The sequence below is a fragment of the Mobula birostris genome, chromosome 3 (assembly GCF_030028105.1).
Source record: "Mobula birostris isolate sMobBir1 chromosome 3, sMobBir1.hap1, whole genome shotgun sequence".
Classification (NCBI taxonomy): Eukaryota; Metazoa; Chordata; class Chondrichthyes; order Myliobatiformes; family Myliobatidae; genus Mobula; species Mobula birostris.
The window spans coordinates 79,603,739-79,812,406 of NC_092372.1; the positions used below are offsets into that span (position 1 = coordinate 79,603,739).

Below are 208,668 nucleotides of genomic sequence, written 5' to 3' on the forward strand. Positions count from 1 at the left end.
ATATCATATTTATCCTATAAAGCTCAATGGACCACAAACGTGCCTTTTTAATTAGTTAAATTGCAAGTGCTAAACACAGTGTATGGGTACATTCTGAACCCAACCATCTTCATTTGTCCTCACCACCTCACAAGCTTTTGATTGTACCACCTTGAAGCTTTAAGACTACGGATGGGTCATTTCTGTGCTGTGGTCCATGAATTTGGCCCGTGGTGTAAATATTAGTGCTACTGCCTGACAATAACAAGAACATGTGTGTGATTCTGACCTTGGGTGTTTCTATAACTTTCTTTGGTGCTCATGTTCCCCACGCCCTCCCCCCCCCATCCCATATCCAAAAGATGAGCTAGCGGGTTATTAGGCTTTTGGGATGGGTTAGTAGTGATACGGTCAAAGGGAAGGTAATGGAGATGTGTGAGAGAGGATAGAATAGCTGCAGGAAAATCAAGAGCAGAACTAGACCTGATGCATTTGCACTGCTGAGAGGCCAATTGGTCACAGGGAGCTGCAAATGTTAGTAACAAACTGGTCTTTTTTCATTGATGATATCATTTTGTTGGATGTTTGACCACAAGGTGTATTCATGGGTTTAAGGGACTTTCCTTTTCCTTTTCCACACAAGACTCAGAGCCAGGTATTCAATAGGAGACTCTTTATTATGTGACATGGGCAGCCATCCCTCTGGAGAGCAACTACTCCACTTACAATCAGTACACACACCCTCTTTATGGTTGATTTAACAGTGACGATTTCTTCAACATTTCCTTATTTGTTCTAAGCAAGCTAGAGGGAAAAACACCCGAGTCACATGGCCTCGTGGTGTACAGCTGTAGGCTAGAGGGCAGCACCATGTGGTCTTACGTCTACAGCAGCAGGCTAAAGGGCAACACCAGGATTTTCTACTGGTCCAGGCATTAAGCAATACAGACACACAATTCTATAACCTTGCAAAGATATTTACCGGACCCAGTTGGTCAAAATCCTCCACAATGGGAAAAGATTTGGGTCCATCAGCAATTCAAAGGACAGTTAAAGGCATTTCACACCAGCATCACTTCCAAATGCCTCTGGGAATGAAACCAGTTTTAGAACATAGAAAATTACAGCAAAGTGCGGACCTTTAGGCCCATAATGTTGCGTAAACTATTTAACCTACTCTAAGATCAATCTAACCCTTCCCTCCTATATAGCCCTCCATTATTCTATCATCCATGTGGCTACCTAAGAGTTTCTTAAAAGCCCCTACTGTATCAACCTCCACAAACACCCCAGCTGTGTATTTCATGCACCCACAATTCTCTATGTAAATAAAAACTACTTCTGACATCTCCACCTATACTTTCCTCCAATCACCTTAAAATTATTTGCCTTGTATTAGCCATCTCTGCCCTGGGAAAAGTCGCTGGCTATCCACTCTATCTTTGCCTCTTATCATCTTATACACCAAAATCAAGACACTTCTCATCCTCCTTTGCTCCAAAGAGATAATACCTTGCTCACTCGACGTATTTTCATAAAATACGTTCTCTGGTCCAAGCAAATCTCTTCAACTCCCTCTTTAAAGCTTTTACATCCTTCCTATAATGAGGTGACTGGAACTGAACACAATATTCCAAGTAATATCTGTCCAGAGTTTTGCAGAGTTGCAACATTACCGCGCAGCTCCTGAACTCAATACCATAACTTATGAAGGCCGACATACCATACCTTCGTAATCACCCTAGCAGTGTGTGCAGCAGCTTTGAGGGACCTATGGTTATGGACCCCAAGAGTTTGAACTGCAGCCAATCGGTGAACTGGAGCATGAGAAGAGGCAACTTCACAGAGGGCTGCAATTTAAGTTTTCAAAAGCAACACCTCAAGTCAGTTTTTGGAGTTTGAACTGCAGCCAATCAGTGAACAGAAGCATGAGACAGGGGACTTCACACAGGTCTGTGATTGAAGGTTAAAAAAGCAGCACTTTGCAGCAGTTTTTGGAGTTTGAATTGCAGCCAATCAGTGAACGGGATTCATAAGCAAGAGCAAATAAAAATAAGGCAAGGAAAGTGGAGTGGCTATTGTTTGATTGGCCATCGTGTGAGTGGGCCAATGGTAGACTGGGGAGGCTTTGACTTTGGCTCATTAGGCTTGGGAGAGCTAAATATCTGGTAAGTTTCTTTTTCTTCTTCTTCTTTATTCTTCATTCTTCATCTAATAGGACATAGTTAGAGCGGTGACAATGACTCCAGAGGCAGTAAAATTTTCTTTGCATAACATGTGAGAACTCTGAGAGATCTTCAGCCTCCCAGGTAACCACATCTGCACCAGGTGCACCAAGCTGCAGCATCTCAGAGAACATGTTAAGGAACTGGAGCTCTAGCTCAATGACCTTCAGCTCACACAGGAGACTGAGGAAATGATAGAAGAACCTACAGGGAGGTAGTCACCCTGGGTTGCAGGAGACAGGGAGCTGACTGACTGTCAGGAGAAAAAAGGGAAATAGGCAGCCAGTACAGAGTACTGCTGTGGCTGTTCCCCTCAATAATAAATATACCGTCTTGGAGACAACCTACCAGGGGAAGCCACAGTGACTAGGTCTCTGACGCTGAGTCTGGCACTATGGCTCAGAAGAGAAGAGAGCTGAAGACGACTGCAGTAGTGATAGGAGATTCCATAGTTAGGGGAATAGATATGAGATTCGGTGGACATGATAGAGACATCCAGATGGTATGTTGCCTCCCAGGTGCCAGGGTCAGGGGTGTCTTGGATCAGGTCCATGACATTCTAAAGTTTGAGAGTGAGCAGCTAGAAGTCTTGGTACATATTGGCACCAATGACATAGTAGGAAAGGTGAGGAGGTCCTGAATCTAGATAGAACGCTAGAAAGCAGGACCCCTAGGGTAGTCATCTCTGGATTGCTGCCCAAGCCATGCACCAGTGAAGGTAAAAAATAGGAGCAGATAGATGCATTTATGTGGCAGATAAATGCATGGCTGTGGAACTGATGCAACGGGCAGACGTTCAGATTTCTGGATCATGGGATCTCTTCTAGGGAAGTACGACCTGCACCAAAGGGACAGGTTACACATGAATCTGAGGGGGACCAATATCCTTGCAACAGGTTTTCTAGAGCTGTTCAGGAGGGTTTAAAATAATCTGGGAGGGGGTTAGGAACCAGAGTGACAGGGCTATGGATTGGGCAGTTGGTTTACAAACAGAGACAGTGTGTAATGAGACTACTAACAAATTCAAGCTGATTATAGGACAAAATTGCAGTCTACCGGACAAAATCAAAAAGGCTGATGAATACAGGACAAAGCTGTTATATTTCATTGTACACAGTATACAGAATAAGGTAGATGGACTGGTAGCACAGTTAGAGATTGGCAGGAAGGAAGTTGTGGGCATCACTGAGTCGTGCCTGAAGGATTATTTCAGCTGGGAGCTAAACATCCAAGGATACACTTTGTATCGAAAGGACAGGCAGGTAGGGAGAGGGAGGGGGGTTGCTCTGTTGGTGAAAAATGAAAGCAAATCCCGCCACTGCCTGTAAGGAGTTTGTACATTCTCCCCGTGACCGCATGGGTTTCCTCCAGGTGCTCCGGTTTCCTCCCACAATCCAAAGATGTAGGTTGGTAGGTAGGTTAACTGGTCATTGTAAATTGTCCCATGATTAGGCTAGGACAAAATTAGGGGATTGCTGGGTAGCACGGCTTGAAGGGCAGGAAAGACCTATTCAGTACTGTATCTTAATTCATTGATTAATCAATTAAATCTTTAGAAAGAAGTGACATAGGATCAAAAGCTCTAGAACCTTGTGGGTAGAGCTATAAAACTGCAGGAGTAAAAAGACCCTGATGGGAGTTATATACAGGCCTTCAAATAGTAGCAAGGATGTGGGCTACAGGTTACAATGGGAAATAGAAAAGGCATGCCCAAAGGGCGATGTTACGATAGTCATGAGGGATTTCAATAGTCAGGTAGATTGGGAAAATCAGGTTGGTGCTGGATTGTAAGAGGAGGAATTTGTAGATTGCCTACAATAGTGGTCCCCAACCTTTTTAAGCCCAAGATCCCCTAACTTGGCCTTACTGAAAGGCAAGACTGACCCACTAAATCATTTAGAGAAAAAATAGCTCAGATTGTACTTCCAACTTGAGGCCTTTTATTTGGGCTAATTGTATTTAATTACATAAAATGCTTTTGTCAAACTTTCCAATTAATTCAACCAAGAAAACACTGTGACTAGCATATCAAACAGGCCATACTGGCATCGAGCTCATCCAATAACGCCTTGAATAAGCGGTGCTGAAGCGCTTTTGCTCGAATCGAGTTTATCAGTTTGACGACCAGTGTCATTACATGAGAAAAGTCCACGACCTTCCCAGCCAAGGGCTGCTGATGAATCACACAGTGATAATCCAGGAAGTCGAGAAAATCGGGGTCATTACGGCACAGTGTTATAAAACCAACGCGCACACTGTGCATTGATGGGGCCCCATCAGTAGTAATTGCCACCAGTTTATGAATGGGGATGTCATTTTCACAAACAATTTATTTAAACTCATTGTAAATATCCCCGCCTCTCGTTCTCTCCTTTAAGTGCAAAAGAGCGAGGAATTCCTCCTTTGTTGTAAAATCCTGGAAAGCCATTCTGACAAATACAACAAGCTGAGCTGTTTGCATTACATCCAGGGATTCATCGAACTGTCGTGAAAAGTATTCACAGAGTGACAAGTCCTTTAACACTTGTCGATCCACGTCCTCTGAGCAGCATGTTTGCTGGGCCTTCAGCCCCGATTTCAGCTCCTCAACTTTCCTGGTATTGGCAAACTGTTACTGAGACACTAGTATAATTTTTAGGGATATGCAAGCTAATGACACCAATATTTTTGTTTCTCATTTCTTTTACATTTGGGGAACGTTGGAATTTAAAGGGGGAGAAGTGTTGTAATGTGAGCATTATAAAGATAAATTACTACCAATTAGGATCATAGTAATATAGCAATACTCCCGCTACGGAAAGCTGTTTGGAAAGAGGGATTGTTTCCGGGGTTGCAGGGTTTTCCTTCTGGTCTTTTCTGCCCGGTGTGCATCAGTGAAAACCTCTGTATGCGAATATCGTTTTACTGTCCTGGATAAAGTTGTTCCTTTTGGGCATGAAGTTGTCGAGAGGTATTTTTTCAAAGTAGAAGCTACTACATATTTGTATCAAAAGGTTTATCAGGCATAACGTATTTGTGTATTTATTTTTCATTTTTTTTCGGGATCTACTGGGAAAGTCTCAAAGATCGACCGGTCAATCGCAATCGACTGGTTGGTGACCACTAGCCTACAAGGTGGCTTTTTAGAACAGCTCGTGTTTGAGCCCACTAGGAGATCAGCTATTCTGGATTGGGTGTTGTTCATTAAAGAGCTTAAGGTAAAGGACTCCTTCGGTGAGAGTGATCATAATATAGTATTCACCCAGCAGTGTGAGAGGCAGAAGGCAAAGTCAGATACATCAGTATTACAGTGTGGTAACGAGAATTGCAAAGGCACAAGAAAGGAGCAAGCCAAAGTTGATTCGAAGGGGACACTAGCAGAGAAGAAGGCAGAGCAGTAATGGCTGGCATTTCTGGGAGCAATTTGGAAGGTGCAGGATAGATATATCCCAAAGAAGAAGAAGTATTCTCAAGGCAGGATGATGCAACCATGGCTGACATTGAAAGTCAAAGCCTACATAAAGGCAACATAAAAGAGAGGGCAATAATAGAGCAAAATTCAGTGGGAAAGTAGAAGGACTGGGAAACCAGCAGCAGGCAAGTGAAAAAGTAATTACAAGAGAAAATATGGAATACGAAGGTCAGCTAGCCAATAATATTAAAGAAAATATCAACAGTTTTTTCAGATATCTAAAGAGTAAAAGAGAGTCGAGTGTAGATAACAGACTGCTGGAAAATGATGCTGAAGAGAGGTAATGGTGGACAAGCTGAATAAGTATTTTCTATCAATCCTCACTGTGAAAGACACTGGCAGTATTCCAGAATTTTGAGAGCTTCAGGAGGCAGAAGTGAATGAAGTTGCCATTACTAGGGAGAAGGTTCTTGGAAAACTGGAAGGTCTGAAGGTATAGATTACCTGGAGCAGATGGTTTACACCTCAGGGTTCTGAAAGATGTGGCTGACAAGACTGCGCAAGCATTAGTAATGATCTTTCAAGAATCAATAGATTCCGAAATCGTTCCAGAGGACTGGAAGATTCCACTCTAAGGAAGTGAGAAAGGCAGTAGAGAGGAAAATATAGTCCAGTAGTCTGACTTCAGTGATTGGGAAGATATTGGAGCTGATAGTTAAGGATGTGATTTTAGGGTACTTGGAGGCACATGATAAAATAGGCCAAAATCAGCATGGTTTCTTTAAGGGAAGATCTTGCCTGACAAATCTGTTAGAAGTTTTTGAAGAACTAACAAGCAGGATAGACAAAGGAGAATCGGTAGATGTTGTTTTACTTGGATTTTCGTAGGTCTTTGACAATGTGCCGCACATGAGGGTGCTTAACAAGTTAAGAGCCCATGGCATTACAGAAAAGATACTGGCCTGGACAATGCATTGGCTGATTGTTGTGAGGCAAAGAGTGAAATAAAGGGAGCCTTTTCCAATTGGCTGCTTGGGACTAATGGTGTTGCACAAGCTTCTGTGTTGGGATTGCTTCTTTTTCCGTTATATGTCAATGATTTGGATGATGGAATAGACGGAATTGTGGTCAAGTTGCCGGATGATATGAAGATAGGTGGAGGCTCAGGTAGTTTTGAACAAGCAGGAGGGCTGCAGAACAACTTAGACAGATTAGGAGAATGGGCAAAGAAGTGGTAGATAGAATGCAGTCAGGAAGAGTATGGTCATACACTTTAGTAGAAGAAATAAAAGCATTGACTGTTTTCTAAATGGAGAGAAATTTCAAAAATCTGAGGTGCAAAGAGACTTGGGAGCGCTCATGCATGATTCCCTAAAGATTAATTTGCAAGTTGAGTCATTGGTGAGGAAGGCAAATGCAACGTTAGCATTCATTTCTAGAGGACGAGAATATAAAAGCAAGGATGTAATGCTAAGGTTTTACAAGGCATTGGTAAGGCACTTGGAGTATTATCACGCAAACAACAGGAATTCTGCAGATGCTGGAAATTCAAGCAACACACATCAAGGTTGCTGATGAACGCAGCAGGCCAGGTAGCATCTCTAGGAAGAGGTACGGTCGACGTTTCAGGCCGAGACCCTTCGTCAGGACAGAATGTCTCGGCCTGAAACGTCGACTGTTCCTCTTCCTAGAGATGCTGCCTGGCCTGCTGCATTCACCAGCAACTTTGATGTGTGTTGCTGGAGTATTATCAGCAGTTTTGGGCCCGGTGTCTAAGAAAATATGTTCTGACATTGGAGGGGGTTCAGAGGAGGATCACAAAAATAATTCCGGGATCGAAAGAGTTACCACGAGGATCGAATGATGGATCTAGGCCTATACTCACTGGAATTCAGAAGGACGAAGGGGGATCTCATTGAAACTTACTGACTGTTGAAAGGCCTCAATAGAGTGGATGTGAAGAGGATGTTTCATATGGTAGGGGAGTCTAGGACCAGAGGGCACAGTTTCAGAATAGAGGAACATCCATTTATAATGGAGTTGAGGAGGAATTTCTTTAGACAGTGAGTGGTGAGTCTGTGGAATTCATTGTCACAGGCCAAGTCATTGTGTATATTTACAGCAGGGGTTTCTTGATTATTCAGGACATGATTTGTTATGGGGAGAAGGCAGGAGATTGGGGCTGAGGGCAAGAATGAATCAGACATAATGAAAAAGCAGAGCAGACTTGATTGGTCAAATGGCCTAATTCTGCTCCTATGTCTTATGGTCTTAAGATCCCTCTGTTCCTCCTCACTGCTAAGAATCCTCTCAGTAACCCTGTATTCTGCCTTCAAATTTGATCTTCCAGAGAGAATCACTGCACGTTTTTCGGGGTTGACTTCCATATCTTGTGGATCAGAAATCCCTTAGGGAGAGACAGGGAAACAAATGGCCTCCAGCACTTCCTTCTGCTCATTGCCTGTTTTAAAAGTTCGTTTGAAGTCCTTGGTTACTTGGGGTACCTTGTGGTATGAAACGTGAGCAGATATACTTCAAAGGCTGCAAAATTGCCTCGCCATTAATGCTGGATTATTAAATATGTTCTTGTTGTAGGTGGTGGAACTGCCTCAGCTCCAGCAATTAAGGTTCAGTTCTGACCCCCTGTGCTGCCTTTGTGCCCAAAGAAATGCTAATTGTTCAATGAACTGGTTACCGTAAAGAGCCCCCATATGCTGTTGGATAGTATGATGTTTGGTCGAATGAGTGTTAAGAGACGTGCTTGAGAGAATGATGTACAGGAAAACAATTGGAGAAAGGGTACTAATTGGATTTCTCTGAGAGCCGGTATGGACTCACTGGGCCAAATGGTCTCCTTCTATGTTGCACATAAATATGAAAATGACATTAAAAAACTCATGTTGCTGATGAACAATAGTATCAAGTTATTTCCTGGAGGAAAATACGAATTGGTTTAAATGGCTTCACTCTCAAACTATAGAGCAAACTTTGAGTAAATGTGCAGGCTGAAGTGTGTGCTCGAAGGATTTTTACGTTACAACAATGGTCACCTCTGCTTGTTTAAATGTATTGTGTTCCTTCCATTCCCTAGCAAAGGCACAATCTCACTGATGTCCTACATACAGTAACTCCCAACCAGTTAAGTAAAAGATTAGTATACATTTCATAAATAGTATCCAAGTGGAGATTCCCCCGTGGTACCCTGTGCATTGATTGGTTTAGGCTGTCAGGTCTGCGAAGAGAAAATCAGAATTTGGTGTGCTAGAGGTCAAAGCTATATTAGGTGTCCTATGGAGACACCTTGCACACATAAGGGAGAAAGAAATCAAGGAAACTCAAGGTAAAGAATGATGATAGTGGATTATTACTGAAAAACACCTTCAATTGAACTCCAACCATTTTACCATTCCTGCCAGCCTGCTCTGTCTACTTACTGAACTCTCACTGATTGAGCAGAACAAATTACTATACTCAGCTTTAGTCTCAACCACGCAGCTATAAAGTAGATTGATTTTGCACCCTTCAGTAAATTTCTTGGCAAATTTTGTGCACCATCCCTCCAGTTGATTCCTGCATAAAATTAAGGGGCATAAATCAGCAGCAGGCCTGCAAGAACCTTTTAATATGGTAGCTCACAGGAGATGTGCATCTGTGCAAAATTATGGAATTCACTATAATGACAAAGGGAGGGGAAGACGTTGTGCAGAACGTAAAACGCTGAGAGGATTCTTTGGTAATTTCCACAAATAAACTAGTGGGGGAGGGAGGGGAGAGGAGAATGCTGTTTTTACCATATTTAGTGTTGTATAGCAAAAATATTGCTGTCGACCTCCAATGGATAATGATAAATGGCTTCAATGCAGCAGCAATAGTTAGCATGCAAAGTGACACAATCCCTTGGATTATTACATTGCCTGAAATATATACCATTGATTACAAAATAGAAAACCAAATAGATTCAGTTGAAATAAGTGTGTGCTGTAATACAGCATTTTACATGTGTTTTATAGTACGCTTTGTTCTCGATTGGGTTTGATGGGGCTAGAAATTGAACTGCTTCCTGGCCAGCAGGCAGGGGGCTGCTTAAGCATGCAGCTGTTCTGTGCAAGCCTGCAGGCAATGAAGGATTTATTTCAAAGTGAAGCTGCAGTCTTAACATTTCTGAAGCAAGTTGTGCTCTTTAAGAATCTTTAATCAATCAATTAAGTGATAGGTGGGCATCGGGGCGGGGGGGGGGGGTGTGGTGGGAATTGGTGATGGGAGGCCAACAGACAGAGAACATAGAAGAGCACAGCACACAACAGCCCCTTCAGCCCGTGACGTTATGCCACCCTTTTAACCTACTCCAGGATCAATCTAACACTTCACTCCCACACAGCCCTCCATTTTCCTTTCATACATCTACCTACCTGAGAGTCTCTTGAATGTTCCTAATTTATTCTATTCGTGGAGATACAGCACGGAATAGGCTTTTTCAGCCAAGCTGCCCAGTAATCCCCCAATTTAACCCTAGCTTAACCACGGGACAATTCACAATGACCAATTAACCTACCAACTGGTACACCTTTGGACTGTGGGAGAAAACCCATGCAGTCACGAGGAAAACGTAGAAACACCTTACAGAGAGCGTCAGGAATTGAACCCGGGTCACCTGTACTGTAAAGTGTGGTGCTAGCCACTACAATACCACACCACCACAATATATTGGACTCTGTCACCATACACAACAGCGTGTTCCATGCATCCACCGGTCTCTAAAAAAAACTATCAATGACAACTCTCCTATACTTTCCTCCAATCACTTTAAAATTATACCCCCTTGTATTAGCCATTTCAAACATTGGCTGATCACTCATCAAAGCCTCTTATTATCTTTGTACACCTCTATCAAGTCACCTGTCATCCCCCTTTTACTCCAAGGAGAAAATCTCTAGTTTGCTCAACCTTTCCTCATTAGACACGCCTTCTAATCCAGACAGTATCCAGATAAATCTCCTCTGCACCCTCTCTAAAGCTTCCACATCCTTCCTTTAGTGAGGTGACCAAAACTGAACATAATACTCCAAGTATACCCTAACCAGAGTTTTCTTGAGCTGCAATATTATCACACAAATCCTGAAATTAATCCCTCAATTGATGAAGCCCAACACATCATATGCCTTCTTAATCACCCTATCAACCTGTGCAGTAACTTAGGGATCTATAGATGTGAACCTCAAGACCCCTCAGTTTATCCACACTGCTAAGAATCCTGCCATTCACCATGTACTCTGTACTCAAATTTGACCATCCAAAGTGAATCACTTCACATTTTTCCTGATTGTACTCCATCTGCTACTTCTCAGCCCAGCTCTACATCCTATCAATGTCCCAGTGCAACCTATGATGACCGTCTACACTAGCCACACTACCACCAACCTTTTTGTCTTCTGCAAAATACGGAGCCGCCTCATCCAAGTCACTTATAAAAGTCACAAAGAGCAGCAGTCCTGGAATGGATCCCTATGGAACACCACTGGTCACTGACCTCCAGGCAGAATTTGCTCCATTTACTACCACCCTCGGTCTCCCATGGGCAAGTCAACTGTGAATCTACACAGTCGATTTTCCCTGGATCCCATGTCTTCCGACTTTGTGGATGAACCTACCATGGGGAATCTTATCGTATATACCACATCCACTGTTTGACCTTCATCTATGTTTTGACATTTCCACAGATAATTTAATCAGGCCTATGAGTCACAACAGGCCCTTTACAAAGGCATGTTGACCATCCCTTATCAGAGTATGCTCCTACAAATGCTTGTAAATCCTGTCTCTAAGATTCTTTCTAATAGTTTGCCAAGCAGTGATGTAAGACCCAGACTTATTACCATCCTAGAAGGAAAGAATAACATTTGCCACCCTCCAATCTCCTGGTACTACTCGCGGTCAATGAGGATGCAAAGATCATCACCAAAAGCACAGCAGTCTCTTCCCTCACTTCCCGGAGTAACTTAGGTATATCCCTTCTGGCACCAGGGACTTTTCTACTCTAATTTTCTAGCACATCCTCTTTCTTAATGTCAATTTACTCCAGCATATTAGCCTGTTCTATACTGTCCTCAACTCTGTCAAGATCCATCTTACTGGTGAGTATTGAATTCTTTAAGGACCTCCCCAACCTCCTCCAACTCTAGGCACATTTCCTCTTCTATCTCTGGTCTAGTCATCTTCCTGCTCTTCGTGAAACACTCCAGTTCTGTCGGCTGCATAAGTCTAGAAGACAATCCCTGGCTCTGCCAAACGTGGTAGACTGAGGTGCCAGCCCACCCTGAGACCTCATTTGTGTGGATACTGTGTGATTCGTTACCCTGTTACTAATAAGTACCATGAAATAACAGACAACACACCACATACTATTAAACCATTCAGCTTTATAGTTCTTAATTTGACTAAAGGGTGAGGAAAGAAAAAGCAAAAAAAAGAAAAGGGCCCATTTTAATGAAACAGTCTAACGTGCACACGTTGGAGCTCGTAGTTTCCCTTTCGCCGATCCTCCTTCGATCTCCCCAGGCTTCATTGAATCATGGCCCCATTCCAGGTCAAGTACTACAACCTCTTCTGTCCGGCATCTTCTTCCTTCATCTCCCACCAAACAAAATACCCCGCTCTCACCAGTGCCAGGCACACAACACGAAAACACACTCCTCTCATTTGGTGGCTCACATTCCAAAGCACCCGTTATCTTTCATCATAACCCAAACATTGCTTCGACAGAAAGACCGTTACGTTAGCAGTGAAACATTTTCCAGGGTGTTACACTCGCATAATTGTAGAACACCTTGGGGTTCTCCTTACTCCTCCATGCCGAGGTCTTCTCATGTCCCATTCTAGTTCACCAAATTCCCTTCCTAAGCTCCTTCTTGGCTACCTTTCAAGTCTGATGCATCCTGTCTGATCCTTGCTTCCTATTTTCTTTCTTCTTCCTCTTAACTGGATATTCCACTTCCCTAGACCACCACGGTTCCTTCACCGTGTCGTACTTTCCCAGCCTTAATGGGACAAACCTATCCAGAACCCCATTCCAGTGCTCCCTAAATAACCTCCAGATTTCCATTCTGTATTTCCCCGAGTACACCCATTCCCAATTTATGCTCCTAAGTTCCGTCCTAATAGCATCAAAATTTTCCCTCCCCAGTTAACAAGTTTCCCATACCTTCTGCTTCTATCCCTATCCAAGGCTATGGTAGTTGTAGTGCAGCTGTGGCCAATGTCTCTGAAATGCTTACCCATTAAGAGGTCGTCACCTGACCAGGTTCATTGCCTCGTACTAGATACTGTATGGCCTCTCCTCTAGTTAGGCTGTTAGTAATCCTTCCTGGATACATCTAACAAATTCTGCCTCATCTAAACCTTTTGCACTAAAGAGGGGCCAATCAGTAGTTTGGGAAGTTGAAGTCACCCTTGACAACAATGCTGTTTTTTGTGCATCTTTCCAAAATCTGCCTCCCAATCTGCTCACCGGTGCCTCTGCTGCTATAGTGGGGTCTATAGAATGCTCTCAGTAGAGTAATTGCTCCCTTCCTGTTTCTGACTTCCACTCACACTGATGCAGAAGATGATCCCTTCATGACAAAATCACTTGTGATCCTGATACTTCTCCTATTAGACACACTTCACCCCATCCACCTGACTGCATTCATGCCCTATTCACAGCCTATCTTTACTCACAATCTCTCTACACTTTGCACCAATTATTCCGTCCTCTGATCTATCATTTTGGTTCCCATCCCTTTGCCAACCTGGTTCAAATCCTCCCCAACAGCTCTAGCAAACCTGCCCACAAGGACATTGGATCCCCCTTTGTAAACCTGAAATAGCAAAAACAAACAGAAGCTGCTGGAAAATTGATAACATCTGAATTGGATTCGGTATCCCAAACTATTTCTTTCCCATTCTAATATGGACAGGTCCATTGTTCAGGTTTTGAATTTTCCACTTGTCCTTTCCAGAGTTTTGTTACATTTGTTGTACTTGAGGAATACTATGACTGCGCCATGAGATCCCACAGATTTCAGTAACAATACTCAATTGTACCTTGATTCAGTAATCATGAAGGTTTAAAGCAAAGTCATATGGTTCTAAATTTCAATGCTCAATTATTTTTGGAAAATGCTGACTTTCCAAAGTTTTGAAGTTCAGCTCAGGTTTAATTTGCTGCAGCATTAGTGGCCTACTACATATAGGTGAAGATTTGCAACAAATATTATCATCTGGACCCAATGGGACGCTTGCCTTTTTTTGGGAATAAACTTCAGTTAGCTCTATAAATCAAATTGATTTAATTATGTCTTACAAGATCCTTTGGGAAGGAGAAACAAATATACAGGGACTTCAGCAGCTTGCATCTCTCTCTCTCTCTCTCTCTCTCTCTCTCTCTCTCATTTCACAGGTGTGTGCTCGCCAGCTGGAGCAGTTCACTTGAACTCCTGTGGTACCAATGCTACACCCTCTACAGCTGCTTTGTGTTTCTCAGTTGAAGATGAGATAAAGGTGTCTCTGCACATCCTTTCCAACTCTGATGTTGGGAAGGGTGGCAAGGACCTCACTCCTTTGAGTCTGTTCGGTCCTGCAGTCCAATTCTGGCTGGCTTTCTTCTTCGTCACCCCATCCTATGCTCAAACTCCTTACGTTATTAAATCTGTCACACTCTGTCTTGAATCTACTAATGAGTGCCATCTCGTGGGGCACTGAATTATAAAGATTCACACCTTTTTGAGTAATCACTCTTCATTACCATTCTAAAGAAATATCTCCTAATTCTGAAGCTGACCACCCTTGTTCTCGACTCCCCAGTTACTGTAAGCATCGCCCACCACCACCATGTCAAACCAAATTAAAAAAAACTATATGTCTCAATAAGATCACCACAATTTTTCTAAACTACAGAAGATACAGGCCTTGTCCACACTGTATTATTATCCCTCAGAAAACTTGCACCGTTGCCCCACAATTCTGGAAACCAGTCTTCAATACACTCCCCCTGAAGCAAGTATAACCTCTGTAAGGGGAAGGAAAAACTATGCACAGTATTCCATTCATAACTGCAATAAATATGGATTAGCTTTATTTGTCATGCCTACATTGAAACACATAGTGAAACGTGTCATTTATTACATCAAAGCAAATCAGCAAGCATTGTGCTGGGGACATACCACCTGTCCAGCACCAACATAGCATGCCCTCTATTTATATATTCTAATCCCTTTGGAATTAAGTAACACACAAAGTGATTAGTGGGTCAGGCAGTATCTATGGAGGGAAATGGACAGTTATAACATTTCAGGTCACCTTTCGGTTGTGTGCTGCCTGACTTGCTGAGTTGCTCCAGCAATTTGTGCGTAGTTCCGGATTCTCGCATTTACATCTCCCTTTGGAATTAGGGCAGTTCCACTGTTGACCTTCATAGTTGCTTGCTGATCCTGAATATCAGCTTTCTCCTCTTTCATTTACATCATCAAACAAATACCCTCGAATATCAACACTCTCCAGTCTCTCACAATATATGAAAAAGTAGGTTTTTATTTTTCCAAACAAAGCAAATAACATTTCAGTCTTTTTTTCATTCATTCTATCACAACTCTGTCAGCTCCCCCAGCCTATCTGTTTCTCTTTTAGGTGCTCACTGTTCACTTTCCCTAAATGGGGAAGATTGTAACCTGATCAAATTTGGATTCACTCCATAGCGCTCTTCCGAATGACCAAAATATAGACTGTAAATATTAAAAGTCCGTGCACTAGTAGTTCACCAGCAGTCCCTGGCAACATAATTTTAAAAGATATGTTTTTATATTCCTTATTTTGCATTCATTAATCAATATTCACTCTGTGGTAATTAATTAACACTATCTTTTAAGTTCTAATTTTCTGCAATAATCTTTGATCTGAACATATCAAATGTTTAAGGATCAAAATACAGTATATCCTTTCATCTGCCCTACATTACAATCTCAGAGTGCTGTAATAGTGTTGAAAAATGTGTTTGCACTGCCTGATATTACTATGATTTTACAAGTACCTCGTTACCACTGCTCCCCCCCCCCAAAACTGGTGATATCAGCACATTTCCTCCAATTAATTATAGGTTAACTTGTCTTCAGTTTCCTGTCTTCTCCTTCTCTTCTTTCTTAAATAGCACAGTTATATTTGCTGCCTTCTAGCCCACAGGGATCGAACTAAAACCTGGAGAATTTTGGAATTTCAAAACCAATGTATCTCTGCAGCCACATCCTTTAAAACAGCAGGATGTAGGGCAATGCGTTGTAGAGATTTTCAACTCACAGATGAAAGTAAGTTTATGACTAGGAAAATGCACCACATCGTTTTGCATAATGATGTAGATCCTTATATTAATGTGTAAGGGTATACCTTAAATTGTGTTTGATTTTTTTCAATTATTGTGTATTTCTGCCATCTAGAGGCAAGATCTATTTGTCACAGCTTTATTCTACAGATGAATGTATAAATACGTTTAGAGGCTGTATCTGAGCATTTCCCACAATTGCTTTTTACTTGTCATTTATTTTAAATCTATATACATTGGTTAAAGGCCATTGTGACAATTTTGTGACAAATCCAATAATTTTGACCAGCTCTCAAAAGTCCTCAACATTCACTTGTCCAAATAATCCCAGTTCTTCTATCTGCTCCTTATAATTGAGGCTGCTCATCTTCTACTAACGATTCTAATTCATCCACATCAAGTACAATTTAAATGTTTATATGAAAATACATGGAGAAACACAAAACCTGTGTTTGCAGGTGAATAAAGTTAACAGTACAGCAAAACATATGCCATTCAGGTAAAGTTCAGAGAAAATATGACTCTATCGTCGGTGGTGGGGAAACTGCTGGAGTCAGTTATCAAGGATGTGATAACAGCACATTTGGGAAGCGGTGAAATGATCGGACAAAGTCAGCATGGATTTGTGAAAGGAAAATCATGTCTGACGAATCTCATAGAATTTTTTGAGGATGTAACTAGTAGAGTGGATAGGGGAGAACCAGTGGATGTGGTATATTTGGATTTTCAGAAAGCTTTTGACAAAGTCCCACACAGGAGATTAGTGTGCAAACTTAAAGCACACGGTATTGGGGGTAAGGTATTGATGTGGGTGGAGAGTTGGTTAGCAGACAGGAAGCAAAGAGTGGGAATAAACGGGACCTTTTCAGAATGGCAGGCGGTGACTAGTGGGGTACCGCAAGGCTCAGTGCTGGGACCCCAGTTGTTTACAATATATATTAATGACTTGGATGAGGGAATCAAATGCAGCATCTCCAAGTTTGCGGATGACACGAAGCTGGGTGGTACTGTTAGCTGTGAGGAGGATGCTAAGAGGATGCAGGGTGACTTGGATAGGTTGGGTGAGTGGGCAAATTCATGGCAGATGCAATTTAATGTGGATAAATGTGAAGTTATCCACTTTGGTGGCAAAAATAGGGAAACAGATTATTATCTGAATGGTGGCCGATTAGGAAAAGGGGAGGTGCAACGAGACCTGGGTGTCATTATTCACCAGTCATTGAAAGTGGGCATGCAGGTACAGCAGGCGGTGAAAAAGGCGAATGGTATGCTGGCATTTATAGCGAGAGGATTCGAGTACAGGAGCAGGGAGGTACTACTGCAGTTGTACAAGGCCTTGGTGAGACCACACCTGGAGTATTGTGTGCAGTTTTGGTCCCCTAATCTGAGGAAAGACATCCTTGCCATAGAGGGAGTACAAAGAAGGTTCACCAGATTGATTCCTGGGATGGCAGGACTTTCATATGAAGAAAGACTGGATGAACTGGGCTTGTACTCGTTGGAATTTAGAAGATTGAGGGGGGATCTGATTGAAACGTATAAGATCCTAAAGGGATTGGACAGGCTAGATGCAGGAAGATTGTTCCCAATGTTGGGGAAGTCCAGAACGAGGGGCCACAGTTTGAGGATAGAGGGGAAGCCTTTTAGGACCGAGATTAGGAAAAACTTCTTCACACAGAGAGTGGTGAATCTGTGGAATTCTCTGCCACAGGAAACAGTTGAGGCCAGTTCATTGGCTATATTTAACAGGGAGTTAGATATGGCCCTTGTGGCTATGGGGGTCAGGGGGTATGGAGGGAAGGCTGGGGCGGTGTTCTGAGTTGGATGATCAGCCATGATCATAATAAATGGCGGTGCAGGCTCGAAGGGCCGAATGGCCTACTCCTGCACCTATTTTTTTTCTATTACCATACATGAGAAAATCTGCAGATGCTGGAATTTCAAGCAACATACTCTATCACCATATTCAAATGCTTTTATAGCTTTTTTGCCTGGAAATTTATCTGGAGTTAGTAGTGCTAACTGTGCTATTTAGCTGATTCAGGTTATTGTACTCTACCTGAAATTCAATCCAGTGTAAGTAATTTTCGATTTGTAATATAACTAATGTTAGTATAAACTGGTTTCAATGCTTCTGACTTAAATGGTTGGAGGTTGAAGTACAATTCTAGAAATGACATAAAATTTCAGTCTTATACAGCATTGAAGGAGTGAGCACCTCAGGATATAGAGTATAATATATGCTTTGAAACAGAGGGTATGAGTGTGGTACTAAATGAGCACATTAAATTAAGTACAAGAAGGACGTTGGGGATAGTGAGATCTGCGAGGGGGTATGCTAATAATCTAGAGCATGTAGAGATCAAGGAGAAGATATTGTTTGGTCTACTGAAGAACACTGAGGCAGATAAAAGTCCAGGGCTTGATGGAACCTAACCCAGGTTATTGAGAGATGCAGGAAAGGATATTGCTAGGTCTTTGACAAAATGCTTTTGTCTTGCTTGGTCATAGGTGAGATACCAGAGGACTGGAGAGTAGCGAATATTTTCTCTTTACTTAAGAAGGGAAATAGTGATAATCCAGGAAATTTTTGGCCAGGTCACTGCAAGGCATGCATCAGTGGCAGGAAAGCTATTGTTGAGGATTGTTAGGGATAGCATTTAGTCACATTTGGAAAAGTTTGAGTTTATTAGGGAGCATGGCTGCATGCAGGGTAGGTCATTATTTACAAACCTGACAGAACAGGTGATGAAGATGATTGATGAGAGCAGGGCAGTGGATATTATAAACATGGATTTTAGTAAGACATTTGACAATGTCTTTCATGGTAGGGTGATAAGGTAAAAGTCTAGACTCCTAACAGCACTGATATCCAGAGCTTTGGATCTGAATCCTTAGCTCCCTGAAAGTTGCAATGCAAGTAGATAAACTGGTAAAGCTTATTTACTGCATTGAGTAAGGGTGAAGTCAACTTATCTATTATATTGAGCAATGGCAATGAGAGCAGAGAACAGCCAGGGGTTTGGTGCCGTTTGCCTGCATTTGACCAGTCTGTCTCTCCCTCCTACCAGAGGAAAGTGCAGGAGTCTCGCGTATCCACATTGCAAAGATGATTCATGCAGTTGTTGACTCATTTTGGGGGACTCTGAGGTTCATGTTGCATGTGTTCCTAGATTCTGGTTACTCTTTTTGCTGTTTTTGAGCAGCTTAATCAGGAAAATAGATGCAGACTATGGTATTATATGAAGTTGGTCAAAGCAAGCATAAAATGCACTTAGCCTATCTGGGAATGAAACCTTGTTACACATGAAGCTTTATTTTACTTTGTAGGAATTGTAAAGCATTTGACTGCAAGATCCTACAAAAGGACTTATTGTGAGGACTGCTTAGAGGATCATCTGTGTCTCTCTTCTACCCGAGATATTTACAAAGAGCACTGAGTACACAGGGTCCTTAGTATTATCAATGATCCCTCCCATCCATCCAACAATCTCTTTGACCCGATACCATCAGGCAAGAAGTACCGTAGCATTAGGACAAGGATTGTTAGCACGCGAAACAGCTTTATGTCTCACCACATATGAAGCGCTTGTAGCGTTACACTGTTTAGTTTTTGTGTCCTCAATACACATTATTTGTTACATTATTCGTGGTAATATTACTTTAAGTACTGTGTGTGAGTTACGTGCACTATGTTGTGCACTTCAGTCCGGAGGAACATTATTTCATTTGGCAGTATATATGTAAAGGGTTGAAACTACAATAATTTGAACTTGAACTTCAGTTTTTTGCACCATTTTCCATAAACTTCAGAGACTGCTGAGCATGAAAATCCCAGGAGATCAGCAATTTCTGAGATACTCGAACCACCCCATCTGGCACCAACAATGGTCAAATTCACTTGGATCACATTCTTTCCACATTCTGATGCTTTGTCTGAACAACAACTGAACCTCTTGACCATGTGTGCATGCTTTTCCACGTCAAGTTGCTGCCACATGATTTGCTGATTAGATATTTGCATTAACAAGGTACACAGGCTTACTTAATTAAACAGGCAATTAGTGTAAAGATGGTGTGTGTGCCAAAAGGATTATTTTGATACTCATGATACTTGTCATAGTGGCCACTTAAATAAAATCTTGTTATGCTTTTGACACAGATTCTTCCTTCTAGTTGTGGAGTTTTGAGGTTTTGAACTTAAGAACATAAGAAATAGGAGCAGGAGTAGGCCATCCAGCCCATCGAGCCTACCTCTCCATTCAATAAGATCATGGCTGATCTGTCCGTAAACTCAACTCTATCTACCTGCCTTTTCCCCATAACCCTTAATTCCCCTACTATGTAAAACTCTATCTAACTGCATCTTAAATATATTTAGTGAAGAAGCCTCAGCTGCTTTCTTGGGCAGAGAATTCCACAGATTCACCACTACCTGGGAAAAACAATTTCTCCTCATCTCTGTCCTAAATCTTCTTCCCTGAATCTTGAGGCAATGTCCCTTAGTTCTAGTCTCACCCACCAGTAGAAACAACTTTCTTACTTCTATCTTATCTATCCCTTTCAAAATTTTGTATGTTTCTGTACGATCTCCTCTCATTCTCCTGAATTCCAGAGAGTATAGTCCCAGGCAACTCAATCTCTCCTCATAGGTTAACCCCTTCATCTCTGGAATCAACCTTGCGAACCCCCCTCTCCACTTCCTCCAAAGCCAGTATATCCTTCCTCAAGAATGGAGACCAGAACTGCACCGTACTCCAGGTGCGGCCTCACCAGTACCCTGTACAGTTGCAGTATGATCTCCCTGCTCTTAAATTCAATCCCTCTAGCAATGAAGGCCAACATTCCGTTTGCCTTCTTAATAACCTGTTGCACCTGCAAGCCAACATTTTGCAATTCATGCACAAGCACTCCCAAATCCCTCTGCACAACCGCATGCTGCAATCTTTCACCATTTAAATAATAATTTGTTCTTCTATTATTCCTTCCAAAGTGGATGACCTTGCACTTACCAACATTGTATTCCATCTGCCAGACCTTGGCCCACTCACTTAACCTATCTATATCCCTCTGCAGACTCTCCACATCCTCTGTACAATTTGCTTTTCCACTCAGTTTAATGTCATTAGCAAATTTCGCTACGCTACACTCAGTCTCCTCTTCCAAATCATCAATGTAAATGGTAAACAGCTGCGGGCCCAGCAGCCCACTCACCACTGACTGCCAATCAAAGAAACACCCATTTATACTATATTTCTGCCTTCTATTGGTTAACCAATCCTCTATCCATGCCAATACACTTCCCCCGACTCCATGCATCTATATCTTATTTATAAGTCTCTTGTGTGGCTCCTTACAGAACGTCTTCTGGAAATCCAAGTATACAACATCCACCTGTTCCTCTCTATCCACTGCACTCGTTATGTCCTCAAACAGCTCCAGTAAGTTTGTCAAACAGGACCTGCCCTTTCTGAATCCATGTTGCGTCTGTCTAATGGAACCACTCCTTTCTAAGTGTTTTGCTATTTCTTCCTTAGTGACAGCTTTAAGCATTTTCCTGACTACAGATGTTAAGCCTACTGGCCTATATTTGCCTGTCTTTTGCCTACATCTTTTTTTAAGAAGTGCGTGATATTTGCTGTCTTCCAATCCGCCGGGACCTGACCTGAGTCTAAAGAATTTTGGTAAATGATTACCAACGCGTCTACGATAAGCTCCACCGATTCCCTCAGCACCCTGGGGTGCATCCTAACAGGACCAGGAGACTTATCTACCTTCAGGCCCTCTAGTTTTCTCATCACTATCTCTTTAGTGACAGTGATTTTATTGAGGTCCTCACCTCCCATTTCGTCTATAACATCATTCTTTGGCATATTAGATGTGTCCTCCACCGTGAAGACTGACACAAAATTGTTGTTCAAAACTTTTGCTATCTGTTTTTATATTTTGTGCTAATTTACTTTTAAAATCTATCTTCCCTTTCCTTACTTCTTGTTTAGCTGTTCTTCATTCTTCATTGCTTTTTAAAGTTTTCCCAATCCTCCAGTCTCCTACTACTCTTTGCGACTTCGTATACATGAGCTTTTAATTTGATACTATGTTTTATTTCCTTAGTTATCCAAGGCTGGCTCTCCCCACACTTACTGTCCTTACTTTTGACTGGAATATACTTTTGTTGAGCACTGTGAAAAATCTCTTTGAAAGTATTCCACTGTTGCTCAACTGTCCTACCAAATAGCCTGTGCTCCCAATCCACATTAGCCAATTCCTCTCTCATGCTGTTGTAGTCTCCCTTGTTCAAGCATAATACACTGAACCAAGCAGTGAATTCATGAAAAATGAACTGTTGTATCTTCACTGTACCCATGCCTGTTGTCTGTTTCCAAAGGAAGAGAAAATTCATCATGTGGCAATCTACTGCAATAAACTCAACTGAAGAGTCAAAGGTCAAGGAGCACATTTACCCATTTACAAACATCTGCAGCTGGCAAACAGATCTATGCCTTCCTCCAAGATACCAAACCACATTTATAGCACAAAATAAAACTTGGTGGGGCAGTTGATTAAGATGCAGCATGTTTGTTCCTGTATCAGTATTCCAAAATATTTCTCCACTTTCTGCCTGCAAGTTTAGCCCACAGGTAACATGGCATTCGAGGTATTGCTATCACCTTAGCTGCTTCTCATAAAGAGATACCTTCCTTATGAAAACTTGCAAAGCTTGGCTGCTGAATTGGTCTTCTTTGTGAACTCATATGAAGCTGTTAAAAGACAAAGGTTCAGCCAACGTCCATGGCTACAATATTCCTAAAAAGCAAATAGAATTCCACACTGAGTTTCATTGACTATCAGGCATGGCATGACTAAACCAAGGTAACTTTCTCTGAAACAGCTCCAGTAATCTCAAATGAAGGAAATAAGCATTCAGGAGGTCGTTAGAAAGACTCGCAAGCCTTACCTGTAGGCATGCTGACAAATATATCCATTCACCATTCAACAATTGCCTTTTATTTAAGGTGAACTTCGGGATTCTTATGTTGTACCTTTGCTATTTTCTGACAGGGGTTGGAGTGGCCTCTGGGGCAGAAGCAGTTATAAATAGTCAAGTGATTCACGTGTGTTTGTATGTCTTTGGCACTCATTTCCCATGGGATATTTTCCCTTCTGTTGTGATGAGTGAGATAGATACTCAATAACAGCGAACATGTAGATACAAATATAAGGAGGGCTCATAAAAGAGGGCCAAGTACATAATGGAAGAATTGATGTTTCTGAATTTGTCATTACATTTCTCTGATGCAGATGAGAAATCAGATACTGTGAAAAGGCTGTATGGGTAAACATCCCAATTGTATATAATCTCAGCTCTATAAAACAGAAAAACTGTAAAGGATAGCTTGATGATTATAAGGACAAAATCTGAGCATTTGAATGAAGATTTTACAAAACTTGCTTAGATTTAATACTCAGGGACAACAAACCTTTTAAAAATGAGATTGAAGCCATTTGCCATATAATCTGCCAGCATTCATACCCAAACTCCTGAATTGGAAGATGCATTTTAGGTGTAAGTAACTCCTGATACTTACACCTATTGATGGTCCTATCACATCATTATCTTCTATGTTGTATAAAATGTGGAGATTCTGCTTGTTCTTTAACACCTTATCTTAAATTCAATTAGACTTTTTAAAAAGTAAAATAGGCAATAAGAAACTAAAGTGCCTATAGATTCACAAAACATCACACATTTATTAGATAACATTTCTCAGCATTACGTTTTCTTAAATTTTTTTTGCTCAGTATAACAAAACTTCCAATTTCCAGATACACTTATATTTACATTTCTTCCCCTCACAGATATCAGGTATCAGAACACTTCCACCAAAATACAGACATCACCACAACATCCTATACAAAAGTCCTTAGTAGTATAGCAGACAGGTTTACATCTATATACCGCAGAAAAGGTTGCCATCTTTTATGAAAACTATTTGTCTTGGTGTGTACCATACATGTCAAAAAGTCTAAAGGAATGTATTCCATCATTAATTTACACCAACCAAAAAGTCCAGGGGCCTTATCGGATATCCAACAAAGTAAAATGTTCTTCCTTGCACAAAAAGTCAGGATGGAGAAGTATTGTAATGGAACTTTGGCAAAAGTTTTTAGATACTAGAAATATGGCAAATAACTAATGTAATCCTAACAATTCAAAACCACATACAATTATCCTTCTAAGCACCATAGCTAATTGCTGAACTCTACAGTAAAGGGATCAATTTAAAAGTTAGAAAGCAGAAAATGAAGTCAGCTTGTGGTTATGAAAATTGGGTCATGCTTAACAGATCTGGAATCATTTGAGGATAAATCCAAGAGATGCAGATTACTGTATGATTTGATCATTTCAAACACCAGAAAAAAATATGCATAGCATATTGCAACAAGGTTATAGTCTGCATCGTGAAAAACAGCAGAGGGAGAAATGTTTCAGGGCCCTGTTATTTTTTGGGATTTTATGCAAGACATTCCATGTAGATGCAATATCAACATCATAAATCAAGAGCATACGTACATTTAGTGCCCGTTGTCTATGTGTGAGAATGATTGCCCTTGTTACACTGCAGTAACTTATTGAGTTGTTAGTAAGATTTCATTATTTGCCTGAGATGTAGAATTTTGTTTGAATTATTTATAATTATTTAGTTAACATTATTAAATATTACAGCTGAACAAACAACTGCCTGACACAGAAGAGCATTTTTATTAACACTTGCCAAGTTTAAAAACATAATGTATAAGGTAACTGCAATGTATTGTTCCTGCTCATAACAGCAGGATTTCTTTGAAACAGGAAGAATGAAGGATTAAAAATCTAATAAAATGAGGAATGAACACTATTTGTAGTCTGGTAGCAGAGGACCACAAGATTGAGTTGTAAACTATGGCACCCAAAAACTGCTTTCGAATGGTGTCATTGTTTGGATCTTCAAGTTGAATTTGACAATTTTTGGGAAGATTAAAATAACTAAGGAGGAGATCCTTAATGTGATGCTTAGAATATATCGCAGAATAAAAAAAGCACTGAAACAGACCCTTTGGCCTACTGAGATCACATTGACCTAAGAACACCGATCCTAAGCTCTCTACTCTCCCCACACTAATTCAGCTCCTGCCACATTCTACCATCCTTGGGAAATCTGAGCACTGAGGTGAAACCCACGTTTTATCAGGTGGAAAATACACTCCACATAGACAGTAATGGAGGTCAGGATTGTACCTCTGAAGTGGCAGCTCGATTACTTGTGCCACTGAGCCCTGATGTATTGATAAATCTGTTGGTATATCCACTGTGACTGGCTGTGAAGATCAATTTCATTCACCCACTCAGCATGAATATGGTATGTATGAAGTTAGAAGTTCCACAAATTCAGAATGCGCCGAACTATATCACAGGAAATAAAGTGTGATTCTGTGACGTCATACAGGAAAATGGTTGTCAACATGCATTTAACAAGCCCCTGCAGACAGAATTTTTTTATTAGTTTTTTTTTCTCAGGGATTCAGATATAGCAGGAAATGCCAGCATTAATTATCCATCCCTTTCTGATGCTAAACTGAGGAGGCTATTACAAGTCAGCCAATTGATGGGTCAGGTGTCGCACCTAGGCCAGATTTTGCATGAATGCCAGATTCCTTTCCCTGAAAAACATAAGTGAAGCAAATGATTTTTTTCTAAGAATCTGTTGGTTTTGTAATTACTACTAGTGAGTCTCACTTTAACACCACATTAATGTAATTGCTTGAATTTAAGTTCTTCAGCTATGATAGTAGGAATAAATTCATATCTCTGGATCTTAGAACAAAGAACAGTACAGCACAGGAACAGGTCCGACAGCCCATGATGGCTGTACTGACAAGATGTTAATTAAACTAAAACCCTTCTGCCTACACTTGATCCACATTCCTTCATTCTCTGCATGTTCAGGTGCCTGTTTAAATGTCCCTGAAAGCCACTGCCCCGTTCGCTTCTACCACTGCCCCTGGCAGTGCTTTCCAAGATCTACCACATTTGTGTAACAAATAAAACCTGGCCCACACTTTTCTTTTAAACTTTTCCCCACTCTCACCTTAAACCTGTGCCCTCTAGTAGTTGGCACTTCTACCCTGGGAAAAGAACTTTAACCGTCTATCCTAGCTATACCTTTCATACTTTTACAAATTTACAAATTTCTATTTGATCTTGCCTCAGCCTCTGACACTCCAGTGAAGACAATCCAAGTTTACCCAACCTCTCCTCATAGCTAATATTGTCTAATTTTAGCAGCATCCGTATGAACCTCTTCTCTTCTTTCTCCATATCCTTCCTTTAAGATGTGACTATAACTGCACACAATACTCCACATGTGACCTAAGAAATGTTTTTACACAGCTGCAACATGACTTCTTGCATCTTATATGAATTCCCTGACTGATTAAGGCAAGCATATCATTTGGCTTCTTTTTCAAAGATTCAAAGTACATTTATTATCAAAGTATGTACACAGAACACAGCTCTGAGATTCGTCTTCCCACAGGCAGCCACAAAACAAAGAAACACCCTGGAATCCGTTCAAGAAAGCATCAGACACTCAATGCATGAAAAAGTACAAATTGTGCAAACAGCAAAAAGCCAGCGAACAACACATAGAATATCAAGCAACCCTGTGATTTCAGTCTCTGAGGGCAAGCTGCAAGCATCCTTCAGGAGGGTGAACCCTTGGAAAGCATCTGGCCCAGTACTAAAGACCTGCGCTGATCAACTGGCTGGAGTGTTCCCTGATATCTATAACTTCTCACTTCGGCAGTCTGAGGTACCCACACACTTCAAGAAGGCTTCAATTACACAGTGCCCAAGAAGAACGTGGTAACCTGCCTCAATGACTATCGTCCAGTAGCACTTATATCCACTGTGATTAAGTGCTTTGATACGTTGGCCATGAAATATTTCAACTCCTGCCTGAGAAGTGATTTGGATCCTCTCCAATTTGTCTATGTCACAACAGATATACAGCACACGCCATTTCACGGGCTCTTCGCTCAACCCTAGGACATCTGAACAGTGAAGATGTATACATCAGGATGTTCTTCATTGATTGCAGCTTGACATTCAATACTATTATAGCTTCAAAACTAATCAATAATCTCCAGGACCTAGGACTCAATGCCTCATTGTGCAAATGCATCCTCAATTTCCTCACTTTCAGACACCATCAGTTCAGTTTGGCAACAATATCTCCTCCACAATCACAAGGCTGTGTGCTTAGCCCCCGCTTCCCTCGCTCGACACTTATGACTGGCTCAGCACAGCTCCAAAGCCATATTTAAGTTTGATTATGGCACCACTGTTGTTGGCCAAATCGTAAGTGGTGACAAATCAGCATATAGGAGGGAGATTGAAAATCTGGCTGAATGGTGCCACAATAAGCTCTCACTCTGTCAGCTAAACCAAGGAGCTGAATATTGACTACAGGAGGAGGAAACCAGAGGTCATGAACCAGTCTTCATCAGAGGATCAGAAGTAGAGAGGGTCAGCAACTTTGAATTCCTCAGTATTATAATTTCAGAGGATCTGCCCTGGATACGTAGGTGACATTACAAAGAAGGCATGGAGGCACTTTCTTAGAAGTTTGCAAAGGTTTGGTATGTTTTCCAAAACTTTGATAAACTTCTATAGATGTGTTGTGGAGAGTACACCACAGTGTTGCATCGTGGCTGGTATAGAGTCACCGGTGCCCTTGAATGGAAAAATCTGCAAAAAGTAGTGGATACAGCCCAATCCATCATGGGCAAAGCCCTCCCCATCATTCAACACATCTACAAGGAGCAGTCACAGGAAAGCAACATCAATCACCGAGGACCCCCACCACTCAGTCCATATTCTCGCTGCTGCCTCCACCAGGTTCAAGAACAGTTATTACTCCTCAACCATCAGGTCTTAAACCAGACAGGATCACTTCACTCAACACTGAACTGTTCCTACGATTAATGGACTCACTTTCATGGGATATGATCTTCTCGTATCCCCTTTTGCCAATCAACTGTCCAGCTCTTGGCTCCATCCCTCCCCCTCCTGTCTAATCCTATCATTTTGGATCCCCCCTCCCCCTCCCACTTTCAAATCTCTTACTAGCTCTTCTTTTAGTTAGTCGTGACGAAGGGTCTCGGTCTGAAACGTCGACTGTACCTCTTCCTAGAGATGCTGCCTGGCCTGCTGTGTTTAGCAGCAACTTTTATAGATTGTATGTGAAGCCAGGTGTGTTGGAAAAGTAAAGGGCTGGAGAAGGCATCTGATAGGACAGTAGTGTGGGCCATGGGAGAAAGGAAAGAAGGAGTGGCTCCAGTAAAAAAAAATTACCAGAAGGAGAAATCAATGTTCATGCCATCAGGTCTGAGGCTACCTAGATGGAGTATGAGGTGTTGCTCCTCCACCCTGAGAGTGGCCTCATCATAGCAGAAGAGGCCTTGGACCGACATGCCGGAATAGGAATGGGGGGGGGAGGCGGGGTGGGTTAGGAATTAAAATGGACAACTGGGAAATTCCACTTTTAGTGGATGGAGCGGATGTGCTGCCCCTGAACTGCTCTGCAAATTTAATAAAACCAAGGTTGTTCCATTTTCTTGCAACTCAGTCACGTCCCTTGATTCACTCAAAATTCATCTAGTGAGTGATAAATGCTTGAATACTATCCACTGAGTGTCCATTTCTTTGAGGTGCAGGATCCTGAATCTTTATAACTCTGTGTTTTAACAAATCTGCCCTTATCTCAATCTCAAAGTGCTGTTCCCCTTGTCCTGGACCAAGAGCCTCCAGTCCAACAAAACAGACAACTGTTAATCCGTCTTATAATCCTGTACATCTCCTGTAGATCAATGCACACTCTTTTAACTTAGTCAGGATAAGCCATTTATTCAACCTTATCTCAACAATCCCCTCATCCCAGTAAACATTCTAGTGATTCTATGTTACAACACTTTCAAGGGAGGTGTGAATATGAAAACTGTACATATTAACCATCACTAAATAAGATTACCTGATCATTGCTACTTTTGAGATCTTGTGGTGTGCAAATTATCTGCATTACAAAAGTAGCTTTACCTTAGAAGGTAAGTTTATGGCTGTAAATACTTTCGGACAGGGGTCCCCAACCTTTTTTGCACCGCGGACCGGTTCATTATTGACAATATTCTTGCGGACCGGCCGACCAGGGGGAGGGGGGAGGGTTGCCAATGGACAAGAGTAACAGTCAAAGACGTTGTGTTTACCCCGAGAAAGACTACCATGACCATGAAGCCTTGCGCGGGTACCTGTGTGCACATGTGTGTACATGACGATTTTTTTCTACAAATTGTTTTTGGCGATTCTGTTCAGTGAAACTACACTGTACATACATTATTTCTACTTCATATAGGTTGTGTATTTATCATATCATTCCAGCTTTTACTATATGTTAGTGTTATTTTAGGTTTTATGTGTTATTTGGTATGATTTGATAGGTTATTTTTTGGGTCTGGGAGCGCTCAAAAATTTTTCCCATATAACTGAATGGCAGTTGCTTCTTCGCTTTACGCCATTTCAGCATGAAAGGTTTCATAGGAACTCTCTACCTTAACAGGGGAAATATGGGACAAGGGCGGTCCCGTATGGGACAAACCAATTTAGCTCAATATACGGGATGTCCCAACTAATATGGGACAGTTGGCAACTCTGGGGAGGGGTTGTTAAACACGACCGGAATATAGGTGATAAGTCAACTATAAGTCACTTATAAGTGGCTAATACAATTTCATTTCTAAAAGGGTTTATCTAACGAATTTAATATTAAACACACAGCACATATTTTCCTTGCATGAAAATGGTGATATCAATTAAAAGTCATTTATAAGTCAATAGCATCATAACAGTTTAAGTAACGTTTGGATATTAAACACACAACGCATATTTTCCTCGTATGAACATATAAAATCATTGCAACACACCAATATCGCTGAATCAGTGGGAGCCCTGGGCTTGTTTCCCTACAACAAGATGGTCCCATCAAGGGGCGATACTCGAAGGGGGTTCCTTATGTCCAGTCTATTCCACAATTTAGTTTTCGTTGCATTCATTGCAGAAAACCACGCTTCGCAGAGATATGTTGGAAATGGAAGCAACGTTTTCAGTGCTTTCGTGGCTGTCTCAGGATATTTAGCCTTGACTTTGATCCGGAATGCCAGCAGAAATGTTATGTCAAACATATTTTTCAGCCCGCCGTCATTTGCAAGCTCGAGGAGTTGATCTTCTTCCCGCGTTAACATGAATGACGCGTGCGTAATGACCTCGCGTGCGTTCAAATTCAACAGTGGGCGTTACAAGGAATGAGGAAAGGTGCAGCCAACTCATATCGCCAAATCATATCGTTTCCTCGCGGCCCGGTAGCACATGCTTTGCGGCACAGTGGTTGGGGACCACTGCTTTAGGAGATCCCAAAATTGTAAAATCTGTTTTAGAAACACAAGAAAGCCTCTGTAAAACCAGAACATGCATTCATTTTTCCAGACTGACCCTGGTGGTGCAGAATTTTACATAATTTAACAAAACTCAAGTGAATTAATAAATAAGTAAAACTACAGTACTCAGTTCAGTATCATAATGCTTCAATTTATTTTTTTAATACATTCAAGAAATTCCCAATAACCCAACCACCCTAATTAAATTCAGATGAATTTGTTTCCACAGTTGGTCTGCAATAATAAATCTTGAATTAAAAGATCAGTATTTTGCCAAGTCCACTGTTACCACTGCCAGGTGAGATCGAGGGAAAACCCCTAATGCTGATCTTTACAGGCTCATGGAAATCTTCCGCAAAGTCCATGTTCTTCAGAGTTCAAAGACAAGTCATGAGCAAAAGCTCTGAGGTTGCCAGGCATATTTAATCATCTGTACAGCAGCTTTGTAAAACATTTAAGAAATGTGACTTGCAAGAAAAAGGCATCACTTTCTTTCTTGTAGAAATGCTTTTGTTTTTAAATCACTAAAAATTGGAATCCTTAAAAATCCTACTAAAGCTCTAGTTGTAACAGTAAAAACATAGATTCTTCTGCAATAATGTCTCTACAAACTTTATACACTGTTTCTATAATTAGAGACATCTTCCTGATCAGGAAGGTAATAGTGCAAGATTCAGTTCTACATCTGTAATTTGGCCAAAGAGCGTAGGACTCCATGTAACATCTAAATGCAGCTTTTGTAAACAGATGTTACGGTGACTTGAGATTCACCATCATCACCCTTTCGCTCTAATCACTTTGATGATATTTTCTTGAAGATCTTTTTTAACTTGGAGGATTTTTTTACTCTGTCGGTACTGTGGAGATCTTGGGATGCTGTTTGCGCTTTAGATGCACTTTTCAAATCCTTCAGTGCCCTGTTTTCACTCTGGGTGTCAAACTCCAAGATGCGTCGATCTTGTGCTATTGATAGGTGTCCCATGCTGCACGATTTCTCAAGACCATTCTGAAGGGGCCTGGTGGCCTTCAAAGGGCTCAGAATCAGACTTCTGGTGTCTGCTGAGCCCAGCGAATCTGGTGTTACAGTTAACTGCTCATGTGCCACTGGTGAATCAGCAGTCAAAAGGTCATCTAAGGAGTTCTTCGACATGCTGAACGAATGACTACTGGCAGCCTCACAGTTTGACAAGTTAAACAGTTTCTTTCCATTCAATGATCCAAAAGAGGAGTCACAGTCTGAAGCGGTCTCCTGCATCTCCCTGTGTAACAAAAGGCAACAAATATGCAAGTTAACACTTTTTTTATTAACAGTAGGTAGGCAAAAGTTGGGCTGATTTTCCAAACGTCTGCGCTAAGTAAACAGCAACTTGTTTTTATTTAGTCTATTTAAGGAAAGGGACTGTTCCTCAGATGTACAAGCGAAGATACACTAAACTTGGACTGGTTCTTTAAAAACATAGAAAATGGTACTCATCACTCCTGGAGTGTTAATAAAGCTAAATGGTGTTTACCTATGTTTACAGACATTTCTTAATTGAAATGTCAATGTTCCCAGTTCACCCATACAATGTTGCTTAACAAAATAAACAATTGGAAGTGGTGAGGTAGTAATCAGCAGAGTAATTTCCACTCAGCTCTTTCCATTACACCTCATTTTTGGAGTAATTCTTATCAGCCAATGGTTAGGGGCTTGTGCACAACAAGACTGACAGGCAAAGCTAAGAATTGGGGCAAAATCCGAATTTTGCTCCAATTCGGGTGAACAGTTCCACCATTTTAATTGTGATAGCAAGCATGGATTGTCCACATTTTCACAGTTTAGGACAAATAATCATTATGAAGTCTGTTAGTATCAAGTCCAAATTTCTCTCATAGCTGTGAAAATATTGAACAATCCTCCGTAGAATAAATGTTATTTAATTTGGTTAAGTTCATTCAATAGCACACAATAATTTGTTTACCACTTCTTGTCAGCTGTGAAGAATATGGCATCTTCTTCTTCTTCTTCACTACGGTAAAGGTTGACGTTGCTATTCATTGCCAAGATGTCAGGACTGGAGGAAGATGAAACGCCAGACTGAACCATAATGGGCCGTCGATAGCGACCTTGGTTACTGTTTTTTACCAAGTTGTAATTGAGTTTCCCTTGACCTACTGCTGCAAAGCACATACACAAAATCAAAGAATAGGAAAGCAGGGATTTCAATACATGATCTAAAATACAATTCACAAATATTCACTAGAACTTGCAAGGCTAAAATAGATTGTATAAACTCGCATTCCCATGACTGCAGCTGATTTGCCTGGGGACGTATCAATTTCATGCAAACTGTTAAACAACTTACTCAGCATATAGATATGGAAAAATATTATAATGGTGGGGGATTCAACTGCTAGCAGACATAATCTTAGCATCAAAGGTCAGAACTATCAATTTTGATGAATAATCTTCAATACCATACCCATAATAGGTGTTGCATGATATACAAGAATTTCAATTTTATTTCAGATTTTCAGGATCCAAAGTGTTTTCATTTTGTATCTTAAAATTAGAGCCTACTGACTAAGTGAAATAGAAAGCACTTTCTTGGCATACAAGGACATAGTAATCTGGAATTCTCACTCCAAAAATGCTGCAATTACTTTGAATCCTTCAAGACTGATCAGCAAAGTTTTGTTGAGTAGGGACAACACAGTTAAGAAAGCTAAGGCAGGTTAATGGATTTTAGGATAGAGATTAATTTAAATGAGTGATATACAAGGCTGGAGGGCTAAATTAACTTAATTCCACTTATTCTCTGATCTTATGGAGGACTAGATTCAGCCCACCCCCAAGAGTCAAATGGTGAAATTTAGTAAGGCTTTAGCCGCAAATAGGTCTCAACTGTTGTACTACTTTGTCCTGCCCTAAAATACACTAACAGCTTTCCATTGAAGGCAAAGGTATGGGCAGGAACTCAACCACCAAATTTCAAAGTGCTTTAAGTTTAAATGTCTCTGACACATGAGGAAGCTATCAAAATAATCAGAAACATTAAAATTAATGAATAAAATTAAATAAGTAGTAACTGAATTTACTCTGTTTAAAGGAATTTAAAAAGACTCTGTTTAAAGGAATGTGGATTCTGACCCTATACCAGGTCTGACTGACATGGGATCATGGGTTCACAGAGGCCAATTGTCCAGTGTAATGCAGGGACTGGGCAGAGTGACACGTGCACTAGCAGGGCTTCTACAGTACAGGACAAAGTTGTTTTCAAGTGGCTGAACACCAAAAGTTCACAAGGTGGATGTCGTAAGTTACGGGTACTGGGAGAGGTTGATGGAGCCACAGCTCTAACCAGCTTTGGGTGAACAAATAACAGAGTTTGTAGTACAAATTACAAACTAATATGATGGACCGAATATCCAGGCTTTGGGCCTACGCTGGAGATTTGGATCATAGGACTCAATTTGGTTCGGAATGCTGTTGGTGTTGCTCGCTTCTATTGTACGCATGATTTGTTTTTTTCTCTCTGTGGGCACTGGGGGTTGGTCTTTTTTAAATTGGTTTCTTCCAGGTTCCTTGCTTTGCGACTGCCCGTAAGTAAACAAATCTCAAGGATGTATTATTTACACCTTCTTTGATAATAAATGCACTTTGAATCTTGAATCTACCTGAGATACTGCAGAAGAGAAAATGGTCTTTGGTTACAGGTACTAAATAGCAGTGGCAGCTGTCATTTCTGCTCACATCTCAACATTTAGATCCATTGAAATTAAGCTACTGAACAAAGACAAATTTCTCTCTGTAATGAGGATCCTTCAGTCCGATGGGTTAAAGAAATATGCCTGCCACATCCTATGGAAAGACAGCATCTCTAATCACTATGCTGACACACAGGGATGATGTAACATTGGCATAGCTGGTAGAGCCAGTGACACGGACTGAATTCTAACGTGTGGAATTTATACCTTCTCCCTCTGACTGCATTGGTTTTCACTGAGAGCTCTAGTTTACTTTTTTAATTTAGAGATTTATTTTATTTTATTTTTTGTAATGCAGAATAGATCCTCCCAGCCCTTCGAGCTGCACCACTAAGCAACTCCTAATTTAACCCTAGCTTAATCACGGGACAATTGAGAGTGTCCAGTCAACCTACCAACTGGTAGGTCCTTGGACTGTGGGGAGAAACCGGAGGACCCAGAGAAAACCCACACATCTGTGGGGAGAACGGAGAGACTCCTTACAGATGATGCCGGGACTGAACTCGGAACTCTAATACCCCAAGCTGTAATAGTGTCATGCTAACTGCTACACTTCCGGATCTTCCCACATCCCGAAGGTGTGTTAGTTGGCCAGTGTAAATTGCCCCTGCTGTGGGTAGAATATTTGAAGGCAGGGAGAATAAAAAAACTGGGATTATTGTAGAATTAGTGTGAGTGAATGGTCAATAGTTAGTATGAACTCATTGGGCAGGCATTTGTATAATTAGTAGTCAGGCCTTTTGTCCAAGCTAATAATGAAATTTGGGACACAATATTCCAGCCAGGAACTTTTGAGTTTAACCAAAAAGCTTTCATCTAGCATTGTGCTTCAAATGTCAGCGTCTTCTGCTCTGCATGTCCTGAAATGTAAAATGTCAGGTATTCAACTGCCTCAAATACCTTGGGAAGTAGATTGGAAACCTATAGCATCTGGCTAGCTCCTTCCTGTTCCTTGGCTGAATGCAAAGCTCTAATAATGGGAGGATTGCAGTCTCAGATGCTCCCCCACCCCCGCCCCCGCCGTCGGGAAATGAGATTTGGAACTTACGGTGAAATTGTGGAATAATAGGCGGTGTGTCTTCATCCAGATCATCCACCCCACCAGCTATTGGGAATGGTGGGACAGAGGTGCGTGGCATGACCACCCAGCTGTGATCAGAGTATAACACAGAGGTGAGGCTTGATATTCCAACATTATGCATGATGGGAAAGCCACAAATCTTTTCTATCTGTTGCCAGCGATGTAGTCGCTCACGCAGTGCTACTGTCACCTCAGATAAAGCTTGCCTGAAATAGTTGGAAAAGAAGCAAGAATTGTAAGTTGCCTGATTTGAACAACTTTTAATACTCTCTTGAAACTGCCTTCTTTTTCTTTCAAACTGCATGGTTTCCAATGATTTTAATCCACTGAGTACCAATGACCTTTGGAATAAAGTCTGACCCCACAACTACTGCTGAAGAAGAAAAAAATCCAGATGTCTATATTAAAGTAACTGAATTTACATTTTTCCTAACTTCCAGGTTGAATATCCCAGCTGAAGAAAACAGCTACCTGTATTAATAACCACTGTAAAAGAAAAAGGGTTCTGTAGCATTCCTCAGAGAAGAAATCCACCAAATGATAGCTGGTGTTTGTGTGACTGTAGAACCCCAGCAATGACATTAACTTGGAAGTTGCATGGCAAACTACTTCATGTACCAAACTACTACTATAATGAACAATGTGGAATAAAACAATACGACCAACCAGACACACAAGCAGACCTGTCTTTGTTAGTCCTAATTAACACTAACATCTGGAAATTTGCCCCCAGAACCACAAACCGATCAAGCCCATGATGGTTATGCTCATAGAAACAGGTGTTTCAGTCAATGTCCCACCATCTTCTATCAGTGTCGTAATGGCAGTGGCATGGACGTTACTGAATTGTTACTCTGTCAAGTGAATGGTCCATTATTGGCTCCTTTTCAAGCAAAAAGCTTTAGTTTTTAATCTAACTCCATGTTTACAGTATTTATCAATTCATGTAGCAAAGGATACAAATCTCAACAACTTTGTAAACTAACTGCACCACTAGCCAATTAACTCCCACTTAGGTACAACAATGAAATCTCCCCAAAAAGTGAAAAGTTACTCTGGCATGTCCTTTTCACAAATCTAAACTGGCCGAAATGCACCCCATCAGCCTCTAATTCTCAATCATTTATGAAGTGCTAGAAGTCCCTGCCATTTCTAGCAATGATAACTACAATTTCAGTTGTCCAGTTCAAATTCTGCCATTTCATCTTGGTCCTACCATGGATGAAGATCTGAATTCCAGAGATAGTGTGAGTGCAAATAGGGATGTTTGATTGACTTTAATATCAAAGAATCTTAGTAAAGCTGAAGTCTATGGAAACCAGGGGGAAGGAAAAAATTTCCGTAGGAACAGAACCGAGAACAAAGGATGATTATTGAGTTGCCACAGGTCAATGTTTCAGCCTCAGGACTTTATAGCAAAAGTTAACTAAGAGAGTATCTGAGATTCAATCATCTTAAGCTGCAGTATTAATGAGCCATCCACATCACATGCTCAACTGTGGGAAGGTGTTACATTCACAGTGTTCTATTCACAGTGGTAAAGCAGTTCCAGGTAACCACTGCACGACATCCTGGCATAAGCTGGTACACATGAAGCAGTAACATTTGTACAATCAGCCAATCATTGCCTCAAACAAATACCTCTGCTTGACAATCAACTACAATACCCACTAATCAATATCCCACCATCAATAGCTTCTAAGATTTTTACCACGTTTAGTACACATTCCACTACCACCAATATAATATTCCTCTGTATTATCCAGAAAAAGCAGTGCTCCATCCGCCATCTTGCAGTGATGTCCTTGGGCTAGGAATGACTGATTTCCAATATTGCCGTCCATCCTCCTTTTGTGCAACCATTTGACTGTTTTCCCATTGAACGCTACTGCCTCCAATATAACCCTTAATACCATACTCTTCCCAATGCTTCAATGGCATGAATTTTCTCCTCCTGTCTTTGGAGATATAATGATGTCTGGAATCAAGCTGACTAGATGAAACCAAAACTCTGCATGGTTAGAGTTAACCAGAGAGCAGGTGCTGTTTGATAGCATTGTTAAAGATGTTCCCATCATTGTGCCGAAGACTGAGTCAACTGACTGGGCAGTAGTCAGATGGACTGGATTGTGTACAGCCACATACCTTGGCAATGTGCCACACTGTCAATGCCAGAGCTGCTTCTATACTTATCTAAAGAAGCAGCTAGCCCTGGAGTACAAGTTTTCAGAATAACAGCTGGGATTTGTCTGTTCCGGAGTCTTTGATATATCAAATGCTCTCAGCTATTTCTGATATCTCATGAAATAAATTGAATTGGCTGTAAATTGGGTTGAAATATTAGCTCTGTTTCTCTTCTCACAGGCTGACCTGCAGAGTATTTAACACATCTTCTGATTTAATTCACTGAATTTGTTCATAACAATAGATCAAAAGTAGTGAATCAACTTTATTCTTTCTCAAATAGTTTTTCCAGGAAAGAAATACTACAATACACCACTAACACTGTTCTCTGCATGAAAGCAATTACTGAGTAAATATTTGAAAAAAAAGAATCAAATTATTAGTGAGTCACAATGGTAGGAAACTAACTTTGCAGAACACACAACAACAAAAATCATGTTGCAATATCAGAGCAGCAAAGAGATTCAAGAGAGGAGACACAAACACGAGGAATTCTGCAGATGCTGGAAATTCAAGCAACACACATCAAAGTTGCTGGTGAACGCAGCAGGAGTTAGTCCTGACGAAGGGTCTCGGCCTGAAACGTCGACTGTACCTCTTCCTAGAGATGCTGCCTGGCCTGCTGCGTTCACCAGCAACTTTGATGTGTGTTGCAATAGAGGACACAACTGGATCTGAAATGATCTAATTTTGTTAATTCACCAACACTCTATTCTCCCTATCTCATGAGGTCTACGAAGGGATGATACTGATGGTTTTCCACAACTATTAGCCTGCAAGTCACTCATGTCTGTTTTCAACGTTAACGTTATGTCAACTTGTGAAGTTCCAAATGAAGAAGCCACCTACAAATAAAACCCATAGTTTTGGAGACAGTTTCAAAAACTTCCTTCCCTAATATCTTGATTCACTTTGTCATTTTTTAAATGAACAATTTAAAATCTCTCTTAATACCTTGGCCTCCTAATTTGATTTTAAAATACTTACTTTTGTTCTGTTTTATCAACATAAATAAAAGGCCAATGCAGGTGTGCTACAGCCTTTGAGAAAAAGTGAAAGATGATTGCCAATTCTAGCTTAGGTACAAGGCCTACAGCTGATAGTTGACAGCGTGACTGTACAGTGCAGTAAAATATATTTTGTGAAGGGTCAAACCATTATTAGCAGAGCACAATGAACAGCTCAGCTCTGTCCTGCAGGAAACGAAGGCACAGTGAAAAGCTGCTTCATCTAAAGAAAAATGCAAAGCTAGGCAATGCCTAAAACACACCTTAATACAGTTTTACAGCATTTTGCAAACTACTGACAACTCCATTTTCACATGGAAGTAGATTGCTTTCCTAGAAAAATGGTCCATAATCACAATTTTCCAAACATGAAGCCACAATATCCACAGACCCATCAAGAAATGCAAGCTGTAAAAAAAAAATTGTATTTTTCTCTTTACTTCCCCACACATCTCAATTTTCTGAGTAGTGGTTTGTGAATTCCATAAAGGACAATGTGGAGATTGTCTATATTTAATATATTATTTAATAATGGCATGGGAATCAATAGAACCCAAGAGGCAGAAATTGGATGCACATACCAAAGCAGGTAGCAATCCTTCAAGACACAAGATCAAGAAGATTTTAATTCTTAAGCCTTATTTGAATGCACCAAAGATGATAAACACAAGTCATTGTTGGGAGTGACATCAATGCCAGTGGCCACCATCAGTACGTATTTTTAAGTGAGGATGAAGTAAACAATTGCCATTCAGCAGAGAGAACCAGAATAAAAGATATCTCAGGACATCAATTTCTCTTGGACAACAAGAACTTTGACTAAAAAAAATATACAAGCTTACTGTGACTCCTTTTAGCTTGCAGCATGCATGCCTTCTAAATGGAGAATCTCAAATACTGTTTTGCTTCTGACAGTAAGGTCTAAATTTCAATTTCAGCTACCTACAGCAGACTCCAAAGGAAGCAAAGATAAAATCTTGCCAACCTAAACCTTGCAGCTTCATGCCAATAAGTGAAATCAGATCAGTTTGATCTCTCACATACTTGGATCTGGTTGAGGAAGTGATGTCAAAAATCAACTGTGGCTTTGTTTCAACTCCTTCCTCTGATCGCGTATCCTACTGATGCACATTGTTCCTCTTATCCCAAGTCTTTTCCAATAAATTGTATATTTAAGTCCTCCAACTTTACTTATTTACCCTGTTCCGGACTTTACCTATATCCACATTTATGTCCATCCTTAATCTGAAATACCATTAAATTCCCCCTTCATTTTTTTGTTCAAACATTGTGCAACTTTTCTTGCTTGTATTTCTTCAGAAAAGGTAATAAACCAGTGAAAATGTACTAGGCATTTTCAATTGGTTCAACATCATCCCTAAAACATAGAAATCAGAACACATTTAATATTTACATAGATTTAACAATACAATTTGACACATTTTATGCCTTTTGCTGTTAGTCCCAATCTTATACTCAATTTATCATAAAATCTACATTCTATTAAAAAAACCTGCTGTGTATTTATATATTTTAGTATACTTTCAAAGCCACTTGCCCTTCCACATCAATCTGCATTCCCCCAGTTAAATAACTCTTTTATATATACATAAACTGTCAATTAATGCTGATTTTGATCCTTATCCTCAGGATCATTTCTAGGAGAAAGTAAAACTCATCTGTGAGCTTGATAAAGTGAACCTTCAAGATACAATGGGATCAGTTGAACTCTACCAGACCCATTACCAAAGGAAACACATCTTGGATTCTTGGTTGTTCTGCAACTAGTGTTTATGAATAATTGGACATTTTAATCTTGTTCCATACGCCCAACAATACTTACATTGAGGACATTCAGATCTTTTTAATCACCATTCTTGCATCATTGCAGAAAAATACAATATTGTGCCATACTCAACAAATCCACAAACTTCATCATTCAGGAGCCTACCAGCATGACCGATTGCATCACCGACATAAGGCTGTGCGCTTGGAACAGGTGAGCAAACAAAAAAAAAACTTACTTTGCTGCCAGGATTTTGTGATCAACCTCATCCAGGGAGGAACTGTGGGCTACGTGGAATGTTCCAAAGACAGTGCTGCGTTTCTTCTTGATCCTCTCTGCCTAAAAGCAGCAGGAAAACGTTAGTGGTTCTGATAAGGCAAGGTAGATTTAATTTACTTTTGCTGTTAGAAGCAGATGTTCTAAGAACAATAATAATGCATTAACTGCACAGGTTTTTCTTGAAAAATGTTATATCTTGTTATGAAAAATAGGCCTTTAGTCTACCTTCCTCTTTCATCAAAATAAAGGTTATTTTTACTGAGCTGGCTTTACAATGTTTTCTTGTCTCTTTTCAATTATATTTTGCATTGTCTGCTTTAAGAAAACAGTTAAGTTCAACATAGGTTTAAATATACCTCCTCCTTTACACCATTGAGTTGTAGCTCGGCACTCTGTTTCTTAATGTTGTAATACTGAACCTCCACTTCATGAGTAAGCTGCAACCACTTCTGGAGGGGTTCTGGCATTGTCAAGTCACTGCGATTTTCCAGCTCCTTCTCTGCATTCTTCAGGGCCATACGAACCTACAAATCATACATTAAAGGTAGTCACATTCATGGGTAGCACAAATGGTAATTGAGCCAGTGACCACTATAAACTTTATTGCTTTGTTCCCATTCCCTTTCAGCAGCTATTCATTAACCTTGACAACCAACACAAATGTGAAAGTCACAGTACATTAAAACTGCTTAAAGAGTCTGACATGGAAGGAGTAGAGCCATGAGATTTATTGAGGTGAAAAGTAAACACTTTCTCTTAGTTTTTGTTTGGCAGGAGATACAGTTGTGAATAGAAATCTGAGCAATGTTGACAGAAGTGACTCAGAAATTTTTTGAGGATTTAGAACTTAATAATACTTTTAAACATAGCACTTAGAGAAAGAATACTTTCTTTGATGGGAATTCATGATTCAGAGGTCATTAATTTTAAACAGCCAGATAGAATGAGGAAAGTATTAAAGGAATCTATTTTTGCAGAGCTGCACAACAGCATAGATATATTGCCATAACAGGGGTGGCAACGTTTTTGAAAGTGTGTGCCAAACTGGTGATAATCTTCTAAAAAAATTCTCACCTCTGCCATGGTAATGTTGAGCAGAGAAATTACTCAATTGATTAATGTATTAGTTAAATCAATTATGAATTTTTTTAAAGAGAAAGGATGTTTTGTTGTTAATTTATATGTATTAATATTTTACTATTAATAAAAGTGCAACAAACACATGTTGAAATAAGTGAAGCATTTTAGAAAACCAGTTCAAAAATTAATATTAATCTTTAAAGTACAATTGAAGATATCATTTATAAATAGTATTGTTATTGCACCTCGTATATAACATATGAAATGTGAATGTGAAATTATAAACTTTGCATATTCATAAAGATTAAGGACAGGAAAATAAACACACCTTACTCTCAGTGAGAATTTTGTTGCTGCACTAACAATGGCAGATATTTTATATAAAGCTTGTATTTAGTTGTTTTGAGAGCTCAGCACGAAGCACTAGTTTCAACACGGGCCAACCAAGATTGCTCAGTTAAAAATTTCAGGAATGGAATTCAGGAATTTTATATCTCACTATCTGGATTTTGATATTTTGATGCAGTCACTAACTCATCTCTTAAATCAACAGATTTTTGCCTCCAAATTGAACTGTTTTTAAAATCAATTAATAACATTTCAAAATTATTTCCAAATTCAGTTTGTTTAATGTTATTCTGCTCGCATACTTTATGAATTTTGCACTTTCTTCAAACGGCCTGAACTTAGTGAACCTTAAAGAAAATTGTTCAGTCATTGAACGACGCTCAAAGATTGCACTGGAAGGCACTGAATGTGTCTGTCTTTCAGGGAATTTCAATAGCTGTCATGCATTTTTTTAGGGCTGCGAAATACTTAAAAGTGCCATTTTTGGGATCATATTTAAATAATTCCAGTTTGATTTAAAGGATGTTATATTATCAAACATAACATCAAGTGTTTTGCCAGATCCCTGTAACTTATTGTTCAAGTCATTCAAACATGAGGAAAAATTTGCAAAAAACCATCAATCTACAAGTTCACACAATAGAATTCTTCAAAAGAAAATTTTTGTTTATCAGAAACAGACAAATTTCATTCAAACACACAACAAATCTTTTAAAAGCCAGAAAGCTAACAAACATTGCCCAAAAAAATAAATATTCATGGCGACTCTAAACCATATACATTATTTGCAGGTATAAGTCCAGACCATAAGACAGGAGCAGAATTAGGCTATTCAGCCTGTAGAGACTGCTCCGCCATTCCATCATGGCTGATCCTGGATCCCACTCAACCACATGCACCTGGCTTCTCGCTAGATCCTTTGATACCTTGACTGATCAGGAAATGATCAACCTCTGCCTTAAGTGTAACTACAGACTTGGCCTCCACTGCAGTCTATGGCAGAGCACGCCACAGGTTCACTACTTTCTTACTAAAAAAATTCTTTCTCACTTCTGTTCTAAAAGGACACCCCTCAGTTTTGAGGCTGTACCCTCTGGTTCTGGAAACCCCCACCAAAGGAAACATTCTCTCCACATCCACTCTATCCAGCCCTTTCAACATTCAGTAGGATTCAATGAGATCCCCCGGCTATCCTCTAAATTCCGGTGAGTATCACTGAATATCCAGTGTTCACTCATAAACAAAAGAAGTAAAAATATAAGCAGAACAAAGCCAAAGCCAGTTGGCCCAGCTATTAACCATCCAACTAATGATAGGTATGCCAGGTCAGCGAGGATTTTAAAATGTATCATCCAATGTCACATGCTCTTGCAACAGTCTAGTTGGTGACAAGCTGGCGTGAAAACATCTCACTGCTCTCAGCTTGTAACATTTGTTGGTTCATTTGATAGTAAAATAAACATTGTTTTTTAAATTATGGATGGTGTTTAAAGAACCGAGGGGCAGCCCTGCATGCTAACAAAAACTTCTGCGTGCGCCATCGGTTCACCATCCCTCCATAGGAAATGACTGAAGCACAGCCTGCTTTATGCTATTTTACATAAAAAATGAACAATTATTCAAAACAGTGAAAGGAACAAGTCCACAAAGTGGGATTGTTTAGATTTAGCAATGAGCAGGTGAACACAATTAGATAGATGGTAAATTTCTGCAAGTCACTTTTTGGATAGAATTCACAGGTAATTCGTAATCATGGCATAATCATTGCACCTCATGACAGGATTTCTGGATCCATAGTTCTAGCTCATTTTAGCATTGTTCCTCACTACAAGCAAAGATTCAGTGAAATCACCCAATATTCACTATAACCAGCTCCACTATCATATTCTCCTCTATTTACATGAATACATAGATATTAATGTGAACACTATTTTCTTAATAGGGAGTAAATTCAGAAATCAGAGGTGAAAAGAGATTTAGGAGTCCTTGTGCAGGATTCCCTAAAGGTTAACTTATAGGTTGAGCCGGTGGTGAGGAAGGCAAATGCAACTATAAAAGCAAGGATATAATGCTGAGGCTTTACAAAGTCCTGGTGAGGCCTCACTCAGTATTGCGAGCAGTTTTAGGCCCCTTGTCTTAGAAAGGATGTGCTGGCACAGGAGAGGGTTCAAAGGAGGTTCACAAAAATCATTCCAGATTTGAAAGGCTTGTCGTATGAAGAGCATTTGATAACTCTGAGCCTGTATTCACCAGTGTTCAGAAGAATGAGGGTGATCTTATTGAAACCTATTGAATGTTGAAAGGCCTCGATAGAGTGGATGTTTCCCACAGTAGGGGAGTCTAGGACCAGAGGGCACGGCCTCGGAATAGAATGACATTCCTTTAGAAGAGAGATAAGGAGTAATTTCCTTAGCTAGAGGGTGGTGAATCTGTGGAATTCATTGTCACAGATGGCTGTGGAGGCCAAGCCGTTGGGTGTATTTAAAGTGGAGATTGATAGGTTCTTGATTAGTAAGGGTGTCCAAGTTATTGGGGGGGGGTGCGAATGGCAGGAGAATGGTGTTAAGAGGTATAATAAATCAACCATGAGTGAATGGTGGAGCAGACTCAACGGGCTGAATTCTGCTCCCGTGTCTTATGGTCTTATAGTATTATTGGAAGGACTACATCCTTTAAAAGCTTTAGGTTACTTTTTGACAAACTGCAAGCTCCTGGGCTTATCAGAGTAACAAGTGTGTCAAAGCAAATGTTTTATTAAAGCAAAATACACTTCGATATAGGGCACTTCAAAATTGAATACACAACAATGAAAACTGACAAGACAAAGAAATAATTGATGCTGTTATCACCAGCAAAACATACCCTCAAAGCATCAATTCAAAGAAACGTAGTAGTGAGACAAAAATTCAGCTAGGTATACATTATTCATATTTTCTACTATTGATTAAACTGGTTACTCTGCTGGTTAATACAGCCCACACTATATGATTATAATATAATTATAAATTATAAAATATAATTTATAATTGTACTTTCTAATTAGCATTTTAGATTTCTGCTTCATATAAAATGCATTTCACATGGATTCTTATCTTAAGCCACTTAGCATTACCAGTCTGTAATGATGAAATTTATTCCCAGCCATTGAACAGAAAGACGAGCTAAAAGAAATGACCATCAAACAATAGAGCATAATGGAACAGATCAAGCTGGGATTTGAAATGGCTTAATGAGAGAAACAGAAAACAAAAGTTTGGGGATGAACATCCCAGAGACTGTAACATGACTACTTGTGCTGAGGTGACAGCAGTTGGGGCGAAGTAGAAGCTGGAGCCAAAGAACCTAAGACTTGTATGTCAAGTCCTAGAAGCTGATAATGCTAACGTTTGTTAGAGAGAGATAAGAAAGAGCAAGTCAACAATCTTAGCACCAACATTAAATTCCAGGCAGGTAAATGGTACACAAATTTTAGTTTAAAATCTTGTCTAGTGGAATGTGTTAATTTACTAGATTAAAATCATGTAGAATATGTGCATATTTATCCAAGTTAGTATGCTGAGGATTACTTTAGAACTCACTTTCATAAAAATACAGTTATTATACACTTTGCTTTATATAATCTTCCTACTGTCACAAACTATATGCTATGTTCACATTTTAATCCTTAGCAAGCTGTAATAAAGACAGCTGTAATAAAGTACTAAAAAAACACTATATCGTTACTTCATCAAAAATTTAAACAGAACTACAAAGTTTACAATTATTTTTACAGTGCCTATCTATTAGCTTTGACTATGTGGTTAACTGATGCATATTAAATTGCATGCAAAACAATTTAAAAATAATGCCACCATTTTTGAGTGCTCTCCTATTAATTTTCTTCTTCACTTTAGTTTTTTCAACTTTGTTCTCACCTCCTTTAATTTCAAAAGAATATGATGTTATGACACCTGGGAGCAAAATCATAAAACACATTAATTGTAGCAGAAATTTGAAACTCATCGCTGTGGTGCTTGGCCATTTGTGCAAGATTTTTTTTGCAAGCGATAGGGAAGTTGGCTGGAAAGCTAACCATTTTCCTCTTTGCAGGTTAAGTACCCGACCTGCTGAGTATTTCCAGCAGAGTTAGGTTTTATTTTAGATTCCAAGAATCTACTGGGTCTTGCTGTTGGAGGTAAAACAAGACCTGTCACTGGTGGAACAGAAGGCTGAATGGCCAACTGCTCTTAATAACACTTCCTGACGGGCAGTTTAAATTCTAAACACAATATAAGAATTTTAATTGGATTGAACAGACGGAACCTGCATGTAAAAATGAAATCTCTTATGACGTAAATCAGTGGACTTTGAGAGAAGTTCTTCAGATTGGTTGAAAGTGAGATACAGCAGACTGGGAATCTGTGCTGCCCTTCAGCAGTCCTGATGAAGGGTCTCAGACCAAAATGTTGGCTCCTTAATCTCCATCATGCTGCCTGCCCTGCTGAGTTCCTCCAGCATTTTGCGTGTGTTGCTCCTGTGCAATGCAACTATTGGTTTCAATCAACAATGTGAACAATGGAATTCTGCAGAGTCAATTCCATGTAAAAGCAAAAAATTACCATACAAAATATACATTTTGGATGTTGTCCCACGATGAATTCCAACGTTTTCCAAGCACAGAACACTGCCAAAAGACTCTGAAAATTTCATTTATTTCAGATTACTTTATTTTGAATTGTATCTTTTGTGACTGGAAATGGAATAATCCAATGGAAATAACAAATTTAAAAGGAATGCAAACAATCCCATTGAGTCACATGGAACATTTTGGAGAATCTTATTTTACTACTTGTGTATGACAACACTCCTGGTTTCTCTTTATCTGCCTGGAGACTTGATTTGTGGATCAACTTCTTCAATAGAAGTGACCCCAGGCAACAAATCATGTCCAGATTTTAACATTAAATGTTCTGTTCTGCTTGGGAGTTTTAACAGAAAACTTCTTGTAACTGAATCAATCCACAGGCAGTTGGAAAACAAGATGTTGCCAGTCATGTGGCAAAGAAAATTTCATGTTCAGGAAGTAACTTTCCCTTTCTCTGCCTGAGCAGTAATCTGGTGGAGAAGGCTGCCTGCTTGTTTGGAATACACTTATTTTATTCCACAGTTACAAAGAGGTAGAGAACAGGTATCTATTGTTGAGTTTGTAATATTTCAGTAGCATTTGAGCAATATTTCAAATATATTGTATGATTAACCATTCTTGTTTAAATAATTCCTTATAGATTATATGTAAAACTAAGTGAACTGCATATGTCATGTCGCTACCACGTAATAAGTGCATTTGCTTAAAATAAAAACGAAGTCAGACTCACATTTTGGACTCCTCGTCTTTCTTTTAATTATTTTAACATTTTGAAGTTACAAAACATAACAGTGAAAACGACGTACTTTTAAAATGAACCTAAGATAACTACCTACCTGCTGAAGTGAAATGTTCGAGCTTTTAAAAAATACAGCGTGACGGTTGAGTATGGAGCTCAGAAAAGTAGAGGGCTATGGGTAACCCAAGGTAATTTCTCAGGTAAGGACATGTTCAGCACAGCTTAGTGGGCCAAAGGGCCTGTATTGTGCTGTAGGTTTTCTATGTTTCTAAAAAAAAAACCACATCATGTCTTTTTTCTTCAGAGCAGAACATATTTTTGATCAAGTAAAAAAAGAGGGAGAAAATTAAAGAATTCGCAGGTACAAAAACAGTGAGAATCGGGCGGTAGTAATCATTGAAAAAGAACAGAAATGTCTGGCCATTTGCTTACATGAAATATAACTAGATTTTGTATACTGAATAGATTGAGCAGCATTTTAAAGAAAATAGCAATGAGAAATGAGTGCCAATTTTGCTGAGTGCGTTCCATTCAAAGGCATTCAGTTTGCAAAGGAGTTTGACTCCTCCAACCGGACCAGCTGAAGCAAGCTTTGCAGATATTGTGAAAATAATGCAGGAACATTTAAAACCAAAACCACTGTCGATTGCAAAGTGCTTTAGGTTTCATAAGCAGAGTCACAAGGAAGAGGAGTCCACTTCAGCATATATAGTTGAATTGCAGATGTTGTCTGAGCATTGTCAATTCAATAATGGGCTTAATAATGCACTTAAGAGTTTGTTGAGTTTTTGGAATCTTACAAGGAAGCATTCAAAAATAGCTCCTAATGGAAGCACAACTTACATTTTAAAGGACAGTTGAAATAGCTTATTAATGGAAACAGCAGTCAAAGACACAATTGAGTTGTAGTCAGGAATTAAAGTGAGCGTAAACAAAATTGCAATGTATAAATAAAAACTAGCCTGGCCAAATAAATGGTGTTACCATTGTGGCAGGGGCTCACATACACCAGATCAAAGCAGATTTAAAGACAAAACTTGCAGAAAAAACAACAAAGTAGAACACGAACAAAGAACAAGTCAAATTGCAGTTTCAAAAAGAGCACTAATCTGCATGCTGTTGCTGAAAAATTTGACAATGATAAGAGTAACACAGGACTGGGACTTACAATGTGAAAACTAACAGTGGACAAGCAATATGGCTTGCACCAGAAGTGAACAGCAAATTAATTAAAGTGTGATTAGACACTAGTTTGGCTGTTTCAATCATTCCACAAAATGAGTCTGAACAGCATTTTAAAGATACTGAACTGAAGCCCACAGATATATCCAACTAGGAATATATACTGGAGAAAAGATAACCTCTGTGGGAATGACATTCGTAATAATGATATACAACAACCAATAAGCCACATTGGGCTTGTATGTGGTAAAAAAACAGGAGGGTCTGCATTGTGGAGGCGCAATTGGCTGAGACAACTCCAACTTGATTGGAGATCCATCCTCCATTTGCACGTTACATCCCTGTGATAGGGTCAATTGAAAGCGAATGAAGAATGCTACTGGATAATGCACAGCAGTGTTCAAGGACAGCATTGGAAAATTCAAACATATCAAAGGTATAATAGTGTTAAATAAAAATGTCAGACCCAAGTTTTGCAAAGCTCGTCTTGTTCCTTATACCATCCCTGATAAAGTAGCCACTGAGCTAGATCGCGTGGAGGCTGAAGAATTCTTGCCAAGGTTGAGTGGAGCCCATGGGCAATGCCAGGTGTTCCAGTAGCCAAGAAGACAGGATCTGTGGTGATTTTAACGACAACATCAACCCAGTACTGAAAGTAGATCAATAACCTACTGTCACTCCACTCTTTGAGAAAGGAGGAAGGCAGCAGAAAGGAAATTATAGACCAGTTAACTTGACCTCAGTGGTTGGAGAAATGTTGGGAGTCAATTGTTAACAATGAGGTGATGGAGTACTTGGTCACACAGGCCAAGATAGGACAAAGTCAGCATTGTTTCCTCAAGGGAAAATCTTGCCTGACAAACCTGTTGGAATTCTTTGAGAAGATTACAAATAGGATAGATAAAGGGGATGCAATGGATGTTGTATATTTGGACTTTCAGAAGGCCTTTGACAAGGTGCCACACATGAGGCTGCTTACCAAGTTAAGAGCCCATGGCATTATAGGAAAGTTACTGGCATACTTAGAGCATTAACTGTTTGGTAAGAAGCAGTGGGTGGGAATAAAGAATCTTTTCTGCCTGGCTGCCAGTGACGAGTGGTTTTCTGCAGGGGTCGGAGTTGGGACCACTTGTTCTTATGCTGTGTATCAATGATTTAGATGATGGAATACATGACTGGTTGCAGATGGTACAAAGATTGGTGGAGGGGCAGGTAGCGTTGAAGAAACAGATAGGATGCAAGAGGACTTAAGACAAATTAGGAGAAGGGGCAAGAAAGTGGCAAATGAAATACAAAGTTGGAAAATGCAGGCCATGCACTTTGGTAGAAGAATTAATGTGCAGACTATTTTCTAAATGTGGAGAAAATCCAAGAGTCTGAGATGCAAAGGGACTTGGGAGTCCTTGTATAGAATAACTTAAAGGCTAACTTGTAAGAAGTGCTGGTGGTGAGGAAGGCAAATGCAATGTTAACATTCATTTCAAGAGGTCTAGAATACAAGATCAGGTATGGTATGGGATGCTGAGGCCTCACCTTGCATATTGTGAACAGTTTTGAGCTCCTCAAGTCTTAAAAAGATTAGAAGATTATGGGCTCAGAGCACAATGCAACAAGTGAGTTCTTTAAACTAGGCATCACTTACTGTGGCCACACCACCAACGCACAAGAATTACACAAGCATGCTGAGAAAATTCAAACAGTGGTGGATACTCTAGGCCAAAAGACGTGTCGCAGTTGTGGTCCTTTTTAGGAATTATCAGTTATTATAACAGTTTCATGCCAAGTTTGGCTACTGTGTTCCACCACTTGAACTCATTACTGCAGGTCAGGATGAAATGGCAATGGACAAAGCAGTGTGAGGTGATTTTCAAAAAAGTAGAGGAAATGGAGACGTTTGACACTGTACTCACACAACATGATCCACAACGTCCAGTGAAGCTTGCCTGTGATGCCTCACCTTATGCAGTCATGTCATATGTTTTGAGTGATGGAAATGAATGCCCCCATAGCCTCTGCATCACATTCCCCTACCGCTGCAGAAAAAAAGAATTAAGAGAACGACTATTCATGGAAATGCTGATGGATTGTCCTGCTTACCCTTGGAAAAGAAAATACTGGAAAAATTTACAAAAAACTACACTTCTCTTGGTGTATTCTCCCTAACACAAATTAAATGTGGCATAGATGATGCAAAGCAAAACAACAAAATACCCCACACTGTTTCAGGTCTGCATGACACCCAACATGGCTGAAATATACAGCAGAAACTCCAGTTCCCTCATTTTTATCAGCACAGGGATGAACTTGCCCTTGACAGAAGCTGCCTTATGCAGAGATTGAGAGTTGTTGTGCTATCCAAGCTGAGAGCAAAAATGGGGCAGCAGGCTGAGGGTGGCAGACACCAACAGAATCAACAAACTCATTTGTAAGGCCAGTGATGTTGTGGGGATAGAACTGGACTCTCTGACGGTGGTGTCTGAAAAGAGGATGCTGTCCAAGTTGCATGCCATCTTGGTCAATGTCTCCCATCCACTACATAATGTACTGTGTGGGCACAGGAGTACATTCAGCCAGAGACTCATTCCTCCGAGATGCAGCACAGAGCGTCATAGGAAGTCATTCCTGCCTGTGGCCATCAAACTTTACAACTCCTCCCTTGGAGGGTCAGACACCCTGAGCCAATAGGCTGGTCCTGGACTTATTTCATAATTTACATATTACTATTTAACTATTTATGGTTCTATTACCACTTATTATTTATGGAGCAACTGCAACGAAAACTAATTTCCTCCGGGATTAATAAAGTATGACTATGTTGTAGGAGCTACATGTCAGTCATCCAGGCAAGGTTAAAATGAAAGCATTCTCTGGTGGCCTGGGATTGATTGGCAGATCCAGCAGCTTGCTATGGACTGTTCGGGATGCCAACAAGTTCCGAAGATGCCAAGGGCAGTGCCTCTCTATCCCTGGGAATGGCCTGCATTGGCCTGGCGGAGGATTCATTTAGATTTTGCTGGACCATTCACGGACACAAATTTCTCTATAGTAGTTGATGCAGCTACAAAGTCGCCAGAAGTGTACCTAATGACCTCCACTACAGCCTCACACAGTGATGCCTTTTCTCAAGATCTGGTGCTCCAGAACACCTAGGCAGTGACAACGGACCACAATTTGTTGTGGAATAGTTTCAGTCATTCCTAAAACTGAACGGAATAGGACATGTCAGCTCCGTACCACCCAGCTACAAATGGCTTGCAGGAAATGTCTGCCCAGAAACTAAACAGCACAATGCGAGCAATGTCAGTAGAACACACTCCACTGACACCGAAGCAGAAATTTGCCAGTTTCCTCCTCGCATATCGCAATGCAGCACACTCCACAAATAACAACTCAGCAGCCATACTGTTTCTGGGTCGGCCCTTGCATTCACACTTGGATCTCCTCAAACCCAATCTCAGAAAAAGTATGCAGGACAAACAGCTGAGACAAATTGAAGGCTTTTCAAACTAGGAGGTTTCCATCCTGGACAGGCAGTCCTGGTGAAGGACTGCAGAAGTGATCAAAAATGGGTACTCAGAAAGATTAAGGACAAAACTGGACCACCCTCCTACACATTGGAGATTGTGTCTGCTATCACCTGGAGATGACACATTGACCAGCTGAGGAGAGCAGAGTCAATGATTAGAGAAACCTGTCAGAACTCCTTCCTGCAGTCCCTGAGTCAACTCCTACATTCACCACAGAGAAGGCTCCAGAACCTGAGATTGTTTCACAGCCACAAGTCTCGCCTGCCAAGAAGCCTGATCTCACAAAAGTAAGAAAGCCTCTACAGCGATTAACTCTTTAGTCCTGAATAGGACCATTTAAAATTTATTATGCTGTCGATGTCTATGTATTATTGGGTTGTAGCTAAGCAGGGAGGAGTGTTGTGCATTCAACATTTCAGCAATCTTTAAGTAATATCGTAAATATATTGTTTGGTTAAGCATTCCTATTTGTTTAATTACTTCATTACGGGTTATATATAAGTGAATTGCATATGCCATGTCGCTACCACGAGATGTCTGCCCAACTCGCTTAAAGTAAACACAAAGTTCAACTCATATTTTGAACTCTTGCGCCTCTCTTTTAATTAAGTTAATGTTTTGGAGTTACAAAACATACCAGTACCATACAGAAAGTTACCCTGACACACAGACAGAATAAGACATGCACTGTGGTGGTTATTCTTTGCCTGCTAAATTTTGCCAATACATGTCAGTGATAATCAAGCAAGTCAAAAAAAATTCTGCTTAGGAGCAAATGACTAAACTAATTCCCTTCTATAAAACTGAAAGTTACTCTGCAATAAAAGGTACTCTGCTCTACAATAACTTTATAATAAAATGGTAAACGAGTTATAACTTGCACAGTACATCTCAGATAATTTGCAATCCAATTATTCAGAAACAACTTGATGATGTTTTCCCCATCCCCTTTAAACTCTCTGGGGCCCTGGTTCCAGCACTACTTTTAATCTCACTAAGGCTCTTTATAAACTTAACAAGGCACTGTTTTCAACTCCTTTTAAACTTACCAGGTTGCCATTCTTCCAACTGCTTTAAATCTCACTAAGGGCCTGCTCCCACACTTTCTTTACACTTCCTACACACCCTTTAAGCTCACCAAAACCCTGTTCCCTTACTCTTTTTGAATTCACAGAGATCCCCTTCCCACACTATTTAAAATCACCATAGCCGTTTCCCATGCTCTCTTTCAGCTTTCCAAGACCCCTTCTCTTTCAGCTCTCCAAGACCCCTTCCCATTCTCCTATTCAACCCAACTGAGTCCATGCTTCTTTGAAATTTATCGGGGTCCTCTTCCCATGCTCCTTTTAATCTCACTGAAAATCCTTTCCCCAAGCTCCTTTACTTTTACCCGAACTTCATTCCCATGCCCCCTTTAAACTCATCTGGTTTTATTTCCTTTGGTCTTTTAAAACTCCATCTGGTTCACAAAAAAAGAGATTATCTAATTGTGTAACATCCAAATTAAGTGAATTACAAGTGAGTTGCAGTATTAATAGGAGTAACACCCAATAGTCTGGAAAATCCAGCACCACCAAAGTGCCAAGAGTATGGAAATATCATTTTAATTGTAATTCAAGAAATGCTTCTCTCTTAGTTCTTTTAAAAAGTTGACACAAGAAGAATTAGAAGCGAGAACAAATCATCTGGCCTTTGAGTTTTCTCTGCTGGTCATCAAGTTCACAGCTGACCTAATTAGTACCATTTTCCTGTACAAACCCTTATCCCTTGATTCACTGAAAATCCAAAAATCTACCAATTATGATTTTGAAGAAGCTTCATAACTATGCCTCCACAACACCCTCCCCCCCCACCCCCGGCAGAGAATTCCACAGATTCACTACTTATTGCAGAAAGGAATTATTTGTCACCTCAGTCCAAAGTGGCCTATAGTTTATTCAAATATTCTGATCCCAAGTTCTACATTTTGCAGCCAGGAAAATATCTCCCTAAAGCCAGCCAGTTGAGACCTGGAAGCATTTCCTAATTTTTCATGAGATTACCTCCCATTCTTTTAAATTCTAGAGAGGACAAGCCAGATCCACTCAATCTCTCATCATTTCGACAAGTCTACCATTCCTGGAATCTTGTAAGAACATAAGAAATAGGAGCAGGAGTCGGCCATCTGGCCCGTCGAGCCTGCTCCGCCATTCAATAAGATCATGGCTGATCTGACCATGGACTCATCTCCACCTACCTGCCTTTTCCCCATAGCCCATAATTCCACTAATCTCTCCAGTAATTTTATTGCACTGACCATTCTTGCCGACTGCTGCTTTTGGAATATTGGATCCCTGGAATTTATTGGTTTCACCAGCTTCACAAGGTGATTTTACACTACCTTCCTTCAGTTCCTCATTCTCACTGCACTCTTAGTCCCTTGGTATTCCTGATAGCGTTTTTGTGTCTATTTCTATGATGACAGGTACAGTTGTTTAATTCCTCCATCATTTCCTTACCCTCCCAAATGATAATCACAAGCATTCAGAAGCCTCAATCGCACTGATAGTTTTGACAGCCTGCCATCAAAGGACTTCTGCGAGTCCAGCTATTTCCCTGTACTGGGGCAGCACCTGGACTATATTGGGCCATCCCAAAATGTAGGGAGTCATGGTCCCAGTACATGACACACCAGGAACCAAGATGGATCATGAAGTGACAGAAGATCTGCCCCCAACTGGATGCATATTATCACACACCATGGAAACAGGCCATTCGGTCCAATGCCTTCACTAACCAGTGGCGCACCCTTTCATATTAATCTAATCTCCCAGCACTAGGTCCATACCCCCTCTGCCTAGCAATTCAAATGCTCATGTCGACACTTCATAAATACTGTCAATGACCCAGAGTCAACCACTTTCTCAGCCAGTCAATTCCAAGTACTTACCACTCTCTGGGTAAAGAAGGCTTTCCTCATATTGCCTCTGAACCTCTTCTACTTTACCCTACACCTTTTATCTCCTGCTGAAATGGGGAAAAGTTTCCTGCAGTCTATCTTACCTATGATCCCTCATTGTTTTATATACCTCAGTTATGTGGCTTCTTAACTTCCTCCACTCCAGGGATAACAGGCCTAGTTTCTTCAGACTCTCTTCATAACTGAAATGCTCCAACCCAGGCAACATCTTGCTGAACCTCCTCTGCAACCCTTCCAGCACGATCAAATCTTTTCTATTGCATGCTGTCGAGAACAGCACTTAGTAGTCCTATTGAGGTCTGACCAAGGCTTTATAAAAATGAAGAATAGTCTCTCTACTTCTGCATTCGACACCCCGATTAATGTGCAGTATGTTATCTATCTGTATTTCCACCTCCAGGATTCCTCCATTCCTCACACTCCCCAAGACGCCACCATAACAGGTGTATATAATTTAATAACCTGTACTTCAACTTTCCTGGAACACAATGAGCCTGTGCTGCAGAGAGTTTGCATCATAAATTAGTGCATCAGATAATAAAGTTTAATAGCTGTAACTATATAAAACACAGGAATTTAAAAGTCTGTACCTGTACAAGCTCCTCCTCCGCATATTTCAGCCTGCTGAGTTCAGTCTCTGAGCCCTCTCGCAGCTCTCTCAGGCGCTGCGCCTCTCGCTTGGCATCATTTATTTCCGTTTTCATTTTTTGTTCTAAATTTTGCTTCTCCACTTCAACAGTTCTGTTCTCTTCTTGAGCTTTTTGAAGTCTTCATCAAGGCAAGAAAAAAAAGAAAAAAAAATTAAATGAAATACAGTCATTTTCATAACCAATGTTTTCGACTGACAGAGCTGTGCTTTGTGTCTGAAGGTATGGCAATGCTAGAAAGTACCTATCTGGAAGGAGATACTGTTAGCCAGAAACCAAACACTTCTATAATATCCATTTATAGAATTACAATAGTAGCTACAACTTCTTATTGCTGTGTTAGATGTGGCACATGATAATTCAGTGTTTTCTCAGCTTAATCGTCGTATGAAGTCTGACACCTCTGGACAAACCAGAGTTGTCACATTTCAGAGTGAAACACCCATGTCCAACATACCTTCTGACCTAGCCAAACACATCAGGAAGGATGTGGGTGTGTGTTGGAGAAGGGTCATACAAAATCTCAAGGCTTAAGACTTGCACCTTAAAGGTTTAAGTTGTGATAGGTGGAAAAAAAAAATCACCATTTTCTCTGGATGTCATTTACAATTATCTTTCAAAAGCAAATTCTGAAACTTTTGGTCCTGCTCATTTCACTCTGAACTCACCTCTCTTGAAATTCCATCAGGCTTTCCTCAGCTTTGTGCAGACTGTCCAGCTCTTTCATCATCTTTGTGATGTGTTCTTTGGAGTTCCTGTTCTGGGTGTATGCAAACCAACAGCCACCAATACCAACAACCATTGAAACAGCGAGAATGAAGTCCTTCAACCAATTATGACGAGGGCCTGAAAAGCAGAAATTACCTCTGTAAAGAAAATATTCAATGACCATTATGTAAAACAACATAGAAGGTTAGTTCTCCATAATGGAACATCTTTTATTAAGGTTCAATGTTGCACCTGTCTCGCAAAAATTTTAGAAGTCACAACAAATTGTCAGTGCTAAATACAAGATATTATTCAATCTGTCGTAATGAAAAACACATACTTGCAAAGGCGACCACTGTATGTGTAACATCAACATCAATCACATTTATTTAATTGCCTTACAAAGACAAAACAGTTCAGTGTTTATTTTATTTTACAGAGCAAGACTTGGATAAATTCAGAATTTATCCATGTTCTTTATGCTCTTTATCAACTACAGCTCAGCGTTCAATACTATCGTGTGATAAGCTTCAAGGCATTTTTCACCTCAATACCTCCATGTGCAACTGGATCCTTGATTTCCTCACTTGCAGACCCCAGTCAACTCAGATTGGCAACAACGTCTGCTCCACAATCTCCATCAGCACAGGTGCACCACAAGGCTGTGTACTAGCCCCCTGCTCTACTCACTTTACACTTACAACTGTGAGACTAAGCACAGCTCCAACACCAAATCTAAGTTCGCTGACACCACTGCCGTAGGCAGAATCAAAGGTGGTGATGAATCAGCATGCAGGAGGGAGATTGAAAATCTGATTGAGTGGTGCCACAACAACCTCTCACTCAATGTCAGCAAGACTAAAGAGCTGATTATTGACATGAGGAGGAGGAAACTGGAGGTCCATAAGCCAGTCCTCATTGACGGTCAGAGGTGGAGAGGGTCGGCAACTTTAAATTCCTCAGTGTTATCACTTCAGGTGATCTGTCCTGGGTGCAGCACGTAAGTGCCACGACAAAGAAAGCACAGCAGCACTTCTACTTCCTTATAAGTTTGCGAAGATTCAGCATGACACTTAAAATGTTGACAAACTTCTATAGGTGTGCGGTGGAGAGTATATTGACTGACTGCAATCATGGAAACAACAATGCCCTTGAATGAAAAATCCTACAAAAAGTAGTGGATACAGCCCAGTCCATCACGGGTAAAGCCCTCCCCACCATTGATCACATTTACATAGAGCACTGTCGTACGAAAGCAGCATCCATCATCAAGGCCCCCACCACCCAGGCCATGCTCCCTTCTCACTGCTGCCATGAGAAAGAAGGTACAGGAGCCTCGGGACTCACACCCACCAGGTTCAGGAACAGTAATTAACCCCCACACATCAAGGACTTAAAGGGGATAACTTCACCCGCCACATCACTTACAGAACTCTTTATTTCATGTTCTCGATATTTATTGCTTATTTATTTAATTTTTTATTTGCACACTGGTTGTTTGTCCATCTGATTGTGTTTCTTGGATTTACGGTATATGCCCTCAAAACTGAAGGCGGAACTTAGGAAGGATAACGGCGCCTAACAGCGGCTCCTTCGCTTGCATCTTCAGAAACAGCTCTACTTCGATCTTTAATATCTCTATTTTTCCCTTTCAGGGTTCTTTTGAAGACCCTGACCTGGAGTTACACGCAGGCTTCGGTTCTTTGCGGGAATGGGACCCGTTCTCAGGGTTTCACGACTGGCCATTATTTGACATGCCAAGGGTTTGACCTGAGAGTCTCGATCCTGTTCGAAAGCCTAAGATCTCGGGGCTCTGGAGGCAGGCGGATCGAGGGCCGGTGTCACAGCAGGAGACTCGTGCGTCATGGGGGAGGCCATTAAATCTTTCACTGTGGGCCTGAAGACCCAAGATCTTTGCCATCTTCAGATACACAACTCGAAAAAAGCAAGGAAATGGACTTTCAACATCATAAATCAGCGGATTGTTGTTATGTCTCCTACTCGCTGTGAAAATGGGGGACACCTCCCTCTTCCTTGCCGGGGGAGAGAGAACCTGTGGTTTGTTGAGTGTCAGATGAAATGCGAAGCCTTTGGGGTTACTTCAGTCTGTGTCTTTGATATTGCTTAGCACACGCTTGGGCTCGATGACGGTACTGATGTGCTTTATTTGCTGATGGGAGGAGGGGGGATCGTTGCTTTCTGCCACTTAGACGCGGGGGGGGGAATTGGGGTTCTCACGTTTAACTGTCGTTCATTTTTTGGGTCACGCCTCTGTCTTCGTGGATGTTTGTGAAGAAAAAGCATTTCGGGATGTATATTGTATACATTACTCTGACATTAAATTGGACCTCTGAACCTTTGAAAAAAAACTTCCGGTCAAGATGGCGCCAGCCAACAATGATCCCTTTGGTGACATCTTCCAGATAGCCAATCTCTTCAATTATCTCACTTTCTCTATGTCTTCTGCTAGTTCTTTTTGTCTTGATTGTGTTTTGGAAACTTTTGGAGCCTGTGCCATGTGGTACGGAATTTTATTGAATGACCTAGCACTTTGCTGTCCCTGGAGAGGACCGAGATCACGAGCTGCCTCGTGGAGAAGACCAGAGACGGGGCCCGGGACCATGATCGGCTCCATTTGGAGGCATTAAGGCAAGTGCGGAAGAAGTCGGCCGTCACTCTCCACAGAAGCCACGGGGCTGATGGTGGTCAGTAGTGTTCCAAACCCAGTGCAGCAGTCGGTCTTCATGGAAGGACTGAGTTCGTTTGGTTATCTTCCAACTGTTCATTTTAAAATTACAAGCATTATGTGTAAGAATCTCTGAGGTGCATTGTGCCTGCCCCTCTTCCAGGAATAAAGAACTTGGATCAGGACAAACTCAAGAGAAGACTGGAAAAACTGTTTAAAAGATGGACTTTCCTGCCTTGTCTATTTTGCTTGAGCTGAGTTACAACCACCTAGGGAATGGTTTTAAGCTGGAACTTTGTTTTGGTAGCATGGCAGAGACAAGTGTTCAAGGAACTATATTTACAAAACCAGCTATGTGAATCCTTTCAAGTTACTAAATAAAATTCTCTCTGGCAATATTGATGCCCTTCCCATTTAAGAGAGATAAGAAAATTCTGTTGCCTGTTTCCATGAGGGTGGAGGTAAACTGAAGACATGGAAGATAGAAAAGGATACAAGTCTGTAAGATTTATAATTACTATTCCTGCTCAAACAAAGGCAGCGTATTCTCTGAAGGTACTGGAGTAAAACAATAGTGAAAAAAAAATTGGTCCAAAGGTCTTTTAAAACCTGTCCAGTATTTTTGCCAACAATTTCCTGGATCTTAGCTAAAGATCACTACTATTGTTTAAAGGTGCTTACTAATAAATATGACAGAATAAAATGGAAATAGCAGTATTATTTATAGTTGGATACTTAGACCCTGAGCAGGCCACTGTTGGGGATTCAGGAGTTATGGAATTATATGTTTACTACCAAGAATTAATTCAATGAAAACCAGTCATGAGTTTTCAATGTAAGTTGCCAGCAGCTGCTGCCATCAGGAAGAAAGTAAAGGAGCTTCTGGACTCACACCACCAGGTTCAGGAACAGTTATTACCCCTCAACCATCAGGTTCCTGAAGCAGTGAGGATAACTTCACTTGACCCATCACTGAACTGGCTTTCACAGGACTTTCTCACAGCACTGTAATCATTATTAATATTTCTTTTTTTCATAAATATTTGGCACAGTTTGTTGTCTTTTGCCCATTGGTTCTTTGTCCGCCCTCTTGGGTGCAGTCTTTCATTGATTCTATAATGGTTCTTGGATTTATTGAGTTTGCCTGTAAGAAAATGAATTTCAGGGTTGTATATGATGGCTTATATGATAATAAATTTAATTTGACCTTTTTAAAAGCACAGCTATGTAAACAAACAGTATCATTTACAGAGCACAGGCTAATGACCTACAGCAGGGGGCTAACTTCTCAAGAGATACAATTTGCAAAGTGACGTAACCACGGGACATTTTTGTATGGAATAGACACTGGAAGCATTCTAATTACAGTGGTCCCCAACCACCTGGCCATGGACCGGTATCGGGCTGTGAGGAAACGATATGAGTCAGCTACACCTTTCCTCATTCCCTGTCACGCACTGTTGAACTTGAACATAGGGTTGACAACTGTCCTGTATTTGCCGGGACATCCCGTATATTGGGCTAGATTGGTTTGTCCCATACAGGACCGCCCTTGTCCCGTATCTTGCCCGCTAAGTTAGAGCATTCCTATGAAACCTTTCGTGCCGAAATGGCATAAAGCGCAGAAGCAATTACCATTAATTTATATGGAAAAGGCGTCATGGTCATGGTAGTCTTTCCTGGGGTAAAGTGTCCTGGGATTTGACTGCTACTTTTGTCCCTTATTTGGGAGTGAGAAAGTTGGTAACCCTAACTGTAAAAGATATGTTGAGGTGAGTTTAACCCGAATTGAACACCCCCCTCCCCAACCGGTCGGCCGGTCCGCAAGAATATTGTCAATATTAAACCGGTCCGCGGTGTGAAAAAGGTTGGGGACTCCTGCTAATTAGATCCATAAGATCATACAAAATTGAAACAGGCAATTCAACCCAACAGGTCCAGGCCCACCAAGAGTGCCATCTGCCCATATTTGGCTAACATTCCTCTAAACCTTTCCTATCCATTCACCTTTTAAATGTTGACAGTATAGATAGATAGATACTTTATTGAGTCCAAAGGAAATTACAGCGTCTCAGCCACATTACAAGTGCATGGAAGTACAAATATTAGAAGAGAAGAAAGAAAGAATAAAAAATAAGTAACCAGAAACAGTGTAACAGGAGAATGTCATCACTTCCCCAGCCATGGAGGCGTATACCTGCCTCAGTCACTTCCTCCAGTAACTCATTCCATATACTGATCTCTCTAGGTGACAAAGTTGCCCCTTAGACGCCTATTAAATCTCTCCCCTTTGACCTTAAACCTATGCCATCTAGTTCTTGATTCCCTAACCCTGAGGAAAAATCTGTGCACATTGACTCTATCTATGCCACTTGTGATTATATACACCTCTGTAAGATCACCCCTCATTTTCCTTTGCTCCAGTGAAGAAAATCCCAATCTGTTCAATCTCTGTCCATAACGCAGGCAATCAAGTCCCAGCAATATCCTCATAATTTCCTCTGCACTCTTTCCAGCTTAATGACATACTTCCTATAGACTGGTGAGCAAAGATAAACACAATATTTCAATTGCAGCCTCAACAACATCTTGTACAGCTGCAACATAACATCCTAACTTCTATACTTATAACCCTGAATGATGAAGATCAGACTGTTATAAGCTTTCGTCACCACACTGTCTACTTATGATGTCATTTTCAGGTCACCGTGTAGTTGTATATCTCAGTCTTTCCGTTCTACAACCTTATTTGTCTTTCCAAAATGCCACACTTCAAATTTATCCAGATTAAGCTTCATTTGCTATTCCTCAGCCCATCCCAAGCTGCTTCTGTACTGATGAGGCAATTAGGAATAAAACAACATTGGGGATTCTGGGGTCAAACACAGATCAGGCTGAGTAAGGATAGTAAATTTCCCATACTCTTTGTAATGGCAATAACTTCATTGTTTTTTTAAATTGCAAATTGTATTTAATTATTCAAACAACTTCCCCCATTGTCATGGTGGAACTCGAACTTGTGCCTCTGAATCAGAGGTCCAGCTCTCTGGCTGCATCTCCAATCACTTAACTGTAATACTGTCATTTATATCAGCTCCTACCTAGACTGCACCTAGGACCATGGTGAAAGTAGTATACAGCCATCGTAGGGTCAGAAGATCTACCCAGTATTTTAAGACAGTGCTGAAATGGATGAAAACAGAGAATCCCGTTATTTACTACTTTGTGTAGTTTGGTTCTACGCCCGACACCAGCCCCTTAGGCCTCAGTCAAAGTAGTAGTAGTAGTAATTTGGCTATCAGGAAAATTGTAAATTCTACAACATACTTTTACAAATTCATACCGCTAGTCTCTCTAAAACGATGTGCTTGATTTTCAAACTGATCACTCAAAATGACCCTGTTAGTAGTCACTTCAACTGGTGCAGTTCTCACTGATTGAGAACTTGGTGGGAACTCTTCAGAAATGGTGTCCATCATCTCCCACCATCATCATAGAAATTCTAGCCCATTTTAATAAAAAGATCCAAACGTTACTAAAGAAACAGACGTGGAGTGATAGTGCCATCTAATGGGGAAGTAATTACCCTGACTAAGCTAGCTTTTGATCACTTCCAGTTTCTCTCAGGTGAAATTGCATGAAATCAATTAGACCATAGAGAAGGCCAGGCTGCCCAACCAATCTGTGCCAGCGCCGATGCTCTATTGAAGCCTCCTCTCATCTCCTTTTATTTAGCTTCTATTAACATAGCTCTCAAGTTATATACACTTACCCGGCTTCACCTTGACCTACTGTTACAACTCTTGCAATAATGTAATATAAAATTCACAAATATAGAGCCAAACTTGGTGATAGTTAAGACCCTGAATTCCAGGTGTAAACCAGATCTACTCTGGCAATTAATCTAAGGGATTAAAGAACAGGAGACTGCAGGTTCGATCTAAACATACAGATATGGAAGAGGAGTAAATGACCCCACCACTTAAGAAATCAATGGCTGCTTTGACTGTAACCCCAGTTCTTCACTCATAACTGCTCCCTGTAACTTATTACCCTTTGCATGTCATACATGTCATGCCTTCAAAACAATCAAAGATTCTGTTTCCACCACCTGTCAAGAAAAATAATTCCAAAGACTCATGACCTTCAAAAAAGAAATTTCACCTCATCTGGATTAAATGGGTAATACCCCCACCTTAGTTCTGAATTCTGCAACAGAATAAACATCCTTTCTGCATCCAACATGTCAAGAACCACTCTCCATAGGATATAAGTTTAGCTTGTCATTTAAAAACAAACTGTTCAGTTTAGGTAGCAGTCCAATGAACCACCTCTGAACTACATGCAATGTATTTACATATTTCCTTAAATAAACTGACCAATGTTATGCACACTTCTCAGGATGCAATCTTAACAATGCCCCCCATACCTGAAGCATAACCTCAAGAATTTTGTACTCCATTACTCTCAAAATAATTGATAATATTTTCCAAGTTTTCCCCATTACTAGCTTTCTGTGAACCACGTACTAGGATACCCAGATCCCTTTGCAAAAAAGTACCAAGCCAGCTGATGTTAGTCTTAGCAGCAGGAAAGATATTTTACAATCAACCACACCTCCCTCAGATATAAAGAATGAAATAAAAACTGAGGTTTCCACTCCACCTGGCAAACCCACTCTAGGGTTGCAGCTTGGCGACCAACAAAACTGTCTCTCACTAGTATTTAGCACTTGTGCCTAAAGTTGCGGCTGTAGTTAACTCATTAAAAAGCTACTGAACCTGTTTAAAGAAGTAGTCATTTTAACCTGATACTCACCAATGGGAGCTCCAAACAGCACGGCATCGAGTGCCTTCAGCTGAAGCTTTTGCCTGTGGCTCCGGTCAGTGATTTTTAAATTAGTCACCATAAGTGGAATCTCATTCACAGCTAGCCTGCAAAACAAACACCAGTTTTAGAAATACAATGTTTATGAAAAGGTACAAAGAAACAATGTGGTAAAACTTGCTCTTCCAACTTGTAGCAAAACAAGTTACTTTTTCTCTTCCTTGTACTGTGATTTTCACTGTATATAACCAATGTTTTACCAAGGTGACTGATCTTGTTGCCAAATGAGTCTGGCAAGTTATTGGACTGTGGAGCACAAAGCCGTTAGCCTTGAGGTATTAATCATCAACGGGAGTAAGTCCAAATCTCCACGTTGCATAGACACAGGGGATTAAGACCCTTGCTCAACTGAAAAGGAAACACTACCACAATCTGACGAACAAGATTGTTTGGTTCTGTGTTGCAATCCATTTTAATTCAACGAACACAATTCTTATCTCGTCGCCTGAAATTACTTAATAACACCGTGTGCTGATCCTCATATCTCTAAAATTAATGCAAGATGATTTCATGTAATTCTTATTAGCCATTAAGTACCATGTTTAGATTTATGGATGTTGCCATCACTGATGGAGATGGAAACCAGTGATCTACCTGCAGCAAAAAAACCTACCTGGGTAGGTCTGCTCCGCGAATTTTGTTTTCCTGAAAAATCTTTGCATACTGTGGTAATTCCACAAAGTGAATTAACCAGTCCATCGTTTCATCCACTGTCCAATTGTGTACTGCAATTTAAACAAGAGACATAATGGAATATCAATGATCAATTTAATAATTTTCAACAAGGAAATGTTCTGAACTTTTGCAAGTTTTAAAATACTCCATGTTATTTTACTACTTCAGTCTTACTACTATTGTACAGAAAGGATACGAGTGGAAGTAATAGCAATTGAAGAAACCTTGTTAATTACCACTAGTCACTTCGGAAAATATGTAAATAGCAGGCAATGAATGAGAAGAAATTAATTGTTGGAACAGTGAAATATCAAACACTGCAGATACTGGAAATCTGAAACAAGATTGCTGTAAATTCTCGGTGCTTCAGGCAGCATTTATGTAGTGACAAGACCAAGTAAACAGAATTTCTAATATAAGGTGGAACAGATGGTTCTATTACTGAATTTGACGTTGATTCCTGCGTCTGCCTCATTGTAAGATGAGGTGCTGCTCCTTGTGCTTACTTGGGAACAGTGCCAGAAGCCAAAAGACAGAGCTCAGAGTGGGTGGGGGATGGAGAATTAAAGTCACAGGCAACCTCAAGTTCATGGTCCCTCTTGTGCCATGGACAGAGTATCTCAGTTCTTTAATGGAAAAAAAAAAGAGAAATTGTGAGCACTGAACATGGTGCACCAAACTTGGAAGAAGTAGAAATGGATCACTGCTTCACCAGCAGGAAGTGTTTGGCTCCTGGACTGGTGGGAAGGGAAGAGATGAAAGGACAGGTATTGCATCTCATGCAGTTGCAGGGGAAAGTGCTGGGAGAAGAAGGATAGGGGTTGGTGGATTTGGGAGAGTGAACCAGCAGAGGAAATGTGTTGAAAAGGGCAAGAAGAGAACAATGTGTTTGCTAGTGGCAATGGAAATTACATTGGATAATCTGCTGATTTGCCAAGATAGTCATGTGGAAGGTAACGATAAGGGAAAACCTATACTTGATCAAGGTGGAAGGAGAGGGGTACAGGCAGAGTTCAGGGAATAAAACAGATGCACTGTCCCCTCAGCAATGGTGGAAAGAAAGTAAGGGTTAAGGGAAGAGATTGTGGAAGCACTCAAATGGAAACTGCTATTATCTTAACAAGAAAACTGGCAGAATGGATTGGAGTCTCGGGAACGTGAGATGGGAGGTGCAGACATAGCTTAGGAAATGAATGGAGGTGTCAATGCACAGGATCAGAAAAAGATGCAGAGCATCATAGACTCAGCCAGCTCCATCATAGACACTAGCCTCCCGCCATTTTCAAGGGGCGATGTCTCAAGAAGGTGGCATCCATCATGATGGACCCACACCATCCGGGACATGCCCTCTTTGCATTACTACCATCAATGAGGAGATACAGGAGCCTGAAGACACACGTTCAATGTTTTAAGAACAGCTTCTTCTCCTCCACCATCAGATATGTGAAAGGTCTATGAATCCTCAATACTTGGCTCTCCTTTTGATCCATCTATCTATCCTTATTGTAATTTACAGTCATTTGTATGTATTGCACTGTACTGTTACAACAAAACAAAACAGGTCAGTGATTATAAACCTAATTCTGATTCTGAAGAAAGATTGGAAGAAGGGGTGTCAGAAGAAGATTTGTTTAGGCTGGTGACCAGAATTTAGACAAAGGTTCCCATTTGGAGAATGGAGCATTTTGCTATAATGATATCTCTGTTTAACAAAAGTAGGTTGGTAAATCAATGGTAAGCATTCAAGGAAGAAATCACAAGGGTTAGGCTATGTCTATACAAGAAGAAAATCATGCAAAAATTGAATACAAGTATGTAAGACTGAATACAATTAAAACAGCATGGAAGGGTTAATATTTAGAGTTTATCATGTTTGAAAGTGATTAATCAGAAGGGATTGATAGTTAATTCCTAGTTATTAACATAAGAAATGGAAAGACTATGCCACACTACTATTCAATGATCACAGCAGAACTTATACCTCAGTGCCGCCTCCCCATACCACACACATCTCCTCAATCCTTTAATATCCAAAACTCTTTCATGTTCTGCCTTGAATCTACTCAGTGCCTTAACTTCCACCAACCACAAATTTAGAGAATTCCAAAGACTTATTATTTATATAATATACAGTGTCTTGAAAGAGATTCGGCCCCAAACCCTTTGTTCACATAAATGAATATTACAACCAGGGATTTTGATCAATTTAACTGTGAATACTCATTTGTTAATATTACAGAAACATAGAAAAACTACAGCACAATACAGGCCCTTTGGCCCACAATGCAGTGCCAAACACGTCCTTACTTTAGAAATTACCTAGGGTTACCCATAGCCCTCTATTTTTCTAAGCTCCATGTATCTATCCAGGAGTCTCTTAAAAGACCCTATCGTATCCGCATCCACCATCATCGCCAGCAGATCATTCCACGCATTCACCACTCTCTGCATAAAAAACTTACCCTTGACATCTCCTCTATACCTACTTCCAAGCAACTTAAAACTGTGCCCTCTCATGCTAGCCACTTCAGCCCTCAGAAAATGCCTCTGACTATCCACATGATCAATGCCTCTTATAATCTAAAAAACCTCTATCAGGTCACCTCTCATCGTCCGTCACTCCAGGGAGAAAAGGCCAAGTTCACTCAACCTATTCTCGTAAGGCATGCTCCCCAATTCAGGCAACATCCTTGTAAATCTCCTCTGCACCCTTTCTATGCTTTCCACATCCTTCCTGTAGTGAGGTGACCAGAATTGAGCACAGTACTCCAAGTGGTGTCTGACCAGGGTCCTATATAACTGTAACATTACCTCTCAGCTCTTAATCTCAATCCCACAGTTGATGAAGACCACTGTATGCTTTCTTAACCACAGAGTCAACCTACGCAGAAGGTTTGAGTGTCCTATGGACTCGAATCCCAAGATCCCTCTGATCCTCTACACTGCCAAGTGTCTTACCATTAATACTATATTCTGCCATCATATTTGACACACCAAAATGAACCACCTCACACTTATCTGGGTTGAACTCCATCTGCCACTTCTCAGCCCAGTTTTGCATCCTATCGATGTCTCGTTGTAACCTCTGACAGCCCTCCACACTATCCACCACACCCCCAACCTTTGTGTCATCAGCAAATGTACTAACCCATCCCTCCACTTCCTCATCCAGGTCATTTATAAAAATCGCAAACAGAAAGGGTCCCAGAACAGATCTCTGAGGTACACCACTGATCACTGACCTCCATGCAGAATATGACCTGTCTATAACCACTCTTTGCCTTCTGTGGGCAAGCCAATTCTGGATCCACAAAGCAATGTCCCCTTGGATCCCATGCCTCCTTACTTTCTCAATAAGTCTTGCATGGGATACCTTATCAAATGCCTTGCTGAAATCCATATACACTACATCTACTACTGCTCTACCTTCATCAACATGTTTAGTCACATCCTCAAAAAATTCAATCAGGCTCGTAAGGCACTACCTGCCTTTCACAAAGCCATGCTGATTATTCCTAATCATATTATGCCTCTCCAAACATTCATAAATCCTGCCTCTCAGGATCTTTTCCATCAACTTACCAACCACTGAAGTATGACTCACTGGTCTATAATTTCCTGGACTATCTCTACTCCCTTTCTTCAATAAGAGAATAATATCTGCAACCCTCCAATCTCCGGAAACTCCCCCATCCCCATTGATGATGCAAAGATCATTGCCAGAGGCTCAGCAATCTCCTCCCTCACCTCCCACAGTAGCCTGGGTACATCTTGTCCGGTTCCAGAGACTTATCCAACTTGATGCTTTCCAAAAGCTCCAGCACACCCTCTTTCTTAATGTCTATATGCGAAAGCTTTACAATCCACTGTAAGTCATCCTACAATTGCCAAGATCCTTTTCCGTAGTGAATACTGAAGCAAAGTATTCATTAAGCACCTCAGCTATCTCCTCCAGTTCCATACACACTTTTCCACTGTCACACTTGATTGGTCCTATTCTCTCACAATATTATCCTCTTGCTCTTCACATTACTTGTAGAAAGTCTTGGGGTTTTCTTTAATTCTGCTCACCAAGGCCTTCTCATGGCCCCTTCTGGCTCTCCTAATTTCATTCTTAAGATCCTTGTTGCTAGCCTTATAATCTTCTAGATCTCTATCATTACCTAGTTTTTTGAATCTTTCATAAGCTTGTCTTTTCTTCTTGATTAGGTTTTCAACAGCCTTTGTACACCACGGTTCTTTTCCCTGTCTCATTGTAACGTAACTATGCAGAACGCCACGCAAATATCCCCTGAACATTTGCCACATTTCTGCCATACATTTCCCTGAGAACATCTGTTCCCAATTTATGCTTCCAAGTTCCTGCCTGATAGCTTCATATTTCCTCTTACTCTAATTTCCAAACATGCTCCTTTTTTCCCCCACAGTAGAGCTCAGGAAAAGGCAAAATTATAAAGCACGGAAAACTGAAAATTAAAAAAACTGAATTATCAGTTTAAATGTATTCATCCCCCTTTGCTCAGTACTTAGTTGAATCACATCTCACAGCTAATACCTCCAGTAGTCTTCGGATAAGTCTCTATTAGCTTTGCAGAATGTGATGGAGCAAGATTTGCCCACTCCTCCTTGCAAGTTTCTCAAACTGTGCCAGGTCAGTTGGGGCAGCAGTGAACAGCAAACTTGAGGTCCCACCAGAGATGTTCAATCAGTTTAAGATCAGGATACTGCCTGGGCCACTCAAGGACATCAATGTCCTGTATTTGAAGTCACTTTGTGATCGCTCTGGTAGTGTGCTTTGGATCGTTGTCCTGCTGAAAGATGAACTTCCTCCCTAGTTTAAGCTTTCTGGCAGAGACTAATAAGTTTTTAAATCGACAATCTCACTGTATTTAGCAGTATTCATCTTCCTCTCAATCCTGACCAGACTTCCAGTCTCTGATGCTGAAAAGCAGCCCCATAGCAAGATGCTACCTCCACCAGACTTTACAGCAGGGATGGTGTTACCTGGCTGATGTGCAGTATTAGATTTACGCCACACGTACTGCTTAGTGTTGAGGGCAAAATGTTCCACTTTAGTCTCATCCAACACGAGGCCTTCTTCCACATATTTGCAGTATGTTCTAAGTGATGATTTACAAAGTCCTTACAGGCAAGGATATATTATTTTTTTAAGCCAGGGCTTCTTCCTTGCCACCTTCGATAAGTACCCCTTTTGTGCAAGGCCTTCGAGATTGTGGAGCCATGAACCTCATCTCCAGTTGCAGCCACTGATTTCTGCAGCTCACTCAGATTAACTGCTGGCCTCACACAAACTTCTCTTGTGAGTGTCATTTTCTCCAGCGACTAAGTTTAGAGGGGTGTTCTCCTTGTACCCTTCCCCAGAGTTTTGCTTCTCGTATCAGTTCCGTCTTATCTTGAATGCTCTTTTGTTTTCATTTTTGTTTGGTCTGTTGAATATCTAACATACTGTTGGACCTTACAAAGAGAGAGGGGATAGCTATTCATTGAAAACAGGTGATCCTCCAACTTCCTACATGATGAGTGAGTTAGTTGGTAATACTGAATATTGCACCTGAGGAAAGTTACAAGCCTCACTATTTTGGTTGTTAATTTTTAGCTAATTATTAACAGGTTTTGGAACTCCTCTTTTGCTTTGACATGATGCACAATGTTTTGTAGATTAATTAGCTCAAAGTATCCTACTTCAATATATTTTAAATTTCGAAATTTGGACAGTAAAATGTGAAAATAGTTGTGGGGGCTGAATACTTTTTCAAGGCAATGTCTTTGGATTATTGATGGCAAGTTAAAAATACACTTACAATTGATACAATTTAAATAATTTTTGAAAATTTGACACTTAAAAGTATTCAATTAATTAAAAGTTGGAATTCTCAACTGCAAGATTCTCTTGGAATTATAATGAACATCATTTGTATATATTGTATACACACACACACAAACATAGATATGCATATTGTTTTGACTAATGAGTGGCCACTTGGAAGGAATTGGGAAAATATGTAAAACTGCAGTGCTGATATAAAAGGTAGTGGCTAATTCCTGGACAAGCCACTATCATTTTGTTTATGTTCCACTTCTACATCCTTTTTCTCAGGCAATCCTTCACGGTAAAGGATGCTTGACTTTCATTCCAGATTGGGGAGGAGAACGTACAGGTTAATGATTTTTTTAAAACATGCAAAGGCCACCACGCAACAGCCACCACAAGGACTTTTAACAACAACACTGAGGCACAGACACCCACCCGGGTGTAAAAATGTTTATTAGTACATATGCTTTTGCAAACTTTCTTTCTCAATTGCTTCTCCTTGAGCCCTTCCCTCACAATCTGTACCTCAACTCTATGCCCATTTAAGTTCTTTTTACCCCAGTCTCCAACTGACCTAAAGACATTCAATATGACATCAGAAAAAGAATTATCGAGACTACTATTCTGTATCACAATTTACAGCTAACTTATGTGCCCTAATGCTAGTTTACAATTTAACATCATAAATAACAGTGGCAAAACTGTCAAGTGATTTTATTATTTTGTTTCCTAGTCTCAGTTTCACTGACCATTTGGAAAACTTATGTTTTTGAATGACGTAATTATATCCACAGCTTTCTTGTGATCTATTGAGCGTGAGAAAGAGCGCCAATGCTTTAAATTAAAACTTTTTATTCACTGGAAGATCACTGGTAACCATCATAAAATACATTTGGAAACTTTGAATATATCCCAGGTATATTTTTAACCAGTAAAACAGTGCATGTATGCAGTTAACTTGTTTTAACTGATGCCAACAGAGCTCTTAATCAGGATTGCAATTTGTAACTTTCTTCAACCAATCACTTGATATAAAGCTGTGTGGCAGTTGTTAGAGCTGTGTTCATACATAACACAGACATACCACCTCTCCCGGAACTTCTGGGAGTCTCCCACATATTAATAGTGGCTCCCTGATGCCTGCAAATTATATACAATATCACGGAAATCAATTTTTTGAGAGCAAGCGAAAGAAAAGGGAGAGAGCGCGAGAGCGACCACGAGAGAGAGCACGCGCGCGAGCGAAGGCGAGAGAGGGAGAGACAGCGAGCAAGAGAGAAAGCAAGCGAGAGCGCTTGAGAGCGCGCGAGCGACCACGAGAGAGAGCGCGAGCGAGTGCGCGCCATGGCAGAGATTTCCAAAAAAATATAAAACGTACGTCACCCCAGACTACACTAAAGTGTACCCCTGCCTAATAGGGGTCAAAATAGTGACAGTGTTGCTCGCTGCACTGTGTACAACAGTGACTTTTCTATTGCCCATGGTGGGTTAAGACTGTAAAAGACACGTTGAGGTAAATTTAACGGGTGTCATTCGTTCATTAGCATAGCTAATGTTATTTAAACTAGCTGGCCAGCTACTAAGGAGCTACTCTATTGCAGACATCCCACCTCTTCCGGAATTCTCCCGCAAATTGATGGTGCTACCTCCCTGAAATGAGTTTTTGCAGGGTGAGATGTCTGCATAACATAAACTCCCACCATAAAACACAAGTCTCTCACACTGAATAAACAACAATCCCCAATATGATGTTAAACCCACCCTAAGCAACACATTGTGTTGAACTTCCTCTTTTTAAGTAGCTCATCAGTCCAGCCTGGACAGCATCTTCAAACTGCACTGTAGGCTCCATTAACACTTATAAATCCTGATACAGTAAATCAGCTTTTGAAATTGTGAAAATTTAACACATTAACTTACTCCAGTTATTACTAATAATTTGAGCTATTAGCATTTGTTGAATGAAAATACTTAATGCAATGAACACCCCTTGTTACAGTAGTTTGGGTAATGGAAATTCACCCTCACGAAATTCACAAATCAGTGCCAAAAGATTTGAGATATTAAATAAAAAATTGCCCTTCTTGAGTCAACATGAGAAAATGAACACAAACAGGGAATGAAATCATGTTTAGCAAGGGTTTGTGATATGGAATGTTACTATACAGCTGATTTTCTTGGAATGCCACCTCTATAACACAGAGTGTATTGTAACTTTTAGATTTCTCATATTGAGACTTAAAAGAAATATCTCCAAAATTTTAAATATTGTTAGATTAGATTGCAGATTATTTAACTGGTAGTAAAATGGAACTACTTGGCCCATCTCCTGTTCCTCCCATTCTACAAGGAAACCCAACTTAATTGATAGAACTGGCACATAGAAGCTGAGGAACCAAACAGGTCAGGCAAATCTATGAACTCCACATCCAAATGAGTTCCCCCAGCTCTTTTGTGTGTTACTCCTGAATTCCAGTCTCTCATATATCCATATTTGAAGTAATATACCTTTCAATCTTCTCCTTAGCCTGTTGCCAGATAATGCCAGGCTTCCCCCTGCAGAAGCCACTGTACCTTAAAACAGGTTCCAAATTATATATTTGAATTTAAATTTAGATATTTTTGAGTCCCTGAATGCCGGTAATGAAATACTGTGTATTCTGGTTAATTGGGCAATCAGTTAATCAGGCAGCAGGCACCTCTTAAACTCTTAATCGAGAAAATTGATGCAATTCCCTTCATTTATTTGGGACACTGCGCTGCATAATTAGGACAGAAGTCTGTTGTCGAACAGGTTCCAACTAGCTTCAGTCGCGCGCACTTCCATGAACGTTAAGACGTTACAAAGAGTTAGAGCAAAGAGTTTTTAAATAGTGTCAGTTGCATGTATTTGTGTTCCAAGAGCATTGATTTTTGTCACTGATAGATGAAATAAGCAGTAAAATAGATTTACAACCTTCTGCAGCTTCTTTCCGTCCTGTGCAGTAGCCCCTCCATACCAGACAGTGATGCAGCCTGTCAGAATGCTCTCCATGGAGCAACTACAGAAGTTTTTGAGTGTATTTGTTGACATGCTAAATCGTTTCAAACTCCGAATTAAGTATAGTCACTGTCTTGCCTTCTTTATAACTACATCAATATGCTGGGACCAGGTTAGATCCCCAGAGATCTTGACACCCAGAAACTTGACGCTGCTCACTCTCTCCACTTCTGATCCCTCTATGAGGATTGGTATGTGTTCCTTTGTCTTACCCTTCCTGAAGTCCACAATCAGCTCTTTCGTCTTACTGACATTGAGTGCCAGGTTGGTGCTGTGCCATCACTCCACTAGTTGGCATACCTCACTCCTGTACACCTTCTCGTCACCACCTGAGAATCTACCCACAATGGTTGTATCATCAGCAAATTTATAGATGGCATTTGAGCTATGCCTAGCCACACAGTCATGTGTATATACAGAGTTGAGCAGTGGGCTAAGCACACATCCCTGAGGTGCGCCAGTGTTCACCATCAGCGAAAAGGATATGTTATCACCAATCCGCACAGGCTGTGGTCGTCTGTTTAGGAAGTTGAGGATCCGATTACAGAGGGAGGTACAGAGGCCCAGGTTCTGCAACTTCTCAGTTAGGATTGTGGGAATGATGGTATTAAATGCTGAGCTATAGTCGATGGACAGCATCCTGACTTAGGTGTTTGTGTTGTCTAGGTGGTCTAAAGCCGTGTGAAGAGCCATAGAGATTGCGTATGCCGTTGACCTATTATGACAATAGGCAAATTGCAATGGGTCCAGGTCTTGCTGAGGCAGGAGTTCAGTCTAGTCATAACCAACCTCTCAAAGCATTTCATCACTGTTAGGTGAGTGCTACCGGGCGGTAGTCGTTAAGGCAGCCCACATTATTCTTCTTTGGCACTGGTATAATTGTTGCCTTTTTAAAGCAAGTGGGAACTTCTGCCCGTAGCAGTGAGAGGTTGAAAATGTCCTCGAATACTCCTGTTTGAATACTCCCATTTGGAGGATGCAATTGTGGATAGCATTGTATGAAGGCATTCCATTATCTACACTAGGTGTCTGCACTGATTTTGTTCATCGCATACACTGGATGAATTCCACCATCAATAACTATTAGGAACCAACACTCAGTTTTATAGTGCTGTAGTACTATTGTTAGTGTTCTAATTTGTTCTACATCTGATTTAAATACGTAATTTTGTCCTTTTTTTAATACCTGTTTAACTATTTCTATGAAACTTCAGCTAATTGGGGCAGATACTTAATTGGGCCAAAATGTACTGGTCCTGATGTATCCCAATTAACTGGAATCCACTGACTCACAATGCTCCTGAATCTTGGGAGTAAAAAAATATTATCCGAGGAAGATGTCATTTCTAATTTCTGTCCTCATTGAGCACAGGGCTTAAAGTTAACACTAATATTTCTGCCTAAACTATAGAACAGAGTTCTACTACCTTATTACTTTCAATTTTAAATCAATTCTACTCAAACATTTATTTATACAACGTTGTTCTCTACTGAAACGTCTATTTGTATCTAATTTGAATATGCATCTACAATAATAAAACATCATTGTTGCCCCATAATCTGTTTTGTTCAAATGAATATAGCATCCTGTCTTTACTTACATTTCTTCAGACAAGTCAGTGGTGACCAACAGTGAACATGCTGCAACTGCTCTGAACTCTCAATATCTTAAAAGTTTAGAAACTGATACTGCACAACGCACTCCGAGATCACATTTTATATAAACTCACATTCTACTTCTGCATTCAAATTTTTCTCATGATAAACAAGAATTAAGTTGCATTTTATGGCCTTCTCCATCTGACAGTCTATATTTAAACTCTATGAAGCTGTTCTCTGACCACCCATTGCTTGCCCACAGTATCAAGCCAGCTTCCATTCCAGATATAATTACTTAGTTTTTTTTTTCAAGCCAACTTACCGACATGAAATTCCAACTGCTACTTTTAGTCCACCAATATCACTTGCAGATTTGGTCTTCTAAAGCATTTAATCTCTCTTCTATTCTGGTTTCTTCTGCAATCTTGTCACCACTCCCTCCAAATTAGTGTTCATTGATCGGGCAGAAAGGGTTTTGGACTACACACAGTGGCATACTTTAATCCAGCTCTGAAACATGAAAAGTCATTCTCAGCCCCAGTCTCTCTCTTGTAACTATTTTTTAACTCAGTATTATATCCCTTGCTTATTTCCCTAATAGTTCAGTTTATGTAACAAATGCTGTATAAAGTGCCTTGGCAAACACTTTCCAAGAAGTGCACATTTTCTTTTACAACGATGCCATCAACCTTTCTACAATCAACACCTGCTACCTTTGCAAAAAGGATTCCACAACATTTCTGCAAGAAACCATCCTTTGGAGAATGCATAGTGCCTTGCGTAGTTTGCAGAAAATATACAGTATATTCCTTTAAGGTACAAACACCCTACAGGAAAAGTAGTCAATCTATGGCTGACAGGAGAAATTTAAGATAGCAATAAATCCAACAGAAAGATTTATAGAGCTATCAGAAATAGCAGTAAATTGGAAGAGTTTTAGAACTTAACAATGGATGAGAATCAAATTGGCAAGTATAGGCAAGACAAGAAAAAGATCGCTGAGGAGACATACAGATCAGCTACAGACAGTGCCAGCAGAACTTGTAATGGGGCTAAAGGAAATGGCAACAGAAGGGAACCAAGTTGTATCTGTCTTTAGGAAAGAGACAAAAAATGCCAGCAATCCCAGGTGACCAAGAATCTAGGGACAAACAAGGATCCAGGGCAAATTAATATTTATCAAAATAAAAATACCAAAGACATTGCAGACATTGTAAAGGATGTTATAATCTGTATCAGTCTATTCAATTGGAACTGATGGAAAGATAACTGTAACCTCCATGTGCAGACAAACTCCCTCTTTCAACCTACTAAAATGCCTAGAATTGACAAAGGACAACTCCTCACACCACACCACCTATACTCTAGCAATAAACAAGTTCAAAATCAGCTGGTTGAACTCTTACATGCCAGAAGATCCACCTTTGCTAATAGGAATATCAGAATATTGAGAAGACTTTGTTGATTTTAGCAAAAGAGGCAGTTAAGGTAGTGACACTGAAACAAATTAGCAACTCATGTTTAGTCTTTACATAGCACACTTAATGTATGAATTTTAATTTGTCAATGTAACATGGTAGGTTTAAATACAGATTTTGGGGTGAATGAATCTAACCTGTCCTGTGGAAGGCAAAGTTATCTATAATCAAGGCCAATTGATTATAGACAAACGTACAAATTTTACCTTAAAATTAGAAGCACATTCTGATCTCAAGTTCCATGTGACCAGAGTGTAAGGGATTCTTAACCCAAACTATAATAAGAGTTGGTAGATGTTTAATCAGAACTTTAGAATTAGCAGCATATAAAAGATCATCAACAAGCAGAACAAGTTCTACACCTGCCCCCTACACCTCCTCACTCACTACCATTCAGGGCCCTAAACAGTCCTTCCAGGTGAGGCGACGTTTCATCTGTGAGTCTGTTGGGGACTTTTACTGAGTACGTTGCTCCCGGTGCGGCCTCCTGCATATCAGTGAGACCCAACGTAGATTGCGAGACCGCTTTGCAGAGCATCTATGCTCCAACCGCCAGAACAAGCGGGATCTCCCAGTGGCCGTCCATTTTAATTCCACTTCCCATTCCCATTCCAATATGTCCATCCATGGCCTCCTCCACTGTCATGATCAGGCCACACTTAGGTTGGAGGAACAACACCTTATATTCCCTTTGGGTAGCCTCCAATCTGATGGCATGAAAATTGTGAACATTGATTTCTCAAACTTTTGGTAATGTCCCCCATGCTCCCCCTTCACCATTTCCCATCCCCTTTTTCCTCTCTCACCTTATCTCCTTGCCCAACCATCACCTCCCTCTGGTGCTCCTCGCTCCTTTTTCTTTCTTCCATGGCCTTCCATCTCTTTCACCAATCAACTTCCCAGCTCTTTACTTCATCCCTCCCCCTCTAGGTTTCACTTATCGTCTGGTGTTTCTCTCACCCTTCCCCCCATCTTTTAAATCTACCCCTCAGCATTTTTCTCCAGTTCTACGGAAGGGTTTCCACTCGGAACATCAACTGTACTTTTTTCCATAGATGTTGCCTGGCCTGCCGAGTTCCTTCAGCATTTTGTGTGTGTTACTCAGATTTCCAGCATCTGCAGACTTCCTCGTTTGTGATCAACATCATCTTATCTCATCTAATATGTGAAGTAGCAAACTTATCATTTCACTCCTATCACCATAATCTTTCACATTCAAAGTTTATCGTCAAATGCACAGGTGGAATGAAAAATTTGCATACAGCAGCAACACAGGAACACAGCTTCACATAAGCAGTGTTCCCAAGAAAAACGTAAGCATAAATCATATACACATTTTACAAAACAAAACTCAATTTGCTGGAGGAACTCAGCAGGCCAGGCAACACTCATGGGAAAAAAGTACAGTTGACATTTCCGGCGGAAACTCTTCGGCAGGACTGGAGAAAAAATGCTGAGGAGTAGATTTAAAAGGTGGGAGGGGAAGGGTGAGAGAAACACCAGATGTCAGGTGAACAAAAAGCCTCTATTTTAGTGCAGAGTGATCAAAGTGGTCTTAGTGCCGCTAAACTGTCGTGATTAATGTTTTGCTAGTTGGTTCAAGAAACAAATAGTTGAAGAGAAGTAGTTGTTCTTGAAACAGGTAGTGCAGGACTTCAGGTTCCTGCGCCTCCTGCCTCATGGTAGCTGTAAAAACATGGCATGGCCCAGATGATGAGGATTTTTCATGATCGATGTTGAGGCCATGCCTGCTGTAGATACTACCAGTGGTGAAGAGGGACGTGCCTGTGATGTATCATGCAGAATCCACTACTCTCTGCAGCTTCTGACATTCCGTCCATTCAATTTGTCATACTAGATTATGATGCAATCAGTCAAGACACTTTTAACAGTACACCTGTAGAAGTTTATTAGCACGGTCAGTGACAAGCTGAACCTCCTTAATCTCTAAAGTAACAACACTAGTGGACTTTCCTTAAGATTGCATCTATGTGCTGGGCATAAGACAGACAGGTTAACGCCCAGGAATTTAAAGGTGCTGACTCTCCTCTCCCTAGTGTGGACTGGTGCATGTTTATCCTCCTTCCGCTCACTGAAGTCAACGATCAGCTCCTCACTTTTTTCGATTTTATTGGTTGTTGTTGCAGCATCGCTCAACCAGATGTCCAAACATGCTCAACTGGGAGTGATGGGCCATTGCCAGTTATGCTACCCAATGTTGGCCTGGAGGAAATTGTGTTGTGGAAGCCGTCCCACAGCATCATTCCACGTCCATTAAACACTGGAGGTTAACAATCAAATCCACATACAGACGCGGACATGTTCTGGACAAAGCAGGTTCACTTCTGATTTAGTCTATGGTATATCTCTCTCTTTGTACTCCACATCCTTGTCTTGTGATAAGCTTTCACCCTCCCACCCCTGCAGCAGCTTTCTTTTCTAAATGAAAGCCCGACATTTACAAACTCAGCAAAATACAACACCCGTATGAATAGCCAAAGATGCCATTCCTTTTTGTGCCAGATATCCTGACTCCATACTCTGCTCCATGTTCTTAAGGAATTGAAATTGTGGATTCCTGGCAAGTATTAACAGCCCTACAGCTAGGGCAGCTGAAGGAATGTGCATACATGTTATTTTCTAAATGAATCACCTCCATAGAAATCATATTTCAAAGAGCCCAGGTAACCATTAACATCCACTCTTCTTCATAGACTGAGATGATTATACAATCCAAGTTGAGAACTAACGGCTGACATAAAAGAAAGCATCAAGCTGAGCAGCTCATTCAAGTTGCTCAAATGGGCATCAGAGATGTAATTACAGAGATTTAATAAAATCAGATGACTAAATATTTTCAATTCTTTTAATAGCAAAATGTATCCACCCCAACTCCACAGTAGCTATCAATCAACACCAAGAGTGAACGAAAGCACAGAATATTTCTTTAGTAATATCTGTTTGGTGCAGAAAATCATTCAGTTTTGCGTAGCAAGCACGAAGTACATTTGATTTCAATCTCTGGCTTCCATCACAACATACACTTTCTGGTTAATGCCATGACTTCCAGAGATGACTTAAAGGATTGGAATATGTTTAGCACCTGGTGAATTTCATAGAAATGAAACTCCAGTATTACTAATTCACTCCTAGTCCATTTATTGCTATTGATATTGGCCACTTTTTCCCCAATGTCATTCACAAAAACAAAATTGCACCAGAGATTAACAGATTCCAAATTCAACCACTAGCAGACATTTGACTGCGCAGAATGAACCAATCTGATGCACTTAATAGCTGGTATAAAAAGGCGAAGAATTATATTCACTGCTGAACTTTTTAATGTCATTATTTCTCCACCTAAACAAAAAAGTTCAGTGGCCTCTGATTAATTTGGTCTCCAGCAAAGTTTCCTGCAATTATTTCCTTATTATTTTGCTAAAGATGCTGACTCATACTGACCAAGCAGTAAGATTTCAGAGAGATCAACCCCCTTGCATCCTACTCTTCCTTTGGAAATCCAAACAGTTACAGTAAGTAGCTTGATCACTGCTTGGGGGGATATTAAGATTATACATTCAGACACAATCCTGCGTTCAATGTTTATATATTCTACTGTCCAGTGATCCTCACAGGCAGTTATTAGGAGGAATGAGGAAAACTGGTTTAGGCCTCCCCAGAATTGCACTAGCTGAAATGGACTAACGTCAGGAGAGTTTATAGTTATTCTTCAGTACATACTGTAAGTGTAAAGGGGAACAAAATGATTGTTACTCTGGATCCCAGGCAGCATAAAAAAACAGTAACCATAAAGACTCTCCACTCAGCCTTAATCCATCTGGACAATAGCAATACATTGGGCAGGCTGCTGTTTATTGATTACAGATGAGCGTTCAACACTATCAAACCCTCAGTATTAATCAACAAGCTCCAAAACCTGGGTCTCTGTACCTCCCTCTGCAACTGGAATCTTGACTTCCTCATTAGGAGACTACAGTCAATGCAAATTAGAAATAACATCTCCTTCTCGCTGACAATCAATAGTGGTTAGGCACAGCTTAAATTTGCCAATGACGCAACTATTCTTGGCAGAATTTCAGATGGTCACAAGGAGGCGTGTATGAGTGAGATAGATTAGCTGTTTGGGAGGTGTGGCAACAATAACTTTGCACTCAACGTCGGTACGGCTAAGGAACTGATTGTCGACTTCAAGAAGGAAAAGTCAAGGGGACACACTCCCATCCTTATCTAGGGATTAACAGTGGAAAGCATGAGCAGTTTCAAGTTCTTGAGTGTCAACATCTCCGAAATTCTATCCTGGGCCCAACATACTGATGTAATTACAAAGAAGGCACAACAGCGGCTATATTTCATTAGAAGTTTGAGGAGATTTGGTATGTCATGAAAAAAGTCTAACAAATTTCTACAGACGAACTGTGGGGAACATTCTAACTGGTTCCATCACCATCTTTATGGAGGTCCACTGCTCAAGTTTGCAAAAAGCTGCAGAAAGTTGCAAACTCAGTCAGCTCCATCATGGGAACTAGCATCTCCAGGATCAAGGACATCTTCAAAAGGCGATGCCTCAAAAAGACGGCATCCGTCATTAAGGACCCCATCACCTGGGACATACCCTCTCATCATTGCTACCATCGAGGATCAGGTACAGGAGACTAAAGACACACAATCAATGTTGTAAGGACAGCTTTTCCCTCCCCAATCATATTTCTGAACCAACAATGAACCCATGCACACTAACTCAATAAAGAGCAAAAAATATATATCTTGTAATTTATAGTTTTTTAATTATGTATTGCATAGTACAGCTACCACAAAACAACAAATTTCATGACATATGCCAGTGATACTTAACCTAATTCCGATTTTGACTCTCAGAGCTCAATAAAAAAAACAAAAAAAACCACCAATATAAAATCAATTCTACAAAACACAATGTACAAGTAACTGTCATATACATAGACTGATTTTATGTCTATAAGTGAGGCTAGGTGATGGGTATGTAGTGGTGGTGGGGGGTGGGGTGGGTTAATGAGTGGAGGTGTTGATCAGCCTGGTGGCTTTGGGGAAGTAACTGAAATCAATTTAATGACTTCCTTGCTGTGTGTGGCTTTGTCCAATATTGGGCACTATTAAACCTCTGAGCGCTACCACAACAAACTTAACACATTGGGGAAAATGCATAAACAGCCAACACTAGTAAACATTATATTAATATTATCATCATCTGAATTCATTACCTAAACATTTTATTCTCTCTATTTATCATTGATATTAGAATCATAGTGTATCCAAACAGGGAAGGAATGTGCTTTTCACCCATGCCCATCTAAATCCAGTGCACATGTATGGATCAAACTGTCTTAGGTCTCCCTATCCCACAGTCAAGTTTCAAGGGGTAGCAGTGTTGAGGAACAAGTTCAGGCATGACCTTCCTGACCGATGTAGAAGACCTAATGACCTACTCCTACTCCCATTCCTTAAGTTCCCAACACAAATGTGGCGATCTGAAAGTATACACAAAACTGGATGGCACATTTCACTGTCAGAAGACTGAAATTACATATGATTAACAAACAAAAACAATTTCCAATGAAAAATGGAATCAGGAAAATACTCTGAGACAGCAGGATTCGGCCCTTGTTATCGCCCATGCCCATCTGAACCCAGTGCAGGTGTACCTTATCAGTGAAACTGTCTTAAGTCTTTCTATCAGAATCATGAGGCAATGGGAAGTGGGCCTCATTGATATTTGCTTTAAGTAATTCTTAAAAGTTACAAAATACTTAACAAGAACATAAAAAAGAATTAATGCTTAAAACATGAAAATCAAGTTGATAAAAAAAAACAAGCAGGCAGAAAAGTGCAGCTTAGTTTTGTTTTTCTTACTAGATTTCATGTTTTAAACGGTTACGTTTTTTTAACATGTCCTTAATAAGCAGACAGAGGCGATGTACTGTGGAGAGCCAGATGCACATTACTGCTCATCCTGGACTACATAATCCAGACACAAACCTGGATGTAATGCAGAGCTTAGTCTAGATAATGCTAAATACAATTCAGTCCCCATTTTTAAAGCCAGATATTCTGTACATACATGCTTATACATTCTTATTGGGGCATATTATAGTTAGTTAAGGGGCTAAATAATGGCAACTGAAGTAACACATGGGAATATGTAACAAAATATGGGCACGATGTATGGGAGATCTGAGAGACCAGGTGATGAATGAGTAACTTACCTAACTCCTCTTGCTACCAACTACCTTTGCATTAGGTGCCCCCAGAGACTTCCCAGCTAAGGTCTCCCAACAATAGCAACTCTACCACCAAATCAAAGTTCAAAGTTTATTATCAAAGTACATATAGTCACCAAATACGAACCTGAGATTTATTTTCTTGTGGGCATACTCAATAAATCCATAACAGAATCAATAAACGACTTTATCAATTTGGGTGTTCAACCAGTGTGCAAAATACAAAAAGAAAGAAATAATAATAATAAATAAGCAATAAATATCGAGAACATGAGATGAAGAGTCCTTGAAAGTGAGTCCATAGGTTGTGAGAACACTTCAATGATCACTTCAATGATGGGGCAAGTGCAGTTGAGTGAAGTTATCCCCTTTAGTTCAAGAGCTTGATGGTTGAGGGGTAATAACTGGACCCAAACCTAGTGTTGTGAATCCTGAGATTCAATCATTGTGGCCAATCAAAACCCACCTCTCCCAACCAAACCCACATATTCACATTGCATATCTTGATATGTGCATGAGAATATGCAGCCTCCTCTATCTACATCAGACCAAATTCTGCAAGGGTCCCCATGACCGGGAATACCCAACCCACCCTAGCCTTGCTCGAAACTCTTATGGATGTAACCTCAAAACTAGTCTTGAAGAGGAGTGCTGGAGAGCACATTTTCAAGCCTGTTTTGAGACTTACAAATTTTAATGTGATAAGCTGTGAGTGATACAGGCATTGTTCCACTACTTTAACACCATTCCAACACATGCTTTAGAATGCACTGGCATTTAATATGCAATGTAAAACTATCTCGAACAAAATATTTGCCTCTCTAAATACATTTGTTTCATTGTTTTGGAGACACTTCTTTTAATAAGTATCGTCAAAACAATGGCACATTTGCCATAATATTTTAATTCTTAAAATTTACCCAATCTTGCCAAAACAATGAGACTTTTTTTTAAACTTAGCAGAAATGAGATCAGAGAAAAAAAGACCATACTAAATTTGTTGTACAAAGCTCCCATTATAATATATTTTTGCCTTTAGATTTTCTGGCATAAGCTCTCTTACAATCAGTGTGAAACATAAAATCAGCTAATATAGACATCTGACAAGAGCTACTGTGCTAGTCCACACAAAGATCAATTGTACTGGTGAATGGTCATAATGTTAACAGAAATACTGTGACAATTATAACTCTTTCTCATTTCATTCACCAATCAAAATTATAGACAGCACATGTTAATCCTCAACATGAAAACCACTTGGTGTTAACATTTACCTTTCTCATATAAATCCACCAGAATGTTATCGGAATAGCTCTACCCACAAGATCAGATAGCATCGAACAGGAAGATTTGATTATAGGCAAGTTAAAAATTGCCCTAAGCACATATGAGAGGCATGTATTATATTGGTAGCCCTCAAGCTGGGCAAGGCAATCCATAAAGAAAGCTTCACTTCCTGATATTAACACAAAATGCTGCAGGAACTCCGCAGGCCAGGCAGCATCTATGGAAAAGAGTGAACAGCTGTCATCAGTGACTCCATTTCCCAGTTCTGATGAAGGGTCTAAGCCCAAAACATCAACTGCTCACTCTTTTCCACACATACTGCCTGGCCTGCTGAGTTCTTCCAGTATTTAGTGTGCATTGATTTGGACTTCCACCATCTGCAGATTTTCTCATGGTCGGGATTTCCTGATATTAAACAGGTTTAATTTTAATATTAAGTACTCAGCAAGACAATTGCCATCTAGTAACATAAAAAGATGAAGTGTCTAAAATTTTCCTATCCTTGAACATAATAAACTTGCTTTGGTCATAACTGTATTTTTTCAGTGTAGAAGATATACTTTTTCCTTCTCCGTGGATTGTCACCTTGTCGCGGTGGAGAGGCTTGTGTGGTCCTGTGATCCCGAGAGCGATGCTGTCTGGAGCTATGCTCCTGGTAGGGTCACCCATGGCAGTAAGGTCGGGGGTGAGGTCCCTGACAAAGAACAATCCAACCAAGACCTCAACAGTGGAACAGGCGCATGAAGTTACTTCAAACTCAACGTCTGAGAAGGCAGATGAAGGCTGCAACAAATCCATCAGCTCCAATCGTCGTGGTTTCCATGCCATTGAAATCAGTTGGTTGATTTGTGAAGTATCGTGTGCTTCTTGGAGTGCAACATCAAGTACACGTTAAACAAATACACACACAGGCAGCTTCGCTCTGTACGGAACGAAGACCATCATCCTTGACCTCGAGGGATAGCCACAATGACGGCAACGACTTTTTCAGTGCACTTTAGGTATTCAACCCAAGTCACATTATCACTTGGTTCTTGTGCTGCTTACAACTCTGCCAACAAATGCTATTAATCTAAAGGAATCTTTTAGGAGAGTTAATCTCAGGCCGGCTGGTGGTGCAATGATATCAGCGCCAGACTCTGGAACGGAGGTTGCCTGGTTCGAACCCAGCCGGGTCCACTCCCATGTATGCTTTCCATCCGTGCCAGGTTGAGTGTTGAGATCACAACTTGACCTCATAAAATAAAGGGAAAAATACTGTGAAATGTCTGTGTGAGGAGTGGCGCGCCACACAGTCTCTCCCTCTTGCTCTGCGCCTTGTAAAGGCAAGAAAACAACATCGTTCCGCTAACATTGCACATGCACACACACGCCAAAAAAAAGGGAGAGTTAATCTCCTTTAGTTGCTAAAGTGTCCCACCTTGTGAGTTTTTCCAGTGGTTCCACAGATCTCTCACAGTGATATGTTTGTCTTCCTTATGGAATGTATTGCCTTTGCTGGTAGGATCTTTGTCTTTCATATCTTCTTTGATGAACTGCAGGGAAAAAAAACAAGAAGAAAGAGACACTTTAAAGCAAATGATATGGGGCCAAAAAAAACAGTAAATTGCTTTGGGCACTTTGTTCACGTTCCGTTAAAGTTAAGACTAATAATTAGCTGAAGGAAGGATGATGTTGGGTTTTAAGAGAATTCCAGCTAAAATGAAAAAAATGCCCAATGGATCTGTACCACTGCTATGCAAATATAAGCATTTGTTTATAAAGATCTTAATATTCATTAGTGACTATATTTTTAGCCTTTATGCAAAGTGGTTACATTTGCAGATGGACGTGGTAGCGTGCTGGAGGGATATTTCATGTTATTTGGAGATCCAGGATGGTAACAGGCCCTTCAGGCCTAAGTCAGCCAATTACACCCATGTGACCAACTTACCTACTCAGCTATATGTCTTTGGAATGTGGGAGCAAACCAGAGCACCCAGAGGCAACCCATGTGGTCACAGGGAGAACATGACAGCTGTGGAAATGAACCCAGATCATTCGTGCTTTAATAGCATAACTCTAACTGCTACGCCACTATGCCAATACTCAGGAAGTATTGAAACTCTAAGCAACAGGCAAGATCTTACTATGAGAACTCAAGTGTTTTTGAATGAACTAAGAATTAATATCACCAGTGTGGAAAATAAATACAGAATATTGTTGAAGATTATGTAATATATAGGTCAGGCATTATAGAAGGAACAACTTTTACTTATTTTACTGAGAAATACAGCACAGACCAGGCCCTTCTGGCCCAACAAGTCACACCACCCAGCAACCAACCAATTTAACCCTTGCTTAGTCACTGAGCAATTTTACAATGATCAATTAACCTACTGACCGGCATGTCTTTAGACTGTGGGAGAGAACCGGAACACGCTGAGGAAAACCATACATTCACGGGAAGGACGTATAAACTCTTTACAAAGGAGGCCGGAACCTGTTTTCATAAGGCATGCTCCCCAATCCAGGCAACATCCTTGTAAATCTCCTCTGCACCCTTCCTATGGTTTCCACATCCTTCCTGTAGTGAGGTGACCACAACTGAGCACAGTACTCTAAGTGGGGTCTGACCAGGGTCCTATATAGCAGCAACATTACCTCTTGGCTCCTAAATTCAATCCCACGATTGATGAAGGGCAATACACCGTATGCCTTCTTAACCACAGAGTCAACCTGCACAGCAGCATTGAGTGTCCTATAGACTCCGACCCTAAGATCCCTCTTATCCTCCACACTGCCAAGAGTCTTACCATTAATACTATATTCCGCCATCATATTTGACCTACCAAAATTTACCACTTCACACTTATCTGGGTTTCTCTGTAGCAGCAATGTTTGGGTTATGACTAGAGATAACGAGGTTAGGAATGTTGTTTTTCTCTTCTTGTGAGCTGGGAGAGAGATTTTCACGGTCTTTTAGCCGTGGAGAGATGAGGAGAGAAGACGCGAATGGAGAGAGTTGGTAGACCACTGGACGGGGTGGACTTGGAGCGAGGGTCCAAAGGGCCGCAACGATCGGAGGAGGTCGATAGTGAACGAATGGCCAAACTTGTGAGCTCCAACATTGTGCAACAGACTGTTTAATAAGATTGGGTCCTTTTTTTTTCTTTTTTCGTTTCTTTACTAATCATACAGTCAAAGTAAGAACTACACAGCTTAATCTTTTAATCGCATATTGTGTACTGTTTGTTATTTTGGGGTACTAATTTGTAACAGGAGATCGTGCAGCATCCACCCAAATGAGATTTCTTAAGTTTGGCCAGGCTGGGGGCTATCACCCCCTATATTAAGCTGCCAGCCGAAGTGAGAGTTACAAGTATTTTTGGGGTTTTATTTTCTAATTATATAGAATCTTAGATTGTTAGAGAACAGGAAACTATTTAGCCCCCTGTTTCAGCTGAGCAATAATGTCAATCCAATTCACTCTTCCTTACGAACAGTTGTAAAAATTATTTTCTCTCAAAGGCCTAATTAATTTCTTTTTGAAGGCACTGGTGGACCCTATCAACAGCGAATTCCCATTCTTATCCACCCTTTCAAGTCAAACGTATCATCATCTGCCAAAATTTTACGTCTTTGTCTTGGTCCTTAAACCATCAGTCGCAGGAACCATCTTCCTCTATTTACTCGATCTAGTCCTGTCACAGTCTCATATACCTCCAACAAAGAAACTCCACAAATAACAACAGCTTCTCTCTTCTAACCACACCAGTTGTTTCTCTCTACACTCCTTCAAGCACACAAGAACATAAGGAAAAGGGGAGTAGGATCACTCAAGCCTGCCCCAACATTCAAAATGATGTGGATGATCTCTGTTGACCTACATTCCTGTGACAATCCCTTTAATCCTCAAATACTCAACTTTGCAATCATTTACCTAGTTCCACATTAAATATATCTAATAATCAGGCCTCCACCACCTTCAGAGGGAGACAACTACAGAGAATCATTACCCTCTGCAAAAAGACATATCTATGCACCCCAGTTTCAAATAGCTAGCAGCTTATTTTTCCAACTGGTGAAAGCATGTTAACATCTACACTGTTCAAGCACCCATAGGATCCTGCATGTTTGAATACGTTTACCCCCTTTCTTCGAAAACCACAAGGAAGAGACGCTCTATGTCTCTTCACACCCTAGGACCTTCATATCCTCCTTTACACGTGGTGACCAGAATTAAATGTATTAGTCCAGTTAAACTCTAAGCAGCACCTAGTATATGTTCAACAACACATTCCTTCTTTAAAACTCTATCCTTTTTTTTAAATGAATTCCAGAATCCTTAATCCATTAATATCCAATTCCTTCAAGGTGCTCCACATATTTTCAAGGATTTATGGACTTGTATGGACAAGTCTCTGTGTTCTTCAATAAGACTATGCCATTTGGTCCATCTTAACTCTCATTCTTCCTTCTGCCAGAATGCATTACTTTACAATTCGTTTTAGTATTTCGTCTGCCATTTGTTTGACAATTCAGCCTGGCAGTCTGTCAGTTCAGTCTGTCTTGCTGGTTTTAACTATCATGAAAGCTGTAGGTGAAAATGTGCCTGCAATATATATTTTAAATGAGAGGAAACTGTACAGCAAAGGCAAAACACAGGGAAAACACACACACACAAATTCATGGGATAGGCCAAATCTGGGAGCAGCTCTAAACTCACCACTGAAGAACAATGAAAAAACCCACACATGTAAAACTCAGTCAAGTAATTTAAAAATACACGCATGAGAAAATTATGAATTCATACATAATTTCTAGCAATTGAACACCACCCTCCCGTACACACACAGAATGAATGGAGCCTTTTAAACCCATAGTGATGACTGGAACGATGCACAGGCACGAAAACATTTAAGTGAATCAAATGAGATAAGTAATTCATACTGCAACTGTGGCGCTGACACAAAATAGCTTTGAAGTATTGCTAGAGTAGTGGCATAAATAAACACTAATATCTGGCATAAAGTACATCTTATTTATATAAATAAAATATATGCTGTAAATATAATTACATGCTAATTACATTTACAGGATATAAATGATATATTTTAGCAGTGGAATTAGATCGTGGTTTTGAAAACTCTAACTAAGATATGATAAAAGTATACACTGTTCAATGTGCATGCAATCCCCTCATTCTAATACAACCCAAGGTAATTACATTAAGCAACAGATGTACACTAGATCCCATTGCACTGCTTGCTGTTAGAGTCCTTTGGCTTGTGAATCTTAAACTATTAAATCCTCTGCATATTCAATTTCTGCACTTTCATAATCCTCCTGAGGGCATTTTCTTTATAGCTTCAGATAAGTTTAAGAATATTTGCATAGTTGAAATGGCTACACACTGACTTACATTACCTAATCAATGTGTGAAATAGCCTCATGAAACCACTGCAATTTACAACTCAGCATAAAGTACTGTAGGTCCCAGGTTCAATGAAAAGAAAAGCCCTGAGTCCTTATTTGGCAGGTGCAAGAGATCTGGATCACACAAAATTAGAGTATAAAGAAACACTACAATGCTTTCAAAATTATTTCATGTTCTAGGATAGCTGGTGTTCCAAATGAACATCGATTTCTTGAATTTCCAGCAATTCCGCCCCCCCCCCCAGCTTCCTCTCCTTCACCATTCCCTATTCCTGTTTCCCTCTCTCACCTCATCTCCTTACCTCCCTCTGGTGCTCCTCCCCCTTCCCTTTCTTCCATGGTCTTCTGTCCTTTCCTATCAACTTCCTCCTTCTCCAGCCCTATATCTCTTTCACCAGCCGACTTCCCAGCTCTTTACTTCACCCCTCCCCAACTCTGAGTTTCACCTGTCACCTACTATCTTGTATTTCCTCCCCTGCCCCTGCCTTCTTACTCTGACTTCTCCCCTTCCTTTCCAGTCCTGAAGCAGAGTCTCAGCCCGAAACGTCGACTGTTTAATCTTTTTCCTAGATGCTGCCTGGCCTGCTGAGCCCCTCCAGCTTTGTGTGTGTGTGTTGCTTTTTTCAGTGCCAGCTGAGACTTTAAAAGGTGCACTCTCAATTCCATTGCATAAACATTATGCAACAATTTTCGCAGAATAAACCTGATTCTGTTTCTGCCTTTCTGTAAGTGTTTCTCCTTCAGCAGTCTGAAACCTTATTAAACAATGACGCACTCGAATAACTCTATATCCCGAGGAAATTGTTAAAGACATCCAATCACAATCTGTCATGTCATCCAGGTATGTTCAAAGTGATCCAGTTATAGCACATAATTCCTGACTTGCATTATTCTTTATGCAGGTAGGATTATACAATTTCATAAGATGAAATACTTCTGGCTTTTTAAGAAAGAAATGTTGATAAGGGAAGCAAGAGAATTCTTGCACTTGTAACAACAGTACCATAAAAACTTACCTATACACCCAAAATGCAAGGCAAGATCTCAATATATTCCCTGTGAATGATAACACCTTCAAAATTCCGCACTAATATCTGATTCAGAGCCAAGATTTCTATAATGGAGCAAAATGAACTACCTGCTGTAAATATGCTTAATCCGTGGAAATGGTTTTTGTGTTTATACATTATCATGCTTGCAAGCCTTCCAATTCTGTTTATAAAACTGCTCTGATTTCACCAGGTGTTTCCAAGGTTTGGCTATTTCTAGCAGTGAGAAAAGACTAGATTTCTAAAATAATGTCAAATGTTCAGAGGGAGGGAATTTAATGAGTGTGCAAAAGCCAGATCTTCAGGGAAAAAAAAACTTATTGAATGCTGAAACAGGTATGAGGGCTTAATGGCCTACTTCTGCTTCTATTTTTTTATGTTTCTTTGACTCTATAGTTGGAATTTCTATTCTTGCTTTGCCAGATTTTTTTTAAGTTTCTAAAAAGGCGTTTTCTTATACTCTGAAATTAAATCTTAAAGGCGCCAACAGTAACTGCAATAAAGCAATGAACTCACAAAGCTCAGTCTGAGTCCTTTAACATCTCATATCATGCAGCAAGCCAGTCAAACAATCTGTGGTTTGCAAAAGGAGAGCCCTTAGGTACACTATTAAGTTTCTTGTGTAAATTTATTTGATTAATACTAATTCTGTATGTGATTAACACTAGTTCACCCAACATGAGCCTTTGTACATTTGTTCCCACTGTATTTGTAGCGGCTCTATTTATTCATCAATTGGCAGATACACATAGCTTGGTAAGATTATTGCAGATAAGGGCATTTCACTGATAACAATTGGGAAAGGAAGAAAATGAGTTCTCCCTGAAGTTCTCTTTGCACAGAAGAAAAGTTTATAGGATACTAGTTCTATGTCTTCAGTCGCAGAATAAACAGTTGTCAACAGAGAAAAAGTTCCTACAAAAGGTAGTGGGTTCGACCCAGTACGTCACAGGTAAAACCCTCCCAACATCTACATGAAACATTGCTGTAGAAAAGCAGCTTCCATCATCAAAGATCCTCACCATCCAGGCCATGCTCTTTCCTCGCTGCCGCCATCAGGTAGGATGTACAAGAGCCACAGGACTCACAGCACCAGGTTCAAGAACAGTTACTACCTCTCAATCATCAGGCTCTTCAATAAAAGAAGATAACTACATTTATTTAAGGATTCTATTATCTTGTTATTTCATGCTCATTATTTATTGCTATTTATTATCTGCATTTGCACAGTTTGTTTACAGTATACAAATCCTATTTATTACTATTCTATAGATTTGCTAAGCATGCACGCAGAAAAATAATCTCAGGGTTGTACGTGGTGACATGTATGTACTTGATTAATAAATTTCAATTTGAACTTTGAAATCCTTCTTCCTCTCGCAAATCAGAATTATTTCATATGACTAACTCCAACAAACTGAAATCTCTTCAAGCCAAGAAGCAATCAGCATATTTTGTTGAGAACTCTGCAGTGTTAATCCTCTGTTCAAGGGAGGAGGCCTGTCATTTCAGTGACCCTCCCACTTCTATATACCCTGAGGAGATTCGAGTTGGTTTATTAGCAATGACTGGGGGAGTTGCTTGCTACTTGGAATCGAGAAGTGGAACTTGGAGATCTGCAGGTACTGTTTTACATAAAATTGTCTTTGACAGGAGCAACTGGTTCCGTAGAATGCAGGAAGTCAACACTTTGTTCCTGTGCGCCACTGCACGTTCAGGTTGCTCGCACGGGTACTTTTCAGAGAATAGGCAACAATGTGATAACGACTAACCAAATTAGCTGCATCAGAAAGGTTGGTTGAGGGATAAATATTGGCCAAGAAACTCACAAGATGGCATAGGGTCTCTTAGATCCACATGAGAGAGCAGTTAGGCCAAGTTTAACATTGTAGCTCCCCCTCAGTTTTGCCTGGAATTTCAGCCTAGCTCTTCGTGCTTAAATCCCTCAACATGTATTAAGAAGACAATGTCAGAGTGTTTACAAATATGCTTCTACCACTGAAAGTCCTGATACAAATTAAGTGTGACAGAAAGCGTACACTGATCCAACAACAGATACAAGGCGGCAAATCTGGATAGTGTGTAAATGTAATTCAGTTGCTGTTTAAAAGTCATATATTCAATGTTTACTTTTATGTAATATTTTGAACAATCAAACGTCAATCATACAAATCATAAAGCATTAAGAAATTTTCTACAGTACAGGCGTGGAAATTCAAAATTAAGTTGGCACTGCAATACAAGTTACTGGAGGGTGTAATTACTTTATATCAACCATACATTACTTGCATATTTCAATACTGAAGTTAAAACAAAATATAAGAACCAGACCATTTTCGTAATTTAGTGAGAACCTTGTTGCTGAAACATTACTTTCTTCCACATGGATCTACTTGTACTCCCTCAAAGTGCAACCTGTTCCCATTCCAGTTTCGTGGATTCTGGGGTGTCTGATGGAACAGTACCCTTGTGCACGTGGGCTGGGGATGAATGGACGAGTTGTCTGTGAGCTAGCGTGCTCCTTTGCAACTCATTCAGGGTGTCCATGTGCTACCGATTTGTGGCTGAAGTTTCCAACACCATCAGCATGGTCTCCCCTCCACTACGAACACTCTTGGGCCAGAGATCCCCAGGAGTCAACGAAGCTGTGACAATATTCCAATGAGGCTCTGACCACACAATTGAATCTTTGCCTCTATCCATCTGGTAATCTCTTAAGATGATATAGCTCAGAATAGTGTGCGTTTCAGGAGTCTGTTTCATATGTTATGACCTGCCTAACATAGACTACTGAGTGTAACTGGGGGCCCAATGTCGGGATGATATCCTGGCAGAGAATGCTGCTGTTGATTCATTTATGCTCCCTCTGAAGTGGGAAGATTTTGTGGAAACAGGATTTGTATTCATCCAGCAACTTAAAAATGTCCGCAGTAGCTAGCCAAATCTCAGGAACACACAGGATGGCAAGAAGCAGTGCTACCTGGTAAGACCATAAATTTGTACCTATTGGAAATTATCACTATTAAACACCTGTTTCCTTGCACAGCCAAAGAATGTACTGATAAATTGATGGTGTTGGCGAATTTCATCATCAATATCTGCCTTTGTAGAAAGATGTCTGCCAAGATATGTGATGCAGACATTTTCCTGAGCCTCGCCATGAACCTTTAGAGCAGAAGAGCAGTGAGGTACAACAGAAGCAAGTTGATGGGAGCACATTTATCTTTGGCTGCTTGCATGCCACAGAGAAAACTTCAATATAGCTTAGAGCTCGGCCTCTGAGCAATTTGTAAACACGGGTGTCGTCTACATAATGCAGCACAACTACAGATGTTTGGGACAACTAGTTCTGGAATGTAATCATCATAGGTTGAACAGTCTTCCATTGTACCTAAAGATGGACGGAATCCACACTGTGATTTAAGGAGCAACTCTTCAACCACTGGGAAAAGGCAACTGAGAAGGACCCTGGCGATAACTTTGTTGTGGTAGAAGTAGGGGGATCCCTTCATACTTATCACAATCCTTTCTTCAGATGATCATCTGGAATATTGTCCACTTCCCAGGTGTGGGCGACAGTAGGCAAGGTACTTCAGAACCGAGTTATAGGACGTCAAAAGGAAATGACATCTACTGCCAAGAGCTAGTCTTTTTTTTGTAGATGGTAATGTGGCCTTTTCAACTCCTTGTTGGTAAGAAACAAGGCAAAGCTGGAACTGTTTGGTTTCTGTGGTTTGGAGTCAGTTGTGCTCAAATCAACGTAATAGTCACAGATGAAAAGTGTTCCATCTTGCAGGTGTTGACCGCCTCTCTGTCCCTGACGAGTTTGTATTTGGGCTATGAACAGCATTTATAGTGCTGAAGAACCAACATATGTAAAGGCCTTTTTTAATATAATAATGATTTGATTTTTACAAGTCCTTTTACAGAGTCCATTCTCTAGAAAGTACACGTGCGAGCAAGCTGGAAGTGCAGTGGTGCACAGGAACAAATCCAGAAAATATAAGAAACACTCAGCAGGTCAGGCTGGGAGACTTGGGAGTTCTCTTTTCAAAACTGCCCATCAGAGCTGGTACCAAACATTCCTACCTGCATAGAAAATGAGTTGAGTGACGTTTAATCAGATGTATATCCTCAACACCTGAATATCAATGGGTGTTTATACAAATTCCGACAGAAACAGGAAGAGGGTGTCCTAGAAGAGGGGACACCTGTCATTTTGAAGGAACGGAATCCATGTTTAATGCTGTGTTTGTAAAATACAGTAAACACTGAAATCCACACCTGAAAGCAATGATTTTGATTTGGGAAAAAAAAAGTGTATGTCTTGTGATACCCATCTTCCAGCCCAGTAATGAACCACACTTTGGATGCAGTACAAATCCACCATATAGCCTCTACATAAGAGCTGAGAAATGGGAGCACTAGGCCTCAGGCCCTTCGATTTACCAAGTTTTCCATTTACCAAGACTATAGCTGATCTTGTACCTCAGGGGCATTTTCCAGCACTATTCCTTTATTTCATCAGTATCCAGACATCTTTGTTTTGAATAGACACAACGACTAAGCCTCCACATCACTCTGGGAAAGAGAATTCCAAGATTAACCGCCCTCCAAATGAATCCAGACTACCAAGTCCATGAAGAATTTCTGATGTTTCAGTAAAATCTCTTCTTATTCTCTAAACTTGGGAGAACATGGTGCCGGTCCACTCAATCCTTTCATCATGACACAGCACTCATCAACCTGTGTCAACGGGGGCTAGTACAGGCTTTCAATCCACTGACAGATTTCTTCGTTTCATTTCTCTATGCTGGAAACCCAACACCTTATTTAAAGCTGAACAAAACATCATTGCAAATCTTAGTCAGTGAAACACATCAGTCAACAGAAACAAAACGGTCAAGATTGAAAATCCAAATAGTGCATTGTTAGTCTCTCAAATATGCAACTGAATCTTTAAGGTAAGAACAGATAATGCTGACGTTCTCCAATCAATCAGGAACTGTGGGGAGAGAAAAAAAATGAGTTGGCATTTCAGTTTGATGACCTCTCTTAGAACTGTGGATAAGCAGGTTTTCAGAAGCAAAGGGGACAGAGAGTAGAAGGGAAAACCTGTTACAGGACAGGAGAGAGGAGAGATGAAATGATAACAGGAACCACGCTGAACTGAAAAGTAACTGAAGCCAAAAGGAGGAGCAGACACAGAGGATTATCATAAATTATCAAAAGAATTTTGGATAAATACCAAAAAATAGTTATCCAAATTTATTGGACTCGCTGTCAAGTTCAGATAGCTGCGACGTGCCAAGTCAGATGAGTTATTGTGAAAACATCGCATTCCTTGAGTTTATGTTGAACTTCATTGGAACAGTTACAGATTGAAGGCAGAAAAGGTCAGAGTGGGAGTAGGATGGAGTATTGAACTGACAGGCAAACTGGAAGCTCAGCGTCATGCATGACACCTGATGTGCATCTATGGTCTCCATAGTATAATGGAGTCCTACAGCCTCTCTACATCACATGAAGCAGATGTAGTACACGACACTGACAGCAAACACGAAAGGAGACATTTGGACCCCGATGTGGAAATGGAGTATGCAAAATGGCAGAGGTTGCATTTCCTTTGGTTGCACAGGAGGGAATGGGAGAAGGGGTTGTCTATTTGGAGGTGAAAGAGTGAACCAAGCATCCTATACGGAAGCACAAGCTGATAGGGGAGGAGAGGGGAAGATGCACCTAGCTGAAGGGGTCAGATTTTGTAGAGGATGAATCTATTGAATGTGAATGCTGATGGGATGGGAAAGTAAGGACGAGGAGAATCCCATCCTGGAAAAGCTGTGAGAGTACTACTGTGGAAAATAGTACCCACATTGTCCTGGCTCTCATTAACTGTGATGGAGAGGAATCCATGGCAGAGGCAAAAGGAACATGTCCGCTAACTAGCATCCTGCAAAGCCCTAATTCACTACAGTCCCCTCTTCAACAACAAACAATCTGCTGCAGGAACTCAGCAGGTTGAACAGCATTTGTGAGAGGAAAAGGTATGGTCAATGTTTTGGGCCAAAATGTCACCATTGCCTTTCCTCCCACAGACACTGCTTGACCCACTGACTTTCCCCGGCAGACTGCTTAAAGCTCCAGATTTCAGTATCTGCTGTCTCATGCCTCCACAGAGTTCTTGGACCTTAGGTCCAAATATTCAGGTTACATCACCCCATCAGATATAATAGATCGACACACTCGTGCCCCTCCCAGGAACCTGGGCAAATCATTACCCCTCCCATTGCCATGCTGATAGCTCAAATGTCAGGGTAGCTTGTGTGAGCCCCTGCCTCTGCTGGCCTTCCCCAGCTCTGTTGAGGAAGGCTGGCATGGGCTGGGCTGACACGAGTGGTGCAGCCACTCAGCACTGAGACAGGAGGCCAGCACAGTGAGTGCAGCCTTCGCTGGGGGCAGGCTGCGCAGCTGACAGACCAGCTGAATCCTTCAGCCTCTCTCCTGCCAGCTCAGTGGAAACTATCACCTCCCCCTCACTTCATTTGGCTGCACAGCTCTCCCAGCCCCATAGATGCTGCATGGCAACAGCTCAGACGTGGTCACAGGCCTTAACGTCATTGCCATATAGAAATCTCTGGGCTGAGGAGACTTGGGCCAGTGCAAACAAAAGCAGCTTCCACCAGACCTATCAGGAGGTGATGAGAAAGGCCATAAGATTGGGTAATCCCTTGTCAGCAGATGCGTTCAGCTCCCCTCAAGCCCACCTCTTGGCTCTAAGCCAACGCACTGTGGATCCCAACCTAGCCAATGCCAGCCCTCACAGGCTGAGCAGGGCAGCCTCATCACACTGCCTTTTGGGTGATTCATTGCTGGATTTATGGCAACAAACTTCTGGTGCAGCAGCTTGCAATGTGCTATAATAACCCCTTTTAGCACTGCTTCTACTAATGCTTTCATCCTGGGAACATATCCTTCATGCTTAGTGAGACCCAGTGTATATAGGAAGTACTGGTATGGAAAACACAAAATACTCTGCAGGTAACACACATAAAAGTTGCTGGTGAACGCAGCAGGCCAGGCAGCATCTCTAGGAAGAGGTAGAGTCAACGTTTCAGGCCGAGACTCTTCATCAGGACTGAACAGGGAAGGGGCAGAGGCCCTATGAAATATATGGAAGTATGGAAGTAGCTTTGACAAAGCACGAGATGGAAATAGAGAAATTTGAGAACTGAACGGAGTCCACAGAGGAGGCAAAGTGTGAGTCAAGTTACGTGGGTGCTTCCACCACCATCAAGTATACATCAGGGCTTGTAGTGGATGCCAGCCCCTATGCTAGCCCATGAAATAGGGACTGACGCTGAGAAAGGGAAGTATCAGAGTCAGGCCAGGTGAAGGAAAGAAAGGGGAGAAAATTGGCAAAAAAAATTTGATGAAATATTAGGGGGTAATATAGGTGGGGGCGGCAGAGAACTTGTTTCCTACAGAGATGAGGGCAGCTTGGGATCACGCTGGCTCCCAAAGGACATTGTATTTGAGGAAACTTGACTTTTCCTTCTGCTGATAGTTTGCTTGTCCCTCAGTACTAAGCAAGTCATAAATGCTGAATCTTTCTTCACTGAGCAAGGTTTTAAGGGGGAAGAAAACAGTAAGGATATAACCTGCAGTATCTGAGAATCATTCAGATCTATTGATAACTTGAAGATTCTAATGCAATATGTTATAAAACACTTCTAGTTGGACGAAAGAATCGGATCAAGTGCTCCCATCTCTCGGCTGGGCTTCAGTCCCAGTCACACAGGAACAGTATGTATTCAATTATTTTATGTTCCAGAGTTCCACGTAATTAAAGGTGGTTGGAAATTTTCTATCACCAGTAAAGCTGGCATGGAGAAAAACAAAATTAATTATAGTAGTAAACCACAGCATTCCTTACACCCAAATAACTTGTCTGCACACTCACTAACATATTCGCAGATGTAAAAGGTCATTGGCACAGCTTCTCACTGTATTGTTTACCCCAACTGTTATTATTAAAATAAATAATCATTATCATTTTACCATCTCTGGGAAAATCAGGAACTATAGAGGTGTAGCCAGAGTCCAGGAATTTAAGAATGTAAGAAACAGGGCAGGGTATACAGTATTACAAGGTTCACCTTTCTCTCTCTTTCCCTAACTTAGGAATGCAAAACTGTACTCAATTCACCAGGTAAAGGCTAACCAGCAACTTACTAGTTGTAGCAAGATTTTCCTACTTTTAAAATTTAAAAAAAAAATCAACATTCTATTTGCCTTGCTAATTACCTGCAGGATAATTTCTGCATTTTATATGTGGAAATACCTGGATTCCTCTGTGTGGTCTCACACCATTTAAACAGCATTCTGTTTTGCTGTTCTTTCTTTCAAAGTGGATAATCTCATAGATCCCCACAATATGCTTCATCTGCCAAATTCACTGGACCTACTTGTATACCTGTTTTGATTCTGTGCCCTCCTCACAACCTGTTTTCGCTCCATTCCATGTAGCATTAGCCAATTTGGCAGTAAAGCCTTCATCCCGAGTCCACTTTGCAGGCTGGGAGTTCTTGACAGCCCTGCACTGGTCCCTGTGGCAGCCCCCTGGTTACAGCCTTACACTCCCAAAATGACCCATTCATCTCAGTTACCTTCTGTAACTTACCTGCTCCCCAATCTCTATTAACACACACCCCAAAACCATCAGCTCTTCTGCTGTGCAGTAACCTCAGTGAACACCTTTTTGCATATCCAAATACATACCTACTGTTTCCCCTTTACCCACCTTGACAATTCTATTGTCAAACAAAATTGTTGAATATTAAGATCCCTCTCTGGAAATAAAAATCCAAATCATACTTACTACACATAACAATGAACTTAAGTTTGGCTAATTAAATTGGCAATGTAAAAAAGTGTATATTAGAAATGGTGACTATTTGATTAAACTAATACAAAAACAAAAATAACAAAATCAGGAAACACTCAACAAGTCAGGCAAGGTCTGTGGGCAGAAAAGTAGAACCTGACTAAAATAGAACCTAATCAGATGGATTGAAAAGGCAGGTTGCTGGGACAAGAGGTGAGGGTCAGGCTGGTTCTGCTCGTTGCTCTGCAATGTTTAGTTGACTCTGTGCTGAACTGAGACTGAGGCTGTAATCTGTTCAGGCTCCACCCTAAACTGAGACTGAGGCTGACACTGTGGCCTGCTCCAGGCTTCGTGTCTGTGCGTGCATTACTAAATGACAATAAAAGAGGACTGAGTGTCCTCATAATCTAAAAAAAAATTCACTTTTGTTCCTAATGCTATTTGCTTACTTTTATTGTTTTCAGAATTTTTTTATGGGTTCTTTTGAGTTTCTTTAGTTTATGGCTGCCTGTAAGGAGACAAATCTCAGGGTTGTGTAATGTATACATACCTTCATAATAAATAAACTTTGCACAAAAAGTAACTATGAATTGGAACTCACAGAGCTGAACTGAAAACTGAAATTCAGCTTTCAAAGAGGAATTCAATAGACACCCCAAATAAGGGTTAAGTGTCGAGTTCAATCCACACTTCCAGTGTTTTCCAAAAGTGAGTCTCGACAAGTATGCCAGCTTCCTCCCACATCCCAAGTTTGTACGAATTGTTAGGCGTTTTTAATGGTCCTTTGTGCCAGAGGGTGGAAGGACAACCAGGGAGATATAATAGTCTTGTCAGGCAGAATAGGTTGCAGGAAAAAAAAAATGGAAGAATAGGATTGGTTCGATTGTTCCGAGAACCAGCATCCCCTCAATAAGCCAAATGTCCTCCATCTCTAACAGTAATTTGTAATGACAGTAATTTGCAAGGAATTGTGAAAGAGGGTAAAAATAGGTCTGAAAGGCTACACCTACTAAGGGATGGCGCAAACGTGATGAGCTGAATAGTCCCCTCCACAATATAATTCTACGATAAATACATAGCATGTCAGGCAGCGTTACCTCTCTATACCCCGCATTGCTCATTTTTATTCAAATTAACCATGACAAAAACCCTTTAAAGGCTGTAAATGCTCCATATCTTTTTAATTGCTTCAAAAAATAATTCTGAACACAATATAGTAATGCAATTATGAAGTTGCTTAGGGACGTTATGAAACATGATACCCGAGTGATGCTTACATTCGACAATTAGGACATCACTGTATCTACTGATCACAGTTGCCAGGTTTCACAAATTAACTCTGGCAAGGGTACTTGCATGATAAGCCAAAGACAAACTTAAAACTTCGTCCTGTAATTTTGATAACACCTTAGTAAACACGATGAGGAGACATTCAGGCATGAAAATATTTTTAGCCTCTGCTGAGATTAATTTACAGTGCAAAGTCATAGGTGCATATATTGTGTGCAAATCATGCCTTGAAAAGGGGTTTCTGGACATTCTTGTTAAAATAAAATAAATAATGCAACTAACTACAATCCGTCAAATCCTGAATCTACCTGTGCTTGGTGCACCTGGCATGTTGAAAGGTAACTTATACCCTAAAAAGACCTTGAATTAGACCAGAGAAATGTTGTCATTATTATACCAACATATTAAAGCCATGAAAAAAATCAAACGATTTGCATACGACTACAAAGGTGAACAGGTGGGGTTGGCTAATCCTGTCACGCACCAGCACAGGCTGCTGTAAAGTGCTGGGTTTCAAGTAAATTTGACTTACAAGAAATTGCAAACATTAGTAACATTTGCACAGATCAGTAAACTGGGAATCATACAAATACACCTGTATCTGAGTTTGGGTAGCTTTAGGTAATATAGTGTTTTCTCAAGTAGTAATACCACCTACTCCTCAGCATTCACTAAGGACAGGGGTACAGATTTCTTACGGGTAATAAGAAAACACAGATGCAACTAAGGCCAAGCTGAAACATACCAGCATTCAGAACACCCTGTCCATAATCCAGACCCAGCTCCAGCCACATATCCAGCACATGTTCCCCACAGACGCTCCAGCCACACATCCAGCACATGTTCCCGACAGACTTTGCCAGTACATTCTCATTCTTTTGGTGCCCCCACAACAAATTTAAAGTGGGGCAAGGTGCTATATGTAATAAACCTTACATTTATTACATATAATAAATCACCAGACAATGAGATCATAGTGCATATACTAGGCTTCTTTGTTACCTCTAAAAACTACTGAAGGACTGTCAAGCCTTGCCACATTGAAAACAAGCTGTATGAAAGCTTTTGCACAGCAAATGGGGTGCTAGGGGCCATGATAAAGTACTGACTGGAATAAAATAGGTTCAAATTATAAATGGAGAGATGGAGGTTAATAGGGTAATTGGGAGAATAGAGAGACGTGGTTGAGAGAGGTAGTCTAGATCCTGACATCCGCTGAAATGTTGGAATTACTATTATTTGTAATCATTAAGGCATAAATATAGCATTCTGTCATATTTATTCATTTACTTATTTTTATTTCTTACATCCAGGGGAGTAAAAATCTTTATGTTGCATCTCTGTTGCAATGTACAGGCAATAAGGAAGGGAAATGTGGGAGGATACTGCCCAAACACTAAGATGGTATATGTAGTTGTTTGTATACATATATGTACAGTTGGATATGCAACCAGATCAATGTGTATCGATCAGTCTGATGGCCTGGTGAAAGAAGCTGTCCCAGAGCCTGTTGGTCCAGGTCTTAATGCTGTGGTACCGTTTGCCAGATGGTAGCAGCTGAAACAGTTTGTGGTTAGGGTGGCCGGAGTCCCTGATGATCCTACAGACCCTTTTTATGCACCTGCTGCTGTAAATGTCCTGAATAAAGTTAAGTTCACATCCACAGGTGTGCTGAGCTGTCCGCACCACTTCCTGCAGTGCCCTGCAATTGAGGGCGGTGCAGTTCCCAAACCAGATGATGACACAGCCAGTCAGGAAGCTCTCCATGGTGCCCCTGTAGGAAGTCCTAAGGATTTGGGGACACATGCTGAATGTATTCAGCCATCTGAGGTGAAAGAGGTGCTGTTGTGCTTTTTTTCACCACACAGCCAGTAGGTACAATCCGGGTAGGGTTCACGGTGATGTGTATACCGAGGAACTTGAAACTACTCACCCTCTCATCTACAGTCCAATTGATGTCAATAGGACTAACCTGTCTCAGTTCCTCCTGTAATCCACAATCAACTCCTTTGTTTTTTTGACATTGAGGGAGAGGATTTTTTTGGCACCACTATGTCACAGCATTGACTTTTCCTCTGTGGGCTGTCTCATTATTGTTGGAAAAAGGCCTTTCAATGTCGTGTCATCTGCAAATTTGATCAGCAGATTGGAGCTGTGTATGGCAACACAGTCATGGGTGTATAGGCAGAGGAGGGGGCTCAGGACACAACCCTGGGGTATCCTGTGTTGAGGGTCAGAGGTGAGGTCCATTCTTACCACCTGCCAATGACCCGACAGGAGGTCCAGGATCCAGCAGCACAAGGCAGCATACAGGCCGAGGTCTCTGAGCTTCTCGTCGAGCCTGGGGTGCATTATGGTGTTGAATGCTGAACTGTAGTCAAAGAACAGCATTCTAACATAAGCATCCTTCTTCTCCAGATGAGTGAGGACGGCGTGTAGTGCTGTGGCTATGGCATCGTCTGTTGATCGGTTGTGTTGGTAGGCGAATTGTCAATGTCTGCAACGTGATTATACTTTTTCAGCATAAAGAGTTAATGGATAAATGCAAATCTTGTGTTGGTGCCATAGAAAATAAACAAGGTGGCAGAACATTTGTTTAAATGTGCCATTTCAGGAGCAAGAGCAGATTCCAGATGATGGTAATTCAAGTACCCTTAACCAAGTCTACAAATTAACAGAAAAGTAACCTACCATGCAATTTAAGCTCAAACACTTGCTTTAGCATAAAACTCAATTATACAACATACTTAGGTTAAGAGCACAGAACCAGTGATGCTAACGACGACACAGTTCTTTTTTGATGTAGGTGAGACCCAGAGTCAGCAGGCATAGGATTTACGTGCTGAAACTCATTTCCTTTACACCAGACCAAATTCTACTGAGGTTGTAAAATGCCACCTCCCAAAGGAATCATCTCTGGCTTAGTTCAGTCTCTGCTTTTATTTGAAAGGAATTTTAATTCTAGAAGAGGAAAACAAAGGGGTACAGGCTATGAATATCCTCGGTTAACATGTGGAATAAAAAGGGATTCTCCGAAGGCACAATGCATACAGCAGGACATAATGCCACAGCAAAGTGAGCTTGCCATGCCTAAGTTAGTGATACATCTCAGGGTACTATATCATTATTGTTTTCTTGGTCCTGGGGTCTAAACCCTAAGTATATGGACCCAATTTGTTACAGTAAAAATTTTTCTTTGGGCTAGGGTGGGGTGTGCAGCCAGGCAAATAGACAGGGAGAAGGCAGCTTTCACCCAAGTCGGCAGAAGGTGGTGAGAGATTCTGGAGGATCCAGGCCATCTGCCAACATGCGGAGCAGGTGCTGCCGTTCTCCAGGAGCGGCTGCACTCTCCACGCCGAGCAGGGTGCAGCCCAGAGCCCTGCACGCCCGCACTGAGCACCCCTGCATACCCGGTATCAACACTGCACACTGCGCCTGACATGCAATAATTAACCACCTTAACCAATTCAAAGCTGTTTGGAGCCAGAGGAGAACCTAGGCCCAAGCTGTGATCCTGGCACTGCAAGGATAGCTGAGGTTATTGTTAAGCTCTGAGGACTGTAGCACCATTAGGAACACATCTGCCAAAATGTAATGAAATGATGACCCCTTTGAGATTTCCATCCTGGGGATCCAAGAACACTGTCATGTACACCCTGATGAAGAGATAAGGTTCACAGAGGTAGAGGGGATGCACCTCATCAGCATGGAGAGAGCCGAGGACGATGTCAGCACAAGGTGGAGTAGGGCTGATGTTGAGCGGCAAGGCGAAGGAGGCACTAAGGAGCGTAGTCTCAGTCAGTGACAGAATCCTTACTGTGGAATTCGACGGAAACCCAGTGACCTCTGTCATCATCTGTTACTCCCCGCACAACTGCAGCAAGGAGAAAGAGGTGGAGGTGTTCTACAGTAAACTTCACGAAGCTGTCACTTCAATACCAGCACATAACTTCCTGGCTGTGCTCGGCGATTTTAATGCCCAGGTCGGACTAGAAGATGTTCCATACTCATACCAAGACTTTACCAACAGAAGTGGACAATAGCTAGTTGATTTCATCCAGGAACACAGTCTCATTGTCGCCAACACACAATTCAAGAAGCGAGCTGGTAAATTGTGGACATACGAAAACAGAGCCTCCATCTACAGGAAACAGCTCGATTACATCCTCGTAAGAACAAAATGGCGTAATTGTGTGATCAACACAGAAGCCTACAACACCTTCAACTCGGTCAGTTCTGACCACAGAGTAGTGTCAATGCAAATGACACTGAGCCTGCGGCAACCCAAAGCCACAGGTCCCAAGGAGAAGATAGACTGGAAGGCATTCTCCTCACAACCTATTCTTCAAGCCCAGTACACAGTGGAGGTGAAAAATCGCTTTGGCCCACTGGAAAGGGAGGAGGAAGAGACTGCCACCGACTGCTATCAATGGCTCTTAGACGCACACGCACACGCAATGAAGAGTTTGCCTACTGTGAAGTGAATCAAGAAGAGCCGGATCTCAAAACATCCTGACGTTATTGCAGCAAGAAGTGTGGTCAATGCTTGTCATGCCGAACTTAGAAGAAGCAAAACAGAAGAGCTAAGAGACAAGTTCAAGACAACAAAGAAGAATCTCTTTGCCACCTACAACCAACTGAAGGAAGAGGAACTAGCTGAGAGGATTAGAGAGGTAGAGGCTGCTAATGAAGGCATGCAGCATGGAGAAGCATGGCACCTAGTCAATGAGATCAGTAGACGGAAGAAGTCTCCATCAGGTCAAATAAGTAGTAAAACAGCAGAGGACCGTGTCCAGACGTGGTTTACCCACTTTAAGAAACTGCTGGGAAGCCCTCCAACGATCACAGAAGAAAAAGAGGACATACCCACGATATTAACGCAAGTCGACATCGATGACGGCCCATTCACCATTGAGGAGCTGAAGAAGGCCAAGTATGCACTCAGACAGGGCAGGAGTGCTGGACCAGATGAGATACCACCAGATGTCCTAAAGAACTGCGACCTGGACGACATCTTTCTGGACATACGTAATACGGCACCGATGAAAGGCGACAAACCAGAACAGAGGTCACTCCCAAACATTATCCCAGTCCCCAAGTCTGGATCCCTCACGAAGACAGATAACTACCGCGGTATCAGCTTGAACTGCATCTTAGCAAAGTTATACAATCGGATGATCTTGAACAGGATTCGCACCGCCATTGACCCTAAGCTAAGATTCAATCAGAATGGTTTTCGGCAGAAGCGCACAACAGTAATGCAAATACTTGCTCTCTGTAGAATCATCGAGGCAGTCAAAAAGAACAACCTACCAGCCGTGCTTACTTACGTCGATTTTCACAAAGCTTTTGACTCCATTCACTGAGGTAAACTGCTGAAGATCCTGAAAGCTTACGGAGTGCCAGACCATCTACTGAGAGCAATAGAGTCCAGCTATACCAAAACCATGGCGAAAGCTGTATCACCAAATGGAGAAATAGCAGTGTTCGAGCTCCTAGCTAGTGTGCTGCAAGGAGACACTCTGGCACCCTACATCTTTATAATTGTCCTTGATTACACTCTGCGACAGGCTACCAAAGACCATGACAAGCTTGGTTTTACCATAAAACCAGGGCGAACCAAAAGGGTCAGACCAGTTACACTCACAGATCTCGATTTCGCAGATGACATAGTCCTGCTCTCTGACCAGATGGAGGAAGCACAGCAGCTACTGACAAAAGTGGAAATTGAGTGCAATAAAGTTGGACTTCACCAAAACGCTAAAATGACTAAGTACATGGTGTTTAACTGCGAAGAAGGTACTCTCAAGACGGTAAAGGATGATACGATTAAGAAAGGCTTTGACTACAAGTACCTCGGGTCAAGAATGATGAGTTCGGAGAAGGACATAAAGATAGGGAAGGCGCTGGCGTGGAGGGCTATGAATGACATGAAGGAAATCTGGAAGTCGAACCTGACCAGAGGGCTTAAAAAAGGATTTTCATAGCAGTCATAGAGTCCATTCTCACACATGTATGTGAGACGTGGACACTCACCAAGACCATGCAAAAGTCTCTAGATGGTTGCTATACACGAATACTCCGGATGGCTCTTGATGTGAGTTGGCAATAGCACATGACGAACATCGAGCTCTGTAACGACCTACCAATGCTCACCACTAAAATCGAGGCAAGAAGACTGCAACCAGCGGGACACTGTCTATGCCACCCCGAGCTACCTACCAGCCTGGTCATCATATGGGAGCCCAAGCACGGGAGGATGAACCCTGGGCGCCCTTCCAAGACTATGGTCAACACGCTCCTAGAAGACAGTGGCGCGGCTAATGTAGGTGAACTGAACACACTGATGAGGGAGAGAAAGAAGTGGAGAGTCCGTCATCGTGCCCAACGCTGGCCCCCTAGGCCTGAGTCGACATAGTAGTAGTAGTAGTAGTAGTAGTAGTAGTAGTAGTAGTAGTAGTAGTAGTAGTACCCCTTTAAGCACTAACGTGCAAACGTGTCTGTTTGCTTCAAGAAGGTTAAACTAAATTGTGTTAAGTTGGAAAGAAAACAACTTATGTACATTCAGCTTATGGTATTTCCCATACTAAATTGCTGGTTTATTCTGCAGTTAATAAATAACAATCAGCCTGGGCAGATATGTGCTGATACCGAATTAAATGTTGTTCTCATATCATGAACTACTCATGATATATTTCCATCCAACACTTCAAATTCATTGAGTTACCACTTATCCATCCTGACTGAGGTGTCCCAGTGAAAGAACATATGAGACAGAAACCAGGGTCGATGATCCTACACTCGGGTCCACGCTCTTTCCAGAGCTCTTAGGACCAGAATTAGGCCATTCAGTCCATTGAGTCAGCTCAGTCATTTCATCATGGCTGATTTGTTATCAATCACGCTATTCTCCTATCTTCACCCCATATCCTTTCACGCTTTCACTAATCAAGAACCTATCAACAGCCACTTTAAATATACAATGACGTGCCCTCCACAGCCATCTGTGGCAATGAATTCCACAGATTCAGTACCCTCTAGCTAAAGAAATTCCTCCTCATCTCTGTTCTAAATGGATATCCCTCTAGTCTGAGACTGTGCCCTCTGGTCCTAGACTCATCTACTATAGGAAACATCCTCCCCACATCCACTCTACCCAGACTTTTCAATAATTGTAAACATGAGGAATTCTGCTGATGCTGGAAATCCAAGCAACACACATCAAAGTTGCTGGTGAACGCAGCAGGCCAGGCAGCATCTCTAGGAAGAGGTACAGTCGACGTTTCGGGCCGAGACCCTTCATCAGGATAATTGATAGGTTTCAATGAGATTCCACCCACCTCATTCTTCTAAACCAACGAATACAGGCCCACAGTCATCAAACATGCCCCATTCATTATCTCTTTCATTCCCAGAATCATTCTTGTGAACATCCTCTGGGCCCTCAGCATATCTTTTCTTAGATAAGGGGCCCAGAACTGCTCACAATACTCCAAGTGCAGTCTGACCAATGCCTTGAAAAGCCCCAGCATTATATCCTGCTCTTACATACAAGTTAATGTTCAATCTATGCCTTTATTCCTTCTACCAAAATGCATGACCATACATTTCCCTACACCATATTCCATCTGCCACTTCCTTGCCCATTCTCCCAATCGAAGTACTTTTTGTATCTGCCTCTCCGTCTATCTTCACATTGTCCACAGACTTATCCACAAAGTCATCAATACGATCATCCAAATCATATTCTACTTCCAGGTGTCTAAAATGTGCAATATTTTCAGTGTACATTATAGCTGAATGCCTTCCATGAATCCAATACAACTAAACCCCCATTAATTAATTAGTAATCCATATAGTATGATTTGTAAAATAATTCTATGTATTTCTAATACTTGGATTTTTTGGCTAGAGTTTTATTTATGTTGATGATCAAAGATGGGAAAATCGTTCAATTAACTTAAACTTTTCCATCTAATAACAACAATCTGAACTTTCCTGAAGTTTATCATATTAAACTTCCAAATTTTAACTAAGCCAACTGAAATGGTTTTAAATAGGAGTTGATTCAAATTTCCTCTCCTGAACTGAATTCAGGCTCAGAGGCAAAAGCATAAAGGAACTAGATGATCACAATTGTGGCTGCCTGGAATTTTAGAATGACACCTTACCTTTTCTTCTGAACAACTGTTCTATTGTATTTTAATAGCTTTAAAGCTGCACTGTAGCTCACTGAAGCATAACTTGTGAAAGTTCAATACAAATCAAGACCAATGGAAAGATTCAAGGAACAGCAAGGTCAGGTTTCGCTGTGCAACACCATGTCAGTTATGACAGCACAACACAAAACCTTTTTACTAACAAAGCAACAGGAGTCAAACCGCCCAGCACTAGGATACCCAGAAATGGCAGAGTGTTGTTCTGCTCCTGGCTAAGCTAATTTTTAACTTAACTGGGCATTTTTATTTGGAGTTATATGTTGAATTTCAGGCCAGGATTGGAAACTGACAATGTAAGGTGTGCTCCACTAGCAGCGGTGGAACAGTAGCCATTCTGAGATGGGGTTGCTGTGATAGTGGATAGTGGATAAGTATTTACATTATTCTTTTCTTTTGCAGTATTCTCTTGTTCTGCATTCTTAATATCTATAAATAAAGTAATTCTAAAACTACGTTCTCCTAAACAGTTCCCCAGCCACTACCCTCCCACAATAATCAGCAAACAATTCAAAATATTATTCTCACTAACTGTATAATAAATTAGTGCACATTCTAATTTCAATCATATGACAAAGATGTCCAACAAGGCATAGATAGAGAATTGAAATATATTACTCTATCCTTCTTTGTGAAAAAAATACAAAATATACGGTAAATAATCATAATCAGAATTGGGTTTATTATCACTGAGCAACGCACACAAAATACTAGAGGAACTCAACAGGACTGGCAGCATCTATGCAAATGAATAAACAGTCAATATTTCGGGCCAAGACTCTTCTTCAGGATTGAGAAGGAAGGGGCAAAATGCCAGAACAATAAGGTGGGGAAAGGTAAAGAGGCCAGCTGGAGGGTGATAGGCAAAGCCAAGTGGGTGGGAAAAGTCAACGGCTGGAAAAGAAAGAATCTGATAGAAGAGGAGAGTGGACCAATGCAGAAATGGAAGAAGGGGACTCAGGGGGAAATAATAGGGAGATGAGAAGTAAAAGGTCAGAGTAGGGAATGGGGGAGGAGAATTTGGTTATTGGAAAGAGAAATCAATATTCACACCATCACGTCAAATTTATTGCTTTCCAGCAGCAGTACAATGCAAAAACATAAAAATTACTGTAAATTAAAAAAATAAATCTGTAGTGTAGAAAAGAGGAACGATGAGGTACTGATCTTGGGTTCATGGGCTATGGGGTTGACTGTGACCTGTAACGAAATACACCCCAGTTTTGTGCAATCTTCTTTCAATGCAGATTCAATCAAATTCACAATCTCTGGTTTCAAACTTTCATACTATAAAACAGCTCAATTAAATGCAAATACAAGGAATTCTGCAGATGCTGGAAATTCAAGCAACACACATCAAAATTGCTGGTGAATGCAGCAGGCCAGGCAGCATCTCTAGGAAGAGGTACAGTCGACGTTTCGGGCTGAGACCCTTCGTCAGGACTAACTGAAGGAATAGCTAGTAAGAGATTTGAAAGTGGGAGGGGGAGGGGGAGATCCACAATGATAGGAGGAGACAGGAGGGGGAGGGATGGAGCCAAGAGCTGGACAGGTGATTGGCAAAAGGGATATGAGAGGATCATGGGACAGGAGGCCCAGGGAGAAGGAAAAGGGGGAGGGGGAGGGGGGGGGGGAAAACCCAGAGGATGGGCAAGGGGTATAGTCAGAGGGCCAGAGGGGGTAAAAGGAGAGAGAGAGAGAAAGAATGTGTGTATATAAGTAAATAACGGATGGGGTACGAGGGGGAGGTGGGGCATTAGCGGAAGTTAGAGAAGTCAGTGTTCATGCCATCAGGTTGGAGGCTACCCAGACGGAATATAAAGTGTTGTTCCTCCAACCTGAGTGTGGCTTCATTTTTACAGTAGAGGAGGCCGTGGATAGATGCAGTTTAGTTGCTTTTGAAATCCTGTGACTTCTTAACTAATTAGGTAGAAGTGCTGTGATGTTGAGTTAAATACAATGGTCAACATGATAGTCTGCTTGTCTTGTTAAGATTCAGAATCAGGTTTATTATCACTGGCATTTGTCGTGAGATTTGTTGTTTCGTGGCAGAACAGTGTTACAACATGTTACAATAAGCAATATAAATAAATAATTATGCAAAAAGAAAGCAAAATAGTGTGGTAGTATTCATGCTTCAAGGAATATTGAGAAATCTGATGGCGGAGTGAAAGAAGATGATTAAGACTTCCTAGAGGTGCTGCCTGGCCTGCTACGTTCACCAGCAACTTTGATGTGTGTTGTCTAAGTATGCATCTTCAGGTTCTTGATGGTAGCAATGAGAAGAGGGCATGTCATGTCACAATGGTGAGGGTCCTTCAAGATGGATGCTGCTTTCATGAAGCAATGCCTCTTGAAGATGTCCTCGACGGTGGGAAGGCTTGTGTCTGTAATAGAGCTGGCTGAGTCTACAACCCTGTCTACAGCTTTTTCCGATCCTGTGCCTTGGCACCTCGATACCAGACGGTGATGCAACCAGTCAGAATGCTCTCCGCCATTCACCTGTAGAGATTTGCTAGAGTCTTGGGTGACATACCAAATCTCTTCAAACACCTAGTGAAGTATAGCTGCTTGCATGTATTCAAAATATCCTTCTTGCTCACGTTTTCACTAAGATTGAATATTTGACAACAACTATCATTTGAATAAATAATATGACCCAAGAACATCAAGAAAAACTTTCAGAAATGCTTCATTACTTTACAACATTTGTAGGAATATTTTTCCCTTCCCTTATCTTTATTCCAGTGTTACCAGGCTTGCTTAGCTCACTAAACAAAACTACTTTGTGTCAAAATCAGAGATCACTCCTCTTAGTTGGTGCATGCAATTGCCTTAACTGCATTCCAGCCCTTCCCCTCACCACCCCAACATGAAATCATGCTTTGTCACCATGTTGAACTGTGACTTATGAAATTTTCAGTAGCAACAGCCTCAGAGATTATCGAACCTTAAGCGTGCAGTGCCCGGGGCTGCCATGAAGAGGTGAGGATATTCAGGCAAGGAAGGGGGCTAATGATTCTCAGTGTGTGGTCTCACCCCACAGCCCTTCCTGACAGAGGTTCCCAAGTGGTTGTTGGCTTGCCACCCTGCAGGAGCAATAATATGCTTCTCCAATGTCAAGTAAACCTGACTACAATAGGTATTTATCAGGCACTCAACCGAAAAAAAATGTTAAACTTTGCTACTTAGCCTGATTTTCTACTTTAACTAATGTTTCTATGATTGGATATTTATTTTTAGGGAGGCATGCGACTATTGTTTAGAGATAAGGTGAGGTATGTCAACAACTAAAAGCTTTCACACAGCAGGTTCTATGTAGAAAAGCAGCACAGGTCAGCTCAGAGGTAACAAGGAGGGATGAGACAGGTGGTGAAAACAGGCTTTTGCACAAGGTTTGATACATTTTTTCCCTGAGGAGTTCATGTTTTTAAATGATGAAATACATATCCTGAACCAAGCAACACAATATTATAACAGCAAGTTTGGTAGTAAAAACAAGAGTGTCAGCAACAGAAGGACCGTGGACCCGTGGTGACGTCAGTCAATGTCGTCCATGCTAACTTGACTGATGTCACCACAGGTCCACATCAAAATGAAAGTGTGTAGGGAGAAGCTCTAAAAGTCATGTAAAGGATACAGTGTCTGTGTAAGACCTTAATGGATTGCTTCTTAGAAATTTAATTTCAAAATATTGTGGTAGAGGCTAGTGGAGATGATAGTTTCAGTATTATACAATTGACAAGAAAAAAAATCACTTGACCAGAAGCCAAGTGCAAAAGCAGCTGTTCACATCCCTGTCAAGCCACCCTATGCAGCAGATGCAATTTCCGTATCAGCTGTCCTTCCTGTCTGCAGCCTCGCTGCACAACCTCAAACAAGCTGAGCCAAAATTGACCATTACTGACAATTCCCTGGACAACAACCAGTTTTATTTACACAATTCTGGATTGGGATATCTGTAAGGTATTCAGAACCTTATTTTTGATCCTCCATGCCTACCCCCAGATGGCATAGATCCTTGAGAACTCACTGATCTTGCTCCCAAACCTCAAAGCCAGGGTCTAAGCTTCAAGAACCATAATCCAAAAAGTCCATGTCTCCACGCAGCAATCATGCTCCATCCAGATCAAGCCTCCTGGTCGCCAAGCAGCAGATTCCTCACCTTCCACCTCCGATCCTTATCAGAGTGACACACTAAAATCTACTCGGCCCCAAATCTCTAACGAAGAATCTCCCCCCACTACACACTCCACCCCCACAAACCCATCAAAGATTAGGAGATTGCATTGTCAAGCTTCTTCACTTTAACGACCAGTATTTCCTGGTGGACAACCACTTTAATTCTACTTCCTATTCCCACACTGACATATCTGTTTGGAGATAAGGTGAGATACGTCAACAACAGATGGTTTTCATACAGCAGGTTCCTCCACTATCACATATTGCATTATCTCTCTTCACAATACAACTGCACCCATGGGAGCCATGGATGCATTGAAATTCCTTGTGCCGTGATTTCGGAGTTCCCTATATTAACAGAAGGGAGCAGTTTCTCCACTAATGATTACCTTGATGAGGATGACAAAATATTACAGAGACAATGTGCATATAGCCGCCTCCTTGAATAATGACCACAAAGGACAACTTCATAGATATAATGATGGAGGTATCAGGATTGGATCCAGTGCTCCATCAGTGAGGCCCGACACAAATTAGGGGCTCGCTTTGTTGAGCACCTTTGCTCCATCCACCATAACAGCCAGGATCGCTCGGTTGCCAGCTATTTTAATTCCAGTTCCCATTTCCACACTGACATGCCCGTCCACTGCCTCCTGGAATGCCACGTTGAAGCCAGGTGCAGGATGGAGGAGCAACACCTCGTATTCTGTCTTTGTAGTCTCCAACTTGACGGCAATTTCTCTAACTTCTGGTGACCAGTCACTTTGGTTTCATTTTATCTATTTAGAGAGACAGCAGGAATAGGCCCTTTTGGCTGTTCAAGCTACATCGCCAGCACCCCACAATTTAACCCTAGCCTAATCACAGGACAATTTTATAATGAGCAATTAACCTACAAATCAGTACATCTTTGGACTGTGGGATGAGAACAGAGCACCTGGGGGAAACCCACACATACCACGGGGAGGACATAAACTCCTTACAGAGGATGCCGGGATTGAACTCCAAACTCCAACACCCCAAGCTGTAATAGCGTCACTATGGTAGCATAACGCCTCTCCTCCCAAACTCCATTTTCCCTTATCCCCGTGGCTGTTACCCCTTCTCTCTCCCCTCCTCCACTCTGACAACCTGCCCATCACCTTCACCCTTCCTCTGGCTCCCCACTTGCTTCTCTTATTTAATGGTCTATTGTCTCCTCCTATCAGATGTTTTTATGCTTCAGCCTCTTGCCCATCACTTTCCAGTTTCTCATCATTTCCTTTTTACCTTTGTTCCTCATCCTCCTGCTGGCCATATTTCACCTGGAATCATTTATCACCCTCGTTCCTCCCCCTTCCCCTCCCCTTTTATTCTGGTCTCTGCCTCCTTCCCTTCCATTCCATTTGAAGGATCTCGGCAGAAACGCTGACTATTTGTTTTCTTCCATCGATGCTGCCTGACCTGCTGAGTTTCCCCAACAGGCTGCATGTATTGTATGAAGACGGATGTTCGGTAGGTTCAAATTTGTGAAGAGTGCTTCACTAAAAAGTGAACGCAAACACACCGCAAATCCACACAAAACTGGTTAGGTCAGAACAAATTCTGGCAACGGAAGTCTAACCATAACAACTCTACCCTCTAAACAGCACTACCAAAGTAACAGGGTGATAATTGACTTGCTCACATCAAGCATTTCACTTGCTTTCCTGTATAACTAGGTTACATTATTGTTCAACATAACCTTGTTGTGATCCAGACCCGTAACAGTCAAAGCAAAGACAGGAACTTTTCATACACAAGGAGGATTCAACAATCGGTGTGGATGATTTGATGTAACATGTCAGGTATAATGTTTTGTTTTGTAGTTTAAAATCCTTACTTTCTTTTGTCTGTGTTGTCATTCTCTAACTATTTCCCCTTACTCACTGGTCACATAACTTTGTTTACAATGCATCCCCATGGTCTCCCTGTATCTTTTCCCTATCAAAACCATCCTCTCTGTAGCTTAACAAGCTTCCTTTGTCTCCTCATTTCTTAGCAAAGAATATCCCAAATGGAACTTTAACTCTATTTCTCTTTCCACGGAGCTGGCCTGTCTGCTGAGTATTTCCAGCATTTTCTATTTTGATTTTCCAGATCCATCTGATGTCTGCTTAGATCTGCCCAATTACACTTTCCCTTTTTGGCTCATCCCTTGCTGTGGCTAATGACATTGTGAGAATGCTCTGTGTTCCAAAAAGGAAAAGCACAAGGAGGAATCTACACTCAACGTTGTCACAGGAAAGCAGCATTCATCTTCAAGGACCCCCACCACCCAGGACATGCTCTCTTCTTGCTGTTGCTAACGGGAAGGTCGTAGAGGAGCCTCAGGACTTACACCACCAGGCTCAGGAACAGTTATTGTTCCTCAACCATCAGGCTCTTGAACCAAAGGGGATAACTTCACTCGCCCCATCACTGAAATGTTTCCAGAACCAACAGACTCACTTTCAAGGACTGTTTATCTCATGTTCTCAATATTTTTGTTGCTTGTTTATTTATTTATTTATTTATTGTTTCTTTATTTTTGTATTTGCAGAGTTTGTTGTCTTTTGCATACCAGTTGAACGCCCAAGTTGGTGCATTCTTTCACTGATTCTATTATGGTTATTATTCTATTATGTGTTTATTGAGTATGCCCACAAGAAAATGAATCTTAGGGTTGTTGTATATGGTGATATATAAAGAGTCATAAAGAAGTACAGCACAGAAACATGCCCTTTGGCCTCTCTAGTACATGCCAAAGCCATTTAAACTGTCTACTTCCAATGACCTGCACTGGGACCATAGCCTTCCCTATCCCTACTGTCCACGTACCTATCCAAATTTCTCTTAAGTGTTGAAATCAAGCTTGCATGCACCACGTGCTGACAGCACCTTCCACGCTCTCACTACCTTGAGTGAAGAAGTTTCTCCTCATGTTCCCCTTAAACTTCTCACCTTTCACTCTTAAGCCATGACCTCTGGTAGCTGTCACACCCAAGCTCCATGGAAAAAACCTGCTTGCATTTACCGAATCTATACCCCTCAGAATTGTGTATACCTCTATCAAATCTCCTCTCAATCTTCCATGTTCTAAAGAACACAGTCTTAACCTATTCAATCTTCCCTTATAACTCAGGTCCTCCAGAACTGGCAACATCCTGGTAAATTTTCACTCTTTCAAACTAGTTTACATCTTTTCTGTAGGTAGGTGACCAAAACTGCACACAATACACCAAATTAGGCCTCACCAATGCCTTGTACAGCTTCAACATAACATCCCATTTTCTGTACTCAATACATTGATTTCTGAAGGCCAATATGCCAAAAGCTTTCTTTATGACCCTATCTACCTGGGACACCACTTTCATCGAATTATGTTCTCAGATCCCATTTGTTCTACCATACTCCTCAGTGCCCTACCTTTCACTGTGTAAGACCTATCCTGGTTGGCCCATCCAAAATGCAAAACCTCGCACTTGTCTGCATTAAATTCCATCAGCAATTTTTCAGCCCATTTTTCCAGCAGATGCAGATCTCTCTGCAAGCCATGATAGCCTTCCTCACTGTCCACTACACCCGCAATTTCGGTGTCATCTGCAAATTTACTGTTCTAGATTATCATCCCGATCACTGATATAGATGGCAAGCAACAAAGGACCCAATACCGATTGCTGCCGCACACCATTAGTCACAGTCCTCCCGTCAGAGAGGCAACCCTTTACTCCCACTCTCTGGCTTCTCCCTCAAAGCCAATGTCTAATCCAATTTACTACCTCATCTGAATGCCGGGAGACTGAAGCTTCCTGACCAGCCTCCCATACAGGACCTTGTTAAATGCCTTACTAAAGTTCATGTAGACAACGTCCACTGCCTTGCCTTCATCCATTTCCCTGGTAACATCCTCCAAAAACTCTGTTAGTTTGACATACCTACCATCCACAAAGCCATGTTGAATTATCTTTAATCAGTCCATGTCTATTGAAATACATATATACCCAGTCCCTCAGAATACCTTCCATTAACTTTCTCACAACTAATGTCAAACTCACAGCTTATGTTTAGAGCCTTTTTTAAACAGTGAAACAACATTGGCTATCCTCCTATCCTCTGGTACCTCTCTTATCCTCTGGTACCTCTCTTATCCTCTGGTAAGGATGTTTTAAATGTCTCTACTGGGCAATTTCTGCACTTGCCTCCCGTAGGGTCAGAGGGAACACCTTGTCAGGCCCTGGGGATTTGTCCACCCTGATTTGCCTCAGGGTAACAAACACCTCCTCCTATGTAATCTGTACAGGATCCATGAAGTTGAATATGTACTTTATAATAAATTTACTTGAACATTGACTCAGGATCAAATAATCTATAATGATATTTTAGAGCAAACTTTTATTTTGTTTGTATCTACTATAGATTGTCAAAAGTCATTAATCTGCCTCATGTTTACTGAAATAAACTTCACTGTGCCATTATATTTATGAGCACAGATGGAAGACCTGTTAGCTAAATAAATAATTTCCAATCCTACTAAGCAAAGAAACTAATGTATATCTGCAAAAGCCCCCTGGGATCTCAGAAAGGTTTTGTGCATTACTGGAGTCTTTCAAAGTTTGCTATCATAAGCAATCACCTGCACCGTGGAAGCAAATGTCCATTTGTCCATTAACACCGAGCAGTGTGACCAACTATGAATTAGTTCCTTGTTAGTTCTTCCATCTCTTGTATCATAAATGAAACAGTGTGAGTGTCAACAAAAGTATTTTTTTATTATCTAGAATCAAAATACAGTTGCAGGATTAAATGTAGTTCTGTTGAAGAAAATGGAAGTAACTTTGCTTTTGGAAGCAGGAAGTAAATCAACCATACCTTAAGATCTGTGTTAATCTCACAGGCAAACAATATTCATAGATTCAATTAGATTATTCACAATTCCAGTCCAAGCAGGCAAGCCCAAAAAATTAAATGCATTTAGAGAGGGAAAGAAAATCTCATCGAAGTGAAACTAAAGGGTTCAATTAAACATGAGTACATGAATACGATAATGATGTTGAAACATTTTTTCAGAAATCTTTCAGAAGATCTATTAAAGCACCACAATCGCTGTACTTTGACAAAGATATTTGTATTTTTTGGTCAAAGCTGGGTCAATAAAGTGACAGGACAAAACGAAATGTTCAGCCAACATGAAAGGGGTCCCTGGGTGCTTTCACACATCTACATGTGAACACCGCCACCCAACCCTTACAAAAAAGCAAGACGCTGTTACAGTTACTGTTTTGTGAGGCTTTGTTGCATCCCTCCATTTCATCATTCTCACAGATCAGTAATGTCCCACCACACTTCAAATTCAGCATCACAATCCCTGCTTACACTTTTCATCTGACAGTTAAATGATTAAGGAAAATCCCATGAATCAGATAACCTGGCCACTGCCCCTTTTGTTAAATGAAGACCCTGTGAGGTATTGCCCATTTATGTTCCAAGGCTGACAAAGCTATAGGTATTGGTGTAACCAGCTCTGAATCTGCAGGAGATGCCTTTCACACCTTTATTGTTTAAATAACAAATGATGTGACTAGAGCATTCCTTAAAATTTATATGGTTTTTGCATTCCATTGAATTTGGAAGACCATGCCTCGGTTTTCCCCAGCTATGCCCACTTGTTCTGCCTACTGAATGATTCGCCCCTAGTACATCAAGAAATGAGAATTAATGGTCAAAGATAGTCTGTCATTGCATGCCTTGTGTATGTGCCAACAACTGCACAATTTAATCACACAGGAAGCCCAAGGTGTCATGCACAGTGGAACAGCTTTACATAGAAAATGTACATCACTCAATTCTCGGGGAGGGCATGGGTTGCAGACACAGCTTCATGAAGGAGAGGGGCCCACAGGAAAGGTAAGGGAGGAGAAGGATGGGGAGAAAAAGGAACCCAAGTGAAAGAGAAAAGAAATAGCTGGTTAGAATCCAGGACCAGCATGCTTCTCTGATGAAAGATAAGGATGACAAGATTCAGCAAGCTCTGATGACAAAAAATGTTAAGTTCAGTCAAAAACAAAAAGGAAGCATATGTAAGATTTAAAACTTGAGCAATATGTAAGTTCCAAGATATTTTATGCCTACAAATATCAAAAACAAGTAGGTAAGCAAGTAAAAGGGTAAGCCTACTCAAGGACAAAGCAGGGAATTTATGCCTCATGCCAGAGGAAGTAAGTCAGGTATTAAATGAATATTTCATGTCACTATTAACCAAAGAGAAGGGTATGGATGATAGTGAGATCAAAGGAAGGCAGGCTGATATTCTAGAACATGTCTACATTGAGGGGGAGGTGATGTTGGGTCCTTTGAAGAACAAAGTGGGTAGGTCTCTCAGGCCTGATGGGATCTATCTCAAATTATTGAGAAAGACAACAGAAGAGATTGTTCTAGCCTTGAGAGAGTTCTTTGTATCGTCTTTACCACTAGTGAACCAGAGGATAGCTAAAGGGCTAATCAAGCACCTTATAGCCCAAGGAACTTCACATCAGTGGAAGAGAAATTATTGGAAAAGATACCTAGGGACAGAATTTACTCACATCTGGAAAAGCATGAGCTTATTAGGGATAGTCAGCATGACTTTCTACAAGAGAGGCCAAGCCTCACAGATTTGCTCGGATTCATTTGACAAGATGACAAAGATCACTGATGAGAGTAGGGCAGTGAATATTGTATTGTATACATGGTTCTTAGCAAAACATTCAACAAGATCTCTCATGGTAGTCTGATCCAGAAGATTATTTCACATGGGAGCTACGGTTAAATCCAAAACTAGATTGGTTTATAGACAACAGAATAGTGGGAGAGGTGTTATAAGGTCTGAGGTCTGTGACTAGCACTTTCCACAAGAATCAGTGTTGGGATCTCTGATGTTTGCAAAAGAAAATGATTTCAACAAAAACGTAAGTGGTCTGACTTCAAAACACAAAAATTGGTGAAATTGCCAACAGAGAAAAAGATAGTCTAGCAGACTATTGATTCACATCAATTTTACATCTGGATGGAGTTATGGCAGATCTCCATGTGATGTGGTACATTTTAGGAGGACAAATGAAAAAAACAATTGGCAAGACCCTCAGAAGTACTGATGTATCAAGGTATCATAGGAAGTATTCATTTCTCCCTGAAAGTAAAAACAAGCTGATAAACAGATAATGGATCTATTTATTCTTACAACATATAACTTCCTTTTTCACTTTATTTTAAATTTAACTCTTACTTGATCTATTTTATCTCAACCTTCTCTACACGACAATAAATAACACAGAACATAAACGTGTAACAGTACAGCACAGAAACAGGCACTAACCCACGTTATGCCAAACCAATTACAGTAGTAATCAAATGGCTAACTGATTTTTTCTGCCTCCACAATGTCCATATCCTTCTACTTTACTGACATTCAAGTGCCTATCTAAACATTCCTCAAAGATTTATACAAGACCGTAGTTGAATTGACTTTATTTCTTATATCCTTCACATACATGAGTAAAAATCTTTACATTACGTCTCCATCTAAATGTGCAATCATAGTAATTTATAATAAATAGAACAGTCAATGTAATATAGAGTACACTCAAAACAATGCGAGTTCATCAGTCTGATGGCCTGGTGGAAGAAGCTATCCCGGAGCCTGTTGGTCCTGGTTTTTATGCTGCAGTACCGCTTCCCAGATAGTAGCAGCTGGAATAGATTGTGGTTGGGATGACTTGGGTCCCCACTGATCCTACGGGCCCTTTTTACACATCTGTCCTTGTAAGTGTCCTGAATCATGGGAACTTCACAACTACAGATGTGCTGGGCTGTCCACACCACTCTCTGCAGAGTCCTGCGATTAAGGGAGGTACAGTTCCCATACCAGACAGTGATGCAGTCATCAGGATGCTCTCAATTGTGCCCCTGTAGAATGTTCTTAGGATTTGGGGGCCTATACCAAACTTACTCAACCTTCTGAGGTGAAAGAGGTGCTGTTGTGCCTTTTTCACCACACAGCTGGTGTGTACAAACCACGTGAGGTCCTCAGTGATGTGGATGCCGAGGAACTTGAAGCTGTTTCCCCTCTCAACCCCAGATCCATTGATGTTAATAAGGGTTAGCTTGTCTTCATTCCTCCTGTAATTCACAACCGGATCCTGTGTTTTTGTGACATTGATGGAGAGATTGTTTTCTTGACAGCACTGTATCAGAGAGATGACTTCTTCCCTGTAGGCCACCTCGTTATTGTTTGAGATAAGGCCAATTAATATAGTGGCGTCGGCAAATTTAGTTAGCAGATTGGAGCTGTGGATGGTGATACAGTCATGGTATACAGGGAGTAAAAGAGTGGACTCAGTACGCAGCCCTGGGGGGCTCCTGTATTGAGAGTCAGAGGATTGGAGGTGAGGGAGCCCACTCTTACAACCTGCTGGCAGGATCTGATAGGAAGTCCAGGATCCAGCTGCACAAGGCAGGGACAAGGCAGAGGTCTCTGAGCTTCTTGTTAAGCCTGGATGGAACTAAGATGTTGAATGCCAAACTGTAGTTCAAGAACAGCATTCTCACATAGCATCCTTCTCCTTGTGTAAGGACGGTATGTAGAGCAGTGGCTATTGTGCCGTCTATTGATTGGTTGTGTCGGTAGGTGAATTGTAGGGGGTCCATTTTGGGTTTTAGCAAGGTGCAGATGTAGTCCTTGACCAGCCTCTCACAGCATTTGCTTATTATTGAGGTGATTGCGACAGGACACCAGTCGTTCAGGCATGTTACCTTGGTCTTTTTTGATAGACACAGGGACAATGGTGGATAATTTGAAGCAGGAGGGCACTCTGCACTGGGAAAGAGAGAGATTAAAAATGTCTGTAAACACACCTGCAAGTTGTGCTGCGCACATCCTAAACACTTGCCCTGGGATGCCGTCTGGTCCTGCAGCCTTATGACTGTCCATTCGTTGGAAACATCTGCATACCTCAGCCTCAGAGATGACCAGGTTGCAAGTTGTAGCGGTGGCTTTCCTCAGAGGCTCAGAGTTAGTGACATCGAACCGAGCATAAAAGCAATTGAGCTCTGCTGGGAGAGAGGCTGCGATGTTGGCGGCACCACAACGGTTGGCTTTGAAGTCTGCGATGGTATGCAGCCCTCGCCACAAGCCATGTGTGCTATTCGTTGTGAATCTTGACTCAATCTTCTCCCAATATTGTTGTTTCACAGCCTTGATAGCTTTGCGCAGATCATATCTGCTTTTCTTGAGCTCTAGCCGATCTCTAGCGATGTAAGCTTGATGTTGCACTGTAAGTACTGCTTGCACGGAACTATTGATCCAGGGTTTCTAGTTCGGGAAGACCCTGACGGACTTCTGGGGGACAACATCGTCGATGCACTTCCGGTTGAAGCACGTGACTCCATCAGTGCACTTGGAGGCATCCTCATCATGGAAGACATTCCAGTCGATGTCATCAAATTGGTCGGACCAATAGTGGACAGTTTTAACTATGGCCGCCTCTTGTTTCAGCTTCTGCTTGTACGTCGGCAGAAGCAGGATCAAAGAGTGATCTTATTTTCCAAAAGCTGGGCAAAGGAGAGCTTTATAAGTGTTGCAGAAGGGAGTGCAGCAGTTTTCAAATGTGTTATCTCCACGAGTACTCGCCTGGATGTGTTGACAAAACTTCGGAAAGACTTCCGTCAGCGACGCTCGATGAAAGTTACTGGCGTCTTCATTGCACTGAGCACTGTGTTCATTTCTGGTCACCTCATTACAGGAAGGATGTGCATGAGAGTGCAGAGGAGATTTACAAGGTTATTGCCTGGACTGGAGAGCATGCATGCCTTACGAGAATAGGTTGAGTGAACTTGGCCTTTTCTCCTTGGAGTGACGGAGGATGAGAGGTGAACTGATAGAGGTTTATATGATGATGAAAGGCATTGATTGTCTGGATAGCCAGAGGCTTTTTCCCCCAGGGCTGAAATGGCTAACATGAGGGGGCATAGTTTTAAGGTGCTTGGAAGTAGGTACAAGGGGGATGTTCAGAGGTAAGTTTTTCCACACAGAAAGTGGTGGATGCATGGAATGCACTGCCAGCAAAGGTGATAGAGGCGGATACAATAGGGTCTTTTAAGAGCCTCTTAGATAGGTACATGGGGCTTAGAAAAACAGAGGGCTATGTGGTAGGGAAATTCTAGGCAGTTTCTAGAGTAGGTTACATGGTCGGTACAGCATTGTGGGCCGAAGGGCCTGTAGTGAGCTGCAGATTTTCTATGTTCTATGTCTGTAATGATCCTGCCTCTACCACCACCCCAGGCAGTGCATTCCAGACACCCTACAGGCTCTGTATAAAAACAAACTTGCCTCTCACATCTCTTGAATTTACCCATCTCACCTTAGATACCTGCCCTCTGTTTCAACTTTGGAAAAAAGATGTTGTCTAGCTATTCTACCTATGCTTCTCATAATCTTACAAATCTCTGTCAGATCTCCCCTCATTCTCCTGTGCTCCAGAGAAAACAACCCAAGTTTGTCCAATCTCTCAGAGCACATCCAGGCAACATCCCGGTAAACTTCTTCCACACCCTCCCCAAAGCCTCAACATCCTTCCCATAATGGGGTGCCTAGAACCGTATGTAATACTCCAGATGCAATCTAACAAGAGGTTTATAAAGCAGCAACAAAGCCTTGACTTTAAAAAGATCTGCAAGCCATAAGCCTTTTTAAACACCCTATCAAACTGTGTAGCCCCTTTCAGGGAGCTATGAACTTGGACCCCGAGATCCCTCGCTCATCAACACTGTTAAGCATCTTGCCTTTAACAGTGTAGTGCCACTTTGCATTTGACTTAACAAGATACAACACTTTACATTTGGTTAAGATAAACTCCAGCTGCCATTTCTCTGCCCATATCTACAATTGATCTATATCCCGTTGCATTATTTATCAGTCTTCTACGCTATCTACAATACCACCAATCCTCGTATTATCCGCAAAATTAGTAACCCACCCATCTACATTTTCATCCGGGTTATTTATAGACTGACTGACTGGTGGCGTAATGACATCAGCGCTGGACTGCGGAGCAGAGGTTCCAAAGTTCAAACCCAGCTGACTCCCCCCATACTTTCAATCCGTGCGAGGTTAAGAGCTAGTGATCTCTTTGAAAAACAAAACTCACCTGGCAGAAGGCAATGGCCTTCAAGTTACTGCTGTAACTTGCCTCGTACGCGAATTCCAACTACGTCAGTAAAACGGCGTGGGAGGAAGTCGTCTGCTACCCGGAAAAATTCCGGATACGACCTACATTATTATCGTTATTTATATACATCACAAACAGCAGCGGTCCCGGTACAGATCTCTGTAGACCACCACTAATCACAGACCTCTAGTGAGAATAAGTCCCTTTGACCACTATCCTCTGTCTCCTATGGGCAAGCCAGCTCTGAATCTAAAGGGCTGATTCACCATGGATAACGTGCAGCTTCATCTTCTAGATGAAGCTCCATGAGGGACCTTGTCAAATGTCTTACTAAAATCCATATGGATAACATCCACAGCTCTACCTTCATCGATCACCTGAGTCACCTCATCCAAAAACAGTTGACTACTTGTGCCAGGCAGCAACCATCTTCAACTAGAGTCATCTACTTGTGACCATCAATGGCATTACCATCTCCAACTCCCAGACCAACAAAGTCCTGGTGGGTACCACCAACTAAAAGCTCAACTAAACCAGCCACACACTGTAAATACTGTGATTACAAGAGTCATTCAGAAGCTGGGTGTCCTGTAATGATGATTTCTCCTCTTAATACCATAAAGCTTGAATGCTACAAAGCACTTACCAGCTTTTAAAAAAAATTCTATTCTTAACGTCACTAAAGTAGTAGAACATTACATCTCATTTCTCTTGACCTAACGGTAGTCATTTCTTTTAGTGATAAGTTGGTGCACTGTTTTGGTGACTGCACCTCAGTTATTCCTCAAGTATTGCGCATTCCTACTGTGGGCTGTGGTTTGGTGTAGCTACTTCTAGCTACTTCTAGCATCATCATCTCAGGTGTAGGTCACAGATGCATTTGGTCACTCCTCACCTGCTAAACATCTGTCTCTGATGTACAATCTCAAATACTGATTTTTATCAATGCTCAACTTGATTACCATCAAAATTATTAGGCATCATATCTTTATCTTTAAATCTCCCATCTGATGACCCTCCTGGGATGACACTGAGAAAATACACTTGCTGATGCATAGCCTTTCACTTCATCTGGTTTTCATTCTATTGTTTCAATGGTTGAGCTCCATTTTGCCAATGTTGATCTTTTTGGGTAATCAGCTATTTGATCTTTCTACTTGCAGTGCCTTGTGATCCAGTTGCACATACCCAATGTGCCACAATATGTTCCATCTCCCAGGTCAACACTTACTGAGTATGCTGAGACCTAAATGGGTTGGTCCCATAACCTTTCCTTCGATGTGATTTTACCAACCACATTTTTTTCTTAAATCTTGCAGAGTAATCTAGGCTATTCTTTGTCTCAGGCTTTGAATTCATGAGATGACCTGACTTCATTCACCTATAGTTATAAAACTGCCCTTCTCTACATCATATGTATCTTCCAGAAAACTACTTATGTTTATTTTTGACTAACTTTTTTTTAAAATCGCATTCATTAACACCACTGGCTTCATAGTCCATTGAGGATTAAAACTCTGCAGAGTTCTTGTCAATTTTTCACACAAGCACCATAATTACAGATGCTGCAAATCTTAAATAAAAACAGAAAGTGCCTGAAATGCTTAACAATCCTGCCAGCATCTGTGGATGGAGAAGTACGAGGTGTAATTGATAGGTACGGTAGAAAGAGTCAATTTTAGAAAGCCTAGCACATATTTTTCAACATAGTCCCCTCCTACATTTACACACTTAGTCCAGCGGTCGTGGAGCATATGGATCTTGGACCTCCAGAAAGTGTCCACAGCAGGGGTGATTGATAAGTGTGTGGCCTAAGGTAGGAGGAGATGAATCATACGGCTCTCGTTACATGCACATGCAGTTCAACTCTGAGAGATTATGCAGAAAGTTTGAAGTTAATAACTCATCTCCTTCTACCTTAGGCCACAAACTTATCAATCACCCCTGGTGAGTTATTAACTTCAAACTTGCTGCATAATCACCAAGAGTTGAACTGCATGTGCATGTAATGACAGCCGTATAGCTTATCTCCTCTTACCCCAGGCCACGAACTTATCAATCACCCCTGCTGTGGACACTTTCTGGAGGTCCAAGATCCGTATGCTCCACGACTGCTGGACTAAGTGTGTAAATGTAGGAGGGGACTACGTTGAAAAATACATGTGCTAGGTTTTCTAAAATTGACTCCTTCAACCTTAGGCCACGAATTTATCAATCACCCCCCATACAGTTAATGCTTTAAGTCAAAGACCCTTCAACAGAACTGGGAAAGAGAAAGAACATATCCTTTTAAGTTGAAGGAGGATAGATAGGAAGAAGGAAATACTTCCAAAGATCTGAGGCCAAGGTTGTCTTGGAGATAAGTTGTGGAGGTCAACTGTCAAATGGTAGGGGGCATAAGTTATAAAGAGAAAGAAAAAAAAATCAACAAAATGTATGAAGTCAGGGCAGTTACTAACTGAAACTACAAAGGAATGAAAAAGTTGCAAAGTCCAGATCTTCTGGAACCATTCAACAAGTCAGACTGTGCTCAGGGAAAGAGTCAATCTTTTTTTTGTTTTGCCATGAGGAGACCCATTGTGCACACTGAATGCAGTGAACAAAATTATACAAGTGACTCTTGTTAATCACAGCCAGCACTTGTGTGGTACCTGGCAACAGAGATTTTTATTTGCTTTACAATTGCTAACACCTGACGACCTAGTTTTCTGTTTATTCATATAAAATACAACAGAGGGACTGAGCATTGAGTTCACAATAGAATAATGGAAGCAATCAGTGTCAGGCTATCATGGCGTACAGTTTGAAGTTGACAGCAGTTTGGCTGACATACAGATTGGGTGGTGGGGGCAGGAGAGAGGTGTCCATTGCAGGCCAAGTGCATGAGTTAAAGGGGACTTACTAGCAGGTAGTTTTAAGTACAATTCTATTGTCTTGGACCTGATTAGACAAGTTTCCTTTAGGTCTCAGTAAAGTAGTCAGTACCTGCATGAATGAATTTAACAGAAGAGGTCCCCAGACTTGTAGTGAATGCAACTGTACATGTCCAGGTGACTCCATTCATGAGTGTATCACAGGCACAGACGACCCGAAAACAATTTACTGAACCTCATGAAAGGTGTAATTTTCTAGTTAGTGTTTGTGTGTACAATATGATAAAAATTATGAAACACTTCAGAATTTGAGAGCCTAGGGTTTTATTGTTGAGATATTTTACCATTTTGCATATTTTGGAAATCAGTTTTGATTCAGTAATATTATAGGAAGGAACACACATCAAAGTTGCTGGTGAACGCAGCAGGCCAGGCAGCATCTCTAGGAAGAGGTGCAGTCGACGTTTCAGGCCGAGTTAGTCCTGACGAAGGGTCTCGGCCTGAAACGTCGACTGCACCTCTTCCTAGAGATGCTGCCTGGCCTGCTGCGTTCACCAGCAACTTTGATGTGTGTTGCTTGAATTTCCAGCATCTGCAGAATTCCTGTTATAGGAAGGAATGTCACTTTCCAGATACATGCTATAAGTTTCTAATTTCTGAAGGTTATTCCAACATCTCTTGCAAATTTAGGAATCAAAGATGTCTTAAATACGTACAGAGGCTCTGCATTATCAACTGTGAATGTTCAAAATATTTTTGAAAGGGTTAATTTAATGGCTTACAAGTGACTTGCCAGAATTGTAGGCCTTTGTGACAACTCACCAGATACCCAAGTCATGACAAAAAGGACAACGAAACTGGGCTGCCTGAGCTCAACAAAACCTCCCGTAGTTCTCAGGTATCTCTCACTTCTAGGATCAAGCTCAAAGAAATCTCTTAGAGCATCACATTCCAAAGCTGATCAGAGAAACTGCTCTGAAAATAGAAGCAACAGTTGTCAAGCTGAACTGTGGAACATGTAACAAATTCAACCAAGCCAACGTACAGGCCTTGCCTTACAGAACCTGATTAGGTCCATTTCTGCTCTTTTGCTGACTTAAGTTCTTAGGTACTTCTAGTTTACTATAAGCAAGGGTGCATTACCTTGGATGTTCTGTTACGCTCTTTCTGCGCCAATTGACAGCAATTAGGAATGGCAGTGTATGGAGTCACACATATCTCAAGAACATTCACGTATTAAAATTGTATGTTTCAAATTTATCATAAATACAATAAAAGTTAGATTCTTGCAGCAGCAGTAGAGGACATTGATACATGACAAACACAAGTTAACATAACAACACACACAAAAATGCTGGACAAGGCCCGAAACGTCGACTGTTCATTCATTTTCATAGATGCTGCCCAGCCTGCTGAGTTCCTCCAGCATTTTGTGTGAATTGCTCAGGATCTCCAGCATATGCAAATTTTCTTTAGCTAGCAAGTTAATGTAGAGTTAAATTAACATAAATTATACACAACTTACACAACAAAAATAAACTAAAATAAACATAAAGATATTAATAGCACAAAGACAAGAAAATCTGCACAACTTCCGTCATCTCCAACGAGATCCCGCCACCAAGCACATCTTTCCTTTTCCCTCTTCCACCACCCCCCCACTTTCCACTGGGCTTGCTCCCTATGCAACTCCCTTGTCCACTCATCCCTCCCCACAGATCTCCCTCCTGGTATTTATCTTTGCAAGTGGAACCAGTGCCGCACATGCCTCAACACCTGCTCCCTCAACTACCATTCGGGACCCCATACCATCCTTCCAGGTGAGGTGACACTTCACCTGTGAGTCTGTTCCGGTCATCTTCTGTATCTGGTGCTCCCAGTGTGGCCTCCTGTCTAGTGGTGAGATCTGATGTAGATTGGAAGAACACTTCACCAAGCAACTACACTCCATCTGCCAGAAAAAGCAGGATCTCCCAGTGGCTGCCCACTTCAATTCTACTTCCCCTTCCAACAGTCAGTCCATGGCCTCCTCTACTGCAGTAATGAGGCCACACTCAGGCTGGAGGAGTAATACCTTGTATTCCGTCTGGGTAACCTCCAACCTGATGGTATGAACATCAATTTCTTGAACTTCTGAAAATTTCCACCCCCTCTTCACTATATCCATTCCAATTTCCCCCTCTCTCACTTCATCTCCTTACCTGCCCATCATCTCCCTCTGATGCTCCTGCCCCTTCCCTTTCTTCCATGATATTCTGTCCTCTCCTGTCAGATTCCCCCTTCTCCAGCCCTTTATCTATTTCACCTATCAGCTCCCTAGCTCTTCACCCCTCCCCTTCTCCCAGTTTCACCTATCACCGATCACCTACCAACTGGTACATCTTCCTCTCCCCCACCTTCTTACTCTAACTTCTCATCTTTTTTTTTCCATTCCTGGTGAAGGGTTATGGCCCGAAATATCGACTGTACTCTTCCATAGATGCTGTCTGGCCTGCTGAGTTCCTCCAGCATTTTTTGTGTTGCTCATATAAAGATATTAGTGCAAGTTGACAGGAAGAAATATAGTTTGAGGTAATTAAGGTTTTCAGGACAGTTTCAGAACCCGATGTCAGTGGGGAAGAAGTGGTGTTGAACCTTAAGGTATGTGTCTTCGAGTTCGGGTATCTCCTAAACAAGAGATTTTGCTGGAAATCCAACACAACACACAAAAAGTGCTACAGAGACTCAGCAGGTCAGGCAGCATCTATGGAAATGTATCAACAGTTAACATTTCTGGCTGAGACTCTTCATCAAGGCTGAAAAGGGGAAAATGTCAGAATAACGTCAGGAGAGGGGAAGGGGGACAAGTTAAAAGGTGATAGGTGAAGCCAGGTGCATGTGGGAGGGGGGATGAAATAAGGAGCTGGGAGGTGATAAGGCAAATGGTGGAGAAGGAGGAATCTGATAGGAGTGGAGCATTGGGGAAAGGAGGAGGAGATGCACCCGGGAGGTGATAGGCAGGAAGGGGGGGGGGAGGTGGGGAGGGACAAAAAGGAGGTATTGCTCCTCCACCCTGAGGCTGACCTCATCGTGGCAGAAGAGGAGGATATGGACTAATATGACAGCATGTCTTGTGTTTATAATATCACTGGCATACATTGTGGAATTTGTTGTTTTGCCACAGCAGTACAACTATAAATTAAAATAATACCATAGAAACCATAGAAACTACAGCACAGAAACAGGCCCTTTGGCCCTTCTTGGCTGTATTGAACCATTTTCTGCCTAGTCCCACTGACCTGCACACGGACCATATCCCTCCATACACCTCCCATCCATGTATCTGTCCAATTTATTCTTAAATGTTAAAAAAGAACCCGCATTTACCACCTCGTCTGGCAGCTCATTCCATACTCCCACCACTCTCTGTGTGAAGAAGCTCCCCCTAATGTTCCCTTTAAACTTTTCCCCCCTCACCCTTAACCCATGTCCTCTGGTTTTTTTTCTCCCCTTGCCTCAGTGGAAAAAGCCTGCTTGCATTCACTCTATCTATACCCATCATAATTTTATATACCTCTATCAAATCTCCCCTCATTCTTCTATGCTCCAGGGAATAAAGTCCTAACCTATTCAACCTTTCTCTGTAACTGAGTTTCTCAAGTCCCGGCAACATCCTTGTAAACCTTCTCTGCACTCTTTCAACCTTATTTATATCCTTCCTGTAATTTGGTGACCAAAACTGAACACAATACTCCAGATTCGGCCTCACCAATGCCTTATACAACCTCATCATAACATTCCAGCTCTTATACTCAAATACTTCGAATAATAAAGGCCAATGTACCAAAAGCTCTCTTTACGACCCTATCTACCTGTGACAACACTTTTAGGGAATTTTGTATCTGTATTCTCAGATCCCTCTGTTCCACTGCACTCCTCAGTGCCTTACCATTAACCCTGTATGTTCTACGTTGGTTTGTCCTTCCAACGTGCAATACCTCACACTTGTCAGTATTAATCTCCATCTGCCATTTTTCAGCCCATTTTTCCAGCTGGTCCAAGTCCCTCTGCAGGCTCTGAAAACCTTCCTCACTGTCTACTACACCTCCAATCTTTGTATCATCAGCAAACTTGCTGATCCAATTTACCACATTATCCTCCAGATCATTGATATAGATGACAAATAACAATGGACTCAGCACTGATCCCTGTGGCACACCACTAGTCACAGGCCTCCACTCAGAGAAGCAATTCTCTACCACCACTCTCTGGCTTCTTCCATCGAGCCAATGTCTAATCCAATTTACCACCTCTCCATGTATACCTAGCGACTGAATTTTCCTAACTAATCTCCCATGTGGGACCTTGTCAAAGGCCTTACTGAAGTCCATGTAGACAATATCCACTGCCTTCCCTTCATCCACTTTCCTGGTAACCTCCTCGAAAAACTCCAACAGATTGGTCAAACATGACCTACCACGCACAAAGCCATGTTGACTCTCCCTAATAAGCCCCTGTCTATACAAATGCTTGTAGATTCTGACTCTTAGTACTCCCTCCAATAACTTACCTACTACTGACCTTAAACTCACAGGCCTATAATTTCCCGGATTACTTTTCGATCCTTTTTTAAGCAACGGAACAACATGAGCCACTTTCCAATCCTCCGGCACTTCACCCGTAGACAGCGACATTTTAAATATTTCTGCCAGGGCCCCCGCAATTTCAACACTAGTCTCCTTCAAGGTCCGAGGGAACACTCTGTCAGGTCCCGGGGACTTATCCACTTTAATTTTCCTCAAGACAGCAAGCACCTCCTCCTTTTCAATCTGTACAGTTTCCATAGTCTCACTACTTGATTCCCTCAATTCCATAGATTTCATGCCAGCTTCCTTAGTAAATACAGACGCAAAAAATCTATTTAAGATCTCCCCCATTTCCTTTGGTTCCGCACAAAGCCGACCACTCTGATCTTCAAGAGGACCAATTTTATCACTTACAATTCTTTTGCTCTTAATATACTTGTAAAAGCTCTTTGGATTATCCTTCACTTTGACTGCCAAGGCAACCTCATGTCTTCTTTTAGCCCTCCTGATTTCTTTCTTAAGTATTTTCTTGCACTTCTTATACTCCTCAAGTACCTGATTTACCCCCTGTTTCCTATACATTTCATACAACTCCCTCTTCTTCTTTATCAGATTGCAATATCCCTTGAGAACCAAGGTTCCTTATTCCTATTCAATTTGCCTTTAATCCTGACAGGAACATACAAACTCTGCACTCTCAAAATTTCCCCTTTGAAGGCTTCCCACCTACCAATCACATCTTTGCCAGAGAACAATCTGTCCCAATCCACACTTTTTAGATCCTTTCTCATTTCTTCAAATTTGGCCTTCTTCCAGTTCAGAACCTCAACGCTAGGACCAGATCTATCCTTGTCCATGATCAAATTGAAACTAATGGTGTTATGATCACTGGAACCAAAGTGCTCCCCTACACAGACTTCTGTCACTTGCCCTAATTCGTTACCTAACAGGAGATCCAATATTGCATCCCCTCTAGTTGGTCCCTCTATATATTGATTTAGAAAACTTTCCTGAACACATTTTACAAACTCTAAACCATCTAGACCCCTAACAGTATGGGAGTCCCAATCAATATATGGAAAATTAAAATCCCCTACCACCACAACTTTGTTTCCTGCAGTTGCCTGCTATCTCTCTGCAGATTTGCTCTTCCAAGTCTCGTTGACTATTGGGTGGTCTGTAATACAATCCCACTAATGTGGCCATACCTTTCCTGTTTCTCAGCTCCACCCATAAGGACTCAGTAGACAAGCCCTCTAATCTGTCCTGCCTGAGCACTGCTGTAATATTTTCCCTAACAAGCAATGCTACTCCCCCCACTTTCATTCCTCTGCCTCGATCACATCTGAAACATCGGGACCCTGGAATATTAAGCTGCCAGTCCTGCCCCTCCTGTAGCCAAGTTTCACTAATTGCTACAACATCGTAATTCCACATGTCAATCCACACCCTCAACTCATCCGCCTTCCCCACAATACTCCTAGCATTGAAATATATACACCTCAGAAGAATACATATTAAAACATTAAATTAAATAAATTGTGCAAAAAGAGAGTTTAAAAAAAGTGAAGTAGCATATATGAATTCAGTGTCCATTCAAAAATCTGGGGCAGAGGAGCTGGTCCTAAAACTTGGAGTATGTGTCTTCAGGTTCCAGTACCACCTCCTTAACGGGAAGTGGGCATGTCCTGGGCGACTGGGGTCCTGAATGATGAATGCGTAGTTTCTGAGGCATCATTTTCTGAAGGTGTCCTCGATGCTGGGGAGGCTGGTGCCCATGATGGAGCAGGCTCTGTCTGCATCTTACTTGCAGCTTATTTCCGATCCTGTGGAGTGCCCCCCCCCCCCAAACCAGATGGTGAGGCAACCTGTTAGAATGCTCTCCACCGTACATCTGTAGAAATCTGTGAGCCATCGAACAACGGCCTGATGTACATGTTCTGGTTGCCCACGTGGTCGAGAGCAGAGTGGAGAGCCAGTGAGGCAGCGTCTGCTGTAGACTGATTGTGGTGATGGCCAAACTAAAACAGTCCAGGTTCTTGTTGGGGCAGGAGCCGATTCGTGTTTTTGAGGATTACTCTGGTTGTGTAATTTACTGGAAATAAACGTTGGCAATATGAGGCAGTGTATGAGAGCAACAAGTCATCACAGGAAAAACAGAACTCAAGTAGTGTTAATCAAAAGAGAGCACATATCAGAGATTTTTTTACAGTAATTATCTTCTGATTCATGGTTCTTTTCTTACGCAGTCCTTAAGATCAGAAGTGACTCAGTCGCACTCTAGATCAGTGTGTAGTGGGGGTTGGAGATAGGCTGCAGGGACCAGTATGGGAGCTGCAGACCTTACCAAGGGTGAGGTAGAATAACTATAATGAAAAAGGCAATGTAGAATCTTTCACTCGACTTCCATATGCTCTCCACGTGGAGAACTGGGGTCCTCAGTGTGAACTCAATTCAGGGCCAGAGATTCCAAGTTAGTGGGGATAATATATTTTTTCCTAGGAGGCTTTGAGAACATCTTTGAATCATCCCCTCTGTCAGCCTGTTAATGAAGAGAGCTTGAGATGGAGTGCCTGTTTTGGGAATGCAATGCTGGACTCTGGCCCTATGCAAAATCTACAGGCATTACAAGCAACTCCATACTTAAAATTTATTTTTCTAAAGTGAATAATTGCAGTTTTAAAACTTAAATCCAAACATTGTGATGTGAATATGCTCTGCAACAGAACTGCAAACCAACCTGTTTAAAGGAAAAAAAAAGTAACACTGTTCCTCTGAGGGAATACTCCCCATACAGGAGCATGCATTGAGGCTCATTCATGACACTGAAGGTCCACAAAAAAACCCGGTACAACCCTCTGTATTTCACGGCAAGGACCTGTCAATTGTCTTTGCTGTGTGAAGATCAGGATCTCAATCATAGAGCACAGAAGAGCACAGAATACGAATAGGAACTTCAGCCCACAATGTTTACCAAGCTAATTAAGTTAATGACACCTAATGCCTTCTGTCTGCATGTGGTCCATATCGCTCTATCCTCTGCATATCCATAAAGATGTTGATGTTGGTATTTATCCTACCAGTAGAGCTGACATCTTTTGTAGACTCTACACTTATGGCTGAAGGGTAGTAAGTCTTCACGAACCTGGTGGTGTGGGACTGCCAGCAGCTAGCACCTTTGTCTTCGAGGTGCTAGCTGTCGGCAGTCCCACACCACCAGGTTCGGAAAGAGTTATTACCCTTCAACCATCAGGCTCCAGAACCATTGTGGATAACTTCACTCACCTCAATTCTGAATTGATTTCACAACCTATGAACTAACTTTCAACAACTCTACGGCTCATGTTCACAGTATCACTTATTTATTTATTTGTAGTCTTCTTTTGCACATTGGTTGTTTGCTAGTCTTTGTGTGTAGTTTTTCCATTGACTTTATTGCATTTTTGTTCTACTGTAAATGCCTGCAATTAATCTCAGGAAGTCTATGGCAACATACATGTACTTTGATATGGCTCTGAATTATTGCTGCCCTGTACATCATGGCATTTGTGCAAAATTGTTTTAGAGTCTCTTAGATAGGCATATGCCATGCACCACATGCTGGCAGAAGGAATTAAACATCATTAGCTTAATTAGAGTAGCACAACATTGTGGGCCAAAAGGGCTGTTCCTATACTGTAATTTTCTATGGCTTATTACTGAGGTCTGGATCTTCAAACACCAAAGGGAAATGAAGCAGGTCATTGTTAATTGGTAGTTCCTAAATTACAAATGCAGACTACCCTTTCCCAGGTCTTTTCATGCACCTTCATTGGCATGAACAATCCTCGATTCATTCTTCTACCTAAAGAGTACCACTTCATCATTTTTTTCTCTTAACAAGTTAGTTTGCAATTCTAATACACAACACAGTCAAAAACACAAGGTTAGAATTCATGATTTTTCATGGTTTCTAGTCACATTAGAAAAACAAAATATGGAGTTCTTTGCTGTGCCTGTTGATTTTGCACAGGGCCACCACATTACCAGACAATGCAACATCCTCCATTACCACAAACAGTCATACAGTGTTTAGGTTTTCATACACAGCCCCTTATCAGAGGAATTGATGAACTGAAGTGGAACACCAAGCAGCAGAATAGCAAGTGATTGCAGTTCAGACAGAGCAGATAGTGAAACCATCAACATCCAATCAGTCTCAATAATGGCAACGGATCTACCCACCCCACCCCCAGCAGCAAAAGTCATCAAGCAATAACATTGCAAAATTCAACCAATATGATGTGTTTATCAGGTATATCTTTTGTTGCAGCAGCAGGGTGAGAAATGCTTTTGCTGTAAATATACTGACATGTACCAGAGGCCAAAGGCAAGCCTTACATAAATTATTTTACATTAATATAGGCCACACATAAAGTCAAGAAATGAATTTGGTGTCAATGAACAAAAAACAGTTTCAAATCATTGCCTAGGAGACAGCATCAAGGAGGAGAGCTGATAAACAGGAGTACAATAATCAGCCACTCTGTATGACACTCCGGAGGAATGTCATAATGTTCTATGTTGGAACTGGTGTGATCTAGAATTTTAATAAACCAGAGTGCTCAGATCTGTAATCAGATTGCAGAAGTGGCAAGCACTGAATATACATGAACATTTGTTTTTAAGGATCTTAGCTAGTTCCACCTGCAGGCATGGAGATGAAAGAAGCAAGCTAATAAAGTGAACAACTAGGTGATAAGGTTTACAAGAATTGTTTCTGGATTTTGAATGAATGCCAGAGTAGGCCCAAAAACTTAAATTCCAGTAGAAAAGTCGATGAAGTCATTGATACAACGTAATGAAATGAATATTCTCAGGTAATTGAAGACCCAAACAGGATATTAGAATATAAAGCATAGGACACAAAAAGTAAAACAAAAAAAAAGGAATTTTTAAACTGTATTTGATTCTTAAGTGACTGCATATAGCTTTAGCCTTCATATTTTGTAAAATATTGGTAGAATTGTGCATGGAACATAAAATGAAATATAATATGAAGGTCTCTTCCTTTGAGTATCTTAAAGGATAATATAGAACTTTTAAAAATTAAAACTTCTGTTTGCAATTTGCATAGAACTAAGCTTTTCTGACGTAAAGAATTAAAGTACAAGAGATCGTGTTCAAAAATTATGAGAAACAAAGCAAAACAGGAAATGCAGAAAGAATTTTAGTATCAAAATTTTATTGAGAAAGGCTCTAAGAGTAAACCAGGAAATTACTGGCCAGGGCAACACACACTGTTTCCCGCCCCCCTCCAACCCACTCTGCAAGGATCATTGCCTCTGCAACTCCCTGTCCACTTATCCCACCCCACTGATCTCCCTCCCGGTATTTATCCTTGCAAACGGAACAAGTGCACACCTGCCCTTACACCTCCTGCTTCACTATAATTCAGGGCACCAAAGAGTCCTTCTAGGTGAGGCAACAGTTCACCTGTGAGACTGTTGGGGTCATCCACTGTATCCAGTGCTCCCGGTGTGGCCTCTAGTATAACAGCGAGACTCAACATAGATTGTGAAACAGCTCCATCCACCACAAAAAGTGAGATTTTGCAGTGGCCACACATTTCAATTCTACTTCCCACTCCCATTCCAACTTGTCAGTCCATGGCCTCCTCTACTGCCAGGATGAGGGCAGACCCAGGTTGGAGGAACAATACCTCGTAGTCCTTCTGAGTAGTCGCCAACCTGACGGCATGAACATCAATTTCTCAAACTTCCGGTAATTGCCCCCCCCACCCCCCCCGTCTTCTCCTTCACCACTCCCCATTCCTGTTTGCCTCTCACACCTTATCGTCCTACCTGCCCATCGCCTCCGTTTGGTGCTCCTCCCCCTTCCCTTTCTTCCATGGTCTTCTGGCCTCGCCCATCAGATCCCCCCCTCCCTTCTCCAGTCCTTTATCTCTTTCACCAATCAACTTCCCAGCTTCTACTTCACCCCCCCCGTTTCACCAATCGTCTGCCACCTTGTACTTATTCCTTCCCTCCCCCCCACCCCAACTTTTAAATTCTGATTTCTCTCCTTCCTTTCCAGTCCTGATGAAGGGCTGGGAGTAGAAGTACAGCCAGACAATCAGTCATTTCAGGATATAGTCGTTGAATGGCAGGGTAAGCGTTCTTGATGGTGGTATAACAGCGGTCAGGCGTGTTGGCTCCCCTGGTTCAAGAGATGGTACGTCGGTGGTAGTTGCTCAGCAACTCCTTCAAGCTGGCCTGGTTGAAAACCTTCACAATGATAGGGAAGGCTTCAGGGTGTGTTGTTTCTCGCCTGTCGATTATGGAGTTTAGATTCTTCAGTGCCAGCCTGACATGGAATACCTACCACCACCGGAGTGATGGTGGTAAATTCCCTCGGCAGATAAAAAGGACGACATTTGACCACTCGATATTCCAGATCAAGTGGCAGGACTGAGACAGAACTGCTACATCTGTGCACCACGACGAGTTAATTATGCAGCGTACTCCACCTCCTCCATCTTTAAAAGACTGGCTTTACGGTGAATGGTTAAGCCGTCGAGCTGCAGCACTGCATCCTAGATGGAGAGCTACGTGGGACGTTAACAGTAGATTGATCTTGAGGGTAAAGGGTCAGCACAACATCGTGGGCCAAATGACCTGTACTGTGCTGTGTTGTTCCATGTTCTATAGCACTTAAAACTATGGAGTGACTATGGCTTCCGTATTTACTATTCTAATTATCTGCAAATATGTAAATTAGTGGAAGCAGTTCCTAGTGAGGCCTTCCAGACTGCCCCCATCAGTTCTTCTAATCCTATTCCATTTTGGTGATGTTGAACTCAGCAACAGCAGGGGGGAGAAAGAGGAAGAAATGCTTGCGTGACGGCAGTCTATTTTGTTACACAAAATGGAATCATCACAGAATAAAAATCAAGATAAGCTTAACCATGCAATATCGGCAAAAAAGGAGGAAGAGAAAAAAAAATGGAGGACCTAGAACTACAGTCTATAAAAAAATGTCAGCACTCATAGTTAACTATCAGATCTAGCACCTGAACAAATGCTATGAACAAAGATTAAAAATAAGAGAAGCTGATGTAAGATTCTGTATATTTCTTTCCAGTGTTTTTTCAAATTTGCAAGTGACAATTTCTGTGCGTTCCCCTCTTTAGGGCAATCGAAACAGATGGGAGAATTAAACACAGAAAAAGTCCTTTTCCAATTTGATAACATGGTACTGTTTTGAAAAGGAACAGAGTAATTCTTTATAGCCTAGCCAATTTTTTGTTTGCTTCTTAGCTATATGAGAATATATCTGGTGGTTATCACGTTGCTATATGCTGGAGGCTGCTGTGTGCAAATCGGCTATATTGGTTTTGACGTTACAACATTCATTACTGAACAAAGCACTGCTCAACATTCTGTAAACATGAAAACAACTATATAAATGCAAGTCTTCTTACAACCTCAGAAGAGACTAATGACATTGCTTATTTATAAGAAACAGAAGCCAGAAGTTGACCAAAAAGGGGTGAAGTGTGGAAAAAAAAAGGGAGATGGAAGAATTTAAGGTGATCCCATGAATAGATGCAGAGGATTAGTATTACACGGTCTGAGAGACCTGCAGCAATTCCCAAAGTTATCTGTTGTTCAAAGGAAACTAACCTCAAGTGTAGATCTAATTACAAATAAAACATCATAAACTTGCACTACATTTAATCAGATCAACAGCCTGCAGGAAAAATTCTATTAACATAAATTCTCTACAATCAAAGTCTGCTATGCTCTGAACTGGATTCTAGTTAAGAGTTATTACGCTTAACATATTTTATTGACATTTACTTCATTACTTTTACTCATCAGACTTACATGTGTCTAAGTCATCTCCATGGTAACCAGGTACTCAATGTCTAAAGCACACAACCAATGTGCACACAGTCCTCAATACATCTTTAAATGGTGTTTACTGCCGTTGAAACTGGCGTCATTGTACTTGAAGTGTTTAAGACCCATGTAATTACACAAGCTGAATTATGGCATTTCCCATGGAATTTGTGTGCAGTATCACACCATCACCATAAAATAAAGAAAAGTCATTCAGCAGAAGGCCAGCCAATTAAAAACTTCATTAGAGCTTGTCCTATAGATGTTTAAGTTTAAGATTTTTAAAAAACTATTGAAACTTTTAAATATTATGAAAAGTCTTGAATGTTTCAAGGTATAGGCCTAGCTATAATTTATTAATCAACTCATTATTTTAAATTGCAGTGAAATACATACACAGTTGATTTACAGTTTGAAATTTTGAAAATATGTTTTGAAGAGACATCCATTCTGTATATTTAACAATTGCCAGAAAAACAGGCAAGCGTCATCTCAGGAAGGTAAAGGTCATGAAGAGGCAAGTGTTTCTTGTTCATATCCTAACTAGAAGCAATAGGGAATTGTCAGAAGTACATGCAATCTGCACCAAAGCATATTAAAAGTTAAATTCATTGTGGGTTCCAAACATAGAGTCAGGGGTACACTGAACCTACAGGAATACACCCATGTTTGTTCTAATCAGATGAGAACCAAATTACAACCAGCTGTAATCCTGTTTGTGATTAAAACACTTATAATCACTCTTCCATGCTTATTTATATATCAGAAAACAGCAGCTAAATGCGTGGTTAAATCCCAGCAAGAATTGACAAGAAGGAAGCTTCCTCTCCACAGAGAAGCTGCCTGATCTACTGAGTTCCTCCAGCATTGTACATGTGTTACTCCGGATTTCCAGCATCTACAGAATTTATTTTGTTTAAAAAAATTAAATTTCTGTCATTGGCATGAAAGGAATACAAAGTTGCCTGCCCCTTCCTTACCAATTTAGTGTTCTGTCAACAGCAATGAACCTAGAGCTAAAAGCAAAAGCCTCGGTCTCGAGTTTCCTTCTGGCCTCTTGGGGGCATTATTACAATATTGTCACCTCCCTACAATTAGGGTTCAACTGCGATATTTAGTCTCTAAGTGGATAATAAACTTCAAGTTCTGAGGTGTCTTGTTTTATCATACCTTAATCTATTCCAATAAAGCATTTCCAAATTCTGACTTCAGAACTTGGAAGAAACTCACAAGGACTGAGGTCAAATTGATATTGATAAACTCAAATATACCCCCATTCACAGCTGCAGTAGTTATTCGCTTTAGGTCAGGTCACCCGTCTGAGTGCTACTGGTACCACGTAACCCAGTACTACCTGTTGCATGGTCAGGTGGTTGACGACTAATCCGTTTCCCCCACCAGGCTTGCCCGGTGAGCAGGGTGGCTAGGCACCTGGCAAGACAAAAAAACAAGACCTGTCAAAGGGCAGATGAACCCTCTCGTAGGGTCAACGGCCATCTAATGCTGTGAAGCGCGGAAAGGGCATCCCTTTCATCGAAGCTTGGTCTGGACATTCACTGTAACAGACCTTCCCCCAGCCGTCTTGGACCTCACCATGCCGCTGGTTCCGGGCAGGGATGTTGAGAGGGTGGGTCTGGACCTGTGCAACCCCCCCACTCACCCAAAATCCATTCACGCACACGCTGTTCTTTTCTGAGGAGTGGGGTATCCTCAACACACCCAAGTCCTGTAGTGACGGACAAGTGGCGAAGCGGTAGGCTTGACCAGCTGGGAGCCGTTGTCACAGGTCTGCATGCAGGTGGCGGGGGGGAGAGTGGTTGCACAAAGATTACAGAGCAGAGATTCGGTGAGGCAGCACCCTCTGCGTCTGAGCAGCCCTGTTTAGGGAGTCACTGCTCACCCTATCACTAGGGAAGGGCCTAGAAAAGGTGGCTCAAACAAAGCCTACTCACACCAACCTGGCCAGTCTACCAGTCCAAGTCTAGTGGTAAGAATAACAAGCAGAATCTGATCGTCGCCTCATGGAACATACGAACTCTGTTGGACAATGCTAACTCAGATTGCCCAGAGAGACGTACTCCACTTGTTGCTCGTGTGCTCAAGGACTACAGAGTGGACACTGCGACTCTCCAGGAGTCCCGACTCGCTGGAGAAGGTGCACTTTGTTAAGAGAAAGGAGGGTACACATTCTTCTGGTCTGGCAGGCCCAAAGGAGAACGAGAAGAATCTGGTGTGTGCTTGGCTATCAAGAACTGCCTCGCAGCAAAGCTACCAACCCTGCCAGTTGCTGTAAATGACCAAATCCAGACCTTACGTACACCTCTGCAAGGAAAACGCCACCTCAACATAGTCAACGTTTACGCCCCAACTCTGACTAATCCCAGTGAAGTCAAGGAGGCATTCTACAGTGACCTGAAAACCACCATCAGTAGACCATTACCGTTACTGTTGCCAACCCCTTGGTGTCCAATCACACCAGGCCACACAGTGGACTCCTTGCCAACCCGAGCATTAAAGTCTCCCAGCAACAGCAGCTTATTGGAAGTCGCCACGCTACTGCTCCTCTCAATGTGCACAGAATTCAAACTGTGCATTACTAACACACTGTTCAGATTGCCAGACAAGCTCAAATGCACATGGATGCATCCACGATCTAAAAGCTGGCATCTCATTGACTATATCATCACCCGACAAACAGACGTCTCTGACGTTCGTATCACCAGAGTTAAGCATGGAGCTGAATGCTCAACTGATCACCAAATGGTGTGGTCAGATCTATGCCTATCCATCAAACCTCCACGCAGACTGAATGCTGCCAAACCACCTAAAAAGTTGAACACCACCAAATTGAAACATCGCGAGTGTGCAGATGCCCTGAAATCCTCTATGGAAACTGCTCTAGGCAGACTGGCTGAGAGTCCACCAGACGATATTACTGAGCACTGGAATGTCTTCAAAGAAACGGTCTACAGCGCTGCCCAGGACACCTTGGGGAAAGTCAAGCACGAGCATCAGGACTGATTTGATGAGAGCAACCAATCTGTGCAAGACCTTTTGAGAGCTAAGGCAGCTGCACACCAGGCTCTTCTTCGACACCCAAACTCAAGTTCCAAAAAACATGCCTTTTTGAGTGCAAAATCAACTTTGCAGAGGTAGCTCAGAGCTATGAAAGACCAGTGGTGGGCAAACAAGGCCAAGGAGTTACAAGCCTTCACTGACTGTAATGACTTAAGAAGCATCTATGAAGCAATCAAGGTTGTGTATGGCCCATCAAAATAAGGCACCTCACAACTCCTGAGCAAGGACAGTACATCCATCTTCACTGAGAAGTCAGAGCACATGAAAAGATGGCAAGAACACTTCCACGAGCTGCTGAACAGACCAGGAACCATCACCGATGAAGCACTGGGCAGAGTACACCCTCCACCCATACTGTTGAGCTAGATGCTCCCCCTACTCTTCACGAGGTCATCAAAACCATCAAACAGCTAAAACCCAACAGAGCACCAGGGCCTGATGGTATTGCAGCCGAGATCTACCAGTATGGTGGTCAAACACTGATATCATGCCTGCTCCAGCTGTTCACAAAGTTGTGGGGAGCTGCAGAACTACCACAAGACTTCAAAGACGCATCAATCATGACCATCTATAAGCACAAGAGAGACAAGAGAGACTGCAACAATTACCGTGGCATCTCTCTTCTGTCAGTTGTAGGAAAATGCCTCGCAAAGATCATCCTTAGACACTTGGTGTCCAACATCAGTGACAACATCCTTCCAGAAAGCCAGTGTGGTTTTCGAGCAAGCTGTAATACAGTGGACACGATCTTTTCACTGAGGCAGCTCCAAGAGAAATGTGTTGAACAGCAGAGAAGTCTCTATGTTATATTTGTTGATCTAACCAAAGCGTTTGACACTGTTGGTAGAGATGGCCTGTGGAAGCTCCTACCAAAATTCGGTTGCCCCCCACGCCTAACCAACATCATCCGTCAGTTCCATGATGGCACGGAAGGCCGCATCAACATGTGTGGCGAGTTGTCAGACCCATTCTCCATCAGCAACGGCATAAAACAGGGATGTGTTCTGGCTCCTACTCTGTTTGGACTATTCTTCGCTGCTATTCTTCAGGATGCCACATCAGACCTGAAGTCAGGGGTCTTTCTACAAACAAGGGCTGATGGCGGGCTCCTCAACCTCACAAGACTGAGAGCAAAAACAAAAGTCAGGGACATTGTGGTGCATGAGCTACAGTTTGCTGATGACTGTGCACTGGTTGCCCACTCTCTCGAAGACTTACAGGACTTACCAGCCGCTTTGCCAGTGCAGCCAAAAGCTTCCGACTAACAATCAGCCGGAAAAAGATGGAAGTTTTGTACCAACTGGCTCCTGGCTCAAGCTACGAAGAACCAACTGTCCTCATTGATGACACTCGTCTAAATGCTGTCAACAGGTTTTGCTACCTGGGCAGCATAATAATATCCTCAGCTTCTCTGGATGTAGAGATTGAGTCAAGAACCAGAAAAGCCTGCCTTGCCTTTGGTCAGCTGAAAGATCGAGCTTGGTCACAGAACATCAGGTTGGCCACCAAGTGCAAGGTATACAGGGCTGTTGTCATATCAACCTTGTTATATGGATGTGAGACATGGTGCCCATATCAGAGACACTTACGCCAGCTTGACCAACTGCAGCAGCGTTACCTACGTTCTCTGATGAAGATCACCTGGCGAGACAAGGTCTCCAATACCGAGGTCCTCTCGCGAGCTGGAATGCCAGCAGTTTCAACCTTGGTGATGTCAGCCCAACTGCGCTGGGCAGGATATGTTGTCAGAATGCCTGATGGAAGACTGCCCAAGGACATCTTGTATGGCCAACTGTCCAGTGATACCCGAAAACAAGGAGGCCAGTGCCTACGGTACAAGGATGTCCTGCACAGGAGCCTCAAGAAAGCTGACATTGCCCCATCAACATGGGACGATCTGGTTCAAGATCGCTCACAGTGGAGGGACACCATCAGAAAAGGTGTGGACGCTGCTGAGAACAAGCTCAACGAGGCAACAGAGGAAAGGCACAGGAAGCGCCACAACAGATCTCCTGCCCCTGCTGCCCCTCCAGGCCTCACCTGCCAAGTATGTGGCAAGCAGTGCCCGTCAAGAATCAGCCTGTACAGCCACTCCAGGACGCACATATTAAACCCCACTAACTGACGGAAAGGAACCATCATCATCCTATGGGATAGATAGCCAGAGGAGTTATTTGCTTCTGACCAATAAATTTAAAAAATAAGACCAGACAAAATAGACATAGAAGCAGAATTAAGCAATTTGGCCCATGAAATCTGCTCAGCAACGTGTTTACAGAGAGAGCACCAATATCAAACACAATCCTGTATTTAAGGGATACCAATGATGGATACGTTTGGTAGAGAGTGGCAGTGGGACACCTTGATTCATTTTCTCCTCCCTTGAGATTAACCAAGCCTCTGTCTGAAAGTAGCTAACTGAAGATAGGATGAAGAAACTTTCTAACGTGTATGTTACAGCATTAGGCATTTTAAGTATTTAAGCTCCATCAAGTTAGTCAAAATTACCAGCCAGATAACAACATCAATGATTTTTTTAATCAACCCAAGCTAATGCTTGCATATTTACATCATCAAAAGTAGGGTATGAAATCTATATTACAGGAGTTTAACAATAAGGAGTTTAAGCTGTTACATGCTCAAAAATTTGTCTTACCTCATGACTTTCCTCTACATCAACATCTCCATCAGCATCATCATCCATTTGTTTGTGTATCATTCTAATAGCCTCAAAAGAATGTCGATCATCTTCATCCACGCATTCTGCATTCAATGTCGCGCAGTTATCTTTAAGTAAAGTGCTAGAGATTAGAATGTGATCCTGGAATTATTTCCACACTTTTTGAGCTGAAGCAAAAATGTTGATTTATTTTCCACATAAATTTGATGAGATCAAATTTTATTGCACATCTCAAATTTGTGGCCTGCGATTTGTGTGTGATCAATTTAGCATTCTGCTGCACATAAGGAGTACAAAGTGTAGATTTTAAGCAAAGCAATTTAGAAAGCAGAAAACAAGATCTTGCAAATGTCACCACTTCCCATTTTAAGATAGCTCATTTTATCATTTTTTTTCCATGATCAATTCTAAATCCAAATTTATTATAGGATTTGTCAATGTAAACACTTCACACGGCAGCATTTCTGGAGTAGGATGATGTAACTCAATTAAAAGGTATGTAAACAAATGTCAGTTAACGCTTCAAAGGAAAATATAGTCATCTACACACCTGTTCCAAAGGAAATTAAAAATTACAGCTACCTGAATATGGCAAGTTGAAAATCTACTCCAAGTCTTTAAGGCTTAATGCAATGTTTATATGAACAATTTCAATAAAATGATTGTTAGGAAAATTCATGAACTAACCACAAGTCACATGAAGTCAGCAATTTTTCTTCCTATTCTTTTGTGAATCATCACTTCCTCGGAGAAACCAAGCAACCAACGTCTCCACCTCTGTTACACAGTCACAACACAATCCCATTGCTTGCTCACCTCACATCAGTGCACCTGCAAACCACCTCACCTCTCCAATCATTAGTCCAGCACCCCAAATGCAAGGTCAATGGGAGTTTATTTAGTGAAGGATTTAATCTATATATATATATATATATATATATATATATACACACACACACACACTGTAGAAGCCAGTGCAGAGTACCCCTGCAGCCAACCCCCCTCAAGAACAGCTTTTATCACTTTGGATACTGTTCCGCAGGGTTGACCTAACAGAAGAACATCACAGTGGTCAAATGTCTGGCACCGAGTCTACCTCTGTGACTCAGAAAGGAAAGGGGTAGAACAGGCATGCTGTAGTGATGGGGATTCGTTAGTTAGGGGAACGAACAGGAGGTTCTGTGGGTGAGAATGAGATTCCTGGATGGTATGTTGCCTTCCGGTGCCAGGGACCAGAACAATTCAGGTTGAGTCCTCAGCATTCTTTAAGTGGGAGGGTGAATAGCCAGAGGCCACGGTCTATGTAGGGAACAATGACATAGGTAGAACAAGTGACAATGTTCTGCATAAGGAAATCAGGGAATTAGTGCCAAGTTAAAGGGCAGGACCTCCAGAGTTGTGATCTCAGGATTGCTAACTGTGCCACGTGTTATTGAGTCCAGAACAAGGAATATTATACAGTTCAATATGTGGCTAAGGAGTTGGTGTAGGAGGGAGAGCACAAGATTTTTGGATTATTGGGGAAGGTGGGACCTGTACAGAAGGGACGGTTTGCACCTGAACTGGAGGGGGACTAATATCCTAGAGGGAAGGTTTGTTAATGCTACATAGTGGGGTTTAAACTAGAGTTGCAGGGGGATGGGAACCAGACTGCCAAAACAGTTAGTGGAGAGGTTGTGGAGACAGATGTTGGTAAGAACTCAGATAAGGTAGGGAATAAAAAGGCTGATGATGATGTGACTGGTGCCCTGAACTGTGCTTATGTCAATGCAAGAAGTATCATAGAAGGCGCTGAAGATGAGGTAGCTGGGTTACAAATAGAGGCAATGTGTGGTGAAGGGAGACTATTAATAGGGCAAAATTGCAGTCAACAGGATGAGTTGCAACATAAAAGGCGGACAAACCCGAAAATGGTGAATACAGGACTGAAGGTGTTATATTTGAATTCGCACAGTATACAGAATAAAGTAGTTGAACTTGTAGCACAGTTACAGATTGGCATGTGTGATGTTGAAGGCATCACTGAATCATGGCTGAAAAAAGACTATAGCCAGGGGCTTAATATCCAAGGATACACATTACACCAAAAGGACAAACAGAAAGGCAGAGGGGGCGGCAATGCTCTGTTGGTAAAAATGAAATCAAATCATTAGAAGGAAGTGACAGAGGGTCGGTAGGTGTTGATCATTGTGGATAGAGCTAAAGAAATGTAAGGGTAAAAAGACCACAATGGGAATTGCATACAGACCTCCAAACAGTAGTAAGGATGTGGTTTACAATTACAAAGGGAGACAGAAAATTCATGCAAAAAGGGCAATAATCAAGGGGGATTACAATAGGCAGATAGATTGGGAAAATCAGGTTGGTACTGGATTCCAAGAGGGGGAATTTCTAGAATGCCTATGAGATGGCTTTTTACAGCAGCTCGTGGTTGAGCCCACTAGGGGATCAGCTTTACTGGATTGGGTGTCGTGCAATGCACCAGAATTGATTAGAGAGCTTAAGGTAAAAGAACCCTTGGGGGTAAGTGACCATAATATGATCGAATTCACCCTGAAAACTCAGAAGGACAAACTCAAGTCAGACGTATGAGTATTATAGTGGAGTAAAATAGAATTACAGGAGCATGAGAGAAGAGTCGGCCAGAAAAGAATTGATTGTAAAGAACAATGGCAGGGATGATGACAAAGCAGCGTGGCTGGAATTTCTGGAAGCAATTTGGAAGGCACAGGATATATACATTCCAAAGAAGAAGTAGTATTCTAAACGCAAGATGACACAACCATGGCTAACAGGAGAAGTCAAAGCCAACATAAAAGCCAAAGAGGGGCATATAATAGAGCAAAAATTAGTGGGAAGTTAGAGGATTGGGATGTTTTTAAAATCCAACAAAAGGCAACTAAAAAGTCATTAAGGTTCATGAACATTATTCCAGGATTTAATGGCTTGTCATATGAAGAGCATTTTAATGGTTCTGGGCCTGTTTTCTCTAGGATTCAGAATAATGAAGATAGCCATGGGAATCTGTAGGCTTATAAAAGATGTTTGCAGACAGCTTATCTCCAGAAATGGAGACAGGGAGATTGAGAAAAGGGAGAGAGCTGCCAAAAATGGACCAAGTGAATTTAAGCGCAGGATGGAAGTTGGAGGCAAGTTTGATTTTTTAAAAACCCTTGCAGCGGCCCATGTTCCCTGCATCCATTGAGGCTGTTGCTGCCTGCTGTCCAGTGCGCAGTACAGATTGCACAAGGAATCCACTAAAACCAACCAGCACATAGCAGCAAGGTGCAAGATGCAGGCAGGGACAGCATACACTGAATGGCCAAACCAAGTTGCAGCAATTATATACAGGAATATCTGCGCTGAGTAGAGATTAGACACTCCCAAGTCCAAATAGGAAACACCCAAGAAAGTAGTGGAGAGTGGCAGAGCTAAGATCCTGCGGGAATTCCAAATACATATTGAAAGCAGCTACTGGCCAACCAACCAGACATAGTAATACTGAACAAGGAACAGGAGAAAGCAATAGTAATAGATGTGGCAATCCCGAACGGCCCTAACATCAGGAAGAAAGAATCTGAGAAGCTGGAGAAATACCAGAGCTTGAAAGAGCAGAGAGAAGGGATATGGAAGGTTAAAGCCAGAGTAATCCTGGTGGTGATAGGAGCACTTGGAGTTGTGACTCCTGCACTGGGAGAGGCTCCAACAAAACCCGGGAACAACACCTGAGATCTCTGTTCAGAAGAGTGCATTAGGAACAGCAAGGATACAGCAACAAACCCTCGAGCTCCCAGGCTTCTGGTAGAGGACCTGAAATTAAGGGTAAAATACACGTACACACCACCCATAAGGATTGAGAAATATATATAAATGTATATAAATTTTTTCTCACTCCTTAACAGTGTACGTATGTGTATTTTTCTCTCAATTTATAGTTCTCTACCAGAGGCCTCACAGCTTCGATATATATAGTCACAAGTAAACACAGAATACATTTCTGATCACCACACCACAGGAAGGATGTGGTAACACCACTGAGAATACTCTAGAAGAGAATGCTCTCAGGACTGGATACCAATTGAGTTAGTTTTATCACCTTGGAACAAAGGGAACAGAACATACAAGATTTTGAAAAACAGGGCAAATGAACTCTTGAAGTGTATCACGTACCAAGTTGATGGACCTTGAGCCAGGAAATGGATGACGTGAATACAACAGCCTCCTTAAGCCACAAGTTTCATGGTTCTATTACCAATTAATTAATTCTCTACCACACACAACACTCTATGACTAATATCCACAGAGAAAAAAAATCAAACATTGTTCATGTATTTCCAAAACTTATATTTATCTTAATAAACTTCTTGTTCAATATTTTATATTAAGCATTATAAAATAAAGAAACTAGATCTTGGTGCTCATAAGGTTTTACTCATTGGATAGGATTATTGCATGCAAATCATCAAATATTTAACTTCACAGTTTCAAGTGTCGATCAAAAAATCGTTCACGAAGACTTTGTTAAGCAGGTTAAAATGGCATCAGTTGGATTATGGCAACCAAACCAGTCAATTCTGTGTGCTAAATCTAAACACCCTTTAACTCTCCCCTCCCCTTTATTTGGGAACAATCTTACTGCACTGAATCAGATACAAATAGTTACGTACTTCTCAACACTGCTCTTCAAACATTCTGACCATCTTCAGAGGATTATGGCAACATAGTTACATAAATTTGCAGCTTACATAAGGCTTGTACTATACTCTGGATATTTACTAAATAGCTAAAAATTAGAATTGTCTTGGTTTTTTTTCTTTTTTTACCTATTGTTTTGTCTTACAAAGCAAATTACTCTTCAATTTCCATTCCTTTCCAAGATAACAATTCTCAAGTCCTGCTCTGTGCCTCCCCATTGCCTGCCAGGTGCAGAACTATATTTGTCAGTGCAATAAGAGCTGTCCGTTTTGTCGAACAGGATAAAGAAGAAATTAAATTTCATAGCAGGACTCATTATTAAAATAAAAATGAAATACTATCTTATCACAAAAGTATTGAAGACTTTTCTCAAAAATTCCTGAATAATCCCTAAATAAGATGGCAGAATTTGTCAGTGAAACGTCAGTTATAATCGATACCTGTATCCGGCTCGAAGCCAGAGAAGAGTTTATTCACCATATATTCGCCCGGAAAGTACTAGATTCTTTTCCCTCTTGAGCATCTTTTCTCTGACGGTGTTAAAGTAAATTGGCTAATGATGACCTGCTGCTAGGTGAAATGGTTTGAGAACCACTGGTTTAAATCAGTGGTTCCCAAAGTACGTAATATCATCACCCCCCCCCCATGGGAGTTTGTCGAGGGGCACTAAAGATAAGGAGGGGGTGACATTCTGAAGCTACAGGGCAGCTGAGAGATTACAGGCTTAATTTAAGAAACAAATTATTTATTATAACACTTGATCCTCAGTACATAATAGATTACAATGATCACATAATCACCTCATCTTTTGTTAATCCACAATTCTCTTAGACTTTTCTCAAAGTGCACAATAGTTGTTAAAAAATAATGTGGCACTTTGGTATTTGGCACGTCATAAGAAATCTGGCTGCACAGTTTTGCCATTCACTACTGTAGTACAGTGTTAGCTAGTATGATTCCCATACTCTAATCAAGCAGTGACGCAACTCCTGTGAATAAGGGTGTGGCGTTCAATGGTGTAAAGTTCAGAATCTGCTCTCTCGATCGGTCTTGACGGCATTTCTCTAGGCCACGGCCCAATAACAATATTGCTGCCCCATTTTGACTTCAGGCGGAGACTTAGATGTTGCTTGAACTATGATGACGTTGCAACTTCCCCCTTTACTGATCGCAGCGCTTGAGATTGGACTTAAATTATAGATTGTTGTTGTTAATCCATAATGGAAAGGCTGAAGCAGACCAAATGCGAAAGAAGTGTATACAGTTTAGCATGGAGTATCTGAAATATGGACCAGCACCAAGCAACCAATAAATGTATCTGTTGTGTGAAAGTTTTTAAAATGAGGCAAAGGAGGAGCCAAGTTGATGCCAGAGGGCAACTTCTTCAAACTCATTATCCAAACAGCTTAAATTCTTCTCTTTAATGCATCTTTTTTTCTTTTCAAGATGGCAGGGGTCCTGTTGGAGTTCGTGATGTGCAGCTGCACTGAAACTGTGGTGGGATCAGTCTCTCCCTCTGGGTGAGCAGTCTCTCCTTCTTCCTCCTTTGCTATTGCTTGCTTGCTTGGTGAATGCTAATGCTTCCTGCTGGAACAAGTGGGGGGTGGGGGAGGAAGAGGGTTGATACTTTGCTGCTACTTGTGCATGGGAGGGGTTGGGGGAGGCTTTGAGGTTCTATTATTTTTTCTATCATTCCTTCTGTTATGTGAGCGTTTGCGAAGAGTAATTATTTCAGGTTGCAAACCATATATATTCTTCCTTGATATTAAATGGAACCACTGAAACAGCCCAGGCTCCTTGGACATCTGAAAAGCAGACACACTGATAAGGCAACCAAGAATTTGACTTATTTTCAGTTATTTTGTGTAAACTTTCAGAAATTAAAAACACTTCAAACATATTTGCCAATACTTCCCAACAAAACAGTAATGGTTTGCATTTCATTGCTCATTGCTAAATCTAGAAAGCCCCATACAATTGGGGATGAACTGATTTTGCCAGCAGTAAAGGAAGTTCAGCAAATAGCTTTGCAAAAGTCATGAGACCAAATAATTAAAACAATTTCACTCAGCAACAACTCTGTTCAAAGACGAATAGATGAAATGTCACTGTGCAAATTACTTAGAATAATAGAATTTGCTCTGCAGTTGGATGAGTCAACTTTGCCAGGCAAAAAAATCTTTGCTTCTTGGTTATGTTCACGTCATAAAAGATGAAAGCATGATTCAAAAGTTGTTATTTGCAAGGGGACTAGAAACAGATACAAAAGAGGAGGCAGTATTATGGTTGTTGAGCAATTTTTCCGCTCACCAAAATATGTACCTGACGTATTTTCCATTCACTGTGTAATTCACAGACAACATCTTGTTACAAAAACCTAAGTGATCAGCTGCACAAATCATTAAATACTGTTATCATAGTAGTAAATAAAATCAAATCCTATGCTATCAGTTCTTGACTATTTTGAGAGCTTTGTACTGAGAATGATGAACAGTTTGAACATTTGCTTTTGCACACAGAAGTCAGATGCCTCTTAAAATAAACTGCCTGAGATGGCTTTTATGCACTTTTTGAAACTGTAATAAAATTTTTTGAAGACTCGAATGCTTCATTCAGTAATCAACTCAAGAATATTAGGCATGATGCTGTTTATTTGTCAGAATTATTCACAAGGTTTGATGAAACCAGTCTTCAATTGCAAGGAAATGCTCTGAATCTCATTAAAGTCAAATCAGTCATCTCCACGTCTGTCCAAGTTAACCCGATTTACATGCAAAATTGACTGTTGCGAGCTTTTCCAATTTCAGAGACTGAGTTGGAAGAGAAAGAAAGAATACCAGAGAATGATCTTCAAGTATACTGTGCCCACCTGGGTGAGCTGCATAAAGACAAGTCAGATCCAAATTCCAGATTGGGTAGTAAATCCATTTCCTGAACTCTTGTAATGAGGAATTAACAGGAAGGTTGGAGGAAGAACTAATCTCGCTAGAAAATGACTTTGAGCTGAAGCTGAGGTTCAAAAAAATCATATCAAGACTTTTTGTTGCAGAAATAAATCTCTGAACACTACCCTGCACTGTGGAAAGAGGCCAAGATATTCTCTATTGCCTTTCCAAACTCATATTCAGTGCAGTCGCCCAACTTCTTTCAAAGCAACAAAACAGACTGCAAATTACTAATTATGGGGATCTGAGACTCCTGAGTGAGATTCAGATGTTGAGAAGCTGATATCACTGCACCAAGCCCATCCATTTCACTGAAGGGTGAAAACCCCACAAGTAGTACACACTGAAATACAGGTCCACAATCCTTTATCCGAAATCCTTGGGGCCAGTTGCACTTCAGAATTCTGAATTTTTCGTATTTCAGAATCCCTCCTTATTGGTTCCGGGACCCCCCCATGGATACAAAAAAACCCATATGCTCAAGTCCCTTATTTAACCTGTCTTGATGCAGTGGACCTTAGGACCCAGCAGAACTCTGGACCTACACACATCCTCCCGTATACTTCAAATCATCTCTAGATTACTTATAATAATAATACCTAATACAATGTAAATGCTATGTAAATAGTTGTTATACTGTATTGTTCAGGGAATAATAACAAGAAAAAACATTCAATATAAAATAAAAAATATACAGCTTCAAACGAACGGAATCAAACACATAGTAACTGACTTATTGGAATAAATGTAGAACATCATTGTCACTATAAAACTTCAGTAACTTGTCTTTCTGTTTCTTTCAATCATATACAGTGGTAGTTCCGACAGCATATTCTTCAGTAAGACGCACCATGATCAGAAACACCATGATCAACCCTCTGCAATAACTCCACTTTCTGTGTTATTGATAATGATAGATGCGTCCTTCTCTTTTTCTCATTGTTACCCATAGGGGAATTTGCAGCTCTTTTTGACATTTTCACAGTGAAATTAAACAGAAAGTCAACAGTGAACACAAAATATCAGCGAACAGCAAATGCACATGTAACCAGTACGAGCGCTGAGCCACAACTGACGTCTGGCGGCCTCTGTTAGTGCTGCCACGTCACACCTGAGTGGCAGCAGCTGTTGGCGAAAAAAAAAACTTTGGTTTTCGGAGCTTTTTGGATTTCAGAATTTCGGATAAGGGATTGTGAACCTGTAGTTGATGAAAATTGTTTTCACTGCAATTAAATAAAAAATAAAATTACTTGTAGCTTTTAATAGATTTGAATTATTTGAATTTGCAGTTCCTATTTTCTGTCACTGTGCATCATAAAACAAACTTCTTTATAGTTTTTATATAATGGCCGAAAAGGGGGAGGGGACCATGGGCATATGGCCTGGGAGCCAAGGGGGCAGTAATCCAAAAGAGTCTGGGAATCACTGGTCTAGTTCACATTAGGCCAAGATGAAGTATATTCCATCAACCTTACTTGTTGCACTTAAGTGTAGAGATTATTGCAGATAATTCTTTTTTATTTTAGCAGCAGAATCATTCAAGTATCCATTCAGTTCAATTTTTAAAAAACATTCAGTTACAGTACATGCAAACAAGAGGAATTCTGCAGATGCTGAAAATTCAAGCAACACACATCAAAGTTGCTGAGATGCTGCCTGGCCTGCTGCGTTCACCAGTTACAGTACATGGATGTTTTTGGCAATATCAGCATGTTTTACCAATACCAGCATCTCAACTAGCCCCAGAACACTTATAAACCAGACCAGGTAATGATGGCAGATTTCCTGTGCTAAAGGAGATGAGTGAACCAGGTAGGTTGCTCAATCACCCAGTAGCTTCATGATAAATTTTCCTGAGACTACAGGCCCTCCGCAGATTATGAAAGTACTACTTATGTACAACCTGTGGATATGGACGAGCATTTGGGAGACTGGTGGGATGGATTTACAAGCTACTGCAAAGCTGCAGTTATATTCTGCTACGAAGGAACTTGATTTGATGCAATACCAATGCATCTTGCAGGGAAACCTGAATGTTTGAGTTAAAACCCTGAGTCAGCCTACATTTTCATTTTAAAACTAGACAACGGGGTGACCCGTTGGGGCACCCTTTGAGAGAAGGGTAGTGCAGTCTGATGTGACCGGAATGAACATTAAATTTTCCTGAATGCTATTGGTATCGCTTTGCTTTGGAAACTGAAGTAGAAAACCTCAGTTTATTAAAGAAGAACAACGCGTAGGAAAACAAATATAGCTCCTCCTCGTTTAACGAAGGATACTTTTGATGGCATCGTTTGTGGCTTATCTGCCATCCTTGCGGTTCTCGCTGTCATTCTGGAGATGTGCAGTCCTTTCATCCCCCGTCTCTTCTGCTGTTTGCTGTTTGTCTCTGATCCTGGAGACGTGCATGCCTCTCCTCCTCTGTCTCTTCTTCTCTCATTTTTTTTGTCCTTACTCTTTGATCCTGGAGTCGTGTGGCCCTGGCCTCATCCGATTCTTGCTCTCTCCCTCTCCTTGCTGCTTCCCGACATTAGGCGTCATCTCTTGACCATAACATCCCCCTTCCCTTTCCACGCGGCATAATTAGGCTGACCATTTTTTTTTACCCTAATGCTGGATAGAAGATCCGAAGCAGTAACACCAAAGGATGCCGATTATTCTTGATGATGCGGTTGGCGTTCTCTTAAATGGACGTGATATAGTCACCACTGTTGTTTGACTGCAGCAAAGGGTTTTATGGGTGTCTTGAAGTACGTCATTACAATAAGATTTAATTATCTCTTATTGATGAGTGGCAGTTAGATCTGTCCCAATCCTGCACATGCTGATGGTGATTAGCAGAATGTGACCCCTCGAAATAGAGCTGCCCTGCCCTTTTGTTCCTGAGGTGTCACTGCTGAGGCTGGCCATGCGCATGCATCGGGCTGTTGCATCCCAATTTCCTTGATGGCCGATCAGGTCTTGGGTCAAAGCCAGCCTGTTGATTTTTGGCGAATGAGCAATTTTATATGAATATATAACCCTAAACTTTGCCTGTATTCTGTAAGTTAGCGCATTTTAATTCGAGTTAGCCAAAAAAAGTGCCGCTGTAATGCACCGTTTGTGCTAATTGAAGGTCACAAACAGACAGACAGAGCATGAAAATTTTAGTCGTATATAGATATTGCTGGATTACAAAGAGTTTTCAGGAACACAGCCCTATCATAAGCTTGGGAAGACCTACATTTTCCTATAATTCCAGATTTATTTCATTATTTGCATGCAAGTTTCCCAGTTTCTTGATGGGATTCAAATCCATACCTCTGGATCAAAGGTCCAGAACTTTGGCATCCTGTAGCATAGTAGTTTAGTTACTAGACTGGCAGCCAAAGACTTTAAGAATGGCAATTGGCCACTGTAAATTATTGCTGGTGCAGACAGGTGGAAGAACCAGCTGTTGATGGGCATGTACAAGAGAATAGATTATAAGGAAATGAAAGGGGAGGTGGGGTGGGGGTTAGGGACCAATGGGAATGCTTTGAGAGCTGGCACATATTCAATGGGTTGACTAGCCCCCTTCTATGTTATGAAATATCAAAATGTGAATAAAAAGAAGAAAAGTTGTTGTTACAAAGGCAGACATAGCTAGCAAATGCCAACAGGGAGCAATATACTAAAATACCCCAACTGGAATATTATCTGCACAGCTAAACCCTCCAATAGATAATGAATAGTTCTGATTTTGTAGCAACCAGGCCCAGTTCATCTAAATCATCCTCAAACCCACATTACATACATCTCTGAATGTTGTCTTTTTCGGAAAGTTGTTGTGTTTTTTTTTACAAAGCTCTATACAGTGAAGGAGATTGTGAATGCTCAATTTCACCAAATGTTTAGGTTTAGGAAGAAATTACTGTCAATTTAATCAGCAGTAGCCGATTAAGAAAGAAAACTAGATGATCTTTTGGATGCATCTGAGCCAGAACATAGGGATATGAGACGAAAACAGAAGCCGTACAACTGTTAATAATAGATATTCAGTAAAAGAATCAAATATTATCATCTCTTTGAAGAGAGTTCAGAATGCTCCTGTTGAAGTCACCATCCATCTCATGCAAGTTAATGGGTCACATTTGGGGAAATGCAGCTGATTTAAATTTGAAGGACTGGAAAATGGCTTTTAATTCAATGTAGTTGGGAAGTCACAAAAAAAATGTGGAGGTAATATTTCTCATCCCCACACCAGCAGCTTTTGACTTTTAGGGCTGGTGTCATCATAGGGTCATTCCGCAATCTTCTGGAAGATACAGTAACAGCAATGTAGGGGATGATCCAAATAAAACCACCACATAACAAACAGATCAATTTGTAAGTCCTGTATTGTACTGTCCCAACCATTACTGGGATGCTCGTAATAAACTGAAGGCCATATTCAGGGGTGACTGACAATGCTAAATCTAAAAATATCTAACCTTGATTATAAATGATCCAATAGATACCAACTTCCTCCAAAAGGGAAGCCTCCAGTCATTAACATCTGTTATCTCCTGCCACTGCTTTTGTTTGGCATTCTTCAAACTTATGGTGTTACCTGGCTGCTACGCAGTATTAGATTCACGCCGCACATACCGCTATAAAGAAGCACATCCTACTTATCTCAAAAGTCTACTAGCTGTAATAGCTTTAAGAGGTGGTTCAACTAAGTACTGAGTAAAGAGGGATGAATACTTCTGAACTGCTGAAATTAGTTTTTGAATTTTTAGGTTTTTATGATTTACATTGTTCCCTGTATTTTTGGGGCTCTACTGTGTGTAAAAAAAAAAGGCACAAATAAGAATTCTCAGCTAAAGTGATCAAAATTCTTGATTGTAATACTCACTTATGTATGCCTTTACAAGGTACTGCATTGGCCAATAGTGGACTAAGCAGTGGTTCAGGACAAAGGCAGCTGATCAAAGTGTTAGAGTAGTAGTGGCACCTCTTACAACCTGTCAAGTACACAACTGGAGACACATTCCTGGTCCAGATTTCATCAGCCTTGTCTCATCGTCAAGACCAAACGCCCACAGACTAGATTAGAAACAATGGCAAAGAGGATCTGACAAGTCACACAACCAATCTGGCACCTACCCCTACAATTTAATTAAAATAAGATCCAAAGTTGAATTTGGCAGGCTGATACACAGTGGAACAGCTATTAATGTGCCACCCTTTCAGGGATCAAATGGAAGCTTCCCATTCCTGTTTGGTCCTAAGAGTATAAATAGCTCAGTCAAAATTCTGCACAAAGGTTCTAAGATTTTTTAATACATTTTTACTTAGCAGTCGCAGAATAAAATAGCAACTGATTTTAGTTATTGATCACTGGATAGACTTGGGATCTGATACAGGAGACTCAGCTTTCAAAATGGATCCAACCAATTAGGCAGATACAAATTTAGTAAAAGATCTTTCCTCCCTTACTTTCTAAGTTCTGCAGCAGACCACTCTGTATACTGATAAACTGACCCAAAATTATGATTTGCTGATAGCTGTACCAAGTTTATCTTTTACCATCTTGAAAGTAACAGTTCAGAAAATGTACAAAAAAATACAGAAAAGGCTTTGTGACTTCTCAGCAGCCATTAGGACTTAAGATTCATAAACACAAGAGATTCTGCAAATGCTGGAATTCCTGAGCAAAATACACAAAATGCTGGAGGAATGCTGCAAGTCAGACTGTTGATGTTTAAAGCTGAATTATTCCCCTCCATAGTCGCTGTCTGACTTACAGACTTCCTCCGGTATTGTGTGTGTTGCTCAGGGCTGAGTTCATATTTATCAACAGATAGAATTATTTATTTTATTTGGAGATACAACTCGGAACAGTCCCTTCGAGCCTCACTGTCCAGCAGCTCACCTACTTAACACTAGCCAAATCACAGGACAATTTACAATGACCAATTAACCTACTAACTGGTACAGCTTTGAAATGGTGGAGGAAACCAGAGCACCCAGAGGAAACTCACAGGGTCACAGGGAGAACGTATTAATTCCTTACAGATGCCAGAAGAATTGAACCCGAACTACGATGCACCAAACTGTAATAGTGTTACACCAACCACTATGCTACCAAGGCACCCTATAATCGCAAAAAATAACCAATATTAAGAAATTACATTTACACTTAAAGAAATAAATCATTAATTCCCAATTATTCAGAGATACAGTGCCTATAAAAAGAATTTACTCCTCTTGGAAGTTTTCATGTTTTATTGTTTTACATCATTGATTCACAGTGGATTTAATTTGGCTTTTTCTTTTTTTTGATACTGATCAACAGAAAAAGACTCTTTCATGTCAAAGTGAAAACAGATCCCTACAAAGTGATCTAACAAATATAAAACACAAAATCATTGATTGCGTAAGTATTCACCCCCCCCCCCTTTAATATGGCACACCAAGTTATCACTGGTGCAGCCAATTGGCTTTAGAAGTCACATAATCAGTTAAATGGAGATCGGTTTTTGGAGATCTGTATGCAGTCAAGGTATTTCAATTGATTGTAGTAAAAATCCACCTGTATCTAGAAGGTCCAACTGCTGGTTAGTCAGTATCCTGGCAAAAACTACACCATGAAAACAAAAGAACACTCCAAGCAATTCCACAACAAGATTATTGAAAAGCACAAGATGGATACAAGAAAATTGCATAGTCACTGAATATCCCTTGAAGTATAGCTAAGTCAATCATCAAGAACTGAAAAGAATACAGTCATCATCAAAAACTGCGACTGCGCAAGAAGGGGACTAGTGAGGGAGGTCACCAAGAGACCTATGACAACTCTGGAGGAGTTACAAGCGTCAGTGGCAGAGGTGGGAGAAACTGCACATACAACAACTGTTTCTGGGTGCTTCACCGATTGCATTTTTAGGCAAAGAGAAAGCTACTTACTGTTGGGAAAAAAAACTCACATGAAATCTTGGCTAGTTTACCAGAAGGGATGTGGGAGACTCTGAACTCAGCTGGAAGAAGGTTCCATGATCTGATGAAACTAAAATTGAGCTTTTAGGCCATCAGATTAAATGCTATGTTTGGCATAAGCTAAACTCTGCACATCAGCAAAAATACACCATTCCCACCATGAAGCATGGCGATGGTCGCATCATGCTGTGGGGATGCTTCACTGCAGCAGGCCCTGGAAGGCTTGTGAAGGTACAGGGTAAAATGAATGCAGCAAAATACAGGGAAATCCTGGAGGAAAACCTGATGCATTCTGCAAAACTGGGACTTGGGAGAAGATTTGTTTTTAAGCAAGACAATGACCCCAAGCATAAAGCCAAAGCTACACAGGAAAGGCATATAAACAACAAATTTAATGTCCTGGAGTGGCCAAGTCAGAGTCCAGACCTCAATCCAATTGAGAATGTGTGGCTGGACTTGAAAAGGGCTGTTCACTCACAATCCCCATACAATCTGACAGAGCTTGAGCAGTTCTGTAAAGAAAAATGAGGGAAAATTGCAGTGTCCAGATGTGCAAAGCTAATAGAGATCTATCCACACAGACTCAAGGCTGTAATTGCTGCCAAAGGTGCATCTACTAAATACTGACCTGAAGAGTGTGAATACTTATGCAATCAATTATTTTGTGTTTTATATTTGTAATTAATTTGGATCACTTTGCAGAGATCTGTTTTCACTTTGACACGAAAGAGCCTTTTCCTGCCAATCCGTGTCAAAAAAAGGCCAAATTAAATCCACTCTGATTCAATGTGAAAGAATAAAATATGAAAACTTCCGGTGGGGGCGGGGGGTGAATACTTTTTATAGGCATTGTATATAACATAAATAAAAACAGAGCTCTATAGACTTATGTCCCAATTACACAATTAATCCAGCTGAAAGGACATCAAGGATCATCTTGCACGATTGGAGAGTCCACGTTCAGGCTGAGAGCTAGCAATTAATAGACCAACCTCAGAAGTGAATCTGCATCTGGCAGGAGTTCAGAATCTGAGCCTGAGAGAGTCATGTTTATGGTCAGTCAGGGCTGCATTAAAAACAAGGGATTCAGGTTGAAGTGATTGAGCTTACAGCTGCCAGGGAACAATGGCACGAATCATCAAAAGATCTAATACTTCATCAAAGCTACAGACCTCTAAAACCTCATTCTAAAGACAGCACAATTTGACAGCAAAACAAACCAAGAACAAGGCCACCGTATGAACAAAATTTTTTATTTCCTCTTTGAAAGCTGGGTTCTTTTTCAAAAATTAAAGAATAAACACATACCAGAGCATTTTCAAAATTACATTTTTGGCAACACCTAAATGTTAAACATTAACTAAAAGGCTTAGGAGCATCTAAAAAGCATCAAACTTCTTTCATGCTATAAAACTCAGGCTAGACATTAATATTTCTGAACTAACATTGCCAAAATAACCTATTAATGTTACATAAAATAATTTCAGGATTCATGATCGAGTCATGTAATTCTAATCAAAAAATATAATGAAGTAAGAGTTTTAGAAAGGTTCTGAACCTACAACATTCTGACTCTCTGGTCATACACACTTTGATCTAAGTAACAATTTACTGAGAGTGTCAATGTGACTCAAAGGCAGTACGTTTGTTCCAGCTGTGCCCATCCTAACTCTTTAAAAATGAGGCAAGCTCATACATTGTTATTCTGCTTTGAAATAATGCTCCTACTGTGCATTACCCATTACCAATGGTATCAGGTTCCACTGAAGCACCTAAAGATATTTCAAATCAACGAGAAGACTATCTGTATAATTGTGCTTCTAGGAAGCCAGTGAACAAAAACAAAGAAAGCATGTATCAAAAGCCAAAGGGCTGTAAAAGCACTGTTGTGAAATGATACAGCAGGTAAAGACCAAGGCAGTAACCACAATGAGGAAACACACATCTTCTCACTACACTATTGGATGCACACACATATTTTGTTTCTTGGAGACCTATTTATGTCATTTGCAAAGTAAAAATCCACCCACACTACCAAAAGCTTAACAGCCAAACATGACCTCCCTAATTAGTAGAGGTTAGAAGTCTATGGACACGGAATCTTAAATATACTTTATGTTTAATAATACAGACGGTATAATTTTTCAGAGACAATCTATGTAAAGAAGAATGATCAAAAAATGATTCCTCCAAACTAGCTACTCCACATCAATTGGAGGTGTTAAAACGCAATAGCGTCATTTGGGGACTCACATCGCTTATGAGCACTGTAGTACACTAAAAGTGTTTTTTTCACCCTCCTTCATTTCAACTTCAAGCTTTTCATAGTAATTCCACCGACCTTGACAAATTCAGAGCTTCACATTTTACGTGTAGAATTAGCCGATTCATTTCCCCCACAGAGAAGACTAGCAATGGCTCTCATTATCAAACTACTCTGAGCCTAAGAACTGTTGTAAATTTTAAGTAACTAGTTGCCCATCACCATTTTTTTTTGAACAACAAACCTCAATTATCAAATTCATCAGTCTATTAAACCACTTTTCACTTAGAATTTTTACCACCTTAGCATTATTTGGACTATGGTATAAAGGGAACTAACTGTTATTAGCTAGTGTTAAGTGAATAACAGTTATATATTTGACTTCACAACAGTAATCAGGAATTCAGAAGTATGCTAATACATTTCTATGGGTCACAGTTAAAAATAACGAAGCAGGTCTTTAATCAGCATCCTGTAATTGTATTTGTCAGTGCTCCAATTTAATCACTATTAAATGAGGACTGTAGCTGACCAGTGGTATAATGACCTCAGCACTGGACTTCAAGGTGAGTGTCAAACCCAGATGGGTCCTTGCACACCTTTCACCCATGCTAGGTTAAGCATCAATCTAGCAACTCGGATTTGTAAAAAACAAATTAGAAAAGTGCTAAATAAATGGCAAGGTTACCGCCTAATGCACCTCAAGGTGTGGAGAGGAGTAACTGGCTAACTAAATGAGGACAGTGTGATATCAGGCTACATTGTAACAAGTGCAATCTGAGCAAAATATTAGCCCAAATCAAATTATTTGTAATGAGTATTCACATATTGAGGACTAACAAGAAGAACAAGTTAGACTTTTAAAGCTTTGATTGTTCCTTTAGGTTCAGACCTAGACATAGAGCAGGGAGTCAGGAGTGCCATTTTATCACGAGAATACTTGACACTAGCTCTACGGAGATGGTACTCAACTTCCAATGTAATGCTGAAATAAGTGCTATTGAGTCAGCCAACCACCTTGCTCATCCCCATTTTCTTTTTGGGATGGGTATTGGTCTATAATTGTCATGTGTACTGAAATAAAGTGAAAAACTTTTTGTCTTGAGTGCTATCCAGACAGATCTTGCCATACACAAGTACATCAAGGGGGTAAAAAGAAAAACAGAATGCAAAAATATAGCACTGCAGTTACAGAGAAAGTGCAAGGGAAGTGCACAAATGAAGAGAAGGGTAAACTGCGAGATCAAGAGGTCATCATTTAGCATACAAGAGGGCCGTTTATAATCCGATAATGAGTACCACAATTAGCCTATCTTAACCTAACTGTTATACTAACAATGAAAACATATCTTTAAAGTTCAAAATCCACTTTAGCATTCAGTTACTTATTCATATATACCATCCACCCACCCGCACATACACTGATGCTTGTCTATGTTCTTGTGGTCAAGTCAGAATGAGTAGTCATGCAGGATGTGAGCACGAATCAAAACAGAGAATAGGAGTCAGCTTAGGCCAACTGAAAAGTACCCTTATTAGTACTGGGGAGGAGGGACGAGTGCTAGGCACAAAACAAAAAGTTTCAAGCATATATACCTGTAACTCAACAAGCAAAAAATGAAAGTGCATTTGATTTGATGTTCTGGTGGCAAAGGCACTAAGCCACTTCACATCAGTTACTCTCAACACTATTGCCCTGTCATTACCAAGGAACACTTGATAGTGGCCTCAACGCCAATGGGGTTGGGCACTGGGTGGGGGAGGGTTTTTTTTGCAGGAACAGAGTGGATGGGGAAATCAATAGGATTTTCGCACAATATCAATTGGTGAAAATTAGCAAAGGCAGAATCAGATACGTACGAGTCCTATTGAAGTACAAAGCCTGACCATCAGTCACAGTCTTCTGCAGGTAGCAGAGCTCAATCATAATTGCATTTAAAAAAGGATCACGATGAAGAATAATCAGGTAGTGAATGCAACTGTGTGCTGGTTAGCTAAACTGAGATGAGGTGAGGTGAGTATGTTATAGGACCAAAATCAAACAATATTATTGCCCGAATCGTACTGCGGTTCTCCTCAGATACCAGATGATTTTGGAATTGCTGGCCAGAAACCAATGAGGTCCTGCAAAGTGCCAGAAGAAATCAGATCATAAAACTCTGCTGAAGTTCGCTGGCATATGGCAAATGGGCACGCTTCAGCTTCACCACCTGTCAAAGCAGTAAAGATTTTCCCAATGCTTCTGAGTACCCATGCACCAAGTCCTAAACTTGATGGTATTCAAGCAACAGTTTCAGTTCCCAGAAAAGAACATATTACCGTTCCTAAATTTAAAGCTTCCTGAATTGTGCAATTCTCATTTTACTGCAGGTGACATGGTGTTCAGCAATTCTTCTGTTAATCCATTCCTCAAAGTAGTAAAAGGATACTTCTGTATTGTTGCCACATTCCCAATACGGAAATGCCTAAGGGTCAGATAAATACCGTAGTTGTCAAACAACTGCCCTGCAGAGTTACCAGTGCCGGTCGTGTTCTGCACACTGGACTGGTTGATAGCTTGTTGCTTGCCTAATGGAACAGAAGCACGAATATCTACGGCCTTCAGCTCTAGATTCCTCAGAAAGAGAAAACATCCAGTCAGTATCCACCCCGTCAAGACCACTCAGAATCTCATACCTTTCCGTCATATGAACTGCCCAGGGCTTAGCAGTAAATTAATTGTCTGCTTCTTTGATAGTTCAGTTCAGAGATCTGAGCTTTGTGTGTCTGAACTGCTGGGAGCATCCAAGACAAGTCAAGTTTACTGTAATTTAACTATGTACATGTATACCGTCAAACAAGACGTTTCTCCAAACCAGGATGTAAGGTACTGTAGCACACATAACACACAATAGCTTATGAAGGATAAAAATCTACAGATGAATTATGCATAAAGTGCGTAAATTAAATATTATAAAGTACAAAACAGATTAACCAGTGACACTTTGAATGCAATGCAGCAGGGAGTTCAGAAGCCTCATGGCCTGGGGAAAGAAACTGTTTCTCATCCTGACATTTCTTGTTCTCATGCACTGTAATCTCCTGCCTGATGGTAGAAAGTCAAAGAAGATGCTGGATGGAATACGGAGGGCCCTGTGTGCATAGTGCTCTTGATAAATGTCCCTGATGGAGAAGTCCTGGGCCTTTGTGTCCCTTCATCCACAGCAATCAGTTGAGAAATTGAGTTCAAGACTTGGATGAAAACAGACAGGTGATTAGTGGAAGAATTGCCGAACATCATGTAACCTGCAGTAAAATAAGAACTGACAGAAGCTGTGCACATGGACCCCAAGATCCCTCTGCAAATCAACATCAAGGAAACACTATTAGTAGTGTACTGTCTGTCTCTTTACATTTGATTTCCCAAAAGGCAACAGTTCACATTTGATTGGGTGAAAATCCATCGGCCATTTTTCCACCTCTATCTACAATTGATCTGTAATCGCACTGTAAACTTTATCATGTCTTCTATGCCATCCAACAACCTTTGCAAATTAACTATCCCACCCATCTACATTTTCATCCAAGTCACTTATATATAATCACAAACTGCAAAGGTCCCAGAACAGATCCCTGTGGAACTCCACTAGTCTCTGACTTCTAGCCAGAGTAAGAACCATTAACTACTATCCCGTCTTCTATGGGCAAGCCAATTCTGTATCCAGATGGCCAATTCACCATGCATCTTTTTCTTGTAGAGCAGGGCTTGGCAACCTTTTTGCCTCTGTAGGCCAGATTGTGTATTAATGAGCGGAAGGTGGGCCAGATAAATGCCATGAAAAACTTGAAATATGGGAATTATCTACTTAAATACATCTAGTTATTTTTGGCCTCAAATTCATGAATAACACATGCGAGAAAATCATTTGTGCTTAAGGTTGCCTACCCCTGTTCTAGAGGAACTTTGTCAAGCATCTTACTAAAATCCACATAGACAAGATTCACAACTCAATCTTCATCACCTCCTCAAAAACTTCATCAATTTAACAAGACACAACTTGCCCAGCACAAAGCCATGCTGGCTGTCCATAATTAAACCATGATTTTCCAATTGCCCATAAACCTTAACCCTAAGAATCTCCTCCAGTAACTTCCTTACTATTTACATGAGACTCACCAGTATATAGATTCCAGGATTATTCCTATTTCCCTTCTTTAATAAAAGAACAACAATAACAACTTGCCAGTCCTCTGGGAATTTGCCTGTGACTAGAGAGCTCACGAAGATATTGAGCAGGAACCAGCAATCTCATCTTTTGTCTCTCTCAAAAACCTGAGGGGTATCCTATCTGGGCTGGGAGTTATTTCTTTTAAAAGAAATCTCAAAATGTCCTAGCAAATCAGCACAGTCCATGCTGATCTCCCTCTCCCCCATACCCTTCTCTTTGGCAAATACTGAAACAAAGTACTTCATTAGAACCTCATCCACATCCTCAGTCTCTAAGCACGTTGCCTCCTTTATCCTTGAGTGAGTGGTCCTACCCACTCCCTAGTTATCCCTCTTCAATTAAAATATGTACTGAACCATCCTCACGGTTGAAAAGAAATTACTACTATACTTCAGGCCACTACCTGAACAGCATATGCACACTGATGATTCCTGCTCATACAAGATTCTTCAAAGAAACCAGGTCCCAAAACAATCCTTAGGAAACAAGTCATTCCAACTCTTAGAAATGATCTCATTTCCATTTTGCTCTGTGTAACAGGGCTTTCCAACAAGGATGCAGCTGCACACTCTCCAACTCCTCGATGTTGTCTACATCCAGACCATTGTGTAAACTGGAGATAGTAAGAGTAGCCAGCAGAGATTTCTCAACACAAGAACCCTCCCAGATTTTAAAGGAGTCTTCAGGAGAAAGTTATTGGATGTGAATGACTCCTAAGGCTATTTGATATCTGGGATGTAATAGTCCATGTTTCATTTTTATTTATAGTGTGAGGGTTTGTATTTCCTTTTCCATTATCTGAACGAGCTGCCCGATTGTTTAAACTGGTCTTCAAATCAATATTTCCGACGTCACAGCGTTGTAAAAAGTCAATCAGGTAGATTTAGCACCTTTCTTGCTGGTATACATCTACAAACGTTTGTACATTAACAAAGGTTACTATCAACAGGAACATGCCATGTACAAGTGTTTGTAATATAAGAGTTCATTTTGATCAACTTCTTGCCTCACTCCTCTGGATATATTCACACCTGGATGCCCAAGAAAAGGGAGGCCTTCTGTGACACTGCACACCCCAGAAGGACTAGAATAATGCAATGAAACCAGCCCCACCCAATCCAGGAATCATTTTCACTGTGTTCTCTATTTCAATTAAGTGGTAATAGACAAGTGGTATTGAGTTCAAAGATGCCTTCCAAATTCCCCTCTTATGGTCCATGTGTATCATTACAATAGAAATTTCTAATGATAAAACTACTCCTAAGGAAATAAAAAGCTCCGTAGGTATAAATTGACTTTAGTCTCATCCAATCACAATGGTGCATAATATGACATGGGTCATATGACTGGATAAGTTAACCATATAGAAAGAAGGACGGCATGCTGTCATCTATTTTGCTGCTTTAGAAACCATCCACAAGAATAAAAAACAAAGCCTAAACTTGTGATCAAATGACTGAGTATTTAAGAAACTAGGGGCAAAAAGACAAATCAATTTGTTTTATAGTTAAGTACTTTCTTAATTTTTTTTCTCTTCCACCTCAACTCAGGAAATAAGCCAAACATGTACCTGGAAAACATGGAAACATTATGTGAAACACAACTACAAACAGAGAAGCTTGGGAGCATTTGCTGCTCAGTAGTTAATGTCCGCAATGCAGATAAGAAAATATTGTACAATTATATAGTAGTACATGTCAAACTTAAGTTTTTACTTCTAGTAGGCCAATGTTTTCAAATTATACATTGCAATTCTCTGCTTTGTAAATCAGAGCTAAACAACACAAAAGTTTGAACTTACAATATTGGTAATTGCTAATTGTTTTATTATTGTCATATGCGCCAAGGTACATTGAAAAGCTTTTGTTTGCATGCTAACTAGACAGATCATTTCAAACACAAGTCCACTGAGGTTGCAAAAAACAATGCAGAATACAGTGTTATCGTTGCGAAGTCATTAAAAAAATGACAATTTAAGCATTACCAAAAGTTAATTGATAAGTGGCAATAACTAATAATCCAACTTAAAACAAGGACTCCTTAAATATGAAATAAACTAATGATTAACATCAATGAAAACAAACATATGTCCTAAACATTAGAGGCCTGCTAGCCTACAGCAAGAGAAAAGTCATTTTCTTATTAATGCAAAAAGGAAGTTACCATGATCTTATAGCTTGCTTCATGATAAGATCATATGGCAGTAAAAGAGAATAATGCCTCAGATATTTTTATATAATAGACTGTGAATAGCAGTTTCACTATTAATTTTAAAAAGCCCATCACATCTCCTGAGAAGTGTTCTGCCCATTTTTTCTCTGACCTCTAAATGCAAATCAAGCAGAACTCATGTTACAAGGTACACAATGACCCGATTATACTGGGAAACATCAGAGTAGCATGATCACCCTTAAACAAAAGCAGATTTATCCTCCTTCCTGAAGCTACCAGCTCTTCAGCAGCAGAAGGCTGTCAGCTTACCTTATCCAATTCTCATACTTCAAATCAGCACGAGTAGTGAATTAATTTTCTGGAGATTCCCAGTTGCAAAACTGTGCACAGAATGCCATCGAATTGACAATAGAGGGAAAGAAGGGAGTTAGAAAGTGTCCCATTGTACAGTCTTTGCCATGATGCTTCCACCATCTTGTCCCTTTTACTATAATCATAATCTGTACAACACTGAGATTCATTAATTCTTGTACTTAGGACTTGGGAAAAGACCAGATCTCATACTTACAAGCCATCCATGGATGACAACTATGTTCTACTTTTACAGACGCCTTTCAAGTTGATTTTGTGCACAAATTGGAAAAAAAACACAAAAATACCCAATATGGTAAACAGAATTCCATATTATAGTAACGAATTGTATCAAAAACACCCAAGACTGATAAGCAAGAAGAACTACTAAACAAAAAGAGAGGAAACTAGTTCAGCCAATTAGAGGAACAAACATATGTACACACATTGGACATTTCAAATTTATTAATGTTGTGGGAGCTTGTTTGTCTGTACATAACCCGGGGAAGGCCCTATACAAATATAATGTTGCCAGCCACAGAGCAGATATATATCAACATTAACTTCACTATTCAAGGGACTTTGTAAGCTACCTGGGTGATCACGTAGGTCTGTATCCACATATTGCCTGATATGAACTCGGCACTCCACGTGGCCAATTTGTTAATGTTAAACTAACCAGAAGAAATGTAATAGGCATCCACCTTTCAACAACACTACTTTCACTGAATTCCTCAGCACCAATATCCTAGGAGGGACTCTTTACCAATCAGAAATACCGTAGATGTAACAGCCATTTGGAGGCTGGAATTTTACAGTGAGCAACTCGCCTGCTGACTTCCTAAAGCATTTCCACAAGGCACAATTCAGGCTGGACTGCTGGAGGATCTAAGGTGGGTCAGATGGCCAGGTGCAGATGAAGGGCCTTGACCCAAACACTGACTGTTCAGTTACCTCCACAGATGTTGCCTGATCCACTGAGTTCCTGAAGCATCTTGTGTGCTTCTGCAGATCCAGCATCTGCTGCCTCTTGCATCACAACAATTCAGGCCATGCTAACTGGAGATCTAAAGGAACACCACCACCAATGAACTCCCACCAAGTTACAGATCACCCTAGCTTGGAATTACATTGGCAGTACTTTATCATCATTCGCTCAAAATGCCAGAATTCATATCAAACTTAACTGCAGGACTAGATGTATCACATGGATTACAGTGCTGCTTAATATTTAGGGATGGGTAATAAACACCAGGCTTGCCAACAACATCAAGACCCTGAAAAAATGAATTTAAAGAATTACTTATAAAGCAACAAGCCCGGTAAACTCTGGCTCCAGTACACACCTATTCACTAATTGCAATCACTTAGGACAACAGCACATGATAAAAAGAAATAAAGGGGCTTGTCCAACATCACCTTTCAGCAAATACCTTCCAATCGAGGCATCGTTCTGGAAAAACCGAAGAGCTGATAATTGACTATAGGAGGAAAAAACTGGGGTTCATGACCAGTCCTCATGGTCGGGGGGGGGGGGGGGGTCGGAGGTGGAGAGAGTCAGTAACTTTAAATTCATAGTGTATTCTCAACTAGGATCTGTCCTGGGATCAGCATGCAAGTGTCATTTCAAAGAAGGCACTGCAGCACCTCTACTTCCTTACAAGTTTGCGCAGATTCGGTACGGCATCTAAAACTTTGACAAACTTCCATCGGTGCACAGTGCAGAGTATCCTGACTGGTTGCATCACAGCCTGGTATAGAAACACCAATCCTCAAGAATGGAAAAGCCTACAAAGAGCGGTAGACACAGCCCATTCCATCACAGTAAAAGTCCTCCCCACCACTGAGCACGTCTGCAAGGAACACTGCCACAAGAAAGCAGTCTCCATCATCAAGGAGCCCCACCATCCAGGCCATGCCCTCTTCTCACTGTTGCCATCAGGAAGGAGGTACAAGAGATTTGGGTCCCGCACCACCAGGTTCAGGGACAGCTATTACCCAACAACCATCAGTCTCCTGAACCAGCATGGATAACTTCACTCGCCTCAATACTGAACTGATTGCTGAACACAACCTATGGACTCAACTTCAAGGACTCTACATTACATGCTCTCAGTATTATTTTTTTTTATTTGCTCTGTCTGACTTCCTTTGCACATTGCTTTCATGTCAGTCTTTGTGTGTAATTTTTCATTGATTCTATTGTATTTCTACTGTGAATGCCTGCAAGAAAATTCATCTCAGGGCGACATATTCGCACTTTGATAACAAATTTACTTTGAGCTTTGAAAATGGAGATCCAAAGATGCTTGAGAAACTTCACACCATCCGGATCAAAGCAGCCCCTCTGACTGACAACCGGTCCGTCAGATTAAGCATCTGTCCCTTCAACACTTACAGGCTGTGTTGTTGTTTCTTAGCTAGACAGCTCCAAAAGCACCTTGGTCAATCTCTTCTGCACCCTCACCAACAGCATCCAGATCTTTCCAGTAATGTGGCAACCAGAACTAGACACAATATTCTCAGCGTTTTATACTGCTGCAACATGTGAGAGAAGCTTAATTGCAAGAACTGAAGTTATCCTAGACGGGGGCTCACTACTGGTAGCTTGTCAGATAAATTACACACAAATACAATAAATTCTAGTCATGTCAATCGTGCCAACATCCTATGAATTCACATGGGGGGAAAAAAACAGCTAAAAAGCTTTTCTGGTCCTCTTTCCCTTCACTCCTGCCTTCACTCCTGCCTTCTCTGCTTCCTATCTTGTACGCTATTTTTTGCACCCATTTAATGTGCGGCATTTGAATGAAAAATCTGTGTTCCACCACTGCTTCCCAGAAATAGATGGAAAGAAGCTTCTCTTAAAAAGTACATATTAAGTGAAAACTAAAAAAACCTTCTCAGTTAAGTCTTACAACACCTCCCTTGTATTTAGTAGCTCCATTAAAGTTAGAGTACAAAGATCTACACAAATTCACAGTGAGAAAAGAGCTGGGATGAGGATCGAAGGTATCACCGGAGAATGAGAATTTAGAAAGTCTGTAGGAGGACAGACCTGAAATTGGACAGATAAATGTAAGATTAGTATTGCAGTGTGTGGAAACAAAGAGGCTGAAGCACTCACAATTGATGATGAGGCACAAACCTTCATACCTGTGCCACTGTGCCTGCTTTTCAAAGCAGTCAGTCATTCAACGAATCCCTCATTATGATCATACCTATGCCTTCTCTGCTCTGAGAATATCTTCCAACTTCTCCAGCTTAACCACCATCTTCACCCCCCCCCCCGCTCCATGTAATGGAATAGATAAGACAGACTGAAAGGGGTAGGGTTCATAAAGCAATGAAGGAATGAGATAGGTCCCAGTAAAAAAAAGGAGAGGAGACACAGAGTAGGATCTGAAATTAATCCACTAAGCAATCTATGAACAAAACAGTAACTGGAGCAAGTGTCCACTGAAGTGAACAAGATGGTGTTACATTTTCCAGCAGCAATGCAAACAAAGGAGAAGCTGAGATAATGTTAAGAAAAAGCAGTGTTTCAGGGTAAAGAAATGTAAAACCAGAGGTAACTTCTGATCCTTCTTCAGCTTAGGGAAGAATTATATTTGGCTTCTGAGCTTGGCCCTTATGTCAGCTGATATCAAATGGGGCATTCCTTCCTGAAACAAATTTCAGTCCAGTTAAAATTCCAATAAATACATCCATCTTTCCTAAAGTTTGGTGACACATCTTGCTACCCACTTGCCTATTAAGATTACATCCTCACCCATGTTTTTGGTTTTAGTAGTTCTCTGCAACCCTCTAAATTTACATATATCCTTATATAAGTATTCATCGGAGATGAAAGACTGTAAATTGAACAGGAAGCTAATGCATGCAAACTGCAATTCCCTTACAAGCAGGGTTAGGTTTCCTTTATTCAGCAACTTTGCTGTTGATGCCGTAACGGTTTTTTTTAAATGCACTACTTTCAGAAAGATAAGCTGCTGCTTATAAACTGTTGCTGTCAAAATGAACCAATCGGAACACTTCGGATTATCTGCTTTTTAGTTACAGATCCGAAACAATGCAAGATTACGACTAATAAACATAAAGCTACCTGTAACTTGTGGGGAGAATACTGAAACAACCCCTTCCTCTTCTTACATGCAGTTATGCAAGTCACTGGTTAGGCCACACTTGGAAGTTTTGTGTACAGTCTTGGTCATCCTGTTATAGTAAAGACATTGCCAAGCTGGAGAGGATGCAGAACAGATTTATGACAACACTGTCTGAACTAAGGCCTGAGTTAATAGGGAGAGGATGGCCATGCTGGCTCATTATTCCCTGGACCACAGGAGAACGAGGGGTAACCTCACTGAAATTTATAAAATGAGAGGTATGGATGGTCAGGGTCCAAAGCTAGAGGTCACAGATACGAGATGAGGGGAGAGATTTAAAAGAGACCCAAGAGACAACTTCTTTTCACAGTAAGCATCTGCAATGAGCTGCCAGAGGAAGTGGTTGAGACAGGTACAAATGTGACATTTAAAGAAACATTTGAATAGGTAAATAGAGGGGAAGGGCTTGGAGGGTTATGGGCCAAACACAAGCAACTGGGACTGGCAAGGAGAAGGTGGTGTTTGCCAAGGACCTATTGGGCCAAGGACCTGTTTCCATGCTGTATTGCTCTAGACGACTCTCTGATCTTGTACAAAAAGCAACTATCTGATCTATTCTTTTGGGAATGGTAAATTTCACAGTGGGAAACATTCTGGATCCAGATAATTTGTTCCAATTTGGCAAGCAGCAGTTACAATCTTTTCTATCATTTTGCCAAAAGGCTGATAGCTCCACTGGTAGGCACATGTGATAATAATACAAAATAACAATGATATAAATCATTTTAACTTTGAACTATAAATAACCCTGATTGTTCCTCTGAGCATTGCAGTAACCTAAAGCTTGTTCCAAAGTTTCTGAAAAGCAAAAGATATTCGAGTCTTGGATTGAGGAATTCTGTGCACAGGCTTCTGAAAGAGACAGCAATAAATCACCTCACTGGGGCTTATTATATAAAAAATAGGCTTTATTAATATTCTTAAATAATAATTCAAATAATCATAATGCCAACATAATACACCTTCATGACCTTACAGGTCTGCATTTCAATTCTAAGTCTTAAACATCATGCAAGAATATCAATACATCAACTGTTAACTTGTCTCATTTTGAAACTACACTGTATCATAAGACACATTTCCACTTGCTTCAGAACTACCTTGCAATGAAGTCCAGAACTTCAGAAGATGAACCAACTGACAAGAAGTGCTGTGAACTTCCTGTATTGCCACTCAAGCCTTCTCTTTCAGTCCCCTTTATATTGTAATGCTTACTCCAAATCAACCAGCTATATAAAAAACAAAACCTGTCTCAGCACTGATCCTTGATAACATACTTCCTAACACTTCTTCAATCCTAGAAATGCCTGTTAATCCTAACTGGTTCATAGAACAGTCACAGCACAGAAAGAGGGTATTGACCCACTAAGCTCATGGTCTATTTCTCAGAAGAGCACTTCTCAGTCTCATTTACCATTTTTTTCCTATTCAGCCTTATCCAACTCTTTTTTTGGATGGTACAATTTTATCCTTCTACCACAATCCTTTCACACAGAGCATTCTTAACCTTAATCAATCACATGAAATTCTTGTTTCCCATTTCTCAGTCTTTCTAAAAATTGAAGTTTCTCTTCATGCAAGTTGCTTAGACATTAATGCCCATGAACATTTTTTCAAATATATCGCATTGTTTCATTTACAATCTGTTCTGTTTTTAAATGAACCTCCCTTTTCCTCCTATCCATTCTCTATTTCCTCTTTTGTGATAATTTTGATACCTTTGCAATATCCCTTTCATACTCCTCTTTTGATAGCTCTTACTAGAGGTCCAAGTGAAATTTCTTCACAAATACAGCAGTACGTAACAAAGATACTGAGTTTACATGGAGTATGTTTGGCAAATAAGCACCACAAAAAGTTGTTGTTCTTTTTTTAAATACACATCCAAGAATATTCAGCCTGTGCAGGAAAGTTGTTCTCACATGAAAGATCAGCAGAGCAGCAAGGAAAATGAAATGGTCTACTATTGTTCTACTTCTTATGCTATGTTAGGTAACCTTGATAACTCTACCAGTTGCCAGGATTTGTCCTATTTGCGTCTATTGGTGTGCCATTTTCTCTCAATTAGTTTCCTTGCCTCATTAGTCATCTTTGGATGTTTTTTGGCAAGCAGAGAACATGCCCTCAGAAATATGCATCAGATGGCATTAAATGATCATTTTCTGTAGCTTCCAATAATCCATCATAAATCTTCATCCCATTAACTGTCGATAGTCTGTCTACCTTTATTAATCAATTTTCTGTACTCAATACTGCATTTTATCTAAAACTACCTCGCTAAAATTTCCTAGTAAGCCAATACAGAAGTTCTACTGAAAATACTCTTCTACTACATTCATAAAATTCTTTGGAGTTTGTACATTCTCCCCATGAGAACGTGGGTTTCCTCCAGGTGCTCCAGTTCCTCCCACAGTCCAAAAATGTACCAGTTGGTAGGTTAATTGCTTATTGTAAATTGTCCTGTGATTTGGCTAGGGTTAAATTGGGGGTTGCTGGGTGGCGCAATTCGAAGGGCTAGAAGGGCCTATTCCACACTGTATCTCAATAAATAAATAAGTTTATCTCAACAGCATGAAGAAAGTTTCAAACTTTCACTTTCTCACTTTCAAACAACCCACTCCAGTTTTCCTTGATTTGCCCATGCCTTTCTTAAAACCAACTAATCAACTCCCAAACTACAGAATCCAGGGGTTTGTTTGTGACCAATGTTAGAGCAAAAGACTTCAAAGTTGCCCAGTTTTTGCTCCTCTCCTTTTTTGAATACACGTGTTCTGTTAATTAATGGTTCTTAATACATGTGTCCTGTTAATTAATGTTTTACATTATACACATTTTGAAGAAATTCAGGACTCAAAACAGAAGCAGAGCAACTACTATTTGATTTCCAATTTTGTTCAGCAAGATGCTCTTCCACCTCAGCCCCAGCCAAACAACCCCAGTTTACCATGCAACATTCTTAGAACAAATTCTTATCCTTAGTTGTCTTTACTTTCCTCTGGGAGAGATTTTGGCACAGTAGCAGTTCAACCAGGCTACTGTATGAAAGAGAGCTACTGCAGCCTCTTCCACTTCTGGCAGACCACAGTTTGTGCAGCGTCAGAGCTGTGTGTAAGACATGGCTATAAGCAGCACTGGGGCCCCACAGGGGACTGCATTGACTCCTTTCCTGTTTACTCTGTATTCCTCGGACTTTACACACCAAGTCATGTCATCTACAGAAATTCCCTGACGACTCAGTAATAGTTGGGTGTATAAAGGGAGGACAGGAGGATGAATACAAGGCCCGGGTGGAGGACTTTGTCAAATGGTGCAAGTTGAATAATCTGCAGCTCAACAATAGTAAAACAAAGGAGATGGTGATGGACTTTAAGAAGACTAAGCCTGCACTGCTCCCTGTTACTTTTGATGGTGAGGACGTGGACATGGTGAGGACCTACAAGTACCTGGGATGCACCTGGATGACAGACTTGAGTGGAGCACTAACACAGAGGCTGTGTACAAGAAGGGCCAGAGTTTCTCTACTTCCTGAGGAGACTGAGGTCCTTTGAAGTATGCAGGCCTCTCCTTCACATGTTCTACCAGTTTGTTGTTGCCAGTGCAATCTTCTACACAGTGGTGTGTTGGGGCAATGGCATCAACACAGGTGATGCCAACAGTCTCAATAAACTGATTAGAAAGGCTGGTTCTGTTATGGGAGTCAAACTGGACACACTGGAGGCTGTGATAGACCAAAGGACCCTATGGAAAATCCTGGCAATTCTGGACAATGTTTCTCACCCTCTGCATGCCACCTTGGCCAAACAGAGGAGCACTTTTAGCAATAGACCAAGATATTTGTGCTGCTCTAAAGAGTGCTATATGAGGTCATTCTTACCTTCAGTATTAGGCTCTATAATGAGTCAGGCTATAGCTGAGAAAATGATGACCTGCTTGAGGTAACTTTTATTCTTTCTTACTACTCTTCTAATATTTGTGTATCTGTGCACTTATAATGCTACTGTGACACTGCAATTACCTTTGGGATCAATAAAGTATCTATCTATCTTCCCAACTGCTGGTCTATAACCAATGCGTATGGGGGCGGGGGGGGGAGGTTAACAACTCTTTAAGTGCTCGACATCCTTTAAATGTGATGTGGGTTTCTGCTTCCACCACTCATCCACACAGCGAGTTACCAGCACCACACTTATGTTCTGGTGATCGTGAACAGGAGGCAATGAAAGCCGCTTGTGTCTGCCTGAATAATGCCACTGCCACCAACACTTAAACCCAGGACGATCTGGTGCTTCCGAGAACTGGACCTTTTATATCCATCTTCTCTTTAATCCTAAACCTACTAATCAATTTAAATCCACATCCTCTAGATATCAATCTCTTAGCCAACAAAAACATGGCCTTCCTATTTCTGCTGTCCAGAATTTTGCACCACTAAAAAATCCCTAACCCTTAGTTCCTCCCTGACTCCCAACACCTTCCTTTTAAAATCATCTACCATCCCATTTTTGAAAACAAACTCTATTTGGTAACTCTCAATATTCTCACTCCAGTCTTTGCAAACTTCCTCTGGGTACTCTGATACTAGCATTATTCTTGCTCTGGTATGATGACAGCAGTGGTACACATTAATTGTGGCCAAATTAGACTTTCATATACATATACATGTTGAGCACCCCTTACGCAGAAGGCCTGGGGCTGAAAGTGCTTTGGATTTTAGAATATTTAATGAGATAGCTTGGGATCACTATCATTTCCGACTCTGAATTTATGCGCTACTTGTTTATATGTACTTAACAGTAAAAATTATTACATACCATTAATATAATGAAAGTACAACACATACAGGGTAACAAAAGCAGCACTGCAGCATCGGGAGATTACCTGAATCAGCTGTTGAACAGCAACAAAAAAAAAATGGCATGCTTTCAGTTTCCACCTATGATGCCCTGTTTTGATTAAAAGATAACAGTACACTGTACTTATATTTTACTTTTTTTTTAAGGTTTTATGTAAGGTATAAACACATTCAGCATTGTAGACTTGTTCTGATGTTAAAGTTTTCATCAGCGATGATCTTCACAAACTCATCAATGAACTGCTGCTTGGTGATCAGCAGACACTTTAATTTTTAAAAATTTAATGCACAACTTTTCTTAAATTTCTGCAAAAAGCCTGAATATTCACAACTACCTTCAATTTTCAGTTATCGTGATAGATCTTTGTTTACTTCATGATCAGCGGCATATGTTCACTCTGATGCTAACACATCCACTCTTTCAATACACGATCACAATCTTCATTTTTTGCTTTATGAAGTGTTTTTCTATTTGTTTTAAAACTAATCTCTTCATTACATATGTGAGGTCACTTCTCAGAACGGTCTGGTGCATGTAGACTTGAGCAATACCTGGGAACCTTCCCTGTGCCCTAGGGAATTTTCCATTCGCAACGTCAGATCAATGGATTTTGGAGGTTTTCAGATTTTGTAAATTCGGGTAAGGGGTACTCAAACAGTATTTCTAACATGACCTCTCTACTATTCTATTCATTACCTCACACATAACACACATCCCATGTTCCATTTTAATTACCTCCCATAGCTTTCCCCCTGCCAGACACAAGCAGTCTAGGATCCCTACATTTCCTGGAATCCCCATCCTTTATCATGCATTCCCTCAGATTGATGAAAATGTAATTCCTCCGCACTCAAGGCCAGCCGGATGTGTAACAAAGAGCATCCATGGATGGCAGGCTAGCAAGCACTGTGGTTGAGAACCAGCAAGGATGACAGGGTCAGTGGAAACCCCCATGTCAGTGGATTCCGGGATCAAATGTCCCTGAAAGCAGAGGACGAAGGGCTGGGGACACCCTATAAACACTAGTCAGGGAGTCCAGAATTCATGGACTGGAGTTCTGGGTCCTGCCACTGGATAGTCCTGGGGTCAATATTAAAGTTTGAAACCCGAAGGTCGATCATAAGCCTGGAAGTTGAAGTCTGATGGTTGAGGTCCTGGGCCAATGGGTCTGAAAATCCACTGGGGAAAGGCCTATTTGTCCACAAATCCACTGGAGGCCAGTCCCAGGGTCGGAGAACTGTCTGTCTGGGTGTATGGGCAGAAGGAAAGGGGTTTGTTTCGCTGTTATTTTGTTAGTGTTGTGTTCCCTGTTGTTCTGCCAAGCATTGTGGACACGATATACTGGCACTGGAATGTACGATGGCTACGTGCGTCCTGCCCACATCACATCCTTAGGTTGTGCTGTTTGTTAACACAAATGACATAGTTCACTTGTTGTTTCCATGTACATATGATAAATAAATGCATCTGAATCTTCACACAAAAGGATGGCTGTATCTTGATTGTTTGTGATCTATAAATAATGTAGATGAACAGGATTTGGAGTATTGTGTGCGGCTCTGGTCCTGCATTACAAGAAGGGTGTGCAGGCTTTGGGGAGGGTGCAGAACAAGCTCACCAGTGCACCATCGACAAGAAAAGGTTGATAAATTTGGTCTGTTTTCCCCCAACAAATTGATACAGTGCATAACATAGTGAAGGGATTAGCTAAGTGTGGATAGTTACAGTCTTTTTTTTTACCAGGATGTTAACGTCAAAAACTAGTGGGTGTAGGTTTAAATTGAGAGGAGAAACACTTAAAGAGGATTTATGAGACAAGTTTTTATTTACACAGAGAGGCTGGTACCTGGAAGGGACTGCCAGAGAGATGGTGGAAGCAGATACGAGAGCAATGTTTAACAGACTTTAGAGAGGCACTAATAGGACTAGACAGACGAGACACAGTGAGTATGCCCCCAAAGGCAGAGAACTCCAGAACAAGAGTCCACAGCCTCAGGATACCTCTTAGAACAGAAATTAAGATAAATCCCTTCACCCAAAGAGTAGTGATTCTTAGCCATAGACAACATTGAAGATTACGTCATTAAATACACTCAGGAAGTAGATAGGATTCAAGGAATACAGACAGAAGATAGGATACTTAGCTATAATATTCATTGGTGGAGCAGGTACAAAAGGACTGAATGACCTACTCCTGCTACCATCTTTCTACATTACATCTCCCATTCAGCATCAAATGATCCCAATATCATTATTATGCTTTCCATTTTAATATATTTTCATTTTTATTATTCAATTACATTTTATATCTGTTAATGAACCTCTTTTGGCCCAGTAAAAATATTTATATTGCACTCTGTCACATTTTCAATCCTGGACGTCTGGCTAGTTTTCCTGCCCAACTAACCTGGTCCAGATGTCTTCTCTTTGTGCACTGAACTTCCTAAATCCAATCAATCACATTTTATGATAATTCTTCCAAAGACTCTACATATTTCCCCAAGTTCCCATCCATTATCTGTAAAATTTTATTACCCAAAATTACATCCAACATAACCTTAAATTTTTGGGAGGCTAGAAGCATTTGGATCCCGGAAACATTTTTACATGCTTTCCAAAACTACGAAGCCATGTCACCCTACCAAGCTCCCATGCCTTTTCACTACATTTATTACGTATTCTGGCCTGCCTTGGGTAACATCAGGCAAATACTACTTTCAAGTCTCCATGAACTCTCTCCAGATTTCCTACCAACACAACCTAAATTCAGCCCCTTATCAGACACTAAAAACAATTCCATCTACCTCTGTTTTACATTAAAACCCAACATTTCTAGTATGTTGCTCTATCCAAAAGTTTTCGGGTAATGGCAATATAACTTCCCTCTTCTGTAACTTGTGTAATTAAACCTAGTTTTATTTGAAATGTTTATAAATCAATGTAGCATTTATTCCGGCTCCAACTTGTGGGATTGTGGACATTCTTTTTCATGGTTTCCTCTATTGTTTTTCAGTCTTTGCACCTACTAACCAATGTTTTGATGGAAGATGGAAGGCTTGATTTGGTGGGCCCACGCATGCTGTAGGCAATGGTTTCAACTCTCACTTCTCAGGTACAATTCAGGAAATACAAAACGCAGTGCTGAATAGTTGCTGGTGTCTTATAATTGGTGATATTGGATTAGCTGGAGAAGATTCCTTGATATCGTTTGCAGAACAATCAGGCCAGCATTCCCAGTGTCGAGCTCAATATTCACCCCATGTATATCACAAAATGGATCAGCTCATTATCAAATTAATAATCATCTCTGTGTATTGGACCTTGCTGACTGAAGATTGAGCTTGTGCTGACCATAAAGTGCCTATTTACACTCAGACCCTGCATAGCGCTAAACAGCAGAGCACTGACTACAACGCGGTCATTCAATTCTTTTAACACTTAAAGCTTCTCAGCAGCAGCCACCATTACAGTAAGCATTCAATCAGCCAATGGGAGCACTTTGCATGTGCTCTGAGCCAATCACGTATTAGCTCACACTCTGCCTCCCTGCGTGTGTAAATGTTCTTGCTCCCCGCCAATTTATTCCATTTTTTTCTACCCATAACGTCTGGAAAATGGCCTGCAACTTTCAGTGAGGGTAGTGTATCCAAGGTATCTAAGGAAAGCATTAGCATGGATGTGAAACTGCAAACGATATGGCGTTTGGAAGCTGGTGAGCATCAGGTGGGTGCTGCAGCTTCTTTGAAATTGGCTGCATCGACAATCAGAACAATTATAAAAAATGCAGACAAAATAAAAGCTTCTGCAATGATGACCTCAAAGTTATCATCAACAAAGGTGACTCATTCAGTATCGGGATGGATGACCAAACACAACAAGCCAGTAAATAATAATGGACAAGGCAAGAAGCACCTTCAATCATTTTCAAGAAAAAAAAGATACGTCTGTAACATTCAGACAGTAAAGGTTGGTTTGATAGATTTAAACAGTGCAGTGACCTCCTTAGCATGAATAAAGTGTGGTAGAAGCTATGGCCAGAGGCATGCAACGACATCCTAGGATTTCAGGCAGAACCAGTCATCCAGTACATCTTTGAATTGGCCAATGAAGCTGGATTAAAGGATGTTAATGATGGCGATATTGAAGAGTTACTGCATTCTGATGGTGAAAGCCTTAAAGCGAAGAGCGTCGAGAAATGGCAGAGCAATGCATCCTGGGTAAATCTGAGGACACGGATGGAGAAGAGGAAACACCATCAAGAAACGTCACCACAAAATTCCTCAGCACCAGCATCACCACGATCACACAAATCATGGACCAGTTCATCGATAATGACCCTGACTGGGAGCGAAGCGACAAGGCAAAGAGAGGTGTTCTCGGCATCATTTCCTGCTACTGAGAACTGCTTTGTGAGAGGAAACTTTAAAAAAAAGCAGTCAAATCTTGACACCTACTTAGAGAAGCCAAAGTTAGAGGAAGACCCACAGTCTGGTCCCTGCTATGAGATGTAACCATCACCCGCTTCCCTCTGCTGCTGTTGCGAGCCCCTGTTGCTGCTCCACTGACGTACAGGTTAGACCTATTTGTGTGTTTGTTACTCCACAAATTACATTGTATACATAAAATAGTATACCAGATATCTTGGTTTGATTTTTCTTCTCAGGTACACATCCATTTACATAATGCTATAATGACCCCACATGACACTGATTTACATAGTGCTCCAACTCCAAGGAATGCATCCTCAGTGGAAAGTGGGGTCTGAGTGTATACTAATCCTAAAATAATCCCTTTTCATTGCCCCCACTATTCCCATCAATTCCCTGCAGATTCTACCACTCACCTGCAAATCAGGGATAACTTGCAATAGCCAAGCAATCCTACGAAACAGTGCAGCTTAGGGACGTGGAAGAAAACCAGAGCATCCGGAGGAAAGCTGCACAGTCACAGGGAGAACGTGCAAGTACCATAGCAACGGAGGTCAAGACTGAACTGGGCCGGGTCACTGGACCCGAGAAGCAGCAGCTCTAATAGTTGTGTCACTCTAAGAATCGACACATTTAACTTTTCTGTTGGTTCCAACGGCCTTCTTCTCAATAAGCAGTCCCGCAGGATTAAAGACTGTTTGTGTCTACTCCAGTTTTGCAAGTTCCAAGGTGAGGCAAACATAGGAACTGCCAGCTCATTCACAAACGGGGCAGGAATGTGTAAGGTGGTGGTACACTTCTTCTACAGTTTACGTAGGCCTATAATGCATTTTCGGTTCAGGACCTCATGACTCTCAACTGGTCCTGCTCCACTTGAAGCAGTTGCAAGCCAGATCTGGAGAAATCAGTGGGCAGTCAAGGAGGCTTTGAGTTTTCTCCTCTGTACACCTTGTAAATCTGCTCCCATGATGGAGCTCAGAATAAAGTGCCATGTTTGAGCACGCAAATGACATAATCTACCCACCAAGGCTGGCTGAGCATAACTCGGGCCGGTCACAGCTGTCAGTGAGTTTTCAACTTCCTGCTCTCCCTCCCTTCACCATCTCCTCTCCATTTTCTCCTGGACCACTGCCTCAGGTGCTTGTTAAGTTGTTCCTTTTCTCTTGAATAAAGGTGGCTTTTCCAAACGATGAACAGTTACTACTTGCGAACGATTAGCTCCTTAATCTTCTGTCCTCTGTCACTTAAGTAGTCCTAGTTCTTTTCAGTCAAGTAGCTAACTGCTACCAATAAAGGCGCCTTATTGGTGCCAATAACAAGGGACTTCAGGGCATCCCATAAGCTGTGGATATTTTGGGGTCCCTGTAGACTGGGAATTCACAGGCTCTGAGAAGAACCAGCTTTGTGGGGTCCTTAAGAGTTTGGGCATTGATGTTCTCATAAAAACAATGATGTTTTGGGGCCAGACTGATGGAGATAACAGCAGATAAGTATGGACGGTCCAGCATTCACAACTGTCTGTCATGCTAAAGGGACAATAGCTTGCAGGAATAATGGCATAATCTACCAGTGATTCCAACATGTGCTATAAGCATGATTATTGACTGGTATCCCTTTCTTTTCTGGAAGTAATCCAACCTTTAAATGGTTAGTGATTTGCAAGTTTGCAATTTTGCTAGAATTGCCATTCAGGTAATCATGGTTCAAAATAAGGGTATGTACACTTCATTTCAAAACAAGAGTATGAACACTTTATTTCATTCTCAGCTGACAGAAAGAAGTCAAGTACTACGCCAGGCTGTCAATCCACATTGTTATTCTCTAGCTGTCAAAGAAAGGAAACTGCCAAAATTTAAACCTCATCCACAGAGCCTTATTTTTAATTCCACGGAACAAAACACACTACCTGTTATATAATAAAACTTCAAAGTATCACACAAAAACATCAAACAAAAATTAGCACCAATAGCTTGGATCTGGAATTTTCTCATCCCTCAGACTTTCAACGTAATGAGTGTCTTTTCTAACAGGAAATAACAAAAATAATTATCAAAGTATCTATCAACTAAAACAATCACAAACAACTTCTGGCACACAACTCATGCTTTCAGGCAAAATGTTTGGGATTATCAAATACAACTCACAACCAGATATGCCTTGCTATCATAGGAACGACTTACCAATCTTTTTTCCATATTCTTTTCTGACAAAAGTCTGCTGATGACAAATATGAAAATCACCACCTACACTATTAGGGAAGTGAGTTTCAGATTTCTGGTCCTCACTGCAGGACAAGATACTCCCTGATTATTTTCACTTATGGTCAACCTACTACACAAATAAATCATTTTGTCCTGGGTTCCCACTCCAGCAAATAATTTAACTATTCTTATCATTTGCAGCATCTCAATTGGATCCCAGTTCAAATCGCCAAAACTAAAGGGAATATCTCCGAATCTCCGAACTTACTGTAAAAAAATAAACTGCTGATATTCTACAAGGCCTAAGCATGATGCCAAGGCACTACGTATCTCAACTCTAAATCTTTCACTTCTAAATTTCTAGCTCCCACGTTCAAGGACAAAATTGCACCTTTTCAATCATGACGAGTAGTATTTTCGTGATCTTGCACAATGGTATAATTTTGTCTACCCCACAGTAAACGTTGTCATCGTTCAGAAAGTATGCCCGATGTTTTTTCTCTTAGGCAAAGTAGTTCATTCAATTTTCTAGTCAACACAATCTGCCTTGCCTGTGCTGTGTCCCATTAAGTACACATTACATTTTGAGCAACACACAATAAAAACTCAACAGGTTAGGCAGCACGAGGAAATCTGCAGATGCTGCTAATTCAAGCAACACACACAAAAAATGCTGCTGAATGCAGCAGGCCAGGCAGCATCGATAGGAAGAGGTACAGTCGACGTTTCGAGCAGAGACCCTTCGTCAGGACTAACTGAAAGAAGGGAGAGTAAGAGATTTGAAAGAAGGGAGAGTAAGAGATTTGAAAGTGGGAGGGGGAGGGGGAGATCCGAAATAATAGGAGAAGACAGGAGGGGGGGGGAGGATGGAGCTAGGAGTTGGAAAGTTGATTGGCAAAAGGGATACAAGGCTGGAGAAGGGAGAGGATCACGGGACGGGAAGCATCTATAAAGGGAGATGAAGGGTTATCGGTTATTTCCTCCCATAGATACCACCTGTCCTGCCGAGTCCCTCGATCATTTTTTGTGTTATGCTCCAGATTTCGGCAGTCGGCAGTCTTTCTTTTGTGTACACATTCATTTCAACCAAGTTGTTTTAATTAAAGAAGGCCCAAAATGTAAAGCTCAGCCCCCAACATGCAGTTTAAAGAGTCCTATGATCCAATGTAATAAAAAGGAATTCAACTTATTCCGTGGCAAATAGGCGTAATCAAAATGTACCGGACAACACTGTTAAATGGACCGTTGAGGGCGTCACCATTCACTTTGAAAATCATAATAGAATTTAACATACAGGACTCTGGCAATTAATCTATTTGTTTTCTTCATTAGAGTAGGCTAAAACAAACAATTGCGCCTCCAGGGAGACAACTGATGTTGTAAAATAACATAACCTAGTTTAGAGTTTACCTGTAGTAATGTCTGGATTTCCGGCTGCAGGCTGTGTGAATTCTTTGGCGTTTGAGTCCGCTGGAGATCCGGCTCCAGAGGTGAGGCATGCAGCGGGAATGCAGAAACTAATCCAGATCAGAGACAGCAACACGCTCCGGCTCCAATCCATCCTCCACTTCACTGCCGACACAGCCTTCAACTCTAGAAAGACTAACGTGCAAATAAAAGGCCCTCAGTATCAAAACATGAAATTCTCTGGGGAGTATATTAATTATGTCCGGTAAGCAGATGGCGTTTGTGACTAGTTACAAACATTGGAGCGTGAAACTGCAACAACTACGCAAGTGGCCACTGGATGGAACGTGGCTCCGCTGCGTGATAATTACTCGAATGTCTGCCGAAGCTTTACCGAGCTTCACAACAATATTACAAAGGGGGTTCAAGAATTATCAAGGCTCCCGACGCGTGCTCCGGCTTCCCGTATGCAACATGACAAGCAGCCGGAGACAAAAAGACGTTTCCATTCAGTATGAGCGGTGAAACATTTATCGGCCGATTTTATTGAAGATCCAGTTCAATGGATAGGAAACTTTCAACAAAACTGATTAATTGTTTTTAAAAACTTCCTATAAAGTAAAACAAAACAAATGCTCCTCACCTTAAAAAGACCGATCTCCGGCTTATATCTAATTTATTCTCACTTGGTAACTTTAAATATATATCTTCATCCGTAGAGTTAAACAGAAAAGCATCGATTCACAGAGTAAAGACCCCAATTTCCTGCTAGCAAGTCTGGTTCCCCAGCAGGGATCTGAAGTCGCAGTCAGTAAGCTCAGTTAGTTAACTGCAGGAAACTGCTCACACCCTCTGAGCTGCATTCTGCAATCCCCCACACAGCATCTCTGCAAACAGCGTCTCGCTGCCTTCGCCCTCAGCACAACCATCTGACAAGTAAGTTTTTTCTCCCTCCCATCCCCGGCTTCTCTACTTTTCATATCCGATTTCTTTTGAGTTGAAGTGTTGGCGGGGGGGGGAAGTCACCATGCAAATAACATGACATCACCATCGTTCGAGCGCGTTTGCGTGACGCTGGGAAGAGCTGTTTGAGCACACTTTAAACTTTATTTTAAAGTATATCCTTCCCGTTGCAACGCCGTTGTTCTGTTTTAGTTTTTTCTCTCGGTGGTTAATGAAGTTAAAGAGCGCCTCAGTTCCCCAACCTAGTGCACGGCCCCTTTTTAACTTTACATCAGGCTTTAGGTGTGCGGGTTTCAGTAGAAAGTTTGGTTTCATTTCAGCTTTCCTCAGGCACCTGCTTTGCGCGTTTCCGAGAAAAGCTGGCTCACAACGCGCGCGCCCAAAGCTCCGTGGGCGGGGCGTCCCCCTCGGTCTTCGGTACTTCTGCCGCTTGTCATTGGTCGACTGGTCGCAACATGGCAGCGTTTCATTGGCGCTGCTGCTGCCGGTCACTGTCCTGGAAACGGTACAGTAAATGTCTCCACTTGGAGGAGGATCTGTCTTGTTCCGGCGCCTAGCTCGGTTACTTGAAATTCATTACCATTTCCTGCTGGTGATTCATGACTTTTCCAAATATTATTATTGCCTTTGTGTGTGAAATAGGGAAAAAAACTTGAGCTTCGAAGAATTGTTCATTTGTGTTTTAAAGTGTGTAGTTGAGCGATCGGTAATGATTTAGACCAACCCAGGCAGCAACGCTAAAATGGAGATTAAATTTACATCAGCAACTTGGTTATGAGGTGTGATCAGTAAGTTTGCGGACGTCATGAGAGTTACTGGTGTTGATTCGAGCAAGCAAGGTTGTCTATGTGTGCAACAGGATCCAGGCCTGTTGGAAATTTAGACAAAACATTGACAGATGGAATTTATTTCTGAAAAGTGCAAGGTGATGCATTTTTGGAAGTCATTTAGAAGCAGGATGAACAGAAGGATCTTTCTATTCAATTCAAAATTCCTTGAAACCGCTCGTTCCAGCAGTGTGTGGTACCCTCCTGCTTCAAGCAGGCTTCAATCATACCAGTGCCTAAGAGTGTGATAACATGTCTCAATGACTATCACCCAGCGGTATTTACATCCATAGTGATGAAGTGTTTCGAGAGGCTGGTGTTGAAGCATATCAGCTCCTGTCTGACTACTGACTTGGATCCGCTTCAATTCGCGTACTGAACCAACAATCTATTGGTTCTTCACACACCCTGAAACATCTGGACAGCAAAAGTTGCATACATCAGGATGCTCAGCATTTAATACCATCACCCCCTCAAACGGGAGGGGGAGGGAACGTCAACTCAGACCATGAGAGGCCTGCGTCGGGCATTTTCATGCCTTACAAGGTGCAGATTGAAAGTCTGTGTGGGGCGCCACAGCAATGTGTGGTTAAGTGCCTTGCTCAAGGACACAAACATGCTGCCCCAGCTGAGGCTCAAACCCCCTCAAAACTAATCGGTAAACTCCAAGACCTGGTCTCAATGCCCCCTTGTATAATTGAATCCTGGATATCCTCACTTGAAGACCCCAGTTAGTTCAGATAGGCGAAAACAACCCCTTCACAATCTCTATCAGCATATGTGCACCACAGGGATGTGTGCTTAACCCTCTGCTCTGCTCACTTTACACCTATGACTATATGGCTAAGTAAAGATCCAAAACCATATACAAGTTTGCTGATGTCACCACTGTTGTGGAATGTATCAAAGGATGAATCAGCATACCAGAGGGAGATTGAAAATTTGGCTGAGTGGTGTAATAACAACCTCTCACTCAATGTCAATCAGTCCAAGGAACTGATTGTGGACCTCAGGAAAGGGAAACCAGAGGTCCATGAACCAGTGAATAATCATTGGAGAGGGTCAGTAACTTTAAATTCCTGTGTGTTACTATTTCAGAGGACTTGTCTTGGACCCATCATATCAATATAATTGCAAAGAAACCATTCCAAATTGCCTCTACTTCGTCAGGAGTCTGCAAAGGTTCGGCATGTCATCAAACACCTTAGCAGACTTCTATAGATGTGTGCTGACTGGCTGTGTGATAGCCTGATATAGGAACACTAATGCCTTTGAGCGGAATATCCTACAAAAGGTAGTGGATTTGGCCCAGTACATCACAGGTAAAACCCTCCCAGCCATTGAACACATCTATATGAAATGTTGCTGTAGAAAAGCAGCATCCATCGTCAAAGATCCTCACCATCCAGCCCATGCTCTTTTCTCACTGCTGCCATCAGGTAGAAGGTACAAGTGCCTCAGGACTCACACCACCTGGTTCAAGAACAGTTATTACCCCTCAACCATTAGGCTCTTAAACAAAAGGGAATAACTACAGTCACTCTACTTCTGGTGTTCTCACTTTAAGAACTCATTGTTATTTAATGCCCAGAATTATCGCTATTTATATATATTTGGATTTGCGCAGTTTGTTGTTCACTGATTCAGTTTACAGTTACTGTTGTATAGATTTACTAAGTATGCCTGCTGAAAAAAAAATCTCTGGGTTGTATGTGGTGACATGTACTCTTGATGATAAACTTTACTTTGAACTTCAGTCTCGGTAGAGGGGGCATGAAGAGCGTATATCACATAGGTCAGGGCGTGGAATATAAAAGTTGTGATATGATGCTGCAACTTTACTAAACACTGTTTAGACTGAACCGGTGTGTAGTTATGGTTGCTGCACTATTGGAAAGATATGGTTGTGCTGGAGTGCAGAGGAGGTTCAACAGGGGATTGAAGGACTTTAGTGATGAGAGATTGGATAGGCTGGGTATATTTTCCCTGGAATGGAAGAAGTATGAGGGATGACATGACAGAAGTACATAAAATTATAAGAACTATAGATTGGATGGATATAATTGCCACCCATGATAAAGGTATCAAAAAGAAGAGGGCTTAGGCTTAAGATGAGAGGAAGGAGTTTTAAAGGGAATTGGAGGGAAAGTTTTTTTTCCAACAGAAAGATACTTCATATCTGGAATTCATTGCCAAAGATATTGGTGGAGTCAAATATAATTGCTATGTTTAAGAGGCTTTTAGATAGACTAGACTTAAAAGGATACAAACCTAATGTGGGTAAGTGAGATTTGTGTAAGTGGGTAAAGAAGTTAACATGGACATGGTGGGTTCGGAGGCCCATTTCTGTGCTATACAACTTTGTCACTATGACTATATTGTATGTCAACTACAACAGCAAGTTTTTATCCTCTGTATAACCTGATTTACTTATAGGTGTTTTGCCACTAGAACAACAATTTGTTCCTCAAAGCTGCTTGTGTTGCAATTTAACTGCGATCCACAAAAATATACATAAAAGCAGTGCTGCTACTTTTCAAGTATCTTTATTTGTCGCAGTGCCTCTTAAGGGGTGAGAAATAATTCAGTTATAGTTTCATTATCCAACAGTACAGCACAGTTTCGGCCCTTAGGCCCACAGTCTTGTACTGACTGTTTAACCTGCTCCACGATCAATCTAACCCTACCCTCCTACAGAGCTCATAGCCTTCCATTTTCCTTTCATCCACGTGCCCATCTAAAAATTCCTTAGAGGTCCCTAATGTATTAGCCTGGACCAGCAACCCAAGCAAAGCATTTCAGACACTTACCACTCTGTTTTAAAAATAAGCCTACCTCTGACATCCCCCAACCCTTCTTCCACTCACCTTAAAAGGATGTCCGCTGGTATTAGCCATTGCCACCCCGGGAAAAAGTACAAAGTAAATTTATTATCAATGAACCGTACGTGTATGACACCATATAATCAAAGTCAAAGTACAATTTTATTATCAAAGAATGCATAAATTATGCACCCTGAGATTTATTTGCTTACAGGCAGCCACAAAGCAAGAAACCCGAAGAACCCAATTTAAAAAAAAGAAAGACCAAAACCACTGCACAGAGAAAGAAAGAAAATAAAACACAATCATGCAAGCGACAGCATTCCGAACCTGATGGAGGCCTTAGATCCGCTCCCTGGAGCAGCCAGAATAGGCCCAAGCCTCGGTCTCAGTAGCACAGCAGCTAGAGCAGTTCACCGCCAAGAGATGAATAGGAGGGCAAGCGAAATCAGACCGACCCTCACCTCCAGACCTGGCACTCGGGCTTTCCAGTCTATCTAGACCAGTGTTTAAATTGTCCAAGCACCTGGTAGTGCCTCGCTCTAGGACCCAGATCCCGCTGTAGTGATATACTTGTGCTGCACAGCCCGCAGCCATTCTGGATTTCACCAAGTTGGCTCGGCGCTTGGAGCAATCCAAACTTGCACCCGGGGTAGGTGGACGGGCATCAAAACTCTTCCGCATTGACTCCTCTCCAAATCATTCACTCCAACAGTGACAGCCATACGTAGTCCGCCTGCGACTCTATGAACACGTTACCCTTCGGCTTTGCGATGCACCCACACAGCCCATCCTTCAAATCAGCTTCTCCTCCACTTGCTTCATCATTGTTTGCAGTGATAATTTACCACAAATTACTTCAGAAAAGGTGTAATTAGTAATCTTTTTAGTCGAATTTCTTGCCTTTTAAACCGGGGTCCCCAACCTTTTTTGCACTGCGGACCGGTTTAATATTGACAATATTCTTGCGGACCGGCGGACTGGCTGACCCGTGGGGGTAAGGGTTGCCAACGGACAAGAGTAGCAGTCAAATACGTTATGTTTACCCCGAGAAAGACTACAATGACCATGAGGCCCCGCACGGTCACCAGTGCGCATGCACGTACATGTAACATGCCGAATTTTCTCTACAAATCGTTTTTGACGATTCTGTCGGGTGGGGGCGGGGAGGGGTGTTAATCATGACCGGAATATAGGTGATAAATTGCTAATACACTTAATTTCATTTCTAAAAGGGTTTATCTAACGAATTTAATATTAAACACACAGAGCATATTTTCCTCGCATGAATATAGTGATTAAGTCAATTATCAGGGGAGCTTGAAGTAAGTGTTGAACGAACTTCCAGTAGAAGTGGTAGAGGCAGGTTCGATATTATCATTTAACGAAAAATTGGATAGGTATATGGACAGGAAAGGAATGGAGAGTTATGGGCTGAGTGCAGGTCGGTGGTACTAGTTGAGAGTAGCGTTTGGCACGGACTAGAAGGGCAGAGATGGCCTGTTTCCGTGCTGTAATTGTTCTATGGTTACATAAGTAAGTCAATAGCATCGTAACATTTTAAGTAACGTTTGGATATTAAACACACAGCACATATTTTCCCCGTATGAGCATATAAAATCATTGCAACACACCAATATCGCTGTATCAGTGGGAGCCCTGGGCTTGTTTTCCTGCAACAAGACGGTCCTATCGAAGGGTGATGGGAGATGGTGATACCCAAACGGGGTTCCTTATGTCCAGTCTATTCCGCAATTTAGTTTTCGTTGCATTCATTGCAGAGACACGTTGGAAATGGAAGCAACGTTTTCAGTGCTTCCGTGGCTATCTCAGGATATTCAGCCTTGACTTTGATCCAGAATGCCGGCAGAGATGTTATGTCAAACATACTTTTCAGCCCACCGTCATTTGCAAGCTTGAGGAGTTGATCTCCTTCCCGCACTGACATGGATGATGCGCGGGTAATGACCTCACGTGCGTTCAAGCTCAACAGTGCGTGACAGGGAATGAGGAAAGGTGCAGCTGACTTATATCGCCAAATCATATCATTTCCTCATGGCCTGGTAGCACATGCTTTGCGGCCCGGTACCGGTCCGCGGCCCAGTGGTTGGGGACCGCTGTTTTAAACTACCAGTGAGCTGTTGCACATGTTCGGTCGTGCCACCTTAAACCAGATAATACTGGAGATTCATTTTCTTGCAGGAATCCACAGTAGAATAAAGAAGTACAATAGAATCAATGAAATACTACACACAAACACTGACAACCAATGTGGCACAGAATACAAACTATGAAAATACAAAAATAAATAAATGAATAAATAATGCTGAGAACATGAGTTGTAGAGTTCTTGAAAGTGAGTCTAAAGCTTGTAGAATCAGTTCATTGTTGAAGTGAGTGAAGTTATCCGTGCTGGTTCAGGAGTTAAATGATTGAAGGGTAATAATTCTCACTGAATGTGTTTGTGTGGGACCTAGGGCTCCTGTACCTCCTTCCTGATGACAGCATTGAAAGAGAGCATGGCCTGGATGGTAGTGGTTCTCGATGATGAGTGTGGCAATCAGCTCTACCTATGCCTCTTATAAGCAAATAAAACTCTATGTCACCTCTCGTCTTCCTTTCCTTCAAAGAGAAAAGCCCGAATTCACTCAATCTTTCTTCATAAATATGTTCTCCAGTCCAGGCAGCATTCTAGTAAATCCACTCTGCATACTCTCTAATGCTTCCATGTCCTTCCTTTCTTCAGATATCAACCCCTTTATCTTAGGAATCAATGTTGTGAACCTTCTTTACACGGATCCCAATACAAGAACACCAGTCCATAAACGTGAAGGCCACTAGGGTTGGTCTCACCAATGCCCTGTGATGTTTCATCAAAACTTAGTCATTTTAAATTTTATATCCTTTGCAATAAAGATTAATGTTTCATTAGCCATCCTATATAATTGCCAACCTTTTATGTTTCACGACCTTGGACCCCCCCTCTTCCCGCCACACCCTCCCCCTGCCCCTCCAGATTTCTTTGCCCTTCAATATTTGTGGTATTATTCTATAATAATTTGTTTTTCTCTTTTTTCATATTTCCCACATTATGCAATACCTGCCAGCTTCTTCCCCATGTGCAAAATCTATGTTTTCCTTTTCCTGGCATTTCTTTTTTGACATCTTCACAACTTGTTAACCAACCTGCCTTTCGATTAACAGCAAAAAGCAAAGTTGTTTCATTCATGTCATTAATAGGAAATAATTCAGTTATAATTTCACTGTTAGAAAACTATTTATGTGTTTACAAATAAAGCAAGCAATGAATTAGAGCCACCAATCGTAAAGAATTTTCAATTCTTTTCAGAACTTGAACTGTGAAAGCTTTGTAACAAACTGATTTGCCTCCGGTTCTTAATCAATTACTCTTTAAGAGACACAATTTTTTTTCATTTATAAAGTGATTCAGTATTGATTAAAAATAGCCATCAACTTTATGTACTCTGTGTCAGCTGCTGCTGTAACTGGCACACTTTATGATGGAGTTGTACAGCACAGAAACGGTTGAATATGCCCCACTTATCCCAGTACTACCTCATTTGTTACTTTGTAGAAAAATGGTAATTTTACATAAACTGCTGAGTTGCAATTCAACAGAATTATCATTTTATCCAGACTCTATTTTTTGTTAAATTACCAATTCCCCATTCCACACAAAATAATGGATGAACTCAGCAAGTCAGGCAGCTTCTATGGAGGGAATAACAGTCAATGATTTGAACTAAAACCCACCATCAGTCTTTATAAACTCCCCCATTCCATCACCAGTATTTTGCCTACCTACTGCAGACATTTGAAGAAAATAACTGCTGGCATCATGTAGTGATTGAAATTTCTTATGATAATGATGGACAATCACAGGCAAACAGGCTGTCTCCAAAATTATAAATGCAAGGGGATTTGCAGATGCTGGAAATCTAGAGCACCACACACAAAATGCTGGAAGAACTCAGCACACCAGGCAGCATCTATGGAGGGATATAAACAGTCGACATTTCAGTCAGCAGGACTAGAAAGGAAGGGGGCAGAAGCCATAATAAAAAGGAACAGGGGAAGAGTACAAGCTAACAGATAATAGGTGAGACCAGACGAGAGGCAATTTTCTGTTAAATTGCCAATTCACCCAGCATTTTGTGCATGTGGCTCCAAAAATTGCTGGCCTGAGGCACAAATGTTAGGACAAGCTGAAGTCAGCTTGCTGTTCACATCTGTTTTTATGGATCATCGTATAAGATGATTAAATGCAACTAACATTTTGGTATCTGATTAATAGTAATATTTTATTTTCTGAATGTAGAATACTGTAATATATTTCATCTCCCCTTTTAATGCCCCTCAGGGTCAAGGATGGCTTGTTTCTACTGCAGTTCTGAGGGGAGTAATGAGTCAAAGGCAAGAGTTGCAGACTCCACCATGGGAGATGGTACACTCCTCACACTGGACTTGTATGTGCACCAGACACTTGGGCTTAACGTTCTCATTACCCTTCTATGTCCCTTCCACATTTGAACAGAAATGGTGGGTATGATGCGCATCTTCAGGATCCTCGAGTTATTTCCTCCTTCGTGCTAACCTCTTGCTGTGATAGAGCTCAGAATAGCACGCCTTTTTTGGAATCTAATGTCAAACATGCAAACCAGATTTCCTGTGAATGAGAGCTGATTGAATATAGTTAGGCCCTCAGGGTCGAGGATATTGGCCAGGTACTGACATTGATTGACATTCTTTTACAGAGACAATGTTGGTGCTATCTTTCCAGTGCTTTGAGCTATCTGTAAATAATCATCTCAGAAGCATACAAAAAGGCAGGGTTCAATGCTGTGTGGTAGACCATAGCCTTTGTGCCCACTATGAGATCTTGATCTTTAAATACACCTTTTCTGATGGACAAAAGCTTTGCTGGTGCTGTGAAAGCAATGATAAATTTCATCATCAATGTCTGCCTTCATTGAGAGATGGCTCCCAAGATGTGACGTGTAACCTACATTATTTAGAGCCTCAATGGACCTTTATTGGTGCAGAGCAACGTTGTACAATAGGAACTGTGTAGTGGAGACACTTTGTTTCGTGGATGTTAAGTGTAAGGTTCATCCTCTCATTTACTTCAGTGAACAAATCAATATTTTGGAGCTTGATTTCTGCTTGTGCACATGTCCAAGCATCGTCTGCATGTGGCGCATCAATAATTGGAGTTAGCTGACCTTCAATATGGAAGGTACTCTAGGTGGTGTAGATGGAACAGTTCTCCATTTGTTCTTTCCATGTTCTCCATTTCGGGGAATGGTGAAATCCATAGTTGTAATGAGAAAAAAAAAATCGGTGTTGGGTAATGAATAGACTTGTTTGAGATCAGTCTGCGCTTGGATTTGGTGTATATGTTATGATCATGGTTTGCATCCTGTCATGTGGCAGAACCAAGGATGCATTTCTACAGGCAGTCAAATCTGAGAAGGATACTCCATGGCCCCTTGTGGTAGATGGACTCAAAGGCTTTTTTAAAACCAATAGAGGCCATGTATTGAGGCTAATGCTGTTGTCTACATTACCCTTGTAATACATTTAGCAATTAAGTATTAGCTTGGATAGAAAGATATTAATTTCCTATAATAATATTCCATATAAATGAAATTAGATAAATACTAAGTGAATGAAGGAGGAAAGAAAGACAATTTTCATTGATTTTAAGTAACAAACACCTGCTGGGGAACTTGATGGGTTGGGTAGCATCTGTGGGAGGAAAAGTATTGTAAAAATTTTTTTGTCAAAAGCCTGAGAATAGAGAGGGATGATGACCAGTATAAAATGGAGACGAGGCATAGCAAGATTGAGAGACAATTTGTGAGGCTAAGCACAGCTCCAATGCCACATCCATTGCTGATGATACCATTGTCATAGGCCGAATCAAAGGTGGTGTTGAATCAGCATGTACAGTAGGAGAGAAACTGAAAATCTGGCTGTGTAGTGTCATAACAAAAACCTCTCACTCAATGTCAGCAAAACCAAGGAACTGATTAAAGACTTCAGAGGTCTATGAGCCAGCCCTCATCAGAAGATCAGAGGTAGAGAGGGTTAGCAACTTTAAATTCTTAGGTGTTATTATTTCAGAGGGCCTGGCCTTCCCCAGCATGTAAGTGCAATTACAAAGAAAGCATGGTAGCACCTCTATTTCCTTAGGAGTTTGCAGAGATGTGGCATGGTATCTAAAACTTTGACAAACTTCGACAGATGTGTTGTGGAGAGTATATTGACTGGCTGCATCATAGCCTGGAATGCAAACACCCATGCACTTGTACAGAAAATTCTACAAAAAGTAGTGGATACGGCCCAGTCCATCGGGGTAAACCCTTCCCAACCATTGAGCACATATATGTGGAGTGTTGTTGCAGTAAAGCAGCATCTATCATCGGGGATCCCCGCCACTGTGGTCAGGCTTTCTTCTTGCTGCTGCCATCAGGAAGAAAGTATGGGAGCCTCAGGACTCACACCACCAGGTTCTAGAACAGTTATTACCTCTCAACCATCAGGCTTTGAACAAAAGGTGATAACTTAATTCATTTTCACTTGTCCCATCAGTGAAATATTCCCACAACCAATAGACTTACTTTCAAGAACTCTTCATCTCATATTCTTGATATTTATGGCTTATTTATTAATATTATCGTTTCTTCCTTTTGCACTTGTACAGTTTGTTGCCTTCTGCACTCTGGTTGAATGCCGTAGTTGGGTAGTCTTCCATTAATACTGTTATGGTTGTTATTCTGTAGATTTGTTGACCATGCCCATAAGAAAATGAATCTCAGGGTTGTATAGAGTGACATGTTTGTACTTTGATAATAAAGCTTACTTTGAACTTTGACTGAAGAGGCGTCCAAGCTGACAGGAAGACAGTGCCAGGTAGGAGTGATGAACCGGTGCAGTTGGAAGACAGTGGCAGGTGAATAATAAATTGAGTAAAACAGAGAGAGAAAGGAAGAGAGAATATTTTGTCTGCCTCCAAAAATCATTCACCTGCTTTGTCTTCCGACTGCACCTGGTTCACCACTCCTACCAGGCACTATCTTCCTTTCAGTCAAAGTCAGGTCTTCTACCTGCAAGTACCTGCCTGTCATCTTACACCCCTCCTCAATCAATTACCGTGGAGTTCTTTCTTGCCACTTCCTTTCACCTCATTATACTGGCCATCTTGCCTTTCCATTCTCAACCTTGATTCACGGTTTCAACACGAAAAATTGAAAATTTGTTACTTCCCATATATCAGAGGTTCCCAGCATTTTTAATGCTATGGGCCAATACCATTAAGCAAGTTTGGGAACCTTTGCCGTTGATGCTGTTCGACCAGCTGAGTTCTTCCAACAGATTGCTCATTATTCGAGATTCCAGCAGCTGCTGTCTCTTCTATCTCCATTGGATTTGAGATCACATGGGCAAAAACCATAACTTGCCCTTACTTTTGGTTGTGAGCTGCTGCTATTTATTTATTTAGATTGCCAATGTATTTGCACTTAACATTACTGAATACAAGTTTAAAGTTCCCAAATGTTTGTCTTCCGCTTAGAGAAAATAATGATAAAATCTCTGGTATTGTCATTGAATATCTAGCAGGAATATGGATGGAGGGCTGCAAATGTACTCAGGTTTCTAGGTCTTGCCCTTAAGAACAGATTCTTCAGCAGTGCCAAACCACAGCAAAGAATGAAGATTAAAATCAATGTCAAGCATTCCTAAGACTCAAAACTAACTGGAAGAAGGTCATGGCAATAAAATCCATTGAAAGCCTGCATTGTAGCTGTAGGATCTTGTGAACATTTAGAATCATTAATATTCAACTAAACTTCCATTCTCTGGAGAAAGGCAGGCTCACTATTCTACATCCACTTGGGTTATGATGCCTGTCATTTATTTGTAAATGAAAGAAGCTTTCCCTGACCATGTGGATTTTGGCAGGTTCAGCAGCAGAGCCCTTGGTCCATTCAATTTGACAGTGAATGTAGAAGCCTGCAGGAAAAGTCACATACAAAGTAAAGCCTTCAGATTTTATATCTAGGATCGCTTTTAACCATAATAAGCTGAAGCAAGAGATGCTTCACAGCATTTAAGTTGCTATCAATAAAATGCAGTAGGAAAACTATGACTGGAAGTAAATGTGATGCTTATGAGAAATAGATTGCCTTTAGAAGATTTTTACTGTACAGTAGATTACTTGCATTTTGCCTTTGGCATTGATGGTATAAGGGGATCAGATATATTAACCTTTGTAATATACAATGTAAATCATTCATTTATGATGCTCTGAGCAAATTAACTTTCTCGCTATAATCAGCAGCTTTGGTTATGATTATATAGGTTTGTTTATCCAGTTAATTGAATTCTACAACAGGAGGCAAGTTACATTTGATGGTACTGAAATTAAATGAATATTATTAGATTTAGCACAACTAAGGACTTGTGATTAAGGATTACGATTGAACTGAAGAAGTTTAATAGTGATGCAGTATTCATATTATTATCATCACAGCAAGGGCAATTCTTCCATGAACAACAATTAATAACATCTGCATTAATTTCCACGGAAGTCTTCTTCATCGTCTAATAATCCCCATGACTTTTGCAGGAAGACCCCCATCATTGTTTCTTCACCGAAGCTGCATCATCCAATTAGGATTACTTAATGTAAATTTAACCAGCAGTACTTTTTGTACAATATAAGCATTTGCATTCCGCTTGACACCAGAATTTAAAATAAAAATATCACAAAATTACTTAAGTTTACAGTAGTTTATATGAAGTTTATATGAATGTGGAATGAAAGTTGCTACAATAGGAAAAAACAGCAAAACTTCTCTGATACTGAGAGCAAAATCCTGGAAACCTGAATTAAAAGAGAAGCAACACACATCAAAATTGCTGGTGAACGCAGCAGGCCAGGTAGCATCTCTAGGAAGAGGTACAGTCGACGTTTCAGGCCGAGACCCTTCGTCAGGACTAACTGAAGGAAGAGTGAGTAAGGGATTTGAAAGTTGGAGGGGGAGGGGGAGATCCAAAATGATAGGAGAAGACAGGAGGGGGAGGGATGGAGCCAAGAGCTGGACAGGTGATAGGCAAAAGTTCTGCATGCGTGCAGGAAGCAGCGCCAACGCAGTCGTCGATGTAGCGAAGGAAAAGTGGGGGACAGATACCAGAATAGGCACGGAACATAGATTGTTCCACAAAGCCAACAAAAAGGCAGGCATAGCCAAGACCCATACGGGTGCCCATAGCTACACCTTTAGTTTGGAGGAAGTGGGAGGAGCTAAAGGAGAAATTATTAAGAGTAAGGACTAATTCCGATAGACGGAGCAGAGTGGTGGTAGAGGGGAACTGATTAGGTCTGGAATCCAAAAAGAAGCGTAGAGCTTTGAGACCTTCCTGATGGGGGATGGAAGTATATAAGGACTGGACATCCATGGTGAAAATAAAGCGGTGAGGGCCAGGGAACTTAAAATCATCGAAAAGTTAACCTCAAGTTTACCTGGTCCATTTCCAACACCTCCCTCCCCTTTCTAGATCTTTCTGTCTCTGTCTCTGGAGACAGATTATCCACTGATGTCTACTATAAGCCTACTGACTCTCACAGCTATCTGGACTATTCCTCTTCTCACCCTGTCTCTTGCAAAAACGCCATCCCCTTCTCGCAATTCCTCCGTCTCCGCCGCATCTGCTCTCAGGATGAGGCTTTTCATTCTAGGACGAGGGAGATGTCTTCATTTTTTAAAGAAAGGGGCTTCCCTTCCTCCACTATCAACTCTGCTCTTAAACGCATCTCCCCCATTTCACGTACATCTGCTCTCACTCCATCCTCCCACTACCCCACTAGGAATAGGGTTCCCCTGGTCCTCACCTACCACCCCACCAGCCTCCGGGTCCAACATATTATTCTCCGTAACTTCCGCCACCTCCAACAGGATCCCACCACTAAGCACATCTTTCCCTCCCCACCTCTCTCTGCATTCCGCAGGGATCGCTCCCTACACAACTCCCTTGTCCATTCGTCCCCCCCATCCCTCCCCACTGATCTCCCTCCTGGCACTTATCCGTGTAAGCGGAACAAGTGCTACATATGCCCTTACACTTCCTCCCTTACCACCATTCAGGGCCCCAAACGGTACTTCCAGGTGAGGCAACACTTCACCTGTGAGTCGACTGGGGTGATATACTGCGTCCGGTGCTCCCGATGTGGCCTTTTATATATTGGCGAGACCCGACGCAGACTGGGAGACTGCTTTGCTGAACATCTACGCTCTGTCCGCCAGAGAAAGCGGGATCTCCCAGTGGCCACACATTTTAATTCCACATCCCATTCCCATTCTGACATGTCTATCCACGGCCTCCTCTACTGTCAAGATGAAGCCACACTCAGGTTGGAGGAACAACACCTTATATTCCATCTGGGTAGCCTCCAACCTGATGGCATGAACATCGACTTCTCTAACTTCCGCTAGGCCCCACCTCCCCCTCGTACCCCTTCTGTTACTTATTTTTATGCACACATTCTTTCTCTCACTCTCCTTTTTCTCCCTCTGTCCCTCTGAATATACCCCTTGCCCATCCTCTGGGTTTCCCCCCCCTTGTCTTTCTTCCCGGACCTCCTGTCCCATGATCCTCTCGTATCCCCTTTTGCCAATCACCTGTCCAGCTCTTGGCTCCATCCCTCCCCCTCCTGTCTTCTCCTATCATTTTGGATCTCCCCCTCCCCCACCAACTTTCAAATCCCTTACTCACTCTTCCTTCAGTTAGTCCTGACGAAGGGTCTCGGCCTGAAACGTCGACTGCACCTCTTCCTAGAGATGCTGCCTGGCCTGCTGCGTTTACCAGCAACTTTGATGTGTGTTGCTTGAATTTCCAGCATCTGCAGAATTCCTGTTGTTTGAAAGAGAAGATGTTAGAAATACTTGATAAGTGTGTAGCAAGAAACCTGGCTAGGGGTTTCAGATCAATGATCTTGCTTCAGAAAGTTTGTGATGAAAGGTTACCAGTTTAAAAGGTCACATGCTGCCTGATCCATTGATTATGCAATTCATTTTTATCTCCAGAACTGGTGATTTATTGAATGGAGTAACATTAATCAATGGTATGACTTTAGACAAGCTACCAGGAGCAATGTTAATGTTACCTTTTTCAAATAAAGTCATGGGAAACTTTAGCTTCCCTGTGAAACAGCATGAGGTCATCAGTAAATTGAACAATGCTTTGTCAGGAAACTTCCCAGAGAAAGTAGAAATGACCTAAAAAGACAATTTCTCTGGACTTATTCAACCCTAATTAGATTAAATCTAGAGAAATTTAGAACTTCCAAGCATAGGTTAGGTCAGTTTTGGTCAACTACCTGTATTTCTGAAGTATCCTTCTGCCACTTTGTCAATCCTTTTTCTATGTCTATTCAGTTTGTGAAAACATTTTGAGCATTGACTTGGTACAACATACATTGATTTGCCTCTCCAAGCTGGGTAAGGAATACTTACACTCTAAAATTTCATTATTTGTCTGGTATATATCATGCAAGAAAAAGAGGAACAATAGAAGGATGTTTTGGAAATAAAACTGTACTATGGCAACTGCCTGTTGTCCTCTACATGGCATGCATGGGCAGAAATGGACATACATTCATTTCTCTCCAAAATCAAGGAGAGGGTTTTCTGCCTGACTTTTCACTATTATTCAGTTGGATGGAGTACCAACATTTTTGGATTCCTGCCTATTCTGTGTCCTTAACAATCTTCCTGTATCTCTTCTGCTAGAGAATAGACATGAATAAAAATTGTTCAAGCAATTTTGATTAAAGGACAATTGCTGAGGTTAAATTACAGATCAAATATTTTGTAGTTGCTGCCTGAGCAATACTGTTCACTAATTATGGCAACATTATTCTGAATTCACATTGAAAAGTACAAAATTAACATCCCACTCCTCAAAACATAATTGATTGCCACTGGTGAGTATTTGTGTAACTTATCCGGCTCAATGATCCTCCAAAATCAAAGCACTTCTTCAATTCAACCCTCTGGTACGTCCTCAATCTATGGTCCATCACTTCATCTGCATTTGCCCTAATCTTTGGAATTCTCTCCCTGAGCTCTCTCTCCTTTAAGAAACTCACTGGCTAAGATGACTACCAGAGATCAACTGAGAATGAAAATAACATCAAGGAGCCCCAGCGAAAACAAAATCAATTTGAAATCTTTTTACTGGTTGTAGTCATACCTGCAGAGGGACAGGGAGATAGCTGATGTCACTGGGGACTAATCATGTGAGCCGCAGGGATGTCACTGCAGGAGTTCCTTAGCACTAGTTGTTGGGCCCAAACGTTTTCTGCTGCTTCCCTCCATCATCGTGTCAGAAGCTGGATTAATTGCCAACAGTTGCACTGTATTCAACTTCATCTGAACTCTTTTATTAATAAGGTATTTCCATTAATATTTATTAATAAGACAGTTTTATTAATATTCCAGAGAAAGAATGTCATTATAATCTAGAACAACACAGCCTACCTGATTGACAATCTACACAATATCCTGAATATACACACTCTCTTTCATTTACAATAAGGCTGGAATCTACTATATAAGCTGTTCTGTAGGAAATTAGTAATTTCTTCAACAGCATCAACCCCACTCACCCACCCTAATTTCTACTATTTAGAAGAATGAAAGAATGCTTATGAGCAACATCATAAAATGCAAGTTCTAATCCATGTTGTGTACTGATACAATGCAAAAAATCCCCATCACTTCTTAATCATTGTGTCAAAATCCTCAAATTTCTTACTTAACAACACTTTGCATTTATCCTGACAACAAAAACAACCCAATAACTTCTTGAAGGCATTTAAAAGTGCATGTAACATGTTGCCCCTACTTACAACATCCACTTCATCAAATTAATAAAATAAATATTTTATTCAACTGTCATGATTTCCAGCTTCTGCAGATTTTCTTTTGTTTGTGATAATCTTCCTGTGACTTGTTGTCCTCTGACTTCCTGAGAAGTTCTTTTGGGTGTTAAAGTTTCTACAAATGGTAAATAAATGCAATCTGTTGATGTTTTAATTGGGATTGCCGCTGCAAGGTTCAGTCTCCAACAGCTGCAGTATTTCTCTGCATTCCTACTTCATGCTCCCCTCCCCTACCCACACCGCACCATTGCTCTTCACCAGTGCTGGCCAAAATACTCTCTGTATGAATCACACTGGGAGGTCTGCCAGTTTAAGTGGTGGGATACAGACTATTTCAGAACAGAAGTGCTGACAAAACTTCGCCCCCATGGTACCAAGTGACTTGTGGGCAAATGCCGTCATATCCACATTGATAGTGGCATTTGAGATCACTTTATCCCTTAAATCGTCTTAATGCTTGATCTTTTCAGGCTGTTCTTGGGGACATCAGCCAACCTGTGGTACACAAATGCATCAAGCAGATGACAGTGCAGTTGCAAATGTAAACAGGATTTCCACTGTTCTTTAAGCGAAGTTACAGCTGAAGGGCAGAAGGAAGCCTGTGGAAGTTTCCCGTCCATACTTGCTAATGCAAATGTTGTTAATACTTGTTATGAATATACATCACAGCCAATTAAGGTGCTTCTTACAGTGCATATATTCATTCTTAATGATTTTGTGAATTAAGCTAATCTATCTATCAGTGTCAGTAACTACTATGGCCTGCAAAACTATAGTCGAACTACAGAAAGTACATTCATCTTTGTTTTGTTCCATGCCAAAACTTAATAAACTTTTTTAGTGAAAATTTGATACATGCTCATGATAAACTTCAAAAAGCTAAGCTAATTGGCTTTAGTCCAACCTTGCAAAATTTCTAAAATTTGAACTAACTCATTGTTTTAATCTCACACTATAGAAATGACTCTTGCATTATGGCCTTCCAGGTAATGGAAATTTGCCTTTACAGAATTCACAAATCATTACCCAAGAATTTGAGAAGTGGATTAGTTTGCTCTTGTGGAATGCATGCGAAAAATGTAAATACTGAACACAAAAATAATACCTTTTCCAGGATTCCATTGCAAGAAAATAGTCTATATCATGATTTCCATAACATGAAGACACACCATCTCTGCATGCAAGTTGAAAAAAAAATTCCATATCTCAAACATTTGGGTGGTAAGTTATGAATTCTGTAAGGCCAAAATTCCATTACCTAAATGACTATAACATGAGGCTTCTCTGGACAGCCAAACTCTGATAATTTGCTAGGAATCTTTCAATATTGCCCATGGTTCAATATCTAGCTCACTTGTTTCCTGCGCTCCCTTTCAACACAGTGGGACACTGTTTCCATGCTCCAGATAAACCCACCAGAACCCTGTTTCCACACACACCCCTTAAGCATACCAAGGCTCTGATTCCTACACGCCTTTAAAATCTCCTGATTACTGTCTCCCTGTTCATTTCAGCTCACCTGAACCCAAATTTCTTGTGCCTCCTTTAAAGTTACCAGAGCCCCATTTGAAGCACTCCTTGTAAACTTAACTAGGCTCCATTCCCACACTCCTTTTAAAACCATGAGGGTCCTATTCCCCATGCTCCTATTAAACATATCAGGGACAACTTCCCACTCTTCCTTTAAAGAAACTGGGGCTCCATTTTCGCACTTTCTTAAGACACAGTCAGATCCCATTTCCATTCTCCTATTAAATTTACTGGCATCCCATTCTTGCACTCACTTCCTCACTGAATCTCTTAAAAAATTATTACACCAATGTGTAACATCTTAAAAGTGAATTAAGGAGAGCTTGGTGTGCTAACAGAAGTAATATTCAGTAGCTGAGAACACCTGCCAGTCTGTTATCTCTGAAGTCCCAAGGATGCCAGAGAATCAGAGCTTTGCTGTACTTCAATCATGTATGTTGTTTTGTTTGTTTTGTTGAGATCTATCAGATATATTGTTGAAATATTAATCGCTTTCTCCTATAATTTTGCTATCTTATGCTGTCTATAATGGATATAATATACAAAGTAGAATGTTATGATGCTGCAGGATGCTGTATAATTGAATAACAGAAGATAGACCCACAACAATACCATCAAAGCAACTACCACAAGTGTTAGTTCTTTCCTCACAAGTAAGATACTGAAAATTAAGTTACCGGGACCTCGGTCAACCATTGCAGATAGACCAAGAGTAGAAGTAGTAAGAAACTATCAATTGATTAATTAGCAGGGATGGAAACAAAAAATGGAGAATATAGATGTGAAAAAGAGCAAAAAATATGAATGAATGAATGAAATTTATTTCAGTCAGTACAAACTTAACAAAAAGCATCATTTTCAACGAAGATTTCATAACAATGATTTCATAGGACAAAATTACAACAAAAACAGGTATTATTTAAAACAGAATCAATTAACAATGTAATTATTCTGCATTTTTGTGAATGATAACAATATTTGTTAAGAATGTGGCAAATCAATTGAATTTCACTGAAAAATAATATTTACTAATGCTATTGAATTTGCTTTCAAAGAATTAATGATTTAGAATCTGTTGAATTTCTAAAATTTCCCTCAAATGACAGAACCTCTTTTATTTGTTTTTTGGAATGCAACCATTGTTAATAATGTCTGTGTTTATTGTCTTTTCCTAATTGCTCATGAGAAGCTGATAGAGCTGCCTTCTTGAACTTTGCGGTCCTTCTACTGTGGGTGTCCCAACAATGCTGTTTGGCGAGGATCTCCTGGGTTTAGACCGAGACAAGATGCAAAGAAAGGCTATGCAGTTCTTAATCAGGATTGTATGTGACTTGGAAGGGAACCTGGGGATGGTGGTGTTCCCATGTACCTGGTGCCTTTAAGCCTATTATGATGGAAATCACAGGATCTCATCCACCAAGTAGAACAAGCACTTTGGATAATAGGAGGTATTGCAAAATAGACTAGAAGAGTATCAACTATGTACCTCTGTACCTCTGTGTACACTGGACCTGTAGTGAGCTGGTGGTAGAAGGAATACATTTTAGAGAGGTGGATGGAGAGCCAAGCTGGCTGCTTTGTCCAAGATAGTTTTCTGTTATTTTATTCCTGTACCCTATAGCCTACATTATAATAAGAGACTACTTTACGTTTTAGTAACACGTCATTGCATTGTGCTATTAGGCACATATTGAGCATGCGCTGTTAGGCGCGTATTGATCTGTACGTGTGTGCCAAGTTTGGTTTCTGCCAGTAAAGAACCATGAAACTTAGCTCCTGTCTCCAGCGTTTTTATTAATAGCATTGTTGTCTAACCAGGCTACATACACAACAAATTGGTGACGAGGTTAATGAAGCTACATCTTATTGGAACGCTGGATTTTTAGTTGATAACGACACTCGGAGGAAGAGCGCAAGGAACGAGCCAAGGAGCAGGAGAAGGAGGCAGAGCGAGGCCGCAAGTCCTAAAGGAAGCAGGAGCACAGCCGGGGTCAGGAACATCGGGAGACCAAGAGACACAGTCGGAGCCACAGCACATCCAGACGAGACCACAGCCAGCACTGTCCCCCAGGGGCTGAGAGTCTGCCTGCTCCAGAAGGGGGATGAAAAGAAGTGACACACACATCTAGATGGAGTGCGCCTGCGCTAGCAAAAAGATCATGTCAGTCAAGTGAAACGTGCTGTGACTGCAAGGAGCTAGCTAAAAAGAAAACAAGGAAAAATGGGGCTAAATTAACTTAACAAAGATGGCAACGATAAGAACCATTACAGCATTTGATAGTGGCATTGAAAACTCGGTAATTTACATCGAAAGAGTGGAGTTATATTGTGATGCTAATGGTATTAATGATGAAAAGAAAGCCAGCATCTTACTCAGTGTTATGGGAGCAAAAACATACGGGCTGCTACAGAGCTTGTTAACCCCTGAAAAGCCAGCTGACAAAACATTCAATCAAATAGTAGACACTTCAACAGCGTTTAAACCCCAAACCACTGGTCATTGCTGAAAGATTTAAATTTCACAAACGGAATCAGAGCAAAAATGAAAGCATTTCTGAATATTGTGCTGAATTGCGCAAATTATCAGAACATTGTCAATTTGCAGCTGGTCTATCGGATGCATTGAGGGACAAGTTAGTGTGTGGCATGTCACATGACCCTGATGATGATGGTTTAAAGACAAAGAATGCAGAAACTGTGGCAAACAGGGCCACATTGTGAGAGTATGCAAAGCTAGTAAACAATGTTACTGTTGTGGGAACATGTCACATGACCCTGATGACTGTTGGTTTAAAGACAAAGAATGCAGAAACTGTGGCAAACAGGGCCACACTGGCAGAGTATGCAAAGTTAGTAAACAGCAGAAAAAGGACAAAATACAAAGAAACAGGAAACCCCAGAAAGGAAAATACAATGTACACAAAATGGAAGAAAGCAGTTCTGATGAAAACAACTCAGACGAAAGTGAATTGTCTTGTCTGCAACTTCACAGCGTGAAAGAGACAGATGATCAAAAAGTAATAAGGATCACTCCACAAGTGGCAGATGTGAGACTGAAAATGGAGTTGGACACAGGCTCAGCTTTAACAGTGATCCCTGTACACGACTACAAATGACTGTTTTCTCACACGAACTAATCTACTGCTAAAGACTTACACAGGACAGAAAGCATGTCCCAAAGGCAAAATTAAAGTGACAGTGACCTACAGAGACAAAACACAGCAGCTGAACCTCTATGTACTGAAAAATGGAGGACCACCATTGCTGGGACAGGAATGGCTCAGGAAAATCCAGTTGGATTGGCACACCATCAAGGCACTAAATGTGTCAGCAAAGGAGGGCAGCTCAGTGGGGAAGATGTGCACAGCTCTCCTCTCACCCATTGTCGACTGTTACAATGACGAGGAGGAGCTGGACAGCATCGACGATGAGGACAAATGCAGTATCTGTGGCCACAACTCGGATGACTACCTGGAAGTA

General features: G+C 41.1%; 1 protein-coding gene across 5 annotated transcripts; it reads right to left on the reverse strand.

Annotated features, from left to right (window-relative positions):
- Positions 1-30,610: 30,610 nt before the first annotated feature.
- Positions 30,611-187,094, reverse strand: stim2b (stromal interaction molecule 2b). 5 transcript variants are annotated; one of them, XM_072252920.1, is made up of 13 exons: positions 186,720-187,089; positions 186,080-186,271; positions 145,423-145,553; positions 85,548-85,662; positions 64,554-64,665; positions 63,872-63,987; positions 56,328-56,505; positions 55,603-55,780; positions 40,910-41,077; positions 40,513-40,613; positions 35,265-35,503; positions 32,431-32,623; positions 30,611-31,728 (listed from the first exon to the last, which is right to left on the reverse strand). In XM_072252920.1, the coding sequence occupies exons 2-13, from the start codon at positions 186,228-186,230 to the stop codon at positions 31,263-31,265; spliced, it is 2,148 nt and encodes a 715-aa protein (XP_072109021.1). In that variant the 5' UTR covers positions 186,231-186,271; positions 186,720-187,089; the 3' UTR covers positions 30,611-31,262. The 5 variants fall into 5 exon arrangements, with proteins under 5 accessions (XP_072109021.1, XP_072109020.1, XP_072109022.1 ...); XM_072252919.1 differs by having other exon boundaries at positions 32,431-32,626; positions 186,720-187,088; XM_072252921.1 differs by lacking the exons at positions 145,423-145,553; positions 186,720-187,089 and having other exon boundaries at positions 32,431-32,626; positions 186,080-186,158.
- Between the last annotated feature and the right edge of the window lie 21,574 nt (positions 187,095-208,668).

Coding starts and splice junctions, on each gene's coding strand:
- stim2b (XM_072252919.1), bottom strand. CDS start 186,230: ATGGATTGGAGCCGGAGCGTGTTGCTGTCTCTGATCTGGATTAGTTTC. Junction 41,078..55,602: donor CGGAGGAGGAGCTTGTACAG/GTACAGACTTTT, acceptor TATGATTTGTAG/GTTCGTATGGCCCTGAAGAA. Junction 35,504..40,512: donor CACAAAATCCTGGCAGCAAA/GTAAGTTTTTTT, acceptor CAACTATTTCAG/GCAAGCTTTATCTGAGGTGA.